The following is a 221,354-nucleotide window of genomic DNA, read 5'->3' on the forward strand; positions in this document are numbered from 1 at the left end:
GAACACGATGTCAAAATGTGTAGAATTGCAGAAAATGGGCTTTAAAATAGCAACAACAACAAAAAAGTATCCACCCCATGCAAAATGTATTGAAATGCTGGAAATAAGCTTTACATCTGCACAATGGAACCACTGCTATACATGTATAGAAGATTTAAAAAATTCAAATCAAATCAAATTGTATTTGTCACATGCTCCGAATACAACAGCTGTTGTGAAATTCTTATCTACAAGCGCTTAACCAACAATGCAGTTCAAGAAATAGAATTAAGATAGTATTTCCAAAATAAACTATGTATTAAAGTAGCACAATAAAATAATTTGTACATGTAGGTAGAGGTAAAGTGGGACGGCAGGTAGCCTAGTGGTTAGAGCGTTGGACCAGTAACCGAAAGGTTGGTGGATCGAATCTCCGAGCTGACAAGGTACAAATCTGTCGCTCTACCCCTGAACAATTTAAGGCAATTAAGACCACTGTTCCTAGGCTGTCATTTTAAATAAGAATTTGTTCTGAACTAAAATAAAATAAAAAAGTGACAATGCATAGATTAACAGCAAGTAGCAGCTGGAGTCTTTGACCATTTTTTGTGTCCTTTTTTTTTTTTTTTTTACACCTTAGTGATGTTAGGATGTACCGATCCTGTGCAGGTGTTGTTACATGTGGTCTGCCACCGGGAGGACGATCAGCTGTCTGTCCTGTCTCCCTGTAGTACTGTTTAAGGCGTCTCACAGTACGGACATTGCAATATATTGCCCTGCAGTCCTCATGCCTCCTTGCAGCATGCCTAAGGCACGTTCACGCAGTTGAGCTGGGACCCTGGGCATCTTTCTTTTGCTGTTTTTCAGAGTCAGTAGAAAGGCCTCTTTAGTGTCCTAAGTTTTCATAACTGTGACCTTAATTGCCTACCGTCTGTAACCTGTTAGTGTCTTAACGACCGTTCCACAGGTGTATGTTCATTAATTGTTTATGGTTCAGTGAACAAGCATGGGAATCAGTGTTTAAACCCTTTACAATGAAGATCTGTGAAGTTATTTGGATTTTTATGAATAATCTTTGAAAGACAGGGTCCTGAAAAAGAGACGTTTCTTTTTATGCTGAGTTTAAATGCAGTGGCAACCTTTCATTCAGGGGAGGTGGGGCAGAGCTGTTTTTCATGTTATTTTTGTATTAATACGTGTCAGTTTGAAAACATTGTAAAAAAAATTTAGTTAATAAAGCTGCATACAAACTTGGTCTCTTTTTTGCTTTCTTGAGTAAGGCAGCTCCAAAATGCAGGTGTTTCAGCCTAGCTCAGTGCTTTCTGTGGTGGTGGGGCAGCCAGTGGAAAATACGGAGCATAGGGCTTGGTAATGTTCTCTAGTTGCGCCGTGATTGGCTCAGTGTTCTGTCACTCATGGGGACACTACGTCACCACCAAATCTAGGGGTAGAGATCGGAAATTCAACCCCTTGGTTGCTGCCATAGAGTTATAGTACTAGTCAATGGTTTGGACACATTACTCATTCAATGGTTTTTCTTTATTTTTTACTATTTTCTACATTGTAGAATAATAGTGAAGACAATATCTATGAAATTCCACATATGGAATCATGTAGTAACCAAAAAAGTGTTAAGCAAAGCAAAATATATTTTAGATTCTTCAAAGTAGCCACCCTTTGCATTTGACAGCTTTCCACACTCTTGGCATTCTCTCAGCCAGCTTTTTCAACAGTCTTGAAGGCGTTCCGACATTTGCTGAGCACTTGTTGGCTGCTTTTCCTTCAGTCTGCGGTCCAACTTTTTTCAAACCATCTCTATTGGTTTGAGGTCGGGTGATTGTGGAGCCAGGTCATCTGATGTAGCACTCCACCACTCTCCCACTTGGTCAAATAGCCCTTACACAGCCTGGAGGTGTGTTGGGTCATTGTCCTGTTGAAAAACATATGCGCAAACCAGATGGGATGTTGTATCACTGCAGAATGTTGTGGTAGCCATGCTGCTTAAGTGTGCCTTGAATTCTAAGTAACTCACTGACAGCGTCACCAGCAAAGCACCCCCACATCATCACACCACCTCCTCCATGCTTCACAGTGGGAAACTTCACATGCGGAGATCATTTAAAAGTTGCGTCATACTGCGGCACACCCTGCGTGCTGCTGCAGCATTCTGTGGCACGTCATTTAATTCTCAGCCATTTCTTCTGTTAATGCAAGTTATTGCTAGTTTGACCACCAGAGGGCATCTTTGAGAAGCATTTGATAGTATTCCGTATTGGCATTACCAGAGAATTTAAAACCTTTTTTGTAATAACATAGTATATGGGATAGATTTTATGAAATTTGGCTTAATTAATTTGATTCATATTATAGTGTTTCCATTCAGAGAAAAATGGTCAGTTTGTAAATTCAGACCGTTTCGCTCTCGGGCCGAGGAGTAGGGTTGATTTGGGCGTTCTGGCCTTACAACAGCAGTCAAGCACCCACGCTAACGTTGGCTAGCTACTTCCAGACACAAATGAGACCATTTTACTTGCCCTAGAAGAGCTGGTAAGGCAGTTTTTGTGTTAACCAGAGCATTGGTGACTGTAAATGTGCTGCTGGAAACTATTTAATTACACTTTTTCCCCAACGTTTACGGACACCGGGCATATTCAGCGGGTGTTGAGCGCTCATAAAGTAATTATTCTGTGCTCTGGTACACTCAGACGAGAGTGCTCTGAAATCCGTGTAGATAGTAGGCTGGACACATATTAGATAGTAGGCTGGACACACATTTTTAACAACGTTCTTTTCTGATGAATACTAGTTCATTGCATCCACCGTGGAGCCCAGTTTCATAATATGACCATATTTCTCAGCTGCTTACCATAATTTTGAAGTAATTGCAAAAAAACAGGCCTTATTTTAGTGAATTCTTCACCCTGCCATCTCCTATTAGTTCTATTGAGCACCGTGGCACCAACTTGCCTTTCGAACGTTCTATTCCCAGCTTATTGTTCAACGTCACAATGCCTGCTTCGCTATTGTTGGCAATGAGACCTGCTCACATAGTTTTATAGTTAAAATGTAAACAACAAAATGTAAACAACAAAAATAATATTGAAACTCTGCGGCCTTCCCATTGTTTCCTATGGGGGAAATATAGGCGTGTCTGTCTATTTCGCCAAATATCTCGCAATGTGTATATTTAGATTTTTTTCAAGTCGGATGTCACTGGTGTGAAATGGCTAGCTAGTTAGCGGGGTGCGCGCTAATAGCGGTTCAATCAGTGACGTCACTTGCTCTGAGACCTTGAAGTAGTTGTTCCCCTTGCACTGCAAGGGCCACGGCGTTTGTGGAGCGTTGGGTAATGATGCTTCGAGGGTGGCTGTTGTCTATGTGTGCAGAGGGTTCCTGGTTTGAGCCCAGGTAGGGGCGAGGAGAAGTAAAACTGTTACACGGGTGCCATTTTAATCAGGAAAATCCCCTCTTTGTAGTTATGTAAGTCTGGACAGCAAGCTCATTTGTCATCGATCGCTAGACCAGAAATAGTCAGAAGTTCTTATTTTTCCCTACTTTTTCATTACGCAGACATAAGCACAGTTGACACCATCGAGGTGCGGACGTTTACTTTCTACACAAGTAGTTTTTTTCCAGTTTCGTACGACGAACAGATTGTAGTGGTAAAATGAAAAGGGATACATATTTCATGGAATTCTAAGCATCACTCCAGTCAAAACAGGCTCTGCGAACGTTCGATTCCATTAATTTGCTATGGGCTCACGCTAGTGTTCCAGTTTAGCCAACGCTCTGAAGCCGTTTTTTAGCCTTGGGTGAGTTTTGACTTGTTCTATTGTCCAGCCTATAGAAAGCCAGAGTGAATTTATGAAAGCACCCGAATGTCCATTGAGAAAGCACAACGACTATACCATTTAGCTAAGCTAAGAATGACGGGAATAATCAAGTCAAGTATAACTACTAACGTTAGGTAGCTAGTTAACATACCAGTACATACTGCTGTAATGATATGCTATGTGGTTTGTAAGGACAGCGTAGCTAACAAATTGTCAGCCAACATAATGTGTAAGGTAACTTATTTGAAAAGTCATTACTTTATTACGTTGAGTAGCAAGCTACCCCTTTGGTTCGTTAGGGCAAATCTGGTCTGTGATAGGAGGGGGGATTTTCACAACTAGCTCGGCTATTAGACAAATCTTTAGTAAAGGTTGAATAGTCTATTGTTCAGCTATTAGCCCTCCTCCCCAACTTGCAACAAATTGCTGTTCCCATCTCATTCCTTTCCCTCTTCCACGCGGCATCATTCTGCTCCTGAGTGGCTCGCTTGTGGGCGTGCTGCAGGATATGGCAGCATCTTCGGTTGTGCTTCAAGAATTCTGCATACAGTAGCACGTTTGTATGAAGGTGTGGTTATTCACAGGTAAATTGTTATACGCTATGGAGGTACATTTGTGTCTTTTTGTCGAGAGCAAAACCTTTTTTATTTTCAATCAAAACTAATTGTTCTGAAAGCAACTTTTTTCCGACACAAAGGAAGTCAAAGCAGACACCTACGAAGATGGCATCTCAGGTAAGCAGCAATGGGCTGTATTGACGTATCCTATAAATGACATCTGCTGCTTTAGATTGAACGGTCATATCTCAGTTATTGTTTCCACATCTATAAAAAATAAGCTGTTTTCTTTACTTTCAGAGAGCGAGCTGGCCAAGGGGTTGAAAATGTAGACAATGCCAGATGTTCACTGTCCGAGGAACAGGCCGCGGAAGCTTTATTGCTGGCAAAAGTTTCCATAACCAGAGGTAATTAAACTGTTCTGTGTTATTTTTATCCGTCTCTGCCTGTCTTATTGTACATGGAACCAGTCTCACATGCATTAATTAAAAAACCCTTAATATGTCATCTGCTAATTTTCAGATTTACGCCACATAAACATAGCCATTTTCACTGGATTATCTGTTGCTACAAAGTCATGATTTCCCTGGGGGTTAGCTTTGCAATAACCAAGTCGTGAGACACATAGCCCTCTATATTTAAATGTTTCAGGTACACTCCGATAGGTGTCTGAGTCACATACAGTATCTTCTATTGACATTATCTTCTATTGTTTGTCCTCATGTGTCTGTTTTTCAGCATAAAGTACTCTGTAGCCACTCAGTGTGGACACCAGGTGAGACGACACACACACACAATAACAGTCTCTCTTCTTCACTTTATCCCTCTCCCCCTTCTCCCTAAGTCCTGTAGGTTATATCAGCTGTTTTGCTGAACCCCTCCCGCATCTGAACTGGCTGACACAGAGGACACAGCATGATCATAGGTGAGATATCACTCGGTCGGGTCAACAGGAAGTATTTTTAAAGAGATACTTTACATTGAAATACAGGCAGAGATGTAGCAGTCCCAAGGTCAGTTTTGCATTTCACCTCCTGATTTTAAGATGACTGACCGTGTTACAATAAAAAAAACAAGGCAAAATCATGCTCTCTCTCTATCCATCCATCTGTCACTCGTCTGCAGGTATGTTTTGATGTGAGAGAGGAAGCCAGTCCCATTATCGCCACCTCATAGTTTTGATGTCTTCACTATTATTCTACAATGTAGAAAATAGTAAAATTAAGAAAAAGCCTGGAATGAGAAGGTGTGTCCACACTTTTGACTGGAACTGTGCATTAGAAGTGCCCATCCAAGAAAGCTCAAGGTCATTGGTCACATATAAAATTACTTCAAATCATGTTATGTCTTATATCAGCTTTGATTGGACTGATCATGTCAACACCATACTTTCAAAATCTCAGCTAGCAAGGTATCAGTCATCATCATGAATCAAGTCTACAATCTACTGGCAAATCCTTTTAAATCCTTGTCACATTAGAAATTTCGAAGAGAAATTACAGATAAAACATATCGGTGCTCATCGGCCATTGGACATTAACATTACACAACAAGTTGGAAATGGCTAATTCATCAATGAGTGGTTTGGAAGAAGTCAGTCGCTAACTGCAAGCATTGGAAAGCAATCACTTGCCTGCTATTCAGTGGAGTGGGTGTGTGGTCCCAAGTCTATGTTTAAGGGTCTCTTTTCCAAGCTTAAAAGGTTATAAACATTCAACATTAGCCATGGTGTCAATTAAGCATGACTTCTGACGCTCTCAAAACAACTGGAAACTCAGAACTGGGAAATCTGATTTTTGTGATTTCACAAGCTCCGACTGGGAAAATACATTTTGAACGGTCATCCAACTCGGAATTGCAAGTCGGGAACTCGGGCCTCTTTCTAGAGCTCTGACCTGAAGATCACTGACTACCTTGTTTTTTCTCAGTCTTCTCAGTTATTTTGAAAGCACCATAAATCTAGAGAATGCCAGACTTTGATGACAAAGTTTTCTGAAAAAAATTGCCCACAAAGGACTGCCGCACCAGCTTCAAGTGAGCACAGCACAACAAGGTGAGTCCAAAAATGTATTGTATGCCACTGCATAAATTGTCTGCTTGTATGCCCCCTTTATTTATCATATGGTTCTGACTTGGTGTACAGGGAGAATACTGTAAGAAAGGCCCGTGTTCTGAATTATGTTGCTGTACATTTCAAAAGAGCTGATCAAATAGTTATATTGACTACGCCCGTCCTAGCTCGTTCATTAATGTCTTAAACGAAATTACAGATTGTCTATTATCTGCTCATCGTCCGCTTATGTCATAGTTTATACATCTCAATTATCAGTAGGAACCAAATTTGTTTAAGCAAGTCAGCCATATCAGCTATGTTTTTTTTAAAGGCAGTAAATTAGGCTGACTTAACTGTTATAATTAACAGGTATAGCAGTGGTAAGGTGTTGGGACTGTGTGGGCACCGTTTATCACCGTTATAGTGCAATTAATGTATTGTTTAGTGTTGTGCAGTGGGTTTGCTGGCATGCATCTAAAAATATATTTTTTGTTTGCCCCACCAAGATTTACATGCGAAAATCGCCACTGCCTGTATTCCAACACACCAGCCTGGTCGCATATACAAGATGTAACATAGTAAACGTAAATCCTTGACCCATAAAAATTTGCATTCGGGTCTCTGATTTACGTACAGAATACTACAAAATACTCTGAGACCAGGTTGCACAGCCAGCCGCCATACACAGCTCTGCAGGCTGGATCTATCTCCTTTAAGTCACCGCCCATTTCAACAGAGGAGGCACGGTTTACGCATCAGGTATATTATGAATAATTCCATAATGACCCCTGTTAGACAAACGACTCATAGGCTAACTGCAATAATTAGGTAGGCTACGTTTGCCATCTTACTCTGTAGGTTCGGCTTCAAACCTGTATTGCTTGTGGGATAGGTCGTTCGGGATTTGAGCATCTGCTGGCAGGGAAGATGATTCGGACAGTATGGCTGAGTGTGTGGAATACGCATTGCGATGCAAAACCATAGAAGGCTATACATTGAAAAGACGACAAAACGAACGTTGTGGTCGTAATAATAAGGGGAAATTGTGTTTCTAGTGCGCACCTTTAGACACTGACAGCCTGCTACAAGAAGGCCGTCCAACCTCCGCAGCCTAAACATTTCACGCCAACATTACTGCCAACCGGAGGAGAGATACCGACGCTATACATGACTCACACCCAGGCTGCCTCTACATATTTGGCCTGGACTTGGGTCCCCTAAAGCGGTATCCCGCCTGTCCATAAATCCGAGACTGCACAGAGAGGTAACAAAACCATCGTGATATCCACACCATAACTGCGGATAAAAGCTGTGATCGCGTTTAATTTGTGTGCGTCTGTTTTATCGCACCTCTGCGCAAAAGGTATACTACCCATGGATACACCCGTGGTCAATATTTCATGTGGCATTTTATCATCGTTTAGGATGGTGACCGACGGAATTAAAATATGTTAGTATAGCCAAACCGTTACATGTGAATACAGTGTCATGTTGTGTATGTCATCACTTTTAATTAAGTGAAATTGGTTGATTTATAGCCTGCGTCTTGTCAATGAGATTTGCATTAAGAATTGACGCTGGGAATTCCCAGAGTAGCCTAACCCAATAGCGAGCAATGATCACAGACTGTTCAGTGCGGTCCCTATTCAGTAATGTGCGCAAAGCAATGCGCCTGTGGCATCGACAGCACGAGAGAAGCGTAGCGTGTTGACATGCTAATTAATTGATGTAGGCTAGTTTGCCTTGTAGACTACAGTAGGTAATATAGTAAGATGTGTTCAATTCACCTGTCAATATTGAGAGTAGGCTATAAAACATGATACTTCTCTGTAGGTGGTATAGGCTACCCATTGTAAACATCACTTTGTGGCTGCGTAATACCCTGGGGAGTACAGCGTAACTCCATGCGCTATGCAGCTGAGCATTGACATCATGCCATTATTTCAGATGGTATGAGTGAGTTTATGTTATGCCTACAGCCAGGGTGTCACAGCTCCAGTCTTCAAGGGCCGACGTGTCTGCTGGTTCTCGTTCTATCCTGTTCACATGCCACTGATTTAAGACCAGGGAAGAGGAAACTATTACCCTTTCACAATATCATGCAAATGTAGCAGTGTGATGTTGTTCCCCTAGATTACGCACCAAATTGCACACAAGGACCAATTCAAATAGGCCAGGTCAAGAGGGGATGTTAGTAATTTGATAATAATAATAATAATTCAGTGTATTTTTTTTATTTAATTACAGCCGCATAGCTAATGTTTTTATTTGGTGTACAAACACTTTTTCATACCAATATTGTACATACAAGTGATGGTAAAAGTTTTGTATATTTTGGTTTGGCCCATCGCGGGTTATCTGTATTCCCATACCACTTTATCGTTCTCTTTTGCCTGACCCTCGGCTAGCAAGGTGCCGGTGAGCTGTGACTGCACCAAGGGTAACGTTTGTGTTGTCTCTTCGTGTGCAGGGCAAATAAAAAGATTTCAACGAGCAGACCATCAGTTGTGGCAGCGTCCTAATTAAAAATACACAACGCAGAATGAACCACGCTACAAACTGGTGCCGCGACCTGCCGACTGGTTAGCTCAAGCTGACCACCGGAGCTGTGCATGTGGAGGAGATGCGCGATCCGCGCATGCGCACTTGTTGATGGTTTGCTATAAGTGAATGTATACTGTAAATAGTGAAGGTGAATGTAGCATATTCACTAGATAATTGTATTGGTGTTTATTTGTATGTTTTGAGGGAATTTGTTTATTGCATTTTTTTTGTATTTGTATGCAGTAAATTACATTGTAGCTTAGTTCTCTATTGAGCCATGGAAGACTCTCAAGTCCATAAGATGAGTTATGCTGGGGATTTTGGTGTGGTTAGTGTGGGTAGAGGGAGGGGTGTCCATGCATTTACACCATTTGTACAGTCAGCTCCTGGGAGTAGAGTGTTTGCTAGTCCTAAGTTTACAAGCACTGGGAGGGGTAGGCTGTTTACTCCACCTGACCAGGGTATCCCACCTCTGTCTCTTGATGTATCATTGTCCCCAGTCCTCAGTAATAATGGGACACCGAGTCAGCTTAGTGACCTTATTAAGCAGATTGGTTCAGAGATAGGAGAATCTATCAGAGCGAGTTTACTGCAGCCTGGGGCTTCAAGTCTTTCTCCTGCCCATTCCCCTGACCAATCCCAGCAGTTTCCCCTGCCTGAACAATGTGGGTCAACTTTTATTGATGCGTCCAAGCTGAATCTGGTTGTGAAGTCAGAGGTTAGTGCTCCACCTTTCTTCAGGGGTGATGGCTCAGATGAGTACTCTGTCCTGGAGTGGGAGGAGCTAATGGGAGTCTACCTAGAGAAGAGGGGTTACACTGGGTCTGAGAATGTTGGGGAGGTGATGTCTAGGCTCATGGGGAGGGCACGGGATGTGACCAAAGTCTGGATGCGTAACAACCCTGTTGTCACAGATGTTAAGGCAGTGTTCAGTGTTCTCAAGCAACACTTTGGGGATACTGTCTACTCAGGTATGCCATTAGCTGATTTCTATTCAATGAAACCATATGTTAATGAGGGTCCACTAGATTTCTGGATTAGGCTTAACAAAGCTGCAGACGCAGCTGAACAGTATCTTGTAGGTGAGGGTAGAACTTTGCCCAATCAGCGCTCAGAGTTGGCAGTCATGTTTGTACGCAACTGTCCTGATAAAGAGTTGGCCCAAGTGTTCAAATGCAAACCCCTTCGTGACTGGACAGCCAGTGAGGTACAGGATCGTTTGGATGAACTGTTAAGGGAGCGTAAAGCATGTAGAATACAACTTTCACAGCAGGTGGCTGCTGTCTTCAACTCCCCCCAGGAGGAAGTGGATCCTGAGAGCAGACCTAATGTGTCATCTTTTTCTCGATGTGGCCGTGAACCAGAACAGGCCCAATCTGTATCTGAGGGTGGGACATTAGAGAAAGTTTTGAGTATGCTAGAGAAGGCTCTTGTCAGCAATACTCAGTCTGTGAACAGAGGGCCCCATAAACAGTTCCCCAAACGTGAGCGTGAGTGCGCTGTCTGTGGAAGCACTAATCACTGGACCAAAGCTCACTGTCAGATGCACCAGCTGTGTTTCAAGTGCTTCTCTCCTGGCCACATGAGCTTTGACTGTAGTGAGACTGGGCAGCGACAGAGCCCTGGATGTGGACAGACTGGCAGGTCTGGAAAACTAGAAAGCCTCCATTCTGAGGAGGGCAATGTGGGGCAGGCTAATTTTTCCTCCACTGATGATGATGATATCCAATCTGTTTATTCTTATTTTTGTGAGTCAGTACCCAAGAACAACACAGTAATTTTTCAGAACACAATGAGAATTTCTCAGAATGACAGTTTGTTTTACACCACCGTGCTAGTACAGGATAAAGTTGAGCTGAAGGGGATGTTAGATAGTGGGTCCATGGCTACTACTCTGCGCGCAGATATTGTACCTCGGTTGAGGGAGGCAGGAGTGGTAGAGGGGAACTTTGTAGCTCCTTCAGACATCATACTGGTGGGTTGTGGTGGGACGCAAACTAGCCCAGTGGGCATGTGTGACTTGAAACTACAGCTTTATGGCTTCAGTTATGTAGTCCCAGTGCTTATTGTAGATGGGCAGGTTGATGAACTCATTGTTGGCACTAACGTGTTGAAGTCTCTGATTAGACAGTTCAAATCAAATGACAGCTACTGGCGGGTGGTGGGTACGCCAGGTCCTTCTGGCCAGTGTGAGGACAGCCGGTTCCTGCGTCTCCTATCAAATCTGGAGAGATGGAGAGGAGACTCCATCCCAGATAAAGTGGGCACCATTAAGTTGAAGAGGGCAGTAACGCTCCAACCCATGAGTGAGCATCTGGTGTGGGGCCGCTTACCCCCAAAGACAAAACTCTCTGTGGGCAGTACTGTTGTTGTCGAGCCCAGCACGTCTCGTTGTGTGAATCGACACATACTAGTAGGGAGAGTAGTTACGCCTCTGTGGGGGGATGGATGGCTCCCTGTGAAGATTGTGAATCCAACAACTTCGCCAGTTACCCTGAGACGAAATGCTAAAGTGGCAGATGTGTACCCTTGTATTGCATTGGAGGATTTTGATGATGTCAAGCAGCAAGCTGCTTACCAGAACGTGGCAAAAGTACAATGTGACAGCTCACATGGCAGTCTTACAGCTAAGAGTTCAGTTGGTGGCAGTGTAGTTAATGACAACAGTACACTGAGCAATCTTGGACTTCAAGGCCTGTCTGTTGAGGAGTGTCCAGTTTCACAGTTCTGGAAAGACAAACTTGTCGGTTTAATTGAGAAGTATGACACGGTGTTCTCTAGACATAGCCTGGATTGTGGAGAGGCAAAAGAGTTCTGCCATCGCATACGGCTGACTGATGACCGCCCATTTCGATTACCTTATCGTAGGCTTTCTCCAGCTGATTACCAAAAACTCAGGGAAACACTGGATGATATGGAGGAAAAGGAAATCGTCAGAAAATCCAGCAGCGAGTATGCCTCACCATTGGTGCTGGTATGGAAAAAGAATGGGGACTTGCGTCTATGTACTGACTTTAGGTGGTTAAACGCCCGCACAGTGAAGGATGCTCATCCCCTGCCTCATCAGGCTGATGTACTGGCGGCGCTGGGAGGTAATGCCTTCTTCAGCACAATGGACTTGACATCTGGGTACTACAATGTGCCACTGCATGAAGAGGATAAGAAATACACTGCCTTTTCCTCTCCTTTAGGTCTGCACGAGTACAATCGTTTGCCTCAGGGCCTTTGCAACAGCCCAGCTACTTTTATGAGAATGATGCTGACCATCTTTGGGGACCAAAACTTTCTAAGTCTCCTTTGCTATTTGGATGATCTGATGGTTTTTGCTAAGACGGAGGAAGAGAGTCTGCAGAGACTTGAGATGGTTTTCCAGCGGTTGCAGGAGCACAATCTTAAACTGTCTCCGTCTAAGTGCAAGTTTTTGAGGAGGTCTGTTAAGTTTTTGGGCCACATCATTTCTCAGGAGGGCGTAGCCACTGATCCTGCTAAGGTTCAAACCATTTTGAATGTGACTGAGAGTGAGATGATGGAAGCTGATGGTGTCACTCCGTCTCCTAGCAAAATCCGTTCTTTCCTTGGTATGGTAGTATACTATCAACACTACATTGAGAATTGTTCCATGGTTGCTAGGCCATTGTTTCAGCTGACTACAGGTCAGAAGAAGCCTAGGAGAGGCAAGGGCAGAAAGAGGCCTGGTCCCTCTCGCAGGCTCACTGCTGCAGACTGGACTGCTGAATGTCAACTCGCTTTTGAAGCTTTGAAAGCAGCACTAGTTGACCAGGCACTGCTGGCTCATCCAGATTTTTCTCAGCCATTTTTGCTTTCTGTTGATGCATCTACTAGTGGTTTGGGAGCTGTACTATCCCAAGTGCAAGATGGGAAGGCCATAGCCAGGCCAATAGCTTTTGCTAGTAAATCTCTTAATCATGCACAATCCAAGTATCCTGCTCACCGGCTGGAATTTCTAGCCATGAAATGGGCCATTCATGATAAGTTCAGCCATTGGCTGCGAGGGCATAAGTTTACGGTGTGGACCGACAACAATCCACTCAAATATATTCTTACAAAGCCGAGACTTGATGCATGTGAGCAGAGATGGGTTGCAAAGCTGGCACCTTTTGATTTTGATATCCAGTACATACCAGGGCCCAAGAATGTCGTTGCTGATGCTTTGAGCAGAGAGCCATTTGTCCGCTCCAAAGTTCTGCACCGACTGACAAGAATTCCATATGATGTCCTGCTGGAGGAAGCCAGAGGTCTTCGACTGGATGATGTACAAGACATGTTCCGTCTCTCCTGTGAGCAGCCCGAGGCTGGCTGTGGAACGTCTATGGCTCCTGGGAGTGAGTTGAGTAGAGCTGGAGACGATGTCAGTGGGTTGGTTTCCTGTGAAGAGGTGTCTGCTGTCCTCCATGCCCATCGCCGATGGGATGATGGTGCCACAGTGAGGGCCGTTTCACATGTGCAGCACCTTGAGAAGTTGATGTCCATGGGTCAGAGCCCTTTACCTGTCCTTACACACAAGGAGCTGTATGATAACCAGTCACTGGATCCTATCATCAGCAGAGTCATGTTCTTTGTAGATAGAGGCCGGCGCCCATCTAGGAGAGAGCGAGTCTTTGAAGCTAAAGAAACAGTTTATACTCTAAGACAGTGGGGGAAACTCACCACGCGGTTAGGGATTCTGTATCGTGTCTCAAAACACCCAGTGAGTAAGAAGAAAATATTTCAGTATGTCGTACCTGTGTCTTTGAGAGGCCTTGTGTTGAAGGGAGTTCATGATGATGCTGGTCATCAGGGTCAGCAGCGCACATTGTGGCTCACGAGACAGCGGTTTTACTGGGAATCTATGGAGAAGGATGTCAAGGAATACGTGGCCCACTGTAAGAGATGTGTGTTGAGTAAAGCACCTGAGCCTGAAGCAAGAGCTCCACTTGTCTCCATTGTGACAACGGCACCTTTAGAACTTGTGTGTATTGATTTCTGGACTGCAGAAGATTCAAACAACAAGTCTATTGATGTGTTAGTAGTGACTGATCACTTTACTAAGCTGGCCTGTGCGTATCCATGTCCAAACCAGTCTGCTAAGACTGTTGCTCGTGTTCTCTGGAATAATTTCTTCTGCATTTATGGGTTCGCTGATTGCATCCATTCTGACAGGGGTGCTAACTTTGAGAGTTTACTTATTGCAGAATTACTTCAGTTATCTGGTGTTGAAAAGTCCCACACCACACCTTATCATCCCATGGGTAACGGTCAAGCAGAACGTCTGAATCGCACACTGGGTGGGATGATTAGAGCTCTGCCAGCTAGGTCTAAGGCTAAATGGCCTCAGATGTTGAACACATTGACATTCTCCTATAACTGCACTGTTCATGAGACTACTGGGTTTCCACCCTTCTTCTTGATGTTCGGACGCACCCCTAGGTTGCCGGTAGATGTTATGTTTGAAAGTGTGCTGTTGGATGGGGACACAGTAGATGTGGATAAGTATGTCCAGTCTCTGGGTGAGGATCTGAGAGAGGCCATGACATTGGCCCAGCAGCATGCCAGTAAGCAACAAAAGAGACAAGCCGAGGTCTACAACAGACGGTCTAAGGGTCACTCGGTGCAGAAGGGAGATAGAGTTCTACTTGCTAACAAGGGGGAGAGGGGCAAGAAGAAACTGGCTGATCGCTGGGAGAGTGTGGTGTACATAGTGGTTGCAAAGAACAGCTCACCGAACACATATCGTATCCAACACCCTACCACTGGACGCATCAAAACTGTGCATAGGAACCTGATTATGCCAGTCAACTTTCTGCCTTTACCTTCGTGGGAGGAACCTGAGGGTCACGGATCTCTATCGAGTGGTGACGTGATCTCTGAGATGTCTGCAAAGTCCAGCCAAATGGATGGGAGTGACGCCAGGACTGTCCACTGGGTAGCAGGCCTTCCTGAGTCTTCTGGGAGGATACTCCAAGAGGATGGTGAAGTCCCGGCTGATGAAAGTGAGGTGGAACAACCGTATGAAGTCCCCTTAAGTGAAGTGTGCTCAGCAGAAGTGGACCAGAGAGATATCCCCAAAGCCTACAAGAGTTCTGATTGCGAAACTCCATTCAGTGTGGATGATGTTACCTTGGTTGAAGATGCTTCGTCAGTGTGGTCTGTGACAATCTACCAGGATTCTGATCAGTCGTCTGACACTACTAGTGTTGAGTCGGTAACTGAAAGTGTGCTGGCTCCGGAGATGCGGATCTGTAGTACTCTCCATCCTGAGGTTAGACCTCTGAGCAGGGTTAGTGCTGTCTGTGACATTCCTGCTAGGTTTGTGGGTGAGGGTGTTCGGACTAGACTAGGTAGACTTATTAAGCCAGTGGATAGGCTAATCCAAACTATGTCTACACAGGAAATGAAACAGTTCTTGGTTTCTCAGTGACGGTAGGATATTGCCTACCTTTTCTTTTGTAGGAATGTAGGAATCTAAGCATGTCTTAGAATGATTTGTGGGTTTGTCTAATATATTTGACAATTCATGTAACTTTGTGTGTAGTCCATCGGCATAAAATGTATATGGCATTTTTCGTATACGGTTGAATAAGGGATTAGCTACCCCTTATTTTTCCTAATCCTTCGCGGGATAGCTTTTCAGCTGATCGACCATTTGTGGGTCTAGAATTAAGGGACTACACTGGGTTACTCTGTCGCCCTGTGGGTGTGAATTTTATTTTTTCTTTCTTTGCTTTGTTACCTTTGAGGTAATGTGTTTTGTTTTGGGCCTATAATCTAGTGTAAAACAGTGGGGGTGAATGTAGCAGTGTGATGTTGTTCCCCTAGATTACGCACCAAATTGCACACAAGGACCAATTCAAATAGGCCAGGTCAAGAGGGGATGTTAGTAATTTGATAATAATAATAATAATTCAGTGTATTTTTTTTATTTAATTACAGCCGCATAGCTAATGTTTTTATTTGGTGTACAAACACTTTTTCATACCAATATTGTACATACAAGTGATGGTAAAAGTTTTGTATATTTTGGTTTGGCCCATCGCGGGTTATCTGTATTCCCATACCACTTTATCGTTCTCTTTTGCCTGACCCTCGGCTAGCAAGGTGCCGGAGAGCTGTGACTGCACCAAGGGTAACGTTTGTGTTGTCTCTTCGTGTGCAGGGCAAATAAAAAGATTTAAACGAGCAGACCATCAGTTGTGGCAGCGTCCTAATTAAAAATACACAACGCAGAATGAACCACGCTACACAGACTCAGACCATACTGTGCTGGCTCAGAACATCGCAGCAACTATGGTGGATGGTGTAACCAGGCGTGCTCAATACGACATGATTTTGGCCCAAAAGCCTTCATGTGTGTGCATTCGTTGGGAAATCAGTGCATTTAATTGATCAATTCAGTGCCAGTGCAGGGAGAGATGAAAAGAAGCCGGACTGCAGCCACCGAGGACAAGAACTGTGCCCCCCTGGCCTTTGCATACAGTATAGTCACCTCAAATCAAGTGATCAAAGTGATACACCCAGGATGTGTCAAAGCTAGGCTTAGCGGAGTTGCCAACAACCAGATGCATCCAGTTCTCAGGGATACAGCTAATTCAACCTAGCTTCTTTTTTTCCGCAGAAAACCAGATGTGGGAACTCCACTCAGGCGTTTTCTTTTACGGCTGCTACGTTCGTTGATATCAAAGCAAACAGTAGCATCTCATATTGAATTTCAAATAGTCCTGCCAAGCTTCACTTGGATGGAATCAGTCACAGACGGGGTTGAGATCATTTCCATTTGAACTCAGTTCATGAAATGAATCAAACTCAAAATGAAATGGTTAAAAACAGGTGTCGCTAAGGTGAGGATTCAGGGAAGATGAGCTGATCCTAGGTCTGTGCCAATGGGCAACGTTGACCCAGAATGGTACACTTTCCATCGTGTTGTCCCTGGTTGTCTCAGGCTGTCTTTGTCGCCATCTGTTTTGTGGGGTCATGCAGTGCAGGTGTAGTTGGTCAAAGTGATGTACAGTAGGGAGAGTGAGAACCGGTTTTAAATGGACGTGTCTGGTTTGGCTGTACAGTTTATATGCTTGTTTCATATGTTTTTTTCTTGACCCTGCGTGTCTTTCTGTCTGTTTGTATTGTGTGTGTATGCACATCATAAGTGTCAAATTAAGGTGCAGATGAATGTGCATATGTGAGTAGCCTTCTTCCATTATGTTTATAAAAATATCGGCGTTCAAAAGTGGTATTGCATGAAATAAGGAAGTGAGCGTGAATGGAACCACTTCCGTGGTGCTCACTCTCATTGCAGGTCATTGTGGGATATCTCTCAGCGTGTGACTCATTCCAGGCATGTATTCCCATGGGGAGGCAGCCAGTGAAGTAGCCATGACGAACCCTGGCACAGTATACAGTTACTGCTCTCATAGTGAGTCAGAACGGCATTCATTATTATGAGGCCTCAGTGCATCAATAAAGCTTACGCGTTCATATGAGCTGCATTACCCATAGTGAACAGGTCCATGAATGATTAGTCATATCCACAGTAACATTACCATGCTTAATTTACCATGCTTTATTTTTTTTTAATAATAAATTTTACCCCCTTTTCGTGGTATCCAATCGCTAGTAATTACTATCTTGTCTCATCGCTACAACTCCCGTACGGGCTCGGGAGAGACGAAGGTCGAAAGCCATGCGTCCTCCGAAGCACAACCCAACCAAGCCGCACTGCTTCTTAACACAGCGCGCCTCCAACCCGGAAGCCAGCCGCACCAATGTGTCGGAGGAAACACCGTGCACCTGCCCCCCTTGGTTAGCGCGCACTGCGCCCGGCCCGCCACAGGAGTCGCTGGAGCGCGATGAGACAAGGATATCCCTACCGGCCAAACCCTCCCTAACCCGGACGACGCTAGGCCAATTGTGCGTCGCACACAGACCTCCCGGTCGCGGCCGGCTGCGACAGAGCCTGGGCGCGAACCCAGAGACTCTGGTGGCACAGCTAGTGCTGCGATGCAGTGCCCTAGACCACTGCGCCACCCGGGAGGACCCCCTCCTGCAGTTTTGTCACAGAACACAATGCCTCAGATGTTTTGAGGGAGCATGCAATTGGCATGCTGACTGCAGGAATGTCCACCAGAGCTGTTGCCAGAGAATGTAATGTTTATTTCTCTACCATAAGCCACCTTCAATGTTGTTTTAGAGAATTTGGCAGTCCGTCCAACCGATCTCCCAACCGCAGACCACGTGTAACCACGCAAACCCAGGACCTCCACATCCGATCCCTTCACCTGTCGGATCGTCTGAGACTAGCCACACGGACAGCTGATGAAACTGAGAATTATTTCTGTCTGTAATAAAGCCCTTTGTTGGGGAAAAATGTAATCTGATTGTCTGGGCCTGGCTTCCCAGTGGGTGGGCCTGGGTCCCACCCATGGCTGCGCCCCTGCCCAGTCATGTGAAATCCATAGATTAGGGCCTAATTCATTTTTTTCAATTGACCGATTTCCTTTATATGAACTGTAACTCAGTAGAATCGTTAATTGTTGCATTTTTATTTTATTTTAATGACATGGAAGCAACGTTTATTCAACCAGTATTTGTGCCCAACAGAATGGCTCTCTGGTTTTCTTGCCCAACAATAGGATTCTATGGCTTTACCATAAACCTGGTGCCCAACAAGTTCAAAATGGAACTGATTATTTATTTCTAGGCCTAATAATACTCTTTCACACAGTTCTAACCAGAATCTCAAAGCACCAGATGGATTCTGTGGGTCCCAATACAGAAGAGCATTGTTTATTTTTATAATTTTTTTTACCAACCTTTGGAATCTGCAATTTTTTGTCCTAAGCATAAATGGTTACCATGGCCTTGTTTTGTGTCTTTAAAATTAAAACTTGCTTCCTTCTTTCCTTCCTGGATGCAAATCAATCACAGATCTCACATGACATGATGGATTAAAGCTGTGTAGCAGAAGCCTAGCGTTCACCTATCCAGTCATGTAAGAGCCATTATTTATTTCAAGGAAAGGAAGGCTGCATTTTCAGGTCAAGGCCCCTGTACTGTGTATAGAGGCAGTGAACAGGCTCCTTATCCCATCCCATTGGCTCAGTGAGACAGACATAACCCAGACCTCTCCCACTCAAATTAGAGAAAACAATGGCATACAGACATGGAAGGAATTTGAGGACTGACCTCAAGAACAGTTGCATAACTACCATTCAAGTGAACAGACTTTTCGCTCTCTCGACTGTACAATTTCTCAAAATGCTCCTTCTCCCACAAGTGTGTGTGTGTGTGTGCGCACATGTAGCTGTGAACATATCTATTTGTACCTGCATGCATGTGTGTTCCCCAGTTGTAAAGTCTTGTTGACTCAGGGACATCCATGCAAGCATTCCTTTCTCCAGTATCATTCCGGACGCACAGGCAATCATCTCACACATGCATGACCTCTCTTCTCATGTACTGTCGCACTGAGCAACATAGATTGTTATAAATCACTATTAAACTGAGATTCCGTGATCTGTTGCCTCGGGCAGCAGGATGAACTGATGATATTGTAGATGTGCACAATGTAAGACATTACACTTCTGTTACAGGAGTTTCCAGATTGACTTCACTACTCTCCTTTCTGTTAATCAAGAACCTATCCGGTATATTACAAGTTGCAGCAGGGAGACACCACCCAGCACAGAAGCAGAGGAAAAGTCTAGGTGGCATTCTCTGAACTGGCCCTTAGAACCGTTTCCGGTCTGATTCAGATATGTCAACATTAGCACTAGGGGCTTATAGGAAACCCAAATAAGGTAGTGACCTTTGTCTCCTGCTGCAGAGTTATCAATCAATCAAATGTATTTATAAAGCCCTTTTTACATCAGCCGATGTCAGAAAACAGAATCCCAGCCTAAAACAGCAAGCAATGCAGATGTAGAAGCACGGTGGCTAGGAAAAACTCCCTAGAAAGGCCAGAACCTAGGAAGATACCTAGAGCGGAACCAGGCTCTGAGGGGTAGCCAGTCCTCTTCTGTCTGTGCCGGGTGGAGATTATAACAGAACATGGCCAAGTTGTTCAAACGTTCATAGATGACCAGCAGGGTCAGATGATGATGATGATGATAATAGTAATAATAATCATCATAGTGGTTGTAGAGGGTGCAACAGGTCAGCACCTCAGGAGTAAATCAGTTGGCTTTTCATAGCCGATCATTCAGAGTTAGAGACAGCAGGTGCGGTAGAGAGAGGGAGTCCAAAACAGCAGGTAGCACATCCAGTGAACAGGTCAGGGTTCCATAGCCGCAGGCAGTACAGTTGAAACTGGAGCAACAGCACGACCAGGTGGACTGGGGACAGCAAGGAGTCATCAGGCCAGGTTGTCCTGAGTGATGGTCCTAGGGCTCAGGTCCTGAGAGAGAGCGAGAATTAGAGGGAGCATACTTAAATTCACACAGGACACCGGACAAGACTTGAGAAATACTCTAGATATAAGACTGACCCTAGCCCCCCGACACGAACTATTGCAGCATACATACTGGAGGCTGAGACAGGAGTGGTCAGGAGAGACACTGTGGCCCTTTCTGACGTTACCCCCAGACAGGGCCAAACAGGCAGGATATAATCCCACCCACTTTTCAAAGGCACAGCCCCCACACCACTAGGAGGGATATCTTCAACCACCAACCTACTACCCTGAGACAAGGCCGAGTATAAAGTCATAAAGTAATCAGATCATCAAACGGTGTCCACAGACTGTCCTCAATACAACAGTAAATAATCCGTGTCCTCAGTCCTTGTACTTGGACCTTAGTAACTTGATCTGGCGTCAATCTCTATTAACAAATATGAGAGCAATCCATAACATTCAGCATAAAGCCTAGTGACCATTAACTCACATCACAACATAGCTCCGGGACAAGAACAGAAGAAAAGTTAAACCTTGTGCTTCAAGCGCTTAGTTGTTGTGGACCATGGCCTGACACTGCTGTTTACTTAGTACATCGCTGAGTCTACTTTTTTAATATAGAATCACTTATCAGGCTGTAGACCTGGCTCCTAACAGTACTTTTTTCTTTCAGATAGTTTAGGTGATTGATTAAGTTCGCACCCCTTAAGTATCTCCAGTCAGTTCATGCATATAAAACCAGAGTCAAACCATCTGTAACAGTGCACTATATATACAAAAGTATGTGGACACCCCTTCAATTTACTGGATTCGGGCTATTTCAGCCACACCCGTTGTTGACGGTGTGTAAAATTGAGCACACAGCCATGGTATCTCCATAGACAAACTGGCAGTAGAATGGCCTTACTGAAGAGCTCAGTGACTTTCAACGTGGCACCGTCATAGTTCGTCAAATTCACGTGGTAGGTCACACAAGCTCACAGAACAGGACCGCCGAGTGCTGAAGCGCGTTGCACGTAAAAAATCATCTGTCCTTGGTTGCAACACTCCAAACTGCCTCTGGAAGCAACGTCAGCACAAAAACTGGTAATCGGGAGCTTCATGAAATTGGTTTCCATGGCCAAGCAGCCGCACACAAGCCTAAGATCACCATGCGCAATGCCAAGTATCGGCTGAAGTGGTGTAAAGCTCGCTGCCATTGGAATCTGGAGCAGTGGAAACGCGTTCTCTAGAGGGTGAGTCACGTTTCACCATCTGGCAGTTCGACGGACGAACCTGGGTTTGGCGGATGCCAGGAAAATGCTACCTACGCCATTGCATAATGTCAAATGTAAAGTTTGGTGGAGGAGGACTACTGGTCTGGGGCTGTTTTTCATTGTTCGGGCTAGGCCCCTTAGTTCCAGTGAAGGGAAGTATTAACGCTACAGCATACAGTGACATTCTAGACGATTCTGTGCTTCCAACTTTGTGGCAACAGTTTGGGGAAGACCCTTTCACGTTTCAGCAGGACAATGCCCCCGGCACAAAGCACACAGTGTAAAACCTCACTAATGCTCTTGTGGCTGAATGGAAGCAAGTCCCCACAGCAATGCTTCAACATCTAGTGGAAAGCCTTCCTAGAAGAGTGAAGGCTGTTATAGCAGCAAAGGTGGGACCAACTCCATGTCAATGGCCATGATTTTGGAATGAGATGTTCGACAAGCATGTGTCCACATACTTTTGGTCATGTACTGTAAATTAGTTCAACAGAGATCATCATTTCAATTTACCAAGGAACTACAGTACTGTGTAATGGTCCGCACCCACAACAGCATATTTGGTTATAGTAATGCTGAACAGACGATGAGATGAGCCCAGCATAGATAATCCCAAATCAGAAATGACTGGTGCTAATCTTATAGCTAATCTTATAGCTAATCTTCCAAAATGCCTTGGTTGTTGCTCAGCACATCTAAAATAAGCTCCTATTGAATCATAAAGTCACATGTCTCCCTTTTCATACTAAACAGTTGTGGTTCAGAATCGGACAGCCAATCAGACCGTCGTCCCCCTGATATCCCCCAGACACCTTTGCTGATTTAAGATCTTCCAGGGAGGCAGTTACAGCTCCCTTTCACTGATGGATCTCCACTTCCTTTTTCTGGGGCAGTCAATCTGACAGACTCCACAAAGCACGGAGGGAGAGAGGGAAAGAGTCATAGTAAGAGAGAGAGGAGGACTTTCAGTCCTTAAAACAGTACATTGGGACGTTGTTGTTGTTATGGAAACGTGTCTCTACTACAATAAATCCTGTTTTAGATTTTTTTTTGTCCCATTTGCATGCATTTAATTGAGAAGGAGAGATGAAACAATCAGCAGTTTCGCTTTAGCCCAGCTTTCCTGATGTAATTTCGTCATTAATTTGTAATGTTGATTAGGAAAGAGAGAATCACTCGGTGTGTAAATTAGAATGGCTAGGCCAATGTACTATAAATGCATTGGTGACTGGTTCTGTGACACCACATCAGTCTGGTGGTGACAAATGCTTGTTCAGGGATCTCGTGATTGCATTTCACTGAGAGTTGTCCGTTCACTGTTTTTGCTGTGCATGCAGTGCATCGGTTAAGAGTACTGACGTTTTGTCCTTTGTTTCACTTCGTCTGCCTGCCCCTGTCCCTCATTTTCCTCTCCATTTTGTCTTCTCTTTCCTAGTCTTGAGCTCTCTGTCTCGATCGTTGCTTGTTGGACAGCGTAAAGTAGCAGAGTGGACAACGCTGGCTGTCTTCTACCTGTCTTTGCTCCTGGATTGTTCACTGCACTCCAGGAATAATATTTTTTTACATTGGCCAGAGAGAGCTTGGTCAGAACTTTAGGTACAACACACCGCAGAGCTTTTATGGGAGGATAACTTCTGCAGCCTCCACATGAAACATTATTGACACCACCATCTGAAAGCTAAAGCTGTAGCAATCTACCATAGTTAAGTGTCCGAGGTAGACCGCATCTTTGAAGCGTAACCCAACCACTAAGATCAAGGGTTTCCGGTTATCTAACCCCCACCAACCTTTTGCCAGCTCCTGTAACTACAAGTCCAAACTTCCTGCTTTGGCCTTTCCCCCGCAGCCACCATGCGTCCCTCACTTGCCACAGCGGTCCTTCCAAGGACCCGTAACCATCCCCACACGGCCCACCCCCACAATGCACACGGATTGCCCGGACACTTGGGACGGGAGAACCTGTCAGCGCCTCGGAGGCGCAGCCCACACCTGCGACACACACTCAGCCCGGAGAACCTTCGGAGCCTGGTAGAGCGTGGTGGCGCCGCCGGGGACATGGCTTCCGCGGTGAGTAGCCCCATGGGCCTCCCGAGGGCCAACAGTGACACGGACCTGGTGACGTCGCAGAGCCGCTCGTCGCTGACGGCGTCCACGCTGGAGTTCACGCTGGGGAGGGGCGAGAACCTGGTCATCTCCTGGGACATCAAGGAGGAGGTGGATGCCACCGACTGGATTGGCCTCTACCACATCGGTGAGACACTCAGCATGCTCGTTTCACAATGGTAGTTAGTAACTAGGAACGTTTAAAGTAGAACACATGAACTGGTTGCCCCCAGGGATACATAGTTATGTTGTAGTCCAGTACAACGATCTTATTCAACTAATGATATAGCCCTTGATTAAAGGAATCAGTTGTGTTATGTACAGGTGTAAACAAAAATCATCAACCCCAGGGGTACCCTGCCAGAATAAGTTAAACACTAGTTTACCTTATCCAGCTACTGGTGGAGCATTGAATCAAAGGTTAAAATAAATGCTCAGATTTTTTTATTGTAATAATGTTCCTAATAATGTTCCTTTGATTTGGACTGATAAGGCAAACTTTTTAACTAATACTACTGATCTGACTGAACTGATCCAAGCTGTTGTGTAGGACTTGCTGATTCTAGCTAGTTTTGTAGAGTTGAGAAATGCAAGTCTCTGGTGCAGGAGACTACAGAGTAAATAATGAAATTGGAGCTGTTGAAGTTCCACGGAAGGGAAGCCTGAGTCAACACACACATCTGACTTGGACCATCACATATCATATACACCTAAACTATCCTGGGTGGTCACCAATACAGTGCATTCGGAAAGTTTTCAGACCTCTACTTTTTCCACATTTTGTTACGTTACAGCCTTAGTCTAAAATTGATGAGGGGGAAAAAACTATTTAATCAATCTACACACAATACCCCATAATGACAAAGCAAAAACAGGTTTTTAGACATTTTTACAAATGTATCAAATAAAATATCACATTTACATAAGTATTGAGACCCGACTCAATACTTTGTTGAAGCACCTTTGGCAGTGTTTACAGTCTCCTCGTCTTGGGTACGACGCTACAAGCTTGGTACACCTGTATTTTGCAGTTTCTCCCATTCTTCTCTGCAGATCCTCTCAAGCTCTGTCAGGTTGCATAGGGAGCGTCGCTGCACAGCTATTTCCAGAGATGTTTGATCGGGTTCAAGTCCGGGCTCTGGCTGGACCACTCGAGGACATTCAGAGACTTGTCCTGAAGCAACTTCTGCGTTGTCTTGGCTGTGTGCTTAGGGCCGTTGTCCTGTTGGAAGGTGAACCTTCACCCCACTCTGAGGTCCTGAGCACTCTGGAGCAGGTTTTGAGTAAAATTATAGATACCGTATTATTAGAAAATGACTCTCAAGTGAAAAGTCAAAGTATTTGGTTTTAAATATACTTACCTTTCAAAAGTAAGTGTAATTGCTAAAATATATTTAAGTATCAAAAGTAAAAGTATAAATAATTTCAAATTCCTTATATTAAGCAAACCAGACAGGTCTTTTTTAAATTACGGATAGCCAGGGACAAACTCCACTCTGACATAATTTTCAAATGCAGCATGTGTTTAGTGAGTCTGCCAGATCAGATGCAGTAGGGATGACCAGGGATGTTCTCTTGATACGTGTGTGAATTATACCATGTTCTGTCCTGCTAAGCATTCAAAATGTAAACACAACTTTGGGTGTTAGGGAAGATGTATAGAGTAAAAAGTACATAATATTCTTTAGGAATGTAGTGAAGTAAAAGTTGTCAAAAATGTAAATGGTAAAGTACAGATACCCCAAAAAACAACTTAAGTACATTACACTGGTTCCAGACTGCTTTCGTTTAATAATGATGGAGGCCACTGTGTTCTTCGGGACCTTGAATGCTGCAGACATTTTTTGGTACTCTTCCCCAGATCTGTGCCTCGACACAATCCTGTCTCGGAGCTCTACGGACAATTATTTCGACCTCCTGGCTTGGTTTTTGCTCTGACATTCACTGTCAACTGTGGGACCTGATATAGACAGGTGTGTCCCTTTCCAAATCATATCCAATCAATTGAATTTACCACAGGTGGACTCCAGTCAAGTTTTAGAAACATCTCAAGGATGATCAATGGAAACAAGATGCACCTGAGCTCAATTTCGAGTGTCATAGCAAAGGGTCTGAATATTTATGTAAATAAGGTTTTTAAGTTTATACATTTTCAAAAACTGTTTTTGCTTTGTCATTATGGGGTGTTGCGTGTAGATTGAGGGGGAAAAATCTATTTAATCTATTTTAGAATAAGGCTGTAACCTAACACAATGTGGGGAAAAAATAGGGGTTTAAAATACTTTCCGAATGCACTGTTTAATAGCCCTGCTTAGAGTCAGGATTTTGATTGTAAACTACACCCGACAAAAATATAAACGCAACATGTAAAGTGTTGGTCCCATGTTTCATGAGCTGAAAATAAAGATCCCAGAATTTTTCCATATGCAGTAAAAGCTTATTTAGCTCAAATTTTGTGGACAAATTTGTTAACATCCCTGTTAGTGAGCCTTTCTCCCTTGCCAATATATTCCATCCACCTGACAGGTTTGGCATATCAATAAGCTGATTAAACAGCATGATCATTACACCTTATGCTGGGGACAATTAAAGGCCACTCTAAAATGTAAGTTTTATCACACAACACAATGCCACAGATATCTCAAGTTTTGAGGGAGCTTGCAATTGGCATGCTGATTGCAGGAATGTCCACCAGAGCTCTTGCCAGAGGATTGAATGTTAATTTCTCTATCATAAGCCTCCTCCGTTTTATTAGAGAATTTGGCAGTATGTCCAACCGGCCTCACAACCGCAGACCACTTGTATGGCATCGTGTGGGCAAACGGTTTGCTGATGTCAACGTTTGTGAACATGAGTGCCTCGTGGTGGTGGGGTTATGGTATGGGCAGGCATAAGCTACGGACCACAAACACAGTTGCAGTTTGAATGCACAGAAATACCTTCAAAAGATCCTGAGGCCCATTGTGAGGCTGCTTGTGAGGATGCATATCTGTATTCCCAGTCATGTTAAATCCATAGATTAGGGTCTAATGAATTAATTTAATTTGACTGATGTCCTCATATGAACTGTAACTCAGTAAGATCTTTGAAGTTGTTGCGTTAATATTTTTGTTCATTATATATTAAGCGGCACACTGTATAAGGCTACTTGTTAAATATTGCAGTGAAAAAACAACTTCTCCAACTTTTTCATATTTATTCATATAATGAACCACATATTGTTTTGAACCTACAGTATAACCAATTCGGTTCTATGCGAGCATACATACCCACTAAATACATTCAGGCAACAAACTAAAAGTATTTATCGAACACAAACTATAAGCAACCGCATTAGGCTTGTCTAAGACTCCTCTAATACTAATTTACCAGTTTACCAATATAATAATTGGCCGTGGGACGAGTCAGTCAACCTCCAGAAGCTTCTGAATCCTCTATCCACCTGCCCCTTGACCTGTCTGGATTTCCTCCTTTAAGGAAGAGGGATCCCAATCATCCCTGTCAGGTGAAAATATGAGAGGGAGGGAGAAAGCAGAGAAGGCAATCCATGCAGGGATCCCTCCAGCTATCGATCACGAAGCCATCATGCACTTCATTACTAGCGTCAGGGTATCAATCCCCCCAGGGTGCTGCGTGCTTTCCCACTTTCCACAACTAAGCAGACATTCAATGATATCACCCCCCCCCCCCCCCTCCTCTCTCTCCTCCACATCTTTTCCCCCACATCATGCTGCTTCGTGCTTGTTCAGTTCAGCCTGACGTGGTCGTTCATTTTAAGGGGGTGAAAGTGCTACGTACAGCGGAATTCCCTCGGTTTTAACACTGTGGGATGTTGCAATTTCTTGTCCTTTTATGTTAGAGGTTGTAGAGAATGTATTTTAGGAACTATACTTACGAATTAAAGGATAATTGTCTGAAGTTTGACGTATCTAAGGTTATGGTATAGTGCAAAACGGACATTATAAACTCAGGGGAAAAAAGAAAGGACCCTTTTCAGGACCCTGTCAAAGATAAATCGTAAAAATCCAAACATGTTAATTGTAAAGGGTTTAAACACCGTTTCCCATGCTTGTTCAATAAACAATTAATGAACATGCACCTGTGGAACGGTCGTTAAGACACTAGCAGCTTACAGACGGTAGGCAATTAAGGTCAGTTATGAAACCTTAGGACACTAAAGAGGCCTTTCTACTGACTCTGAAAAACACCAAAAGAAAGATGCCCAGGGTCCCAGCTCATCTGTGTGACCATGCCTTAGGCATGTTGCAAAAGGACTGCAGATGTGGCCAGGGCAATACATTGCAATGTCCGTACTGTGAGACATCTAAGACGGCGCTACAGAGAGACAGGACGGACAGCTGATCGTCCTCGCAGTGGCAGACCACGTGTAACAACACCTGCACAGGATCTGTACATTTGAACATCACACCTGTGGGACAGTATGGCAATTTACAGTATGGCAACAACTACCCGAGTTACACCAGGAACGCACAATCCCTCCATCAGTGCTCAGACTATCCGAAATAGACAGAGATGCTGGACTGAGGGCTTGTAGGCCTGTTGTAAGGCAGGTCCTCACCAGACATCACCAGCAACAATGTCGCCTATGGGCACAAACCCACCGTCGCTGGACCAGACAGGACTGGCAAAAACTGCTCTTCTCTGATGAATCGCGGTTTAGTCTCACCAGGGTGTGATGGTCAGATTCGCATTTATCGTTGAAGGAATGAGCGTTACTCCGAGGCCTGTACTCTGGAGCGGGATCGATTTGGAGGTGGCGGGTCCGTCATGGTCTGGGGCGGTGTGTCACAGCATCATCGGACTGAGCTTGTTGTCATTGCAGGCAATCTCAATGCTGTGCATTACAGGGAAGACATCCTTCTCCCTCATATGGTACCCTTCCTGCAGACTCATCCTGACATGACCCTCCAGCATGACAATACAACCAGCCATACTGCTCGTTCTGTGCGTGATTTCCTGCAAGACAGGAATGTCAGTGTTCTGCCATGGCCAGCGTAGAGCCCGTATCTCAATCCCATTGGGCACGTCTGGGACCTGTTGGATCGGAGGGTGAGGGCTAGGTGCCTTGGTGGAAGAGTGGGGTAACATCTCACATATTATTCAATATCTGTCACATGTCTGTGGAACTTGTTCAGTTTGTCTGTTGTTGAAACTTGTTATGTTCATACAAATATTTACACATGTTAAGTTTGCTGAAAATAAATGCGGTTGACAGTGAGAGGACACTTATTTTTTTGCTGAGTTTACATGGAACAAGAGTTGTGATAAGGCTGCAAATGTGGAGTGTAGATATGGGCTGTTCAATAAATATCTGACCGTAACATCATAGTGTTCATTGGGGTCCACCATTTTCGAGTTTTTCAATAATCAAACATTTTGTCTGTCACTGTCACGTCTTTGTAGACCACAAAACATGCATGTGCATAGTCATTTAGAACCAAACACACAAACTGAGTGGTCTGACAAAGCTTTTTTGTTCCCTGGCCGGCTCAGATGAGACCAGCCCGTCTAATGTGTGGGACTGTAAGAATCGCGGGGTGAATGGGACACAGAGGGGCCAGATTGTCTGGAGACTGGAGCCTGGTCCTTACTTCATGGATGGTGAGTGGGAGGAGAGGGAGTGAAGGGAAAAAAAGCTTCAATATGATCAAATATGATGTGGAATTGAAGTTTCAAAATGTCTTTGAGCAAAAAGTGCGGTCCAATGGGATGAGATTAACAAAGGGGGAGAGGCAACGCTTAATTAACAGGTTTTTGTTCTAGATAGCACCCCACCCTATTCCCTATGTATTGCACTACTTTTGAGCAAGGCCCATAGGGCCATTATTTCATGGTTAACTACTGGAAAGGTAATTACACTGCAATTACATAGTACGCTACATTTAATTGAGTTGTTAGTTCTGTAATGCAAGTAACTGTGAGCAAGATGTTTGCATTACTCTGTACATACTACCCTCTTAACAAGCAAGATTAGAAGTCATGTCTCACAATTGAGAATCAGCCAGCAAAAGAGTTGGTGAGGAGAGGAAAAGAGAAGTTGTGTTCATATCATGAATCTTTCTATTTCCCTCTAGCTGAGACCAAGATCTGCTTCAAGTACTACCACGGTGTCAGTGGAGCCCTGAGAGCAACCACTCCCTGCATCACTGTGAAGAACCCTGGAGTCCTGGTGTGTGTGTGTGTGTGTGTGTGTGTGTGTGTGTGTGTGTGTGTGTATTTTTTTTACGACTGTTAACATGTTTATACAACTTCTCTGTCTCTCAGGGAGAAGGTCAAAGTGATGGGCTGTCATCCACAGATCATCCTCGCAAACTAATCAGCTTTACTTTAACAGGTGAGGTGTGGTTTGGTTAAAACCAAGTAAATGTCCTCATTGACTCTGTCTTGGAAAAGGTGCACACTCTATTGTTCCAATTCAAATGATTTAGTAGAAGATTGTCAACGTTTTGTCAGCAAACTGCTCTCGTCAGGGTTTCACTTATTGATAAATCTTATCAATAAGAATAATCATGTTAATCTACCACTTTATTTGACCTTTTATTCCTCCTCACATGTGTTATTCCCACTTGAAAATAGAACCTCTTAACTTTGCGTATATGTATATCATCCTTCCTTTGCAATAAACCTCAGAAAATTTGTGAAAACGCAGAAGGTTCTGTTCACGCTCCAATTGCAATACTAGTTCATATAGTAAGGTGCTCTTTGGTTTCCCTGGCTTGTGACATTGACAAGAAATGGGACTTGGCTAAACGTGTATGATATAGTTGTGTAACGGATGTGAAATGGCTAGCTAGTTAGCGGTGGTGCGCGCTAGCAGCCTTTCAGTCGGTTACGTCACTTGCTCTGAAACCTAGAAGTAGTGGTTCCCCTTGCTCTGCAAGGGCCGCGGCTTTTGTGGGGCGATGGGTAACGCCGCTTCGTGGGTGACTGTTGTTGATGTGTGCAGAGGGTCCCTGGTTCGCGCCCGGGTCGGGGCGAAGGGATGCCGTAAAGTTATACTGTTACAGTTGCAGATAAAAGCCATTATTGAAACGGCTTGGCATCTTCATTTTGGAAATAAAAAAAAAACAAAAAAGGTCAACATAATGTCTACTGCCAATGTGATGCGGTTTCACATGACCTTCATCACTGCATTTGCAGAGAGGATATGTTTGGTGGAGATATTACAAGATGGGCTCGTTGTAATGGGTGGAATGGAATAAATGGAATGGCATCAAAGCCCGTCCTCTTATCTCCACTCACTAGCCCCCTCTGGTTGGCAGTTCAGCCTCCAATTTTGTTTTGTCAAAGCCTCAGACAATGCTCAGTGAAGGACCTGGGGCGTAAGAGTCTCAGAGTAGGAGTTTGGATCTATGATCAGGTCCCCCTGTCCATGTAGTCTTATTTATTGTGCTCTAAAAGGCTAAACCAATCCTGATTCAGCACTCCTACTCTGATACTGTTGATACATACATCACCCTTCCTCTGTGTAGATATGCGTGCGGTGGGGCTGAAGAAGGGAATGTTCTTCAACCCGGATCCCTACCTGAAGATGTCCATCCACCCTGGGAAGAGGAGCGGCTTCCCCACCTTCAGCCACCATGGACAGGAGAGACGCTCCGCCATCATCGCCAACACCACCAACCCTAAGTGGCACGGAGAGGTGATCTATATGCATGCATGTGTGCACACGTACACACACTTACACATTTATGCACACTCTCACTCCACTCTTAGATCACTCGGTCACTCACTCACTATAGATGTAGTTTCAAAGAATCACTTGAGTATTAAGTGTATTTCAATTATACACAAATATATTCCCTATTATTTACAAAATTGTGAAGGTTAGACATTTGAAATCAATATGGCTGAAGAGACTAGGTCAGGGATTGGTAACTTTGATAGGGGTGGGGGACACAAAAAATCTGAACTCCTCATGAGGGGCCGCTGTGGCTTGCGGGTCTGCGTATCCACATCCATACCCACACATACATCCCCCCTAGCCTTTTGGGGTTGCCCATCCCTGGTTTTCCAAATAAAGAGTTAATGGGGAGCCGAGCAAGGCTTTCCCTTTAGGTGTCTCGCTTGGCATTTCAGATGGTCGCCGTCCACTGTCACGCGGAACTTCAGAATTCCGATTAAGTTGCTGTCCACTTTAAATTGGACCTGAACCTCTGATTGCCGCAATTCACTTGTTGTTTACCATCGAACATTTTTTTCTTTTGTGAAAAAGCCAGCTCATAGAAACGTGTTCTAACAGTCTGTGTCTCCCTCCCTCTGTAGAAATACACTTTCGTAGCACTGATGACAGACATTCTGAACATCGAGGTGAAGGACAAGTTTGCCAAAAGTCGACCAATCATCAAGCGCTTCCTTGGTCAGCTGACCATTCCTGTCCAGAGGCTGATTGAGAAGATACCTGGGTAGGTAACATGACAAACGGACGCACCCATGCATGCACGAAGACACACTACCGGTCAAAGTTTTAGAACACCTCCTCATTCAAAGGTTTTTCTTTATTTTTACTATTTTCTACATTGTAGAAGACATCAAAACTATGAAATAACACATATGGAATCATGTAATAACCAAAAGAGTGTTAAACAAATCAAAATGTATTTGAGATTCTTCAAATTGACGTCCTTTGCCTTGATGACAGCTTTGCACACTCTTGGCATTCAACAGTCCAACAGTCTTGAAGGAGCTCCCACATATGCTGAGCACGTGTTGGCTGCTTTTTCTTCACTCTATTTGAAGAATCTCAAATATAAAATATATTTTGAATTTCTTGAACACTTTTTTGGCTACTACATGATTCAATATGTTTTATATCATGGTTTTGATGTCTTCACTATTATTCTACAATGTAGAAAATAGTAAAAATAAAGAAAAACCATTGAATGAGTAGGTGTTCTAAAACTTTTGACTGGTAGTGTACGTGTTCTTACTGACACTCAAGTATACACATGCTCATAATTGTTGATTGTTCACTGTACTTTATCATTGTGTGTTCACTACAGTTGAGTGATTGCATTTGGTTGTTTTGTATGTCCGTCCATCTGTCTGTTTTCAGTGTCCAGCCTCTGAGCTTCTCTCTGTGTCGACGGTTGCCCACTGAGCATGTGAGTGGCCAGATGCAGTTCAAAGTGGAGCTTACATCCACTGGGCCTGACGGTGAGGACCATTACCTTTTCATTTCTTGTGGTTGTTAACAACAATATTTAATTAACTTTTGGCCACGACTGTACTTTTTGAGAATGACACAAATATTAATTTCCACAAAGTTGCCATCATACAAACTGAGGCAGCAGACTTTATGAAAATTAATATTTGTTTCATTCTCAAAACTTTTGGCCACGACTGTACACACTGATGAATTGTAATGTAATAAAAATCAAGGTATTATAAAATTATAAATTTTTCTCTGTTTCATGCTCAGGGGCCTCACTAGACTTTATCATCGGTGTGCCCAATAACGGGACCCCGGGGACTCCGTCAGATGACGAGGATATGCCCCACCCACTCCCGGGGGTGGTCACTGGAGGCCCCTCCCCTACTGGCTCTCTGGGCTCACAGAGGTCCTGGGAAGGCGGGGCCACAGCTTATCCAGTCCCAGACTACAGGGACTTCAGCGGTACAGAGGGCGGAACCACAGAGGGCGAATCCTACTCTGGCCCTCAACGGCTGCAGAGGTCCCTAAGTGAAGGCCTGGATGCCATCGAGGCCCCCAAGGGTCCCGGAGACAGGCCCCTAGGCGCTGCCTCCCCGAAGCTGCGGTCTAGCTTTCCTACTCACACACGTCTCAGCGCCATGCTGCACATTGACTCGGACGAAGAAGAGGAGCGCTCCGGGTCCACCGACATCTACCCGGTGCCCGGGTCCCCCCTGCTGCTCAACGGGGGCCATGAAGAAGATCTCTTCCCAGAGCTACAACAGGACTCTGACACTGAGCAGCCGCAGCCCAGGGTGGAGGGTGATGAACAGGAGGGGGTAAAGGGGGAAGAATGCGCCACTGGTGGTGAATCTTATGTGGCCCCTGAGTTAGACCTGGCCCTCGACTTGGAAGACGCCTCCGAGCCTGATGTTTTCTCAGAGGTGGAGGAAGTTCCTTTCTTCTCAGAGGTGCTGTCCCAGAGTCTTTTGGCTGAGGTCCTGGAGGGGCCAGAAGAGGGCCAGGGGCCCGCTGACGACCCCTCGTCGGAGATTGACACATGCTCCATGGCAACAGCCCCACAGACATTCATCTCTTCCTCAGAAAGTTGCCCAATCACGATGTCCACAGCTCAGGTGAGTGTGACTGGTGGTGCAGTAAGTAGATCTTAAAGGCCCATTGCAGTCGTTTTTCTATAAATCTCAAATAATTTCTGAATAATAATTTAATACCTTAATGTAATAGTATTCTGTTAAAATGGGCCCAAAAAAATGTGTGGCATAACTATTTCTCAAGCAAAAATTTTGATAGGACTAACTGGGAGTGGTCTGAATGGGGAGGGGAAAACTAGCTGTTATTGGCAGAGAGGTTTGGAGCTCTCTTTGTTATTGGTCTATTAACCAATTGACCATATAGTGATGTCACCATGGAAAGCCAGAACTCCCGCTCATGCAAACCTGCTGATTAGAAGGTCCTGTGTAGATTGTATTTTCAAGAAGCAACTATGAGGAAATAACACTGATCCAATGTTTTCACACTTTTACAGTGTTAGTTTCATCAGCTGTTGTACAATATGTGTAACATATACGCTGGGAGTCAGGAAGCAGGTGCAGAAGGTGAGTTTAATGATAAGAATAAGGCAGAAAACAGAAGCGTACTGAACGTGGCCAAAACCAATACTGCCTGATGACTGAGGCTACTGAGGGCTAAATAAAGGGAGCTTAATCAAGGTGATGAGATCCAGGTGTGCGTAAGGATGGTTGCCAGGACCGGTGGTTAGTAGACCGGCGACGTCGAGCGGGAGTAGGCGTGACAATATGATACAAAACACAGGAAAAACTGAATGTTGACTGCACTGAGCTTTTAACCTGTTGTTAAAACCTGTGGCTTTTAACCTGTGGTTAAAAGTTCTCTCTGCAATAATTCCACCTTAAATAGCCTATAGTATATCTCTAGTAGTAAGTAAAATAATAATCTTGGAAATCCAGAACTAAAGTCTTGCGTAATTGCGTCAGATTCTCAATTAAGTTCTGGGGACAAACGTGTTAAAATATACTACAACAAGGTGTGAAAGCAGGGCGGTAGCTCCACCCCCCTCTCTTTACAGGCAAGTCTATGGGAATGTCCATGAATGTGGATGCTTTTCTTACTTACAATAAAAGTGACTCCAAAATGACACAATATTATTTACCATTCAGTTCCTATTGGGCACAACATAATCCAAAGAAAACAACAAAAATAAACTGCAAATGCATCCAACAAGTTTGTGGAGGCACAAGCATGCTGTAGTCATTGTGTGCAAGCAATATGGGACCAAATACTAAACATTTGACTACTTTAAAACACTAAGTGCTTTCACTTCTAAACAGTAAGATAAACCGAAAATATATCTCAAATCCAAAATTGCTTCACTGTCCAAATACAGTGCCTTCAGAAAGTATTCACACCGCTTGACTTTTTCCACATTTTGTTGAATTATAGCCTGAATTAAATGTTGTGTCACTGGAATACACACAGTATTTCATAATGTCAAAGTGGAATTATTAGGGAGTTTTTTGGGGGGGGGTAAAAAGAAACGGCTTAGAGCTAAGCACAGGCAAAATCCTAGCGGGAAACCTGGCTCAGTCTGCTTTCCAACAGACACTGAGAGACAAATTCACCTTTCAGCAGGACAATAACTTTAAACACAAGGCCAAATATACAATGTAGTTGCTTACCAAGACGACGTTGAATGTTCCTGAGTGTCCTAGTTGCAGTTTTGACTTAAATCAGGTTGAAAATCTATGGCAGGATTTAAATGGATGTTTAGCAATGATCAACAACCAACTTGACAGAGATTGAATAATTTTTTTAAAGAATAATGTGCAAATATTGTACAATCCAGTTGTACAAAGCTCCTATATACTTACCCAGAAAGACTCACAGCTGTGATCGCTGCCAAAGGTGTTTCTAACATGTATTGACTCACGGTCATGAATACTTATGCAAATTAGATATTTTTGTATTTCTAAAAACATGCTTTCACTTTGTCATTATGGGATATTGTGTGTAGATGGGTGAGAAAAACGCAATGTAATCCATCTTGAATTCAGACTTTAACACAACAAAATGTGGAATAAGTCTGAAGGTACTGTACATCTGGTGTGGACTGTAGTATTGGTAAAATAAAAAGTTGGGTAAACACAGAACGCCTTTCGAGATAATGCTGGCGGGTTAACACAAATGCTAACAATGTCAGTTTAGTGTTGTAGGTGTGCAAATATTATTCACCAAAGCAAATAAGGTGCATTAACAGCATTTATTAACGCTCCACTACATCCCTGGTCCTAACACACCATTTGGGAAAGCATGCTCTGACCTCATCACCCTTCATGCTGTTGGATGTCTTTGGGCTTTGTAGGAGGCTGATGCAGGGGCAGAAGCTGCCATTGACCCAGGAGGAGATACCATCACCGACAACTCACCCACCAGTCAGCATGTAGACGATGAGGGAGACGGGCAGACGCCAGCCAATGAGGTTGAAGGAGATGCTCCGTCAGCCAATGAGCTGGAGCCAGGAGAGGAGATACGTGAGCTTAGGCGGAGCTTGCAGGCATCTGGGGCGGTGTCCCAGGATGAGGTGGGGGAGGAGCCAAGGCCAGCGGGGGATCCAGGATCTGTGGAGTCAGATGCAGTTGCCACGGAGACGGATGGAGAGGACGGTATGTAACTACTGCCTTTATAAAAGAAAAACTTTGTTACGCATTATTTTACACTGATGTTTACCTGGTATTTACTTTTAAATGACATTCTGAAATGATCATCTATTTTGCATCCTTGGGATTCATTAAGACATCCACATACTCCCCTACCTGGAACAATCATTTAATATTATTCCCTCATTCATCCAGTAGAAACGAATAGTGAATTACAATAAAACTGTATAAGGCTAATGTGTGTTCCCTTTCCTGAATGTTGCGTATGCTCAGGTGCTCAAGTGAACGGTCACCCCGTGCACTCGCTCCCCACAGTGCGCCATGACATCCACCGATACCAACGAGTGGACGAACCCTTACCTCCTAGTAAGTGTCTCTGTACATACTACCTCTGTAGGTATTTGAGGTGAAGGAAGATGACAAAAGAGAAAGAAAGAAAGCTGCTTGATATAGTATGTGTATTTGTCTCGATAGAGAGGGTTTGTTTGTACCTGTGCCATACTGGCTTCTGTGACAACATGCGCAATAACTGTTAAAAGTTAAAAAGTTGTTAATTTCTTCTACTACTTCTATGATTCGGTAAACTGAAAGGGTGCATACTTCCACCTAAGTGTGTTGTTTGAACTGGTATAAAGCCAGGGTTTGTGATTTACTGCCACCTACAGTTATAAAATGTTTGCTCAGGAGTATAGTTAATTGGCTGATCTCTCCTTATGACCCGGATGGAATTATGGGATCTTTCCTTAACCCATACTGTAGGAACTCCCACCAAGTTCACTGCTTCAAATTGGTGGAATTCCTCAATGGCGCTGCCCATGTTAAAACACGCTTTGGGGCACTAGAGCTGTCTATCTTAGAAATGTGGGCCAAATCGTAGACTAAGTCCTATGTGCACAATGGTATACTGTTTGTTTGTTATTTCAAGGCGCCGTGGTTGGATGTTACAATGCATCTGTGCATGTCAACCATGTGTGAATTCAGTTTGACTGCGACTGTGCGTGCATCCCAAGTAGCACCCTATTCCCTATGGGCCCTGGTTAGAAGTAATGCAGTAAAAAGGAAATGGGGTGCCATTTGGGATGTAGCCTGTGTCTTAAATGTAAAGCAATGTGTTTGTTCTCCTTACAGACTGGGAGGCGAGGATCGATAGTCACGGTCGTATTTTCTTTGTGGATCATGTGAACCGGACCACCACGTGGCAGCGCCCCACCGGACCACCCGCCCCCCAGGGCCTGACCCGCTCCAGCTCCGTCCAACAGATGGAGCAGCTCAACCGCAGGTCTGTGTCATGTAGAGATATATATATATATATATACACATTCGCACACATACAGTATATGTACATACACACACACCCTCTCTCTCATACGCTCACACACACTCACGTGCACACATACTTTTGCAACTTCAGTACTCTGTATTTCCCCTTCACACCCCTTTCTGTGTCTCTGTATTTTCCTCCGTCAGGTATCAGAGCATAAGGAGGACGATGACCAGTGAGAGGTCCGAGGAGAACACAGTTGACCTCCCGCCAGAGCTCACAGAGAGTGACCTTCTACCCCAGACCATCCCTGGTGCGCTAGTATAGTCACACACACACACACACACACACACACACACACACACACACACACACACACACACACACACACACACACACACACACACACACACACACACACACAGGGCTATAAAGTGCTACCAGTTTCATCCCAAATGCAACAAAATATTTTGCTGTGCGATCTGGAGTTTTAATTTGGGAGCGTCATGTTTGCAAAATTACTATAGCGAACACTGCTTGTTTCTATTCGAAACTGTTCAAAAGGTCTGACCAATATTACCTGTGCGACGTCTTTTTTTTCCTGTCATAGATTGGGTGGCCGCATTTTACATTCATAAACCATGTTGCTGGCGGTTCATTAGTTTGATACTGTAGGCTATATGTAAAAACAAAGAAACAAAAATTCTAGTGTTTTGTGGAGTCCCTTTGTTACAACTATGAAACAGCTTATTTTTATAAATTACCCCAACCACCAAGATGCATGGTCAGCAAGATGCGCGGTATAATTATGAAAACATCAGTAGCCTAAACATCATTTATAAGTGCCAAGTGTGCTTGATAAAGGGTGAAAATCGGCACAAAAACAATAATGCCATTATAGTCTCCTACGTAATTACTGGGACAGTGAAGCATTGTTTCTACTTATGGCTCTGTACTCCAGCACTTTGGATGTGAAATTATACAATGACTGAGATTAAAGTAGTGCAGACTGTCAGCTTTAATGTGAGGGTATTGTCATCCATATCGGGTGAACTGTTTTGAAATTACAGCACTGTTTGTACATAGTCCCACCATTTTAGGGGACTAAGTATTAGGACAAATTCACTTCAGTCAATCAAATTTATGATTACATCCAGCTTGTGACTGTATAAACTTGTTGGCTGCATTTGCTATTTGTTTTGGATGTGTTTCAGATAATTCTTTTGTCCAATAGAAATTAATGGTAAATAATGTTGTCATTTTGGAGTCACTTTTATTGTAAATAAGAATTCATGTGGACGCTACTATGATTACGGATAGTCCTGAATGAATCATCAATAATGATGACTGAGAAAGTTAGACATACAAGTATCATACCCCCCAAAAGATGCTAACCTTCACTGACTGTTATCGTAACGGTGTGAGGTTGTCATGTCTTGGAGGGTATGCTATTTGTGCTTCTGTGATCACATTTATTTAACCTGCTATATGTGTGAAATTAGTTTCGGTATAGTTTAGGTTCAGTTTCGAGACAATTATCAGGGTGATTATTAACTGGGTATGGCACTTTCAGCTGTTGGGAGAAGCTTCAGCAGTTATAGTGTAAAAAGGATAGTTCATCCAAATAACATATTGGTTTCCTGACCCTGTAAGCAGTCTATGGATAAGGTATGACAGCAATCCATGCGCTGGTTTAGTTGGCACAGTTTCTACATGGTAATGTTTTAGCATTTGTGGCACAAATCTCATTCAAGTCATGGAATCAATATTAGCATTTTTCACGCATGTTCAAATCCTCTATTAGTGACTGTTGAGCTTCACAGATAATTTTAGATTCTTTTGGATGATTTGGACATGATGCGCTAAAAATGCTGATATCGGTCCAATGGCTTGAATGGGATTTGTGCCACAAATGTTCATACGTTAGCATGTGGAAACAGTGCCAGGGAAACTAAACCAAAGCATAAATTGCTGTCATACCTTGTCGATTAACTGCTTACAGGGTAAGGAAACCAGTGTCATTTTGTAATTTGGGTTAACTATCCCTTTAAAAAGACTGTACAATTTCCAATGTAATGCATCTCAGTAGGAAAACAGCTTATTCACATAATGAAAAAATAACATATATTCTACAAATGACTTTTTAGAGTTACATGTTACATTTAGGGTTACATATTCATTTTTAGGCCACAACATGTGCTTCAGAAGTAGCTAGAATTCATATAGGCTATATCTCTTTTTATTTATAGCCCTAGCGCGTGCGCACACTCTCTCACTCACTCACACACACACACAGTCTCGTATAACTAACCTTGTGGGGACACATTTCAGTCCAATTCCAAATCCTATTTTCCCTAACACTAATCTTAACCCCAAAACTTAACCCTAATCCTAGCTCCTAACCCTAAAACAAACCCTAGCGCCTAACCCTAACACAAATTCTATCCTTAACCCTAACCTCCCTAGAAGTAGCATTTGACCTTGTGGGGGACTAACAAAATGCCCCACAATTGGTAAAAAAAATTATGTAATCTACTATTTTACACACGCACCCTTCCCAACATCTAAAAGAAATGTCCTCTCACTGTAAACTGCGTTTATTTTCAGCAAACTTAACGTGTAAATATTTGTATGAACATAAGATTCAACAACTGAGACATAAACTGAACAAGTTCCACAGACATGTGACTAACAGAAATGGAATAATGTGTCCCTGAACAAAGGGGGGGTCAAAATGTGGCCAGCAGCTGCATTAAGTACTGCAGTGCATCTCCTCCTCATGGACTGCACCAGATTTGCCAGTTCTTGCTGTGAGATGTTACCCAACTCTTCCACCAAGTCACCTGCAAGTTTCCAAACATTTCTGGGGGGAATGGCCCTAGCCCTCACCCTCCGATCCAACAGGTCCCAGATGTGCTCAATGGGATTGAGATCCGGGCTCTTCGCTGGTCATGGCAGAACACTGACATTCCTGTCTTGCAGGAAATCACGCACAGAACGAGCAGTATGGCTGGTGGCATTGTCATGCTGGAGGGTCATGTCAGGATGAGCCTGCAGAAAGATTACCACATGAGGGAGGAGGATGTCTTCCCTGTAACGCACAGTGTTGAGATTGCCTGCAATGACAGCAAGCTCAGTCCGATGATGCTGTGACACACCGCCCCAGACCATGACGGACCCTCCACCTCCAAATCGATCCTGCTCCAGAGTACAGGCCTCGGTGTAACGCTCATTCCTTCGACGATAAACACGAATCCAACTGTCACCCCTGGTGAGACGAAACCGCGACTCATCAGTGAAGAGCACTTTTTGGCAGTCTTGTCTGGTCCAGTGACGGTGGGTTTGCACCCGTAGGCGATGTTGTTTCTGGTGAGGACCTGCCTTACAACAGGCCTACAAGCCCTCAGTCCAGCCTCTCAGCCTATTGCGGACAGTCTGAGCACTGATGGAGGGATTGTGAGTTCCTGGTGTAACTCGGGCAGTTGTTGTTGCCATCCTGTACCTGTCCCGCAGGTGTGATGTTCGGATGTACCGATCCTGGGCAGGTGTTGTTACATGTGGTCTGCCACTGCGAGGATGATCAGCTGTCCACCCTGTCTCCCTGTAGCGCTGTCTTAGGCGTCTCACAGTACGGACATTGCCATGTATTGCCATGGCCACATCTGCAGTCCTCATGCCTCCTTGCAGCATGCCTAAGGCACGTTGATGCAGATGAGCAGGGACCCTGGGCATCTTTCTTTTGGTGTTTTTCAGAGTCAGTAGAAAGGCCTCTTTAGTGTCCTAAGTTTTCATAACTTTGACCTTAATTGCCTACCATCTGTTAGTGTCTTAACGACCGTACCACAGGTGCATGTTCATTAATTGTTTATGGTTCATCGAAAAGGCATGGGAAACAGTGTTTCAACACTTTACAATGAAGATCTGTGAAGTTATTTGGATTTTTACTAATTATCTTTGAAAGACAGGGTCCTGAAAAAGGGATATTACTTTTTTTGCTGAGTTTATTCTACTCATACAATGTGTGTTTTGTTTGTTGTAGAGTACAGGAGAGTGGGTCACTCCAGCTCCCGGTCGCGTCTCTCTCTGCTGCTCCAGTCCCCCAGCGCAAAGTTCCTGTGCAGCCCAGACTTCTTCACCATGCTGCATTCTACCCCTGTGAGTCTGGCTGCACAGGCCCTCAACCCTCACCTTTCACATTCTTATGGATCACCTTTGATCCCCCAGCTCTCACTTATCACGTCATATCTCTCAGTAGTTAACAATTTGCAAAAGTGTGTGGTAAGGGAACAGCTTTTTGGATTGAAATGCTGTTTTCAAATGTATGTCAAATGTTGCGTTGATCAGGTTAATTGAAGTAGAACAATGAGGTATGCTACCTGGGATTTCATTTCCCATTATGAGTCATCATTCTTCCCTTAATCTGTGTTTTATCAAAGCAATGACAACCCCATTTACAGAAGAGCCCGGAATTTCACATGTCCCTCTTTGACGACCTCATCAATCTGTTCCCTCCTTCCCTCCCTCCTCAGAGTGCCTACCGCATGTTTACGAGCAACACTTGCCTGAAGCACATGATCAGTAAGGTGCGTCGGGACGCCCACCACTATGAGCGCTACCAGCACAACAGGGACCTGGTGGCCTTTCTCAACATGTTCACTAACAAACAACTGGAGCTACCCAGGGGCTGGGAGATGAAGCACGACCAGTCCGGCAAGGTCTGGAAAACTGTGTATGGGGGTGGTGTGTGTGTGTGTGAATGTTTTAGTTTGTGCAATGACATGTGAATATACAGTGCATTTGGAAAGTATTCAGACCCCTTGACTTTTTCCACATTTTGTTACGTTACAACCTTATTCTAAAATGGATTACATAAAAAAAATCCTCATCGATTTACACACAATACCCCATGATGACAAAGCAAAAACAGGTTATAAGAATTTTTTGCAAATGTATTAAAAATTAAAACATATACGTTATTTAAATAAGTATTCAGACCGTTTGCTTTGAGATTGCTATGTTTCCATTGATCCTCCTTGAGATGTTTCTACAACTTGATTGGAGTCAACCTGTGGAAAATTCAATTGATTGGTCATGGTTTGGAAAGGCACACACCTGGTCCCACATTTGACAGTGCAGGTCAGAGCAAAAACCAAGCCAGGTCGAAGCAATTGTCCATAATAAATGGAAGAAGTTTGGAACCACCAAGACTCTTCCTAAAGCTGGCCGCCTGGCCAAACTGAGCATTCGAGGAAGGAGGGCCTTGGTCAGGGAGGTGATCAAGAACCCAATGGTCACTCTGACAGAGCTCCAGAGTTCCTCTGTGGAGATGGGAGAACCTTCCAGAAGGACAAAAATCTCTGCAGCACTCCACCAAGCAAGCCTTTATGGTAGTGGCCAGATGGAAGCCACTCCTCAGTAAAAGTCACATGTCAGCCCGCTTGGAGTTTGCCAAAAGGCACCTAAAGAATCTCAGACCATGAGAAACCAGATTCTCTGGTCTGATGAAACCAAGATTGAACTCTTTGGCCTGAATGCCAAGTGTCACGTCTGGAGGAAACCTGGCACCATTGCTACGGTGAAGCATTGTGGTGGCATTATCAATCTGTGGGGGATGGAATTCAGCAGCAGGGACTGGAATACTAGTCAGGATTGAGGCACAGATGAACAGAGCAAAGTACAGAGAGATCCTTGATGAAAACCGGCTCCAGAGTGCTTAGGACCTCAGATTGGGGCGAAGGTTCACCTTCAACAGGACAACGACCCTAAGCACACAGCCAAGACAACGCAGGAGTGGCTTCGGGAACAAGTCTCTGAATGTCCTTAAGTGGCCCAGCCAGAGCCCGGACTTGAACCTGATCGAACATCTCTGGAGAGACCTGGAAATACCTGTTCAGCGACTCTCCCCATCCAACCTGACAGAGCTTGAGGATCTGCAGAGAAGAATGGGAGAAACTCCCCGAATACAGGTGTGCCAAGCTTGTAGCGTCATACCCAAGAAAACTTGAGGCTGCAGTCGCTGCCAAAGGTGCTTCAACAATGTACTGAGTAAAGGGTCTGAATAGTTATGTAAATGTGATATTTCATTAATTTTTTTTTTGAAATGAGCAAACGTTCCTAAAAAACGGTTATTGCTTTGTCATTATGGGGTATTGTGTGTGTAGGTTGATGAGGAAAAAAGTGTATTTAATCAATTTTAGAATACGGCTGTAACATAATGAAATATGGAAAAGGTCAAGGTGTCTGAATACTTAACGAATGCACTGTATAATATATGCAGTACCAGTCAAAAGTTTGGGCATACTCATTTTCAGGGTTTTTCTTTATTTTTTACTATGTTCTACATTGTAGGATAATAGTAAAGATGTCAAAACTAGGAAATAACACATATGGAATCATGTAGTAACCTAAAAAGTGATAAACAAATCTAGATATATTTGAGATTCTTCAAAGTAGTCACAATTTGCCTTGATGACAGTTTTGCACACTCTTGCAATGCTCTCAACCAGCTTCAATTTCTTTCCTTCTCAATGCCTTTGAGCCAATCAGTTGTGTTGTGACGTGACAAGGCAGGGGTGGTATACGGAAGATGGCTCTATTTGGTAAAAGACCAAGTTCATATTATGGCAAGAACAGCTCAAATAAGCATAGAGAAATTACAGTCAATCATTACTTTAAGACATGAAGGTCAGCCAATATGGAACATTTCAAGAACTTTGAAAGTTTCTTCAAGTGCAGTCGCAAAAACCATCAAGCGCTATGATGAAACTGGCTCTCATGAGGACCGCCACATGAAAGCAGCCCAAATAATTGCTTCACAGAGTTCAAGTAAGACACATCTCAACATCAACTGTTCAGAGGAGACTGTGAATCACGCCTTCATGGTTGAATTGCTGCAAAGAAACCACTACTACAGGACACCAATAATAAGAAGAGACTTGCTTTGGCCAAGAAACACGAGCAATGGACATTAGACCGGTGGAAATCTGTCCTTTTGGTCTGATGTTTCCAAATTTTGAAATGTTTGGTTCCAACCGCCTTGTCTTCCTGAGACGCAGGGTAGGTGAACGGATGATCTCTGCATGTGTGGTTCCCACCGTGAAGCATGGAGGAGGTGGTGTGGGGGTGCTTTGCTGGTGACACTGTCTGTGATTCATTTAGAATTCAAGGCACACTTAACCAGCATGGTAACCACAGTATTTTGCAGCGATACACCATCCCATCTGGTTTGCGCTTAGTTGGGACTATCATTTGTTTTTCAACAGGACAATGACCCAACACATCTCCAGGCTGTGTAAGGGCTATTTGACCAAGAAGGTGAGTGTTGCAGTGCTGCATCAGATGACCTGGCCTCCACAATCACCCGACCTCAACTCAATTGAGATGGTTTGGGATGAGTTGGACCGCAGAGTGAAGGAACAAGTGCTCAGCATGTGGGACTGTTGAAACGACTGTTTGAAAAGCATTCCAGGTGAAGCTGGTTGAGAAAATGCCAAGGGTGTGCAAAGCTGTCATCAAGGCAAAGGGTGGCTACTTTGAAGAATCTCTAATATAAAGTATATTTTGATCAACCCTTTTTTGGGTTACTACATGATTCCATATGTGTTATTTCATAGTTGTGATGTCTTCACTATTATTCTACAATGTAGAAAATAGTAAAAATAAAGGACACTTGAATGAGTAGGTTTGGCAATTTTTTTTACTGGTACTGTATGTACACCTGCATGCATATACTGTAGTTTCTTTATCTATCTTACTGTACGTGGCTGGCTGTGTGTCTTCACAGCCCTTCTTTGTGGATCACAATCGTCGTTCCACAACCTTCATCGACCCGCGGTTCCCCCTACAGAGTGCACGCTCCACTGGCCTGTTGACCCACCGCCAGCACCTCAGCCGCCAACGCAGCCACAGCGCAGGCGAGGTGAGAGACTACTGCTGCATTCACACAGGCCACTTAAAAAAAGTCTGACCGGACTGCATGACTGCATGCTAACTAGTGGACTAACCTACATGTGGCTTGGCAGTTTGCCTGGCGTGTTTGAATTCATATAGCTGGTTTGAAGAACATGCCAACTAACATCCAAAAAAGAAAATACCGCTACAGTGGATGATATTGTCCATCGGTCTCATCAGAATTTGCCATTGTCTTGCTGAAAATGTTACATCTGGTTTCATCTTGCCGTAATAAGTCGACTATGTGAATGCAGCAAACTGCTGTACTACTGCACCACTAATACAGGTTTGAGATCACCTCTAAATCTAGTCTATTACACCCACTGCACCACTGACACACTGGAATACTGGCCTGTGATCATAACTAAGACTTTAGCTGGTTTAACGAGACCAATATCAATCATAATGCTTATAGCAAGACTAATACTAGGTTAATAGAATGGACAAAAACTCATAATGTATCAAAAAGATTAAATTGGTTCCTAAAATGGGTGTAAGTAGTATGGTTTTCAATAGAAACAATGACAATGCTGAGTTTATGGCTGGGAGTTCCCTGATTGTGTCAATTGGTAGCAGCAGAGTGATCCGTCCTGACTCGGAGTGTCTCCTTGCAGGTGGTAGATGACACGCGAAACTCCAACCCAACTGTCATGCCCCGCCCCTCCAGCACCTTCAGTGGGTCCACTCGCAATCAATACCAGGACCTGGTGCCTGTGGGTGAGTACACACGCATGCACGGCAGGTAGCCTAGCAGTTAGTGTTGGGCCAGTAACCAAAAGATTGCTAGTTTAAATCCCTGTGCAGACAAGGTGAAAATTCTGCCCTTGAGCAAGGCACTTAACCCTAATTGCTCCACTTAAAGCTACAATTTGGTATATGACCAAATTCACATAGAAACATGAGTTATAGTCTTCCATTCCCATTGAAAGCAAGTCAAGAAGCGGTAGATCTATGTGTGCTATTTCTATGCTTCCCGTTCTGAAGTAGTTTTTTTTGTCTTTTGCTGTACTTTTGGTTTTGTACATCAGCTTCAAAACAGCTGAATATACAATATTTTGGTTATGGAAAATCTATTTCACAGCGGTTTAGATGGTACAATGATTCACCACACAATGACTGCTTGTTTTGTCACAAAACTGAAATTAGGCTATTTATTAGAATTCTAGCAACCCGGAAATGGCGGAGCGATTTCTGCATAGTGCATCTTTAACCCTAATTGCTCCAAGGGTCCCTGGCCACGACCCCACTCTCTGAGGGTGTCTCAAGGGGAGTTGGGATATGCAAAAAACATGTCCGTTTCACGCCTCAAACTCCTACAGGTTACCCACTTGTACATGCAGTGAAACAGGAAGAATATAAGCACCCTCTATTTAAACTTATTACACACACACACGTGCTATATACAGGGCTAACTTATGCACTAATAGACACAGTAATGTTGATATTTACACGGGTCTCTCCCCAGCCTACAATGACAAGATTGTGGCATTTCTACGGCAACCCAACATCATTGAGATCCTGCAGGAGAGGCAACCAGAACTCGTCAGGAACCACTCACTCAAGTAGGTCACCCCAATCACCATGGGAACCCTTTAATCAGATATTTAACCCTTAAGCTTAACCTCCTAAATGTATTATGATTATGCCAAACAGCAGTATCACGAATGTTAATGTGTTTGTCTGCAGGGAAAGGTTACAGTTCATTCGCAGCGAGGGTGTTTCTGGGCTTGCTCGTCTCTCTAGCGATGCTGACCTAGTCATTTTGCTCAGGTGGGACCTTTCTGTGTGTCTTTATGTGCTCATGTCTGTTTGTGACTGGTGTTTGGTGTATGTTTGTGTGTACGAGAAGGTATTGCGTGTATGTCTGTCTGTGTGAGAGTGAGAATTTAAGTACTCCTCTCTCCCTTAGCCTGTTTGATGAGGAGGTCATGTCCTATGTGCCACCTGCTGCCTTACTGCACCCTAGCTACTGCTCCTCCCCTCAAAGCTCCCCTGGTGAGACCACACACACACATATATTTTCTCCTCATGCCCTTCTTCCCTTAGTCTTGCTTCTAATCGAAACTATCCATCCAAGGAAGGGCAAGATAATGAGAAAAAGCCTTGAGCCGTAAAAGTTGCTTAGCGCTCTCAATTTAGTGAAGTTTAGTGTTTTTTTTTCTGAACCAATTCTATGCTAATAAAAGTTGTAATAGTGAGATACAATTACGATATTCTGAGGAACTTGTCTATTTTTTTTGTCTATTTTTCATTCTCCTCTTCCTCCTCCTCCCGCCCCTCTCTCAGGTACTCAGAGAGCTAATGCACGTGCCCCTGCCCCGTACAAACGTGACTTTGAGGCCAAACTGAGAAACTTCTATCGCAAGCTGCAGACAAAGGGCTATGGCCAGGGACCTGGGAAAGTCAAGTGAGTACTTGATGACGTCATTCAACAGGTTGAGAGAACTGCTAAATTTCAGCAGTATTCTGACATGGAATCACTGGTCACTTTAATAATGGAACACTAGTCACTTTAATAGTGTTTACATACTGTTTTACTCATTTCATATGTATATACTGTATATACTGTTCTATTCTACTGTATTTTAGTCAATGCCACTCTGACATTGCTCATCCTAATATTGATTTATTTCTTAATTCCATTTTACTTTTAGATTTGTGTGTATTGTTGTGAATTGTTAGGAATTACTGCATTGTTGGAGCCAGGAACACAAGCATTTCGCTACACTCGCAATGACATCTGTTAAATATGTGTATGTGACCAATAAAATTTGATTTGTTCATTCCTAAACTGTGTGCGCGTGTGCTGTGCGTTCGTTCATGACTGTCTGGCTGTTTTTCCTTCTTCCAGATTGATCGTTCGCAGAGATCACCTGTTGGAGGATGCCTTCAATCAGATCATGTGCTACTCCCGCAAAGACCTGCAGAGGAGTAAGCTGTATGTCAGCTTTGTGGGAGAGGAAGGGTGAGTGTTGCCTTTGTGGTTTAGGTCTTTTAATATTTTCTACACGTTACCTTAAGTTTGCTCATTTGCATCGGTTGTTATGTTGTCTCTGTGTACATAGTTTATTTTCCATAATCTCAATACATGATTTATGAAACGTGTGTGTGTGTGTGTGTTATAGGCTGGACTACAGCGGCCCTTCGAGGGAGTTCTTCTTCTTGGTGTCAAGGGAGTTGTTTAACCCTTACTACGGTCTGTTTGAGTACTCCGCCAACGACACCTACACTGTGCAGATCAGCCCCATGTCTGCCTTCGTGGACAACCATCACGAGTGGTGAGTGACAAGTTTACACTACCATGATGGATGGACATGCGGGTGGTCGGATGTAGGAAGACAGACATGCTGTAGATAAAATAAGGAACAAAGACGCAGATCGACCTATAATAACATCTGACTTGTCATTGTATACTGTACATACTGTACTGTATTGCACCTAGCAATGTTGCTCTCTTCCAGGTTTCGTTTCAGTGGGCGTATCCTGGGCCTGGCTCTGATCCACCAGTATCTGTTGGATGCCTTCTTTACCCGCCCGTTCTACAAGGGCCTGCTGCGTATGTAAGTGTCCCAATCAGGTCCACTTAGCTAGCAAATGGATAGGGATCCTATCACCATGAACACCACATTTTTATAGGTTTGACAATGCAACCACCCTGGCAAATTGCCACTTATGCTTTAGCATAAAATAAATTATATGACAAATACACACCTCACTATTTTTTAGGTAGTAACTACTGAACTGGAAGAAGCTGAACAGATAGGATTTGGTTAGATTGATTTGACTTTTTAGTTATTCAGTTACCATGCTTTCATTATGTGGTTGATATACACTCTGGAAAACATCATGCTAAATTACTAAAATGTTAATATAAGACTTAGTTATGAGATACATTTTTCACCTCTGTTGACCTTTGACCCCTACAGCCCGTGTGACCTGAGTGACCTGGAGTTCCTGGACGAGGAGTTCCACCAGAGTTTACAGTGGATGAAGGACAACGACATCGAGGACATGCTGGACCTCACCTTCACCGTCAACGAGGAGGTCTTCGGGCAGGTGTGTGTGTATGCTTGTGTTTTGAATAATTCATGTATTGTATGTATCTTCAATCATTTTAGACTACATACACTACCCTGCATTTGATATGTAATTGCTTGTTGCAATGTGTTGTATTTGGGGGTGAATCCTGACTTTACTTAGTCATTCATTGATGTCAATGGTAAGGTAGGATTCACCCTATATTGTGTTTCTATCTTTACGGCCCTATAGATCACAGAGAGAGAGCTGAAGCCAGGCGGTGCAGGTATTCCAGTGTCAGAGAAGAATAAGAAGGAGTACATCGAGCGCATGGTTAAGTGGCGCATCGAAAGGGGTGTGGCTCAGCAGACTGAGAGCCTGGTGCGAGGCTTCTATGAGGTAGGGCCCTGTGTTTTGCGCAATCATGTGACATAGCAAGATTTTATCCTGTATTTTAAGCCTTAGCCAGAAATGAGAATTACAGCAAAATCTAAGCAATTGTCTGAGGATGGTGCTGGAACATCTGACATAAAAAGAAAAGGGGACAGTTTGATGAAAAAGCTTTAAATAAAGGTTAAAATCCAGGTTGTGACATAGTTGCACATAACACAGGGCCCTATGACATCACACACATCATTGATAATGGTCCATCATTGTCATATGTATTGGTCAAGTGGCATTGTATCTGCATAATGATGCAGCGCTACGTCAGGTATTGTGTAATAGATAATGATGCAGCAAGTGGTAATTTATCTGAAATAGATAATCATGCATGCCAATAACAATTAATGTGGTTACTCCTAATGTATTAGGAGTATATTAGTATTGTGATATGTATTGGCCAGGTGGTAATGTCTCTGTAATAGAAAACGTATCAGAATTGTGACATGTGTTGGTCAGGTGGTGGACGTGAGGCTGGTGTCTGTGTTTGATGCCAGAGAGCTGGAGCTGGTGATTGCTGGCACTGCAGAGATCGACCTGGCCGACTGGAGGAACAACACAGAGTACAGAGGAGGTAGAGACAGGGGAGCAGTGGGGGGCAGTCTTAGCCTCGGAGAGTCAGACGGTGTGGGGGCACATTTTTTCCAGCCAAGTAGTAACGCCCCTGATTTATATTAATCATCTAATGTTAGTCTTTAAAGATTTAGATCATGACTTTGATGGGATCAGGTGTTTACTGCTTGGCTCCGCACAACTCATGGGCAACACTTTTGTTACAGATTGTGCTTCTAAGAACAGCAGGCTTATTTTGGTCTACGGCTGATCGGTACACCTTTCATCTTTCTCCCCAGGTTACCATGACAACCACATAGTCATCCGCTGGTTCTGGGCAGCAGTGGAGAGGTTCAACAATGAGCAGAGACTCCGACTGCTGCAGGTACTACTTTTCAAGGGACACTCCAATAGACTTTGATACTGACGAAAGGCTGAGCTCCCCAGTCTTAACTTTGCTAACTCTTTATTTTTCAGCCCTGTTACCACTGGTATTTATCTGGTATTGAAGGTGATATTATTTGGTAACATTTGGAACTTCCTGGTACAATTAATCCCCTAGTGACCGATAAATAATTCTGAGTAATATTGACATAATTGCCCTGTTAACATGTAGTTTCTCAGCGAATACCTGGTCATGAGGCACTGTAAAATAAAATGTTACCTAAACTGGGATTGTATATGTCTCCTTAGTTTGTGACAGGCACCTCCAGTATTCCCTATGAGGGCTTTGCCTCCCTCAGAGGTAGCAATGGACCACGAAGGTTCTGTGTGGAGAAGTGGGGCAAAATCACCTCCTTACCCAGGTATAGTACACCCCTCTGTCTGTCCATGTTTGCCTACCTGTCTATATGAGCTATTTGTGTGTGTGTGAGATGTGTGCACATAAATTAGTGTGTATGCAGTGCGTGTACAGTCGTGGCCAAACATTTTGAGAATGACACAAATATACATTTTCACAAAGTCTGCTGCCTCAGTTTGTATGATGGCAATTTGCATATACTCCAGAATGTTATGAAGAGTGATCAGATGAATTGCAATTAATTGCAAAGTCCCTCTTTGCTATGCAAATGAACTGAATCCCCAAAAAACATTTCCACTTCATTTCAGCCTTGCCACAAAAGGACCAGCTGACATCATGTCAGTGATTCTCTCGTTAACACAGGTGTGAGTGTTGAGAAGGACAAGGCTGGAGATCACTGTCATGCTGATTGAGTTTGAATAACAGACTGGAAGCTTCAAAAGGAGGGTGGTGCTTGGAATCATTGTTCTTCCTCTGTCAATCATGGTTACCTTCAAGGAACCACGTGCCGTCATCATTGCTTTGCACAAAAAGGGCTTCACAGGCAAGGATATTGCTGCCAATAAGATTGCAACTAAATCAACCATTTGTCGGATCTTCAAGAACTTCAAGGAGAGCAGTTCAATTGTTGTGAAGAAGGCTTCAGGGCGCCCAAGAAAGTCCAGCAAGCGCCAGGACCGTCTCCTAAAGTTGATTCAGCTGCGGGATCGGGGCACCACCAGTACAGAGCTTGCTCAGGAATGGCAGCAGGCAGGTGTGAGTGCATTTGCATGCACAGTGAGGTAAAGACTTTTGGAGGATGGCCTGGTGTCAAGAAGGGCAGCAAAGAAGCCACTTCTCTCCAGGAAAAACATCAGGGACAGACTGATATTCTGCAAAAGGTACAGGGATTGGACTGCTGAGGACTGGGGTAAAGTAATTTTCTCTGAATCCCCTTTCCGATTGTGTGGGGCATCCGGGGAAAAAGTGTCACGATCGTCTTGCGGTGAGAGAGAGGACCAAGGCGCAGCGTGTGAAAAATACATCTTCTCTTTATTTTGAAGATGAACAAACGAAACAAAAACAACAAACAGACGAACGTGAAGCTATGCAAGAACTAGTGCACATATGCAACATAGAACATAGACAATTACCCACAAATGCATGATGCCCATGGCTGCCTTAAATATGGCTCCCAATCAGAGACAAATGAAAGACATCTCTCTCTGATTGAGAACCACTCAGGCAACCATAGACATACCTAGAAACATTCACTCAACACAAACTCATACACTAAACCCAACACCCCCTTTACCATATAACCACCCAAAACGACAAAACACAAACATTCCCCATGTCACACCCTGACCTAACTAAAATAATAAAGAAAACAAAGAGCAACTTCTCCCAACCATCCAGGAACAGTTTGGTGATGAACAATGCCTTTTCCAGCATGATGGAGCAAGTGATAACTAAGTGGCTCGGGGAACAAAACATCGATATTTTGGGTCCATGGCCAGGAAACTCCCCAGACCTTAATCCCATTGAGAACTTGTGGTCATTCCTCAAGAGGCGGGTGGACAAACAAAAACCCACAAATTCTGACAAACTCCAAGCATTGATTATGCAAGAATGGGCTACCATCAGTCAGGATGTGGCCCAGAAGTTAATTGACAGCATGCCAGGGCGGATTGCAGAGGTCTTGAAAAAGAAGGGTCAACACTGCAAATATTGACTCTTTGCATCAACTTCATGTAATTGTCAATAAAAGCCTTTGACACTTATGAAAAGCTTGTAATTATTCTTCAGTATTCCATAGTAACATCTGAAAAAAATATCTAAAGACACTGAAGCAGCAAGCTTTGTGAAAATTAATATTAACATTCTCAACTTTTGGCCACGACTGTATATTATGCGCTTCTGTCAGTGCGCTCCTCTCATTATCGGTCTGCCTCTCTACAGGGCTCACACATGCTTTAACCGTCTGGACCTCCCGCCGTACCCTTCGTTCTCCATGCTCTATGAGAAGATGCTGACAGCCGTGGAGGAAACCAGCACCTTTGGCCTGGAGTAAACTCTCCAAAATGGCTGCCACAGCCAGGGGTCGAATTGGGAAAGAACAATGGTGGAGAGGAAATCCTGTCACCTTAGCTTGAGGCGAGACAGTACTCACAGTACACAATGGAAACTGAATAGACATCTACCAGAAATGATCATTTTAGAGAAGCAACAAAACCTTTGGGGACAATTTCACCACCAAGACAATCCCAATTTGCCCCCCCCCCCACGGCTTGGCTATACCTCCCGCCTCCATGATCCCACACTTCCTGGAATCACGTTACTGTTCCATTACCTGCACTGATGCCCTCCATTTGATTCCTGTGTACAACAACCACTCTTGTGCTTTATCTCTTATCTGTTTATTGGCCTTGGTTACTGTATCCCCTTTTTCCTACAGGGGCTCAGCCTGCCCTTCAAGTCCAGAGACACCTCTTCCTAATACCCTATGCTTCCTCCTGGATTGACCCCCTGCTCTGGACCTCGGAACTGTATCTTTCTACTCTGGGACTGGAGACTATGTACACTATAATACATCATGGACTAATTCCTTGTCTTCAAACACACACTTATTCACTCTCACACACTTTCAAGATGACTCTCATGATTATTTTCTGAGGGGATTAAATTGTATGTCACAGCTCCTAAGGTGCACCAAAGGCATTGACTCACTCCAAAACACATTGTACTTCTCTTCGTATGCTAGACTACATGAGCAAGGCTCTAAAACTGACACACACTAACTCACGATAACGAATACAATTGTAGGGTCACTCTTTTTCAAAATAAATGAGATGCACTTTCTCATACACATATGTAGCTCCACACACACACACACACTGAGACATTGCCTAACACGGCTCTATTTCTCACTAATGATATTGCCTCCCATCCACTGAACTGATGAATGTATCACATAAAAGACTGAATGTATGAAACTTCAGCACCTCTGGCTTGCAGTAGTAGGAGGACTGAGGAGCCTTTGCGGCCAAAGAAAAATAAACACCGGAGCCGCACCAGGAAGTTTATCACCTAAAATTTGTGGAATATGGAAGTGGCACCGGACACGTGCCTTGTTATGAGAGACACTTTCACTCAGTGTTTTGAGGAGGGTTGGTTGGGGACCCGATAGTGGGGCGCACCCATTTCTTCCTCTTGGGTCACAGCCGAAAAGTTGTAACGAGAGACTTTGTAATGTTTATTTGGTCGGTCAAAAGAACATTCAAATGGCTTTAGGTGTGTTACACACAACAAAAACAGAGCTACAACTCTTAATTGTATTCTAAAATAGTTCCAGGATACAAACACGAGGGCAGCACATGATATGGTACTTATTACTTCAGTACCGTACACACAGCTATGGAAGCATCTATAAGCTCGGGACATACACTACACACCTACACAGATGCTTATGATCTTTTGAAAGCACGTGTTCATCCTGGTTTTGGACTTCTCAGTGCATAACCCCTACCCAACGGACTCATTCAGACACACACACACACACACGTGTACACAGACACACACCCTTTTTATGTGTGTACGCATGATTACAACTACTGTACAGAGGTCTGTGCGAGCTAGACAGACAACCCGGGCTGGAAGCCCCACTGTGATGCATTGTGGAGGAAGCCTTCATATCTCAGCCTGGCTTGAAACTGCATGCAAGGTCCATCTAAGCAACTCTGTGAGCTGCACTGAGTCCGGGACCCCTAGATGGTGTTGTGTTATATCTCGATATTTGCATGCCGAAATAGTGCAACACAAGTCTGACCTTAATAGCTTTTGCATGAGGATATCGCTATCGATGTTGAGAAAAGGGCGGGAGGAGCCAGATAAGAACTGTAGGGTATGCTGCTATCATGCGTTATAAATGTGTCCGTGATGAGGTGGACGCGGTCAAATAAATATTTAGGTTTTGTGCCACATTGTTTATGGCTTCACAATTGTGAAATGTTATAAGCATTATGTTTGTTTATATGACGGGTTCTGACTCGTGTTACCGAAGTACTATGGCAACACACATCAAGGGAATTGTTTTTGTTACATTCATGAGATCACCTGTCTTGATGAGAGGTTAGAGGTCATGGTTCATGGCTACACAGAGAACCACACGGTGTGTGCTGGTCCTGTATGTCTCATCCTTGTGTACTTGTATGTCTGCACCTGTTGTGGGTGTGTGTAAATATATATTTTGCACCGAATGTACCAAAGGTTTGGGGCTTGCATAGTCAACCATGTCTCCCTAATTCTGTCAGGTTGACAGAATTAGGAATGACCCCAGCCTCGGCTACACATCCCCTTGAGTTTAGAGGGGCAGCTTCATGGCATGCCCAGTAACCCTTCACAACAGGGTTTAAATCATTTCTGCCAATCAATACGTTTTCCATTTTTCTTCTGCTGCAAATGTCCAAATAAGAATAAAGTCAGTTTGCTCCTCGCCCAATGAGGACAAAGCTCACCGCCACCACCACTCCCCATGGCTGATCAATTACCAATAGGATTGGACATCTGTGTCAGAACTACACTCTATGCAAAAGCTCCTGTATCTCTCCATTTCACCACCATTATTGTATTAAAAGACTGACAAATGTCAAGTTTTAATTGGTGAGTTTTAATTAGCGATACATGAATGCGTGTTTTCTTTCTGTGTATCTTTTGAGAGATGAACCAGGGGCTCAGCTAGTGGGCCCAACGCTTAGAGAGCAGCAGATGAAGATCTACAGCATAGAATGGACATGGTTTTCTGTTCTATAAGATAGAGAATATCTCCTTCTATCCTATATATTTCTTTCTGCAGAAATAAACAAACACATCTTATTTTAACTGTGCATTCCACAAACAACATCTATAGGAAAATACCCAGGCCCAACTAAACAATTCAAAGGCAAAGTATGTTTTTTTGCTGATCAATGGTGTTCAGCTTTTTGTGCAATACATGTCAGAATGACCCTGTCCTAGGGAGACAATTGTTCTGTGATCAGATAACACAATGTTATTCTCTTTCAAGTAATCGTTTCAGTATTTCACTTATGGGATACGCCCCCAGCGTATTCTTCAGAAGCCTTTGCTAAACTACACCAGCCATGATTGGCTGGACGTCGAGACGTGTGCGTCGGGGAAGGGTGTCCCTCCTACACTATAAAAGGTCAGACACAACGTCTCTGAGTCATTGAAACACCTCTTCTCGCTTCTCATCAGAAAGCTTACCTCGACACGGCTGCATTTTCCAGAGTTAGCTAAACTGTTCACAGCCGTGAGCTTAGAACTCGCTCGCCGGGCCCGATTCTCTGGATTGTGCGGAGGTGGCAATTTTCCTTTTCCTTCACCATAGAGGAAAATTCTTAGAGGGAGGAACGGGTACAGCTGTGACACGGCTATCTCGTTCACCACAAAGTTTGGCTGTATCCCAACAGTGACTAGTCGTTAGCAAGCTAGCCACCACGCTAACTAGCTTTTGTGGTTTTACTTAGAAAATGTTTTTAATAGCTACACTAAGCTATCTTTTCTAATCTGTCATTTTGGAAACGATATCCGGCCATTCGACTGCCACAGAGTGAAAGCTAAAACATAGCATCCCAGCTATGGCAACAAAAGCATCTCCCACTCCAAACGAGGGGAAGCTCCTGGCACGAATCTGCACCTGTGGAAACAAGATATCGGCCAAAGACACCCACTTGGTGTGCTCCGCTTGCCTTGAGCTGCAACATGGCCAGGAAGTGTCAGCCTCCCTTGGCTCCTGTCCACACTGTACCCTCTTCACTGTGACTATTGCATTTGAGAAATTGCCAATAAACCTAAGATCTCGTACAAAGCTGTGTACTACTCCCTTCACAGAACAGCGCAAACTGGCTCCAACCAGAATAGATAGTGAAATGGGAGGCCCCAGTGCAAAACTGAGCAAGAGGACAAGTACATTAGAGTGTCTAGTTTGAGAAACAGACGCCTCACAAGTCCTCAACTGGCAGCTACATTAAATAGTACCCGCAAAACACCAGTTTCAACGTCAACAGTGAAGAGGCGACTCCGGATGCTGGCCTTCTAGGCAGAGTTGCAAAGAAAAAGCCATATCTCAGACTGGCCAATAAAAATAAAAGATTAAGAATGGCAAAAGAACACAGACACTGGACAGAGGAAGATCGGAAAAAGTGTTATGGACAGACACATCTAAGTTTGAGGTGTACGGATCCCAAAGAAGAACATTCGTGAGACGCAGAAAAAATGTAAAGATGCTGGAGGAGTGCTTGAGCCATCTGTCAAGCATGGTGGAGGCAATGTGATGGTCTGGGGGTGCTTTGGTGGTGGTAAAGTGGGAGATTTGTACAGGGTAAAAAGGATCTTGAAGAAGGAAGGTTATCACTCCATTTTACAACGCCATGCCACACCATGTGGACGGCACTTAATTGGAGCCAGTTTCCTCCTACAACAGGACAATGACCCAAAGCACAGCTCCAAACTATATAATAACTATTTAGGGACGAAGCAGTCAGCTGGCCAGCACAGTCACCGGATCTCAACCCTATTGATCTGTTGTGGGAGCAGCTTGACAGTATGGTACGTAAGAAATACCCATCAAGCCAATCCAACGTGTGGGAGGTGCTTCAGGAAGCATGGGGTGACATCTCTTCAGATTACCTCAACAAACTGACAACTAGAATGCCAAAGGTCTGCAAGGATGTAATTGCTGCAAATGGAGGATTATTTGAGTAAAGCAAAGTTTGAAGGACACAATTATTATTTCAATTAAAAATCATTATTTATAACCTTGTCAACGTTTTGACTATATTTACTATTCATTTTGCAACTTATTTCATGTATGTTTACTTGGAAAACAAGGACATTTCTAAGTGACCCCAAACTTTTGAACGGTAGTGTAGTATGTATATTTGTAAACAACAGCTGGTGCATGAAATCTAAGGAAGTCTCAAGGTTTTGCTCGCCTGAGGTAGAGTATCTCATGATAAACTGTAGACCACACTATTTACCAAGACAGTATTCATCTATATTCTTCGTAACTGTCTATTTACCACCATAAACCGATGCTGGCACTAAGACCACACTCAATGAGGTGTATACGGCCATAAGCAAACAGCAAAACGCTCATCCAGAGGCGGTGCTTCTAGTGGCCAGGGACTTTAATGCAGGGAAACTTTAATCCGTTTTACCATAATTCTACCAGCATATTAAATGTGCGACCAGAGGGGAAAAAACTCTAGACGACCTTTACTCCACACACAGAGACGCGTACAAAGCTCTCCCCTGCCCTCCATTTGGCAAATCTGACCATAATTCTATCCTCCTGTTTCCTGCTTACAAGCAAAAACTAAAGCAGGAAGTACCAGTGACTCGCTCAATACAGAAGTGGTCAGATGACATGGATGCTATGCTACAGGACTGTTTTGCTAGCACAGACTGGAATATGTTCCGGGATTTTTCCGATGGTATTGAGGAGTACACCACATCTGTCACTGGCTTCATCAATAAGTGCATCGATGACGTCGTCCCAACAGTGACTGTAAGTACATACCCCAACCAGAAGCCATGGATGACAGGCAACATCCGCACTGAGCTAAAGAGTAGAGCTGATGCTTTCAAGGAGCGGGACTCTAACCCGTAAGCTTATAAGAAATCCGACGAACCATCAAACAGCCAAAGCGTCAATACAGGACTAAGATTGAATGGTACTATACTGGCTTCGACACTTGTCAGATGTGGCAGGGCTTGCAAACTAGTACAGACTACAAAGGGAAGCACAGCTGCGAGCTGCCCAGTGACACAAGCCTACCAGATGAGCTAAATTACCTCTGTGCTCATTTTGAGGCAAGTAACACTAAAACATGCATGAGAGCATCAGCTGTTCCGGACGACTGTGATCACGCTCGCTGTAGCCGATGTAAGACCTTTTAAACAGGTCAACATTCACAAGGCAACAGGGCCAGACGGATTACCATGACGTGTACTCTGAGTATGCACAGACCAACTGGCAAGTGTCGTCACTGACATTTTCAACCTCTCCCTGACGGAGTCTGTAATACCAATACCCTGGACCCACTCCAATTTGCATACCACCCCGACAGATCCACAGATGATGTAATCTCTATTGCACTCCACACTGCCCTTTCCCACCTGGACAAAAGGAACATCTATGTGAGAATGCTATTCATTGAAAACAGCTCAGCGTTCAACACCATAGTGCCCTCAAAGCTCATCACTAAGCTAAGGACCCTGGGACTAAACACCTCCCTCTGCAACTGGATCCTGGACTTCCTGATGGGCTACCCCCAGGTGGTAAGGGTAGGTAACAACACATCCGCCACGTTGATCCTCAACACGGGGGCCCCTCCTGTACTCCCTGTTCACTCATGACTGTGTGCCAGGCACGACTCCAACACCATCATCAAGTTTGCCTACCACACAACAGTGGTAGGCCTGATCACCCACAGTGATGAGACAGCCTATAGGGAGGAGGTCAGAGACCTAGCCGTGTGGTGCCAGGACAACAACCTCTCCCGCTATGTGATCAAGACAAAGGACATGATTGTGGACTACAGGAAAAGGAGGACTGAGCAGGACCCCATTCTCCTCAACGGGGCTATAATGGAGCAGGTTGAGAGCGTCAAGTTCCTTGGCGTCCACATCAACAACAAACTATCATGGTCCAAACACACCAAGAACGCCGTGAATAGGGCACGACAAAGCCTATTCCCCCTCAGGAGACTGAAAAGATTTGGCAATGGACCTCAGATCCTCAAAAGGTTCTATAGCTGCACAATCGAGAGCATCCTGACTGGTTGCATCACTGCTTGGTATGGCAACTGCTCGTCCTCCGACCGCAAGGCACTACAGAGGGTAGAGCGTACGGCCCAGTACATCACTGGGGCCAAGCTTCCTGCCATCCAGGACCTCTACCAGGCGGTGTCAGAGGAAGGCCCTAAAAATTGTCAAAGATTCCAGCCACCCTAGTCATAGAATGTTCTCTCTGCTACCGCACGTGAAGCGGAGCACCAAGTCTAGGTATAAAGACTTCTTAACAGCTTCTATCACCAAGCCATAAGACTCCTGAACAGCTAATCAAATGGCTACCCAGACTATTTTCATTGCCCCCCCCCCCCCCCCTTTACGCTGCTGCTACTCTGTTTATTATCTATTCATAGTCACTTAAACTCTACCTACATAACTAAATAAATAACTTCACAGATCTTCATTGTAAAGGGTTTAAACACTGTTTCCCATGCTTGTTCAATGAACCATAAACAATTAATGAACATGCACCTGTGGAACGGTTGTTAAGACACTAACAGCTTACAGACGGTAGGCAATTAAGGTCACAGTTATGAAAACATATGACACTAAAGAGGCCTTTCTACTGACTCTGAAAAACACCAAAAGAAAGATGCCCAGGGTCCCTGCTCATCTGCGTGAACGTGCCTTAGGCATGCTGCAAGGAGGCATTGCAATGTCCGTACTGTGAGACTCCTAAGCCAGCGCTACAGGGAGACAGGACGGACAGCTGATCGTCCTCGCAGTGGCAGACCACGTGTAACAACACCTGCACACTATCGGTACATCCGAACACCACACCTGCGGGACAGGTACAGGATGGCAACAACAACTGCCCGAGTTACACCAGGAACGCACAATCCCTCCATCAGTGCTCAGACTGTCCACAATAAGCTGAGAGAGGCTGGACTGAGGGCTTGTAGGCCTGTTGTAAGGCAGGTCCTCACCAGACCTCACAAGGCAACAACGTCGCCTATGGGCACAAACCCATCGTCGCTGGACCAGACAGGACTGGCAATAAGTGCTCTTCACTGACGAATCGCGGTTTTGTCTCACCAGGGGTGATAGTAGGATTAGAGTTTGTCGTCGAAGGAATGAGCGTTACACCGAGGCTTGTAATCTGGAGCGGGATCAATTTGGAGGTGGAGGGTCCGTCATGGTCTGGAGCAGTGTGACACAGCATCATTGTACTGAGCTTGCTGTCATTGCAGGCAATCTCAACACTGTGCGTTACAGGGAAGACATCCTCCCTCATGTAGTACCCTTCCTGCAGGCTCATCCTGACATGACCCTCCAGCATGACAATGCCACCAGCCATACTGCTCGTTCTGTGTGTGATTTCCTACAGGACAGGAATGTCAGTGTTCTGCCATGACCAGCGAAGAGCCCGGATCACAATCCCATTGAGCACGTCTGGGACCTGTTGGATCGGAGGGTGAGGGCTAGGTCCATTCCCCCCAGAAATGGCCGGGAATGTGCAGGTGCCTTGGTGGAAGAGTGAGGTAACATCTCACAGCAAGAACTGGCAAATCTGGTGAAGTCAATGAGGAGGAAATATACTGCAGTACTTAATGCAGCTGGTGGCCACACCAGATACCGACTGTTACTTTTGATTTTGACCCCCTCTTTGTTCAGGGACACATTATTCCATTTCTGTTAGTCACACGTCTGTGGAACTTGTTCAGTTCATGTCTGTTGTTGAATCTTGTTATGTTCATACAAATATTTACACATGTTAAGTTGAGGACAGTGAGAGGACGTTACATCTTACCTCAATTGCCTTGACTAACTAGTGCCCCCGCACATTGACTATGTCCTGGTACCCCCTGTATATAGCCTCGCTCCTGTTATTTTACTGCTGCTCTTTAATTATTTGTTACTTTTATTTTTTACTTGACACTTATATTTCTTAACTGCATTGTTTGTTTTTCCCCACCCAAAATTGTATTTTTTGTTAAAAGTTTTCCCCTGTTTTTCCCCTATCCAATTGGTAGTGACAGTCTTGTCTCATCGCTGCAACTCCCGTACGGACTCGGGAGAGGCAAAGGTCGAGAGCTGTGTGTCCTCTGAAACACAACCTAACCAAGCCACACTGCTTCTGGACACAATGCCCAATTAACCTGTATTTGGCGCATGTGCCAAATAAATTTGATTTCATGTCCCACTACGAGGGTACCCAAAGCCAAACAGACGGACAGGCAATTACTACCAGTCTTTCAGAAGGCCTGGAGGAGGTTACCTGTACCTGGAGTACACCTTTCTCCTCCAAGAACCCTATCCAAGGCGGGTCGATGTTAGACTGTGTTGACATGGAAGGGATTGAGCTTGCCCACATGCCCCCCATCGATCCACTGGTGGCTTCCCATCAACACCCTAGCCAGAAGTCCTCCATGACCTCAACTGGCCCCACCTTACCAACCAAGTACGAGCGCTTCCAGTCCTCTGCGACAGAGAAGGTCTACAAGTCAGTCGCCACAGTGGTGAGGGATGTCAGTCCCCAATGTCAGTTCACATTAAAAAGATGTTACCACTAGCGCAACCAAGCCACAGGCCAAGCGCGCAGTCAGACATGTTTCTGACTAAATCAAAACAAACAGCGTGCCTGCCTATAACACCACCAGAGGGCACTAGTGCTTTTTCTGTAGTGATAGGCCACATAAGCGCTTTCCCGGTGCAGGCCAGCTGAGCATGCGCAGTGCGTTGCAGACAGTCAAATACCCTTCCCCCGACAGAGGGTGCTGCTGCAATTCGCAGTCACCCCACCTCGATTAGAGGGATTTATATACACTCAGGCTCAGGGGGAATCAGCGTGTGTCTTCCGGGAGGAAATCGCAACGCTACAGAACAGTCAGCTGCTCTTGGAACACCTGACATTTCTAGGTTTCAGAATAAACACAGTGAAGAGCGTTCTGATTCCCACGCAGACTGTTTCTAGGTTTAACCCTAGATTCGGTATCATTCAAAGCTCACCTTTCAGTGGAACGTATAAGAACATTCCAGGATTGCCTAGCACTGTTTCGCACAGGGTACCTGGTCTCTTTCAAAACATGCCTGAGGCTGCTAGGTTTGATGGCATCAGCTTTAGTAGTCATCCCATTAGGACGCTTGAATATGAGAGGGTTTCAACGCTGGGTCTGAGCCCAATACGTCACAAACATCAGTGTACAAATCTCCATAGGTTGCACTGCACTCCTGGAGACACCTGACATTTCTGTAACAGGGTGTCCAGATGGGCACTGTTTATCCAGAAAAGTAGTCAAGATCGACTAATCTCTCTTGGGTTGGGGTGTGACCCTACTCGCCTGAGTAGCCTCGTTTCACTGCCAAAAATAAAATTAAACCAATCTAGTGTTCAGCGAAATAACACAATGTCAAATACAGGTAACCTAGTCAAATAATTAACATTCAATCACATTAACCGCTACTCTCTCGCGGGAATTCCACTAACGGTCCATATGTAGCCAAACGTAGTTGCTGCTCATGTTGGTATCTGTACTGATGGCTCAAAAGCCATGACAGGGAGACATAGTGGAGTGGTAACGCGCGTGCAAGCAGTTGCACCCAACGCCACTTGGGTACACTGCAGCATCAACCGAGAGGCTCTTGCTGCCAAGGGAATGCCTGACAGCTTGAAATACGTTTTGGACACAACAGTGAAAATGGGTAACTTTGTTAAAGCAAAGCCCCTGAACTCTCGTGTATTTTCTGCACTATGCAATGATATGGGCAGCAACCATGTAACGCTTTTACAACATACAGAAGTGCACTGGTTATCAAGGGGCAAAGTATTGACACTTTTTTTTTATTGAGAGACGTGCGTAAAGTTTTCTTTACTGACCATAATTTTCACTTGTCTGACTGCTTGCATGATGACGAGTTTCTCACACAACTGCCCTATCTGGGTGATGTTTTTTCTCGCCTGAATGATCTGAATGTAGGATTACAGGGACTCTCCGCAACTATATTCAATGTGCGGGACAAAATTGAGGCTATGATTAAGAAGTTGGAGCTCTTCTCTGTCTGCATTAACAAGGACAACACACAGGTCTTTCCATCATTATTAGATTTTCTGTGTGCAAATGAACTCAAGCTTGCGGACAATGCCAAATGTGATATATTGAAACACCTGAGTGAGTTGGGTGCGCAATTACGCAGCTACTTTCCCCGAAACGGATGACCCAAACAACTGGATTCAGTTATCCCTGTCATGCCCTGCCTCCAGTCCACTTACTGATATCTGAACACGAGAGCCTCATCGAAATTGCAACAAGCAGTTCTGTCGAAATGGAATTTAATCAGAAGCCACTGACAGATTTCTGCATTGGGCTGCGCTCAGAGTATTCTGCCTTGGCAAATCACACTGTTAAGACACTGATGCCCTTTGCAGCCACGTACCTATGTAAGAGTGGATTCTCGGACATCACTAGCATGAAAAGTAAATACAGGCACAGACTGTGTGTGGGAAATGATTTAAGACTGAGACTCTCCAATACAACCCAACATTCCAGAGTTATGTGCATCCTTTCAAGCACACCCTTCTCATTAACCTTTGAGTTATTCACAATTTTCGATGAACAAATAAGGTTTTATATGTAAGATGGGTAAATAAAGAGAAATTGAGTATTAGAATATTATTTGTGCCATGGTCCTATAAAAGCTCTTTGTAACAACCTGGCTTGTGGGAAGGGACATTCTTATGTTTAATAAATGTATTGTATAGTGTGTGTGTGTGTGGCAAGCTTACAATGATGGCAAAAAACAACATTTGAGAGTGCGCTGACCCTGGTGCTAGAGGGGGTACGCAGCTGGAGGTTGAATGTTTGAAGGAGTACGGGACTATAAAAAGTTTGGTAACCACTCCACTAGAGGAATGGCTACATCCTGGGGCACATCTATCCAAGATATTTGCTCATCAAATCAAATTGTATTTGTCACTTGCGCTGAATACAACAGGTGTAGTAGACCTTACAGTGAAATGCTTACTTACAAGCCCCTAACCAACAATCTATTTGAGAAAAATAAGTGTTAAGTAAAAAATAAATGTAAGTAACAAATAATTAGAGTGCAGCAGTAAAATAACAATAGCGAGGCTATATACAGGGGGTACTGGTATAGAGTCAATGTGCGGGGGCACCGGTTTATTCGAGGTAATTGAGGTAATATGTACATGTAGGTAAAGTTAAAGTGACTATGCATAGATAATAAGCAGAGAGTAGCAGCAGCATAAAATATGGGGTGAGGGGGCAATGCAAATAGTCTGGGTATCTATTTGATTAGATGTTCAGGAGTCTTTTGGCTTGGGGGTAGAAGCTGTTAAGTCTTTTGGAACTAGACTTGGCGCTCCGGTAATGCTTACCTTGTGGTCATAAGAGATGGTGGCAGAAACATTATGTACAAAATAAGTTACAAATCACACGGAAAAACACATACAATAGCACAATTTGTTAGGGGACCGTAAAACGGGCAGCCATCTCTTCTGGCGCCATTAAGTATTCCAGTGAGTTGGGACACTAGAAACTGTAATATTTTATGTTTCACCGAGTCGTGGCTGAACGACGACATGAATAACAAACAGCAGGCGGGTTTTACTCGTTTGCGGCAGGATAGAACAGCCGCCTCTGGTAAGACGAGGGGTGGCGGTCTATGTGTATTTGTAAACAACAGCTGGTGCACGAAATCTAAGGAAGTCTCTAGGTTTTGCTGGGCTTTGCCTCATACATTTTCAAAGTTTTACTTTTTTCGGTGTCACCACAACGACCCTGGCACATACTGTTTTATGTGTAGAATCTTCTGAGGGGCAAGGCCCATTTGTGTGTTATATCGCACATGGCAGTTGTCGTCAGGATAAGCTTGTCTGGAAATACAGGAGTTAGTATATCCCATAAGTTAAATACCGAAACAAATACTCAAAAGTTAACTTTAGGTTACAACCGTAACCCCGGTTCTCTGATAGTATGAGTGAGGTATTTCACCAGACCATCCTCCTTGCATGAGTGAGGAAGAGCTGTTGCTAATTTTGAATGACTCAGACACTGTGTGGGACCTTTTTATAGGGTAGGAAGGACACCCTTCCCCGATACACACATCCCGACGTCCAGCCAATCATGGCTGGTGTAGTGTAATAAAGGCTTCTGACAAATAAGCTGGGGGCATAGCCCACAAGTAAAATAGCTCACTTATACTATAGAGAACCGGGGTTACGGTCGTAACCTAAAGTTTTTTCCTTTGAATATAACCACCAGAGGGCATCAGCGGTCACTGGTTCACGTCGATGATGCCGTCTCTTTGACAACCTTTCCAAAAAATTTGTTAATACTTAACAAATTATTTAAATGAACACCCAGTCAAGTTAGAAGTATAAATTAAGTTACTGCTGATGCATGCGTTAAAATATTTATCTTATTGTGAAAATTGAGTTGAATGTAGTTGAAAAGACACGTCGCGCTTGCGCAGAACGAGGCGACAGAATGTCAAAACCGTCCGAACGAGATTGGTCGCAATCTAAGTTTGAAGACGTGTTGCTCACATCAACGGGAAGAAGGATTTTAGCCAGATGCTAGTTAGGCACTAAACTCGCTTATTAATGAACACAGTCAATAGGGAAAGTTTAAACAAGTTTGTCAATCAACCCGATAAGTGACAATTCGTGATGTATAGTTAGCTGTCTATTAAAGAAAAGTAAAAGGGAGCTAGTACGGTTGTTTAGATGGATAGCTAGCTAGCGAACGGTAGCCGTTGTTCTTCGTGACCTGTCTTTCAAGTAACTAACCAGCTGTTCTACTACTAACTAGTTATTATCTACAGCTAAAGCATCTCAAACTAGCTAGCTATTAGCTAGTAACTTAGTTAACGTTACTATGTAGCTATCCAGCTAATAGTTATAACGTTAGCTAACTAAATAACTTTCAGCTAACTACTATACCTGGTTTAGCACTGGCTAAACACATTAGCTACTAGCTGGCTAGATAGTCTACGGCCTTGATTCGGCTTGACAGGTGCTAATTTATTGCCGCAGTGAAGTCCGGCTAACTACAACGATGTCACGCAGGCGGATTGACAGCCGCAATGGACCGACTGGGCTACTTGGAGAAATTCAAACCCATATCAATACGGAACCGATGGACAGTGTTTATGACATCACTGGCGAGTTGGGCAGGTGAGCCAATGTTACAATGTCCCCTTTTCAAACTTTCTCATTCCATCAACCTCTTCTCTCAGGTCTTGTTATGACTCCAATGCATTCCATTGGCCTTTTGCATCATAGAGAGTTAACGTTAGTGAGCTAATACGTACTCGCATCCTATCAAGGCTGGATAACATTTAATTATAACATGTATCCCTCTATATCAAATCTAACTGTATTTGTTACATGCTTCGTAAACAACAGGTGTAGTATACTAACAGTGAAATGCTTACTTCCGGGCCCTTCCCAACAATGCATAGAGGGGAGGGGAGGGAGGGGGTAGAGAAATAATAATAAAACAAGGAATAAATACACAATGAGTATACAAGGGGTAGCAGTACCAAGTCCATGTGCAGGGGTACGAGGTAATTGAGGTGTGTGTGTATATATGTATGTGTGTATATTTTGCTCCAGAGTGGCGCTGCATCTCAGGGCTTGAGGCGTCTCTACAGACACCCTGGTTCGTATCCAGGCTGTATCACAACCGGGAGTCCCATAGGGCGGCACAAAAGTGGCCCAGCGTCGTCCGGGTTTGGCTGGTGTAGGTCGTCATTGTAAATAAGAATTTGTTCTTAACTGACTTGCCTAGTTAAATAAAGGATAAATATAAAAATATACTGTAAGTAGGTATAAAGTGACTAGGGAACAGGATAGATAATGAACAGTAACAGCAGCATATGTGATGAGTCAAAAGAGTTAGTGCAAAAAGGGGCAATGCAGATAGTCTGGGCAACTATTGGTTAGCTAACTGCTAAACCAATAGGTAACTATTGGTTTAGCAGTCTTATGGCTTGAGGGTAGAAGCTGTTCAGTCCGGTTGGTTCCAGACTTGGTGCATCGCTACTGCTTGCCGTGTGGTAGCAGATAGAACAGTCTATGACTTGGGTGGCCGGAGTCTTTTGACAATTTATAGGGCCTTCCTCTGACACCGCCTGGTATAGAGGTGATGTGATGCAGCCAGTCAATATGCTCTCAATGGTGCAGCTGTGTACTTATTTAATGTGGAACCTTGATGCTTATCACACTGTAAATGCAATTGTGGTAGGCCTATCTACAAACAGATTTGTGGGTTAAGGATTTTCTCCCAATATAATTTATTTTATCAAATTTCAGGAAAATCTAAACTTTACATTTTTGGTCCATATTCAATCAGGATGACCTCAGTCCTTTTGTAAGTAGATAGGTCACAAAGGTTAGGCTATCCTCACAAAGAGATGTGACTATAAGCGCTGTATGTGTGCCTGTCCCAAACCTAACATGTGTTGCCTACCATAAAGGACCCATTACTAGGTACACCCTAGCCCAAGAATATACTCTTAAGGGGTGAAAGCGGTCCGACCGTTACTCCTTATGTTCCAAAGACCTTATGTTATTTTCAGAGGTAGACTGGCTCTGGAAGACAAAACAGCCAAATACTCCATCAAAACATGAATTGATTATTAGTTGCGATGCAGTTCTAGAAACATAAAGCCCTTTACTTTCATATCACATCAAAATATTTCACAAATGCAAAATATACACTTACTGTACACTGTTTTAGCCGGCTTCATCACAGTTGCAGCCAACAGTATTTTTCAGTTACAACACATTTCTGGCGGCTTTCTTCTGTTACGCACGGGTGTTCGAAGCATGCTAGATAGGTAATTAGTACAGGTGGCCTCCTTTGTCTTCCAGTGAACACCCACTAAATGCAGGTAGATTTTGTCATTGGTGGGTAAGAAGGCCTATTTCACCCAGTGAAACTATTTCACCCGGTGGTCACACCGATCATTTGGATATGCAAAAATTCTATCCAAAGCCCACATGTAGATTGTCGAATTGACAATAAAGGCTACTAAAGTATGACTCCTGTCGTGTTTCTTGGCCAGTTATATCGTTTTGTTCACAAGCTAGGTGGTTTGAGTTTGCTGCAACTGTCTGCTGGTACGATGCTATCAAAGAATTTTTTTTTTTCACAGACAAGACAGTGCCCAGTTACCGTGGTAACGGCCGTCCCTTAAATGGGCAGCTGACATTTTTAAGGGTACATTGTGCTTGATTGACCATGGATCACTTCAAAAACCTTTTTATTCATGAACTTTGAGCCGTTCCTTATCAGTAACACTGAAATACTTTAATTGTTCTCTTTGATTTATTTGTATGCTTCTACATTTCTATTTAGGAATACATCATGTACTCCTTGTAAACAAATATCAGCATAGAGATCTGAACTTCTCTACTCCTTCCATGACAGATTGACCAGGTGAATTCAGGTAAAAGCTATGATCCCTTATTGATGTCACTTGTTAAATCCACTTCAATCAGTGTAGAGATGAAGGGGAGGAGACATGTTAAAATAAGGATTTTCAACCCTTGAGACAATTAAAACATGGATTGTGTATGTGTGCCATTCAATGGGTGAATGGCCAAGACAAACTATTTCAGTGCCTTTAAACGGGGTATTGTAATAGGTGCCAGACACACCGGTCTGTGTCAAGAACTGCAATGCTGCTGGGTTTTTCATGCTCAACAGTTTCCTGTGTGTAACAAGAATGGTCCACCACCCAAATGACAACTGTGTGCTGGGTTGGAGTCAACATGGGCCAGCATCCTTGTCGAACGCTTACGGCAACTTGCAGAGTCCATGCCCAACCAATTGAGGCTGTTCTTAGGGAAAAAGAGGGAGGGGCTGCAACTTTATATTAGTAAGGTGTTCCTAATGTTTGGTATACTCAATGTATTATAATAAAAAATATTTTGTGGCAGGGCAGGCACTTTGTTGAACAGTTGTAGAACTGTTTGTTTTTACTATTCTATCTAAATTAGTGTTGTCACGATACCAACATTTTAATAATGATATGATACCAAGCGAAGTATCACTTTACTGAGTAGCCTAGCGCCCTGTTCGCCCACCCGCTTGTTCCCATTTTCTAAACGTTATGCGTATGTGCTACACAAAAAAAGGATATTAACGCTTCTATTCAATACAACAAATATTTAATTGAACCTCACACTGTTCACTGTATAATAGAATACTGTATAGGACAAATAGCATAATTAAATTGTTGCCAGCAGCAGAGTTAGTCACCAACCCCCTGGATAACATGAACACAGCCTAACCAGCTCTGCTATAGGGTGAGTAAAATGGTCCGAGTGGGGTGTTCTCTCATTATGTGTCGAAGTAGCTAGCCAATGTTGGCCAGTTAGCTTGGGTGCTTGACTGCAGTTGTGAGGTCCGAACATTCGGATCAACCCGACTCATCGGCCAGAGCGTCCGGTGTGCTCTCTGAACGCGAAACGTTCTGAATTTTGAGTGGACAATCTGACAGCACAGTTGCTGTCACCAACGCTCTGAATAACATAACAGCCTAACCAGCTCTGCTAGGGCGAGTAATGTTCAGTGAGCTGTTGTCTCTCACTTAGATATCTGGAAGTAGCTAGCAAGTTAGCTTGGGTGCTTGACTGCTGCTGTTAGTACATTCGGATGAACCCTTAACGAGATGGGTGGGGCTAAAGCTTAAGAAGGTGTGAACGATGTGAACAATGGTGTAGACAAAAGGGCTCTCCAATAGTAGTTTCAAAACATTCAAAGACTATTTTCTCAAAAGTGAGTTTACAAATGTATCACTATCAACGCAGAATTACTTTCCACTTTGTTCCTCAACTGTAGTGTATGATATACAATTTTGTAGCTCTGAGTCTACTTTTATCCAATGTAAAAAACGCAATATCAAATTTTGCTAAATAAGACAGATTAAAAATAAATAAAAATATTTTTTTTATGCCGGTCGTTCACATACAGTGGGGAGAACAAGTATTTGATACACTGCCGATTTTGCAGGTTTTCCTACTTACAAAGCATGTAGAGGTCTGTAATTTTTATCATAGGTACACTTCAACTGTGAGAGACGGAATCTAAAACAAAAATCCAGAAAATCACATTGTATGATTTTTAAATAATTAATTTGCATTTTATTGCATGACATAAGTATTTGATCACCTACCAACCAGTAAGAATTCCGGCTCTCACAGACCTGTTAGTTTTTCTTTAAGAAGCCCTCCTGTTCTCCACTCATTACCTGTATTAACTGCACCTGTTTGAACTCGTTACCTGTATAAAAGACACCTGTCCACACACTCAATCAAACAGACTCCAACCTCTCCACAATGGCCAAGACCAGAGAGCTGTGTAAGGACATCAGGGATAAATTGTAGACCTGTACAAGGCTGGGATGGGCTACAGGACAATAGGCAAGCAGCTTGGTGAGAAGGCAACAACTGTTGGCACAATTATTAGAAAATGGAAGAAGTTCAAGATGACGGTCAATCACCCTCGGTCTGGGGCTCCATGCAAGATCTCACCTCGTGGGGCATCAATGATCATGAGGAATGTGAGGGATCAGCCCAGAACTACACGGCAGGACCTGGTCAATGACCTGAAGAGAGCTGGGACCACAGTCTCAAAGAAAACCATTAGTAACACACTACGCCGTCATGGATTAAAATCCTGCAGCGCACGCAAGGTCCCCCTGCTCAAGCCAGCGCATGTCCAGGCCCGTCTGAAGTTTGCCAATGACCATCTGGATGATCCAGAGGAGGAATGGGAGAAGGTCATGTGGTCTGATGAGACAAAAATAGAGCTTTTTGCTCTAAACTCCACTCGCCGTGTTTGGAGGAATAGAAGGATGAGTACAACCCCAAGAACACCATCCCAACCGTGAAGCATGGAGGTGGAAACATCATTCTTTGGGGATGCTTTTCTGCAAAGGGGACAGGACGACTGCACCGTATTGAGGGGAGGATGGATGGGGCCATGTATCGCGAGATCTTGACCAACAACCTCCTTCCCTCAGTAAGAGCATTGAAGATGGGTCGTGGCTGGGTCTTCCAGCATGACAACGACCTGAAACACACAGCCAGGGCAACTAAGGAGTGGCTCCGTAAGAAGCATCTCAAGGTCCTGGAGTGGCCTAGCCAGTCTCCAGACCTGAACCCAATAGAAAATCTTTGGAGGGAGCCGAAAGTCCGTATTGCCCAGCGACAGCCCCGAAACCTGAAGGATCTGGAGAAGGTCTGTATGGAGGAGTGGGCCAAAATCCCTGCTGCAGTGTGTGCAAACCTGGTCAAGAACTACAGGAAACGTATGATCTCTGTAATTGCAAACTAAGGTTTCTGTACCAAATATTCAGTTCTGCTTTTCTGATGTATCAAATACTTATGTCATGCAATAAAATGCAAATTAATTACTTAAAAATCATACAATGTGATTTTCTGGATTTTTGTTTTAGATTCCGTCTCTCATAGTTGAAGTGTACCTATGATAAAAATTACAGACCTCTACATGCTTTGTAAGTAGGAAAACCTGCAAAATCGGCAGTGTATCAAATACTTGTTCTCCCCACTGTATAAGGTCCCACAGTTAACCGTGCATATCAGAGCGAAAACCAAGCCTTGAGGTCGAAGAAATTCACCGTAGAGCTCCAAGACAGGATTGTGTCGGCACAGATGTGGGGAAGGTTACCAAAAAATGTCTGCAGCATTGAAGTTCCCCAAGAACAGAATGGCCTCCATCATTCTTAAATGGAAGACATTTTTGGAACCACTAAGACTTCCTAGGGCTTGGCCGCCTGGCCAAACTGAGCAATCGGGGGAGAAGGGCCTTGGTCAGGGAGGTGACCAAGAACCCAATGGTCACTCTGACAGAGCTCCAGAGTTCCTATGTGGAGATGGGAGAACCTTCCAGTAGGACAACCAGCACTCCACCAATCGGGCCTTTATGGTAGAGTGGCCAGACTGAAGCCACTCCTCAGTAAAAGGCACATGACAGCCCGCTTGGAGCACCTAAAGGACTCTCTGACCATGAGAAACAATATTCTCTGGTCTGATGAAACCAAGATTGAACTCTTTGGCCTGAATGCCAAGCTTCACGTCTGGAAGAAACCTGGCACCATCCCGGCACCATCCATTTTTCAGTGGCAGGGACTGGGAGACAAGTCAGGATCGAGAGGAAAGATGAACGGGGCAAAGTACAGAGCGGTCCTTGATGAAAATCTGCTCCAGAGCGCTCAGGACCTCAGACTGGGGTGAAGGTTCACCTTCCAACAGGACCCTAAGCATACAGCCAAGACAACGCAGGAGTGGCTTCGGGACAAGTCTCTGAATGTCCTTGAGTGGCCCAGCCAGAGCCCGGACTTGATCCTGATCAAACATCTCTGAAAATAGCTGTGCTGTGACACTCCCCATCCAACCTGACAGAGCTTGAGAGCATCTGCAGAGTAGAATGGGAGATACTCCCCAAATACAGGTGTGCCAAGCTTGTAGTGTCATACTCAAGAAGACTCTTGGCTGTAATCGCTGCTTCAACAAGATATTGAGTAAAGGGTCTGAATGCTTATGTAAATGTGATATTTCAGTTTTGATTTTTAATACATTTGCTAAAATGTTAACTTTATGCTTTGTCATTATGGGGTGTTGTCAATTAATCAATAAGGCGAACGTAACAATGTGGAGAAATTCAAGGGGTCTGAATACTTTCCGAATACATTGTACATGCATAATGATCTTCATGTCATTGTGTCTGTAAGGAGAAAACACTTCATGATACATTCTACTCTTCAGTTAAGACATACACACCACTCTCTCTCCCACAAACATACACACACTGATACCAGTGTAAAAAAAATAAGGGTTTAGAAACAAGTATCAATGTACGCCGATGCTTAAAGTTTTCTCTTGAGTTTAAACTTGAAGGGCCTCATTGAGGACTTGGATAATTTCTCGAGTTTCTCTGGACTAAAACCTGACTATGATAAGTGTATATTACAGATTGGCCTCTAAAAGATCAACTTTAAATTGTCATGTGGTCTCCCGATTTTAAATGGGCGGATGGTGAAGTCGATATGCTTGGTGTACATATCCCAGAAAAGTTCAGCGATCTTGCAACTTTAATCGAATATACTGAACAAAAATATAAACGCAACAATTTCAACAATTTTACTAAGATAAGAAAAGCGGTCAATTGAATTAAATATATTAGGACCTAATTTATGGATTTCACATGACTGGGCAGGGGCCCAGGCCTAGCCAATTAGAATACGTTTTTTCTCACAAAAGGGTTTTATTACAGAGACAAGTACTCCTCAGTTTCATCAGCTGTCTGGGTGGCTTGTCTTGGATGATCCCGCAGGTGAAGAAGCTGGATGTGGAGGTCCTGGGCTGGTGTGGTTACATGTGGTCTACGGTTGTGAGGCCGGTTGGACGTACTGCCAAATTCTCTGAATCGACATTGGAGGCGCCTTATGGTAGAGAAATTAACATTCAATTCTCTTGGAACTGCTCTGGTGGACATTCCTGCAGTCAGCATGCCAATTGCACGATCCCTCAACTTGAGACATTGGTGGCGTTGTGTGACAAAACTGCACACCTATGTTAACTCATCACGGCTCTGCCACAAAATAAATAAAATAATTAGTCTAAGTAAATGTCTATTCCGATTTTATCTGCCGCCCATTGAAAAATCATAAAAGGCTTAATGATTAGTATAAATCAAAAAATGTATCCATGTCTTACAGTAAAAATATTTGACAGCAATACCGTTTAAGGTTTTTGATGTCCCAATACCTTGGCATTGGGTCTGAACTGACATATGAAACAATTCACACATCAATCGTTTCTTTTCCATTTAAGCTATTATATAAAATACTTAATACAAAAAGAGTGCTCAATATATGGGACGCTGAAGTCAGCCTTGTGCAGACTGCCACGAGGAAACAGAATCAATAGAACATATTTTATGGTACTGTCCATCGGTGGCTCGCTTTTGAAGTCAAGTCTAGGAATGGTTGTTATATCAGGATTCAGATGGACCTGCAAACTGTATTGTTAGGGGTTCTGAAAAACCACAATGGGTCAATGGGAAAGTATTTAATGGGTAAAGTATTTATTTTTAGGATATATTTGCAGAAATAGTACAAATAGGTAGGTTCAGGACTCTTCTATGACATAGTAAAATGTAGGGATATATTGCAAAAGAAAATAGCAAAATTGCATTATACTGGGAAAGATGGGTTAATCTGTGGACATTGGTGGGTTGGAGTTAAGATCAGAATGACTGGTGGATTGGCTGCTGTGGGTTAAAATCCAGCATTTGGAGAAAGAGGAATATATGTATCATTATTTAATTACAGATAACGTAGATGTGAGTGACATAATAGCTGTAAGTAGAAGTATTGTAGTCCGAAGTGTTCGTCTATGAATGGCCTAGGGTACATCCCATCCCTGGTGTCATCTTGCTAGAGCAATGCAGGACGAAGGAAGGAAGGACGTGTGGAAATTAGACTTGAGCTCAGCCACAGAGAAAGAGGAAATTGACTAAAACTGTCTACTTCCTGTTTGTGTGTGTACAGGGTGGCAATTTGAGTTTTCCCTAGATTGTGAAATTGCCAATTCAATGTTAATTTACAGTACAAACTAGGTTTGGGCAGTATCCAGATTTTCATATCATTATACCGTCCTTCTCTCATCCCGGGATTTACGGTATTACCATTTTAGTACACAAGGGGGTGGCCAAAAAACACAAAGCCCATTGGGCATCTATTACCAGAATGCTAACAAAATGAATAGAGAATTTCCATAAAGGCTGCTAGCTAAATATGCTAGTGAGCACAAACGAAAATAAACTAATTGCAATGACAGGCAATTATACATACAGTATATCGGTATTAGCTACCGGATGTCATTTTTGGTGAGTTTGGACATATACAAGCAAATGTGAATGAGAGACCTTGTGCGAATGAACAACATTTTGACACATGCTTGTGTGAAGGAAGAATAGTACTGGCTTTGGAGCAGCATGTGTACCTGCTCTGCTCAGAGAAGTGTGGAGATGAGCAGACAGGCCGAGAGGATAAAAACGCAAGGAAATCAAGCAGTTTAATTTTTTATATATTTTTTTTCACCTTTATTTAACCAGGTAGGCTAGTTGAGAACAAGTTCTCATTTGCAACTGCGACCTGGCCAAGATGAAGCATAGCAATTCAACACATACAACCACACAGAGTTACACATGGAATAAACAAAACATACAGTCAATAATACAGTAGAACAAAAGAAAGAAAAGTCTATATACAGTGAGTGCAAATGAGGTAAGATAAGGGAGTTAAGGCAATAAATAGGCCATGGTGGCGAAGTAATTACAATATAGCAATTAAACACTGGAATGGTAGATGTGCAGAAGATGAATGTGCAAGTAGAGATACTGGGGTGCAAAGGAGCAAGATAAATAAATAAATACAGTATGGGGAGGAGATAGGTAGATAGATGGGCTGTTTTACAGATGGGCTATGTGCAGTGATCTGTGAGCTGCTCTGACAGCTGGTGCTTAAAGCTAGTGAGGGAGATATGAGTCTCCAGCTTCAGAGATTTTTGCAGTTAGTTCCAGTCATTGGCAGCAGAGAACTGGAAGGAAAAACGACCAAAGGAGGAATTGCCTTTGGGGGTGACCAGTGAAATATACCTGCTGGAGCGCGTGCTACGAGTGGGTGCTGCTATGGTGACCAGTGAGCTGAGATAAGGCGGGGCTTTACCTAGCAGAGACTTGTAGATAACCTGTAGCCAGTGAGTTTGGCGACGAGTATGAAGCGAGGGCCAACCAATGAGAGCGTACAGGTCGCAATGGTGGGTAGTGTTTGGGGCTTAGGTGACAAAACCGATGGCACTGTGATAGACTGCATCCAGTTTGTTGAGTAGAGTGTTGGAGGCTATTTTATAGATGACATCGTCGAGGATCGGTAGGATGGTCAGTTTTACGAGGGTATGTTTGGCAGCATGAGTGAAGGATGCTTTGTTGCGATATAGGAAGCTGATTCTAGATTTAATTTTGGATTGGAGATGCTTAATGTGAGTCTGGAAGGAGAGTTTACAGTCTAACCAGACACCTAGGTATTTGTAGTTGTCCACGTATTCTAAGTCAGAGCCGTTCAGAGTAGCGATGCTGGACGGGCGAGCAGGTGCGGGCAGTGATCGGTTGAATAGCATGCATTTAGTTTTACTTGCGTTTAAGAGCAGTTGGAGGCCACGGAAGGAGAGTTGTATTGCATTGAAGCTCGTCTGGAGGGTAGTTAACACAGTGTCCAAAGAGGGGCCAGAAGTATACAGAATGGTGTCGTCTGCGTAGAGGTGGATCAGAGAATCACCAGCAGTAAGAGCAACATCATTGATGTATACAGAGAAGAGAGTCGGCCCGAGGATTGAAACCTGTGGCACCCCCATAGAAACTGCCAGAGGTCCGGACAACAGGCCCTCCGATTTGACACACTGAACTCTACCAGAGAAGTAGTTGGTAAACCAGGCGAGGCAATCATTTGAGAAACCAAGGCTGTCGGGTCTACCAATAGGAATGTGGTGATTGACAGAGTCGAAAGCCTTGGCCAGGTCGATGAATAGGGCTGCACAGTAATGTCTCTTTATCGATGGCGGTTATGTCGTTTAGGACCTTGAGCGTGGCTGAGGTGCACCCATGACCAGCTCTGAAATCAGATTGCATAGCGGAGAAGGTACGGTGGGATTCGAAATGGTCGGTAATCTGTTAACTTGGCATTCAAAGACCTTAGAAAGACAGGGCAGTGGCAGCTGTACAGAACTCGTTTTCAAACACGGCAGAAAGCGAACACTATATGAATCCCTGTCACCTTATTAATTCAGCCACTTGCTTAGATAACGCAACCAGTAATTTTTACTTGCTAGTTAATGCAGAATTCTGTGTTTTTGACGCAGGAGAAAACAGATCTAAAATGCCTCATGTAATTTCTGCTCTGTTTCAACCTTAATTTTGTGCTTTAGTTGCACTTCACGTGGATGAAGAATGGCTGTTTGTGAATTTATCAGTAGACAGTGCTTTTCTCCATTAAAATGAAAGATTAACTTAAAGAAACCTTTGAATAAGTAGGTGTGTCCAAACTTTGGACGGGTACTGTACATAATGTTGCTGCTACAGTCTCTAATGACCAAAAAGAGCTGCTGGGTATCAGAACAGCTGTTACTCACCTCGAACTGGACGAAGATTTTTTTTCTATAATGAGTCCGATGTGAAGGATATACTCTTTCTCCAAGACCAAGCCAAAATCCCTCTCATTCGCGTGAAGAAAAGACAGAGGTACACGTGGCGGCGACCGGAGTGCCTTGTGAGAATTTGTCAGCAAGTGGGTAACCCGCCTCAACCATTTTGTTCTATTGGCCAATGTGCCGATAGATGAGCTCCGTTCGAGACTATCCTACCAACGGGACATTAACTAATATATTATGTTTCACCGAGTCGTGGCTGAACGACGACATGGATAATATAAGTCGGCGGGACAGAAATTCTGCGTCTGGTAAGATTGGTGGTGGGGTGTGTGTCTATTTGTCAATAACAGCTGGTGCGCGATATCTAATATTAAGGAAGTCTCGAAGTATTGCTCACCTGAAGTAGAGTACCTCATGATAAGCTGTAGACCACCCTATCTACCAGGATAGTTTTCATCTATATTTTTAATAGCCGTCTATTTACCGCTACATACCGATGCGGGAACTAAGACCTCTCAATGAGCTTTTTAATGCCATAAGCAAACAAGAAAATGCTCATCCATAAGCGGTGCTCCTAGTGGTCGGAGACTTTAATGCAGTCAAACTTAAATCTGTTTGACCAGAATGTCACATGTGCAACCAGAGGAAAATAAACTCTAGACCACCTTTATTCCACACACAGAGACGCATACAGATCTCGCCCTCCATTCCGGAAAATCTGACTAAGTCTATCCTCCTGATTCCTACTTGCAAGCAAAAACTAAAGTAGGAAGTACCAGTGACTCGCTCAATACAGAAGATGTCAGATGCGGATGCTATGCTACAGGTCTGTTCTGCTAGCACAGACTGGAATATGTTCCGGAATTCATCCAATGGCATTGAGGAGTATACCACATCAGTCACTGGCTACATCAATAAGTGTGTTGATGACATCGTCCCCACAGTGACCGTACGTACATATCCCAACCAGAAGCCATGGTTTATAGGCAACATCCGCACCGAGCTACAGGCTAGAGCTATGCCCTCAGACGAACCATCAAACAGGCAAAGCGTCAATACAGGACTAAGATTGAATCCTACTAGAACTGCTCTGACGCTCGTCGGATGTGGCAGGGCTTAAAAACTATTACGGAATGCACAGTGACGCGAGCCTTCCAGATGGGCTAAATGCTTTTTTTGCTTGTTTCGAGGCAAGCAACACTGAAGCATGCATGAGAGCACCAGTTGTTCCAGACGACTGTGATCACACTCGCCGTAGCCAATGTGAGTAAGATCATCAAACAGGTGAACATTCACTAGGCTGCGGGGCCAGACCGATTACCAGGATGTGTACTTAAAGCATGCGCGGACCAACTGGCAAGTGACTTCACTGACATTTTCAATCTCTCCCTGACCGAGTCTGTAATACCTACATGTTTCAAGGAGACCACCATAGTCCCTGTGCCCAAGAAAGCGAACTTAACCTGCCTAAATGACTACAGCCCCGTAGCACTCATGTTGGTAGCCATGACTTGCTTTGAAAGGCTGGTCATGTCTCACCAACACCATCATCCTGGAAACCCTAGACCCACACCAATTCACGTACTGCCCCAACAGATCCACAGATGATGCAATCTCTATTGCACTCCACACTGCCCTTTCCCACCTGGACAAAAGGAACACCTATGTGAGAATGCTGTTCATTGACTACAGCGCAGCGTTCAATACCATAGTGCCCACAAAGCTCATCACTAAGCTAAGGACCCTTGGACTAAACACTTCCCTCCGCAACTGGATCCTGACTTCGTGACGGGCCGCCCCCAGGTGATAAGGGTAAGCAACAATACATCTGCCGCACTGATCCTCAACACGGGGGCCCCTCGTGTGCGTGCTTAGTCCCCTCCTGTACTCCCTGTTCACCCACGACTGCATCGCCAGGCACGACTCCAACACCATCATGACATTTGCTGATGACACAACAGTAGTAGGCCTGATCACCGACAACGATGAGACAGCCTATAGCAGACCTGGGCATCTCCAGTCCTCGGGGGCCTGATTGGTGTCACTCTTTTGCCCCAGCTAACACACCTGACTCCAATAATCACCTAATCATGATCTTCAGTTAACAATGCAATTAGTTTAAATCAGGTGTGTTTGCTAGGGATGGGAGAAAAGTGTGACACCAATCAGGCCACGAGGACTAGAATTGGCCTGGCCTATAGGGAGGTCAGCAGCAACGACAACAACCTCTCCATCAATGTGAGCAAGACAAAGTAGCTGAAAGTGGACTACAGGAAAAGGAGGGCCGAACATGCCCCCATTCACATTATCGGTGCTATAGTGGAGCAGGTTGAGAGCTTCAAGTTCCTTGGTGTCCACACCAAGAAAGTTGTGAAGAGGGCATGCCAATGCCTTTTCCCCCTCAGAAGACTGAAAAGATTTGGCATGGGTCCCCAGATCCTCAAAAGGTTTTACAGCTGCACCATCGAAAGCATCCTGACCGGTTGCATCACCGCCTGGTATGGCAACTGCTCTGCCTCCGACCGTAAGGCGCTACAGAGAGTAGTGCGTACAGACCAGTACATCACTGACACCACCTATATACTAGATGGTGTCAGAGGAAGGCCTCAAATTGTCAGATTCCAGTCATAGACTGTTCTCTCTGCTACCGCACGGCAAGCTGTACCGGAGCACCAAGTCTAGGTCCAAAGGGCTCCTCAATAGCTTAATAGCCACCCAAACTATCTAAATTGACCCCCCCCCTAGCTTAGTTTATTTAGCAAATATCTTAACTATTTCTTGAACTGGTTAAGGGGCTTTTAAGTAAGCATTTCACGGTAAGGTCTACACCTGTTTGTATTCGGCGCATGTGACAAATAAAATTTGATTTGATGCATCGTTTTTGCAAAAAAATACCTTGCTTTTTCATTGTAATGTTCATTTACTTGTGTGGCTGCCAGCCAAATTGCATTGCACCTCTGTTGTCATCTGATGAAATGTCTACGAAATGTCTTTTCTGTGAAGGAAAACTACAGTTGACTTTCAATATAAAACGCCACCTCTGTCCTTACACACCTGCTCCCACTTTCTCGCCTTGTGCAGTTTACAAACAAACGTGTGACTGGTTCAACTGTTCTGGGGAAACTACAGCACGTTTCATAATGTGACAGGTGAAATGAAGAACGCAATCTGCTTTATCTCCTAATGTATTGCACAAGTTGACTGCAGGTATTTACTTAAGTTGCTACAAATATAACCATTTATTGCTAAACTTAAGAAATAGTTTCAACGGTATTGGAAAAAACATCCTGTGGAAATTTCAAAATATTCCGGTATACGGTCTACAGCCCAAGTCTAGTACAAACACTCAAACTGCATGAAACACCACAGAGTGCATTGTGTGGCATACAAGTGTGGCAACTGAGTGGTGAACAAGTCTGCCTATTGAGTGTCCATGGCAGACTCATTGGCACAGTTTGAAGGACAGATGTTGACTGCAGTATGTCCACACACAATGTGTAGGCATAAAAGGTCTGTTTGCAAACCTACTGTCAGTCCACCATACAAGGTAGGCTACAGCTGATAAGGCTCCCTGCCAGTCATGAACTGTCGGCATTTGTGTAGGCCTATGCCATAGTTTCCAATCAGATTGGGACTAAGTTCTCAGTTCTCACACATCAATGCAGTTCTGGTGTTAACATTTAGGGATATGCATAGCATGGGGTACTTTGATTTGCCTTTTTACATAGCCCACGAGTTTAAGCTTAGGCTGTGTAAAATTCTAATGATTGCATAAAGAGTTAATTTCTGCAACTTTGGAGGCCTAATGCATTACAATCAAGTAAAGAAATAAAGAACTCAGGGTGGGGTGATGACTAGGCTAACCATTACCACCAGGGCCTAAAATGTACTTTTTGGTCCACCAGTGACTGTGGCAGGTAGATTGAAAAATCTACCAGCCACTCAGATTTTTTTTACCAGCTCAAATATTTTTACAGCAAAACACAAAAAGGCAGATGAGCATGCTTTGTAATGTTTCTAAAACAATACATGTATTACTAGTAATAAGTGGTATACTGTTTAATTTCAACCAAACTATCACAGATGAGACCATTTTCACCTGCCCCTTTAAGCACGGGAGATTAGGTAGTAATGCAACTCGAGTCATGTTTGTGCCTGTGAGATTGAGTCTGGCTAGTACTGTAGCATTGTCTTTTCCCTAGCAGTTGAAACGCAAACATTGAAAAACAACCTAACTTGTGAACAAAACAATATAAAGAGCCAAGACCCACAAGGGCAATGTCTCACTTCAGTAGACTTTCGGTTCAAGTAAATTAGACTAACGTTTATGCCCGTGCGCAGCCCTTCTAAAAATGAATCTTTCACTTAGCTCTTCACGTGCGCACATCCCCCAGCCAGGCAGTGTTGCAACGCAAGGTGCGATAGTCTATATAGGATTCGACTTTTTGAGCAATTAATTTAACAACTATGAAACAAACACTTTGAAAACAGCTACTACAGTAGTTATTTCACTGTAAATGCTAACGTGGCAGGTGAAATTGATTTTGGCATTGGCGGGTAAGATGTCTATCTGCATGTGGCAGGTGTTCATTTTAGACCCTGATTACCACAACGTGTTTTAGTAGGGTGTGGGTATGGAGTGGCCTCATTTGAACCCTTTTCACACTACTAAACCAAGCTATAGGCTTACTGAGCTGGCCGGGTTATGCATCACCTAGTTGCTGTAACGGTGCTTGACAAGACTGTGAGAAAAAAATATCAAAGCCGGCACAGTACGGTTTGGTTGGCAGTGCACTGTGGTTGTCCAACTGTAGTTGAATACACTGCCTATAAGTCACTGGATAAATAATATATGCAGACACATTTATCCAAAGCGAAATGTAATGTTTGTCTAAATGTATATATTAACTGATGTCATAGTGTAACAATGTTGTCTCCTTCAGCGTAGACTAAAATTACCCAGATAGTGTGTGATAAATGACTCAGCCCTCCCTTTGTCCTCGGGGCCAGGGGTAAATTTGCGGTGGTGAAGCGGTGCGTGGAGAGGTCCACAGGGAAGGTGTTTGCCGCCAAGTTCCTGCGGAAGCGGCGTCGGGGCCGAGACTGCCGGGCCGAGGTGGTGCACGAGATGGGTGTGCTGGAGGCGGCCCGGAACAACCCTCGTGTGGTTAACCTGCACGCTGCCTATGAGACAGACCACGACATCATCCTGCTGCTGGAATAGTGAGTTATGGCCAACTTTTAGATTGCACTCAATGCTATCAGTTCTGCCATCAGCTTCCTCCATTACATCTGTCAAGTCCTTAACCCATCTTTCAAATCAACTACTTATGTATGTTTTTATATAAAAAAAAAAATGTAAACCTATCTTTGAACAGTACAGAGGATATTTAAGAACATTTCTCATATCTGAAACAGTATGTGTGATTTATGCCTTGAACTTCATTGGAATCAGTACTCCTTTACACTGAATCCAACAAAACAGAAACTAGAATGAAGAATGCAGATAGGCTGCAATCCACATTCTGTGCTGAAAGGGATACTTATGGCTTTTGCCAATGAGGCCCGTTATCTACTTCCCTAGAGTCCGATGAACTCGTTGATACTATTAATTCTCTGCGTGCAGTTTGAAGAAAGTTGCTAACTAGCGCTGGCGCAAGGACTGGAAGTCTGGGTATCTGCTAACAGAGGCGGCCCGGCTAACAGATACCCATAGACTTCCAGTCATTGTGCTAACGTTAGTTAGCATTGGCTCGCAAAACTACCTTTAAATTCCTTAATACTGGAGACGGACAGAAAAATGATATCTACAAGTTCATCTGACACTGGGGAAGTAGATAAAGGGAAACCCCACCCTTAGCACTCTTGTGTATTCAGAGAGTCAATAGACATGTTTCTACCCTCCCTGTTTGTTTCATTGAGTTTTGAGGAAAGCCTTTCTAATCCTGCCCTGAAAGCAAAGTGCCTTTAGAACTGAAAGGGGAAGGCTATTCCATTGGAAATACCCAATTATCTGTTGCCTGACCTGAAATGATATGAAACAAGCGTATACACTCAGCTGAGTCAAAACCACCTAGGTTTTATGGATGCAATCATGCAACAAAGTTTTATGATAGTTTGTGTTAGACACTGTGACACTCTCTCTCTCTCTCTGTGTGTGTGACAGTGCGGCGGGGGGTGAGATCTTTGACCACTGTGACTGTGATGAGCTGCTCCCAGAGGGCCAGATCACACGGCTGATCAGACAGACGCTGGAGGGCGTCCACCTCCTCCACCAGACCAGTGTGGTGCACCTGGACCTCAAGGTCTATCCCTCCACACCGCTTAATATATACACACACACAGTATATAAGCAGAAGTGCACTGCGCACATACAAACATATGTACATACTAGAGGTCGACCGATTAATCGGAATGGCCGATTAATTAGGGCCGATATCAAGTTTTCATAACAATCGGAAATCTGTATTTTTGGACACCGATTTGGCCGATTTAAAAAATATATATATATAAAATAAATTTAAAAAAAATATATATATTTAAAAAAAAATGTACACCTTTATTTAACTAGGCAAGTCAGTTAAGAATACATTCTTATTTTCAATGACGGCCTAGGAACGGTGGGTTAACTGCCTTGTTCAGGAGCAGAACGACAGATTTTTACCTTGTCAGCTTGGGGATTCAATCTTGCAACCTTACAGTTAACTAGTCCAACGCTCCAACCACCTGCACTCCACGAGGAGCCTGCCTGTTACGCGAATGCAGTAAGAGGCCAAGGTAAGTTGCTAGCTAGCATTAAACTTATCTCATAAAAAACAATCAATCAATCATAATCACTAGTTAACTACACATGGTTGATGATATTACTAGTTTATCTAGCGTGTCCTGCGTTGCATATAATCGATGCAGTGCGCATTCGCGAAAAAGGACTGTCGTTGCTCCAACGTGTACCTAACCATAAACATCAATGCCTTTCTTAAAATCAATACACAAGTATATATTTTTAAACCTGCATATTTAGCTAAAATAAATCCAGGTTAGCATGCAATATTAACCAGGTGAAATTGTGTCACTTCTTTTGCGTTCATTGCACGCAGAGTCAGGGTATATGCAACAGTTTGGACCGCCTTGCTCATTGCGAACTAATTTGCCAGAATTTTACGTAATTATGACATAACATTGAAGGTTGTACAATGTAACAGCAATATTTAGACTTAGGGATGCCACCCGTTAGATAAAATACGGAACGGTTCCGTATTTCACTGAAATAATAAACGTTTTGTTTTCGAAATGATAGTTTCCGGATTCGACCATATTAATGACCAAAGGCTCGTATTTCTGTGTGTTATTATATTATAATTAAGTCTATGATTTGATATTTGATAGAGCAGTCTGACTGAGCGGTGGTAGGCAGCCGCAGGCTCGTAAGCATTCATTCAAACAGCACTTTGCTGTGCTTCAAGCATTGAGCTGTTTATGACTTTAAGCCTATCAACTCCCGAGATTAGGCTGGTGTAACCGATGTGAAATGGCTAGCTAGTTAGCGGGGTGTGCGCTAATAGCGTTTCAAACGTCACTCGCTCTGAGACTTGGAGTAGTTGTTCCCCTTGCTCTGCAAGGGCCACGGATTTTGTGGCGCGATGGTTAACGATGCTTCGAGGGTGGCTGTTGTCGACGTGTTCCTGGTTCAAGCCCAGGTAGGGGCGAGGAGAGGGACGGAAGCTATACTGTTACACTGGCAATACTGAAGTGCCTATAAGAACATCCAATAGTCAAAGTTATATGAAATACGAATGGTATAGAGAGAAATAGTCCTATAAATACTATATTAACTACAACCTAAAACCTCTTACCTTGGAATATTGAAGTCTCATATTAAAAGGAACCACCAGCTTTCATATGTTCTCATGTTCTGAGCAAAGAACTTAAACGTTAGCTTTTTTACATGGCACATATTGCACTTTTACTTTCTTCTCCAACACTTTGTTTTTGCATTATTTAAACCAAATTGAACATGTTTCATTATTTATTTGAGGCTAAATCTATTTTTATTAATGTATTATATTAAGTTAAAATAAGTGTTAATTCAGTATTGTTGTAATTGTCATTATTACAAATAAATAAAAAAGATCGTCCGATTAATCGGCATCGGCTTTTTTTGGTCCTCCAATAATCGGTATCGGCGTTAAAATCATAATTTGTCGACCTCTAGTACATACACCTAAAATATACCTCTCAACCCTATTTGCTCTCTTATTCATCTTTACATCACCACTTGCATATCTTCGCTGTAAACACAATCTCATGCAGGAAGGATTGTGAATGACTGGACCTGCTGTATACAGCTGTATTATGACTCTGCACAACTTTAAGTCACCCTTTTGGACTACTCACCCAATCCCTCCCTCTTCCTTTCAGCCCCAGAACATCCTACTAACCAGCCTGGCTCCGCTGGGGGACATAAAGATTGTGGACTTTGGCCTGGCACGCAAACTGGGCATGGTCGGAGAGCTCCGAGAGATCTTGGGCACGCCTGAGTACGTGGGTAAGGCAACGTCCATGTAACATGCCTCCAACGTTCCTTCAACCAGCTGCAATTAAGTCTGACATTCTACAATAACAATGTTGTGATGTAATCATATGGCCTCTTTTTCTCCCTTTTCTCACCTTAGCTCCAGAGATCCTGAACTATGAGCCTATCACAACGGCAACTGACTTGTGGTGAGTCATCAATATTAACACAAACTCTTATGACTGTGGATTTATGTCTGTGCCTGCCTAAGGCACTTGTGTGAAGTATGTATGTTTGCAGGTCAACACATGTGTGCACCCTCTGACACATTTGTACTAACTGTATTCTGTGTGTGTGTGTGTGTGTATGTTATATATTCATCAGGAGTGTGGGAGTGATCGCCTACATGCTGGTGACGGGCGAGTCTCCATTTGCAGGGGATGACAAGCAGGAGACGTACCTGAACGTGTCACAGGTCAACGTGGACTACAGCCAAGACGCCTTCTCCAGGGTGTCGGAGCTCGCTGTCGACTTCATCCGCAAGCTGCTGGTCAAAACTCCAGAGTAAGTGGGACTATCACCAGCCAGTAAAGGTTCAGGGAATTCTAATGGTTAAATTACTGCTACTGACAGGAAGCATTGGAGCAAATGCTTTTGTGCTTCTCATTTCTAATAATTGGTTTTGACCTTGGTCCGTCTTCACCCTCTCCACACAGGGACCGGCCCAGTGCAGCCGACTGCATGACCCACCCCTGGCTGTGGCAGCAGCATCAATACCCAAGTACCGAGCCTGTCCTGCCACGAACCCCCCGTGAGAGGAGCAGCGGTACCAAGTGGGCTGCCCCAGCCGAGGACCCAGAGGACAAGGAGAACTTCACCTTGGACTCACCCCACACCCAGGCCAAGAGGTTTCGCTTTGAGGAGGAGACACCTGCCGCCACCAACGGTGGAGACGGGGACTTCTGAGGGGGAAAGAGCGACGCAAGCGCACCCCTCCCGCAAGCTCACCCCTCCCGCAAGCTCCTATTTTGCTTTTATTGGTTTTATGCAGCAAGGAACCTGCCGGCAAGTGTCGCCTACCCAAGAGCGTTTCTGTTCTGTTCTACTGCTCGCCAGTATCCAAGAGCGCCCAGCCAAACCAAAGATAGCCAGCTTCCTTTGTGATCTAACGTCAATTCGTCACTGTTTCTGTGTAGTTTGTATTTCTAAATAATGCATTGATTTAAGATAAGTATTTTATTGTGAGCTGATTTAGTCCTTTCTAGTGTGTCTTTGATTTGTCAGGTATATTTTGTCCCTGAATTTAAAGAATATGAGGCCAGATATAGCTCAAGGGAAATCTATGCAATACTGTTTTGCCACAAGTAACTTTTAAATAGTCAACAAATTATTACTTGACCATTTTTGCCAGGCCAGTAAGTGGTCGTAAAAGTGTTCTTAGATGCCCCAAAGTGTTCTTAGTATCTTGTGCTAAAATCATTCGACAGAACACTGAACTGTGCAGATATGGGCTAAATCAGACTATTTGAGGAAGTGAAAGTAAAGTATGTCATCACACCATGTCCTTGTTTGCCTGACCCAAGCTGTACATTACCTCCCTTCTCTCAAACAAGCTTTAGGCCATGGCTTGCGCACATTATATTCTGTGACATTCCCTTATCTTGCTCTCCAGCACGCCACATCTCAAAGCACAGTATGATGTCATCTTAGACAGGTTGTCTATGCACAGTACCAAGCCCTGGCCTGCATAATTAGTAAGCCAACAAGTCACACTGGTGTCTGTCTATAACATTTACAGTTTACTGTTAACCCCAACTCTTCCTCTGATTTACAATTCCACAGTAATAGAGATTTAAGAGGGTTCTGTAAAAAGGTGACTCATGGACAGTGGACACCACACCCATGCTTACTCAAATGTCCTTCAAATGTTGTCAGTTCCTTTTGAGTCATTTGCTTAGGGGAACTGTGACTGAAGCATTTAACTATTTGTCATCTGGGTATTTAATTTGCTTAACTGGAAAAAGTGGTTTTGAATTACATGTTCTTTTTTGTGTAAATTGAACACAATGTATTTCCTGAAGTAATTTAATCTGCATTCCTTTAATTGGTATTAAAAAGCTACTTTTTTTTTTTTTTATATATGGCTAGGAAGCCTAAAGTTTAATGGGAGTCGGGTAGATTTGGGAATCATAACAGATTGTATGTGTATGCAGGCGAGTTTATTCAGTCTTATTTCTCTGTTCATTCCATTTCCTCATCTCAGGGCAAATTACCTTTCACTTTGGTCGTAACTTCCGTGTGCCTCTTTGTATTTGCTCTTTATATACGTTTTATATTCTAATCTGATTCTCAATATATTTATATAATGGGATGGTGTTTTGTTTATATTTAGATGTACATATGTGTGTGCTTTATTTAACTGGATTCAGATGGGTTTATTAAGAAGATACGGGTTGTATGGGATATAGTATTGATGGCACCTCTCAACAAAAAGCTGTTTTGGTAACGGAGGTGACATGAAATTGAAATATACTTTGGTTGTGAAGTGGTGAATGTGGGATTAGCATGAAAGGTTTGGAAAAGTGATTAGAGATGGATTTTGGATTTAAAAGAGAAAAGATGGTTATGAGGAAAGGGAATGGCATTGAGATGGTTACAGAGGACGAGAAAACATTGGTTACGGAAGTGATGTCGGTAAAGGTTACGGAGTTGACGGTAGAAAATGTGGACAAACTTTTTGGTAATGCAGTCGATAGACAGGAGAAAGGTTTCGACTGAGATATTTGTACAGTTTTACCAGCAGAGCACTTCCATGTAGAAAATTGAAGTGATCTGTTGAGCACGTTCCCCATCCATTTGTGAACTTATGAAAGAATAACCCACCCTGAAGAATTTATGTGAACCCTAACTGCCAGCAGACCTTAGCTGAACATGTCACTTTGTTCAAGGAGGTGCAAAGACTACATATCCTTGTTTGTTGTGGTCCTCAAGGTTTCCCAGAGATGTCACCGGCCTGGCACACACAATAGCCTTTGTCTTCGAGAGGGCTGTCTCCAGTCACGGCCATGCTCTCACTGTATGCTGTCATCCTAAAGGAGAACTGGAACACGTCATTAGTGAGTGGTTCAGTAGTCAGTACTGTCCTCCGTTCAAAGACAGACACTTAAATGAAAACCAGACGTTCGAGGTACTGCTGACACCAATCGGCAATAAGTGGACTTGTACAACTTGATTATATTTGTAAGAGCTCCACTGCTGATTTCATTTTGTATGGCTGTCTGAATTTACTTTTACATACAGATACTAGTCAAGTGACCTGTGTGTTCTCTGGGGACAAAGGTGACCAGTTTGCACTCTTCACATTCCTGTGGTGAGATCTTCTCCCACTTTACCAGGGTAATACTGAAGGAAACATCTGAGTCAAACTCATACCAGTTAGAAGCACAAGCAATAACCTTCAGACATGTTTATTTCACATGTGATAGATTTGTAGGTATATTCCATTTGTTTTTAGAATGGATAATTTCAAATCCCCATTTGTATCTTCTGATCAACATCAATCTAATATTTAGGTGTCATCAGCAAACAAGAATGCTCATTAAAGATGATAGAAAACCTTCATGTTGGATGGAGTCTGGTCTTTTTACACTGCTGCACAAAGTCCTGAGTCTGTCTACGGTTTTTTTTCTACATTTTGTCTTATCTCAGTGGGTTCCCTCAGGTGCGAAGACCACAAGAAACATTTGTGGACAACATCTGCAGAGACTGGTCTTTAAACAGAGGAACTACCGGCGGCTATGAACAACAGAACTAAGGCATGCCATCATCCGGGGCATTGTTCTGCCAAAAGCAAGTAAGCAATTATCTCCATTGTTCTGCCATCTACTGATGAGGAAACATTGCCTCCTAGTGCTGATGGCCATGTGTCCCATATTTTTTTGTTGATAGATATAGAAAAAAAGCAAAATCATCTTAAAGTAATATCAAAACAAATAAGGAGTTGATTTGGCAATGACATTGACACACATGCCCCTATCACTCCCATTGACTTTCAGGATGAGGAACCATCTAACATCAAGTTGTAAAATCCTGAAATTCCCCTCTAAGCTCCACTTAAAACGTATCCATTTTCACTTATCCATTGTGGATGCACAAGGTGTAAGGACTTGGCTAGCTACAGGTGTTTAATGACCGTATGTTAACTTATCATTTACTACATCGATTATAAAGTATGTGGACACCTTCAAATTAGTGGATTTGGCTATTTCAGCGACATGTTGCTGACAAGTGTGTAAAATTGAGCACACAACCATGCTATCTCCATAGACAAACATTGGCAGTATAATGACCTTACTGAAGAGCTCAGTGACGTTCAACATGACATAGGATGCCACCTTTTCAACAAGTCAGTTTGTCAAATTTCTGCCCTGCTAGAGCTGCCCCGGTCAACTGTAAGTGCTGTTATTGTGAAGTGGAAACGTCTAGAAGCAACAGCCGCGAAGTGGTAGGTCACACATGCGCACCAGGCTCCAACTGCCTCTAGAAGCAACGTCAGCACAATAACTGTTTGTCGGGAGCTTCCTGAAATGTGTTTCCATGGCCGAGCAGCCGAACACAAGCCTAAGATCACCATGTGCAATGCCAAGCTTTGGCTGGAGTGGTGTAAAGCTCAATGCGCTTGATTGGACTCTGGAGCAGTGGAAACACATTCTCTGGCGGGATGAATCACGCTTAACCATCTGGCAGTACAACGGACGAATCTGGGTTTCGCAGATGCCAGGAGAACGCTATCTGCCGCAATGCATAGAGCCAACTGTAATGTTTGGTGGAGGAGGAATAATGGTCTGGGGTTGTTTTTCATGGTTCAGGCTAGGCCCCTTAGTTCCAGTGAATGGAGATCTTAATGCTACATACAATGGCATTCTAGACAATTTTGTGGCAACAGTTTGGGGAAGGCCCTTAACTGTTTCAGCATGACAATGCCCCCCCCCCCATGCACAAAGATGTCCATGCAGAAATGGTTTGTCGAGATCGGTGTGGAAGAACTTGACTGACCTGAATTGGAACGCCGACTGAGAGCCAGGCCTAATCGCCCAACATCAGTGCCCGACCTCACTAATGCTCTTGTGGCTGAATGGAAGCAAGTCCCGGCAGCACTGTTCCAACATCTAATGGAAAGCCTTCCCAGAAGAGTGGAGGCTGTTATAGCAGCAAAGGGGGACCAACTCCATATTAATGCCAATGATTTTGGAATGAGATGTTCGACTAGCAGGTGTCCACATACTTTTGGTCATGTAGTGTACCTTAAAGTGCATTTTGTATCATGATTGTTGTGTGTCAGACATGCATGCAGCTAGGTATAATCAACCATTTACAAATATAAAATGTGTTTGACTGAAATAACCCCTATACACACACACACATTTCAACACTATTGTATATTTTAAGAGTTGGTCATTTTTTTTCTCTAAATGTGCTAATCATACAACAGCAGCTATGGAATAGCATGTCTTAAACAAAAACAGCATTTCAAAAAAATGGAATGGCTATGAAGTAGAAAAGTACATTCATTGCATTTCAGGAGCCATTGAAACAATAATCACCAGAAATCCAGCATGGTAGTGCAAAAGCAGCTCTATAAGCTTACCAAGAGATATCACTCTAGTCTATTGGAATACAGTATGAATGCTGAACAACAGCCTCCAAGATTCATTTAAGCTAACCTCCAACTCAAAGTCCATCACTGAACATAAATCAATTTACAACAAGTTACAGGACATTCTGACCCAAGCAACAGCAGGAAATGTAGTTGTTCCACACAAACACCACCAAGTGTTCCTTGGTGAAAGAGAGGCCCACTCCAAGTCACCACAGTATGTCACTTGATATCAAGACAATGTTCAATGGAAGGAGCTGCTGCACTTGAGGAATAGTCAACTGTTGCCCCTGAAATATTGCAAGAAAATAAACTTTACTCAACCACACTGGACATTGGATCAAAGCTACTTTTTAGATTACAATCAATGTGTTGTATTGCACAAAAAAGGCAAAGGTTACAATCAAGGTTAGATAATCTGACAATTGACAGGTCTGGCCCTTGATCTTAAAGACATGCTCCGGAACTTTGGCGACTAGTAAGTACAGCATTTTTTAAACATCCCGCTATGGGCTGAATGTTTAAGTGTAGTTCATACATGCATAATCTATGAGCAGAATTACTGTACTACCTAAATTAAACATGAAATCCCTAGTTCGAAAGTGACTACTGGAGGTTGTGCGGTGCCATTTTCACTCTTTAAAAAGGTGCATTCTGTCAAATGTTCATATGCAAATAGCCCTTATTCGGTACAATATGCAAACTTTGTCTATGATAAAGGCCAATCTAGTGGAAGTAAGGAAATGCATTCCTAGGAGAAACGACTGAGGGGTGTCTAGATAAGGGCAATGCATTCCAATTGGAATCTGCATGCTTGGATTTTAAAGAAAAATATTAGATCATAAATATTAGATAATCTTAGATCATGAAATATGAGGTCTAGGAAGATAGAGACAGTGATAGATTGACTTCTGCACGAAAGGAAGAACCAAGAGGGATGAATGAGACTCAACTAGCTTTAGCCCCTTGCATTAAACCAGAAATTTGCAGATCGAATCAAGCTTTGCCAGTATTTTTTTTTTAAACTTTGCATGCCAATAGACAATCAGGAATGAACAAACACCTCAGAAATCCTGGATGATCCGGAAGTGGTTCTCGATGGATGCGGGCTCATCCTCAAAGTGCAGCTTCTGGCTGAGTCGGGCCCCTAGATCCTCAAGTTTCTTGACAAAGCGACCATGCTCTCGGCCCACCCAGGCTCGCATGGGGTCACGCACCTCGTACGGTGTCACGTGGGCGTGGACCGCAACCCCGCTGGCCGCCAGTTCCCCCAGCGCCCGCTTGTCAGTCACCCAGGTCTCGCTGCCTCCCGGGTGGCCACCGTCCAGCCAGTACATGTCTGAAAGGCGCTCCACAAATGGCCCCAGCTCCGGGTCAGCCCGCGCCCTCGCCAGCTCGTACACCATCTGGTTGAGCACCACGCAGCCTTTGCTGAAGCCAACCACGGCCAAGGAGAAACCCGGGGCGACTGTGTCGCTACCCCTTTGAAGCGGGAGGGGGTTAGGCAAGCCAGCTCGCTCCATGCCGTTGCTCAGCAGTGCCCTACAAATCAGTTATAATTGAGTCATTTGGCAGATTATCTAAAGCAATTTACAGTAAATTGAGACAACTGCATAAAAAATAAGGGCATTCGGAAAGTATTGAGTCCCCTTGACTTTTTCCCACATTTTGTTAAGTTAGCCTTTTTTAAACAATCCTCAATCTACACACAATACCACATAATGACAAAGTAAAAACAGGTTTAGAAATGTTTTGTTAATTTATTTAAAAATATCACATTTACATAAGTATTCAGACTCAGGACTTTGTTGAAGCACCTTTGGCAGCAATTACAGCCTCAAGTCTTCTTGGGTATTATACTAGAAGCATGGCACACCTGTATTTGGGGAGTTTCTCCCATTCTTCTCTGTAGATCCTCAAGCACTGTTAGGTTGGTTGGGGAGCGTCGCTGCACACTTATTTCCAGGTCTCTCCAGAGATGTTCGATCAGGTTCTAGCTGGGCCACTCAAGGACATTCATCGACTTGTGCCGAAGCCACTCCTGCGTTGTCTTGGCTGTGTGCTTAGGGTCGTTGTCCTGTTAGAAGGTGAACCTTCGCTCCAGTCTGAGATCCTGAGTGCTCTGGAGCAGGTTTTCATCAAGAATCTCTGTACTTTATTCCGTTCTTCTTTCCCTCGATCCTGACTAGTCTCCCAGTCCCTGCTGCTGAAAAACATCCCCACAGTATGCTGCTGCCACCATGCTTCACTGTAGGGATGGTGCCAGGTTTCTTCCAGATGTGACGCTTGGCATTCAGGCCAAAGAGTTGAATCTAGGTTTCATCAGACCAGAGAATCTTGTTTCTCATGGTCTGAGAATCTTTATGTGCCTTTTGGCAAACTCCAAGCGGGCTGTCATGTGCGTTTTTACTGAGGAGTGGCTTCAGTCTGGCCACTCTACCATAAAGGCCTGATTGGTGGAGTGCTGCAGAGATGGTTGTCCTTCTGGAAGGTTCTCCCATCTCCACAGTGGAACTCTGTCAGAGTGACCATCGGGTTCTTGGTCACCTTCCTGACCAAGGCCCTTTTCCCCAGATTGCTCAGTTTGGCAGGGTGTCCAGCTCTAGGAAGAGTCTTGGTGATTCAACATTTCTTCCATTTAAGAATGGAAGCCACTGTGTTCTTGGGAACCTTCAATGCTGCAGCAATTTTTTGCTATCTTTCCCCAGACCTGTGCCTCAACACAATCCAGTCTCGGAGCTCTACGGACAATTCCTTTTGACCTCATGGCTTGGTTTTTGCTTTGATGTCAACTTAGGCACACACCTGTCTATAAGGTCCCCATCTAAATCATGTCCAATCAATTGAATTTACCACAGGTGGACTCCAATCAAGTTGAAGAAACATCTCAAGGATGATCAATAGAAACAGGATGCACCTGAGGCCAATTTTGAGTCTCATAGTAAAGGGTCTGAATACTTAGGTAAATAAGGTATTTAAAAAATCATATAAGTTCGCAAAAATGTCTAAACCTGTTTCCGCTTTGTCATTATGGGGTAGTGTGTAGATTGAGGAAAAAGAAATCAAATCAATTTTAGAATAAGGCTGTAATGTAACAAAATGTGGAAAAAGTCAAGGGGTCTGAGGTAGTGAGTGTTAGTGACAATCACAGTGCTAGAATAAAACATTACGAGATGGGATACATCAGGTGGCGAAATGCTCCGTAGTCAGGTGAGTGCTCGGGCGCTCCAAACAGGTTGCTCTCCACAAAGTTGTGATAGCAGCTGAACTTGTGCAGGTACATGCGGGAGGCTCGGATCACCCACACGTGGCGGTCAGGGAAGCGGCGACCCAGGGTGAGGGCGACGTTCTCCAGGCTCCAGGACAGCCACTGCGCCCCCTCTGGCTGGAGCGACATCTCCTGCTGGAAGTTCTAGGGATGAGAGATGGACAGAGGAACAGTGGTGTACGAGATAGACGGGGAGGAGTGGGTTGGGTGGAGGCGGAGGGAAGTGGGGAAAAGGAGAGGGGGTCAGTGAAAAGGGAAATAGACAGATGGGGGTGCGAGTGGGGGAGATGGACAGAAGGGAAAGGGCCGAGGATGGAGAGAGAGAAAGATGGGGTGAGTCACCTGGCTTAAAGCAGCTTAAGAAGGGTTCATGTTTTTGTGCATCATGGCAACTAAATAACAACCGCATCAATTGGGAGACAAGACCTGTTCTGCAGTGTCATGCAGTTCGCCTAACAATGACCATGAACTAATTCTGAGGGGGAAAAAAGGCTACCCTCATGTATTTGGTCCTTGGGTGGAAGACCAAACTTACTAAACTAGTTTTTAAACTATCCTCCTCCCAATGGAGTTTAACACATCAGGTGAAAGAGTGGTCCCTATGTGATCATGGTCTGGGGTTGCATACATAGACATTAAAGGGGTCGCATACAATGAACACATTCATTAACAATTGCTGAGCATCACACTCGCAACATCTTCAGAATACTAACATTCCCTCGGAAATACTAAGACACCCTTGGAATCATAACATTTTAGTAGGCTAGTCTGTTGGAACTCTTGGAATGGATGTTATTATTTGTGGGCAGGAGTATGTGAATTCGACAATCCACTTGAAATGTAAACAACCATAGCTGTAACCAATTTAGCTAACAGGATTATAGGCTGGCTACGCAACGGCCTTTCACCCTTATGCTTGGCATCAATTGGCATACGTGTATAATGTTACCAACCTGCATAATGCCATGACAAATAGCTGAAATGTTCATTTGATGGCGAAATAAGTGATATTCATATGTACCTGCCTGACAAAACCCACACCTCTCACCTGTATGTCTCCAGGGAAAAACACAACATGTGCACTGCGATATTCGGCGTCTGAACCGCACCGTCCCTGTGAATCCAAAGTACTGAGTAGAAGCAAGTCGTTGACTCGGTCCGGTTGGCATCCCGGAATGTCGACCAGTCTCCGCAGTCGCGGCGGGCTCCCAGGGCGTGTTTCCTGGACTCCAGGCAGAGAATGCTCTGGAGGCTCGAATGACGATGAACCTGCTGCAGCGCTCATTGCTTTTGCTGCACAATGAAAGCCCGTTGCAACTCCACGAGTGGTTATCATGGGGGCTAAAACCGGATTAGTGTAGTTTAGACGCAAATGCATAGCCAGTTAATGTACAGCATCCGAGACAGACACACGACAATGAACGTGCAAAACGATGGAATATCGACAAAATAGTCATAAACAACTTTCTACCTTATGTCGTTGTAGTTCCTCCTCAACATCGTTGTTTTTCCTGGACGTTGATAATCTTGTCAACCTGGGTGACGCTAAAGCGAGTACTGTTGTTGTCTTTGCATTTTGGTCCTCCACGTGTCGCTGTTTGCCAAGGACGTCAGCACGGGAACCAGCCCTCATCCGGTTTCTGAAAGCAAAATACGAATTGCGCATGATCACAGCAAAGACCGTACAATATAAAGATGGGCAGAAACTGCTTCTCCAATAGAAAACCCCGATCACGCTTGTAGTAGGCGAAGTCATGGTGTCTTTTGCTTTCTAAACGCATGCGCTGAAACACGTCATCGGTTCAAACGGTCGTCTCGCGCCAAACTGCGCATGTGCAGACCGTGAAATCAAAGGCAGACCTTCAATAAATTGTTTTGGATGAAAACGTGTCAGTTTGTCACTTTCATGAGGTTGGCGGCCCGGCTCTAGGTTGTGCTTTTAGATTTGAGAAAATTGACAACTAAGGAAGAATTTGTCACCTCTCTAAATGACTTCTGAAACCCCAATCCCTGGTCTGCTTTGCATGCCTTCCCGGAAGTCTCGCGATGTTGCCTCTCGGTTTATAAACTCAATGGTTGAAGTTTGAATTTACCACTGAGTTACTAAACCCAGAGGTGCAACATCGTGAGAGACTTCCGGGAACGCTTACGAAGCAGACCAGGCCGGGGTTTGAGAAGTCAATTAGAGAAGTGACTAATTATTCCTTAGTTGTTAATTTTCACAAAATCTAAAGGCACAACCTAGATTCGAGCCAATGTTTTAAGAACTTGAACATCTTATTACGCTAACCTCGTGAAAGTGACAAACTGCCACGTTTTCATTTACATAAAAAAATAAATTTTGTATCGAAGTTGTGCCTTTGATTTGACAGCCTGCACCAACGCAATTTGGCGCGAAACGACAGTTAGCCCAGATGATGTGCTTCTGCGCATGAGTTTAGTTTAGCCGACGTCGCCATTACATCGTTTACAAGTGTGATCGGGGATTTCTCTGGTTTCCACTAGTTACCACAGTCACCATGTCAAATTTGGCTATCGTAAAAAGTAATGTAAACAAAAAAATTGCTTTTGGTATTAATTGAAGGTTAGTCATAAGGTTAGCAGTGTGGTTAGGATTAGGTTTAAAATCAGATTTTAGCCAGAAAATTGTAGGAAAGGGCGGGGTTTATCGCTTTGTGGCTGTGGTAACTAGTGACGACCGATTTCTATTGGAGAGGCAGCTTCTGAATCACAGATTTTGCAACCTCTATACGTTTTTCGCCTTACAGTAGACACTTGATTGACTGTGTGTTGGCGTTTTTCGTGGTTATTAGAACGCAAGTATTACATTATGGCTACATATCAGGCCAGCACGAGAGATGTTTAGCATGTCATGTTTTATATGTTAATGAATGCATTTATGAACTGCGCTTGCTTACTCTTGTGTAACAACTGTATTGGCCATGTTTTGGATTTGTATCATTTTGGTTGATGACAACATTCAAAGTTACAAGTGGGATATTCATTTGACACAGATGCGTTTGTAATGTTTCTATAAAAAAATGTACTCCATGTTTATGTTTGATATATTGTTTATGTTATGATGGCGAGATATCACATACTTTTCGATCAACCAAGCTGCAGTTGTACTTTGCAATGTTGTAGACATATTGACATTTTTGTGATGAAAATGTTACATTTCTCCATGAAGTTGTATTTAAATGGAGTAAAACAGATAATCCCAAAATGAGAACTTTTCAACCATCAGAATATAATAGAGAGACCCAAGGAAATACAGTACAGTTGTCAAATAACTGGTGTTTAGCTACAATTTGCATCTGGTGAAATAGACCACTGCAAAATCAGCCTACCTAAAGTTCAGTGACATGGGTTCCTTCAGGGGGATGGCTCATAGTGCCATAGGCCAGCGTCTGGTCGCCTGCCTCCTCAATGTCTCAGAAGCCCGCAGGAAGGAATTGGTGGAAACAGTGGCCAGGGCAGCTTTATTTGACAGTAATGGTGAGTTACCCCTGTAAACAATGTTTCATTGTTCACTGTACATACAGTAGTAACAGTGATAGGAGTGGAAAATAGTTATGATTTAACAAAATATGATGGTTTCTTAATGGATTTATGCATCTTTCCGATTGTATGCATCTTGTCAGGCGGACGGCGAGAAGGGACAACAGTGCTCAACATCTTTAATGACCAAGACTACAACCGGTCTGTCATCACCATCGTGGCCAGTATTGACTGCATCAGTGAGTCTCTGTCCTTTTATTGGGGAAAAACAACAACTACACTAAGGGACATTTCCTACAGGCTTTGTTCGGGATCACAATGTTACAATAAATATGACAAGTACTTTGCAAAGGTCTTCATTATCCTCCGACAATCTTTTAGTCTTATGAGGGGCAGTGGTATAGTAACCCCTGAACATGGCTGCCTAAACATTTTTCAAGCAGACCAGGAATTAAGCACCCTAATTTAACCAATAACTGAACCCTGATTTCACTTGTCATTCCAATAATAGAAGGCGTTGTCATTGTGTTTCTGTTGCAGAGGAGGCAGTGCTGTCTGCGTGTGAGCAGGCCTGTCGACTGATTGACATGAGTGCCTATGCAGGCGGCCACCCAACGATGGGCGCTGTGGACTTGGTGCCCCTCTACCCTCTGGGAGAGGAGGTGGGACTGGGGGACTGTGCCAAGGAAGCTAGAGGTGTGTGTGTGGTGTGCGTGTGCGTGTGCCTGCATGTATGTGTCTACACTTTAAAGCTTTGGCCCCCTCTTTCTCTCTTCTCAGTACATCATGTTGTATGCTGTATACGTGTGAATTGTGCGGCGCCTCATGCAGTGGTGTATGTACAGTGTCTTCAGAAAGTATTCATACCCCTTGACTTATTCCACATTTTGTTGTTACAGCCTGAATTAAAAATTGATTACTTTCCCCCCCCCACCCATTTACACACAATACCCGATTCACTCATTTGTTTGTAAACAGTTAACAATCTAATTGGCTACCACATGTTCTTGTCAAACTTTCAACAGAGTAGCTAGCAAGCAACAAGATATGCCAAATAACTCAGATTTGACCATTCAAACACAAATCGCATTGCCAGGAATCAGATTTGTATCTGACCTCAAACCACTTGCGACAGTGGTTTGAAATGTGTCTCGAAATATCTGATTCATGTGCATTTTTGGCTGTTCAGCTTGCAGGAAAAGGAACCGATTCGAATCGGATATGCACGCATTTTGGAGTTGAGTCACTTCAAACTGCCAATGTGAACAAGGCTTATGAGTTTTCCACATCTGGATTGTGCAATATTTGCCCATTATTCTTTTCAAAATTCTTGCTACCATTTTTAGGTCTTGCCATAGATTTAAGTGAAATAAGTTTTTTATTGTTTGTTTTTTAACCCTTTTTTTCTCCCAAGTCGGGAGTTTACACATACCTTAGCCAACTACATTTAAACTCAGTTTTTCACAATTCCTGACATTTAATCCTAGTAAACATTCCCTGTCTTAGTTAAGTTAGGATCACCACTTTATTTTAAGAATGTGAAATGTCAGAATAATATTAGAGAGAATTATTTATTTCAGCTTTTATTTCTTTCATCACATTCTCAGTGGGTCAGAAGTTTACGTAAACTCAATTAGTATTTGGTAGCATTGCCTTTCAATTCTTTAACTTGGGTCAAACGTTTCGGCTAGCCTTCCACAAGCTTCCCACAATAAGTTGGGTGAATTTTGTCCCATTCCTCGTCACAGAGCTGGGGTAACTGAGTCAGGTTTGTAGGCATCCTTGCTCGCACACGCTTTTTCAGTTCTGCCCACAAATTTTCTATGGGATTGAGGTCAGGGCTTTGTGATGGCCACTCCAATACCTTGACTTTGTTGTCCTTAAGCCATTTTGCCACAACTTTGGAAGTATGCTTGGGGTCATTGTCCATTTGGAAGACCCATTTGCGACCAAGCTTTAACTTCCTGACTGATGTCTTGAGATGTTGCTTCAATATATCCACATAATTCTTCTGCCTCATGATGCCATCTATTTTGTGAAATGCACCAGTCCCTCCTGCAGCAAAGCACCCCCACAACATGATGCTGCCACCCCCGTGCTTCAAGGTTGAGATGGTGTTCTTCAGCTTGCAAGCGTCCCCATTTTTCCTCCAAACATAACGATGGTCATTATTGCCAAACTATTTTTGTTTCATCAGACCAGAGGACATTTCTCCAAAAAGTACGATATTTGTCCCCATGTGCAGTTGCAAACCGATATAGTACTCGTTTCACTGTGAATATAGATACTTTTGTACCCGTTTCCTCCAGCATCTTCACAAGGTCCTTTGCTGTTGTTGTGGGATTGATTTGCACTTTTCGCACCAAAGTACGTTCATCTCTAGGAGACTGAACGTGACTCCTTCCTGAGCGGTATTACGGCTACGTGGTCCCGTGGTGTTTATACTTGCGTACTCTTGTTTGTACAGATGAACGTGGTACCTTTAGGCGTTTGGAAATTGCTCCCAAGGATGAACCAGACTTGTGGAGGTCTACAATTTTTTTTCTGAGGTTTTGGCTGATTTCTTTTGATTTTGCCATGATGTCAAGCAAAGAGGCTCTGAGTTTGTAGGTAGGCCTTGAAATACATCCACAGGTACACCTCACATTTGAGTCAAATGATGTCAATTAGCCTATCAGAAGCTTCTAAAGCCATGACACCATTTTCTGGAATTTCCCAAGTTGTGTAAAGGCACAGTCAACTTAGTGTATGTAAACTTCTGACCCACTGAAATTGTGATATAGTGAATTATAAGTGAAATAATCTGTTTGTAAACAATTTTTGGAAAAATGACTTGTGTCATGCACAAAGTAGATGTCCTAACCGACTTGCCAAAACTATAGTTTGTTAACACGAAATTTGTAGAGTGGTTGAAAAACGAGTTGTAATGACTCCAACCTAAGTGTATGTAACCTTCCTACTTCAACTGTATGTGTTAACCCATCCTCTCACCCTGTCCAGCGGTGGCTGCTGGGCTGACTGAACGGGTCAGTGGCACCAGTGCTTTCTTCTTTGGTTGGGCAGACTCACCCCAGCACCGAGGCCTGGCGCAGAGACGCAAGGAGATGGGCTGGTTCAGGAAGAATCCAGACACAGGAGCCATCCGACCAGACGTGGGGCCCCTGCCACAGAAACGATATGGCCTCACAGGTTAGCACTCGCTTAGGGCTTGGCGGTTGGTGGATGTCCTGTGCACGCAAATACTGAGAGGTGATTTTTAAAACATAGGGTTAGGCTAGATTTGTATGTTTCATTCTGAGGACAGGCCCTCAGTGCCCCCACATTACACTCATGAAGTATAGCACAGAGAGAGTGTACCCAGGAACCACTAATTGGGCACATTTGAAAATAACCGCATCTCTGTACCTCTTTGTTCGCACCATCTTGTGACTTTTTGTTTGATCTTCTGACCTTTGACCCCACCTTTGCCATGCAGGCATCGGAGCTAGTCCCTACGTCATGAACTGCAACGTCACCATCGACACCCAGGACCTGGCTCTGGGGCGCAGCATCGCCATGTCGATTAGGGAGTCTACTCCTGGGGGGATACCGGGGGTGCAAGTGCTGGCCCTGCCACACGAGGGTGCCGTGGAGATAGCCTGCAATGTGGAGAGCATGAAGGGGAACCCTCCTAGCCAGGTTGGGGAGAGGGGCGAGCCGTGGCCCACCTTCAGTATTGGTGGGCAGCTATACTGCCACGCCCCAGCATCTCTTATCACAGCCAGGGTGGCAGAGCTGGCAGGACGGCAGGGGGTGGCCACTAAGGGCACGGCGCTGGTGGGGTTCACGCCCCATGAGTGCAGAAGCCTGGCAGAGAGAGCTTTGTCACTGGGCATCGCTGAGTTCTGGAAAGAACTGCGCAGGTTACACATGTAACCTTCCAAACTTTACTACAAAACCTCAACGTTTTGTATTATTCAGGTTGATTGAACGAAGAATGTAAAAGGACATGCAAGCTGTTATCGGCAAGGTTTAAAGCATATGAATTGCACAAATGCACGACTATTACACAACAGTTTTGAATCTGTGGGCTCTGGATTTGATGTAGCACATCTGAACAAGGATATTGTACAGAGAATCTTATTTAGTGTGGTGATCATGGTTGAAAACATCAATGCCATAGTCCTTAACTGTGATCATCTTAATATAAGTACTCATCAAGACACAAAGGGACAAATTACCAATTTAGAGTTGAGGTAATACTTTTTTGTAAATCATTTAACGATGTCAGTGGGATACTTACACAATTTATTTTGTTAAGCGTGCATATCTCAAGTCAGAATAACACTGAAAGTGCTGCAAAATGTTGCAATTTATTGTTCTATTTAACAGGTTAATCCTTCTTTATTTGACTTCTACTAATCTATAAAGAATAAACATGACTTTACTATAACTTTACTATTTTCATATTATTGTTTATAATTCTACCAAAAAATATATATAATCATGAAATATATTGAAGGTGCGTTCTGTAACATTCTCATGTTCAAAAATCTAAAACTACCATTAATATTGGACTCAATGAGTAAAAAAAGCAACTGTGTATCCAGACCAAAGTGTGTACACACCTCGTGTTGTAAGACGTGGTCTAGCGTCAGCCAGGAAAGTTCTGGCCACCTTCAGACAAACAAACGTGCACACTGTTTGGCATGGTAGAGGTCTTCGCCAAGACGTGTCAAAACGCATAGACATTTGTTTGCTCTGTCTATTTACGTTTTTATTGCCTTTTGTGATTGGATTTCAAATTACCATGTTGATAGAAATGGCTCACTCCAAAAGTGGTCAAGGACAGGGTTAAGTTTAGGGCTGGTGCTTAAGCTATTCAAGATAATATTTTCTCATGTCCACCACTTTGGAATTTGGGCGATGGTCAGGTCACTTCCTGTTTGGTATAAATATGGAACTGTGTTTACAGATGGGTCCTTGGTAATTTCCTGTAATTTAGCATACATCGCTTTTAGTCAGTCAGTCTGCCTAAGGCAATTTTTGCCATCCAAGATACAGATGCATAATATCCTAGAGAATTGATGTTATGTATTCATATGGGGAATAGTTTTTGCATGCGCTTTCACTATACGTTCAACTAATTGCAATATGTATGCCAATTAAATGAATCTATACTGAACACAAATATAAACACAACATGTAAAGTGTTGGTCCCATGTTTCATGAGCTGAAATAAAAGATCCCAGAAATGTTCCATACGCACAAAGCTTATTTCTCTCAAATTTTGGACACAAATTTGTTTTTAATCCCTGTTAGTGAGCATTTCTCCTTTGCCAAAATAATCCATCCACCTGACAAGTGTGGCATATAAAGAAGCTGATTAAACAGCATGATAATTACACAGTTGCACCTTGTGCTGGGGTCAATAAAAGGCCATTAAAAATGTGCAGTTTTGTCACACAACACAATGAACACAGATGTCTCAAGTTTTGAGGGAGCATGCAATTGGCATCCTGACTGCAGGAATGTCCACACGAGCTGTTGCCAGTTCATTTCTCTACCATAAGCCGCCTCATACGTTGTTTTAGAGAGAGTGTGGGCAAGTGGTTTGCAGATGTCAATGTTGTGAACAGAGTGCCCCATGGTGGTGGTGGGGTTATGGTATGGGCAGGCATAAAGCTACGGACAACGAACACAGTTGCATTTTATCAATAGCAATTTAAATGCACAAAAATACTGTGAGATCCTGAGGTCCATTGTGAGGACCAATCTTTAAAGGAATCTGTGACCAACAGATGCATATCTGTATTCCCAGTCATGTAAAATCCATAGATTAGGGCCTAATAAATGTATTTAAAATCTATGAATATTTTTGTTCAGTATAGCTTGGCTACTAGAGGGATATGTACTGTATGCATGTCCACTATGCATTGTGACAATTCTACTAATTTAATTCACGATATTACACATTTATAATTTCATCTTCACATATTCATGTTTTTAATTGTCTTTGTGTGTCTGTGCACTGTGAAATTTGAGTGTTACATTAGAGAGTACTGTAGCGTGTATTGCGAGGCTATTTGCCTCCATTCTGACTCACAGTATTAACCATTTGATGACATGCAGGGGAATTTGGCTAGATGACAAGCAGATAGTTCTGGGACGAGATGATTTCACTCATTGGTTACATGAGGGCAGTTCAACCGAGTAAAGGCTTAACTGAATGAACAACAAAGGTGGAAATTAATTAAATAGTTTCTGGATTGGCTACGTCTCTGAGGGAAGATCCTCAAAGCTAGATGATGTGAAGCCAGCAGCCCCACATAGGGCTACCTGCCATCAAACCCCCCCACACACCCCCTGAAAACCCTGCACAGCTAAATCAAGTGCACCCAAATAATCGAAAGGAAACATAATATTATTTTGACCCAGGTCTGTGTTTCACATACATTTAAAAGCCCACAAGCGATCTGATGGTGTGAGCTATCAAGGCATTCCAGAAAAAGAATTTGGTGTTGCACCCTTAATGTATGCATGCACCATCGTTATGACTGTATGTACTTGTCTGGTTTGTGTACTTTAGGTATGAATTTTCCTACAGTAGGCTATATTTGTTTGCGTTAGCGTTTATATGCATTTGTACGTTCCCTCTTAATGTGTGCACATTAGTCTCTTTGTATCTTGTCCAGCTGAGGCTCTTAGTCATACAGTTAATGCAGCCATGCAGCTTCATCTCATCAGTACAGTACATACTGCACAACACACACAAACACACACTCCCTGCCGGCCTTGGGAGCATCAGGCCCCAATGTAGGTCACAGCATAAGCCCAGGGGTGTCCTGATCCTCCCAACACTCTCACACACACGTATGGACATGTACATGGAACCCTATTCACATTTTTGCTCATTTAACTTCCAAACAGTATCTACCTCAAACTCATATATTAGCACTCACTCTGCACTTTGTTTTGAAAAGCTACCTAATTTAATCTAAGCAGCTGTCACTCATGTCACCATGCATTAGCTTACTTTTATGGGATGAAAATGGTCCAGGTAATGCGTGGCATCTGGTGGCTTAGAACATGTTTGTCTGCCACAAGTCTGAAGTCTCATGTATTTCCCTCATGTAAAGAAAAAACAACTGATTGAGCATTAGATAGATAGGTACTTTATTTATTCCCAGGGAAATGTAATTTAAGCTTCTCTCGGACTCGAGCTCACTCGGGCTCTCTCTGCTTTCCCTCTCTCACTGTCTTTTTTTTGCTTTTTTCCTCACTCTCTTTTCCTCCCTCTCTATCAATCTACACCCCTCCCTCCCTATTAACCTCATTAGTCCTTAGTGAGTCACTTCTGATAGCCCTAACGACTGTAAATGCAACCTTGCTAGATTCTAGGTTGACACTTCCTTCTAAGGACTTTCAAGGAGGGCCCTTTTAGATACTCACTAGAAAGTGTGGATTAGGTAGTCACTAGGCAAACAGACATTATGATAGAGTGGCATTGGTTGTCTGTTACTGTATATTTCATAGCAATAATATACTGTAGATATTATATCAAATCAGGGGTTAATGTTACAGCCCTAATTTTCACTATAAATATTCATATCTAATCAAATGTTCACTGTAAACATTTCATTGTAATAATCCAATGTTTTTAGAGTTGTGTGCCTTTTTAGTTCTTCAATAGATGCGACACAGGATTCTTTCGACATGAGTTGAAAGCCTGGCAGTGTATCAACTGAGGGTCATGTGACATGATACAGACATAAAGGATCTGATGTGCGCAAATGGGCAACCATTCATAAGCAAGTTATTAAGCCGATATGTGGAACATAACATTTGTTTCTTCAGTAATGTGTTTTCGCTGTGATTTTATCATTTTATTTCGGATAATTTGAGACCTGAGGTCAAGTCAGTCGTGACAGCATAACATTATCTTCCTCGGCAGTACCCAAAAGTCAAACACATTCCTTTTAAACTTAGTTGATTCTGTCAATTCAAAGAAAGTAATGTATACCGTTGGTCAAATATCTTGGAACTACCTTTTGACGCAGTGTTAGAACAATTGCCCTTCTCATGTAAAGTATTATGATTTTGAAGTAGCTTTGGAGGAAACTTAAGTCTATCATGGTCACTCTCATTAAAATAGTCCAAAATGCAACGGCTATCCTCACCCGCCTTGCAGAAGCAGAATGTGCCACCTATGAAGTCAGCAGTCCCCAACCCCCACCCTGAACACATGTTATACATCCGCTGGGCACAGGGAGAGCATAACGCTGAGACACAGCTGAGAATAGGGAGAGAAAGAGAGGGGGCACTGAAGTGGAAGTATGAGTGAGCATCAGAGAGAAGGACAGAAATAGAGCGATAAAGGAATGAATTGCAGAGGGAGGCTCAGAGAGAGAGAGCAATGGTGGCGCACATGGGTTTATGGTATTGTTGCAAGAGCCTTTTCTGTCATTTTCTGTGGACATGAACCTCACGTGGATTTTGTTTTCTCAGACTCCCTGTGGATTTCCCTGCAATTCCTCCCTGGATCTAAACAGCTGTTGAAGACTTGAAGACCAAACCATGCCTTCTCTTCATTGTAGCTTCAACATGGGCCCTTGACTGGGTTCCCTGGCTGGATTCTTACTACCACGGATACCCTTCACGGTTTTTATTTAACTCTATCTTAGTCCCAATGAGATCAAAATACCTATTTTTCAAGGGAGACCTGGCGAAGAAGGATGGCGCTATGTTGCACCTCCACTCAGCACCACCACTCAGTGCATGCTCTGCAGTGAAGATTCCTCCATGTGCTATCTATACTGACGTCCCTAATCGTGGATAGCCACGGACAGGGTAAGATGCTGCCATGACGGCTGCTTTGAATGAATGACTGTCATGTAGAAATGTAAGACTGTTCAGTGTGGCACTGAATTACCACATCGTAGGTGTGTTATACATGGCCTGAGAATTGGCATGGAGACAGACAGGTGGGATTTGAAAAGTATGGTTTGTGTAGCAGTGGCAAGGTTCATGGCGTGTTAAAGGACTTCGCTTATGTAAAAAGGAGTATAAACTGGATGGTATGGTATCTATTACTCTCGTGCCTAAGACCCTCATACACTGCACTCCTCTCCATGCCCCCTCATACCTATGGCCCTTCTCCCCTCAGATCTACTCCCCCACTATAGTCTCACACTTTATCCATTCTTTATCCCCCTCCCCAAGGGATATATTCATACCAAGGAGTATATTCACATTCCAATGTGCCAGGTAATTCTGAATTATGCTTGAAAATTGAGTGTGGAACTCCAATGTGGAATTAAATGTGCTTCTGCGCCAGCTGTGCACTTTGGGTGGAGCAGATTTGTGTACATACATAATATTGCTCTGGTAGCACCTATCTAAACAAGATCACAGAATTTTGAGAAGCACGTAGTCATGTGTTGAAAGTGCGTAGCAGCCGATATGTGATATATTGCTTCCTGATGAATAGGCAGTCTCATACAAATGGAAGACTATGGCAACAACACCGCAGCAGCCCTGAATAGGACAGAGCACTTACTCAACAGTGGATGTGATGTGGCTCAGGGCAAGGGGATGGTCAATGTCCACAGCTAGATTTTCATGCTTGGCCTGTCTAGGCACACAATCGACTGTGTTGGCAAGGGAGACTGAGACATGCATTTAGGAAGAGGTAATTAGTCTACATGTTTTGGATAAGCATACAGTACAACAAGAAGATGATAGACAGTGAAACATAGATATGTATGCATATGGTAGTGTGCATGCATTTTTATTTCATTAAATCAAATAGTTTATGTAATCAAGGTGTTGTTTACGTAATCAAGACATATGTGCGTGCTGCAGCAAGCAATCGCTTGGGAACTATGATGGCTAGCCCCGCTTGTACAGTCGTAGCGGTGTTGTAACCAAGATAAATGTAATGCTGTCTACACAACCACGTTCATTTTCAGCTGACTTCAGAGGTTTAAACAACAGTTTTTTTTATACTTTATTTTATTTTAGAACATTACTGGAGTTGTTTTCAGAACAGTTGTTCCAGCAGAGGACACTGCAGGCCCAGACTGCACGTCCTTGCTTCACCCCTTTGAGTAGGGAATTGTTTCTACTAAATAATCCCTTTTTTTGGGTCAAACAGCACGTAGTCTCTTGTGAGAGACTGTTAACATAAATGTAATGTCTGTTAGCACTACTGCTGAATCTGAGAAGTGGGGGAGACATAGTTGGTTCTGGGTTCTGGAATTAAACAGCACAGTACACTGCATTAAGACAAATTAAGTCAAATGATTAAGATGTCTGGGTTGCAGCAGGATGTGATTTACTGAAGATGTATGTATTTAAATGCTCAGGGGGAAGGTCCCAAGGCCAATGTGAGAGGAAGAGGAAAGCTTCCTCAATTATACCAATTTACCCCCTACCCAGAGGAAGACATTTAATTACACTTTTCTGGCCCAAGTCTTTCCATATAAGCACACATACAGAAAACTGCTGCTGCTGACAAGCCAGTAATGGAATGACTGTAGGCCCATCCTCAGTTGTTCCCACACCATGGGCTCAATTTAGGACCGTGGCTTACATGTTTGCACACATTTAAGTATTGCACACAAGGTTCAACATAATCTTACTCTTATATTTTCACTTGTCATGGGAACAATTTGTGAGGATAATGTGGAACTACACAGCAAATTATCTAGTAAAAAATCTATGAAAAAAGAACACTGGTAAATCAACACTGAAAGTCTGTGGACCCATATACAGTCGTGGCCAAAAGTTTTGAGAATGACACAAATATTAATTTTCACAAAGTCTGCTGCCTCAGTTTGTATGATGGCAATTTGCATATACTCCAGAATGTTATGAAGAGTGATCAGATGAATTGCAATTAATTGCAAAGTCCCTCTTTGCTATGCAAATTAACTGAATCCCCCAAAAACATTTCCACTGCATTTCAGCCCTGCCACAAAAGGACCAGCTGTCAGTGATTCTCTTGTTAACACAGGTGTGAGTGTTGACGAGGACAAGGCTGGAGATCACTCTGTCATGCTGATTGAGTTCGAAAAACAGACTAGAAGCTTCAAAAGGAGACTGTGGTGCTTGGAATCATTGTTCTTCCTCTGTCAACCATGGTTACCTGCAAGGAAACACGTGCCGTCATCATTGCTTTGCACAAAAAGGGCTTCACAGGCAAGGATATTGCTGCCAGTAAGATTGCACCTAAATCAACCATTTATCGGATCATCAAGAACTTCAAGTAGAGCAGTTCAATTGTTGTGAAGAAGGCTTCAGGGCGCCCAAGAAAGTCCAGCAAGCGCCAGGACCGTTTCCTAAAGTTGATTCAGCTGCGAGATCGGGGAACCACCAGAACAGAACTTGCTCAGGAATGGCAGCAGGCAGGTGTGAGTGCATCTGCACGCACAGTGAGGCGAAGACTTTGAGGATGGCCTGGTGTCAAGGGCAGCAAAGAAGCCACTTCTCTCCAGGAAAAACATCAGGGACAGACTGATATTCTGCAAAAGGTACAGGGATTGAACTGCTGAGGACTGGGGTAAAGTAATTTTCTCTGATGAATCCCCTTTCTGATTGTGTGGGGCATCCGGAAAAAAGCTTGTCCGGAGAAGACAAGGTGAGCGCTACCATCAGTCCTGTGTCATGCCAACAGTAAAGCATCCTGAGACCATTCATGTGTCGGGTTTCTTCTCAGCCAAGGGAGTGAGCTCACTCACAATTTTGCCTAAGAACACAGCCATGAATAACGAATGGTACCAACACATCCTCCGAGAGCAACTTCTCCCAACCATCCAGGAACAGTTTGGTGATGAACAATGCCTTTTCCAGCATGATGGAGCACCTTGCCATGAGGCAAAAGTGATAACTAAGTGGCTCGGGGAACAAAACATCGATATTTTGGGTCCATGGCCAGGAAACTCTCCAGACCTTAATCCCATTGAGAACTTGTGGTCATTCCTCAAGAGGCGGGTGGACAAACAAAAACCCACAAATTCTGACAAACTCCAAGCATTGATTATGCAAGAATGGGCTGCAATCAGTCAGGATGTGGCCCAGAAGTTAATTGACAGCATGGCTGTACAAATACAAATGGCAACAATGTTAAATTAGCATGCTGCTAAAGCCTTATTCAAATATTTCCCAGTGTCTTGCCTTGCCCAGAGTTACCACCCATGACTGTATTTTTTATTGACAGACATGGTTGTTGCATTCATCCATTTTCAGCCCTATGGACTTCACCGATTGAGATCCTATGGGAATATGTTATAATAAATACAGTGCCTTCGGAAAGTATTCACACCCCTTGATTTTTTCCACATTTTGTTACATTACAGCCAATTGTAAAATGTATTAAATAAAACAATTTCCTCAGCAATCTACACACAATACACCACAATGACAAAGCAAAAACAGGTTTTTAGAAATTGTAGCAAATTTATAAAAAATTAAAAAAAAGATACCTTATTGACATAAGTAAAAATGTTAACACAATACCATATGTATTTCAATATCTATGTTTGTGCATGTACATTGCTTAATTAAAAACCCCAGGGCCACTTGATTTCTGAAATGTAGGACCTCTTTAGGTATCAATTTTATATCATATATTTATAAAAATATATAATTTGATGAAACATTGAATTTGGCCATCGTTTTATTTTCCCAAAGAAACACATTGTATAACAGATTCATTCAGAACGGAGTGCTCGGGTTGGGGTGTAGGTTTTCTAGCATAGCCTGAAGGTAGGTAGGGGCAGTTCCGCTTTCTGTTCCGGTGGTAAGCACCATGGTCTTGTAGCCAGTGGAGTGTGTGGAGGAGCTGGGTGACATGAGAACTTTGGAAGGTTGAAAACCAGGCAGCCTGCAGCGTTCTGGATAAGTTGCAGGGGTTTGATGGCAAAGCGAGGAACCCAGCCAACAGCGAGTTGCGGTAGTCCAGACGGGAGAGGACATTTGCCTGAAGAGCATGAACCTGCAGGAGTGAGTCACTGCTTTGATGTTTGCAGAGAACAACAGGGTGTTTTCCAGGGTCACGCCAAGGTTCTTTGTACTTTGGGAGGGTGACACTGTGGAGTTGTCAACCATGATGGAGAAGTCTTTAAGCGGGCAGGCCTTCCCCGGGAGAAAGCGGTTCAGTTTTGTTGAGCGTGAGGTGGTGGGCCGATATCCAAGTTGAGATATCTACCAAGCATGCAGAGATGCGTGTTGCCACCTGGGTGTCAGAAGGGGGGAAGGAGAAAAGTAGTTGAGTGTCATCCGTATAGCAATGATAGGAGAGACCATGTGAGGATATGACGGAGCCGAGTGACTTGGTGTATAAAGAGAAGAGGAGAGGGCCTAGAACTGAGCACGGGGGGGACACCAGTAGTGAAAGTACGTGGTGCTGACACAGATCCTCTCCACGACACCTGGTAGGATCGTCCTGCCAGTTAGGATGCAATCCAAGAGTGTGCATAGCCTGAGACGCCCAGCCCTGAGAGGGTGGCAAGGATGATCTGATGGTTCACGGTGTCAAAGGCAGCAGATTGATCTAGGAGGATGAGAACAGAGGAGAGAGCTTTGGCAGTGCAGAAAGCCTCCGTGACACAGAAGAGCAGTCTCGGTTGAGTGAACCGTCTTGAAGCCTGAGTGGTTAGGGTCAAGAAGATCGTTCTGAGAGAGATGACGAGAAAGTTGATCAGAGACAGCACGCTCAAGTTTTTTGGAAAGAAGGGATATAGGTCTATATTTTTTGATGTCACATGAGTCGAGTGTTTATTTCTTGAGGAGGGGAGCAACTCGGGGCATTTTGAAGTCAGAGGGGATGCAACCAGTGGTCAGGGATGAGTTGTTGAGTGAAGTGAGGAAAGAGAGAAGGTCTCCAGAGATGATCTGGAGAAGGGAGGAGGGGATAAAGTTGAGCTGGCAGGTTGTCGGGCGGCCAGACCTCACTAGTCGCAGGATGTCATCTAGAGAAAGAGGAGAGAAAGAGGTCAAGGCATAGGGTAGTTCTTTGTGAGTGAGACCAGTGGACTCAATAGGCTGAGTTAATGAGTAGAGGATGTAGCCAACCTTTTTTTTCAAAGTGGTTGACAAAGTTGTCCGTGAGAGGGAGAAGGATTAAAAAAACATCTTAAGGATCGGTGTTCCGTCAACGGGACAGTTGTAAGTCATGCAGCGCGTTAAATCAAGATCGCAGATTTTAGAGTAACAACAAATGTCGGTACATAGAAGTGTCTTATATCGGCTGAAAGCTTAAATTCTTGTTAATATAACTACACTGTCCAATTTACGGTAGCTATTACTTCGAAAAAATGCCATGCTATTGTTTGAGGAGAGCTTCTAACAACATTTTTTCCCCCAATGCTATAGGTTTGATAAATTCACCTCCGAAGGTGAAATGTGTCCTTACATTCTGAAATCTTGCTCTGATTTATCATCCAAAGGGTCCCATAGATAACATGAAGTCTCATTTTGTTAGATAAAAACATTTTTCATATTCTGAAAGGTCCATATAGCATGCACGATTGATTTTGTATTTCCACTTGTTCAATTTTCAAAGAAAGAAATCTCACCCTAAATGTTGTTTCAACAAGTAAAATCACGTTCATATCTATTCCTCAGAGATCCTAGAAGGTAACAAGACTTCACTATTTCATTAGGGGTGTAGTATATCCTATAGGGCACCATATTTGGTCAGAGAGCGACACCTTCATGGCACGCCGATGACGCGGGTGACCATCTCTTGAACAACTGTATCTTTGTCAAATAAGCACCAATCGGGGTCAAACAAAGCTAGCTAGATAGCCAATGAGCCGGGCTTTACGGGAGTACCCGGAAACCATGTATATGCTGTAAAATGTAGCTTCTAACCTTGTACGACAGCATGCATTTTCATTTTGGACAAAAATTATAAGGATATTCAGACTTATGAAGTTATGAAAACTGGTTGTTTTGCAAATGTTGAACTTATAATATGGCTACTAATACTTGGAAAGCTACATCAATGTCCAAGTATACAGATTTGATGATATTCTTGCAGAAAAATGGAATATGAATGCAAATGTCTCCTTCACAATTTGCCCAAATGTACATGGGGACTTCACACTAAATGTCTGTCATACTCCAAGTAATCCATCTGAAACTTTTTACATACACTGCTTCCATCTTGTGGACACTATCGGCATTACAAACGGAGTGATGGCAATAACAGAGACCTTTCTCTTCCATTTCAAGATGGTAGTAAAAAAACACTGGTTGTTGTTTTCTTTGTATTTTATGCTATCAGATCTATTGTGTTATATTCTCATACGTTCACTTCACATTTCCACAAACTTCAAAGTGTTTCCTTTCAAATGGTACCAAGAATATGCATATCCTTGCTTCAGGGTCTGAGCTACAGGCAGTTAGATTTGGGTATGTCATTTAGGTGAAAATTGAAAAAAAGGGGGCTATCCCTAAGAAGTTTTAAGTGGCACACAGTTTCCTAGGGTTAGCGGTAGAAGCTTGAAATATAGAGAGGTAGAAAGTGGCTTTACCATCAGATACAGAGGAAGAGAAAATAGAGAGGAGGGAGTGAAAGGTTGATAGGTCTTCCGGAAGTTTAGTTTCGCTCAGCTACCCGCAGTCCTGTTCTGTATGCTCGCAATGAGTCAACTAGCCACGGTGCAGGAGGGGAGGGCCGAGCCGGCCGGCAGGAAAGGGGACAGTGTGAGTCATAGGATGTGGAAAGGGAGGAGTGTAGGGTCGAATAGGCAGAATCAGGAGACCGGAGGGAGAAGGATTTAACAGAAGGGAGAGATGATAGGATAGAAGAGGAGAGAGTAGTGGGAGAGAGAAAGCGAAGATTGCAACGTCGCATTCATCTGGGTAGGAGCTGAGTGGTTAGGGTTGGAGGAAAGGGAGACCGAAAAGGAAACAAAGTAGTGATCAGAGACCAAGAGGGGGGTTACAGTGAGTTTAGTATGCGAGCAGCCTCTAGTAAATATGAGGTCAAGCATATGGCCTGCTTTGTGAGTTGGAGGGGATTGGGAGAGGGTAAGGTCAAAAGAGGTAAGGAGGGGAAGAGAGAGTTGGGAAAAAATGAATCGAAAGCAGACGTCGGGACGTTGAAGTCGTCAAGTATGAAGAGCGGTGAGCCATCGTCAGGAAATGCGCTTATCAAGGTGTCAAGCTCATTGACGAACTCTCCAAGGGCACCTGGTGGATGATAGATGACAATAATGTTAAGCTTGAGTGGACAAGTGACAGTGACAGCATGGAATTCAAATGAGGAGATGGACAGGTGAGAGATAGAGAAAATCTCCACTAATGACAAATGAGTAGACCCATGCCACCAGCACGACAACCAGATGCTTTCGGACTATGAGAGAAAACATAGTCAGATGAAGGAAGAGCAGCTGGAGTAGCAGGGTTCTCTGGGGTGATCCATGTCTCCATCAGGAACAAAAAGTCAAGGGACTGAAGGGCAGCATAGGCTTAGCTGAACTTTGTGTTCTTGACCCCAGATTGTCGGTTCCAACTGCTGCCAGAGACCCGGAATTCTACATGGGTTGTTTGTGCAGGGTACATTTGAGGCCACACTAGTCAAGGACTGTTTTATCTGCTACCGCACGGCAAGCGGTACCGGAGCGCCAAGTCTAAGTCCAAAAGGCTTCTTAATAACAGCTTCTACCCCCAAGACATAAGACTCCTGAACAGTTAATCAAAGGGCTACCCAAACCCCTCTTTTACACTGCTGCTAATCTGTGTTTATTATCTATGCATAGTCACTTTAACTCTACCTACATGTACACATTACCTCAATAACCTCGACTAACCGGTGCCCCCGCACATTGACTCTGTACTGGTACCTGCTGTATATAGCCTCACTATTGTTATTTTACTGTTGCTGTTTAATTATTTGTTACTTTTTTTTCTTAACTTCTTAAAGCATTGTTGGTTAAGGGCTTGTAAAGTAAGCATTTCCCAGGAAATCTGAAATCCTTCAACCAGCATTTTTTGAAAATCTGGGCATTTGGGGAAAGTCACTGGATTTTGCAACCCTACTTGCAGGCCTGATGTGGTTGAGATATGAACTGGGGTACAATTATGCACCAATAGCTAAAGGTAGCAAATAGCAAAATGCCCAGATTTTCAAAAAATGCTAGTTGAAGGATTTCAGATTTCCTGCTTCAGTTTCCAGGAAAATTCCAAGCAGGATTTGTGGAAAACCTGGGAATTTTGGGAAATCAAACCAACTTTTATTTGTCACATGCGCCAAATACAACAGGTGTAGACCTTTACAGTGAAATGCTTACTTTACAAGCCCTTAACCAACAATGCTTTAAGAAGTTACAGGGCACCACTAAAGTGAAATGTGTTTGTACCCCTTTTATCTAAACCTTTTATTCTGAGTGTAATACAATGGACTGAAACTCATGGTTTACAGACCACATCAGGCCTGCAAGTCACTTTATGCAGGTTTGAAAGGTGATGTGTAATTCCTATTGGAATCCAGCCAGTGTGGGTATTTCCAAATACATTTCACCCACAACCTTTATTTAGAATGACTGCCAGGGTTAGGAAGACTATGCCATGAGACTATCTAAACCATCTAAACTGGAACAAGTATTTCAGTAATGGGTGCAATAAGTCCAAGTAACATATTGGATTAGTCTAGAAATGTTTTGTAATTTATATTTGAGTAGTATAAGAATAATGAATTACTCAATAAATCAATCAATGTACATGCACAAACATAGGTATTGAAACAAATAATTCAAAAAATCAACCTGCAATAGAGCATGCAGGGAAATATGATAATAATGGGTGTGGTTTTGGTTCAAAGTGATGTGTATGAGATTCAGGCCCCTTTATTAGGGTAAAACTAGGCCCTCAAATTATGAATTACGTATGATAGGCTGTGTTTACACAGGCAGCCAAATTCTGATATTTTTTCACTAATTTGTCTTTTGACCAATCAGATCAGCGCTGAAAAAGATCTGATTTGAAAAGATCTGATGTGATTGGTCAAAATACCAATTACTGAAAAAAAGATCAGAATTGGGCTGCCTGTCTCAACATTGCAGTACTTTGTTAAATCTTTTTTTTTTTTATGATTACATATTCAGTTAGCATCTCACTTGGTGAAGTCCATAGCACCCAAAAATGGATGAATGCAACAATGATGTCTCTGTTACTAACAAATACAGTCCTGGGTGGTAAACTCTACAATTTACTCAAAAGGCACTCTGGGAAATATTTGAATAAGGCTTTACACTAAGCAGTGTGTTAATTTAACACTGTTCTGGTGTGTATATGGGTCCACAGACTCCACATGTTCAGTGTTGATTTAACACGTAGTGTTAATTCTTATTATTCATATTGGATCATTTGGTGTGTATTAATCCACTATGACCATTGGCTACAATGTTATGTTCTACCCTGGTCACCATACAGTAGATGTTTTATTTATCTGAGCATATGAGGGCCTATCATGGTTGTCCTCACAGTAAATCCCAACAGTGGGTGAATCATTTGACTTGGTAATGTAATTAAGCAACAAACAAACCACAGTACAGCAGCACTCATATAGCCCTTTAATATCCTAGCGTGACACTCCTGATCTAGGTCACTTGTCCTGAATTCAAGCAGATCCTACTAATTCAGTGAACTCTCGCAAATCAAGGATCTTCCTTTATTTTGTGAAATAAGATTAGTATCTTATTGTAGCCTCTGAGCTTTCACAATCTCTTTGATCGATATCGCCTATTGTATTTTAAATGCAGTGCATTAAAAAATATATAAATTAGCTGATTTCAAGCTAGGTATAATGCTTTTTTAGAAAGGTCTTGGTGTTATGATTATAAACCATCTCCATGGATCCATAATCCACAAGCTATAAAATGATGGCATTGTAACCGTGTGCAGATACACATGGCAGTTATCAACTAAGGCATTTAAAAAAAAAAAAAGGATCTCCATTAGTCGACGGCAATGGCGACAGCTAGTCTTACTCGGATCCGACAGATAACGAAAAAGACATTACAGACAAAAAACTTTACAATTTACATGCATTTAAAAACATTAACATCTAGTGTGTGTGCATCTATTAGTTACTCGTACATGTCAGTACATACACACAACAAGTAGGTCACATGGGGGAGAGGCGTTGTGCGGTGAGGTGTTGCTTTATTTGTTTTTTGAAACCAGTTTTGATATTCACTTGCGCTATATAAGATGGAAGGGAGTTAGTTCCATGCACTCATGGCTCAGTATAATACTGTACGTTTCCTTGAATTTGTTGTGGACATGGGACATAAAAAGGTAAATTCCTGGTCATTCATAATTGCATGTCAAAGGTTCATGCTCGTGGACTGAGCGCTCCCTCTGCAGGGGACAATAGAGCAAAAAGATCATTGATAATGCTATACGAGGCAACCTGTTATATAATGCCCCTACATAAGACAGCGTTTAATAACCAGTAGTATGGTGCGTTTTCACAGCGCATTTTTAAGAATAGACAAATATTTGTCCTCTCCTTTTTTATGTATATTGCCAATACACAGAATATCCATAACAGTGACCAACACACAGACATAATTCTAATACAAGAAGAAACATGCTGGGATAAAATCAAACGTGTCACATGACATGGAGCCCTGATGGTCTAGTAACTGATGGTGTTCACCACTAGATGGGAGTGGTGACCCAGGTTATAGTCAATATTGCCAGGCACCTGATCTTGGCAACACAGAGACAGAAAAATGATACAAAATTGACAGAAAAATGTATGTCTCGCACATTTGTAGTTAGACTGTAAATGTTTTGGTAGATACTTCCAGAGATTAATTTGGTTCCTATCCAACCAAATTAAATCATTGCATAATTTTAAGTTGCGTACAGGTATAAGGAAAATATCTTTGACTTTGGGAAAGATTGTTGAGTGAGTCAATGAACCCACATTTTACTGCAGTTAGCTCATACATACTATCACAGAGCTGACATCGTCTGGAACACACTAAAGGTCGTGTTACACGTGACTCATTGGTTTTGAAGGCACATTGGTTTTGGATCTTTACAATTACAATTCTGTGATTGTTACATTCATTTCTGGACTTTTCAGTTAATGATATATACCCATTTATTCTTGAAGAATATAACTTTTACAAATGCCTCCATGAGCTTAGTTCAACTGTCATACCTCACCAGAGCCCCAATCTAAGCTTGTTTTACTCCAAAGTTGATCAACAATGTAATTGTAAACAAACACTTGAGCCTCAAAACATGACTTAGAATACGTGGACAACTACAAATACCTAGGTGTCTGGTTAGACTGTAAACTCTCCTTCCAGACTCACATTAAGCATCTCCAATCCAAAATTAAATCTAGAATCGGCTTCCTATATCGCAACAAAGCATCCTTCACTCATGCCGCCAAACATACCCTCGTAAAACTGACCATCCTACCGATCCTCGACTTCGGTGATGTCATCTATAAAATAGCCTCCAACACTCTAGTCTGCAAACTGGATGCAGTCTATCACAGTGCCATCGGTTTTGTCACCTAAGCCCCATACACTACCCACCATTGCGACCTGTACGCTCTCGTTGGTTGGCCCTCGCTTCATACTCGTCGCCAAACCCACTGGCTACAGGTTATCTACAAGTCTCTGCTAGGTAGAGCCCCGCCTTATCTCAGCTCACTGGTCACCATAGCAGCACCCACTCGTAGCACGCGCTCCAGCAGGTATATCTCACTGGTCACCCCCAAAGCCAATTCCTCCTTTGGTCGTTTTTCCTTCCAGTTCTCTGCTGCCAATGACTGGAACGAACTGCGAAAATCTCTGAAGCTGGAGACTCATATCTCCCTCACTAGCTTTAAGCACCAGCTGTCAGAGCAGCTCACAGATCACTGCACCTGTACATAGCCCATCTGTAAAACAGCCCATCTATCTACCTATCTCCTCCCCATACTGTATTTATTTATTTATCTTGCTCCTTTGCACCCCAGTATCTCTACTTGCACATTCATCTTCTGCACATCTACCATTCCAGTGTTTTAATTGCTATATTGTAATTACTTCGCCACTATGGCCTATTTATTGCCTTAACTCCCTTATCTTACCTCATTTGCACTCACTGTATATAGACTTTTTGTTTTCTTTTGTTCTACTGTATTATTGACTGTATGTTTTGTTTATTCCATGTGTAACTCTGTGTTGTTGTTTGTGTCACACTGCTTTGCTTTATCTTGGCCAGGTCGCAGTTGCAAATGAGAACTTGTTCTCAACTAGCCTACCTGGTTAAATAAAGGTGAAATAAATAAAAAATAAATACTAGTGCTGGCTGCCTGGCCAAACTGATCAAGTCGTGGAGAAGGGCTTTGGTTAGGGTGGTGACCAAGAAGCGAAAGGTCACTCTGACAGAGCTCTGGAGTTCCTCTGTGGAGATGGTTGTCCTTCTGGAAGGTTTTCCCGTCTCTGCAGCACTCCACCAATCAGGCTTTTATGGTAGAGTGGCCAGACCGAAGCCACTCCTCAGCCCGCTAGGAGTTTGCCAAAAGGCACCTAAAAACTCTCAGACCATGAGAAACAAGATTCTCTGGTCTAATGAAGCCAAGATGGAACTCTTTGGTCTGAATCTGGAGGAAACGTCTGGAGGAAACCTGGCATCATCCCTATGGTGAAGCATGGTGGTGGCATCATCATGCTGTGGGGATGTTTTTCAGCTGCAGGTGTAACGGATGTGAAATGGCTAGCTAGTTAGCGGGTACGCGCTACTAGCGTTTCAATCAGTTACGTCACTTGCTCTGAAACCTAGAAGTAGTGTTGCACCTTGCTCTGCAAGGGCCGCAGCTTTTGTGGAGCGATGGGTAACGACGCTTCGTGGGTGACTGTTGTTGATGTGTGCAGAGGGTCCCTGGTTCGCGCCCGAGGTCGGGGCGAGGGGACGGTCTAAAGTTATACTGTTACACAGGGACTCGGAGACTAGTCAGGATCGAGGCAAAAATGAACAGAGCAAAGTACAGAGAGATCCTTGATGAAAACCTGTTCCAGAGCGCTCAGGACCTCAGACTGGGGTGAAGGTTCACTTTCCAACAGGACAATGACCATAAGCATACAGACAACGCAGGAGTGACTTTGGGACAAGTAGCTGAATGTCCTTGAGTGGCCCAGTCAGAGCCCGGACTTGAACCCAATCGAACATCTCTGGAGAGATCTGAAAATAGCTGTGTAGCAACGCTCCCCATCCAACCTTACAGAGCTTGAGAGGATCTGCAGAGAAGACTGGGAGAAACTCCCCAAATACAAGTGTGCCAAGCTTGCAGCGTCATACCCAAGAAGACTCAATGCTGTAATCTCTGCCAAACGTACTTCAACAAAGTACTGAGTAAAGGGTCTGAATACTTATGTAAATGTATTATTTCATTTTTTTTTGTATAAATTAATTTTTTTAAATTATGTTTTTGCCTTGTTATTATGTGGTATTGTGTGTGGTTTGAGGAAAAATAGCAATTGAATCAATTTTAGAATAATGCTGTAGCGTAACAAAGTGTGGAAAAAAGTAAAGGGGTCTGAATATTTTCTGAATGCATTGTATACAGTAGTTAAATGAACTAAAGAGGAACAATGGTTACATATCCCCAGAATCTTTTCACGTGTCTATTTTCAAAGGACAACGCTAAGAACTTTAACAACTTCATAGTTAAAAACACAATAACAATATGGAAGAAAATGAAACCTATTCTACAAGAACCAATATCATTCCCTAGAAACACAACCCTATAGAAAAATCCTTGGAAAGCCTTTCATAATTCACCGATAAATTGGTCAACATAGAAAACTAAAGGCAAAGAAACCATAAATTACTTGGTAATAAGAATACATTTATTTCAATGATAGAATTTAAAAAAGGATATTCATATGATAGGTAAGATATACAAAACCTTGCAGAGAGCCTATCCAACTGACAATCTTTTACATTTCTTTGGAACCAAGACTTAAAAAGAAATTATATTGGCACAAGAACATAAGTAACAACATTACAGTTAACTAAAATGTATTCTTAATCTAAATGAATGTATAGAATTTATTACACAAGGCAAAATTAACACTACAGCACAACAGCAGCCAAGTGTAAAACTAGCAATGACAAATTTTTCCATGCCTTCTGGGAATGCTATGAAGTTCCAAAGTTATGGGTGGAGTTAGAAAGATGTCTGTCAGAAGTATTACAATGTAAATGTACTTTGAATCCGTCTGTTTGCATATGTCTTTACATGGCATATGAGATATCAGGGTGCTGTGAGATACCCGGTGGGTTGGACGATACTTTCTTGTCAATCATCTTAAAATGATAAAGGAAAGGTCAAATTATTTATTATTTAAATGTTTAAAGTGCATGGGCAACGGAGAGAAACAAAATTGTGCAGTTTGAGGCCATGTGGTGGAGAATGATGTGGGCCCTGGAGAAGGGGGTGTGAGCAGGTCGGTCTGGGCAGGGGTGATGTTGTGGATGTTTGTATGCATCTGTATGTTGTCGTTTGTTAAAAGTATTCAAAGTATTTTCCGGATGTTGAAAATCCGTTTTTCTCTAATGTACTGTACTGGTGCTGTGCAATCTTGTGAAACATATGTCTATGATTGGTTCAGATTTGGTCGATGTTTTGGCCAAATCAAGGCCGGTCCGGATTTGAGCAAATCTGAACCAAACATAGAAAAAGCAAAGCAGTGTGACACAAACAACAACACAGAGTTACACATGGAATAAACAAACGTACAGTCAATAACGCAATAGCCACTTTAAACAATGCCACTTTATATAATTTTTTACATACCCTACATTTATCATCTCATTTGTATATACTGTACTCTATACTATCTACTGCATCTTGCCTATGCCGTTCGGCCATCACTCATTCATATATTTTTATGTACATATTCTTATTCTGTCATGTTTTGTCTTTGATCATGTCTTGTCCCTGTGCTTCCCTCTGCTGGTCTTATTAGGTTCTTTCCCTCTTTCTCTCTCTCTCTCTCCTCCTCCCTCTCTCCCTCTCCCGCTCTCTCTCTCTATCGTTCCGTTCCTGCTCCCAGCTGTTTCTCATTCTCCTAACGACCTCATTTACTCTTTCACACCTGTCCCCTATTTTGCCCTCTGATTAGAGTCCCTATTTCTCCCTCTGTTTTCCGCTTCTGTCCTTGTCGGATTCTTGTTTGATGTTTGCTGTTCCTGTGTCCTTGTTCCGCCCTGTCGTGTTCTTTGCCTTCTTCAGATGCTGCGTGTGAGCAGGTGTCTATGTCAGCTACGGCCAGTGCTTCCTGAAGCGACCTGCAGTCTGTGGTCGCGTCTCCAGTCGTTCCTCTCTATTGACGAGAGGATTTCAGTTTCCTGTTTTGGATCGACCATTGATAATATCCAGGAGAATCATTATTTGTTTAATACTGGAATAAAGACTCTGTTACTATTACGTCGCTTTTGGGTCCTCATTCACCAGCATAACATATTCACTTGTGTGTATAAGGTAGTTGTGAAATTGTTAGGTTATATTACTTGTCAGATATTACTGCATGGTCGGAACTAGAAGCACAAGCATTTCGCTACACTCGCGTTACATCTGCTAACCATGTGTATGTGACAAATAAAATGTGATTTGATTTGACAATAGGAAAGTCTATATACAGTGTGTGCAAATTAGGTAAGATTAGGGAGGTAAGGCAATAAATAGGCCATAGTGGCGAAATAATTACTATTTAGCAATTAAACACGAGTGATAGATGTGCAGAAGATGAACGTGCAAGTAGAGATACTGGGGTGCAAAGGAGCAAAAATAAAAAAAAATAACGATATGGGGATGAGGTAGTTGGATGGGCTATTTACAGATGGGCTATGTACTGGTGCAGTGATCTGTGAGCTGCTCTGACAGCTGATGCTTAAAGTTAGTAAGGGAGATATGAGTGATTTTTGAAATTTGTTCCAGTCATTTGCAGCAGAGAACTGAAAGGAAAGGCGACCAAAGGAGGAATTGGTGATGACCAGTGAAATATAACTGCTGGAGCGCGTGCTACGGGTGGGTGCTGCTATGGTGACCAGTGAGCTGAGATAAGGTGGGGCTTTACCTAGCAAAGACTTACAGATGACCTGGAGCCAGTGGGTTTGACAATGAATATGAAGCCAGGGCCAGCCAACGAGAGAATGCAGGTCCCAGTGGTGGGTAGTATATGGGGCTTTGGTGACAAAATGGATGGCACTGTGATAGACTGCATTCAATTTGCTGAGTAGAGTGTTGGAGGCTATTTTGTAAATGACATCGTCGAAGTCAAGGATCGGTAGGATAGTCACTTTTATGAGGGTATGTTTGGCAGCATGAGTGAAGGATGCTTTGTTGCGAAACAGGAAGCCGATTCTAGATTTAATTATCGATTGGAGATGCTTAATGTTAGTCTGGAAGGAGAGTTTACTGTCTAACCAGTCACCTAGGTATTTGTAGTTGTCCACATATTCTAAGTCAGAACCGTCCAGAGTAGTGATGCTAGACGGGCGGGCAGGTGCGGGCAGCGATCGGTTGAAGAGCATGCTTTTAGTTTTACTTGTCATACCTTCAACCTGTAAACTATGGGGCTTTTACACATATTTGTGGAGTTCATCTACAGTATCAACAGTCGTTTTTTTCTTATGTTGGTGAAATATGTGAACATATGTAGCCTACTGTATTTTTTAATTGTATTAAATTATTATGCTCTTCATTCCTCTTACAGCCTGAGCGATCCGAAAGTCTAGCCGGAGAACAAACAACATCTGGGCGTGGGGAGAGAGGAGAGGGACGAGGCTCAGCAAGGATATTAGCAGATGGTGTCACTGCAACAACACTTCGTCAGGTACTGTAACGCAACTTCATATCCACCCACTCCACCTTAGGGAGCCATGCAGCATATATGTAAACCAACGCTAGGGGGGAAATGTCTCCCCTATACATAGCAGTTAAATGATTTCCCTTCCCTTATGTGTGAGGGAATTACGCCTATAGATGGCAATATGGCAACTCAAACCACACCTCACCAACCCCCAAAACACCATAACAACCCACAACAAGCTTACATCCATGACATTTACTGGTATGCTTGAGGAATTTCAGGTGGAAAAGAATGGAAGAATGGTACCGGAGGGGATGGCTGCCATTTTACGGGCTCCTAACCAACTGTGTTATTTTGTGTGTTTTTTCGCATTGTTTGTAACTTATTTTGAACATAATGTTGATGCTACTGTCTCTTATGAATGTAAAGAGCTGCTGGATATCAGAACAGCGATTACTAACCTAACTGGTCGAATTGTTTTCTTTAATGAGTCTGACGCAAAGGATATAATGTTGCTCCCAGACAAGGCTCAAATCCCCGTAATTCGCATGAAGAAAAGAAGGAGGACGCAGATCAGGGTGCCTTGTGAGAATTTGTCGGCAAGTGGGTAACCCGCCTCTACCATCTGTTCTATTGGCCAACATGCATTCACTGGAGAATAAACTGGACCTATATACTAGTGGCCGGGGACTTTAATTCAGACAAATTTAAGTCTGTTTTATCTCATTTCTACCTGCATGTCACATGTGCAACCAGAGGTAAAAAAACCTCTAGAACATCTTTACTCCACATACAGAGACATGTACAAAACTCTCCCTCGCCCTCCATTTGGCAAATCTGACCATAATGCTATCCCCCTGATTCCTGCTTACAAGCAAAAACTAAAGCAGGAAGTACCAGTGACTCGCTCAATATGAAAGGGGTCAGATGACGTGGATGCTATGCTACAGGACTGTTTTGCTAGCACAGACTGGAATATGTTCCGGGATTCATCCAATGGCATTGAGGAGTATACCACCTCAGTCACCAGCTTCATCAATAAGTGCATCGATGACGTCTTCCCTACAGTGGCCATACGTACAACCAGAAGCCATGGATTACAGGCAACATCCGCACCGAGCTAAAGGGTAGAGCTGCTGCTTTCTTATAAGCGTCTGGACACTAATCCGGACACTTATAAGAAATCCCACTTTTCCCTCAGACTAACCATCAAACAGGCAAAGTGTCAATACAGGACTAATATTGAATCACTTTAGCACTGTTTCAAACTTATATACACTGCTCAAAAAAATAAAGGGAACACTTAAACAACACAATGTAACTCCAAGTCAATCACACTTCTGTGAAATCAAACTGTCCACTTAGGAAGCAACACTGATTGACAATAAATTTCACATGCTGTTGTGCAAATGGAATAGACAAAAGGTGGAAATTATAGGCAATTAGCAAGACACCCCCCAATAAAGGAGTGGTTCTGCAGGTGGTGACCACAGACCACTTCTCAGTTCCTATGCTTCCTGGCTGATGTTTTGGTCACTTTTGAATGCTGGCGGTGCTTTCACTCTAGTGGTAGCATGAGACGGAGTCTACAACCCACACAAGTGGCTCAGGTAGTGCAGCTCATCCTGGATGGCACATCAATGCGAGCTGTGGCAAGAAGGTTTGCTGTGACTGTCAGCGTAGTGTCCAGAGCATGGAGGCGCTACCAGGAGACAGGCCAGTACATCAGGAGACGTGGAGGAGGCCGTAGGAGGGCAACAACCCAGCAGCAGGACCGCTACCTCCGCCTTTGTGCAAGGAGGGGCACTGCCAGAGCCCTGCAAAATGACCTCCAGCAGGCCACAAATGTGCATGTGTCTGCTCAAATGGTCAGAAACAGACTCCATGAGGGTGGTATGAGGGCCCGACGTCCACAGGTGGGGGTTGTGCTTACAGCCCAACACCGTGCAGGACGTTTGGCATTTGCCAGAGAACACCAAGATTGGCAAATTCGCCACTGGCGCCCTGTGCTCTTCACAGATGAAAGCAGGTTCACACTGAGCACATGAGCACATGTGACAGACGTGACAGAGTCTGGAGACGCCGTGGAGAACGTTCTGCTGCCTGCAACATCCTCCAGCATGACCGGTTTGGCGGTGGGTCAGTCATGGTGTGGGGTGGCATTTCTTTGTGGGGCCGCACAGCCCTCCATGTGCTTGCCAGAGGTAGCCTGACTGCCATTAGGTACCGAGATGAGATCCTCAGACCCCTTGTGAGACCATATGCTGACACATGCACATTTGTGGCCTGCTGGAGGTCATTTTGCAGGGCTCTGGCAGTGCCCCTCCTTGCACAAAGGCGGAGGTAGCGGTCCTGCTGCTGGGTTGTTGCCCTCCTACGGCCTCCTCCACGTCTCCTGATGTACTGGCCTGTCTCCTGGTAGCGCCTCCATGCTCTGGACACTACGCTGACAGACACAGCAAACCTTCTTGCCACAGCTCGCATTGATGTGCCATCCTGGATGAGCTGCACTACCTGAGCCACTTGTGTGGGTTGTAGACTCCGTCTCATGCTACCACTAGAGTGAAAGCACCGCCAGCATTCAAAAGTGACCAAAACATCAGCCAGGAAGCATAGGAACTGAGAAGTGGTCTGTGGTCACCACCTGCAGAACCACTCCTTTATTGGGGGGTGTCTTGCTAATTGCCTATAATTTCCACCTTTTGTCTATTCCATTTGCACAACAGCATGTGAAATTTATTGTCAATCAGTGTTGCTTCCTAAGTGGCCAGTTTGATTTCACAGAAGTGTGATTGACTTGGAGTTACATTGTGTTGTTTAAGTGTTCCCTTTATTTTTTTGAGCAGTGTATATATATATACGGTGCTGCAGCATGCACCCATTCGTTGTCATGCTCTGTTGTGGTATGAAAAGATATATATTCTGCTTGTCTCCAGTCATGTAAAATGCATAAAATGCGTTTATAAAAAAATGTAGTTTCTCAGACCGCAAATAAGATGATAGATTCATGAAGTGCTATTATTATAATGGAGATCTTTTCACGTCTACTCTTGTCCGGGGTGGTCTGCGAATCCACAAACTTCTGACTACTTTGCCATGTAATGCTTACAAAACAATGAACAGTTTCTAAAACTGCATAGGCCTATCTAAGGCTCTGGTCTGTCCTAGGAGTGAGGGTAAATGGTAGGCATGTTCTCTGCTATCGACTTTATGTTGTAATTATTATTTTGGGTCTAGAGAACAGTCGCTTGTTTTTTTCAAGGCTTCAGGGAGGGTCGGGTAAAATGATATTTTATTGAAGAGAGGGCCATCCATTTTGATTTCAGAGGTCCGATTTTCTCCTGGTATCAGTCATTATAAATAACGTACAGTTCCTAAGCTACAACATATGCAAAAATGAGAAGAAAAAAATCAGAGTTTGCAAGTTTTTTGATAATAAAGGTAAAAAATAACCAAATGTATGATTTTTTTTTTTCTTCACATTTACATTTTAGCAGACGATCTTATCCAGAGGCGCAATTAGGGTTAAGTATCTTGCTCAATGGCATATTGGCAGATTGTTAACTAGTTAGCTCAGGGAATCTAACCAGCAACATATTGGTTACCGGCGCAATGCTCTTGTCACGCCCTGACCTTAGAGATCCTTTTTATGTCTCTATTTTGGTTTGGTCAGGGCGTGAGTTGGGGTGGGCATTCTATGTTTTGTTCTATGTTGTCCTTTTCTATGTGTTTGGCCTGGTATGGTTCCCAATCAGAGGCAGCTGTCAATCGTTGTCTCTGATTGAGAACCATACTTAGGTAGCCTGTTCCCACCTGTGTTTGTGGGTAGTTGTTTCCTGTTTTGTGTTTTTTCACCTTACAGGACTGTTTCGTGTCGTTCACTCTCTTTGTTGTTTTTTGTCATTCAGTGTTCCGTTTATTTAATTAAATTTACAATGAACACTTAGCACGCTGCGTGTTGGTCCGATGATTCCTATTCCTCATCATCAGACGAAGAGGAGGAGCGTTACAGCTCTTAAACCTCTAGGCTACTTGCCATCCTAATACTAATACTCAAGAAATAGTTCAGTAGTTTGACAACCCTGTTTGTAAGTTTATAAATTATATCAAACTCAACCGTTTATATTTTCCAGTGACGAAGACATGGATGTCTCACAGCAGGGTGTGGTATGTAGAATGGATCAACTTTGAACACCTCTATCTTATAAATGTTTTGACATTCAGGTCCAAAAGGTAACTTTATGACCACTGAGCAAATACGTAGTTTAATTCAAATTAAAAAGGGGTGCGGTCAATAACTTATTGAAATCAAATGGAACAATCCCATGGCAACCTATACAGACTTCAGACAAGGTAACCCAACCCAAACACTGTCATAACCTATTCAACCATGACCAACATATCATTTTTTTTAAAACCTTTATTTAACTAGACAAGTCAGTTAAGAACAAATTCTTATTTGCAATGACAGCCTAGGAACAGTGGGTTAACTGCCTCGTTCAGGTGCAGAACAACAGATTTTTACCTTGTCAGCTTGGGGATTTGATCTTGCAACCTTTCGGGTACAAGTGTAACAGTATAACTTTAAACCATCCCCTCGCCCCGACACGGGCGCGAACCAGGGACCTTCTGCACACATCAACAACGGTCGCCCACGAAGCATCGTTACCCATCGCTCCACAAAGGCCGCGGCCCTTGCAGAGCAAGGGGCAACACTACTTCTAGGTTTCAGAGCAAGTGACGTAACTGATTGAAACGCTAGTAGCGTGTACCCGCTAACTAGCTAGCCATTTCACATCCGTTACACAAGTCCAACGCTCTAACCACTAGGCAACCTGCCACCCCATCATGCTGATATTCCACCTCAATATCAAACTGTCTATCACCACAATAAATCTATGTTATATGAAGCCACCCGCTGGGCACACACTGGTTGAATCAACGTTGTTTCCAAGTCATTTCAATGAAATTATGTTGAATCAACGTGGACTAGACATTTTTCAATGAACAACAAAGCCAGGTGTGAACACTTTTCTCCAAAACGTAATATGAAGTGTTAACCATCTGCAAAAAGCCGGCACTGCATTTATTTTATATCGTTCGACTTCGCAGCGCGTTAGAAAGGAAAAAAAGTCTGCTGTTGCTGCATTCTGTCCTACCCACTATTAGACCAGTGACAAGCATGCATGCTCCAAGGGTCCGATCCCATCTACACGTGTGAGGTGTGAGATTAGGCTCAAATGATTTATGTCTGTAAGTTAACTCACTCCTGTTGAGCTCAAGATATTACACACATCACTCAGAAGCTTGCCACTGAGTAAAACCAAGCTAATTGGAAAAAATATTAGTATCATCACATATTATTCTGTCATTGTAAGTAGTAGAGGAAAGTGGGCCTACAATGTAAACTGACATTAATTGTATGACCTATCAGTGACAAGCATATCATCAGGTGGATGTGGAGAATTAAATAGTAGCCTTAGTAATTTAGGTAGAGCGTATAATACCCATTTAGCCTATAGGGCTAAGTGACACATGATTTTAAATGGCTTTGAATGGACAACTTCAACATAAGGGGGTAACATAATTATATTGTATATTGTATTTCTTCACACAATAGTGTTTATTGAGTAATTCTTCCCAAATTGCATAACATTTCTCAGATGGTGTATGATACTCCACAGTAGAGCTTGTCGGTTTGTGCAATGTTGGTGATTTCAAAGCATGGAAAATTTCATATTTTAAAAAGCACATCCAACCAACACATTCACTATTTTACATTCACGTTCACTATCTTCATGGCACTTGCTCCTCTGAACATGAACATCATATGATGTGTGTGAGAGAGATTTTTTATGCTCCTTTTTAAATGATTTAATTTGGAGTCATTGTTATGTGTCACGATCGTCTTGATATGAGCGATTGGACCAAGGCGCAGCATGATATGAATACATCTTCTTTTTATTTATACGAAGACGGAACACGAAACACTTATTCAAACTAACAAAACTACAAACGCAAGTGCACACACAAACTACTTACGTTCGACATAGACTAGACATATACAATGACCCACAAACAGCTAAAGCCTATGGCTGCCTTAAATATGGCTCCCAATCAGAGACAACAATAACCAGCTGTCTCTAATTGAGACCCAATTCAGGCAACCATAGACTTTCCTAGACACCTACACTGAACATTAAACCATCTATTCTACTAAACCCCCTAAACCAAACAACACCCTAGACAATACAAAAAACACATACTTCACCATGTCACACCCTGACCTAACTAAAATAATAATGAAAACAAAGATAACTAAGGCCAGGGTGTGACATTATGATTGTAGAGTACTAACGATTCAAGTATTTTAAATGGAGTGTGTATAAATTCCATGGAAATTAAAGTTCCGTCCATAATTGTATTTATATATTTTTTTAAAACAGCATTAAAGAATTACATTTGAGTTACTAATGCATAATACAAATTTAAAAACTGATCCGGAAAAAAATTCTGAATAACATTTGGGATGTTGTAAAGCACTGTTACAATCCCACTGACATTAAACAATAACTATTATGACAGAACCAGAAAATCAATTAAAGCAAATGCAATATGAGGTTGTGTTAATGAGCATTGGGCCATATGTCATCAGTCAGATGAAAGTGAAACTCATAAGCTATGAACAGTGGAGAAAATCTGTTGCGTTTGAGTTTTAGAACACCCACTCATTCAAGGGTTTTTCTTTATTTGTACTATTCTCTACATTGTGGAATAATAGTGAAGACATCATAACTAAGAAATAACACATGGAATCATGTAGTAACCAAAAAAGTGTTAAACAAATCAAAATACATTTTATATTTGAGATTCTTCAAATAGCCACCCTTTGCCTTGATGACAGCTTTGCACAATCTTGGCATTCTCTCAACCAGATTCATGAGGTAGTCACCTGGAATGCATTTCAATTAACAGGTGTGCCTTCTTAAAAGTTGATTTGTGGAATTTCTGTCCTTCTCAATAAGGCTAGGCGTCCCGCTAGCGGGACACCTGTCGACAACATCCGGTGAAATTGGAGGGCACGCATTTCAAAAAAATAATCGTAATATTAAACATTTATGAACATACAAGTATCTTATATCGTTTACAAGCTTAAATTCTTGTTAATTTAACTGCATTGCCCGAGTTACAGTAGGCTTTACAGCAAAAGCATACCATGCGATTGTTTGAGGACGGCGCCCCACATCAACACATTTTTCAACCAGCACAGGCTTCATAAAATCACAAATAGCGATTAAATAAATCACTTAAAAAGAAAATCTTCCTCTGTTTGCAATCACAAGGGTCCCAGCTACAACATGAATGGTCGTTTTGTTAGATAAAATCCTTCTTTATATCCAAAAAAGTCAGTTTAGTTGGTTCCATCGATTTCAGTAATCCACTCATTCAACATGCAGACAAAGGAGTCCAAAAAGCTACCGCTAAACTTCGTTCAAACAAGTCAAACTACGTTTCTATCCAATTGTCAGGTATTTGTAAATAAACTATAATATTTGATACGGAAAGAAGTATGTTCAATAGAAAAGTAAAATTATTAAGCGCATCCTCTTCATCGTGCGCCAACAGACTGATATTGTACCGGCACTCTTTGTACAAAAACTCAAAATTCTTGCTAGTTTTTGAAGAAACAAGCCTGAAACAATGAACAAAGACTGTTGACATCTAGTGGAAGCCATAGGAATTGCAATCTGGGAGCTGGAATTACAAAGAACCCATAGCTTTCCATTATAAGAGCCTGGGAGCTAAAAAGAAATAATAATAATTCTGGGTGGTTTTTCTTTGGATATTCCCCTGCCATATCAATTGTGTTATAGTCTCATACATTATTTTAACATTTCTACAAACTTCAAAATGTTTTCTATCCAATGCTACCAATGATGTGCTTATCCTGGCTTTTGGGCCTGAGTAACAGGCAGTTTACTTTGGGCACGTCAGTCAGGCGGAAATTCTGAAAAAAGGAGCCTAGTCTGAAGAAGTTTGTTTGAGCCAATCAGTTGTGTTGTGACAAGGTAGGGTGGGGTATACAGAAGATAGCCCTATTTGGTAAAAGACCAAGACCATATTATGGCAAGAACAGCTCAAATAAGCAAAGAGAAATGACAGTCCATCCTTACTTTAAGACATGGTCAGTCAATATGGAACATTTCAAGAACTTTGAAAGTTTCTTCAAGTGCAGTCGCAAAAACCATCAAGCGCTATGATGAAACTGTCTGTCATGAGGACCACCAGAGGAATAGAAGACCCAGAGTTACTTCTGCTGCAGAGGATACGTTCATTAGAGTTACCATTCTCAGAAATTGCAGCCCAAATAAATGCTTCACAGAGTTCAAGTAACGGACACATCTCAATATCAACTGTTCAGAGGAGACTGTGTGAATCAGGCCTTCGTGGTTGAATTGCTGCAAAGAAACCACTATTAAAGGACATCAATAATAATTAGAGACTTGCTTGGGCCAAGAAACACAAGCAATGGACAATAGACCGGCGGAAATTTGTCCTTTGGTCTGATGAGTCCAAATTTGAGTCCAAATGAGTTCAAACCTCAACCAAGTTGAGATGGTTTGGGATGAGTCGGACCGCAGAGTGAAGGAAAAGCAGCCAACAAGTGCTCAGCATATGTGGGAACTCCTTCAAGACTGTTGGAAAAGCATTCCAGGTGAAGCTGGTTGAGAGAATGCCAAAACTGTGCAAAGCTGTCATTAATGCAAAGGGTGTCTATTTGAAGAATCTCAAATATAAAATATATTTTGATTTGTTTAACCCTTTTTTGGTTACTACGTGATTCCATATGTGTTAATTCATAGTTTGATGTCTTCACTATTACTCCACAATGTAGAAAATAGTACAAATAAAGAAAAACCCTTGAATGAGGTGTTCTAAAACCTTTGACCGGTAGTGTACATTTGAGATAAAAGTGAACTTGTTCTTCAGTTGTCAAGCGGCATACATAATAAAGTAATTTATTGAAGACAATTAACATAATAATTCACAAGGTAGTAGATATAGAATTATGTTATTATAACCTGAAAAAAAAGGTCTGCTTTTTGTTAGAGTTCCTTGTTAATTGGGTCCTAACTCCTCTGGTTTGAGGGCAGAGATAGCTGTAGCGGTAATGCTATTTTTTAGTTATTTAAAAATCTAACATTTTACAGCTATGAACAGGAATAAGCCCAGTTTAACTTCTTATGGCTGCAGGGGCAGTATTGAGTAGCTTGGATGAAAGGTGCCCAGAGTAAACGGCCTGCTCCTCAGTCCCAGTTGCTAATATATGCATATTATTATTATTATTGGATAGAAAACACTCTGAAGTTTCAAAAACTGTTTGAATGATGTCTGTGAGTATAACAGAACTCATAAGGCAGGCAAAAACCTGAGAAGAAATCACAACAGGAAGTGGGAAATCTGAGGTTGGTCGATTTTCAACCCAGCCCCTATTGAATACACAGTGGGATATTGGTTATGTTGCACTTCCTAAGGCTTCCACTAGAAGTCAACCGTCTTTAGAAACTTGAATGAGGCTTCTACTGTGATGTGGGGCCGGATGAGAGCTCTTTGAGTCAGTGGTCTGGCAGAGAGCCAGGTCCTGGTCACTCGCATTTCACATGATAGCGACCTGCGTTCCATGGCTTTTCTACAGACAATGGAATTCTCCGGTTGGAACGTTATTGAAGATTTATGATAAAAACATCCTAAAGATTGATTCTATACTTAGTTTGAAATGTTTCTACGACCTGTAATATAACTTTTTGAACTTTTCGCACGACTTTCGGCTGGATCTGCACGAGCGTTTGGATTTGTGTACTAAACGCCCTAACAAAAGTAGCTACATGGACATAAATAATGGACATTATCGAACAAATCAAACATTTATTGTGGAGCTAGGATTCCTGGGAGTGCATTCTGATGAAGATCATCAAAGGTAAGGGAATATTTATAATGTTATTTCTGATTTCTGTTGACTCCAACATGGCGGATACATTTTTTTTCTTTCTGAGCACCGTTCTCAGATTATTGCATGGTTTGCTTTTTCCGTAAAGTTATTTTGAAGTCTGACACAGCGGTTGCATTAAGGAGAGGTATATCTATAATTCCATATGTAACACTTGTATTTTCATCAACATTTATGATGAGTATTTCTGTAAAATTGATGTGGCTATGCAAAATCACTGGATGTTTTTGGAACTAGTGAACGTAACGCGCCAATGTAAACTCAGATTTTTTTATATAAATATGAACTTTATCAAACAAAACATACATGTATTGTGTAACATGAAGTCCTATGAGTGTCATCTGATGAAGATCATCAAAGGTTAGTGATTAATTTTATCTCTTTGTGCTTTTTGTGACTCCTCTCTTTGGCGGGAAAAATGGCTGAATTTTTCTGTGACTTGGCGGTGACCTAACATAATCGTTTGTAGTGCTTTCGCTGTAAAGCCTATTTGAAATCGGACACTTTGGTGGGATTAACAACAAGATTACCTTTAAAATTGTATAAAATACATGTATGTTTGAGGAATTTTAATTATGAGATTTCTGTTGTTTGAATTTGGCGCCCTGCACTTTCACTGGCTGTTGTCATATCGATCCCATTAACGGGATTGCAGCCATAATTAACAGGCACACAAAGGATTGCTCCCCCACAAAAGAAAATGAGGTGTTGGCCTACAGAAAGTTTGTGGTTTGGTCTAATCAAGGCGGATCCAAACAACTAAACTGCAAACAACTTTACAGACCTAAACTGCAAACGCACTTTTGCAAAATTAACTAACACTATCACAATTTAAGATACATGTTACAAAAACAGCTAACTCTGTCAAAATAATATCTTTATTCATCAAATTAGAAGGTAATCTCACCACTCATTAGATAATGGCTAAAACAAATACTAACTATAACCATCAATAGGCCAACTTTTTCTGTGGAAAAGAGTAAACGGAATAAGATGGTAATGAAACATTTAATAGAAGTGAGACTATTCTTAATCTCAGAATAAGGATCCAATATTTCCCAAATAGTTTCCTTCACAGTGCTCAAGTATCCGAGAAAACTGTAAGTACTTACATAACCATTAGACTTTTCCAATTTAATGAGGGGAATCAGTGTCTGTTGTGTGGGTGGCACAGCACCCACCATCGACCATGTGCCCTTTAAGGTGAAGAACTTAAACTTCTGTGATTTAATCTTATCCATGCATTTTTTAAGGTGGAATTCACTCATGAGCTACTGCCCATGTGTGTAAGTGATCTTATGACCTCACAATAGACGCATTATGTGAAAGCCAGGGCAGACAGAGTTCACCAAAAGGCCAACAATGAAAACACAGTTAAAGCACTGTGTGACCAGGCTGTGTTTTTGGATCTTGGTCAAGATAAGGCAATAAGAGGTCACCACGAGGTCGACCTGCGTGACCCCAATTCATGAAGAAACAAGCACCTGATTGTTTTCCTGTCTCTAAGATGATTTGTAGCTGTCATGTTTTGATGCTATCACTATTAGAGGCACATATAACAGTAATAGAGTAAAACATTTTAATAATAATTTAACAGGGTGCTGTACTAGGACCATGCAAGCCAGGTATGTTACTACCTGCCTCCTATCCTATATGTGTGACAGTAGGCCAGCTATATGTCTGTGTGAATGTGTTCGTGCTTTTACATGTGTACATTGTCTGTCTGGCAGTCCCCCAATCCCTTTGCCTTCCGTCTGCCTGCGTGCCTGCCTGTCTGAACTGTCCGTCTGCCTGGAAAGATGATCATATATCATATAGCCTAGTTTCATGTACTCAAAGAAAACAAAGCAATTGTTGTAATGATAACTGTGATTAGGTGGTATCTTAGCAACAGTTCTATAGTGAGTCATGCATGCTTGTTATAAGCAGTGAGCAGTTCTGATATTTTTTAACTGTAAGAAATGTAAGTCCTGTATGCGGAAAATAATAACATAGTTAGGGTAAGAGGCCGACGACCCATTTTTTTCCAAATGCCCACTCATACACACGAAATGCTAACTGACTCCCAGATACAATATGGATCTGAGGAATCTGTGCACCATGTTTGTAGCGTTATTTAGAGGGAACAACAACGTCCCTGAAATTGGATTGGAAAAACAGCATGGGGTGAGTGGTTGAATGTGTGTGAGAAGAAGAGTATGAAGCAAGGTTTCATTTATGTTAAAGATAAACAACAGTTTGGTTTAAGAGCATGCCATTTTATATGAATTGCAATGTATGAAGTGAGACGAGGCTGAAATGTAATGAGAAGGCAATATAATGAATGAGACATTGCTTTGATGTTCTGAGGATCATACTATACGTGTTTGAATAACGGGGCTGAGATGTAGTGAGACAAATAATACATCTTCAAATATAAGAAACTGGAACACAAAAGTAGTAAAAAGTCCAAAGTTGGGTTGGCATGGTAGGGATAAAAACACAGCAAACAGAGGACATAGAAGGCACGGTATGTGGGGGAAGTATGGTTGTGACGGAAGATGAGGTGTGCGTTTTTGTGATTGGAAAAGTGCGGCGAGTTAAGAGAGTGAAAAGGAAAATGGTTGCAAATGCCGGAACCCGTGTGTCTGCAAGCAGGAGTTGTGAAAGAGAGAGTTTCAATTTTGTGCAGATATGGGATATACATTTGAAAATAAATTACAAATATAGTCTATTTATTTATTGTCCTATCACGATGGAACGGTCCACAACCCAATACCCTAAACACCGAACCTCAGTGACCCACACAATAAGGAGAAGTCCTTTACTGTTTTATAGGCCTACTGCAAGTATCCTATAGACAACCAAGACAGAAAGATAAACGTGGTCAGAGACCCAGTAAAGCAGCACCGTCCCCTCGAGGGTCTGAGGTTGCCTCATCAAAGCCCCCGGGTGGGTGAGCATGATATTCAAGGAATTTCGGTGGGAATTCCAGTGGAGACCCCAACCCAGGTAGTGGCAGGGCTGGCAACACTAGCTGCAGTAACCCTTGGGGAGAGGGTCAAACTCGGACAATCAGAGAGGGAGCAAATTATTGTGGCCCGGTCGGCACAAAATAATCACAAGGTTTGACTGTCACAACGGGGGACCAGCGTGTGTGTGTCTCAGGGGAAAGGGGGGTATCTGCAATCCTTCAGCTAGGACTTGACATTGGTTAAGCAAATCTCCCCATTCTTGCTCAATTTTGCATGCCTTCTCAAACAGCTACAACTGTATATGCATTCGCGCATCAAGTATTCTCTTGAGTTGGGCTCGGGGATGGAACAACTGTTGAACATCTGAGCTTGTGGTTGTTTGTGATGGAACGGTGGGGAGAGTGTGTGTATGTATCCCACATCTGTTGCTAAGGGGTAATGATGTTTACAATTGGCTCATTCATCCCCCTCCTCTCCCCTGTAACTATTCCCCAGGTCGTTGCTGTAAATGAGAACGTGTTCTCAGTCAACTTACCTGGTAAAATAACGGATAAATTAAAAAATAAAAATGTTAGGGAAAGTATAGGATGAATTACAATAACTGCTTCACAAAAATGAATTGCTTGCCAAACAATGTTATTTTTGTAATGCCAGTCCCAATTATAGGTAACAATCCTTTGTATGAAGTGCCTACATTAGTACGCATATTATTAGTTAATTGTGGAAATGTTTTATTATTATTATATATTTTTTTTACCTTTATTTAACTAGGCAAGTCAGTTAAGAACAAATTCTTATTTTCAATGACGGCCTAGAAACAGTGGGTTAACTGCCTTGTTCAGCTGGAGGATTCAATCTTGTAACCTTTCAGTTACTAGTCCGTGGGGCGACGCACAATTGGCATAGCGTCGTCCGGGTTAGGGAGGGTTTGGCCGGTAGGGATATCCTTGTCTCAGTATGTAAAAATGTAATAAAATGTATGCACTCTACTGTAAGTCGCTCTGGATAAGAGCGTCTGCTAAATGACTAAAATGTAAATGTAAAATGTAGTCCAACGCTCTAACCACTGGGCTACCTGCCGCCCCAACAAATTAATTAAGATGTGCAATATATATAGCATTTCCACCGCCCTCACCACGATTGTACTGTATTCTGTTATTTAAAAAAAAAATATATATATATTTTTTTAAACCCAAAAGCATTTCCACCGCCCTCACCACGATTGCACTGTGTACTGTTATAAAAATAAAAATAAATGTATATATATATATATATATATATATATATATATATATATATACATTTATTTTTATTTTATTTTTTATTTTAAGCATTTCCACCGCCCTCACCACGATTGCACTGTGTACTGTTATAAAAATAAAAATAAATGTATATATATATATATATATATATATATATATATACATTTATTTTTTTATTTTTGGATCTTTTTTATATATATATATATATACATTTATTTTTATTTTTATAACAGTACACAGTGCAATCGTGGTGAGGGCGGTGGAAATGCTTTTGGGTGTTAATCTGCTTTTGTTCTGTAGGTGGCACTGTGTGCTCTTTTTAAAGGATGGGTCTCAATCTCTCAAAGACCAAAGGATCCAGGTGGACAGGGGTGGTCTGCCAGTCACTAGGATGACAACCCAACTTGGGATGGGGGAAGGTTTTAGTGGGTGGAATAGTGGAGAACAATTGGAGGTTTACTCAGTAGCAGTGCAAATATCATGTTACAGCTGTATGGACACTCAATCATCATGGTATTTTTTTATATTTTTTATTAACAAACATATATTATGATAAATATAATTGAAACTTGTATCTCATTATGGTAAATGGAGAATAAGTGTAGCCAGTTATAATTGTAATGGCTTAGCAGATAATAAGAAAAGACGATCAGTATTTACCTGGCTAAAAGAGAAGGGATGAAATATCTATTGTTCACAGTAAACTCCTTCAACAATTTTAGATGAAGTTGTATGGAAAAAGGACTTGGGGAGGGGGGGTGATATATAATTCTCCCATGGGCAAAGAAACTCAAAAGGTGTGATGCTATTAATTAACAATTTTTTTTTATCCGAATGTGCAAATTCTCCAAACAGATTGACAAGGTAGATTGGATCTTTTGAATATGTTATTAGACCATAAACTGATTTGGCTCATTAATCTGTACGGTCCAAATAATGATGATCCATGCTTCTTTGAAAATATATATAATAACTTATCAAGCCTACAAGCAATGCAAGACTCTACTATTATGGTGGGAGATTATAATACAGTTTTAAATACCTCAATGGGTGGTAAAGGAAATCACATTACAAACTACAGTATCACCCTCACGCATTTAAGGAAATCACGAATATCATGGATGTATTGGAACTAGTGGATATATGGAGGCTTAAATATCCTGACCTAGTGAGATATACATGGCGGAGGCTTAGTCAAGCTAGTCGTCTTAACTACTTTCTTATGTCATTCTCGCTGGCACCAAAAGTTATAAAAAGTTTTGATAGGGGACAAAATGCGCTAGGACCATCTAATAATTGGCATATACATTACTCTGACAGAATTTCCACGTGGACGAGGATGTTGGAAATTGAATCAAAGCTATTCTATTGGATGACAACTTGTTTTTAACCAGGACAGAATCATTTATAACTGACTTTTTCCAACATGACGTAGGTACAGCAGATCACCTTATTGTATGGGAGCTTTTATATGTGCCTTTAGAGGCCAATGCAATACTCATCTTTAAAACAAAAGCAATTTAGGTCAAAAGAGTTCATATTAACAAAGGAAATAGAGAGACTAACAGTACAGATAGCAATAAAAACTGTACCATAGAGGCACAGAATAAGTTATAGGAAAAACAAAAAACATGTGTAATATATTAGTGTAATATATTATAAAAAATAAAGTGAACTGGATGCAATATTGGGAAAAATGCACCAAATTATTTTTAATCTTCAACATGGAAATGCTATCAAAAATAATTTACTATAACTTGTTACAAATGATGGAGTCACCCATGATTCACCAACCATATTTTGAAAGGGGAAGCAAAGTACTTTAAATGTAGGTTTTCATTACAGTTTCCTCCATCTCCACTAACCAAAGTTAATTGTAAGGATTTTTTTTCTATTCATAATGTAAAATTAACAGCTGTACAGAAAGACTCATGTGAACGCCAAATTACAGGTGAGCAACTTGATACAGTTAAAGCCTGTAAGTCCGGGAAAACTCCAGGGCTGGATGGCATACCAGTGGAGGTATACCAAACTTTTCTTCATGTACTCAGAGGACCATTATTAAGTTTTAACCACTCCTATAAAAATGGTAGATTACCAGATACTCAACAAGAAGGTCTGATTTTTAAAAAACATAATTGGAGGCTCCTTACACTTAGTGCATAGAATTAAAAAGGTACTGTCCGATATTATTCATCCTAATCAGAAAGCTTTTTTACATGGATGAGACATTGGAGAGAATATAAGACAAGTAGTGGAAACACTAGAACACTATGAAAAGTCTGGGAAACCAGGCTTAGTAGACAAAGCTGTCGTTGAAAAGGCTTTTGATGAATTATGACTGGAATTTATTTGTAAATGCCTGGAATATTTCCATTTTGGAGAAGCTATTATACAATGGGTTAAAGTTATGTATAGTAACCCCCCCACTCCAGCAGGTATATTTCACTGGTCATCCCCAAAGCCAACACTTCCTTTGGCCGCCTTTCCTTCCAGTTCTCTGCTGCCAGTGACTGGAACGAATTGCAAAAATCACTGAAGCTGGAGTCTTATACAGTGGGGCAAAAAAGTATTTAGTCAGCCACCAATTGTGCAAGTTCTCCCACTTAAAACGATGAGAGAGGCCTGTAATTTTCATCATAGGTACACTTCAACTATGACAGACAAAATGAGGGAAAAAAATCTTGAAAATCACATTGTAGGATTTTTTATGAATTTATTTGCAAATTATGGTGGAAAATAAGTATTTGGTCAATAAGAAAAGTTTATCTCAATACTTTTTTATATACCCTTTGTTGGCAATGACAGAGGTCAAATGTTTTCTGTAAGTCTTCACAAGGTTTTCACACACTGTTGCTGGTATTTTGGCCCATTCCTCCATGCAGATCTCCTCTAGAGCAGTGATGTTTTGGGGCTGTTGCTGGGCAACACGGACTTTCAACTCCCTCCAAAGATTTTCTATGGGGTTGAGATCTGGAGACTGGCTAGGCCACTCCAGGACCTTGAAATGCTTCTTACGAAGCCACTCCTTCGTTGCCCGGGCGGTGTGTTTGGGATCATTGTCATGCTGAAAGACCCAGCCACGTTTCATCTTCAATGCCCTTGCTGATGGTAGGCTTTGTTACTTTGGTCCCAGCTCTCTGCAGGTCATTCACTAGGCCCCCCCGTGTGGTTCTGGGATTTTTGCTCACCGTTCTTGTGATCATTTTGACCCCACGGGGTGAGATCTTGCGTGGAGCCCCAGATCGAGGGAGATTATCAGTGGTCTTGTATGTCTTCCATTTCCTAATAATTGCTCCCACAGTTGATTTCTTCAAACCAAGCTGCTTACCTATTGCAGATTCAGTCTTCCCAGCCTGGTGCAGGTCTACAATTTTGTTTCTGGTGTCCTTTGACAGCTCTTTGGTTTTGGCCATAGTGGAGTTTGGAGTGTGACTGTTTGAGGTTGTGGACAGGTGTCTTTTATACTGATAACAAGTTCAAACAGGTGCCATTAATACAGGTAACGAGTGGAGGACAGAGGAGCCTCTTAAAGAAGAAGTTACAGGTCTGTGAGAGCCAGAAATCTTGCTTGTTTGTAGGTGACCAAATACTTATTTTCCACCATAATTTGCAAATAAATTCATTAAAAATCCTACAATGTGATTTTCAAGATTTTTTTTCTCATTTTGTCTGTCATAGTTGAAGTGTACCTATGATGAAAATTACAGGCCTCTCTCATCTTTTTAAGTGGGAGAACTTGCACAATTGGGGACTGACTAAATACTTTTTTGCCCCACTGTATCTCCCTCTCTAACTTTCAGCATCAGCTGTCAGAGCAGCATACTGATCAGCTGTTCTGCCTGCGGTTATGGAACCGCCACCTGTCCCAGACCTGTTGTTTTTCAACTCTTGATGATCGGCTATGAAAAGCCAACTGAAAATTATTCATGATTATTATTTGACCATGCTTGTCACTTATGAACATTTTTGAACATCTTGGCATAGTTCTGTTATAATCTCCACCCGGCACAGCCAGAAGAGGACTGGCCACCCCTCATAGCCTGGTTCCTCTCTAGGTTTCTTCCTAGGTTTTGGCCTTTCTAGGGAGTTTTTCCTAGCCACCGTGCTTCTACACCTGCATTACTAGCTGTTTGGGGTTTTAGGCTGGGTGTCTGTACAGCACTTCGAGATATTAGCTGATGTACGAAGGGCTATATAAAATAAAATTGATTGAAATTGACTGTACCTGTACACAGCCAATCTGTAAATATCACACCCAACTACCTCATCCCCATATTGTTACTTATCCTCTTGCTCTTTTGCACCGCAGTATCTCTACTTGCACATCATCATCTGCACATCTATCACTCCAGTGTTAATGCTAAATTGTAATTATTTTGCCTCTATGGCCTATTTATTGCCTTACCTCCCTACTCTTTTACATTTGCACACACTGTACATATATTTTTCTATTGTGTTATTGACTGTATGTTTGTTTATGTGTAACTCTATGTTGTTGTTTTTGTCGCACTGCTTTGCTTTATCTTGGCCAGGTCGCAGTTGTAAATGAGAACTTGTTCTCAACTGGCCTACCTGGTTAAATAAAGGTGAAATAAAAATAAATAAAAAAGTAAATAATGGCTACTTCTCAGAAAATATTGAACTGTCAAGAGGAGTAAAACAAGGTTGTCCACTATCGGCAAATCTATTTATTATGGCCATTGAAATGTTAGCTATTAAAATCAGAACAATAATATCAAGGAGCTAGAAATCCAGGGCTTAAAAACAAAGGTGTCATTGTATGCTGATGATAGATGTTTTCTTTTAAATCCACAATTTGGATCCCTCCAAAGCCTCGTAGAGGATCTAGATAATTGTTCTAAACTCTCTGAATTACAACCAAATGGTGTGTACTATACTGTACTATATTACGTATTGGATCACCAATAATACAACGTTTAGATTACCGTGTAGTTTACCAATAAAATGGTCTGATGGTGAAGTGGACATACTTGGTATTCATATCCCAAAATAAAAAAAGTATCTCACTACAATACATTTTAATAGAAAGTTAGCAGAAATAGATATTGTTATCAAGGAAAGGAAAATACCTGGCTATTTGTGGAAAAATCACCCTAATTTAACTCTTTAGTCATGTCCCAGTTTATCTATTTGCTTATGGCTCTGCCAATACCTAATGACTTGTTTTTAAAATTATACTGAACAAAAATATAAATTCAACATGCAACAATTTCAACGATTTTGCTAAGTTACTGTTCATATAAGGAAATAAGTCAATTGAAATAAATTCATTAGGCCCTAATCTATGGATTTCACATGACTGGGCAGGGGCACATCCATGGGTGGGCCTGGGAGCGCATAGGCCCACCCACTGGGGAGCCAGGCCCAGCCAATCAGAATGAGTTGTTCCACACAAAAGGGCTTTATTACAGACAGAAATACTATTCAGTTTAATCAGCTGTTCGGGTGACTGGTCTCAGATGATCCTGCAGCTGAAGAAGCCGGATGTGGAGGTCCTGGGGTGGAGTGGTTACACGTTGTCTGCGGTTGTGAGGTTGGTTGGACACACTGCCAAGTTCTGTAATATGACGTTGCAGGAGGTTTATGGTAGAGAAATTGACATTTGTGTATTTGGTGTACATTCCTGCAGTCAGCATGCTAATTGCACCCTGCCTCAACTTGAGACATCTGTGGCATTTTTCTGTGAGACATGACATTTACATTGTAGTCATTTAGCAGACGCTCTTATCCAGAGCGACTTACAGTAGCGAGTAGATACATCTTTGTACTTTTTCCGGTACTGGTCCCCCGTGGGAATCGAACCCACAACCCTGGCGTTGCAAGTGCTATGCTCTACCAACTGAGCCACTGAGCCAAAACTGCACATTTTAGAGTGGCCTTTTGTTGTCCCCAGCACAAGGTGCACCTGTGTAATGACCACACTGTTTAATGATATGCCACAACTGTCAGGTGGATGGATTATCTTGGAAAAGGAGAAATGCTCACTAACAGGGATGTAAACAAATTTGTGCACACATTTTGAGATAAATAAGCTTTTTGTGCATATGGAAAATATCTGTGATATTTTATTTCAGCTCATGAAACATTGGACCAACACTTTACATGTTGTGTTTATTTTTTGTTCAGTCTATATGAGTAAAACATATTCTATTTTATTTGGAATGGTAAGCCAGACAAAATTAAACTGGCCTATTTATATAATGAATATGAATTTGGAGGGCAGAAATGATTAAATATTAAAGCATTAGTGAAGACATCACAACTCACTAAAGGCTTCAGTCATACAAAAGCTATACTTAAATCCGAACTGGTTCTCTAGCAGATAAGTAAGAATGGCTCACCCCATGCTCAATAATGACCCTTTTCCCTTATTCAGATAACAACTTTTTACTTTCGGTTATTTGAAAATGAAATAATCTCCAAAATATAGCCATTTTTAAAACAAGCCATCGAAAATTGGTTGCAATTTCAGTTTAATCCACCAGTAAAGATAGAACAAATATTACAATAAATATTATGGTTAAACTCAAATACACTAATTGATCAAATAAACTATTGTTTTGGAAAAACTGTTTTAAAAAGGGTATAATCTTTGTAAATGAAATCATAAACAGGACGGGTGGAGTTATGTCACACATGCAGCGAACAAAAATATATGGACATGTCTGCTCTACTCAAAATTACAACCAACTAATTGCAGCATTACTGCAAAAATGGAAGAGGCAAGTTGAAGGGGGGAAAAGTAAGGAACTTGTCTGTCTTCCCTGTGTTAAAGACTAAAATGGTTAAAGAAAATTGTGACAAATAAAAAAGTATACTAGTTTCATTTAAGGACAAAAAAAATACAGATTTGCCATACAGATTGCTAAATAGTTCGGAAGAGATTTTCGACGTATCGATTCCATAGCACATGATTTATGGACTGATACACAAAACAACGCTGGATTCAAATCTTAGTTTTTCAATTTAAATTATTATACAAAATTCTTGCAACAAATAGAATGTTTTATGTATCGGGGATACAACCATCCCAGCTCTGTAGAATTTGCTATGAAGAGACCCGAATCATTAGATAATATATTTTGGTACTGTCCAAGCTTGTTTTTGGTCTCAGGTTCAGGAATGGCTGAAGAATTGCAACATTTACCTGGAACTCTACAAATAACACTGCTGGGTGATCTGAAAAGTCATAGTCAATTGATAAACATATTTGCGAAGAGTATTATTATATTATTTATCTTTAATGTAAAAACCTACAGAAACTATGAGAATAGAAAGGTTCAGAACTTTTCTGAAACATCACAGCCCAGTTGAAAAATATATGGCAAATAGAAATCAAAACTGGATGGTCTTCAGAGACAGATGGGAGGGGTTGATGGTAGCTGAAGGACGGGACTAAAACAAACAAAAGATAACTCATGTAAAATATACTGTGTCTGTAAAATGTATATAGTATGTACTGTATAAGCTGGAAGTAGACGCATAAGTGTTGTTGTCCAATAGTTTACCCCCTTTAGGGGAGGGGTGATAGGGTTCGGGAAAAATAAAGGAAAATATATTCTAAAAAAGATATACAGTACCAGTCAAAAGTTTGGACACACCTACTCATTAAAGGGTTTTTCTTTATTTTTACTTTTTTCTACATTGTACAATATTAGTGAGGACATCACAACTATGAAATAACACATATGGAATCATGTAGTAAACCAAAAAGTTTTTATATTTTATATTTGAGATTCTTCGAAGTAGCCACCCTTTAACTTGATGACAGCTTTGCACACTCTTGGCATTCTCTCAACCACCTTCACCTGGAATGCTTTTCCCACAGTCTTGAAGGAGTTTCCATGTATGCTGAGCATTTGTTGGCCTCTTTTCCTTCACTCTGCGGTCCAACTCATCTCAAACCATCTCAATTGGGTTGAGGTCAGGTGATTGTGGAGGCCAGGTCATCTGATGCAGCACTCCATCACTCTCCTTCTTGGTCAAATAGCCATTACACAGCATGGAGGTGTGTTTGGTCATTGTCTTGTTGAAAAAGAAATGATAGTCCCACTAAGCGCAAACCAGATGGGATGGTGTATCGCTGCAAAATACTGTGGTTACCATGCTGGTTAAGTGTGCCTTGAATTCTAAATAAATCACAGACAGTGTCACCAGCAAAGAACCCCCACATCATCACACATGCAGAGTGGGAACCACATGGGAACCACACATGCAGAGATCGTCCGTTCACCTACTCTGCGTCTCACAAAGACACGGTGGTTGGAACCAAAAATCTCAAATTTGGACTCATCGGATGAAAGGTCAGATTTCCACCGGTCTAATTTCCATTGCTTGTATTTCTTGGTGCAAGCAAGTTTATTTTTCTTATTGGTGTCCTTCAGTAGTGGCTTCTTTGCAGCAATTCGACCATGAAGGTCTGATTCACGCTGTCTCTCAACAGTTGATGTTGAGATGTGTATGTTAATTGAACTCTGTGAAGCATTTATTTGGGCTGCAATTTCTGAGGCTGGTAACTCTAATGAACTTAAACTCTGGGTCTTCCTTTTCCTGTGGCGGTCCTCATGAGAGCCAGTTTCATCATAGCGCTTGATGGTTTTTGCAACTACACTTGAAGAAACTTTCAAAGTTCTTGAAATGTTCCTGATTGACTGACCTTCATGTCTTATGGTAATGATGGACTGTCGTTTCTCTTTGCTTATTTGAGCTGTTCTTGCCATAATATGGACTTGGACTTTTACCAAATAGGGCTATCTTCTGTATACCACCCTACCTTGTCACAACACAACTGATTGGCTCAAACACATTAAGAAGGAAATAAATTCTGCAAATTAACTTTTAAGAAGGCACACCTGTTAATTGAAATGCATTCCAGGTGACTACCTCATGAAGCTGGTTAAGAGAATGCCAAGAGTGTGCAAAGCTGTCATCAAGGCAAAGGGTGGTTACTTTGAAGCATCTCCAATATATAATATATTTCGAATTGTTTAACACTTTTTATGTTACTACATGATTCCATGTGTTATTTCATAGTTTTACTGTTTCTTCACTATTATTCTACTATGTAGAAAATAGTAAAAATAAAGAAAAACCCTTGAATGAGTGGGTGTGTCCAAACTTTTGACTGGTACAGTATATTTATAAAAAAATATATATGTGGGATTGGAAATAATGCAGACAATTACATTGATAGAAGCCACAATCTATTTGCAATATTAAAGCTGATCCACCCAAAAAAAACTAAAAAATCAAAAAGCTGTGATAAATGGAAAAGCACTGAGATGGGGATATGAATGATATTCTGAATGAGACATAGCTGAGATGTAGTGAGACTGGTATGGAATACATTGAATGAAACAGTGATATCTGTGAATGAAACAGCAATGTGATACTTTGTGACACAAAGCACCAGGCTGCCATAGGTTAGCCCGAGTGTCAAGGTCAGTCAGTGTGACAAGTGAATGGAGAGCAGGGAAAGGGGGGGATGGAGTGTCCAGTATGATGGTTAGACAAGCTCTGAGAAGAGGGGCTCCCTCAGCAGGGTTGAGAAGAGGTTATGGCTAAACGTCATGGAAAGAAATCAGTGAGGGAGCAATGTGAAAATGATTTTAGTAAAGTACAGTATTATGTAAACCTTTGATACAGCTCAGAAATTTCTATGCTTATGTAACCACAAGCTGTCACACAGTGAATCCGTTGTTCTTAGTACTTTTCTCTAATAAATACATTGAATTAAATGTATCTATGTGGATAAAGTACTATGAAACTACAACTGTGTAGCATTGTTGCATTAATGAATTGCGTTACTTTCCTTTATTGTTTTATTTATTTCTATCCCCCATTTCTTTCTAGCTAAAATGCATGGAATTTGTTTGTAATTTCCTCCTAGTCCAGCATACTGTTAGTGGCCTCACTCCTCCTTTTCATTTGCTGGGTAGGTTTCAGGTCAGTGACAGGGTTAATTTCCAATATCCAAGACTCTCTCTGAAAGTGTTGCCTGGCAAGACTGTCAAAGGCCTGGTCACAGTTAGCTGGGTTGGACTAATATCCGTGCCACATGCATTAAGCAGAGAAGGGTTGCTATGGAAATGACTGGGCAAAATGTCACTGAGTACGGCGTTTTGGGAAACACGGTCAGTGTCTCTCAAACATCCATCGCTCCAAGGGAAAGCAATTATAAATCAGTAAACAAGGATCTGCCAGTTTAATGAGGAGTAAGAGCGCAAATGTCAGCTAGCATGATGGTTGTTTGCAAAGGTTACTAACTGATGGGCAAAGCATTCACCAGTAGAGACATTTAAAGCATGGATACAATGGGCGATTGATGGGCCCTTTGTAGGCTACTTGTTGTTAGTTAGGAGGTTTTGATAATGTGGTTACACTATGCATTCATAATTCTTACATGATGGCTAAGTCAGCTGTGAAATAGTCATGCCTTATGTGTCCCTTAGAATAAAGTGTTACTTTGTTGTGTTGGCTGACACACTATCCTGGTTGTCGATCTGCAGCGCATCTAATATCAGCCTCATGACTTGTGCTATTATGCATTTCTCCCTCTATTGATAAACTACAGGAATGTTTCTTGGCATTGCAACCATTGGGCAGGCCACCTAAGCCTTTCTTTGGGCCACCTTAGTCCAAACAGTGTAAAAAAATATACAGCACCGTTCAAAAGTTTGGGGTCACTTAGAAATGTCCTTGTTTTCCAAGTAAACTTACATGAAATAAGTTGCAAAATGAATAGTAAATATAGTCAAGACGTTGACAAGGTTATAAATAATGATTTTTAATTGAAATAATAATTGTGTACTTCAAACTTTGCTTTACTCAAATAATCCTCCATTTGCAGCAATTACAGCCTTGCAGGCCTTTGGCATTCTAGTTGTCAATTTGTTGAGGTAATCTGAAGAGATTTCACCCCATGCTTCCTGAAGGACCTCCCACAAATTGGATTGGCTTGATGGGTACTTCTTACGTACCATACTGTCAAGCTGCTCCCACAACAGCTCAATAGGGTTGAGATCCGGTGACTGTGCTGGCCAGCTGACTGCTTCTTCCCTAAATAGTTCTTGCATTGTTTGGAGCTGTGCTTTGGGTCCTTGTCCTGTTGTAGGAGGAAATTGGCTTCAATTAAGCGCCGTCCACAGGGTATGGCATGGCGTTGCAAAATGGAGTAATAGCCTCCCTTCTTCAAAATCCCTTAGACCCTGTTCAAATCCCCCAAAGCCCCCCCAGACCATCACATTGCCTCCACCATGCTTGACAGATGGCGTCAAGGACTCCTCCAGCATCTTTTCATTTTTTCTGCATCTCACGAATGTTCTTCTTTGTGATCTGAACACCTCAAACTTAGATTTGTCTGTCCATAACACTTTTTCCCGATCTTCCTTTGTCCAGTGTCTGTTCTTTTGCCCATCTTAATCTTTTCTTTTTATTGGCCAGTCTGAGATATGGCTTTTTCTTTGCAACTGCCTAGAAGGCCAGAATCCCAGAGTCGCCTCTTCACTGTTGAAGTTGAGACTGGTGTTTTGCGGGTACTATTTAATGAAGCTGCCAGTTGAGTACTTGTGAGGTGTCTGTTTCTCAAACTAGACACTCTAATGTACTTGTCCTCTTAATCAGTTGTGTACCGGGGCCTCCCACTCCTCTTTCTATTCTGGTTAGAGCCAGTTTGCGCTGTTCTGTGAAGGGAGTAGTATACAGCGTTGTACGAGATCTTCAGTTTCTTGGCAATTTCTCACATGGAATAGCCTTCATTTCTCAGAACAAGAATAGACTGATGAGTTTCAGAAGAAGGTTATTTGTTTCTGGCCATTTTGGGCCTGTATTCGAACCCACAAATACTGATGCTCCAGATACTCAACTAGTCTAAAGAAGGACAGTTTTATTGCTTCTTTAGTCAGGACTACAGTTTTCAGCTGTGCTAACATAATTGCAAAAGGGTTTTCTAAATGATCAATTAGCCTTTTAAAATTATAAACTTGGATTAGCTAAAACAACGTCCCATTGACCACAGGAGTGATTGTTGCTGATAATGGGCCTCTGTACGCCTACGTAGATATTTCATAAAAAATTGTCCGTTTCCAGCTACAATAGTAATTTACAACACTGTATTTATGATCAATTTTATGTTATTTTAATGGACAAAATATGTGCCTTTCTTTCAAAAACAAGGACATTTCTAAGCGACCAATTTTGATTGGTAGTGTAAATACAAATAAATTATATATATATATACAGTACCAGTCAAAAGTTTGGACACACCTACTCATCAATAGTCTTTCTTTCTTTTATTTATATTTTCTACATTGTAGAATAAGAGTGAAGACATCAAAACTATGAAATAACACATATTGAATCATGTAGTAACCAAAAAAGTGTTAAACAAATCAACATGTATTTTATATTTATTTGAGATTATTTGAGTTGCCACCCTTTGCCTTGATGACAGCTTTGCACACTCTTGGCATTCTCCCAACCAGCTTCATGAGGTAGTCACCTGGAATGCATTTCAATTAACAAGTGTGCCTTCTTATAAGTTAATTTGTGTAATTTCTTTCCTTCTTAATGCGTTTCAGCCAATCAGTTGTGTTGTGCCAAGGTAGGGCTGGTATACAGAAGATAGCCCTATTTGGTAAAAGTCCAAGTACAAATTATGGCAAAAACAGCTCAAATAAGCAAAGAGAAACGGCAGTACATCATTACCTTGAGACATGAAGGTCAGTCAATGCGGAACATTTCAAGAACTTTGAACTATTATAAAACTGGCTCTCATGAGGACCGCCACAGGAAAGGAAAGGAAGACCCAGAGCTACCTCTGCTGCAGAGAAAAAAGTTAATTAGAGTTAACTGCACCTCAGATTGCAGCCCAAATCAGAGGAGACTGCCTGAAATCAGGCCTTCATGGTCAAATTGCTGCAAAGAAACCACTACTAAAGGACACCAATATGAAGAGACGACTTGCTTGTGCCAAGAAACACAAGCAATGGACATTAGACCGGTGGAAATGTGACCTTTCGTCTCATGAGTCCAAATTTGAGATTTTTGGTTCCAACTGCCGTGTCTTTGTGAGATGCAGAGTAGGTGAACTGATTATCTCTGCATGTGTGGTTCCCACCGTGAAGCTTGGAGGTGTGATGGTGTGGGCATGCTTTGCTGGTGACACTGTCTGTGATTTATTTAAAATTCAAGGCACACAGAATGGCTACCACAGCATTCTGCAGCGATACACCATCCCATCTGGTTTGCACTTAATGGGACTATCATTTGTTTTTCAACAGGACAATGACCCCAAAAAACACCTCCAGGCTGTGTAAGGGCTATTTTGACCAAGAAGGAGAGTGATGAGATGCTGCATCAGATGACCTGGGATCCACATTCACCCGACCTCAACCCAATTGAGATGGTTTGGGATGAGTTGGACCGCAGAGTGAAGGAAAAGAAACCAACAAGTGCTCAGCAAATGTGGGAACACCTTCAAAACTGTTAAAAAATATTCCTCATGAAGGTGATTGAGAGAATGCCAAGAGTGTGCAAAGCTGTCATCAAGGTGGCTACTTTGAAGAATCTCAAATATGTTTTGATTTATTTAACACTTTTTTGGTTACTACATGATTCCATATGTGTAATTTCATAGTTTTGATGTCTTCACTATTATTGTACAATGTAGAAAACAGTAAAAAATAAAGAAAAACCCTTGAATGAGTAGGTGTGTCCAAACTTTTGACTGGTACTGTATACATGTACATAGAAAAGATAAAATACCTATGTAAACTTAGTTGCCAGTTTCTCTAGTACCGGTCAGACCCACCATTTCCTCCAGAACAGCCTTAGTTCTTTGTGGCATGGAAACATTGCTCAATTGGTATCAACGGACTTAACGTGTGCCAGGAAAATGTTCCCCACACGCTTACACTACCTCTACCAGCCTGTAGTGTTGACACCAGGCAGGATGGGGTCATGGACTCATGCTGCTTACGCCAAATCCTGACTCTGCCATCAGCATGACGCAAAAGGAATCGGTATTCGTCAGACCATGCAATGTTTTTATTCTCCTCAATATTCCAGTTTTGGTGCCCACTTCATCCGTTTCTTCTTGTTTTCAGCTGATACGAGTGGAATCCGATGTGGTTTTCTGCTGCAATAGCCCATCTGTGATTTCCGAGATGTCATACTGCACACCACAGCTGTACTGTTCCGTTATTTGCCTGTTTGTGGCCCGGGCTGTTAGCTTGCACGATTCTTTCCATTCTCCTTCGACCTCTCATTAACAAGCTGTTTTCGCCCACAGGACTTCCGCTGACTGAATGTTTTTGTTTGTTGCACCATTCTCGGTAAACCTTAGACACTGTTGTGCTTGAAAAGCCTAGGAGTTTTTCTTCTCTTAAATACTGGAACCGGCGCGCCTGGCACTAATGATCATACCAAGTTCAAAGTTATCTAGGACACTTGTTTTGCCCGTTCTAACATTCAATCGAACACTAACTGAATGCCTTGATACCTATCTGCCTGCTTCATAAAGCAAGCCACAGCCACAGGGTGTTGTACCTAATAAACTGACCACTGAGTGTATTTTTCTCATCTTTGAGAACCAACAATCATCAAGCTAGACAGTCAGGGAGAATTGAAAATTCCAAAAACAATGAATTTAGCAGTATTGATTTTGTTATAATCTTTGAGTATGGATGTCATTTTTGTTTTTTGGCACTGGCCAGCTGGGCTAGTAGACTGCAATATTTTACCAGCCCTGGTCCAAAATATGTTCCATGAGATATTTGAAAATACAACATTTCAGTAGCAGGCAGGCTAGTTTACCACATTTACAACTAGCCTTGTCTGAAAAGTACTAGCCACCGGCTAGCGGGCAGCTTAAGTCCATCCATGTGTTTGAGCAGAAGAACACAGCATTAGCCATGGCAGAATGCATAGAATTACATAAAATTCATTTTAAAACTGCAAAATGTTCTCTCAGCTCCATGGCACAATGTGTATAATTGCAGGAAATTAGCTTTAAATTGTAAAAATGTCTCTCAGCTCCATGGAGAAAATGTTGGAGAGGCAGAAACTTGGCCACAAAATTCAAAAATGTCTCTAAACTGGCAAGATGGGGGGGAAGTAAAGAAATTCAGTCTCGTCGACGGGTCGATCGCTCCCATTGCCACACCCCCTGCCATGCCCACCACCTAATCCCCTTTTTGATCCAGAAAAATACCCGAACTAGCCTATTGATCCCATATTGGAACCTGTGTTGTGTTCATTAGGCACCAAACAGAATGAAAACTGACTGAAACGGATGGACTAATCATTTTCTGTTGCATGCCCTGTTGTAAAACAGGCTTGTTTATTGCATGGTCTATGTTCTGATTGGTCCCAATACTCTGTGTGCCTGCAGTATGGAGGAGACTGTGAGGAGCCTGCTACAGAACCAGGACATACTGGAGGGCCCCAGCGTGGATCCACTGGACCTTATGAAAGCCTACAAGGTAGAACATTGACCATATTTGTTCTTACTTACTTTCTGTTTATTTTATTAAATAAACCAAATATTTTATTATACAAGTATGCAACCCTTGATAAATCACCCTACGGGTTCCTTTATAAAACAGTGTTAGATTAAAGGCTGTAAACAATCCATAAAAAATATAATCATCTAACTTTCTGAAATGTCCAATCATTGGCAATACCCTGAAATGAGGTACTGTACACAGTAGCATGGTGATAGGGCATCCAGAAGAGACAGAGGGAAGAGTGGCAACCCTTAGGTTAGATGCTATCAAATCTCCTGACGACTGTCATACAGCATCTTAGGCCAGTCATACATTCTGACACTAATGCAGCTACCACCAGGAGCAAGTACCACCACTGGTGGTATTTGAACCGTGGTCACCTGGCCCCAAGGCGAGTATGCTAACCACAGTCCCAAAGGAGTTAATAAGCTGGGGAGGGCTGGTTCAAAAGGCCAGGTTCGTTAAAATACAATGCGGTGACATTTTACCATGACATCTGTAAGATTAACCCAATGTGAGGTCTTCAGCAAATATTCAGGTTTTAAGTACCTGTAACATATTATTAATCAGGATTAATGGGAAAGTGGTGCCAATATAGTGCACGATTATGTAAAACATTCACATTATGCATTTTAGCAGACACTCTTAACCAGAGCAACTTACAGTAGTGAGAATGCATGCATCGTTATACCTTTTCATACGGGTCCCCTGTGGGAAACGAACCCACCACCCTGCCGGTGCAAGCACCATGCTCTACCAACTGAGCCACACAGGACTACACTGCATTTCATTACTACACTGCAAGTCATTATGAGCCAACTATGCTTGCCTGGAGGCCTTACTAATTGTCTACTGGATGGTTGCTTGGTTCTGAGAAAGTATCAATGTGATGAACACTAAATCGATTTGAGGCCGTGACGTTTTGTAGACTAGACGGCACACTATGCACCCACACGCCTCTATCTTTTCGATTAGTCCTCACCTTTAGCACTTGTGAGATGCAATTGATTGGTGTAGGTAGCGAGGGTAAAAGTGCTTGACATAAAAAACCAACGAAGCGTATTACAAATGCAAATAAGCCTCATAATTCACAATGCATTTTTAAAACAACAGTTCACAAGACTTCATGGATTGATGCAAGGAAGGAGACTTTTGTAAATGCTGATGTTTTTGTAACATCTGGGGTCCCATTTTCATAATGTTAGAAAAATTGGGACAAATGATCTCTATTGGTTCAATCAATAAATATTGGGGGGTCAACCAAAGACACCCATATGAGTTAAGGTGGAAAACCAGTCAAATGAGCAGCCAGAAAAATAAGAAGTAACCTACAGTATTAGTGGTGGCTATCAAACTAACTTTAATTGGGAAGAGGCAGCTACAGAATATAAAATATAACATCAAACAAATCCTGTGATTGATTTTCTTGGAAGGAGTCAAAATACAACGAATTGGAAGTCTTCATTTGCACTCCTGCACAGTTCTTGTAGCTACATCCCTATACAGCCAACTGCAAATCCAGAATAGCAGTTCACCTACTGTATATGATTAAATAAAATCCACAAATGATGGCCAAATTCAAGATCTTTCCATTAATACTATGTGTATCTTGTAGGTTGGAGAAAATTGACGAGGCACATACCCAGTTAGTTCCAATAGGCAATGCAACTGTTTCAACAGCTCTGTGTTTCTCTCCAACCCCTCTTTCAATGGTTTAGAACAAACTCCTGGAGGAGATGTGGAAACAGCAGAACAGTCTGGAGGGCCCAACACCCCCGTTGATAGAGAGGAGGACCAACTCTCCAGGAGCCAGCAGTAGCAGACATGAGGAGGACTCCCACGAGGCCAAGCTCCTTCTAGAGCGACTACGGGCCCTGGAGGTAAGCTCAGGCACGGTAGGGTCTCTTCTCCACTTAGTACCTCTCTCCATCCTCAATTATGGATAAGAATGACTTCATAGGGTGAATTACCATGGTTTATTTTTTGCTGTAATGCCATATACTTGGTTATAATCAAAGTTGGTCAGGAATTTGAAGCTCACTCACATTGGCACATGCTTCATTTGTATTATATCATTAAGATCATGATTTAAGCATAAATGAAAAGTAAATACAGTGCCAGTCACAATGATGTTACTTGTATGTAGGTCAGGGACGGACAATCTTGGAGGCTTTCTCTCCCACCAAGCAGAAACACTTGATTCTGCTAATCAATGCCAATAGGTCCTGCTATGGTTAGTTGAATTAGGTGTGTTACTGCTTGGCTGGAGCAAAAGCCTGCTCCTGCTTGTATCTTTAGTCTAAATATGGCCCACAAAGATAACTTTTTAAATTCTTCAGAATTGTATGAGGATACGATATTGCATCGTGCATTGTACTAAAGCGGATAGAAACACTTTGAAAACTATACACAGTAATTCTGTCTGTTATAGCTGCCAGGTATCATTCCTTAGACCGTCAATCATGGCTGATTCCATTATGAGCTAAGAGCTCATTGAATACATAGTTCCAGGTTAAAGCAGACAGAAGCTTGGTGAAAAATTAAGATGACAATTATTATTTTCTACTCTATTCATTCTGTCCATTTAAGTAATTTATATGTAAAAAGACCTGAGAAAAAGGTGCATTTGGGGACCTGGGACACCGACTTCCGTCCCTGCATACTTCTTCAGTAATCCGGCCCTGATTCACGCAGAGAAGACTGGGTCTGACTTGACAGTACTTAGTCATATCCTGTGTGTGATAATTCAATCACTGACAAGGTAGTTGAAGGCCCAGTACAGTCAAAAACAAGTTGGAATAATACTTTGAAATTCAAAGAATTATGATAATGCCATTTTAGTGTAAGAGCTGTTTGAAAAAAGTGCATGAAATTTAAGCCTGTTGTGGTAGGATGGAGTTGTGGCCTGCCTGGTGTCATCACCAGGCAGTACATTGGCTAATAGACCAATAAGAAAGAGAGTTCCAAACCTGAAAACACTCCCAGACAGTCTTAGCAAAAATGCTTGAGAAATTGCTCTTTGATAAGATGTTTTTTAAATTCTTCTTTATGACAATTTTAATTGAAAACAATCACAGTATGGTACTTAATTGTTACCCAGAAATGATTCCATGCCCATGATCCTGTGATAGTATTCCTTAATCACACCTGCTCTACAGAAGCAAATAGAACTTACCATCTGTCTGCAGATCCCAGATCAGTAATAGTGATAATTTTTTTCCCCTGAAATACATAGATGTGGAATAGTGATGCTCTGACTAATACAATTTTACCAGTCTTTTTAATGAACCAGGAAAAGTTAGGGATTCATGCACCACATAAAACAGAAATAGGAGTACGACTTACATTTTTTTTTGTCTACCTTTGCTTTACCAGTTCATACAGAAAGGATTTCATAACTGTGCCCCACCCCGTGTGACTGTGATTTAGGCCTATACCCCAGTCAGATATATTGATGATCAAGGGATCAGCAGGAGTAATGGACTATTATATCCATCCATGAATTAGACTGGATTAATGCAAACATTGTCATCTAACAGCAATAGCCTTCATAGTTTTCATTTTGTTATCATGAAATTCATCTGGAATTGAGGACATCTCCATGGAGGACGATATCCAAATTCCATTTAGCATGCAATCATGACCTTGACTTCTTTAGTAATGCCATTAGATAAACTGGCTTCTTGAATTACATTGTTTAACGTGTCTGCCTCTGTAGACCCTATTGGATATTTTCAGACTCATATTTTCATGGTGGATGCTATCCCTTTAAATTATACATGTAATTACACTTTTAGACAAACTCATTGACCTGCCATGTTTTTCCATTTAATTTCAAACTACTTTCCTAGTTCTCCAGCCGTGAAGGCACACTTGGGAGCATGTGTAATGTGCAATGAACAATTTGCTGCATATGAACGTGAGTCAATAAACAAATGAACACAGATCCAGCCCACTGTGCTCACTGTCTGGAGAAGCCTCTCATTCGATTCTCTTCACAACCTCAACCAAAAAGTCATTTGTTTCACATTTGCTTGCTGAGGAGTCAACGGAGTGAGACAGATATCTGGGTTGAAACTGTGTTAACTGCATGTCAATCAAAATGGAAGGCCTGGATAACGCTAGAAAGTAGTGGAATGATCGGCAAATGAGTACAGCTTGTAAATCAATAAGACTCATTTGGAAAGGTGAAGTGATATTACATCAATAGCAGATTGAGGCCACATCCAGCCCATATCTTACCCATACCCTACCTCTTAAAGTTCAAGCTCATAACATGGATTTCCGTGACCTTTAAATGGGATAGTCTTATAGGCTCTATGACTTCGTTGGCCTTTTTGACTCCAAGTGAAGGGAAAGGGGTACCTAGTCAGTTGCACAACTGATTGCATTCAAATGAAATGTGTCTTCCGCATTTAACCCAACCCCTCTGAATCAGTGTTCTATGATCTATCAGTGTCCTACGATCTCTTTCTCCTCAGAAGCACTTTGCCTTCTGTTCAGACACTTCTGTTGTGATTTATATGACCACTTTTTTTTTAAATGAGTGTTGCTCAGACGTTCACCATTCCAGAACCAGTGCTAGGCAATAACTCCACACAGTAGGTCATATGAACACACCTGGAGAACTAAACAACCTGGATTACCAGCCAAAAGCCAGCAATGAGCCGTTTGAATTTGTGTCAAGGGTTATTTAAAAATATCTCTTCTTTGATTTGTCTTTCCTATTATTTTTTTACCACAATTTCGTGGTATCCAATTGGTAGTTGCAGTCTTGTCCCATCGCTGCAACTCCCGTACGGACTCGGGAGAGGTGAAGGTCGAGAGCCGTGCGTCCTCCGAAACACAACCCAGCCGAGCAGCACTGCTTCTTGACACAATGCCCGCTTAACCCGGAAGCCAGCCGCACCAATGTGTCGGAGGAAACACCGTACACCTGGAGACCGTGTCAGCGTGCATTGCGCACGGGCCCGCCACAGGAGTCGCTAGAGCGCGGTGGGACAAGAACATCCCTGCCGGCCAAACCCTCCCCTAACCCGGGCGACGCTGACATGTTTTAATAGAGATGAACTGGAGGAATTACACAGACCTTGGAGTAGTGAGACTCAATAGCAGAAACACTGAGATAAGGGTGCTTTACAATAACTTTTAACCTCAACACAGATTCACATGAATGTCTAAGTTACGGGCATGTAACTCTGGTCAGAATTCTGTTAGTATATGTTATGGACAGTTAATGAGATGAAAGGCTTGCTCTAATTAATTTGGTTAGAAGTAAAATCTCATGGCATGACCATCTTAAGAAGCACCGGGGTTACCTTCAGCTCAGTCAAGAGACGATGTGTATATGTTGTATACATGTGGTATCTTTATCTGGAAGACTGGAATTGTTCACAGATTTATGGACACATGTGAAGGTGTTTTTTGTGTACATATTCAGTTTATCTGGAGGTGTTTGCTGTTACAGGCGGAGAACTCTGCCTTGACGATGGAGAACGACAACCAGAGGAAGCAGTATGAACGTTGTCTGGATGAGGTGAGTGTGTATTTCTCTCTCTCTATCTCTCACAGACACACAGCTCACTTGGTTTACTCTAAGCTGAAATCCTTGATAAGGTCTGGAAGGGACTAGGAATTCGTGTAGTTTCCTTACAGAAACATCCACAAAGTGTAGAGCGTTGTTATACAGGGTTTGAATCTAATGAGAGTTAAGCATGGGAGTTCTAAGGGATGAGACCTCTCCTCCTACTCAGAGACTGGCCAGGAGTGAGCTAGTGTGGGTTGAGTGTGCTCCTTTCCTCCTCTCCTCCATTACAACGGGCTGATTGTCTCTCCATCTCCCTCTCCATTTTTGAAGAGGCTTCCTTAATGAGGCAGTTACCATGGCAATCGTTGCCCTCTTGAATTTTAAGTATTCAGGTAGAAGACAAAATGTTTCAACACAACTGTAGTGAGAGTAATTCACTCTGCCAAAAAAGCCCATCAAAACGAATGTTCCAAACCCAGGCAATCTCTCAGGGTGCTTTGTGTCATGATGACATCAGAGTTGTCATGATAGCTATATTTATTTGTTTATTTGACCTAGGCAAGTCAGTTAAAAACAAATTCTTATTTACAATGACGGCCTACCCCGGCCAAATCCTAAACCGGACAAGGAGTGGCTTCAGGTCACGTCTCTGAATGTCCTTGAGTGGCCCAGCCAAATCTCAGATTTAAATCTGATCGAACATCTCTGTAGAGACCTGAAAATAGCTGTGCAGCAACGCTCCCCCTCCAACCTGACAGAGCGTGAGAGGATCTGCAGAGAAGAATGGGAGAAACTCCCCAAATACAGGTGTGTCAAGCTTGTTATTTTTCATACCCAAGAAGACTCGAGGCTGTAATCGCTGCCAAAGGTGCTTCAACAAAGTACTGCGTAAAGGGTCTGAATACCTATGTAAATGGGATTTTTCAGTTTAATTTTAATAAATTTGCAAACATTTCTAGTTTTTGCTTTGTCATCATGGGGTATTGTGTCTAGATTGATGAGGGGAGAAAAACTATTTAATCAATTTTATAATAAGGCTGTAACCTAACAAAATGTGGAAAAGTCAAGCGGTCTGAATACTTTGCGAATGCACTGTATGTGCATATATTTTCTATCTTTGTTGGACACAAGGGAATGAGCTCCAAGTGATTTTAATTTAAGATATCTGTTCCCTACTATTCCCACGTATAATAAAGAGACGTGATTGTATAAAAATATAAGCAATGTTTGAAAGTATTATGTTTTAGTCAAACATATCGGTTTGCTTCTTGCAGTCAATTTGCAGTCGACAAATTATTTGTTATTATAAACTGGGTGGGTCGAAACCCTGAATGTTGATTGGCTGACAGCCGTGGTATACCACGGGTATGACAAAACATGTATTTTTACTGATCTAATTACTTTTATAAATAGCAAAAAGGCACTCCAGGGGTTTGTGGTATATGGGCAATATACCATGGCTAAGGGCTGTATCCAGGCTCTCTGCGTTGCTTCGTGAATAAGAACAGCCCTTAGCCGTGGTATATTGGCCATATACCACACCCCCTCGGGCCTTATTGCTTAATTATGTTCCAGCCCCCAGACCATCCGCTCAATAAAAAATTAGACCTGCGACTAAATCTAGTTGATGATCCCTGCTGTATTCTGTCTGCGCTAGCCCGGGTACTCATCTACCATAGCTTCAGGATCTGCTGAAATGGACAATGTGAAAGAAATGATCTGAGCCAGCATGGTATGTTTGGGGGAGGCGCAATTGTCTTTCAGACAAAGAATAATCTGTCTGTGTTCAAATTTCTGCTTACAGATTACTGCTGTATATCAATTTCCAGCCTTCCTCCCATCCTCTTTTATTTTATTTCACCTTTATTTAACCAGGTAGGCAAGTTGAGAACAAGTTCTCATTTACAACTGCGACCTGGCCAAGATAAAGCAAAGCAGTTCGACACATACAACAACACAGAGTTACACATGGAGTAAAACAAACATACAGTCAATAATACAGTAGAAAAATAAGTCTATATACAATGTGAGCAACTGTGGTCACCAACTGTGGTGAGATAAGGGAGGTAAAGGCAATAAATAGGCCATGGTGGCAAAGTAAATACAATTTAGCAATTAAAACACTGGAATGGTAGATTTGACAGCTTCAGCTCTTATGAGTGTTACTTAAGGTTAGCGTAACTCATTAGATACAATTATGCCATGTGATAGCTGTGAATTAGTGGTCACTGTTACGCAACTCTTAACCAGTTCATCTTTGTCATTAGTAGCAACTCATCACCTTTCAAAGTGCCCTCCAAAAGGACCACTATCTTCTGGAAGGATCTTAAATCCTAAATCACATTTCTACAGCATCTCTGCCCCCTACCAGCTCACACAGTTGGCAATATGTAATGCATTCAACATCACACTTGAAAATGCAAAAATGTTGAATGATCTCTGAAAATAAACAACATAATTGCACAATTATATAAATTCAAGCCCTTCATTATATTCTGCTACCTTCATTCATATTCAATGCTACCGTCAAATAAATGTATCCACAGAAAAATAATAATCTAGCTTTGAGGAAGAGGACGGAGGGCCTCTCACATTAAAACGTTATTGAAAAGACTTGAGACTGTCACGAAAAAGCTTGTTTTGATTATAAGAAGTACAGCAGTTTAAACAGACAGATTTGAAACAGTGTAAAAGAGGATAAAAGTATCAAACCAGGAGTAACAAATGTGCAAACTACTCTCCTAGTTAGGTAGCTGCACTAGGGTCGGACAGCATGACTGTGTAGATCAATACACAGTAGAGATATGGCTCGGAAAACATACCTCAATCCAGGGATGAGAAATGCCATGTACTCAGAATTGTCTCATTATCCCAGCTGTTACACCGGGAAGTTTGAAAGACTACTAGTTTTCGTAGGGCCGCTTTTTGTTAGGCAAGCCGCCCTTTTCGTCCTCATGCTAAGTAACAGAAGCCACATCTGCCAATTTGAAATGACACTAGAATGTGCATTGAACAACAAAGGATTGTCAGCCAATCAGGCTCTGTGCGGACTACATAAATAGTAACATGATAAAATAACGAGACTATAAACAAGGAGTACCGTTACCGAATCAATGTGCAGGGGTACGAAGGAGTTGAGGTAATATGTACATGTAGGTAGGGGTAAAAGTGACTAGGCAATCGGGATAGATCGTAAACAGAGCTGTAGCAGCGTTTGTAGAGTGTGAAAGTGTGTCTATGTGTGAGTGTGTGTAGTGGTGTAAAGTACTTAAGTAAAAATAATTTAAAGTACTACATAAGTAGTTTTGGGGTGTATCTGTACTTTACTATTTATATATTTGACAACTTTTACTTTTACTTGACTACATTCTTAATAAAGAACAATGTACTTTTTACTCCATACATTTTAGAAGCAATTAGAAATTATTCATACTTTGATACATAAGCATATTTTTTGCAGTTACGTTTACTTTTGATACTTAAGTATATTTAAAACCAAATACTTTTATATTAAGGTATCTTTAATTTTACCCACATATGACAATTGGGTACTTTTTCTACCACTGAGTGTGTGAGTGTGTGGCATCAATTTGCTTGTGTGTTTTGTGTGTGTGCGCGTATGTAGGTGGGTGGGTGTATGTGTGTGTTGGAGTGTCAGTGTAGTATGTGTGAGTGTGTGAGAGTAGAGTCCAGTGAGTGTGCATAGAGCCGGTGCAAGAGAGTCAGTGCAAATAAAAATGGGGTCAATGCAAATAGTCAGGGTAGCCATTTGATGAACTGTTAAACAGTCTTATGGCTTGGGGATAGAAGCGGTTTAGAATCCTTTTGGTTCCGGTACTGTTAGCCGTGAGATAGCAGATAGAAGTGGAGTCTTTGACAACTTTTAGGTCCTTCCTCTGACAACGCCTGGTATAGAGGTCCTGGATGGCAGAGAGCTCGGCCCCAGTGATGTACTGGGCCTTACGCACTACCCTCTGTAGCGCCTTATGGTCGGTAATGCAACCAGTCAAGATGTTCTCATTGGTGCAGTTGTGGAACGTTTTGAGGATCTGAAGGCCCATGCCAAATCTTTTCACCCTCCTGAGGAGGAGAGGCATTGTTGTGCCCTCTTCATGACTGTGTTCGCACCATGAAAGGTCCTTAGTAATGTGGACAAGGAGGAACTTGAAGCTCTCGACCTGCTCCACTACAGCCCCGTCGATGTGATTAGCAATTATTGTACTGGAAGAGCATCCCTAGTTTTGGGAGAGTTTGACATATACTAAGCCATAAACCACGCTGTACTTTTATTTTGACATTTCCATAGCGCGACGACGTAGTCTGCACGGAGCCTGATTGGCTGAATATCCTTTGTTGTTCAACACACGTTCTAGTGCCATTTCAAAATGGCTGACGTCGTTTCTGCTCATAGAGATATATAGAGGACTCATCTTTGTATCTGTGCCATTATAACATCTGTGACACCATGGGCAGCGCCATTGAGGCTATCTCCATTTTGAAGTAGTCAATTTTCTTCTTCACGATTGGCTGATCCCTCCTGATGATCCTGTTGGACATGACTCCAACAGGGTCACCAGGGGGGGATCAGTCAATGAAGTTGGAAGTCGCACCCAGTTGACTACAATAAAATGGCAGAAGCCCTCGATGGTGCTGCCCATGTTAATATGGCCTTTTGGCGACTAGATGCTTCTATCATTCTCTATGCTTCTGCTACCTAGAATAATAAAATAATGTAATCGGTGTAACAGTGGGGATAATGTGACAATTTGGAGTACATCGCATTTCTCATCCCTGGATTGAGATACATCAGAGAGAAAGGGGCGAAGCGAACTCGGCCCAAAATCTGTCTTCTCCAGCAGGTGTTTTTTTGCGCTCACCAAGAGAGGAGTTTTTGCAACGAGGTCAATGAGAGTGTTGAAATTGGTCAACAAAAAATGTAATTGGTTACTTGCTACTTGAGGCTTATTTGATCGAATATACGTTTTGTAAACCTTAGGTTATTAGGTTGTTACGAGTGTACTGATATAAGTAGGACACGTGACATCACGGCAACTTTGAGAAAAAAACACTTTATATTGGAGTTGTGCCTCTTAGTGCTATCCAGGATCTTTGGGATGTCACTTCCCTAAACCCTACCCTAACCGTTTTAAATTTCAACTTCATTGGGGTAGGGACAACCTAAGGATCCAGGATAGCAAGGACCATTGTGGTTGTTCACACACGTATCTGCCCTCTCATTGGCTAGAATGGTACCACCTGATCTTGCCTCATCACAACTGCCTTCCATTTTTAAAGACATTTATTTCAATTGTTAGTGCGGCAAAAATAGTATTTGGCCATATCTCCCGCTGGCTCTAAAGTGTCTTGATATACACAGTCATGCTGTCCGACCCCAGCGCAGCTCAGTGTAAACAAGCATAACGGTAGGGTTGGCTGACGACGACATGAATAACATACATACATTTTAAGCTTTTTCATCAGGATAGAACAGCGGCCTCTGGTAAGACAAGGGGTGGCGGTCTATGTATATTTGTAAACAACAGCTGGGGCATGATGTCTAAGGAAGTCTCAAGGTTTTGTTCGCCTGAGGTAGAGTATCTCATGATAAGCTGTTGACCACACTATTTACCAAGACAGTTTAAATCTGTATTTTTCGTAGCTGTCTATATACCACCACAAACAGATGCTTGCACTAAGACCACACTCAATGAGCTGTAAATGGCCATTAGAGATCAAGCCTTGTGGTGCCAGGACAACAACCTCTCCCTCAACGTGATCAAGATAAAGGAGATGATTGTGGACGACAGGAAAAGGAGTCCCGAGCACGCCCCCATTCTCATCGACAGGGTGCAGTGGAGCAGGTTGACAGTTTCAAGTTCCTTGGTGTCCACATCACCAACAAACTATCATGGTCCAAACACACTACAGCAGTGAAGAGGGCACGACAAAGCCTATTCCCCCTCAGGAGACTGAAAAGATTTAGCATGGGTCCTCGGATCCTCAAAAGGTTCTACAGCTGCACCATTGAGAACATCCTGATTGGTTGCATCACTGCCTGGTATGGCAACTGCTCGGCCTCCGACCGCAAGGCACTACAGAGGGTAGTGCGTACAGCCCAGTACATCACCGGGGGCCAAGCTTCCTGCCATCCGTGACCTCTATACCAGGCGGTGTCAGAGGATGGCCCTAATAAGACTCCAGCCACCCTAGTCATGGACTGTTCTCTCTGCTACCACACAGAAAGCGGTACCAGAGTGCCAGTCAAGGTCCAAAAGGCTTCTTAACAGCTTCTACCCCCAAGCCCATAAGACTCCTAAGCAAAGGGCTACCCAGACCCCTCTTTACGCTGCTGCTAATCTCTGTTTATTATCTATGCATAGTCACAGCTAAGCAAAGGGCTTCCCAGACCCCTCTTTACGCTGCTGCTAATCTCTGTTTATTATCTATGCATAGTCACTTTAACTCTACCTACATGTACACATTACCTCAATTACCTCAACTAACCGGTGCCCCCGCACATAGACTCTTTACCGGTAGCCCCTGTATATTGCCTCGCTATTGTTATTTTACTGCTGCTGTTTAATTATTAGTTACTTTTATTTTCTATTTTCTACTTGTCTATTTTTTATTTAACACTTAAAATTTGATTTGATTTGAATCTTCTGGCATCTATTTATCTCTCTTTTCCCGACCAACAAACACTAGACTTTAGCCATGGCTTAATACGCAACTGTACTGAATCAGAACTTAATGAGGGGCGTGTGGGGATTTACCATCTACAACATTCCAATGGCTGTCCTAAACACACACACACACAATCAACTGTAGAGATGTACATAGTGATAGTATAAGCTTTAAATATATGTCATGAAAGTAACAACTAGGGCCCTTGAAACAAACAAACAACAACAAGGCAACAGTAAACTTGTTGTCCCCCATGAATGATGCAGCTCCCCCCTTGGGCTAATTGAGTGTGACTAACTCATTTCAGTTAATTACTATCACTCCTGTGTACTTTTGTAAATGCCAGATCTCTATAGCAGGATGCATCATTCACCCAAGTTTAGTCAAAATCATCCCAATGCTGTCTGAGATATCGCGTGTGACTAAAGTTCAAACAAACTGAGGGAGTCAGATTCACAGTCCCCTCTCCGATTTCATCATGGGGGAAAATTAAAACATTGGAGAGGTAAATGTCTCTGCATCTTCACACAAACATTGTGTAACAAGCCTGAAAGACAAAGATTTCTTTATCATGACATGTTGACTGAACGTTGTCTTAACTTTTCTTTGAGTGTATTGTTATTGCAATGTCTCTCTTTTGTTTATCTCCTCTCTCGCTCTGCTCTCTTTTGCTTGAAGGTGGCTAATCAGGTTGTTCAAGCGCTCCTCACTCAAAAGGTTTGTCTTTGTTTTGTTTGATTAAAGCATCATTAAAGTCAATCAAGTCTAAGGGAGGCTATAAAATAAATAATGATGGAATGCTAATAATGATAAATAGAATTAGTTGTGTTCTAGTTAGCACGTCATGTCTATTGAAACTGAAAAACCACATGCTCACTACTAGCTATTAAAACATTGGCTAGTCAGGCCATTACTACTGTTCTAGCTGGCTGATTGCCGTTGTTACTTAGGTAATGTAAAGCATAGCACAGAGAATTTTTAACCAACCCTTTACTTGGCGATACTTCCTCAATTTCCGACTTGGAAGACAATGCATGTCTTTTAAACTTCCATTGCTAGTTGCAGGTGGTTCGTTTGAATTAAGAAAATGTTCTGTTATTAAATAAAATCAATGTTTTGCTCCATGAAGTCTATTCTATTTCACATCTTCTCTCGTTTATTGAGAAAGGTGGGCGCAACTCAAATCATGCTTTGCGATCAAAGACACTCACCTGTCTTGATAAATGATAAGATTTGAAATAGGTAATATAGCGGCATACACTTCATGGAGCAAAAAATAAGATTTCATTTAATAAGGTAACATTTTGTCAATTTAAAATGAACCACCTGCAAGTAGCCATGGAAGTTTAGAAGAAATGTGTTGTCTTCCAATTCGGGAATTGAGGAAGTAACATATCGCCAAGTAAGGTTGGCTGAAAATTCTCTGTGCTACGCTTTACATTAACTAAGTAAGAATGGCTGTCAGCCAGCTGGAACAGTAGTATGGAATATGCTTATCAACTTTCTGCTGATGTGCCATGCTTGGGAATTAATATTATAGGGACACTTTCTATGAGTCGTGTGTATGTAAAATATTATGAATGCATACTACCATTTTAATGCATGAAGAATGTCTTGTAAGGGCACTAAATGTTTCCTGGTTAGGTCACATGGTCAGGAAAAACTCCTGGCCCTACATAAATCATAATGGAAGGCACACTGGACATGTATAATTATAAGCCGGTTTATACGACGTTTAACCCACCTTTCTTGTGCTTGTGTGGGTGAATGTCCAGGACCTAAAAGAGGAGTGTGTGAAGCTGAGGACACGCGTGTTTGACTTGGAGCAGCAGAACCGCATACTGAACGTTCTCTTCCAGCAGCGGGTCAAAATATCCAGCAACCCTGTCTCCCAGGTAGGCTTGGCTCTGTATAGACTGGATAAAGACCAACAATAACTAGTTAAAGGTAAGCTATATTAGCATTTGAGCAGGTTCATGGGATTGGTCAATTTTTTTTTTACTTCGTTGGGGCATGGACTCTACAAGATGTCAAAAGCTTTCCACAGGGATGCTGGCCCGTGTTGAAAGCGTTCCACAGAGATGCTGGCCAATGTTGACTCCAATGCTTCCCACATTTGTGTCAAGTTGGCTGTATGTTTTTGGGGTGGTGGACCATTCTTGATACACACTGGAACTGCTGAGCATGAAAAACCCAGCAGCGTTGCAGTTCTTGACAAACTCAAACCGGTGCACCTGGCACCTACTATCATACCCTGTTCAAAAGCACTTTACTCTTTTGTCTTGCCCATTCCCCCCCTGAATGCCACACATACACAACCCATGTCTTAAAGCTTAAAAATCCCTATTTAACTTATCTCCTATTTAACAAGTGACATCAGTAAGGGATCATAGCTTTCACCTGGAAGTGGATTTCTATGAGTACTCTAAGTCTGTCATGAAAAGAGCTGGTGTTTTGTATGTTCAGTGTATAGACATTGCTTATTGAAGACAATGACTTACATACAGTACCTGTCAAAAGTTTGGACACACCTGTTCATTCTGTGGTTTTTCTTTATTTTTACTATTTTCAACATTGTAGAATAATAGTGAAGACATCAAAACTATGAAATAACACATATGGAATCATGTAACCAAAAAAGTGTTAAACAAATCAAAATATTTTTATATTTGAGATTCTTCAAAGTAGTCACCCTTTGCCTTAATGACAGCTTTGCACACTCTTTGCATTCTCTCAACCAGCTTCACCTGGAATGCTTTTCCCACATATGCTGAGCACTTGTTGGCTGCTTTTCTTTCACTCTGCTATCCAACTCATCCCAAACCATCTCAATTGGGTTGAGGTCGGGTGATTGTGGAGGCCAGGTCATCTGATGCAGCACTCTATCATTCTACTTCTTGGTCAAATAGCCCTTACACAGCCTGGAGGTGTGTTGGGTCATTGTCCTGTTGAAAAACAAATGATAGTCCCACTAAGCGCAACCAGATGGGATTGCATATTGCTGCAGAATGCTCTGGTAGCCATTCTGGTTAAGTGTGCCTTGAATTCTAAATAAATCACAGACAGTGTCACCAGCAAAGCACTCCCACACCATCACACACCACAGATTTCCACCTGTCTAATGTCCATTGCTCGTGGTTCTTGGCCCAAGCAAGTCTTTTCTTCTTATTGGTGTCCTTTAAGTAGTGGTTTCTTTGCAGCAATTTGACCATGAAGACCTGATTGACGCAGTCTCTTCTGAACAGTTGATGTTGAGATGTCTGTTACTTGAACTCTGCGAAGCATTTATTTGGGCTGCAATCTGAGCTGGAGTTAACCCTAATGAACTTATCCTCTGCGGCAGAGGTAACTCTGGGTCTTCCTTTCCTGTGGCGGTCCTCATGAGAGCCAGTTTTATCATAGCGCTTGATGGTTTTTGCAACTACACTTGAAGAAACTTTCAAAGTTCTTGAAATGTTCCTGATTGACTGACCTTCATGTCTTAAGGTTATGATGTACTGTCGTTTCTCTTTGCTTATTTGAGCTGTTCTTGCCATAATATGGACTTGGACTTTTACCAAATAGGGCTATCTTCTGAATACCACCCTACCTTGTCACAACACAACTGATTGGCTCAAACACATTAAGAAGGAAAGAAATTCTGCAAATTAACTTTTAAGAAGGCACACCTGTTAATTGAAATGCATTCCAGGTGACTACCTCATGAAGCTGGTTGAGAGAATGCCAAGAGTGTGCAAAGCTGTCATCAAGGCAAAGGGTGGCTACGTTGAAGCATCTCCAATATAAAATACATTTCGAATTGTTTAACACTTTTTATGTTACTACATGATTCCGTATGTGTTATTACATAGTTTTGATGTCTTCACTATTATTCTACAATGCAGAAAAGAGTAAAAATAAAGAAAAACACTTAAATGAGTGGGTGTGTCCAAACTTTTGACTGGTACTGTGTGTGTGTGTGTATGTACATATAGACTAATCATGTAATCACAGACTAATCATGTAATTTAAATGATATTTCCGAATAATAATTTAGTGTTATGACATCAAATTACAGTATCTTGTTATTTGTCCCATTAGATATTCAAAAACAGTTGTTGATGATATTGATTTCAAGAGAGCTAACGGCAGATCCAGAACAGAGGAGACCAATGACACCCAACCTTAATTTCCTTGAACAGCTAACTCTGTCATCTCAGGGTATGGCTGCTTTCAAGACTCCTAGGAGCTCCTTTGTTAATACCCCAAAGTTCGAGGTAGATCAGCCTAACTTATAGTGTTTTCACATAGGATTTATGGCATTTTGCCTATTAAAAAAAAAAGGGCAATGTTGATCTGACCCCCTTACAAACAGGCCCATTTTTACCACATTCTTGTCTGCATACACCTTTTATACCTCGCGTGCGCATGCCAGTGACAAGTGGTAGTAGTGGTGTGCAGATGTGGTTGGGCGTCTATTGTTTAGGCAGGTCCTAAAAAACACAAGACTAATATAATTTATTTTCAGAACAATAGAATAGCATATTTTGAGTTTGTTACATCCAAATGAATGAAGTCAATAGTTCATTATTTTGTTCATTAAACAGACAAACACCTACCCTGACCACAGTCAACACACATATTGTGTCGTAAGAATATAATTAAATATAACAGAATAAAATGTGAATAATATATTTTCCCCACACAACTTGTGTCACGGCAAGGTGTGGAACTGCTGTCATATAAAAAGAAGTGAAACAGAGCCCAAGGCAAGTCCATCCATTTTTTTAATCCTTTCATCTCTTTCCTACCCTCACTCCTCTTTGTTAGGGAGCAGGCGTAGGGTCTTACATTGAGAGTATCATCATCATGATACCGATTGAAAATAACAGCAGTATATATTTTCAAAAGCATGTGTCTCATTCATATTTCACAACCTCTGCGGGCTTTTGGAGTCGCCTTTACACAATCGAGCAAAGTAATAGGCCTATACTTTCATTTAGTCTACATTATGTAAGGGATAATCAACACGGGGATATGCGTTCTATGGAAAATAGTGAACGACGTGCAAGCTGACCTCCCAGAGTTGCATTATTTTCCAGAGAACACATAGAGCCCTGAGTTGATTATCCCTTTCATACCATGGCTATAATTTAACACATGTGCCACTAGAAATGTGTTCATTTGTTGGTAGAAATGTGTTCAACATCCACTGAAGTAACTAGCAAGTTTACTAGATAGCTACAGTAGTTGCTGTGGTAACAAAACAAACAGACCTGATAGTTTAGCTAACCAAACCATCAGTCCTAGCTTGCTATTATGAAAATCTATTTCAACAATAGCAATACTGTTTTCAATTCGACTTTTGCTTTCATAAGCATACCAAACAAAACTTGTAAAACTGAACTATAGCAATTGAATTCTACCGTGCAAATATACTGTGCATTATAGGGAAATAATGCACGCTCTAGATTGCCCTTCAAGCCAATCAGAAAGGAGTATTCAACAATGCCATTATATAATGCATGCTAAAAGTTTCTGATCAGTGATAATTGAGCGAATAGATGAGCAATACCACCACTTATTTGATCAGCCAGAGAATTAACCAAATATACAGAAGGAGATTCAGTGAAAAAAAATCACATTAAGACAAGTCAGAGGCTTTTAGTTGGGAGTAGGCCTAGGCTACAAAGTGACTGTGAGTGAAGAGCAAAATAATCCACTTGTTAAACTACATATCATGCTGGCAAAATGTTCTGATCAGTGCTAATAAATTAACCAACTGGGAAAGATGATAATGATCAGCACTCAACCCAACTTGGCTAATATTTCTACAAAAATCTGACGATTGATTTATTAAGACGAGTCTACACACTTGTCTCAAAGCAACTCGAAACGGTGCCGAAATAGTTGAACACATGCAGGTAGGCTTTTTGCTTAAAATGAATTATAACAATTGGATGACTTTTGGAGTTTCAGTAAGCAACAATTTGATGCCTTCAATTGCATTGACCTACTTTCTTCCAATATTTTTGTAATTCAGTTGTATTTATTCCCACAGTAATTCTTTATGGATCTATCCAGTTGTGGTTAAGAAAACAGTGCATATGGTGGGCTATGCGAAGAGATGGGTGAAGTGACATGCTTCGCAAAGTTTAATATTACCAGGAGGATAGTAGTAACAGGCCCTGCCTAGCAACCATCAAAAGCTTAGGAGCGTAGTGAGTTCCAATTCCGCCTCAGCATTAAGGTTACATTTCACACTAAGCCGTAGGCAGAACTTTACCGCTATCGTGACGAGGTTGGTTGGTTGGAAATAAAAGTGGTGGCTTTCTCGTGGCAATACCTTTCATACAGTGCCTTCCGAAATTATTGTAACGAGTGCGTGTGCTTGGCCGGTGAGCGCGTTCCTGTAAGACGTAGAGTGGCAAGCTAGCGCGAGGACGCGCTCTTTGAAAGGAGGGAGTAGTGTAACGAAATTGTCTCTGCCGCACGAACATGCTTTTGCGGCACAGTCGATAGCGCGCCGGACCTCGGGCTAGAAGGTCGAGAGTTCGAGACCTGCTCCCTGCTGTTTCATTACTGTATTCATACCCCTTGACTTATTCCACATTTTGTTGTGTTACAGCCTGAATTCAAAATGTCTTATATTTACATTTCCTTACCCATCTATACACAATACCCCATAATGAAAAAGTGAAAACGTGTTTTTAGAAAATGTTGCTAATTTATTGAAAATGAAATATAGAAATATCTGATTTACAATAAGTATTCACACCACTAAGTCAATACTTTGTAGAAGCACCTTTGGCAGTGATTAAGGCTGTGAGTCTTTCTGGGTAAGTCTCTAAAAGCTTTCCACACCTGGATTCCCATTATTCTTTTCAAAATTCTTCAAGCTCTGTGAAATTGGTTCTTGATCATTGCTAGACAACCATTTCCAGGTCTTTCCATAGATTTTCAAGTAGATTTAAGTCAAAACTGCAACTCGGCCACTCACAGGAACATTCACTGTCTTCTTGGTAAGCAACTCCAGTGTAGATTTGGCCTTGTGGCAGCCACCACTATGGTTGAAAATGTGGAGAGTAGTACTCAGTAATGTGTTCTATTGGATTTGCCACAAAAGTAACACTTTGTATTCAGGACAAAAGTTAATTGCGTTGCAGTATTACTTTAGTGTGTTGTTACAAACAGAATGCATGTATTGGAATATTTGTACTCTGTATAGGCTTCATTATTTTCACTTTGTCAGTTAGGTTAGTATTATGGGGAAGAAAGTTGGCGGAAAAACATCTTGGTTTGAAAGGTGTATTAGACACTTTTAATCTTTCTGTCTTGTGGGGGATTCAGCACGTCTACTCCCTGTGCAGTCTTGTAGATGTTTTCACATCTACTGTACGGTAGATCTTTTTATCTTTTTGCAAAGCCATGGCCAGTTAGGAGGTTACACAGGTCCACAAGGGAGTAAAACATCTTTGACGATTTAAATGTTGGTATTTAATTTGAAGAAAAAGTCAATGCAATAGAAGGAGAGAATTACAGATTACAATTATTATGGTCTCTGTCTTGTTCTTTTCCTTTTTTGACCTCACTGGAAATGGTCATGGTTTGAACATGAAATGTCTGATTCCCCTGTCAGGTCATTAAGTTTACTATGAGCTTAAAAGGGCAGTAAAACGTTGTCCCACATCCCTGGCCTTTTCTGTAAAGGTCAAATTCACCAACTCACTAAGGGTGCAACTGACTGCACTTCTTCCTGCCGGAGATCAGTGGTACTGTAGCAGGGAGTTATATTGGTACAGATCCGACAGGGTAGAACCAATTGTGTATATCAGGGATGGGCAACTGGCGGCCCGTGGGCCCTTTTTTGAAGGTCCTCAGGTCAATTTCCCCAAAAAACGAATCAAAAACTATTTAAAAAACAAAATCACAACAATTGTGGAACTCAGTCAGGCTTTCAACTTACTGTTGAAGGTCAGAATAGTAAAATACACAATTTCAACATTTGATTTTCCATCAGCAGTTTTCATCTTGTTATGTCAGTCACTGATTATCAGTCAATTAGCCCATGTCAGTGAAGTCTTTTTAGACTACGTTAGTTTAGCAGTCAGCTTTCTAAACTTGTTATCATGTAAACAGCTAATTTCCTCTCCGCCCCATGACAAAATTAGTAGAATTGCATGAAATTAGTTATAAAATGTATACATTTCTCTCCGCTGTCAAGAGGGGGGCCACTACAATGTTTTTCTCACAACTGTGGCCCTTCTTGATGAGTTCAGATTTTTTGTGGCCCCCACCCCCATCAAAGTTGCCCATCCCTGATGTATTTAAACCATGGATTTCTGATGCTATGTACTGGCCAATGATAGGCTTTGAAGCCACCGGTCAGCTTATTTTTTCATTTTTTTTCATCTACCAATAGGTGCTCTTAATTGGCGAGGCATTGGAAAACCTCCCTGATCTTTGTGGTTGAATCTGTGTTTGAAATTCACTGCTCGACTGAGGGACCTTACAATTATTTGCATGTGTGGGGTACAGAGATGAGGCAGTCATTGAAAAATCATGTTAAACACTATTATTGTGAGTTAATGCAACTTATTTTGTGACTTAAGCAAATATTTACTCCTGAACTTATTTAGGCTTGCCATAACAAAGGGGTTGAATACTTATTGACTTAAGACATTTCAGCTTTTCGTGTTTTATAAATTTGTAAAAAATAAATAAAACATGATTCCACTTTGACATTATGGGGTGGTGGACAATTTCTTGATACACGTGGGAAACTGTTGAGCATGAAAACCCCAGCAGCATTTCAGTTCTTGACACAAACCAGTGCACCTGGCACCTACCACCAGACCACGTTCAAAGGCACTTAAATATTTTGTCTTGCACATTCACCCTCTGAATGGCACACATGCACAATCCATGTCTCAATTGTCTCAATACGTATTAAAAATCCTTATTTAACCCGTCTCCTCCACTTCATCTACACTGATTTTAAGTGGACATCAATAAGGGATCATAGCTTTCAATAAGGGATCATAGCTTTCACCTGGATTCAGCTGGTCAGTCTGTCATGGAAAGAGCAGGTGTCCTTAACGTTTTGTACACTCAGACAGAGATAGACAAAGAGTGAAAGAAGGGGTTGATGAAGACAGGAGAGAAAGGAAAGAGTTGGAGTTGGAATTATGTACCTTGTGATTTACAAGAAAAAAAAACATTTAAAAAGTATTCACTGTTTTCAGTTAAATGTTAGACATTAAGTGTGTATAGTGCTATATCCGAGACATATTAGATGTAGAAGCCTTTGCTCATGCATTACTACAACAGTCTCAAGGCCCTGTCTCTCTAATGAGCAACAATGAAGCCTGTGATTATCAAGACAAGGGTCCATGGCCTTAGGACTGCGATAGTGCTGGACCCAAGTGCCCAGGTTCCATTAGAGGTTGTGATTTCTCTATACGGCTGCAGGGAGCTGAAACATAGGTCATCTTATTATACCTATCACTGGCAATTCCCCAAATAGCCAAAGCATACATACACATACTAGAGATGGTGGCTTTAACCATTGCCTGTACAGACACACAAACATTAAATCAAACAAGGCCCAGAAACAAGATTAATAACACGATGGAGAGTAGAAGTATTTTGGGTGTTTCCCAAAACCTTTGTAGCTAAAGTGGTATTTCGTATATATCAACGAACCAGATGCTCACCACACATAAAACAGCAGTGCTTAATTTAACGACTTGCGTTCCTTCAGGCACAGAAGGCTGATTGTCAAACATCTATTTTTACTATCGTTACTGTCTCACGAGGTGTGGCTGGGTTGTGGAGAGCAATAAAGTTTCAAACAATTTTTCTATTCTTTATTTAACCCTCCTGTTGTGTTCCTGTCGAATTGGACCGAGAGTTTTCTCTCTGAAAAATGTAGTTCATTTAACCTGATTGTCATAAGGTTCCATGGCTGTTACCTCCTAACGGAGGGAGGTGCAGGAATCAGGAGCAGGAGAGCAAGGAAATCCCAGTGGCAAAGAATGTTTATTAGCAGTCCCAACTCAACTACAAACATGGGACTGAAACACGCCCAAACGAGGTTGCCACACACACAGGGAATAAAGCGCTACACACGGAGGAGAAACCTCTACTCCTAAACTCACTACCAAACGGCACAACTACCGTGAGAAAAGAAACCCCGTGGTGCAGACACGCACCCCTACTAACGTAACCACAGAAAAACAATCCCGCACAAAGACTAACAGGCAGCGGAGGTAAATATACCCACCGAAATCAACTAATAAGACACAGGTGTAAACAATACAGACAGACACAAACGAAAAGGAAAAATGGATCGGTGGCAGCTAGTAGGCCGGCGACGACGACCGCCGAGCACCGCCCGAACAGGGAGAGGAGCCACCTTCGGTGGAAATCGTGACAATGACTTTGTCCACACAGGGCATCTGAACAAACAAAATACATTTTTGAGGTTTTTCATAACATTTTGGGTGTTTTATTTAACTTTTGTACACCTGTGGTGTTCTGGGTCAAAAATGACCAGTCATTGGAAATTAATGGGTGAGACTACAATTAGTGAATAAAATTGAGTTCAGGCACATGCCCATTCATCAGATGGACACACTTCCTCTCTCAGACCCCCACATGCATGTGTGTTTGAGCACACACACACACACACACACACACACACACACACACACACACACACACACACACACACACACACACACACACACACACACACACACACACACACACACACACACACACACACACACACACACACACACCTCACTCCCCTTCTTGGCTTCCATGGCAACCCCCACGGGAACCTTTCCCCAATAGAATCTTTCCCCCACGGGAACCACACCTGTTGGCATTCTCACAAACAACCCCAACATTGTTTCAATAATATATATAACTTTTCTCGAAGCTCTGGTATATAAAGCTTTTTTGAGGCCTTGCTAACAATTCTTTCTGTGGCAGCACAATGACCAAACGATATACTGTATGTGAGGCTCTTTATCATATCTTTGAGGAGGAGAGAGGCCAGGAAGGAGTAGGAGGAGAGGCCAGGAGGAGGAGAGGCCAGGATACTGACAGTGAAGTAGTCTGATAAATAGCACAATACGTTTCAACTGAATATTTGTTATAGCCAAAATAATCCATGCATTATGCTTTTTTTACTCAAAAACGAGTTGTATAAGCTCAGGTCAATGAGGCCTGCAGGCCATAAATAGAAGTTCAAAACTTGTAATGTTCACAAGAACTTAAGTTGATAAAAAGATCTAACACAACATTAGGTGATAATATGTATTTATAATCAGATATATTAGTCATTTTGGACCGGGTACACAGAATTAATTAACATGAAACGAACACAACAGGAGGGTTGAACTTTATTTAACTAGGCAAGTCAGTTAAGAACAAATTCTTATTTACAATGACGGCCTACACCAGCCAAACCCAGATGACACTGGGCCAATTGTGCACCGCCCTATGGGACTCCCAATCACAGCTGGTTGTGATACAGCCTGGATTTGAACCAGGGTGTCTGTAGTGACACCTCTAGCACTGAGATGCAGACCGCTGCGCCACTCAGAAGCCCCATAACATACCAAGGTTTTGGGTAACTCACCCCAAGACAATAAGTCACTTTAGAGAGGTAGTCATATTGAGGCTCTGTAGAAAGATCACATAGAGGCACACAGGAGATTCTTTCCCTCAGGGTTACGTTACGCTACATGGGCCAAGACCTAGCTTTATCTGTTGGATTTCCAGGCGATCAGTGCTGGTTTCACCATCTCTCTGTCTAGTGTGAAAATGAAAGTGAACAGCAGTACAGCCTAATTACTGTGTGGGCTGCAAGGCATGGTGCTCAGCAACCAAGAGGAAATAGGAGAGATGGGGAAGAGAAGAGGAAGAAGAAGATGTAGAAGAGGGGGAGAGGGTGACTAGCTGAGGGAGGGGTAGTGGGGGTCAGGGAATGGAGAGGGGAAGAAGGTGGGCAGGGGAAACGAGAGGGACAAGAGCACTGAGGAGAATGATTACCGGAGAGCCAAGTCTAGGTCCAAGAGGCTCCCAAATAGCTTCTACCCTCAAGCCATAAGACACAGGTGAGGGTAGCGTGTCACCTTAGCTAGGGTAGTGTGTGGGGGGGATATAGAGATATAGTGGAGGGGATATAGATATATATTTGGAAATGTTTGCTACAAACAATTAATTGCAAAGAGAACCATGTCAATAAATCATGTTTACTTTGCTCCCATTTCAGCGTTCGTGGTCAGAATAATAGATGTTTGAGACAAAGTGACATCAGTAGAGACGCATCAACAATTTCTCCAATATTTGTCTCTACTGTACACGTGTGACACAAACACAGATATTGTTTAACTTTCTTGTGGCATTTTTTACGCAATCTTCAATGTTCTGAGGGTTTTGAAGCGTAATTATTCTCCAAAGAAGTTTCCAGAAAGTCTTCAATATGCAATGTTTTTTGTAGTGTTGTGGAGTCTTTCAAACAATCACTGAGCAATGTCCTCCGCATGCAAAGAGTGTACGTTTTACCAATGAGAACTCCTGACATACGTTGCTTGATTGTAAATGCACACATACAGTGGGGTCCAAATTATTGAGACCCTTGATAAAGATGAGCAAAAATGACTGTATAAAATAAATAATTCAAATACTAAGCTATATTGTATGAAAAAATTTGTAAATTATATAATTTTACACCAACACTATTGCTCGGAGAGGCTAAAAGGTAGGGGTCAAAATTATTGATGCCCCTGATTTCAATACCTTTCAACATCTCACCTTGCGAGGATAACGGCACTGAGCCTTTTTCTAAAATGTTTTATGACTTGGAGAACACATAAGATTCTGTATGGACCATTCTTCCATAGAGAATCCTTCCAGATCCTTGATATCCTTAGTCTAGTCTTATGGACTGCCCTCTTCAATTCAAACCACAGGTTTTTAATGGGTTTAAAGTCTGCAGACTGAGATGGCCATTGCAAAATCTACATTTTGTAGCCAATTATACTTTTTATTTAGGATGGGGGGGGTTTTGATGTGTGCTTGGGGTTATTATCCTGCTGGAAGATCCCCTTGTGGCCAAGTTTCAGCCTCCCGAAGGAGGCTTCTAGGTTTTTGGCTAAAATGTCCTGGTACCGGGTAAAAATAATGATGCCGTTGACCTTAACAAGGGCCCCAGGACAAGTGGAAGCAAAATAGCCCCATGACATCAAAGACCCACCACCGGCCCAGACGGAATCCCTAGCCTCGTCCTCAGAGCATGCATAGACCAGCTGGCTGGTGTGTTTACATATTCAATCTCTCCCTATCCCAGTCTGTTGTCCACACATGCTTCAAGATGGCCACCATTGTTCCTGTACCCAAGAATGCAAAAGTAACTGAACTAAATGACTAAATGACTCACTTCTGTCATCATGAAGTGCTTTGAGAGTCTAGTCAAGGATCATATCACCTCCACCTTACCTGTCACCCTAAACCCACTTCAATTTGCTTACTGCCCCAATAGGTCCACAGACGATGCAATCGCCATCACACTGCACACTGCCCTGTACCATCTGGACAAGAGGAACACTTATGTAAGAATGCTGTTCATCGACTACAGCTTAGCATTCAACACCAAAGTATCCTCCAAGCTCATCATTAAGCTTGAGGCCTTGGGTCTCAACCCTTGCCCTGTGCAATTGGGTTCTGGACTTCCTGACGGGCTGCCCCCAGGTGGTGAAGGTAGGAAACAACATCTCCACTTCGCTGATCCTTAACACTGGGGCCCCACAAGGTTGCATGCTTACCCATGACTACGTGGCCATGCACGCCTCCAACTCAATCATGAAGTTTGCAGACGACACAACAGTAATAGGCTTGATTACCAACAACGACGAGACAGCCTACAGGGAGGAAGTGAGGGCTCTCAGAGTGTGGTGTCAGGAAAATAAACTGTCACTCAACGTCAACAAAACAAAGGAGATGATTGTATACTTCAGAAAACAGCAGAGGGAGCACCCTCCTATCCACATCGACTGGACAGCAGTGGAGAAGGTGGAAAGTTTTAAGTTCCTCGGCATACACATCACGGACAAACTGAAATGGTCCACCCACGCAGACAGTGTGGTGAAGAAGGCGCACCAGCACCTCTTCAACCTCAGGAGGCTGAAGAAATTTGGCTTGTCACCTAAAACCCTCAAACTTTTACAGATGCATAATTGAGAGCATCCTGTTGGGCTGTATCACCGCCTGGTATGGCAACTGCACCGCCCACAACTGCAGGGCTCTCCAGAGGGTGGTGCGGTCTTCACAACGCATCACCGGGACAAACTACCTGCCCTCCAGGACACCTACAGCACCCAATGTCACAGGAAGGCCAAAAAGGTCATCAACCACTGAGCCCCTACCTGTTTACCATCCAGAAGGCGAGGTCAGTACAGGTGTGTCAAAGCTGGGACCAAGAGACAGAAGCTGTTTCTCAATCTCAAGGCCACTTTTAAACAGCCATCACTAGCACAGAGAGGCTGCTGCCTACATACAGACTTGAAGAATCATTGGAACACTAGTCACTTTAATAATGCCACTTTATTAATGTTTACATATCTTGCATTACTCATCTCATATGTATATACTGTATTCTATATTATCTATTGCATCTTAGCCTATGCCGCTCTGTCATTACTCATTCATATGTGTATATTGGGGATCGAACCCACCACCCTGGCATTGCAAGTGCTCTATGCTTTACCAACTGAGCCACACGGTACCACAGTATTAAGACATTTTAGCTAAAAACCTGGTGGCCTCTGCTAGTAGGCTGAAACTTGTCCGCAAGTGGATCTTCCAGCAAGACAATAACGCCAAGCACATATCAACATCCACAAAGAAATAGTTAATTGGCCACAAAATCTAAATTTTTGCAATGGACATCTCAGTCTCCAGACTTGAAACTCAATGAAGACCTGTGGTTTGGGAATTGAAGAGGGCAATTCATAAGCACAGACAAAGGATATCAAGGATCTGGAAGGATCGCTCCCAATTTGTTCTCCAACTCATAAAACATTTTAGAAAATGGCTGTGCTGTTATCCTTGCAGGGCGAGGTATTGAAAACTATTGAAAACAAACATTTTGACCCCTATCTTTTTGAGAAAAAAGTATTACTTATTAAACAAAATCTCTTTCTCTGAGCAATTGTATACGTATAAAATAATATAATTTCCCAATTTTTTGGCAAATACAATATAGCTCAGTATTTAAATTATTTAATTTATACAGATATTTTTGATAATCTTTATAAATGGTGTCAATAATTCTGTCCCCCACTGTTTGTGTCAATGCAGGAAGTAAACTGAAATTCTCAAACTGATAAGTAGAAGATTTAATGTTTTAATTTTGAAATCACATCACTTCCTGAATTGACTGCTTTCATTTCGAATTGACGAAAGTTTAAATTAGTCAGCCTTATATGGTTTCACCAAACGATCAAACTGACCTTTTGCAATTACATTAATCACAGCACAAATTACAGCACACATTCAAATATGTGTGCTGTGGGGTGGCAGGGTAGCCTAGTGGTTAGAGTGTTGGACTAGTAACCGAAAGGTTGCAAGTTCAAATCCCCGAGCTGACAAGGTACAAATCTGTCATTCTGCCCCTGAAAAGGCAGTTAACCCACTGTTCCTAGGCCGTCATTGAAAATATGAATATGTTCTTAACTGACTTGCCTAGTTAAATAATGGTAAAATGTTTAATCCTCTGATGTCCTTCAACATTGGAATCTGACTCCTGTCAATTTTTTATAAGAATGAGGTAATGTCAACCAATGTTAACTCAGCTCTTGGAGGGGCACAGAGTAAGCAGGCTAATGACCTGCTCAGATTGACATTTGATTGTTATTAAGTAGGGTTGCAAAATTCCAGGAACTTTCAATAAATTCCCTGGTTTTCCCGAAATCCCGGTTAGAGGACTCCCAATATCAGGATCGAATAAACAGGAATTCCGGAATCTTTCCACTCTCAATGTATGTTCACCAAAATACCTGCTTCATCCGTAAAGACAATGTTCTAAGTCCCTAATTATATAAAATCCCAGGACATGCTTGAATATTCTATCTCCCTAAAGTAATTTAATAAGCAATGTTGCACAGAACTCAGTCTGATCGAAATCTGTAGTAATTACTGTCAGCACTGCGGAGTTTGTCTAGTTTTCTTCAAAAGGCTATATTAATAACACTCATTACATTGCTTGTACAGAGGATGAACCACTATTTGAGGAATGTACAAAAGGAAAGACATTTAAATTGTCCAGGTCAGTGGTTCCCAACCTTTTTCGGTTACTGTACCACCAACTGACTTTTGCTCTGCCCGGAGTACCCCTAAAGTACCCCTCGTGCATTTTACCAGTAGGCCTATGGTCTCATGAGTCTTCTCAAGTACCCCCTGTGGATAAGCCAAGTACCCGCAGGGGTCCTAGTAAGCCCTGGTTGGGAATCAATGGTCTAGGTTAAGGTCCAGGGCACAAATGTTTTTGTGCCAACTCCAAAGTGTTGCTACCTTTTAGGTTAAAAAAAAGTGTTGTGCGAGGCCAATCTTTCATGGCTAAAGCAATTGTTGTGTTACATTCAATTGCTCTGTAGTTCCTCCAAATTGTAATTGTGTCGACGCAATTAAGGTGACGTTGCTTATCCCATGCTTGTTTCACTTTCTAAATGAATCTCAGTAGCAAAAAAACAACAAACATTTGAGTTATTGTACAGTAATCAAACTTCCCTTAAAGTCCTTGAGATAATGAAAGGAGGAAAAATTCTCCTGGCACTGAAGTCACCCTTGAATCGTAGTTGCTGCTGTAAATTGAATGTTTTTATCTGACTGTATCAGTGATGTCAAATCTCTGAGAAACTCTTGGAGTTGCCAATGGTAATTAGCTCCCAGATTAGTCAGCTGGAACGTGCTTTGGTTTGGCATTCTGTCGCAGCGCATGGGAAATAAAGAATAGAGCGGATCATTAAATACTAGGGGAATATCAATGAATGGACCAAATTGGCCTCGCCCCCAGCTCCCTGATGCAATTATTTACTATTCACATCAATTATTGCTAACAGATGACACTAATGATTTTGAGCGAAAGCTGGCAATGGCAGCCCTTCTAGAGATCAATGCTATTTAAAAAGGAGTCACAGCGCACACAACACTTGCCATCTTTCAGGGTGTTTCTATCTGGATTTGACCCAGAGCCGCATTGAGCAATTATAGCACGCTTTTGACACAGCATCTGTAAGTCATATATGTACAGTGGGGCAAAAAAGTATTTAGTCAGCCACCAATTGTGCAAGTTCTCCCACTTAAAAAGATGAGAGAGGCCTGTAATTTTCATCATAGGTACACTTCAACTATGACAGACAAAATGAGAAAAAAAAATCCAGAAAATCACATTGTAGGATTTTTAATTTATTTATTTGCAAATTATGGTGGAAAATAAGTATTTGGTCAATAACAAACAAGCAAGATTTCTGGCTCTCACAGACCTGTAACTTCTTCTTTAAGAGGCTCCTCTGTCCTCCACTCGTTACCTGTATTAATGGCACCTGTTTGAACTTGTTATCAGTGTATGCCCCACTGTATGTATGTATGTATGTATGTCTGTATGTATGTATGTATGTATGTATGTATGTATGTATGTATGTATGTATGTATGTATGTATGTATGTATGTATGTATGTATGTATGTATGTATGTATAAATGTATGTATGCCCAACTTTGGGACTAGTTGTGAATGGATAAACATAGGTTTATTCCACATACAATTTGATACTTGCTAAATAATAGTGGAAACACTACTGAAAATAGAGTGCTACATACTTAATAACCTTTTGAGTTTTGTTTTGCTACGGATGTAACTTCTCACCCATCAAGTATGGCTGAAAACACTCTCTCTTTGCTCACAGACTATGGGATTGAAAGTTTGATAAAGATTTTTCCTTTTGGGAAACAAGATTCCATGGTTCCAGCCAGAGAGGCAGAGGCTAAGAGAGGAGGCATGAAGCTGAGTAATAGATCACTGTGTGATTATCGATCATTGCCCATACTGTATTATGAATGAACTTTTGAGATATGATAGAACTCCAAAAACCCAGGGGGCTACAGGTACAGGGAATTGTACAGTCGTGGCCAAAGGTTTTGAGAATGACACAATATACATTTTCACAAAGTCTGCTGCCTCAGTTTGTATGGTGGCAATTTGCATATACTCCAGAATGTTATGAAGAGTGATCAGATGAATTGCGATGAATTGCAAACTCCCTCTTTGCCATGCAAATCAACTGAATCCCCAAAAAACATTTCCACGTGATGCTGCCACACCCGTGCTTCAGGGTTGGGATGGTGTTCTTCAGCTTGCAAGCGGTGGTCATTATGGCCAAACATTTCTATTTTTGTTTCATCAGACCAGAGGACATTTTTCCAAAAAGTACGATCTTTGTCCCCATGTGCAGTTTCAGACCGTAGTCTGGCTTTTTTTATGGTAGTTTTGGAGCAGACTTCTTCCTTGCTGAGCGGCCTTCCAGGTTATGTCGATATAGGACTTGTTTCATTGTGAATATAGATACTTTAGTTCTTGTCTCCTCCAGCATCTTCACAAGGTCCTTTGCTGTTCTGGGATTGATTTGCACCAAAGTACATTTACCTCTAGGAGACAGAACGCCTCTCCTTCTGAGCGGTATGATGGCTGAGTGGTCCCATGGTGTTTATACTTGCGTACTATTGTTTGTACAGATGAACGTGGTACCTTCAGGCTTTTTGAAATTGCTCCCAAGGATGACTTGTGGAGGTCTACAATTTTTTTTCTGAGGTCTTGGCTGATTTCTTTTGATTTTCCCATGATGTCAAGCAAAGAGGCACTGAGTTTGAAGGTAGGCTTTGAAATACATCCACAGGTACACCTCCAATTGACTCAAATGATGTCAATTAGCCTATCAGAAGCTTTTAAAGCCATTACATAATTTTCTGGAATAATCCAAATTGTTTAGAGGCACATTCAACTTAGTGTATGTACACTTCTGACCCAGTTAAATAATCAGTTTTTAAACAATTGTTGGAAAAAATTATTTTGTCATGCACAAAGTAGATTTCCTAACCAACTCGCCAAAACTATGAACCACCCATCACGGATCCGGGATCATTGTCATCAGAAACGCTGACTAGCATAGCCTAGCATAGCGCCACAGGTAAATAATATAATATCATGAAATCACAAGTCCAATAGAGCAAATGAATGATAAACATCTTGTGAATCCAGCCAACATGTCAGATTTTTAAAATGTTTTACAGCGAAAACACAACATATATTTATGTTAGCTCACCACCATATCCAAAAAAACACAGCCATTTTTCACAGCAAAGATAGCTTTCACAAAACCCACAAATAGAGATAAAATTAATCACTAACCTTTGAACATCTTCATCAGATGACACTCATATGACATCATGTTATACAATACATTTATGTTTTGTTCGTTAATGTGCATATTTATAGCCACAAATCTTGGTTTTACATTGGCGCCATGTTCAGAAATGGCTCCAAAATAGCCAGAATAATTACAGAGAGCAACGTGAAATACAGAAATACTCATCATAAAACTTTGATGAAAGATACATGTTATACATATAATTAAAGATACACTGGTTCTTAATGCAACCGCTGTGTTAGATTTAAAAAATAACTTTAGTAAAAACCATCCCATGCAATAATCTGAGACGGCGCTCAGCCATTCTCCGCCATGTTGGAGTCAACAGAAATACGAAATTACATCATAAATATTCCCTTACCTTTGATGATCTTTCATCAAAATGGAGTGCCAGGAATCCTAGTTCCACAATAAATCGTTGTTTTGTTTCATAATGTCCATTACTTCTGTCGAATTAGCAATTTTGGCTAGCATGTGTAGTACACGTGTCCATACAAATTTACGCTAATCAACGAAAACTTCAAAAAGTGATATTACAAATCGAATAAACTGGTCAAACTCAGTTGAGAATCAATCTTCAGGATGTTTTTCTCATATATATCCAATAACGTCCCAAACGGAGCATTTCTTCATGTATATATAAGTAGACAAGGACATCCCATGCCCAGAGTGCGTGGCCAAGAACTGGCAATCTGCCTGACCAGTCACTCTAAAAGCTCTCGTTCGGCCCCACATCATGCTAGACGCTTCATTCCACGTTCTACTGCCTGTTGACATCTAGTGGAAGGCGTATGAAGTGCATACAGATCCATAAATATAGGAGAATTTAATAGGCGATGACTTTCACAGCGACCCATTTCAGAATTTTCACTTCCTATTTGGAAGTTTGCCTGCCATATGAGTTCTGTTTTACTCACAGATATAATTCAAACAGTTTTAGAAACTTCAGATTGTTTTCTATCCAATAGTAATAATAATATGCATATCATATGATCTAGGACAGAGTACGAGGCCGTTCAATTTGGGCACCAATTCATCCAAAAGTGAAATTGTCGTCCCCTATCCTAGAGAAGTTAACAAGAAATTTGTGGAGTGCTTGAAAAATGAGTTTTAATGACTCCAGCCTAAGTGTATGTAAATGTCCGACTTCAACTGTACATAGTACTGTGGCCTCTTCTGCTGCACATTAATTGTTACATTGTATCGTACTGAGCAGTAGGTGCCTGGATCACTATCTACTCTCCAGAGGCAGTAAAGATTGAATTGGATTTTTGAACACACTCCTTATTTTTCAGGAGGTCCAACGGAATGGGAAGGCAGGTGTTCCTGCAGTGAGGTGGCCCAGCTTGCTGAGTCTGACCTGTCCACGCAGTAGCTGCAGTGGCAGTGAGGCCTCCTTATCCAGTGCCTGTAGTGAGTACTCCAGTGGCTCACATACTTGGGCAGAAGGACGCGGCTCCACCAAGCAGGTGAGTCTCCCAGTCTGATCTTAAACAAATTGCTGTTGCGTACAGTGAAGTAAACTTGTAATAAGTTACTATGCAGGAAGGTTCCTCAACATTCATCAATAAATTCCAATGTCTTCTTTTTTCCTTGTTGATGACTTAAATGTCTTTCTCTTTTGTAACAGTCTGCAATAAATCGAGAGAAGAGGATGAGTGCAACTTATTGCTCTGTCTCAGCAGAGCAGCCGGACCTAAGCTGGAAAGAGTGCCACATTCTGAAGGGCCTAAGGAGGCTCCAAATGCGCAGCCCAGCTCCCCAGGAGCCATCTTCACTTGCCTCCACATCACATTTCAAGAACTGCATGACCTCCAACGAGGGCATATACTCTCTAGGGGTCAAGTGTGGGCCAATAGGGGTACTGCCCGCATTGGCAAAGGGAAAGCCTTTCAAGCCAGGAGCAGGAGTCAGTACCTTAATCTCTGACTCGGACGATGCAGATGATGAATCGCCTCAATCCCCAGTCAGGGAGTTCTGCTGCCCACCCATCAAAGACACTCACCATCTGGAAGGACAGCCTGCGTCTGAATTGGGAATGGCACAAGGGGAAAAGAGCTTTACGGACTACAACTCCCAAGAGGAGCCTGTAAGACTCGTAAGAATTCCCAGCAACTCCCTCTCACCTATCAAAGATGTCTTCTTGTTCAAGGGTCCGACACTGAAGCCTGGACTTAGCCCAACGGCGACCCCTACCACTGTGAGTGGACTTGAGAATACAAACTGGATAGAAAAAGACAAGCAGTCTGCCTTTACAAACTGGAATGTTATGGACAGTTGCAATTTGAGGCCAGAGAGTGTTAAACAGCCACAAGAAAAAGTTACAGTGAAACAACTAGAGACAGGGGCTAGGGAAGTGAGACTACCCATTCATCCTCCAGCATCCAGAGCTCTGAGTTGGGTTAGTGAGGCCAGACAGCGCAGTGCTTCCATGGATACGAAGCATTACAGAGAGCCAAACAGCCAGGGTGAAATTGGTACCAAGGACTACACCATTTTGGAGTCCCGACAGAGGAAAGCAAAGCCTAAGGCCTGCAACTCAGCAAGGAAGGCCTTTTTCCTCCGAAGCAAGAGTGCGGACGGAGGCCCAGACCAGGCCACACTGCACCAGCCTCTACATCAGAAGCTGATAAAGGTCAATCAAAGGTCCAAGAACCACTTGAACACTCCTGGGTCCAGTGGCCCTGGCACAAAGACTTACCTCAGCAAGGCACCTGGTCCAGCAAAGGCATCAGTACAAATGTTTGAGAAAGGTAAGAATGCTACTGGTGCAAGAACGTCAGGGCCACTTGAGAATACAGTACAGAGCTCCCCTTCTTCTTCACCTCAGAAACTGGTCAAGGTATTTAAGCCACCTGGGCTGAATTATTACCCCAAGAGCCCATCTAAAGTATCCCAACCAGTCTCCAAACTCCCATCAAGGAATGACTGTGGAGCAAAAGCCCCCAACTCCAACAATTCAGCCTGCTTTCCACTCAATCAGAGACAGCAAGACCAGCACTCCGATCCCCCTCGTAATGATATCAGGTCCCTTTCTCCTCCACCCCCACCAGGTCGGACCACCTCCCTACTGATACGACCTGGTTATGACTCATTACCTCAGGCGCATAAGCCTGTGGTTCAGCCCCAAACCTCTAGCACCGTGAAGGCAACCACCAGTAGCACCAAATCTCAGTCAAGTCATCATTCATCTATTTTACAAAAGCAAGCTCAAGCCCCCATCAAAATGCAAGACACTCGTCATATGGATCCCAAAATGGGCTCTGAGATGAAAAAGTCACCGAAACGGGTCCCTACCAAAGTTCACCATCCCTTACCAACTTCTACCCCTATTCAAGAATCTAAGGAAACAGCCTATTCCCAATCCTCACTGAGCTGGACTGTGGCACAAGCCTCCCATCAGGAAAATAGTGTCCCCTTTGTGGTGCCAAACCAGGGCTGTTCACCTGTGTCCCAGCAAAGCAATGATGAGCCACAAAGTACAGAGCTCATACCTCAGGCATCAGCATCTCTTCTCTGCCATGGCATAGTTAGTAACTCTCAACATTCTGTGACCAGGGTAGTGAAGTCATCCTTTCTTGTTGACTCCAAAACCAATGAGTCAACCTCAAAGCCGGGCAACAACTCCACAGTTAACACTGCTACAAAGGGAGTGCAGACTTTTGAAAACTTCTACCAGGACACCTACACACGTCCAATGATGCACTGTGTCAATGCAGCTGTAGCCAAGGCCAATGCTAGGAGAAATCTCAAGACCCGCTGTAGCTCACTAGAGGAGCCTGCACTCCCACCTACAGCAGCAGAGAATGGTGTAACTTTGGACTGGGGATTTGATGAAGAGGGCTGGCTATTCAAGCGCTCAGTCTCAGTCTCTACCCGGCCTCCTATCCACCCAGTTATGGGCATGAACGGAGCAAAGGCTCGCAGTCAAAGCTTCGGAGCACGTTACATGGACAGACCAAACGTCAGCAGGTCAGGAAAAGTCCGTACTCACATCAAAACTAACTCAGGAAGCTCTTTGAACTCTCTTGGTGATGTATTTTGGGGTAGTATGAGTTGCTCCAACAGCTACCATTGTCCCATGAACAGATCCCATGTTAACAATTTCATGATTGAGGAAGGCTTGCCACTACCTACACATCTGAGGGCTTCCAGTGATCGATTTGATCTGAAACACAAGAGGTTAAACTCAACATCACATCTCCAGACTGAGAAACAGCTCTCTAGCTCCTTCAATGAACCCATCCATGGGGAACCAGAGAGGCAGTCCACCATCGAGGAGAAGGTCATGATGGGAATCAAGGAGAATTTTCAGAAATCTCAGGAGCAGGAGAAGACAACTGAAACTAAGCAGAAATCCGTCTCATCCCTGGCAAACTGGTTTGGATTCCGCAAGAACAAGCTCCCTGCTCCGAGTGGCAAAAACGTAGATACTCAAAAGGGAAAGGAGGAGAAGAAGGAGCCAAAGCTTGGATCTCTCTTGGGTGGGAAGCAGGCAAAGTCCGACAAAAAGGAGAGGAGGAAAAGTGAAGGTCATCGAATGGACAGGTAAGGCTTTTATATTGTTTAGGTTGGGTAGCTGAGAAGTCATGTTGACTGTTTTACTGCTTGGAAAATAATGTTTTTGAGAGGCATCAAGACAATGTAACATCTCATTAATTACAAAATAATGCTTTGCTTTATTGAAATGCATTTGTCATATTTACCACAAAGGCCGAAATATACTGTCACTTTTCACTTAAAGTTGATTTTGATATTCGTAACCAGAGATGCAGTAATGATTGAAATCAACGAAATCCAACATCAGTATCTCTGCTTAAACCCCCTAGAGTCGATTGACGCACCTGTGCATCAATCTAAGTTGCATTACAAAAAAATTCCCATCAAAATCCCTCAGTTTAAACTAGAGATCTGTTTGTTTTGCATTGGATACGTCTCAATCAATCAAAACCACTAGTGTCGCAATTCCTCATCTGCTGTCTAAGGTAGCAGAGCTAGAGCTGTGTTATTCAGACCATGAGACATTCCAAAAATTAGTCTTCTCACTTAAATGTCTGTTGCGTCCGAACGGTTTGGACTACAAACTCAGTTTTGCTCTACGGCCCCCACAAGTGTCAGGAGACTCGTCTGAAGTCGATACGGTCGATGTGTCAATTCTGTTTGGTAGCGTCCGAACCGTTTGAGCTACAAACTAATGGGACTCCACTGTGGAAAGAGGAAATTCTCTCCGTTTTTCTCTACGACCCCCACAAGTGACACAGGACTCGTCTGGAGGTAACCGGTACCGGTTAAGAAAAACAAATGAAAGCATGAAGGTACAGTAGTCTGTGCCTGACCAAAAAAAGGTTAAATATGTGTAAAAAAACAACATATATATATATATACAGTATATACATTTGAAGTTGGAAGTTTACATACACCTTAGCCAAATACATTTAAACTCAGTTTTTCACAATAATTCCCTGTCTTAGGTCAGTTAGGGTCACCACTTTATTTTAAGAATGTGAAATGTCAGAATAATAGTAGAGAGAATAATTTATTTCAGCTTTGATTTCTTTCATCACATTCCCAGCGGGTCAGAAGTTTACATACACTCAAATAGTATTTGGTAGCATTGCCTTAAAATTGTTTAACTTGAGTCAAATGTTTCGGGTAGCCTTCCACAACCTTCCCAGAATAAGTTGGGTGAATTTTGGCCCATTCCTCCTGACAGACCTGGTGTAAATGAGTCAGGTTGTAGGCCTCCTTGCTCCACACGCTTTTTCAGTTCTGCCTACAAATTTTCTATAGGATCGAAGTCAGGGCTTTGTGATGGCCACTCCAATACCTTAACTTTGTTGTCCATAAGGCATTTCCCCACAACATTGGAGGTATGCTAGGGGGTCATTGTCCATTTGGTAGACCCATTTGCAACCAAGCTTTAACTTCCTGACTGATGTCTTGAAGTTGCTTCAATATATCCACATAATTTTCCTCCCTCATGATGCCATCTATTTTGTGAAGTGCACCAGTCCCTCCTGCAGCAAAGCACCCTCACAACATGATGCTGCCACCCCCGTGCTTCACGATTGGGATGGTGTTCTTCGGCTTGCAAGCCTCCCCTTTTTTCCTCCTAACATAACGATGGTCATTATGGCCAAACAGTTCTATTTTTGTTTCATCAGACCAGAGGACATTTCTCTAAAAAGTAGGATCTTTGTCCCCATGTGCAGTTGCAAACCGTAGTCTGGCTTTTTTATTTCGGTTTTGGAGCAGTGGCTGCTTCCTTGCTGAGCGGCCTTTCAGGTTATGTCGATATAGGACTCGTTTTACTGTGGATATAGATACTTTTGTACCTGTTTCCTCCAGCATCTTCAAAAGGTCCTTTGCTGTTGTTCTGGGATTAATTTGCACTTTTTGCACCAAAGTACGTTCATCTCAAGGAGACTGAACGCGTCTCCTTCCTGAGCGGTATGACGGCTGCGTGGTCCCATGGTGTTTATACTTGTGTACTATTGTTTGTACAGATGAACGTGGTACCTTCAGGCGTTTGAAAATTGCTCCCAAGGAGGAACCAAATTGTGGAGGTCTACAATTTTATTTCTGAAGTCTTGACTGATTTCTTTTGATTTTCCCATGATGTCAAGCAAAGAGGCACTGAGTTTGAAGATAGGCCTTGAAATACATCCACAGGTACACCTCCAATTGACTCAAATTATTTTAATTAGCCTATCTGAAGCTTTTAAAGCCATGACATCATTTTCTGGAATTTTCCAAACTGTTTAGAGGCACATTCAACTTAGTGTATGTAAACTTCTGACCCACTGAAATTGTGATACAGTGAAATATAATTGAAATAATCTATCCGTGAACAATTGTTGTAAAAATTACTTGTGTCATGCACAAAATAGATGTCGGAACCGACTTGCCAAAACTATAGTTGTTAAACAAGAAATTTGTGGAGTGGTTGAAAAACGAGTTTTAATGACTCCAACCTAAGTGTATGTAACTTCCGACTTCAACTCTATACTGTCGTGGCCAAAAGTTTTGAGAATGACACAATTATTAATTTCCACAAAGTTTGCTGCTTCGGTGTCTTTAGATATTTTTGTCATATGTTACTATGGAATACTGAAGAATAATTACAAGCATTTCATAAGTGTCAAAGGCTTTTATTGACAATTACATGAAGTTGATGCAAAGAGTCAATATTTGCAAGACCTCTGCAATATTCCCTGGCATGCTGTCAATTAACTTCTGGGCCACATCCTGAGTGATGGCAGCCCATTCTTGCATAATCAATGCTTGGAGTTTGTCAGAATTTGAGGGGTTTTGTCTGTCCACCCGCCTCTTGAGGATTGACCACAAGTTCTCAATGGGATTAAGGTCTGGGGAGTTTCCTGGCCATGGACCCAAAATATCAATGTTTTGTTCCCCGAGCCACTTAGTTATCATTTTTGCCCCATGGCAAGGTTCTCCATCATGCTGGAAAAGGCATTGTTCGTCACCAAACTGTTCCTGGATGGTTGGGAGAAGTTGCTCTCGGAGGATGTGTTGGAAACCATTCTTTATTCATGGCTGTGTTCTTAGTCAAAATTGTGAGTGAGCCCACTCCCTTGGCTGAGAAGCAACCCCACACATGAATGGTCTCAGGATGCTTTACTGTTGGCATGACACAGGACTGATGGTAGCGCTCACCTTGTCTTCTCCGTACAAGCTTTTTTCCGGCAGCCCCAAACAATCGGAAAGGGGATTCATCAGAGAAAATGACTTTACCTCAGTCCTCAGCAGTCCAATCCCTGTACCTTTTGCAGAATATCAGTCTGTCCCGGATGTTTTTCTTGGAGAGAAGTGGCTTCTTCGCTGCCCTTGACACCAGGCCATCCTTCAAAAGTCTTCGCCTCACTGTGCGTGCAGATGCACTCACACCTGCCTGCTGCCATTCCTGAGCAAGCTCTGTACTGGTGGTGCCCCGATCCCGCAGCTGAATCAACTTTAGGAGACGGTCCTGGCGCTTGCTGGACTTTCTTGGGCGCCCTGAAGTCTTCTTCACAACAATTGAACCGCTCTCCTTGAAGTTCTTGATGATCCGATAAATGGTTGATTTAGGTGCAATCTTACTGGCAAAATCTCAAATTTGGACACCAGACCAAAAGACGCATTTCCACTGGTCTAATATCCATTTTCTTGGCCCAAGCAAGTCTCTTCTTATTATTGGTGTCCTTTAGTTGTGGTTTCTTTGCAGCAATTCGACCATAAAGGCCTGATGTGTCTGTTACTTGAACTCGGTGAAGCATTTATTTGGGCTTCAATTTCTGAGGCTGGTAACTCTAATGAACTTATCTTCTGCAGCAGGGGTAACTCTGGGTTTTCAATTCCTGTGGCGGTCCTCATGAGGGCCAGTTTCATCATAGCGCTTGATGGTTTTTGCGACTGCACTTGAAGAAACTTTCAAAGTTCTTGAAATTTCCCGTGCTGACTGACCTTCATGTCTTAAAGTAATGATGGACTGTCGTTTCTCTTTGCTTATTTGATGTGTTCTTGCCATAACGTGGACTTGGTCTTTTACCAAATAGGGCTATCTTCTGTATACCACCCCTACCTTGTCACAACACAACTGATTGGCTCAAACACATTAAGAAGGAAAGAAATTCCACAAATTAACTTTTAAGAAGGCACACCTGTTAATTGAAATGCCTTCCAGGTGACCACTTCATGAAGCTGGTTGACAGAATGCCAAGAGTGTGCAAAGCTGTCAAGGCAAAGGGTGTCTGTTTGAAGAATCTCAAATATAAAATATATTTTTATTTGTTTTACACTTTTTTGATTACTACATGACATCATAGTTTTGATGTCTTCACTATTATTCTAGAATGTATAAAATGGTAAAAATAAAGCAAAACCCTTGAATGAGTAGGTGTTCTAAAACTTTTGGACCATCCCAACATCTTAGTCTGAAGAATTAAAGCTACTGAGTTCTCCATTTTAAGTCATACCTCATGTACACTTAACCATCACCACTTGACTGAACCATCAAACAGATCTCTTCATATCTTTCCTTGAGGTGATTTATTGCCCCAGCTATCTTAAGCCATTTTTTTATTAAGCGCTGTTAGAAACATTTATAATATTTCTAAGTCCTAACACCAGTTCTGAGACATTTCAGACACTTAGCACAGTGAGAATTCAAGAGGTAGGCAGCGGCTACACAGTATACTTTATTATCTGGAACACTCTGGGCATGTTGAGTAAATATGAAAGATACGAAGATTATAGTGGTCGAGTGAACCTGTTTTCTTTCAGCTCGGTGGGGAAAAGAGACTCCCAAGATGCATTTCTCCTCTGCCTCTCGATGGCCTCCCGGGGAGCCTCAGTTAACAGCAACATGCAAGGACAAACTGGCATCTGTGGGGACACAAAGGTACATTCCATTTTACCCGGAATGCAGAGAATGCAGAGACTGTGTTGTCGGTTTAGGGCCAATTTCATGTAGATTTTAGTCAGCGCAGGGATTCAATTGTAACTGGAACTACAATTGAGAACTGCTCAATTAATGTTATGGACATTTTCCCATACAAATTCTATGTCCAATTATTTTCCTGAATTGACTGGAAAATGAAATGACCATAACTCTACGGCGTGTCAATTAAATGTCTAAGGATTGTTATTGAATATGCATGTCTCTGCATGGCCAGTTATAGAAATCTGTATTTCTGTGTTTTTTGTGCCAACACCACACGACAATTTGTGCCAACACCACTTTGCATGGACCTTAAGTAAGATAAGGGAATTATATTAACATTTAACTGTGCTAGTTCATTTCAACCTGTCAGTAGCCTAGATCCTCTGAAAGACTTGCAATCTCTTCCCTAACACTATAAAACACAATTTCTGAACGGTAGTATTTCTGTATAATACCACAATCTATACAGAAAGGAAGTGAAGCTAAATAAATACTGTTTTATCAAAACTGACCTCGCAAGGTCCCATCTAATGGAAAAATAGAAATGTGAGATGAATTCAAGAAACAAGGGGTGGGTGACCGAAAGAAAGGAAAATATGAGAAGAATATAAAGGACCCAGGAAGATATGTGGCAGATCAGATGGATATGGAATTAGGGTGAGAGATTAAAAAACTCTGAGACGGGAGAGGAATCGGAGAGAGAGAGAAATTTGTAACAAAGATTTATAAATAAAGACACACCAATGAAACAGATAACCAGAACAAAACTTTAACGTGTTTCACAGATTGTGTGAATCACTCCAACACACGTTCACGCAACGTAACATGCTTTCACACATACATGCACACAAACATGCAGGAGATAATGGAGATACTTAATGTAGATACTGAGGAAAATCTATGGACTATTTAGATGCAGTATCTACAAACATTCACAGGCAGTCTTGATAATGGAGTGATCATTAGAATGAACATTGCTTAGAAGCATTTTCAATGACAGTCCATCATTGTCCTGATGTGATTCAGATAAATATTGTTAGCCTGTTGCACAAATAGATAATCTAGACAACTAAAATGGCAATTTAATTAGTTTATTAAATTAGTTTTCCCCACCAAACTTAACAAAAAGTCTGACCGCCGCTGTTCAACTAGATTACCAAGGGGTAAAAATAAGTCAACAATGCCAATTTCTGTGAGATTGTGCTTTACAAAGACCTCAAAACATGTCTTAACATAGAGGATTGCATGAAAGAGGACATTTGAGTCAGCCAATCAGGGACTCTGCGTTTGTAAGGAATACATTCATACCACTTTATAATCATAGATTGATGGTGGTAGATTGCAAACCACAATTTAAATATAAACGATGTAGTCACAAGTATAGAGAAGTCATTTTATTTATTTATTTTTTATTTAACTAGGCAAGCCAGATAAGAAAAATTCTTATTTACAATGACGGCTGACTTTTTACCTTGTCAGCTCAGGGATTTGATCTAGCAACCTTTTGGTTATTGGCCCAACGCTCTAGTAGGCTATCTGCTGCCTCATCTATTTCTTTACAATTCACAGAGCCCAATTTAGTCCTCTGTTCCATACAGGTATAATTATTCTCTCTTCTTGCTCCCATAAACAGACAAAAACACAGAGGATGAACCTCAGGACTGATAACGACAATGGAGCTGCATTAAAGAGCCCCAATCAAGATCACGTGATCGGTAAGGGATTTAAGAAAACTATTTGTATCGAACTTGGTAGATTGGACCTGTCGAGAAGCAACCTTTTGCTCCTACCCATAGGAACTTCATGTAGATTTAAGAATTAGATAGGTGTTTCATGGTCATAAGCCGAACTTGCACCAATCCAATCCTATTAGATCTACACAAGTGCACTCTTTCCATCAGTCAAGGCCAATTTGACCCTCTGTTTAAACCCCAATACAGTATTCTTCAAACCTGGTCCTGAAACCGTTAAAAATTTTCAGCCATCAAATTACTGAAGCATTGCTAATACTGGCAGATTTCCTTCCTAGCTCTCTGACCTCTTTTCTGTCATGTCATTTTAACCTGTGAAAGAGATGGAACCACAGTTGAAAGAGCAAGGTTGCGAGCAAACACTGTTTTGACTGTACGTGACACCCCCTCACTCAGATTTATTGAATTCCTTCTGTGCATTTAACTTCACAGAGAAATACTGAAGCACAGTGCTCTTTTGCTCTGTCTCTCTAATTAAGGACGATTTAGATAGCATGCTTGGCAGGGGCTTTGATACTAAAATGAAATGTTTCAACTCTGTACGAGTCTAAGAAGTAATATAAGTATCCAATTTAAAGGCAACTAGAATCAACTTCCGAGTGAGTGGAGGTCTAAATGTCACTCAGCATATTTGAGCAATTTTCTTTGTGCCATTTGAGGAGAATATTCTAATGTGTTTTTAAATATTTGGCTTTTTGAATTAATTTACTTGTAAAATTGGTCTGCCAAGACATCTGTAAAGTTTGCATGTAACAAATGCATTTAGGTCTCCTCGGAATTAATTCATAGACTCATAAAGATCTTTGGTCTATACTGAAGTGATTTTCTAACTTTTTAGGCTAAGAACCCCTACCCCTATCAACCCATACCACACCTTGAAACCCTATGGCACTGTGTGCTTAAAGGCCCATGACAGCCATTTTATCAACATCAAGTAATTTCTGGGTAACAAACCTAACTGTAATGGCTTTCCATTAAAATGGCCAGAAATAGATTTTTAGCAAAAAACTATTTCTCAAGCAAGAATGTTGTTAGGACTGTCTGGGAGTGGTCTAAGTGAGGAAGGAAAAACTGGAAACTAGCTGTTATTGGCAGAGAGGTTTGGAACTCTTTCTTATTGGTCAATTAACCAATTTACCGCATGGTGATGTCACCTTGGAAAGCCGAAACTCCCACCCATGCAAACCTGCTGATTAGAAGGTCCTGTGTAGATTGTATTTTCAACCAGAAACTATCAGGAAATAACACAGATCACATTTTTTTCACACTTTTAAAGAGCTTCATTAGCTGTTGGGCCTTTAAAATGTGCTTAAGAATGTGACAAAAACTGTATTGACTAGGTTGACTTTTTGCAAATTCAACCACCTAGCCACATTGACGCAAAGTTGATAAGTCAGTTGAAATAATGAAGAAACTATGTTGATTCATCCATTTTGGCTTATTGGGGTATAGTTGACTGAAATGGCATGACAGGCTTTAGTATGAACATGTGACTATGTTAGACTAGTACTTTGAACTATGCTGCTGTGCATTGAACTTCAAACATTATCTTGAATGCTTGAACTGTGAACATCATGCCAGGTATAATACTAGGCTCCTTCTCATGAATATTAACAACAGTTGGGGACTATAGTCGTCCATTTTTTTTTCTCCAATTTTCATACTGTTCCATTTGTGCATCTTCGGCTGTTTGTAGCCCCTGAACTTTTTAGGTGTTAGCTTGTTAGTCATCATTCAGTCTTTTCATTCCTTCAGGCCAAGTGAAAGGAGATCAGACAAGGACATGATCCTTAGCTAGTGCCAAAGGGTTTGTGGAGGGCAATCAATGGTCAAGCCCTCTGATGCTGCCTTCCCATGCAAGGAGGTGTCACAAAGGTGCTTGTTAATTTTTGCCTTCAAGAACACAAATCAATAACGTCTGAGATCTGTATCGCCCTCTTACCTTTATTAGTTACTCCTGTTTGTGCGACAGGCAATTAAGAGCTACTTTCATCATTGTTATTTATTTCTAGAGCTGTTTATCACAATTTGTAAACTGACCACCTGAATCGTTTAAGTTGAATCATCTTGATGTATGAATAAAATGCATACTAAATGAAGACACCCAATTATCAAAAGGAGTTGTCAGTTAACAGCCCACCTGTTTTGAGTCAAGCTTCTCTCTGGATCACAGTCGGGTGGAATAAGATGGGGGGAAAATCAGGCACTTTAACCATTGATTTAGTGTCAGTGTCAAATGAGGTGAATATATGCTATTGTACTTGTTGGTGGCAAACCTATTGCTAATGAATTACTGTTCAAGCAGTATTGAATACGTATACATTTCAAATGTAATACAATTAACAGTGCACATCATATAGTATGCTGGGCTACATAATAGCTCAAGTAGACTTATTTTTCATTCTCATACCTCTCGCTTTGATACAATTTAAAAAACGGCAGAGTTTCAGATCTTATGTGAAGTTTTTGAAAGAATTGGGTGAAAAAAATAAAATAGGTTTTATTCCTGCTGTCATGAAATCGAAAACCTGATCAAGCTGCTGATGCTTTATTCTGAAATGTTTCAACTATCCCTCCAATGAACTTGCACAGACAAACACAGCTCAGAACAAGATATCCTGAATTCAAACATTAAAGTCCTTGTCACGCTGACATGATTTTTGACATAATATCCAGTAGATTTCTTTATCAACAGAAAACATTGTCTCCTCTCCAGATCTTGGGCGAAGCCAATTTTCTCTGGTGGAAACAATGGCATCATGTGCTAATTGGCAAGGAATCATAAGCCAGCCTCACCGTTACATGTAATTGTACTGATCTGCCATCCATTTGGTTCTTAGAGGACATTCGTCGAGGGTGGTAGAATGAAATAACCAGACCATCTGTTGCATTAATGCACTGAAATTCTACAAGGCTGCCTGGGTGTCAGCAGCCAGTCACAGCTGGTTAAGACTCCCTCATGCACAACATAATGTAGGACAGGGGCAAGGAGGAAACATACAATCAAATCAGGTTGGAGAGAAAAAAATGCATGAAATTGAATGGATAATGTTGTGGATAGTGTTGCACTTTGAGATTGCAATTCATGTTGTTGAGACATATTCCCAATGATATTAGAAACACATTCATTCCTATATTATTAAACTGGTCATGACGTAGTTTAGATTATTCTTAGGGCATAAATAATTGTTGCAGTATTATTGTATCTCATTTTTATTTGATGCACTACAGGAGGCATGTGCTTGTCTTTTGTTGATTTTTCTTCAACCAATTATATAAAAGTGTCATTCCGTTATCTCTTTCCTTTTGTTGTGTGTAACTCCTGTCATTGCCTGCATTCCCAAGCTCCATCATGTGTTCTCCTTGTGTCTCAGGCTCCGGCTGCAAGATGCGAACATTGGACAGCGGCATTGGAACGTTCACCCTCCTTGATTCCTCCTCCTTCCTCCACTTCCTTCCCAAGTCCCCATCGGCCCGGGGTCACTCCCTCAGCCCACCCACTGTGCCCAGTGCCTCTAGTGCAGAGGTGTCGCTCTCCCCATTACCCAGGTGGAGAGTGCCTGCCGGCTCAAAGGACCATCCCTGCAGCCAACCAGAGCTTGTCAACTCCTCGTTTTCCGACACCACTGTGACCCATGTCCAATCAGTGCCTTATCCCACTGTGGCCTTCCTTCAGCCCATCCAATCCCTGTCTGAGCCCCTTGTGACCTGTGCCAGTGTATGTGATACTCAGAGCAGGCTGCCCAGACTAGCCTCAGGTAAAGCCCAAAGATATCTTGTCCAGAGATACGGTGCCTTCAGAAAGTATTCGTACACCTTGATTTATTCCACATGTTGTTGTGTTACAGCCTGAATTCAAAATTGATAAAAAATATTTTCTCTCACCCATCTACACACCATAATGACAAAGTTATAACGTGTTTTTAGAAATTGTAGCAAGTTTATTGAAATTTAAATGCAGAAATATCTAATTTACATAAGTATTCACACCCCTGAGTCATCTTTATAGAAGCACCTTTGGCAGCGATTACAGCTGTGAGTCTTTCTGGGTAAGTCTAAGAGCTTTACACACCTGGAATGTGCAACATTTGTCCATTATTATTTTCAAAATTATTCAAGCTCTGTCAAATTGGTTGTTGATCATTGCTAGACAACCATTTTCAGAACTTGCCATAGATTTTCAAGCAGATTTAAGGCAAAACTGTGACTGTAACTCAGGAACATTCACTGTCTTCTTGGTAAGCAACTCCAGTGTAGATTTGGCCATGTGTTTTAAGTTATTGTCCTGTTGAAAGGTGAAATCATCTCCCAGTGTCTGGTGGAAAGCAGACCGAACCAGGTTTTCATCTAGGATTTTGCCTGTACTTAGCTCCATTCTGTTTTTGTTTTTTTTATCCTGAAAAACTCCCCAGTCCTTAACGATTATAAGCATACCCATAACATGATGCAGCCACCACTATGTTTGAACATATATTTATTTATTTTTACCAGGCAAGTCAGTTAAGAACAAATTATTATTTACAATGACGGCCTAGAGTGCTACTCAGTAATGTGGTGTATTAGATTTGCCCCAAACAGAACACTTTGTATTCAGGACAAAAGTTAATTGCTTTGCCACATTGTTTGCAGTATTACTTTAGTGTCTTGTTGCAAACAGGATGCATGTTTTGGAAGATTTGTATTCTGTGCAAGCTTCCTTTTCACTCTGTCAATGAGTTTAGTACTATGGAGTAACTATAATGTTATCCTATCACAGCCATTAAACAATGTGACTGTTTTAAAGTCACCATTGGCCTCATGGTGAAATCCCTGACCAGTTTCCCTCCTCTCCGGCAACTGAGTTAGGAAGGACGCCTGTATATTTGTAGTGACTGGGTGTATTAATTACACTTTGGATGGTGTATCAATAACATAACCATGTACAAAGGGATATTCAATGTGGGGGTTTTCCCCTCCCGTACACCAAAAGTGCCCTTCTTTGCGAGGAATTGGAAAACATCCCTGGTCTTTGTGTTTGAAATTCAGCGCTTGACTGAGGGACCTTACAGATAATTGTATGTGTGGGGTACAGAGATGAGGTAGTCATTCAGAAATCATGTTAAACACTTCTTGCACACAGAGTCCATGCAACTTATGTGACTTTGAGCACATGTTTACTTCTGAACTTATTTAGGCTTGCCCTAACAAAGGTGTTGAATACTTATACTTAGCTTTTAATTTTGTACAATTTTAGAAAAGCATAATTCCACTTTGACATTATGGCCATTGTGTGTACGGCAGTGACAAATTGCAATTTAAAGCAACTTTTAATTATGTCAGTCACACAAAATGTGGGAAAAAAAATCAAGGGGTGTGAATTCTTTGAGCATTAACAGAGGATTCGATTTGGAGCTAATCAAATCTCACTTAGGGGACCCAAAATGCTAGAGCCGGCCCTGGTTAAAATGCAGGTTGTAGTGCGTGTTTCAATGGAAGGCAGTATCAAGGGATAATATCATGCCACATACAATCACAATAGGTTAATCATTATCTCAATATTGACGGAACTATTATTGAAGTGTGCCTGGGGACTTCAACGTCCCGTCATGCCTGTATTATGACTTTTATGGCACTAGGGTGCCAGTAAACTAGAAATAGGGTCCTATAAATGCAATAACTCTATGTAAATATAGTCCGGGAGGCGACAGTGATCTGTTATTACTACAACTAAAGCCAGCATCAAGGCAGACGATCACCTTTTCAATGAGCAGAGAGGAGAGGCTTGCTCAGATTAATATGCAAATGTTTGCCCCAGTTTAGACTCTGCCGAATAGACACAAAATGATCCTGTCACGAGAGATGTATTTCACAGAAATAAATAATATCGGCAGTAATTTAAATTCATACCTCATTGCAGAGAGGGTGATCAGCTGGCCCAGACTGCTGTATTTTTTGGTTGGCACAATTTCTGAGGTGGGGCGTACTGTCAACTGGAAAAACAAAACAAAATCACCAATGTTAAGTGATGACCATGCCTTAAGACGGGACACTAGCAAACCTTTTTGATTATCCGAACTCCAGATTCAGTGAAAGAGGCTCTAGATGTTTTATTCTACAACTGTCTTGCTCTCCTGTTACTGTGTGCAATTCAACAGAACATATTCCCTTAACCTATTTTCTGCACGAGGTTCATTGTGTGTGTAATGACACTCGACAGTGCCATGACAATAATAATTCTTCGCAACAGCAAGGATTGTTTGTCAGATTTTGTTTGAAACAAATAGAGGTGCTGCAGAAAAATGTCTAACTACTGGGAATGGATATAAGGCACAACACTCTTCATATATCAAGTGATTTAATTTAAAGTAATAAACTGTAACTTAATGTAAAAAAAAAAAAGTACTTTTTATACATGGAGTGTCACAATTGACCAAATTCGTATGCACTGCAGATACTGTAAACCTGAGGTTGTAAAAGCAAGGTAACTTGACACTGCTGTTATAATGCGGTCTTAGAATTTCTTAGAACTTAAAACAGTCCCCTTCAGCTACTGCTCTTTTTCTCCTTTTCTCGGCAGGTAGAATGACATGATCGTGAAAGAATGACCAGGACGACTGCTAAGAAACCATCAGCAGTGAGTTTATTTTTTATTTGTATGATTGTTGCTTTTATTGGTAGGTGGAATGTAACCAACAAGATTTAACCATTTTAAATCAAAGACAACCCCTGCTAAGAGCCAACAGAGAGAGCAGTCGATACTCCAGTCTAAGCACTGTTAGAACCGGTTTTATATCCAATTAATTGATTATAGCAATCAAGTAATGCAAAGTCATTTTCGGAATAAAATAAAAGTCTCTTAAATCCGCTGTAGTTGATCAACCATAGGTATGCACTTACAGGAGTGGATATGTAAAAGGTTGGGTTCTGTGGAGCCAGTTTAAATACAAAATTACACACAACAAATCAAATGTGGGATAATGAGCTCCGAATCCATTGGCAAACCATGCATAAGGCCTGATGAAGTGCGTGAGTCATGGTTGATAATGGACGTGTCTGCCTATTGCAAACATCACATTTGTTAATGAAAGCAGATGTTAAAATCCAATGAATAAGCACTATGCTCAAGAGGCCTCATTCTGTATTTTATTAGGAACCTGAAATCTCTCTTCACGTAATTTAAAAAAAAATTGCTTAATGCTTAAAATGATTACTATTTCTTTTCATGGTTTCCACAAATGGCCCATCCGGTCATGTTCTATAATGAATCAAGGATTTCCGATATGATGGTCACTCCAAGTTTTTTCGTAATCTAGAGATTAGTAAGAATCGTCTTGTGAAAAGTATTCACAATGGTTGACAATCATACAATTTATGTTAATTGTAAAAAATGTCCAAGGCATATTTTGTAATCCTTCACAGCATAAGAGAATGTCTTGTACATTCATTTTTGTTTTGGTGGATATCAAATACAGATGGAATTGATAATTTTTCCCAAGAAAGTTCAAGGAGTGTTATCTGTTTTGAAATAGGTGGGGTTGTTTGGTTTGAGAATGCAAACTCTTTAACAAATGAGTGGGTCACTATCAATCAATTTAGTCTGAAAGGTATTATATTGTTTCCTGGTTGCATTCGACCACCACCATAACAGCTCTCTTGGTTATTTCTCTTCAATTCCCTTGCCAAAGTGGAGCATGGTGAGTCATTTAACAATGTCCTGTGCACTTATAGTTATAGACTGGGGCCAGCCTGATGTCTCTGTCAGGATTGAGAATATTGACCATCACAATACAACCCCACAGGTCTAAGCTATTTGTCAAGCCTCTAACTATCCTATTTCACTGAATGTCCCCTGGAAGATTGATAACAGACAGCAGGACAGAATGACCATAAATCTACTCTGTGTATTCTAGTGGGTCACTTTAAAAGTCACATGTATTGATTGGAATATCAGCAACAATTAGTATTTTGTTTAGTTTTTATTTTACTTAGATTTATTTAGGAGAAACATCCGAGCTAAAGGGTTGAGGTCCTGCTTTCAAGGAGTGGGACACTAGTCCGGACGCTTATAAGAAATCCCACTATGCCCTCAGACGAACCATCAAAAAGGCAAAGCGTCTATACAGGTCTAAGATTGAATCCTACTGCACCGGCGCCGACACTCGTCGGCTGTGGCAGGGCTTAAACTGTAACGGACTACAAAAGGGAAACCCAGCCGTGAGCTGCCCAGTGATGCAAGCCTACCAGACGAGCTAAATGCCTTTTACGCTCGCTTCGTGGCAAGCAACACTGAAGCATGCATGAGAGCACCAGCTGTTCCAGACTGTGTGATCACGCTCTCCGTAGATGATGTGAGTAAGACCTTTTAACAGGTCAACATTCCCAAAGCCGCGGGGCCAGACGGTCCACATCCTGGTAATCCAACTGGCAAATGTCTTCACTGACATTTTCAACCGCTCCGTGTCGGAGTCTGGAATACATACATGTTTCAAATAGACTACCCATAGTCCCTGTGCCCAAGAAAGCGAAGGTAACCTGCCTAAATGATTACCGGCCCGTAGGACTCACGTCGGTAGCCATGAAGTGCTTTGAAAGGCTGGTCATGGGTCACATCAAGACCATCATGCCAGAAACCCTAGACCCACTCCAAATCGCATACCGCCCCAACAGATCCACAGATGACAATCTCAATCGCACTCCACACTGCCTTTTCCCACAATGACAAAAGGAACACCTATGTGAGAATGCTGCTCATTGACTACAGCTCAGCGTTCAACACCATACTGCCCACAAAGCTCATCATTAAGCTCATCACTAAGCTAAGGACCCTGGGACTAAACACCTCCCTCTGCAACTGGATCCTGGACTTCCTGATGGGCTGACCCCAGGTGGTAAGGATAGGCAACAACACATCTGCCATGCGGATCACTCAACACTGGGGACTCTCAGGGGTGCGTGCTTAGTCCCCTCCTGTACTCCCTGTTCACCCCCGACTGTGTGGCCAAGCACGACTCCAACACCATCATTAAGTTTGCTGACGACAACAGTGGTAGGCCTGATCACCAACAACGATGAGACAGCCTATATGGAGGAGATCAGAGACCTGGCAGTGTGGTGCCAGGACAACAACATATCTCTCAATGTGAGCAAGACAAAGGAGCTGATCGTGGACTATAGGAAAAGGAGGGCCGAACAGGCCCCATTAACATCGACAGGACTGAAGTGGAGCGGGTCGAATGTTCCTTGGTGTCCACATCACCAACAAACTATCATGGTCCAAACACACCAAGACAGTTGTGAATAGGGCACGACATGCATGGGTCCCCAGATCCTCAAAATGTTCTACTGCACCATCGAGAGCATCCTGACCGGTTGCATCACTGCCTGGTATGGCAACTGCTCGGCATCTGACTGTAAGGCGCTACAGAGGGTAGTGCTTTCGGCCCAGTACATCACTGGGGCCAAGCTTCCTGACATCCAGGACCTATATAGGTGGTGTCAGAGGAAGTCCCCAAAAATGTTCAAAGACTCCAGTCACCAAAGTCATAGACCGTTCTCTCTGCTACCGCACGGCAAGCGGTACCGGAGCGCCAAGTCTAGGATCAAAAGGCTCTTAACAGCTTCTACACCCAAGCCAAGGCATACAGTCAGCCGTTTACATACCAAGTAGGCCACTGGGAAAACAGGCAGCACTTAAAGTACATGGCACTAGCTAGCAAAAAGATGGAACTTTACCACATCTGTCAGGTTTTGGCCAGGACTGTTCAGGTTTTTGGTCACTAGATGTCCCCATTGCACCTTTTTTGTTCCTTTTGTTTTTTCCTTGCTCTATTATTGTTTGCAGCTGTTTGTCGTTCCCTTGTTAGTATTTAAACCCTGTGTGTTCCTCAGTTCCTTGCTCAGTGTTTGTAAGTTAGCACCCAGCCCCAGCCTAGCCTTGTTGTGAACATATGATTCTCTTGTTGGATTTTCCAGAGGTTCTCTGGTTTAGTTCTTGTGTTTTTTTTAGTAGTCTTTTGAGGTTTGTTTTTCCCTGCTGTTTTTTCCACTTTGTGGAGTTTCTTTGTATTTTGGAGGATATCCATTTTGTGCTTCTTGGCTTTATGTTTGGACATTGTGGATTTAGATTCTTTTCCTGAAGATTTTGTTCTTTAATTAAACCACCATCTCTAGTACTGCTGTGTCTGCCTCATCTTCTGGGTTCTGACGATTATTAGTGACTGTTTCTCGCACCGGGTCCTGACAGAAACACTGAGCCATTATAATGAACCCAGAGGCAGCCAGTACCCAGGATTTTTGTTCCATCCTGTCCCACCACGAGGGGACTGTCCAACGCCACGAAGCTGCTCTGGTTCAGCAAGAGGCCTTAATGGCTAGACATTCTCAACTTCTGTCAGAGATGCTGACTTTCATAAAGCAGATTTCTGATCGACTTTCCCCGGCAACCGCTTCTGCTCCAGTTCATCAGATTCAAGTGCCCCTGGCAGTTAACTCCCTGGCTGAACCTCGTCTGCCGCCTCCCCAACGGTTCTCAGGTGATCCGAGTGTTTGTAAGGGGTTTTTCACCCAATGTTCTCTCTCCTTTGAGCTACAACTTTGAGCTACAAACGACCGGTCGTTTCCTACCGACCGGTCCAAGATAGCATATATCATCACCCTGCTGTCGGAAAAAGCCCTAGCCTGGGCTACTGCTGTGTGGGATGCCCAAAGTCCCTGCTGTGCCAGCTACTCTACCTTTGCTGAAGAATTCAAGCGAGTGTTTCAAGGTCCTACCAACGGCCCTGACTCAGCCAAACAGCTCCTGACTCTCCGCCAAGGTCGGCGCAGCGTGACGGACTATGCCATCCAGTTCCGCACTGTGGCAGCAGCAAGTGGCTGGAACGACGAGGCGCTCACAGTGTGTTTTTTGAAGGGTCTTTCTGACACCATCCAAGATGAACTGGCTACTCGGGAACCACCGGACAACCTCGAGTCCCTTATCAAGTTGGCTTCACGCATAGACCAGCGTCTGAGAGAGAGAGAACTCAACCGTAGACCGCTCACCCTAGCTCCTATCGGTCCCAGCTCCGAGTCTCCACCTTTATCCTCGCTGGCTCCACCAGAACCCATGCAGGTTGGACGCATCTCCCAGGCTGAGAGAGACCGCCGGATGAGGGAGCAATGCTGTCTATATTGCGGCAAACCGGGCCATTTCCGCTCCACGTGTCCCGGGCTCCAGGGAAACGCACTCTCCCGTGCAGGCCTGGGAGGACTGTAACGGGAAACATAACCTCCTCCCATCCATCCAACTCCCGCCTACTCATTCCAGTTACCCTTTCCTGGGACGACCACGAGTTTTCTCTTCAAGCCTTGGTAGACTCTGGAGCCGCAGGTAACTTCATGGATGGGGTCTGGGCGAAGGAGAATGGCGTTCCTTCTGAACCTCTAAATGACCCCATAAGGGTTACTACGTTGGATAGAAGCCCTTTGGGATCTGGACTTGTCACTCGTGCCACTACCCCCTTGCGACTTTCAGTTTCCCAACACCAGGATGTGATGAACTTCCATCTGATCTCCTGTTCCGAGTTCCCTCTCGTCCTTGGTTATCCCTGGCTTCACAGCCATAACCCTCACATCGACTGGTCTGTGGGCACTATCAAGCAGTGGGGTCCTACGTGCCAAGCCACTTGTATCTTCCCGAGTTCCCCGAGTTCCCCTTCCGAGTCTCTAGAATCCATCGACCTGTCCCGAGTTCCCGAGTGTTACCATGACCTCAAACTGGTGTTTAGCAAACAGAGGGCTACCAAACTACCACCCCATAGACCTTATGATTGCACCATCGACCTGTTTCCGGGGACCTGCCCTCCCAGGGGTCGGATCTTTTCCCTTTCTCCTCCCGAACGAGCTGCTATGGATACCTACATCAAGGACGCTCTGGCAGCAGGCCTCATGCGTCCATCTACCTCGCCGGCGGGAGCAGGGTTTTTCTTTGTGGCCAAGAAAGACGGTGGATTACGACCTTGCATCGACTACCGGGGACTCAATGCCATAACCGTCCGTAACCGCTACCCGCTACCCCTTATGGCCACAGCCTTTGAGCTGCTCCAGGAAGCTGTTGTCTTCACTAAGCTTGACCTGCGGAACGCATACCATCTTGTGCGGACCAAACGCAGGGACGAGTGGAAGACCGCTTTCAACACGCCTACTGGTCACTACGAATACTCGGTGGTGCCCTTCGGGCTGACCAACGCCCCGGCTGTGTTCCAAGCGCTCATAAACGATGTGCTTAGGGATATGCTTAACATCTTCGTGTTTGTTTACTTGGATGACATCCTCATCTTTTCGAGCTCCCTTCAAGAACACACTAAGCATGTCAGACAAGTGCTCAAACGCCTCCTAGACAGCCATTTGTACGTTAAGCCGGAAAAGTGTGAATTCCATTCCTCTCGAGTACAATTCCTGGGATTTATAGTGGAACCCGGTCGAGTCCAGATGGACCCCAAGAAGGTAGGGACGGTAGCGGATTGGCCCACCCCCAAGTCCGTTAAGGAAGTTCAGCGTTTCCTGGGCTTCACCAACTTTTACCGCAAGTTCATCAAGAACTTCAGCTCGGTGGCAGCCCCTCTCTCAGCTGTAACCAAGGGTGGCAACACAAGGTTTCTGTGGGGAAGAGAAGCTGAGACGGCCTTCCAAGGACTCAAGCAGCGCATCCTCTCTGCTCCCATCCTGACACTACCAACGGCGGATGAACCTTTTGTGGTGGAGGTAGACGCATCAGAGGTTGGGGTTGGAGCTGTCCTGTCTCAGAGGGGTGAAGACAAGAAGCTTCATCCTTGCGCCTTCTTCTCTCACCGGCTTACTCCGGCCGAGAGGAATTACGATGTGGGGGATCGTGAACTCCTAGCGGTTAAGATGGCATTGAAGGAATGGAGACACTGGCTCGAGGGGGCTTCTCAACCGTTTCAAGTGCTTACGGACCACAAAAATCTGGAGTATATCCAGCAGGCGAAGCGGTTGAACTCTAGACAAGCTCGATGGTCTCTTTTCTTCAGCCGATTTCAGTTTATCCTCACCTATAGACCCGGGTCGAAGAATCTCAAACCGGACGCCTTGTCACGAATCTACTCTCCTGCCATTCGAGAAGATACTGACATGACTGTCCTTCCGGCCGCTAAGATCGTGGCTCCGATCTCGTGGCAAGTGGAGGATACCGTGAAACAAGCTCAAGCCATCGAACCGGGCCCTGGAGGAGGTCCTGCCAATCGGTTGTTTGTTCCCAAGGCAGCAAGGTCCCAAGTCCTTCTGTGGGGGCACTCCTCTCGCCTCACCTGTCACCCGGGCGTAGGTCGCACCTTGGAGTTCATCCAGCGTAAGTTCTGGTGGCCCACCATAAAAGAAGACGTTGCCACTTTCGTCAAGGCCTGTTCCGTGTGCTGCCAGGGCAAATCTTCTCACCTCCGCCCTCAAGGACTCCTTCACCCTTTATCTATTCCCCACCGACCCTGGTCCCATATCTCGTTGGACTTTATTACTGGCCTTCCTCCGTCCCATGGTAATACTACGATCCTAGTCATCATCGACAGGTTTTCTAAGGCGGCCAGGTTTGTTCCCTTGACCAAATTACCTTCTGCCAAGGAAACGGCTGAGTTGGTGATTAACCATGTGTTCCGAGTCTTTGGCATTCCGCAAGATATGGTTTCCGACAGAGGTCCCCAGTTCGTCAAGGTTTTGGAAGGCCTTCTGCCAACTCATAGGGGCTACGGCCAGTTTATCTTCAGGGTACCATCCGGAGTCCAATGGCCAAACTGAGAGGATGAATCGGGAGCTGGAAACCACCCTCAGATGTATGGTTTCCAACAACCCGTCCACATGGTCATCCTTCATTGTTTGGGCCGAGTACGCGCACAACACCTTGTGCTCCTCCTCCACTGGTATATCCCCGCATGAGTGTCAGTTTGGCTATGCTCCTCTATTGTTCCCGGACCAGGAGGCAGAAGTCTGAGTGCCTTCAGCCTCGAGGTTCATCAGACGCTGTCGGCTTACGTGGAAGAAGGCACGTCTTAATCTTCTGCGTTCCTCTCAGCAGTACCAACGACAAGCCAACAGACGTCGCCGTCCCGGTCCTACCCTGTACCCCGGCCAGAGAGTATGGCTCTCAACAAAGAACTTACCACTACGGGTGGAGTCTCGCAAGCTGTCCCAGAGATTCATCGGTCCCTTTAAGATTGCCAGGAGAGTCAATCCCGTTACTTTTCGCCTGCACTTACCCAGATCCCTTAAGATCAATCCAACATTTCACATTTCTTTATTAAAACCTGTTGTTTTTTCTCCCCTTATCCCGGCAGGCAGACCTCCCCCTCCGCCCCGTGTCATCGGTGGCCAGTCGGCTTATACCGTCCACCGGATGCTGGACTCCCGCCGGGTGCAGCGGTCCTGGCAGTATCTGGTGGACTGGGAAGGCTACGGTCCCGAGGAGCGCTCCTGGGTTCCTGCCAAGGACATACTGGACCCTGACCTCATTCGTCAGTTCAGGACCCTCCACCCTGAGAAGGCTGGTAGGAACGTCAGGAGCCGTTCCTAGGAGGGGGATTCTGTCAGGTTTTGGCCAGGACTGTTCAGGTTTTTGGTCACTAGATGTCCCCATTGCACCTTTTTTGTTCCTTTTGTTTTTTCCTTGCTCTATTATTGTTTGCAGCTGTTTGTCGTTCCCTTGTTAGTATTTAAACCCTGTGTGTTCCTCAGTTCCTTGCTCAGTGTTTGTAAGTTAGCACCCAGCCCCAGCCTAGCCTTGTTGTGAACATATGATTCTCTTGTTGGATTTTCCAGAGGTTCTCTGGTTTAGTTCTTGTGTTTTTTTGAGTAGTCTTTTGAGGTTTGTTTTTCCCTGCTGTTTTTTCCACTTTGTGGAGTTTCTTTGTATTTTGGAGGATATCCATTTTGTGCTTCTTGGCTTTATGTTTGGACATTGTGGATTTAGATTCTTTGCCTGAAGATTTTGTTCTTTAATTAAACCACCATCTCTAGTACTGCTGTGTCTGCCTCATCTTCTGGGTTCTGACGATTATTAGTGACTGTTTCTCGCACCGGGTCCTGACAACAACAGATAAAGACAAAAAAATATATTATACTTCTCACTAGTTCCTCCACCTCCTCCCTCCTTAATCCTCCACCCCTCCCCCTCCCTCTCTGCAGACAACTTTGTCAACCACTTTGAAAAAAAGGTTGACAACATCTGCTACTCATTCACTCAGCCTATTGAGTGCACTGGTCTCACTCACACAGAACTACCCTACACCCTACACCCTACACCTTCTCCCCCCTCTCTCCAGATGACATCCTGTAACTAGTGAGGCCTGGCCGCCCGACAACCTGCCCCCTCGACCTTCTCCCATTCCTCACTTCCCTCATCAACTCATTCCTGACCCCTGTGACTTCAAAATGTCCCGAGTTGCTCCCCTCCTCAAGAAACCAACACTAGACTTATCTGACATCAAAAACGATAGACCTGTATCCCTTCTTTCTTTTCCTTCCAAAACACTTGAGCGTGCTGTCTCTTATCAACTTTCTCATTATCTCTCTCAGAACGATCTTCTTGATCCTAACCAGTCAGGCTTCAAGACGGGTCACTCAACCGAGACCGCTCTTCTCTGTGTCACGGAGGCTCTCCGCACTATCAAAGCTGATTTTCTCTCCTCTGTTTTCATCCTCCTAGATCTATCCACTGCCTTTGACATTGTGAACCATCAGATCCTCCTCTCTACCCTCTCAGGGCTGGGCGTCTCAGGCTATGCACACTCTTGGATTGCATTCTACCTGGCAGGCTGCTCCTACCAGGTGACGTGGAGAGGATAGTTCTCTGCAAACATCAAAGCAGTGACTCAGTCCTATAGGTTTATGCTCTACAACATTTGTAGAGTACGACCCTACCTCACACAGGAGGCGGCAGAGGTCCTAATTCAGGCACTTATCCTCACCCGTCTGGACTACTGTTGGCTAGGCTCCCCGCTTGTGCCATAAAACCCTTGCATTTTGTCCAGAACGCAGCAGCTTGCCTGGTTTTCAACCTTCCCAAGTTCTCTAATGTCACCCTGCTCCTCCTCCACACTCCACTGGCTATCAGTTGAAGCTTGCATCCACTTGAAGACCATGGTGCTTACCTACAGAACAGCCTACATTCAGGCTATGCTCAAACCCTACACCCCAACCCGAGCACTTTGTTCTGCCACCCCTACGGGAGGGTCGCTCCCACTCAGCCCAGTCCAAGCTCTTTTCTGTCCTGGCACCCCAATGGTAGAAGCAGCTTCCCCCTGAAGCTAGGACAGCAGAGTCCCTGCCCATCTGAAACTCCTCAAACAGTATCTTAAATATTCCTTCTCCTTACCTCGAAAAAAACACCAGCACTTGCACTAGACCCCCCCACCACCACCCCCCTTCTAGCTCTGACTACTGACAGCTAAGGTATTGAGGAAAAATTTACTTTCTATGCCTGTGATATGTGGTTGTCCCACCTAGCTATCTTAAGATGAATGCACTAACTGTAAGTCGCTCTGGATAAGAGCGTCTGCTAAATGACTCAAATGTAAAATGATTTAAAGAGAAGTTAGGGAAACACGTGTACAACATTTGACACCAATTCTCCAAACTGAGAGAATTAAAAGATGATCTGCGGAAAGAGGAGATCATCATACATATTGACTTTGCAGAGACGACCTGTGTAAAAACACCAGTGAAATCCAGGCAACTCACTTAGGTGATTCTCACAAGTAGGTGACCCTCCACACCTGTGTTGGATATACCACAAATGTGACCCAATTCAGGAAACTAGAGGTATATATCGCAATTCACGACGTCAGAGGAGAGCCGTTTGAATGTAAAAAATATGTTTTTATCAAAATGCGTTTTTGGCAGAAATGTCTTCTCGAACATGTAAACTTTCATGTGCCTTAATATCAAACTTGTATGCCATCTGTAAAGACTAATAAAATTGCTAAATTACAAGCCTAGTTGGTTTAGCCACAAAAAACGAGAGTAACCTTACCGCTAGCCATGATTGGCTGAGATAATGAGTGGCCTGGACATGCCGAGAGATGGGTTTGGATTGGTCTGCCTTATAGCACGAGTGTCGAACACAGCTTTCTTTTTTAAATGTATCATGTAGTAAAACTGCATAAAACTCATGTCAAGTTAAAGTGTACTGTTAACGTTAGCTGGCTGGCTCACTAGCTAACGTTATGTGTATGCTCTCCATTTTCTGGAGGACTGAGTTTTGAAATCAGTGGAATTCAAGTATGATAACTAAGGAGATGGAAAAAACACCAGTCTGGAATCCATCTTCAAACTACGGGCAACCATGCATGGCATCAGACAGGAGACGCGTCCAACCATGATGTATATCGGTAAGATAGTCTAGCTAGCAAAACTTTCAGATATTACACATTTCTAATTTTGACAGAAAGTGGTAGCTAGCTAGCTGCATGTCTTAACAAAAGACTCCACTATGCAAGTATCCATTCCAATAGAATGTCATGGCAACTGTTGATAAGACGTACTAGCTGGTAAATTCGCTCTGGCTATCTACTCTGATTTCAGACCACGGGTAAGATAGTCTAGCTAGCTACATTTTCAGATATTACGCGTTTCTAATTTTGACAAAGTATTTTCATGCCAAGTTAGTGTACTGTTAGCTAGCTAGCTAATGTTAGCTGGCTGGCTCGCTAACTAACGTTACGTCATGCGTTGGGATTCATTGTTTACCTAGCTAGCTATCTAGCTAAATTTTTTAACAAAAGACTCTCGTCTTAGTGTGCCAGAGCGCAGAATAACAGATGAATTTTTGAACGCTCAACACCCGTTGAATAAGTCTGGTGTCATTAAATGTCAACAAAGCGTAATTCAATTGTTGCCAGCAGTCACCAACGCTCTGGATAACATGAAAACAGCCTAACCAGCTCTGCTAGGGTGAGTAAAATGGTCAGAGTGGGGTGTTCTCTCATTATGTGTCTGGAAGTAGCTAGCTAATGTTAGCCAGTTAGCTTGGGTGCTTGACTGTCATTGTGAGGTCCAGCGTGTGCTCTAAACACGAAACACTCTGCATTTACGAACGAACAATCTGACAGCACAGTTGCCGTCACCAATGCTCTGAATAACATACAGTAACAGCCTAACCAGCTCTGCAAGGGCGAGTAATGTTCAGTGAGCTGTTCGCTCTCTCTCTCTTAAATGTCTGGAAGTAGCTGGGAAGTTAGTACAGAACTCACGGATCAACCGTTAAAGAGATGGGTGGGGCTAAGGCTTAGGAGGGTGTGAACAATGCTTAATGGGTGTAGACAAAGAAGGGCTCTCCAATAGTTGTACCAAAACATTCAAAGACGGTTTTCTCAAAAGTGAGTTTACAAGTTGATCGACTTTCAAAGCAGAATTACTTTCCCATTGTTTCCTCAAATTCAGTGTATGATATACCATTTTGTAGCTCTGAGTCTCTACTTTTATCCTATGTAAAAAAAAACGAAGTTCAAATTTTGCTACATAAGAACGAATCCAGGTGGTGAGTCACAAATTATACAGTTTCACTTTGCTCACTGAGCTCTTCTATGCGGATGAGCCCTTTGCTATCTGGGTCCATCTCTCAAAAACACTGTCCTACTTCCTTGAGCTCTGCCCATCGGCTACTTTTGGAATCGAACTTTGTTAAACATTTAATTAATATAAGACAATGGTTGTTGTTCAAAATGTTTGCAAGAAGAAGAAAAAAATCGTAGTTTTTTTATTTTACATGTCATTTCCACCACACCCATATTTTTAGGTACATTTGTATATTATGTATAATTTATATTTGATTTGTTTTAGATATGGAAATCATATGGTTGTTATCATAATCTCAAAAAAAGGTTGGGTGGAAATATCTTATTTTTCTCGATAAATAAATGTTTTCAGCTGTCACAAAGGCAAGTTTATCCATTCAGGGGTCGTACTGAATTATTAATATTAGGAAAACCTTAAAAATCCCTAAAAATATTATTCAATACAAGTTCATGTACAAATGTATAAGAAATGTTATAAATTAATTGTATGATATTTAATTTTAAACTATAATGGATGTTTAATGACGTGATGGAAATAACATTTGTCTATGGCTGTCTGAGAAAAATTACACAAATATATATATTCCTGAATAGTACGATCGCAGCCATTATCAGACAAATCTAAAACAATTATAATACTGGTAAAATGGTTTCAATAAGTTTTCATTTCTGAGATGTTACAGGGCCAAACTGCAAAGCTGCATTTTCAAATATGCAGCTTTCAGTGAAATCATTATATGGGCAAAAATGACTTCATTTTATGGCTTTGACCCAATGTTACAGTCCAACACGTTGGCAGCTGCAGAGCGACAGGTCTCAAACATTTTGCTGAGCTCATATTCGTTCAATTGCAAGTCATTCATGCCATTTGCAATGAAAATCCTCCACTGTCCATACGGCTGAAACACTAAGATTTGATGTACTGCCAAAATCAACTTTTGTTTAATTACTAGGAAAGTTGACCAAGTTTTACTTTCTGCCCAACAGCAGTGGGTGAGCAAAGTTTGCGGATTTTCATACTGAAACAATAGAATTTGCATTTGTTGTGTAACACAGATGTTGATTTTCCCCACTGTATCATCTAATCCTCTTTTCCTCTTCCATTTCAGACTAAATGATCAAACTAAAATGTACAGCATCGTGGGGAGAGGGATAGAGAGGGCAACCAGCAGCCATGTAACCTAAAGGAGAGAGTCATGATTACAATGGCTCATGAGTCAGACAAATACCTACCTACACCATCCTGGCTCCACCGAGGCTCAAATCATGGCTCATCGAAAAGCAACACGGTGTCAGTGAACTATGGGTGCTCGCTGAAAACCTGTGATAATGGATCAACCTCTGAATCATGTCTTTATTCTGTGTTTTGAATTTTGGAATAAAACTGCCAATTACAATGTGTTAGGGTAACATATGAAGGCTACTAGAAGCCTGAAAGCTGCCCGTTTCTGTCTGATGGGTTTCTATCCACAGTACGTACCTGAAGTGTTAAGATCAGCATGCCAGTGATTTAGTCACGGGCAATAGTCATGGTCTGCTGTAGTTGACACACATTTGCCTCATCAGTAGCTTTACCAGTTAGCTCACACTTAGCTACTGTACTGTAGCTGACTAATTGCTCCTTATTCTGTCAACTTACATGTAGATGGATGGCTTGGGAAGAAGGTCCCCATGATCTTCTCTCTTTCAGGGTTTTTATTAAAGGGATAGTTCACCCAAATTACAAAATCACATACCTTGTAAGCAGTCATTGGCCAAGGTAAGGCAGCAATCCATGCTTTGGTTTTACTTACAGTGTAAGGAAAGCAACATGTAATTTGCGTGAACTATCCCTTTAACAGTTTGCGACACAATACAGACTGACTAGCTCCAGTACAAATAATTAGCTAGGTTCTGTGCTGGGCAATATGTACTGTCAACATATTCAGTTCACAAACAACTTCAAGTTCACAAACAACTTCAAGGCTCTCTGATTTGGATAATAAGCCACCAATCATAGAAGTACAGTGTAGGCGGGATCTGTACTTATAACTGTACATCAGTAGATGTAGTACATTCAGCCTCAAACCGTATGAACAAGTAAATATAAAAGCAGGTTAACTTTGTATTTAGCAAGCACTTTTTTATTACGTGTTACACATTCCTGAACTTGTGTATAGTCATGTAGGCCTCTGATCTCAGTTATACATAAGCTCAACATGAATATTGCTATGCAGTTTGCTCAGGGAAATGCAATTACTCATTTAGGAAATATTTATTCATATATAGCTATATGGAAGTTATTAGCAGGTGTTACAAACAACACGTTTGTAATGTACACACACAAAAAAATCTAGTTTCACCTAATTATTATCAAGTATCTGATTCCACAGCTTTTTTTTGGTTTACTTAACTTTTCAATCAGTGTTACCTGAACGTAACATTTTTAGTTGGCCCAAACTTGAGAAAACATATGCAAATTTTTTGGTCAATCAAAATGTTTTCTCAATTTGTCTCATATGTTCATTCAATTAGAAATTATTATTTTGGCATCTTACCAACAAAAAAAGGCTGTGGAAGTACACACACACACACACACACACACACACACACACACACACACACACACACACACACACACACACACACACACACACACACACACACACACACACACACACACACACACACACACACACACACACACACACACACACAGTGCTTTTAACATACGTTTTCAACTTACAACTTACTGTAATTATTAGGAGAGTGAAGTATTGTTTCTTCTGGCTCTATACTTCAGAAGTTTGCATTTAAAATCAAACACTGACTGAGGTTAAAGTTCAGACAGTCAGCTTTAATTTGACGGTATTTTTTATCCATATCAGATGAACCGTTTAGAAATTACAGCACTTTTTGTACATAGTCCCCGCATTTTAGGAGAGCAAAAGTATTGCGACAAATTCACTTATGTGTATTAAAGTAGTGAAAAAGTGAAGTATTTGGTTCCATATTCATAGCACGCAATGACTACATCAAGCTTGTGACCCCTCAAATTTGTTGGATGCACTTGCTGTTTCTTTTGGTCGTGTTTCCGATTATTATGTGTCACTTATTGTAAATAATAATAGAAAATGTTTCTAAACACTTCTACATGACTGTGGATGCTACCATGATTACGTATAATCCTGAATGTATCGTGAATAATGATGATTGACAAAGTTACATATGCACAAATATCATACCCCCACAAAAATTATAACCTCCCCTTATTGTAATGGTCTGTTAGTAGTACACAAGAAAAACTATTTTATTAATCATACTGATTAAGGGATTAAAATTAAAACAGAGTAATATGCCCTACCAACATTTAACAACGATACAGAAAAACCTAAAATTGCTTAAATAAGTAAATCAAATGAATGATGAGAGAATAGTCAGATTAAATGATAACTGACACAAACATGATGGCGTAGCAGGAATATGCACTATGTAAGCATGTGCAGTGCATTCAGAAAGTATTCAGACCCCTTGACTTTTTCCACATTTTGTTACAGCCTTATTCTAAAATGCATAAAAATAAATCCCCTTATCAATCTACACTCAATACCCCATAATGACAAAGCAAAAACATGTTTTTAGGAATGTTTGCAAAATTATTACAAACAAAAACTTGAACTTGAACTTGAAGCGCCGTTGGCAGCGATTACAGCCTTGAGTCTTCTTGGGAATGACGCTACAAGCTTGGCACACCTGTATTTGGGGAGTTTCTCCCATTCTTCTCTGCAGATCCTCTCAAGCTCTGTCAGGTCGCATGGGGAGTGTCGCTGCACAGACATTTTCAGGTCTCTCCAGAAATGTTTGATCGGGTTTAAGTCCGGGCTCTGGCTGGGCCACTCAAGGACATTCAGAGCCACTCCTGTATTGTCTTGGTTTCTCCCATCTCTACAGAGGAACTCTGGAGCTCTGTCAGAGTAACCATCGGGTTCTTGGTCACCTCCCTGACCAATGCCCTTCTCCCCCGATTGCTCAGTTTGGCCGGGCGGCCAGCTCTAGGATGAGTCTTGGTGGTTCCAAACTTCTTCCATTTAAGAATGATGGAGTCCACTGTGTTCTTTGGGGACCTTCAATGCTACAGAAGTATGTTGGTACCATTCCCCAGATCTGTGCCTCAACACAATCCTGTCTCAGAGCTCTACTGGAAAATTCCTTTGACCTCATGACTTGGTTTTGTTCTGACATGCAATGTCAATTGTGTGACCTTATATAGACAGGCGCGTGCCTTTCCAAATCATGTCTAATCAATTGAATTTACCACAATTGGACTCCAAGTTGTAGAAACATCTCAAGGATGACCAATGGAAAGAGGCTGCACCTGAGGTCAATTCCGAGTCTCATAGCAAAGTGTCTGAATACTTATGTAAATAAGGTATTTGCAAACATTCTAAAAACCTGTTTTCGCTTTGTCATTATGGGGTATTGTGTGTAGATTTCCGAACGCATTGTACGTCAATGTGTCAAATATGTAAGTTGAAAATATGTTAAAGGTACTGTGTGTGTGTGTGTGTGTGTGTGTGTGTGTGTGTGTGTGTGTGTGTGTGTGTGTGTGTGTGTGTGTGTGTGTGTGTGTGTGTGTGTGTGTGTGTGTGTGTGTGTGTGTGTGTGTGTGTGTGTGTGTGTGTGTGTGTGTAACTAGTTCCACCGCCTTTTCTTAGGTAAGATGCCAAAATAATAATTTCTAGTTGAATGAACATATGAGACAAATTGAGCGTAGTGTACATTTAACATTTGACAAAAAACAATAAGTATACAACAAATACTATGTCTATT

The 221,354-nt window shown here is 42.4% G+C and overlaps 5 protein-coding genes across 13 annotated transcripts; 4 read left to right on the plus strand and 1 right to left on the minus strand.

The window, feature by feature from the left end:
- The first annotated feature begins 7,092 nt into the window (after nucleotides 1-7,092).
- hecw2a (HECT, C2 and WW domain containing E3 ubiquitin protein ligase 2a) lies at nucleotides 7,093-56,211 on the plus strand. Of its 3 annotated transcripts, none has more exons than XM_071342004.1 (30): nucleotides 7,093-7,181; nucleotides 23,041-23,856; nucleotides 29,223-29,330; nucleotides 29,804-29,898; nucleotides 29,994-30,063; nucleotides 31,202-31,371; nucleotides 31,995-32,134; nucleotides 32,785-32,885; nucleotides 33,151-33,998; nucleotides 36,263-36,563; nucleotides 36,831-36,923; nucleotides 37,686-37,836; nucleotides 38,025-38,131; nucleotides 41,858-41,973; nucleotides 42,348-42,533; nucleotides 45,602-45,736; nucleotides 46,383-46,485; nucleotides 47,234-47,330; nucleotides 47,455-47,538; nucleotides 47,678-47,763; nucleotides 48,055-48,175; nucleotides 48,620-48,733; nucleotides 48,894-49,046; nucleotides 49,230-49,328; nucleotides 49,695-49,824; nucleotides 50,038-50,184; nucleotides 50,686-50,800; nucleotides 51,078-51,163; nucleotides 51,472-51,584; nucleotides 53,522-56,211. In XM_071342004.1, the coding sequence occupies exons 2-30, from the start codon at nucleotides 23,457-23,459 to the stop codon at nucleotides 53,631-53,633; spliced, it is 4,581 nt and encodes a 1,526-aa protein (XP_071198105.1). In that variant the 5' UTR covers nucleotides 7,093-7,181; nucleotides 23,041-23,456; the 3' UTR covers nucleotides 53,634-56,211. The 3 variants fall into 3 exon arrangements, with proteins under 3 accessions (XP_071198105.1, XP_071198107.1, XP_071198106.1); XM_071342006.1 differs by having other exon boundaries at nucleotides 45,665-45,736; XM_071342005.1 differs by lacking the exon at nucleotides 7,093-7,181 and adding an exon at nucleotides 7,201-7,686.
- A 10,682-nt stretch (nucleotides 56,212-66,893) lies between these two features.
- LOC139538337 (serine/threonine-protein kinase 17B-like) lies at nucleotides 66,894-90,748 on the plus strand. Its single transcript, XM_071340282.1, has 7 exons — nucleotides 66,894-67,550; nucleotides 83,628-83,840; nucleotides 84,784-84,922; nucleotides 87,036-87,162; nucleotides 87,290-87,338; nucleotides 87,514-87,693; nucleotides 87,846-90,748. The coding sequence occupies exons 1-7, from the start codon at nucleotides 67,432-67,434 to the stop codon at nucleotides 88,093-88,095; spliced, it is 1,077 nt and encodes a 358-aa protein (XP_071196383.1). The 5' UTR covers nucleotides 66,894-67,431; the 3' UTR covers nucleotides 88,096-90,748.
- Nucleotides 90,749-92,548: 1,800 nt separating this feature from the next.
- Nucleotides 92,549-97,677, minus strand: c14h2orf69 (chromosome 14 C2orf69 homolog). 4 transcript variants are annotated; one of them, XM_071340281.1, is made up of 5 exons: nucleotides 97,525-97,677; nucleotides 97,102-97,394; nucleotides 95,968-96,197; nucleotides 93,849-94,327; nucleotides 92,549-93,075 (listed from the first exon to the last, which is right to left on the minus strand). In XM_071340281.1, exons 2-4 carry the CDS (start codon nucleotides 97,387-97,389, stop codon nucleotides 93,850-93,852), a joined length of 996 nt encoding a protein of 331 aa, XP_071196382.1. In that variant the 5' UTR covers nucleotides 97,390-97,394; nucleotides 97,525-97,677; the 3' UTR covers nucleotides 92,549-93,075; nucleotide 93,849. The 4 variants fall into 4 exon arrangements, with proteins under 4 accessions (XP_071196382.1, XP_071196379.1, XP_071196381.1 ...); XM_071340278.1 differs by having other exon boundaries at nucleotides 95,956-96,197; XM_071340280.1 differs by having other exon boundaries at nucleotides 97,102-97,656.
- A 457-nt stretch (nucleotides 97,678-98,134) lies between these two features.
- Nucleotides 98,135-104,793, plus strand: ftcdnl1 (formiminotransferase cyclodeaminase N-terminal like 1). 4 transcript variants are annotated; one of them, XM_071340284.1, is made up of 6 exons: nucleotides 98,135-98,243; nucleotides 99,433-99,551; nucleotides 99,698-99,793; nucleotides 100,095-100,250; nucleotides 102,555-102,743; nucleotides 103,030-104,793. In XM_071340284.1, the coding sequence occupies exons 2-6, from the start codon at nucleotides 99,437-99,439 to the stop codon at nucleotides 103,467-103,469; spliced, it is 996 nt and encodes a 331-aa protein (XP_071196385.1). In that variant the 5' UTR covers nucleotides 98,135-98,243; nucleotides 99,433-99,436; the 3' UTR covers nucleotides 103,470-104,793. The 4 variants fall into 4 exon arrangements, with proteins under 4 accessions (XP_071196385.1, XP_071196387.1, XP_071196386.1 ...); XM_071340286.1 differs by lacking the exon at nucleotides 98,135-98,243 and adding an exon at nucleotides 98,579-98,597; XM_071340285.1 differs by lacking the exon at nucleotides 98,135-98,243 and adding an exon at nucleotides 98,754-98,869.
- Nucleotides 104,794-107,798: 3,005 nt separating this feature from the next.
- On the plus strand, nucleotides 107,799-221,147 carry LOC139538340 (nck-associated protein 5-like). The gene is made up of 14 exons (XM_071340287.1): nucleotides 107,799-108,383; nucleotides 125,279-125,398; nucleotides 155,015-155,105; nucleotides 156,848-157,009; nucleotides 160,597-160,665; nucleotides 168,019-168,057; nucleotides 169,116-169,235; nucleotides 188,112-188,285; nucleotides 188,447-191,364; nucleotides 196,099-196,216; nucleotides 197,892-197,973; nucleotides 201,384-201,767; nucleotides 204,566-204,622; nucleotides 217,655-221,147. Exons 2-13 carry the CDS (start codon nucleotides 125,370-125,372, stop codon nucleotides 204,577-204,579), a joined length of 4,200 nt encoding a protein of 1,399 aa, XP_071196388.1. The 5' UTR covers nucleotides 107,799-108,383; nucleotides 125,279-125,369; the 3' UTR covers nucleotides 204,580-204,622; nucleotides 217,655-221,147.
- The last annotated feature ends 207 nt before the right edge of the window (nucleotides 221,148-221,354 follow it).

Source organism: Salvelinus alpinus, chromosome 14 (genome assembly GCF_045679555.1).
Source record: "Salvelinus alpinus chromosome 14, SLU_Salpinus.1, whole genome shotgun sequence".
Taxonomy (NCBI): Eukaryota; Metazoa; Chordata; class Actinopteri; order Salmoniformes; family Salmonidae; genus Salvelinus; species Salvelinus alpinus.

Bases quoted from the DNA above. Each gene is read 5' to 3' on its own strand.
- hecw2a (XM_071342004.1), top strand. From the start codon at position 23,457: ATGCGTCCCTCACTTGCCACAGCGGTCCTTCCAAGGACCCGTAACCAT. The intron at 37,837-38,024 runs GTCTGTGTCATG...TTCCTCCGTCAG, and splicing joins ATGGAGCAGCTCAACCGCAG to GTATCAGAGCATAAGGAGGA. The intron at 49,825-50,037 runs GTGTGTGTGTAT...ACGGCCCTATAG, and splicing joins ACGAGGAGGTCTTCGGGCAG to ATCACAGAGAGAGAGCTGAA.
- LOC139538337 (XM_071340282.1), top strand. From the start codon at position 67,432: ATGTCACGCAGGCGGATTGACAGCCGCAATGGACCGACTGGGCTACTT. The intron at 84,923-87,035 runs GTCTATCCCTCC...TCTTCCTTTCAG, and splicing joins TGGTGCACCTGGACCTCAAG to CCCCAGAACATCCTACTAAC. The intron at 87,339-87,513 runs GTGAGTCATCAA...TATATTCATCAG, and splicing joins ACAACGGCAACTGACTTGTG to GAGTGTGGGAGTGATCGCCT.
- c14h2orf69 (XM_071340279.1), bottom strand. From the start codon at position 97,431: ATGCATTTGCGTCTAAACTACACTAATCCGGTTTTAGCCCCCATGATA. The intron at 96,198-97,101 runs GTGAGAGGTGTG...TCTCATCCCTAG, and splicing joins TTTTCCCTGGAGACATACAG to AACTTCCAGCAGGAGATGTC. The intron at 94,328-95,955 runs GTAATGTTTTAT...ACTGATTTGTAG, and splicing joins CACCTGATGTATCCCATCTC to GGCACTGCTGAGCAACGGCA.
- ftcdnl1 (XM_071340283.1), top strand. From the start codon at position 99,419: ATGGGTTCCTTCAGGGGGATGGCTCATAGTGCCATAGGCCAGCGTCTG. The intron at 100,251-102,554 runs GTGTGTGTGTGG...CACCCTGTCCAG, and splicing joins CTGTGCCAAGGAAGCTAGAG to CGGTGGCTGCTGGGCTGACT. The intron at 102,744-103,029 runs GTTAGCACTCGC...TTTGCCATGCAG, and splicing joins GAAACGATATGGCCTCACAG to GCATCGGAGCTAGTCCCTAC.
- LOC139538340 (XM_071340287.1), top strand. From the start codon at position 125,370: ATGGTGTCACTGCAACAACACTTCGTCAG. The intron at 157,010-160,596 runs GTAAGCTCAGGC...TTGCTGTTACAG, and splicing joins AGCGACTACGGGCCCTGGAG to GCGGAGAACTCTGCCTTGAC. The intron at 196,217-197,891 runs GTACATTCCATT...TCCCATAAACAG, and splicing joins GCATCTGTGGGGACACAAAG to ACAAAAACACAGAGGATGAA.